The sequence below is a fragment of the Neodiprion virginianus genome, chromosome 2 (genome assembly GCF_021901495.1).
Source record: "Neodiprion virginianus isolate iyNeoVirg1 chromosome 2, iyNeoVirg1.1, whole genome shotgun sequence".
NCBI lineage: Eukaryota > Metazoa > Arthropoda > Insecta > Hymenoptera > Diprionidae > Neodiprion > Neodiprion virginianus.
Window position 1 is genome coordinate 34019754 of NC_060878.1, and position 288358 is coordinate 34308111.

A 288358-nucleotide genomic window follows, 5' to 3' on the forward strand; every position below is an offset into this window, starting at 1 on the left:
AGTAACATCACGGTACATCGCGACCTTCCTACCCTTGTCTGTTTCCCAACGGAACCACCCAACGGAAAAGACACACATACATGCATAAACTCCGCGACGGATCCCAAACGTCCACCTACCTACCCGGTTACCTATATTCGATCTAAACGACTCTTCATTTTTTCCAACACACATCATTCTTCATCATTTGCGCCGTGGTCACTGACTTACATTTCGTTGGTTACCTGTTGGGAGCAAAATGTTTTTGTATCATAGTCTGCCTACTCAGAATACAGTATCACGGTTGTATCCCGCCAACCATAATATGGTATGTATTATGTTAGTAAATGATGGCAGACTATCGGTACATAAACTTTTGTAAAATTGATTAAAAACATCCTGTATGTCAATTAGCATTTTTCTAAGCGAGCTAAGCCTGCAGTTGATCAATACTTGTTGGCTGTTAAAAGATTGAAAATGATATATAATATAAGATGCAATTTGATGACGTTACGTTATGTCAGACTTTGAAATTTTATCGATTTAACAATAATGTGAATAAATAAATATGTTCAAACCTCAGGTGAACCCACCACTTAAACGACATCATCGGTAAATTCAAACGTAGATTATTGCATCAGTTGCGAAACACAATTCGATCTCGCGAGTGTCGAGTAAGCGATGGTTACCTGTCGCGATGCTCATTCCACTTTTAGCAACGTGAAAAATGTCCTACTTTAAGTAATTAAATAAGATGAGTAAATTTAATTGCGAAAAAAAAATTATTCGACTGAAAGTCAAGCACATGGCGATCGTGAATGAGCCTATCCATGCAGCTAAGAAATCGAAGATTTGTGTAACAATTGTTACCGCCACGCCACATAACAAAGGAATCCCAGGAAAATACCCGTAACCTAACACGTGCAAACTCACCAACGTTGCCGAGAAATGGAAGAGTTACTCGGAAGTCTCTGCTTAAATCTGTGAAAAATAAAACACGACACTTTAATTAATTAAGCAAATTGACTTTTCAGCTTTCAAATTATTTATTACTGTTGTCTAGTTCCATATTTATGTATTGCATGTTAGAATAAAAGTTCGGCTTTAAATGTACAACCTTAAATTACCAATCAGTGATTAAAATAAGTATTGTTACCTCGACTATGAGCTGCTCCACACTTTTACATGTAGTAGTTCTTGTAGCATCTCAGGTTTATTAGTGAAGCGACGCACTTTTTACGTTATTCAGATCTTCACTTAAATCTTACAATCCAAAAAACCGCACCACAACAACACTCGATTCTATACTCACTTTTTGTGCTATAGCTGTCTGTTCGAACCGACCGAATAAACTTGCTAACGATGCAACTGCGCATTTACCGAAAATCGGCCAAAAAAATAATAAGATTGCCACTCGACGCACAGAGGCAAATATAGACATCGCCGAAATCTGAAATTACACAAAACAATGAAAACTCAGGACACGAAATTCACCTTCAACGTTAGCAGGATGTTTTTATTTCAGTAACTCGGTTTTTCTTCAGGCTACACGCTGCTCCTCGTGTATTATTCACAGATGTGTACGCTGGAAACACACTGATCGAACAACGTGGCACAACCTGACCAACGCGGTCTGAAAGCGGAACAGATACCGAGATCACGTGATATCGCTCCAATTGCTCAGAATCGACTGATGCCGCCCGACGCTCAGGAGAGATTTAAATGAGTTCTCTGAGGGGCGAAAGATAATAATTCCCCCGCCCTCTCTGTCGCTCTTCCTATGGAGCTGCACGTGCCAGCCTAGTTATTCTCCCCCTCTCGTGACCCCCATTCCATGGGTAGAGCGACAGAGAGGGTGGGAGAATTATTATCTTCTGTTTTTCAGAGATCCGATCGTGGATCCGATTCGAATGCGTTCACGGGACGCTAACACCGTTGCTTAGGCTCTGTATTTTATATCTCTATGTTCTCAACGGCCAGGTGGAAACACCACGTAAGCTACGCGCAACGCGATTAAATGTTCAAAGCATTGTCGTAACATGCGACGTCAAGCGAAGTATGAATTCTCCGACCACCTACGGATGTTTATTGAACGGAATTTTCTCAACTTTTCAATTTCACTATGACGACGGTATGTTACCAACGTTTTGCACGCGATAGTTGTTGGTTATGAAGAACTTTTTTCGACGACGTGGTCAGTTGTTTGGTGGATAATACGTGATACTGCTAAATATATATCCTCAATCAACGCTATAGATACTGTATATGCTCTATGACTGTGGACATGCAGGCAAAGTACTGCTAGCGTCGCGTTGCGGTGAACGACAACAACAGAACGGCTCAAAATGCAGAGTCTTTACCAGTCTTCACAGTACTGATATTCCCAGGACTGCGTGGGATGGAGTCAGCCGTACGTAGAGCCGTAGAGGCGGATCGCGGTGTCATGCGTCGTGATTGTTAGGTATCGAGGTGAAAATATCAGTGACAATTTTCGATGAATTTACCAAAGGAAAACCGTTCAGCGTGATTAATAAGAGCCTTCAAGAACAGCACAATGACGAACAAAGTCATCCGTATATTTTTCATTCGGTTTATAACCTTAAGCGTCACTGCGGCGATTGGTGCGTATGCGAACGATGTGTCACATACCGAAGTCAAGACTGAGCCACAGTTCCGGTGGTATTTTGTCGAAAGAATACATCCCGAGGAATCCACCTTGAATAATAACAGAGTAAAGAGAACAATCGAAAAACCTTTCGACGAAGTGGGGATAAAACTAATTGATGAACCAGATTGCAAGCAGGATTTACACCGCCTTTGCGGTAAAATGGTCACAAATGATGATGATTTGTTTGTACTCGAATGTGTTCAAACATTCAAGGTAAAGACCATTTTTTTTAGGTTCTGAAGCGCTTCAATCGTATTACATTTGTACAAACCGATTATTGACACTGTGTTTGTATCACTAAAAAGTACATTCATTCCTCAACATTACATTTAAACATTATTACTCACTTGTTGCACAATCGATTGAATATTTTATAGCATTCAAATGTCTAATAAAGATTAGTGCCATAAAAAAAAATTGAATCTTAGGCAATGATTCGTGATCTCTAGTTTTTATTTATCCAACTATGAAGCTATATTTTTTGATTACATTATTGGATACACACTCCTGCCAAGATTGTAGAAACTATCAAATCATTGTGCTTTAATTTGGTACGAGAAATAATTACGGTTGCGTAGACATGTATAAGTTGTGATGACAACATCAGTGGGGTCATGACCAAGTTTCCACATCTGCTATTACAAATTGAACAAATATATTATCAGAATCAGTAGGTTACATACATGTAGTTTATTTAGCTATAAATGAAGCTAATCTGGTACAGATAAAATCTACTGATGTGTAAATAGAATAATCATTTTAGGCATCGATATTTCCTTCCATTGAATCTCTAGTCTTAATATTAATAATCACTTAAAATGCGATATTTATCTTTCCATCTCTAGAAGTTGGATGCATATTGTAACAAGCTGTAACCTATGAATTTCATTACAAAATTATATTAGAAAAGTTGTACATTCACAGCAATACAAAATGGCTCTATAAATCATTATTATTTGCAATTAAACAATTTTTCAGATAAGAACGGTGCTGCAGTATAGATTGGTTACAGATTAGCTAATTTGTTCAATGTTTTTAAATTTCGTTTTCAAATTAAAATTTTTTTTATTGTACTGTTCTGAGTTTGGGAAACAATTTTCATCAAGTTATTTACTGTGTTATTTACGGCATCTGTAGATATATCTCTGTTAGATAATAACTACACCAATGTGATAATCTTTTCTTTATATTTTTCATTACTTAATATATGCAGTTTACTCATTGTTTGTTCATATTAGGTCAATCAATCATTGTATTATTACAGGCAAATGAAATAACAAGCCTGAACGAAAAATGTCAGCATGCAATCTGGAAGCACATACAGATTTTAATAGATGACAAACATGTAAAAAATTCAGTAACTGAAGTCTGCGGGCAGGACTTAGATCGGTTTGGTTGTCAAGTTACATCACAAGTAGGAACATATTTGGCTTGTATTGTTGATAAGCGAGATGAAATTGTGAAACCACAATGTCAGGAATATATTCAACGTCTCGAGTGGGTTGCTTTCAGTGATTACAAAATCGTAACCCATGTTGAGAAGGATTGCTCAGCTGAAATACACGAGTTTCACTGTGGTAGAATACAGCCTTATCAAGGGCAAACGCTAGCCTGCCTACAGCAGTATTTAGATAAATTAGGGCCGCTATGCAAAAAACGAATTTTACACGTTTCGGAGGTCCAGGGCGACAACGTTAAGCTTGATCGTCAACTGTACATGGCTTGTACACAAGATCACATCAATTTCTGTCCTCATATTAGGCCAGGGAGTGGCCACGTATACAAATGCCTCATGCAGTTCAAAACTGATAGAGCTATGACAAAACAATGCCAGGATCAGTTGACTAGACGTGAAAAATTGATAGCATCGGATTATAAAGTAAGCAAGGGCTTAGTCAGAGCATGCAAAGAAGATATTAAGACTTACCATTGTCGCCGATCAGTGTCAGAAGATAAAGACATCAGATTATCTCAAATCTTGTTGTGCTTGGAAGCAGCTGTGAGAAATACGAGTAAAATATCAGCTGATTGTCAATCGGAGATGTTTGATCACAGAAAGATTCTTATGGAAGATTATAGATTGTCTCCGGAAATAGTCAGCGATTGTGGAAATGATATACAGAATTTCTGCAACGGACTCGAGGTTGGTGGTAAAACCATACATTGCTTGATGGAACATACAAGGTCCAGGAAAAAAAAATTGCGAGTAACACCCAACTGCCAAAGAGCGGTTAGTATTATAAATAAAGTTAATGAAATAATTAAATCAAGATCAAATAACGAGTGAAACTCCTACATTGTGTTACTTCGGTTCACATATGTGATCAGCAATTCATTATCTGTTGGTCATACCTGTTAGATTTGATACTGTAGTTGTTTAAAATTTTCTAGTATCCGGTGCTATTCTATAACACTTTGAGCATGAAATTTATTCTTTTTTCATTGTTGAAACACAATCAAAATGATTGTGATTGATGTCTGAATGACCTGTATTACAGCTGGAAGGATTAATCAAAGAAGTCGATGCAGGTGAAGATTGGCGTCTAGACCCAGTACTACATGACGCTTGCCGATCGGTTGTTGATGTAGCATGTAGAGACGTAAGTTACTCAGATTTAGTATGTAGTCATGAATATCCCGGTAGTCCTGGTGATCTATTGCAGTTCCTAAATGTTTTCTTACATACTTTATTGCGCTAAACTTAGGTTCGTGCTGGTGATTCCCGAGTAATATCTTGTCTGATGGACAAACTTGGCACGACCATTATGACTGTAGAATGTGAAGCAGCATTGGTACAAATACAGTACTTTGTGGCCAGAGATTTTAAGCTTGATCCACAGTTATATAGGGCTTGCAGAGCAGATGCCAATCACTTCTGTAATGCAAAAAAATCTTGGACTGCTGATGGCACTCAAACAGATCGTGAAAGAGGCGCTTATGTGCTGCCATGCTTGTACAGATACGCTGATCATCCTCAAACCAATATGACTGTTAGTAGCACATTATTTACCTTCCACATAATGAATCGAGCAATCATTGCTGGTAACGAAGTACTTATTAGACATGGAAAATTATATAGCATGATGAATTTTACTATGCACATGTCAATCAAGTATATATAATTTACGATAATTTATAGCTCAAGCGTGCTTGTTTGGATGAAATCAAAAGAGTAATGCGACAGAGAGCCTTGACTGTAGACTTACAGCCTGAGGTAGAAGAAGCTTGTCTAAACGACCTGTCATTGTATTGCTATGACAAAACAGAAAAAGGGAAAGAAGTTGAGTGTCTCCAAGATAATTTGGACAGGTATTTAACTCAATTATTTGAAATGTCTTTAGAATTGGTAATTCCTTATTCTCATTGTCGCTTTTATTCCTCTCTTTTATACTTCACAGTTTAGAACAGAAGTGCAAATCAGCTGTCGGTAATCTGACTGAGGAACAAGCTGAACACGTTGAACTCAACCCAGTCATATCATCGGCATGTGAACATATTATGGAAAAGCATTGCGAGGTATCAAGTTGTGTTTTATTGTTTCATCTGTATCCTCCATATTTTGTAAAAATTTCTCGTTTTGATCATTTTTCCACGTGTAATACATGAAATTGACACTGTGTCGAGAAAGGTACCAACAAGTGTTTCGTAGAACAGATTTAAAATGTGTTTAAGTCACGAAAAAACTGTTTGAAAAATAATTACTCTTATACTAACAGCTAAAATTTTACTATTTCCTCGACTGTTCCAATTTTTCCACCAAGTATAATGTTATTCATACTTTGGTACAAATGGTGAAGTATGCTTTGTTTTGTGTTAATATTAGGTGGAACTAAGAGCTGGGCGAGACGAAGGTGATTTAATGGAATGTCTGATTGAGCACAAAAATGATCCAGACTTGAGAAAAGATTATAAATGTCGAGCTGCAGTGGAACACTTTCAGTTGTTATCTTTGAAGAACTATCGGTTTACTTACAAGTTCAAAGAAGCTTGTCGTCCACATGTTGTACGGTGGTGCCCAACGTAAGTATATTCAATTATTGCCATTCTTACTTGCTTTAGTTTTAACTTTATCCAATCTGAAACTGAGTTCAACAGATCTGTGGTACCTTACACATTGTGCAAAAATTTGGTAAATCAAGTTACGTTCGATTCATCATACAGCCATATAGTTAATATCAGTATATTATTCGATTGTTCTTAGATCTAAAATTAAGGCTCAAGTTATCCAATGCTTAAGCACTATGGTCCAAGAAGATATAATACAAGAAAAATCACATCGAATTCCTAAGGAATGTCGACAGCAACTAAGAGCCCAATTATATCAACAAAGAGAAAACATCAATTTTGACCCTGTTTTGCAAAAGGCATGCTCCGCAGACATCCAAAAATTGTGCTCAGATAAGACACCAGGAAATTCGCAAGTAATAACTGCATACTATAAAGATAACGATTCGATGCTTATCAGATAACTTGACCCCAATTTTCTCCATAGAATATTGTTTGACTGAATATTTATATCAAAGTTAAGTTGCGCCACATTCTTGTAGATTTTGTTGTGCATTTATTTTTGATGTGCGTCGTCTTGAGAAAAGAAGGGTTTAACTACTTAGTTAAGTTTCTCTTCCTATTCTTACTTGTTTGCATACATTCAAATAAACCTAATATTATCATTGTTCAAGATTTTAGAATGCCTGGCTTCAAATAAACAATTTTTGTCCGACGATTGTCACAAAAAGTTGTTCAATGTCAGGAAGCAAGAACTGCGAGATAGTTCAAGCGATTTTGCTCTTTTGAATAAATGCCATGCCATGTTGCGGCAGTATTGCCACGAAGAAAGTCAGTCTCAGGCTTTAACTTGCTTGAAAAAGTTCAAAGATGAGCGAACTTTCGATGATGGTTGCAAGGATATTGTCATTCAACGAATGATTGAACAGAATACAGATTATAGGTTTAATCCGAAGTTGCAATCAGCATGTTCTTCGGATATTGACAAACATTGCAAAAACGTAAGTAAAATAGTCACACTATTGCAGTTATTCAAAGAATTTCAAGAATTTCAAGATACCGTTCAAAGAATATCGTGGGCCAGAGCATTCACCCATCATTCAATTTGTGCTAAAAATGACAGAAGTTTGATTTTAATATTGAATTATTATGTGTAAGGTGTTGAAAGCCAATTCCGCAGACAAAGAATTACAAGGAAAAGTAATACAATGTTTGAAAAACAAATTCCGAGACGATAAGCTCACAGATAAGTGTGAAGAAGAAATGGCAAACATTTTGAGAGAAGCTGCACTCAACTATCACCTCAATCCTTTACTTGCAACAATGTGTGCTCAAGAGGTACGTAATTGTTATAAATCATACTAGTTAACTTATTTGTGAAGTTTTTTTCCAGTAGTCATAATTTATGTAACATAAACTTCAGATCCGATATTACTTATGTAAGTACTTTTAATTTTAGATTCAATCGATTTGTGGCGAAGAAGAAAATACACCAGGTGCAGTCGAAGAGTGTTTAAAAAATAAATTCAACTCTGGAGACACCCAGATGCACGAAGAGTGCAGGATGGAAGTTGCGTACCTCATCGAACAAGCAAAAGCTGATATAAATGTAGATCCACTTTTACAAAAAGCATGCTCTATAGATGTCAGTAAATTCTGCAGCGACATACCTCAAGGAGCTGGCAGGCGTAAGTTTTGATAAACATTTGAATATAGTGATACCTTGCTATTATCACAGACCAGCAAGTTGCTGCCTTGATGGCTATAACATTGTGTTTGCATGTGTAATGAAATAACATGGCACGCACACATCAGTAAAAGTTAGAATGAATCAATTGAGAACCGAACGGTCATAATCGACATACTTTAGCTTAAAAAGACAAATTTGTTGTTCAATGAAATTAATTTTACTTGGGTATCTCAAAATACTATATTAAAATATGAATTGCTGAAATCATATAAAATTAGAAACACCTGTATAAATGTACTTTACGCTCTCTCAATGTTTTGACTCCAGTAAACCTCAGGTGCTTTAAATAACTACTGTACATTTGTTTTGAACACAAACGAATCATCTTCTAGTAGATCCCACTTCATATTAAGAATATTTTTATTGAAATTTCCAGATATCTTGTGTTTGCAAAATGTCCTCAATGATGAAAAAATATCGCTTCAGCCAGACTGCTTTAAAATGCTGTCTACCAGAATAGAAATGTTTAGAAATGCCGCTGAGGTAAGGCTATTGATTAATTTGGTAAAATACATTTTTTTCTCTTTCCTACAAGCGTCTTTGCAACTTTTTCTCGCAGTTATTGTGATAATACAATCACGCAAGATTGATTGGTATTTTAGAAAAAAAATTATGTTTAAAGCTTACAGCACCGAAGAACATAGAAGAACTTTACTCAACTGTAATAAAAAAATCCCCAGCGAAAAGATATTTTTTGATTGTTGCGTCAACGGTTATTGGAGTTGCTTTTATCACTGGTATGTTCTGTGGGAAGGTGACAAGGAGAACAATGGTAATGAAAAATAAATAATCTACTCGACAAATAAGGTAACTTCTGCGAAATTGGCTAGCTAATAACTGTCATAGCTGAAAGCATTCGTCGCTTTAAGATGACGTCGGAATTTTATTTTAACAGATCTATAAAATATCTGGTTTATCAACGAAAGGAGTTTCAATTCGCAAATAGTCTTATTCAATTGTTTGTAACGTTGCATTTTATAAGATGATTTTATATTCTTAGAAAAAACTGTAAAGAGTGAAAAAAGGAAGAAAAAAAAAACTAATTTCGTCGGTAAAAAGTATAATTTTTAATTATTACATTTCGAGCATGAAATAATAGTCATTCATAATGCATGGAAGAATCTCTCGTATTTTAAAATTTGAGCTTCCCATAGAGCTTTGATGTCACTATTTTGCAGCAAGCCATTATACTAACCTATGCAAAATTTAACTTTCTCGAATAGCTCTCATATTATCATCAAGTTGGCTACCAAAAAGCATTAATTTTAACTATGTATATCTGCAGTATACATCACCCTATCGAATGTGAGCAATTTTTTTTTCAAACGGAAGTACAGTTCGTCTATTCGGTCTAGTTACACTGTATGTTACAGAAAGTGATGTATCAGAAAATGAATTTGCATATAACATAATTGAATTTGCTACTAATTATTAAAGTGTATCAAGAGTTGAAACCAATGTTTTCGTTATGGTAATGCTAATTTCAGGTTACCGAAGAACCATTTCAAAGGACTGCGACTAAATTCTTTTTTCTTTTTCAATTTAACATTGCGACTAGACTGAATAGAAAAACTGCAAACAGTATAATAAAAAAACACATTCATTCAAGAGTTGAAAAAAAAAAGAAAGAAATTTGAAGTTGCAAGTGCAACTGTCCGTGTTGAACATTTTTATTGTTTATTCACAAGCCGCTTATTGAAAATTCAATACAGTGAAACTTCCAAATAGTCGATATCTTCAGTACTAAAAATAGTGTCCGTTATTGAGGAGTGTCTGCTATTCAGAAGAATATTAACATGTAAATTATGCTTCTGGAGATTTTTAGAGTGTCCGTTATAAAGAGGAATCTGTCGCTGGGAGGTGTCCATTAAGAGAAGTTTCACTGTATAGTGTATAGCTGAGGCTACTAACATACCTGGAAAGTTTCCAGAAATCTGGCGAATAAAGGCTTTATAATCTCCAAAAATAAACATAAACCCAGTACTAATGCACGGCTTCGTAATGAAGTGAAATTTTTTTTTTATTAAGCGTTAACATATATAGTAAACATTTAGTAATTACTTTTACACAGATATCTATTCGCATACAATTACAAACATCAGGGCATGATTGATTTGAAATAATTGTACTAATAATTGGTATGGCATAATGTTGGACTATGAGCTGAGTCGGGGGGGGGGGGGGGGGGGATATATATATATATATATATACATGAACATTCGAAACTACTGTGTGATATAAATGGTTACTTTGTGCTAGTATCGAAAGATTAGCACGACGAAGTAATAGATAGGCTGACCAATCAAATGTACGGCGCAACAACTCTTGCCCGTTGGTGAGTTGTATAGATTGTAATATTGTAATTTACGTTAAATTAGTATTAAACATTGTATAAATTTCTACTATAATGATTAAAGAATAAACCATTTGATGAATGCGTTATGGTCTGTTTGCCTTAGATTCACGGTGACAATGAAAATTACAAAGGATTATTGGTCATTGTTGTGAAATCTCAATATCATACTAAGAACATTATTATCGTTACTCTCGGCATTGGGCGTTTGTTTCAATGGTTTCGACAATATATAGTCTTCGTTCCAGATTATTATTGATATTATAATTACAGACTATTGTCTATGAGACACCATGGTAAACAATAGCTGGTAACTGTAGGCAATTTATGTATCTACGGGACAGTTACACGCAATCCCAAAACAACAGCGGTGTGAGCATTAAGATCCGTGAGCATACGCTTAAGATCTTTACTCAAGATTAAGATTTAAGTTATACTAAACTTCGCCGCAAATAAGGTGCTACATAAGCATCAGCGACGTAATAACCACGGTCCAGTGTTGGGAACGCTTGAGAATGGGATTATGATATCAGGGCGGTGAAATCATAGTATATTTGAATAAAATTTAAAAATATCGAGTAAAATATAAATGATTGAATTTATAGATATATTAATAATACATGCCAAGTAATTTTTTATTTTGTTTACTTATATGAATAAATATTAATACAGCTCATTCTCCCTCCTGAGGCTAGATTTTCAAGGAGCAGCACTCAGGAGTGGCAAATTACCGCGGCGGCAAGCAACGCGACACCTAAAAACTGCCCGTGAAAATACGTTAACAGCGGTAACAAAACACTGCCCGACAGAGGGCTGCTTGTCGAGCAGCGTTGTGGTCATGAATCATTTCCCAAAATAAGAGGGGCACTCGTGTTCTAAAGTACGGAACCGGCAGAGCGGGGGGTATAAATGCATCTTGCTACGAATCACATTGCACGATCATTGATTAGTCGATCTTGGGCATATCCCTGCTACCAATGACACTTCGGTCCTGAACTTAGAGCATATACTATTGGAGGTAGTTACCCATCTCATAGATCACGCGATAGATGCAGGCGAAGTGAAGACAGGAGAGAGAGAGAGAGAGAGAGAGAAATATTCGGGTTTCTCCATCTCTTTCACTCTGCATTTGATTGGCTGAGCGGAAACATATCAGCCAATCATGTGTAGAGCGAGAGAGACAGGTTATATGCGTTGGACCTCCAGTAGTAGTATATGCTTCAAACTGCAGCTAATTCACAGTAGTCAAATCTCCCTAGAAAAACCCCACTGAGAGTGGTCTACAATGGACGCGTCAGCATCATAGACACAACACAAGTTTGCAAAGGCAAATGCACACATAAATAATAGTCCCGTGAGTGCGCCATGTAGACGCGTAGAGATCAACCATCTTGAGGTTATACGTTAGTAATCTTTCAACTGTGGTCTGAAATTCCACCGCGGTCCCGCCCCAGGTGTATCCTTGTTTTGGAGTATTTAGTCCATTCATGAACCGAAACCGAAAACTTGAGACGATGATTATAAATTGTCGTTGTAGTAGTTACGTACAACATATCGTATCGTAGTAATTGGCAGTAATACCCAAAGTTATACCGTGGTGGCAGTGGTGCGGGGATTCATTCTACAGTTTAGTGTGGGTTTGTGTACTATAAATAAACCTAATAAAGGGAGCTCGGAATCTTTTAACAATTCTACGAAAGCAGAAATAAAACTGATCGTATGCTAAGTAAGTAGTGAGTTGAAAAGGTGCGGTGATGGTCGTTGGAAGTTGAAAAATAAGACAAGAAAAAAAAAGTATTTGAAGATTGGTGGAAGTGCAGCGTTTCAACGAAGATAAATTTGAGTGAAAGTACATGAGGCACCCAGCGGCGTTAATCTTTGGGCTAATCGGTGCAGTTTTTTGGCACACGTAGTAATTCTTCACTGATAGATTGAGAAAAGTTTCGCTTCTATGTATGCAACTCTCTAGATAGTGTAGCGGTAGGTACTGTAGCGATTGAAAACATCGTAACCTGTGTGTCCGCCATTTTGAAATTACGCACGTCGCTGCTGAAAATCGTGCGTGTTTTTAGTTGTTTTTTCGATTGATAGTTACAAAATCACGGAGTTCACGATTGAGTCGAAGATTAACAACAAATGTTTAAATGGACGCATCGTCCATTATAACCCAAGTTTCGCGGGATGACGAACTAGGCCAGTTTAACAACGAGAAAGGTAAGAAACGAAACTCGCCTAGGTGTGTAGTAGGTATTGTTTTTAATCGCAATTTTCATTCGACACATCGAATTTACAACTCCAGATGCTTAATATAAAGAGGCCTGTTCAATCTTACACACGAATCACTATGCGTTTGATCTTGAAAATAGTTTAAAAAATTAAAATCACATTTCGCATCGGATTGAACTTTACTTGTGAGGCAGGTATTGCATGTATACACACCTACCTTTTCAAATTCTTGAACAATTCTGACAAACTCACGGCTAATCTAATTCAACGTTTGTTTGTTGCAAAGTAAAAATACAGTTATTTACAATTCACCATTAGCAACATTTCATATAGATACTCCTTGTCTCAATTTTATTATACATATTTATTAAAACGCCCTTTAGTTACAAATATCTCCTTGTGCAAGATTCCGTTTTTCATTGTCAAATACTTTATTCAATTTAAATTTGTCCATTGTTACAAAACTTCGTCATTGATGTAAAGTTTTCATTATTTTTGAAAATGCTGCTTGCAATTTACATACCAGCCATCCTGTACATGTAAATAATGTTTTTATTTGCTGAAGAAAAATCACAATTCAGATTTGTCAATATATCAACGTATTTCATAACTTATTCATTTTTGCTGATTCTCATGAAAGTAAAAAATAATCCCCAAAATATTATACCTTGTTTCATCGATCTGTCAGTATTTTATATCTGGTTTAGGAAAATATTTATCTAATACAAAATCGTAATTCCTCTGGCCTAAATACTTGCTGGTTGAGTGTAAACAAGAACTGCCTGAGGCAGATCTTGTTTTGTCCAATCTTGGCATAGGTAACCTACCAATACAATCTTATCACTTTGTAATTGATCAAAATATTCTTGTTTTCACTTGAAAAACAACAAACTTGAGCTCAAATTGGGTTATACGGTAATGCATTCAACAGTATGACTTAGGAATCATGTTACTTTGTACATATACCCAACAAAAACAAGAATACCACATTTATATTCACCTTATCGCGTTAGTATGAAAAGACATTCAATTGTTATTGTTATTATTCGTTGCCCGAACATATAATGACATTGAGCGTGCTCTTTTTCTTTTCTGTCATCCAAAGTGACAGATTAGTATTTATCAATTGTTATGTAATGGGTTCCACCTTAATAAATACATGTTAGCTCTAATTGTCGGGCAGATTACAGTATGTAGGTGCAACCTTAATACTAGCTTAGTTAATTCTATCAATTATACCACATAAATGAGGATATTCATATTTTTGAGATTTATAGATTATTTGTTAATTAATTCATCAAGATTTAGTTATCATGCACGAATATATATCTATACATAATCGCTACATAGATATGAACATGTTAATACTAGGTCAGAATCATTTCATTTGAGTAGAATTTCATAATTTTAACTGATTAATACAGTCAACCTTTGATTCTCATTTGCCCATTTCAGATTAAAAGTTGTTAACTAGCTGTTCAAGTAATTTTTTAATGTTTTTTTTATTTTTCTTTTAACTATCTGCAAATATTTATTCATGCTTATTTGATTTAATTGAGAAATAGGCAATTGGAAAGCTGCCTAGCTAACATGACATCAATTGATTGGCCATGGCTATTAGCAGTAAAGATTAGAAATGATTTAAATTTCACTTTGCAGGCAATTCTGTGGAGTCTGCGTTATGTTTTGTAATCATTTCCATGCCTAGTTGAATGTTTTGAATTCTATAATTTATACTTGATATTTCATTTGTCCTTACAGTTCAATTACCAAAAGAAAATGAAGTTGCCAGCGGGACAAGAAATGGAAAGAAACCAAGGGGGCGAGGCTTTCTACGGTCGTTGCTCTGTTGCTTGGGACGAGGACGTGGCAGTAGTTCGAAAAGTTCGAAAGCCAGTTCTTTGCAGGGTGATGGAAGAGTTTCGCCATCCCTTGGTAGCGGCTCCCCTCGGTTTTTATTACCCCCAGTTCGCCACCAGGACATGCATAAAAAGTGCATGGTGATTGATTTGGACGAAACGTTAGTTCATAGTTCATTCAAGCCGATTAATAATGCTGATTTTGTCGTACCGGTCGAAATAGATGGTACAGTGCATCAGGTCTATGTACTAAAGAGGCCTTATGTCGATGAATTTTTACAAAGAATGGGCGAGCTCTACGAGTGTGTTTTATTCACTGCCAGCCTTGCCAAGGTGAGTTTTACCTCACAAACGTCATTTTATTTATTCTAATTTCACAATACAAATTAAGGACTTATTCGAGTTGATTTAACGCATTTCCATAGATGCAAGGTTGAGAAATTTAGTGCAAAAATATTTTGAATTTCACTTTATTCAGACATACATTATTGTCTTCAAGTGTGCTGGGTGTCTACTAGTCTGAAAAACCCTTAAACTCCTTGAATTACTGTGGAATTTTTTTCCACAATAGAAACTCCTTGAATCTCAGGGAATTTTCGGATTTTTCTCCGAATTTTTGTTATATCTGACGAGTTTGAAAAAAAATTTTATATTCTTAATATAATCCTTACTTAAATTCGAATTCAGGCTTGTCACGTAATGTAATTTCTAACGTGATGGTGCTACTGTAATGTGTCCGAGAAACACTTATAATTTCACAGTGTAACAGTACATTAAAATTAAATTAAAATTAATATAGATTATACATATGTATAAATTCCGATGTGAAAACCTCATTACAAATGTCATAAAAACCCTGGAAATTGAAAAAAAACAACAGTCCGGAAACTCCTTGAATACTCAGGGATTTTTGAAATGAAGGATTCGTAGACACCCTGGTATAAGATAAAAATATTTAATGAATCTAGAAGGAACACTCAGGTGCTGAAACTATGAGTAGCAATTAAAATACTTGCACTAAGTGCATTGAATTAGTTTAAACAAATTCATTAAGATCTACATGGTTTTGATACTGAAACCTTGAGTAAAGTACACTTAAAATTTTGAAATTAAACCATTTCTACTGTCAAGAATTTGCCATTTTTTATCTGAAGATATTAGAATGATTGATTGTCATTTTTCCATACCCAGACCCTTTGTATTGACGTGTTAAGATGGTTTATACGATCAGCAAAGATAAATTCAAGTTTATCAGCACTTGACAACCACAATCTACTTACTAGTAGCAAATATTTGTTTGTTTAATTTGGGGCAATAATTATACACTTTATTTATTCTAGTGATTCAATTGTTCAATGATAAATTCTTGGGTACCGTGAGCTGTGAATCACTGGATTAAACTTTATATTTTAGTTGACCAGTCGGATTATTGATTAAAGATTAATGTACAATTTCTAAATTATTATTGCTGGTAATCGTGTTTCACAGAAGTTAATCTATTATTTATAATACTATATGTAATGATAGGGATAATCTTCTTCCAAATAGAAACTAATGCATATTTATGATTTCATCAACATTCTAATCTGATATGAATTTTAAATGTCCTGATTTTTACTGTGAATTTTAAGTAGTGTTGTTTGACTGTTGCGACATGTATTGTTTCTATGTTAATCAGAGAAAGTCTACCAGATTTTTTCAACCAGTCAATAGTATTTAACTCTGCCTTATATTTTATTTAATTTTAGGGAGCAATAGCTAAAATGTTTACTTGCGCTTTAAATTTTGAAGCTTCAGATTCATTCTTTATACTGTATATTTCTTCATAAGCAAGGCCAGCGTCTTGAAAATTATGAAATGCAACAGCTTCTTTGAGAGAAACCATCTATGCTCTTTAATTGTTCATTGTATTACAGTAGTAGAGTACCACGAAGTTGAAAGAAATATTTAGCACTTGAAGTTAGGTTTTGCTTTAATTTTACCCTCTTTTCTTCTTATTGGTACACTTAGAGCATTAATAGGACTGGTAGGACTCGTGATAGAATGATCAGTATCTATTGAAATGAGGGACAACAGATTGAAATTAACAGAATGACGCCAAGATGAAACTTCATGGTTTTAAAACAATTAATATAATTTATGCAAACATCTTACTGTTTAACTAGTTTTAAACAAAAATTGTCTCTGCATACATGCACTGATATCAATACTTTCATAGAGAGTTATTCTGAACAAAACCGAGCTGTGGAAAAAAATAGTACTATTCAATGGAATATGAATTCCATTGATTGTTACGTGTCACTTGTTCGTTAATTTATTTTTTTCTGACTAGCAGCTGCGAAATTTATAACTAATGTCTTATTCAATGGTTTATAATTTAGGTACGAATTTATCACTGTTAATTTTTAACCAAACGTTGCAGTACGCTGACCCGGTAGCAGATCTATTGGACCGATGGGGCGTATTCAGGGCAAGATTGTTCAGACAGTCATGTGTCTTCCACAGAGGAAATTATGTTAAGGACCTCAACAAGTTGGGTCGAGATCTTCAGCAGATTATAATTGTTGACAATAGCCCTGCTAGCTACATTTTTCACCCAGACAATGCGGTAAGAATACACGTATTAATTTTGCATAATTTCAAACGAAATCTCAATTCTGTACTATATATTGTGAACTAACTGGTATAGAGAAGAAACAATAAAACTGTTCATTTCTTTCTCTTTTACTACATTCTCAATTATGTGTGATGATCTAAAATTGGGAAAAAAATATTTTCTGCAACTGCATATGCATATTTCTCGCTGTTAAATTTTACTGTGTGTAAAATTTTAATTACATGTGCATTCAAATGTGTGACATGAAATTTTCTTGATTGATCTTGTCCTACATTGACCAAAATCATCGTTAATAGCTAATTTGTAATTTCCTGGTTGGAAACACGTATCCTGGTATATTATTCAGATTGCCTGTCTGTCAGCATAGGCAATACTTATTTCAACCAATCTCTAGAAGAAGTAAAAGCACTCTTGGCCCAAACTTATCTTCTGTCATCTGACGTACACAAGAACACAATGTCTTGTGGCCCAGAAACTTCGGGGAACCTGAGAAACCTCGAAATCCCAGGATATTTTCACTTCATAAGAAAATTTTACGGAATTTTTCAACAGTCTGACGATTCCAGATTTCGAAAGAATGCTTAATTATATGTAACTTGTACAATGCAAAAACAATTTGACATGAATTTTTGAATACAGACCGTTATTTAACGTGCATTCAAAGTCAACTAGGTGTTATTTCTATTTTTATTAGTGCTTGATCATTTTATTTACTGTAGATTGTGTTTGGTGTTATTTCTGTAAACTAGGAAAATTTGTCATCAAATGTTTATATTTTATTCTTTATTTTTAAAAAGAAACCATTTTTTGCTTTTCCGACTTTGTAACTAGTAAGATATTTCATATTCAAATATACTACGGACAGTGAGCACTAAATAGTATAATTGAGCATGGATTAAACTTGGGTGTTAGCAAGAGGGAGTAGATCTATTTCTCCAGTGCAATGACTTAGAAATTCTTCTTTCAACCCCGGTGAAATGAAATTTTCGATTAAGAAAATGTGAAAACCGTAAAGAATAAGAGTCCACATCTTGCAAACATGGGGACCAAAATTTCGTCATTATAATTGATACATACCAAAAGACACTTATTTTTTAACGAGTTCAAGAGGTGATCGTTGCTTGCTAATTAAATTTTACTGACATAGTTTTACATTGCAACTATGATTTTCCAATGCGAATTTGTATTTTATTCAGGTACCAGTGGCGTCGTGGTTCGACGATATGACAGACTCGGAACTGCTGGATCTAATACCTTTTTTTGAGAAGCTCACCAAGGTGGATAACATCTACACGGTACTTTGCAACAGTAATCATCCCTACAACCAGGCTCCATCGACGCGACAAAATAGTCCAAGCCCAGTTTCAAGTCCTCCTGTTGTCAACTCCTAGCAAAATCAGTCATCTGGCTTAGCAACCAGTAACAGCATCCCCCAGCACTCCGTAAGGAGGGCTCTTATCCGCGCCCTCTACATCGCTCACTTGTTGTGTTACGGACAGCCAACTGTGCCCAGCTAGGTTACAGGCAGACTAGTATACACTCAGATTTGTTTACCAGTCCTGCGTAATGCAATTGAACATAAACGAAGCGAGCTTAGAACTCGGTGTAATGGTTCAATGTGCTTAACCAGCGTCTCTAGCTCTTTTTATCGACAGATAATGATCGCAAAGTATAAATATTACTTTGAGCATTAAGGAGTTTGCTCCTTTTTCTCATTGCCCCTGATTGTCAACTATAATACCTCTGTCTTGATTACGACCATCTACAACCAATAACCAACGTATTATTCTTTAATTCGACACTGGTTGTCTGCATTTCAATCCATTGGATGGGTCTAACACAAAAAGAAGAGTTTCAAAGTTTTAATCGATGTCTGAGAGGATTGAAATCAACTGCTTTAGCTGACAGAATAGCAGTCGAAGTTTAGAAGAAAGATGGAGTTATGCTTCAACGAATTTGATACTTGTTGCCACAATCCATCTCTAACGCTTATCGAAAATCGGTACGTTTCTATTAGGAGATCTACCTGTGCTGTTTATTATACGGGATGTGACATTTTAAAATACCGGTAGAAAATAAATACATCGTGAGATATTTTTGGACGTTGTAAAATGACGTGAAATGCATATGGTTTAAAATCAATGCAGTTTGTATTTGATATCGGTTTTTCAAATTAAATTAAGTATGTGAAAATTTATAGGTAAAAGCTAATAACATGCGACCAAGTATCACCCTATAAGATAATACTGTGCTTTACCACAAGATTTTCTACCGTTGTCTGAAAAATTGTGCCGAATTTATCTCAACTTTTTTCTGTTTTCACTTTTTTGGATTAAAGAAATGCTCAATACAATTCCAATAAAATTTTAGTAGCTTGCTAAAACAGTCGTAGTCAAAAAGGGGATGGTGAAACAAGATTATTAGATTGCTTTCCTATCTCTTGCGAGGAGAATGAATCAGTTTGAACACATTCTACGAACGTATAAAGATTTGCTAATAGAATACTACTTCAGAAAAGTTAGAAATAACGTCGAGATGCAGATACTTGAAATTATAAATATTTTTTTCACACAATCAATTTCGCATCTTACAATTAGAATAAAAACACTAATTACTGATTTCTCATGTGCAAATTCTTTCAATGATGTTTTATGTTTCTAACACTAAACTGATACCTGCCCACATATTTGATTCTTTGGATTTGCAGAATTTGATCGCAGTTCTTCCATTCTGCCATACATGACAATTACATACATCTATACAGTGAAATAATCTATAATAATCGTACAGTTTAATATCAAATTTCACTGCTGTTAATACCTTGGTTCAATCAATTGCGATCGGTATTATTTAAATCAGTTATATATTGAGAACAGTATGTCTTGATCATGAGATGTAACTAAATTGGATATTGAATATCACACATGCTAAGTACTGAACTGCTCACTGCAAGTTATTTATTAAATTTACTTGTGAGGGCATATTAGACATGAATTTCATCTATAGAGTGTTGATTATGACTCCTTCATATAACTAGCAGTATGAAAATGCAAATCAAAACTTGATCGGTCGCCTGATCCTTTCGAAATAAATCTTTCTCGTCCAATCTCACCTATTCTGTCTTTAAAAAAGTGCGAACTATTGTATATTAAACAACCACTGCAAACAAGCAATTGTGGACATGTCTGTCTTTCCATTCATGAAGTCATTTAATTTTGATAAACCTATAAGATTTCCATACATTTTGAAACTATTTTTGACAAAAATATCTCCATACTTTCATTTGAATGATGATAAATATTTGAATTCGGTGCCTAGTTTATGTTGGTGATGAAGTGCGAGACACGAAAAAAATGAAAATAAGGATAAAGAAAGAATGGATTATTGAGTTTTTTGAAGTCGTAGAATTCTCACAAAATTCTAGATTTCACACCTTGAATTTAAACCGTAAACATAATTTCTAACTATCTACATAATTATTTTCTCTTTTTTTTCCTAGCACATGTAATTTCCTAATTCAAACTGTAGGGCACGACTTTAGCCCATTATTCTCTTTAACGCGATCGATCTAGTAATATATTGGCCTCCCTGTTCAAAATATGCCAATTTTCACCCTTGATCATTTTGATTTTGGTATCTATTCATAAATCTCCTATGACTACAAGCAATACATTTTTTCTATAGGGAAAAGCAGGCTATATAGTACCACTCTATACTCAATGATAGCGCAAGCAATGTATTTTCTATAAAGTGGTAAGATATAGCTTACTTTCCCTAACTTCTATTTATTACTAAAATATGAAATTTGGGTAACTATCTCTCTATGTAATTTTCATTCATCGCGCCAGTGCTATTCACTAAAAACATGTGTATCCAAAAAAATTTCCCCTACAGAAATAGAGTATTACAATGACAGATGCGAAAAAATTGCAAGCATCAAGGAAAAATGTGAGAAAGTCTACATAATATGAAGATCTATGTTGCCTTTTAACAGATTGTAGGTGGATAAATTGCAGACATTTACTTATTTGATTGTGAATCAACAATAGTGGGCAGATGCGATTTACATGACAACAATTGAGAGCTCTATTAAATAGTAACTATATTCTTACATTCATAAATAACACCGACTGCGTCTACACGTGTATGAAATTCAGTCTACGAAAGTGTTACTACTAAATTAGATTCATGCCATGGTGTACGCGTGAGAGAAGTATGACTGACTGAACTTATTCTGAAAATGTGAAAATGAAACTATTTTTTCATTATAATTTGTTCACAAAATCTAATTTAAAAGACTAAAAAAAGTATCAATTTGACTTACTTCATTCAGAGCTATGCTTATTGTGGTCTAAATTTCTATTTTATTTTCAACTTCACACAACTAATTACATGACACTTATATGTATGATATTTAATTTTAATAATAAGCATTTAACGCAGTAAACGAAAACTCTGTTCAACAGGACAATTTGAAATCCGTCTGACTATATAAAGTACTGTGGAAAAGAATGTACAGCATTGATGGGTGGCAATAGTTTCCACATTAGGCTGCTGAGTATCAGTGGACTCAAATTTACATTTTTCGATGTCTCATCTGTGTGATCATTTAGTATGTAAATTATCAAATCGATTATAATTTTTAAATTTCATGAATCTAGAAATACTAATAGAATTTCCGTTCGGATCGTTGATTTTATTTCTATACAACTGATGTTTTGTTACATCAAAAACCAATATATTATATACTATATACTATATACTATATATATATATATATATGAATAATATGCAATCTTTAGTTGCAATCATCAATTTATGAACATTTATTATTTATCCATTAACTATTCTTTTAATGTAGTCTTTGGTTTTCACTCTTAATCATTATAGTCAAAGTGAAATTCCTTTGTCCTCGTATACATGACCCATTTGCGCCTGATAGTGAAATTCATTTTGTAAATCACAATTGGTGCGATTGTTAAATGTACAAGCATTCTCCTTCATCCAGTAGAGCCTCATTATTGGCAACTTTGGTAGTGGTAGTGGTCAACAAACTGGTGTTAACTGTTCCGTCAGCTAGTGTCATGGGCACACAAGAGAGAAATGTGTGACACATGTGTGAGAGGCACGTTTTTCAATGGTTCTTCCTGAGCAGTTATCATTTATCAGGTTCTACTGTATTTCGTTTGATCTGCCAAAGGTCACACAGATAGATGAAAGTCCGGACATTTTTTGGCAAGATTTTCCAAGTTGGGTGCGTGGAGTTTTTAGTTTCACTTCAATAACCAATATTCGATAAAAACTGTCGATAAAAACTTGCTTAGAACTGCCGGTTGTGGGAGATTTAAGAAAACTTAAGAACTGATACATAAGGTGAACAACAAGAGTATCTAAGCCGCTGACAGGTGGCTAGAACTGTGCAAGTATTTGATCATGTATCGAAGTTGTGACTTGGCTATGCAGAACAGCAAAAACATTGGACGAAGTAAAAGATATAGTAATAACAGCGCTATGGCGAGAAATTTCTACATTTGTTTAATCTACGTCAAAGTTATAGATATTCAATTTTCGTTTTCCCGCGCATATCATTCTCTCCCTTCAGGGTATACTAATCAGATATTATTACTTTATACTGTATCGATATATGATAAATAATAATTATACCAATAAATTGAAATCTGAAAGATGTAAAGATTACGTAAAAATAAGTGACAAAAAATAATTATTTAGTTGGAAGGACATCCTTTCAGGTAAAATTAATAATCAATATATCATTCATACTACATATACGATTTTATTCGCAATCAGAACTAATTGCCTATAAATTTTCAAATCATCATTCAACCCGATAAACTTGATTCTTAATATCAGGTATAATATTATTGGCAACAATCTTTACAACCCACAGATTTCTGAAATACGATTTATTAACCATCGTATACGTACACCTTATACCAACAAGGCAAAAGAAAAACTTATTAACTTACTAATTAATGATTACTATATTATTACGTTAGAAGTCTTTATTCTCAGCATAGTGCTGTGTACAGATTACATTATATTATATTGTATTATTATTTGGATTAACTATATATTATTCTAATTTTAATTCTATATATCAAGTAATTAATTATAGGCGTATATTTGTTTAGTGGATTATTGTCGGCGTTGCTCAAGAGTATGAAAAACATAAGACCGAAAAGAGGAAACAGTTTTAGAAAAATTTACTACAGTAACTGATGAGTTTTCTATTTTAAACGCAAAGTTTTCCATTTAATGCTGTAAATACTGTATTATAGTATCATAATGATAAAAAAAAAATTGAAATGCCAACGACTTGAATAATCGCTGAGCTCAGTTTAAAGAGGATTGAGAATAATCGAAAAATGATATTTCACATGGTCCCAAGAATTTAAAATAATTCAGGGCTTTTCATAATCAACATATTGTGATAAAAATACCTGAACGAAAAATTCAATTCCCTTATATTCCTGAGTAGCTTTTATTTCATGACATTTGGTGAAGCGGACCCCAGCAGGCCTTTTGAGGTGACTGCGTGCCTGGTGCTAACTCCGATAGGTTGGCCCCTGCGGTACATGTTGGGGTCCAGGTTCACGGAATACTAACGGAATTTATTTATAAACATAATAGTAATCATGTTTATAAATAATAATTGACATGTCTCATGTAGTGTGGGTTTCCATGGACAGTAATGTATAATATGTAACTTTCTTAACTTACCTGTTTGTACCAAACATGGAATAAGGGCAGAAGTCGAATCATGCTAGATGGTTTTATCCTTTCTTAACTTGTAAATAATGAAAGTTTTTTTCCAAGCTACTGTTACGTAATACCCAATCTGAGAAGGTTTTGAAGATGTTATAATGTTGTGAGTTTTGTAAAAAGGCCTTCTATATTCTTTTCATTTCAAGTGAAACTATTTTTCCGACTTACGCCCCATTCGATCCATCTTATGAATTGATGGTTCTGTCACAGTATTGGATTTTCTGTTTTGTTACTTTTTTCTCGTATTATTTTCATACTCTTGGCTAAGATTACGCGTTGTTTGTCTTGTGCTCCCTAATATTTACACTATCGAAGACATTGACTTATGAATTTTAATTGAATTTTAATCTTTTTTTTTTCTCCCCGAGTTGAAACTTAATATTGAGAAGTAAAAAGGTATCTACACTTTTGGTTACTGATAATTGTTGCGTATACATTTTCTGATGCCGAAATTCTAGAAGAATGATACCGTAACATTAGTATTATTATTTCTATCATTATTATTGTTGTTCAAACGCCCAAATGCCTGTAAAAGAAAATACTTATAATTTTGCTGTTCTCAAAACCAATATGGGCAAATCTTAAAATGCGAAATAGAGTATAATCTGTAAATGGACAAGACTCCGGTCAATGCATTCTTCATTCAGCAGGGGATGATGTCAGACAAAACGCTGAAACCGTAATATTTTTTATGTGACAAATGGTTAGTCTGTGAACTGTAGAACGTAGATCACATTGTTCTATCATAAATCTGTGACGTAAACCGTTTATGTAAAAATACCATGAAATGAGAAACTTTTTATTTATCCATAAAAAAAGTCGACGTTTCGTGAATATGACGTAAATCAAAAAAGAAAAAGTAAAGGTATCAGGCAATTAACAGAGCAGCCATTATTGATACAACTTTTACTTTTCGACTTGTTTTTCACACATAGGTTTGAATGGTTTAGTAAATTCCAATACTATGTTATTACCTATCTCTGTAGTTTGCATTTGGGCCTTCACTGTTAATAGTAACTGGAAAGATTGCTTTTCATAAGGACATTTCATTACCGTCAACTGAGTAAATTATTTGCTTATAAGCGTTTAACGTATTAGGTGTTTTTTTAAAACACTGCTTCTTAAAATAACGTTTCCGTCACATTGCATACTTTAAGTGCATATGCAGTACTTCAGAAAGTTTTGTCTTTTTATGCCAACAATTTATGGCATGAGTGAGGTATAGATATGTGATATTAATTATATCTAAACGTCACCCATCAGTCGTTGATTTAAGAATGCTTTTCAATGGTTTTTGATATCTGTTGTAGTATGCGCAGCGGCAAGTCTAAAAATCTTTCTTTGGTAGTATAAATGTTAAAGTAGATGGGGAAAGCTGGTGCTTCCACGGTAATTTATTCTCGTTTTACGTGAACAGTGGTAGGATTAAGCTTTTTGCTCAATCTGATTGTGTGGCTTGTTTATATATCGAAATGAAAAGAAATACGGGGCAAGAACGAAAGGGAGATAGAAAGAAAAAAATGGAGTGGAAATATAAAATCTAATAAGTGCAATAGTTGTTGATAATTTTAGAATGATTGCTTTTAAATATATTTACAAGGATTTAATACATGTTACATGTATTGAGTAAATTCAACAAGATACAATGTGTAGGTGTAATACCCGATAGCTGAATGACGATGCAAGCGAGTCATCCCTTTTTATATGCGACATAAGATTTATAGAAAATGAAACCATGAAATAAAAAAAAAAGTTATAAAGCCATGGACTATAAGGATTTGAGATGATATATTGTACAAAATTTTGTCATAAAATGTTTTTTAACGAAACAAGAGAGTTGGACATATACATATATAGACAAAGTAACAAATTGCCTTGATTTGTAAATAATCCTAAATAATTCTTTCTAAGAATTTATCATTAAAGACTTAGTGCGCTACTCGGATCGCAAGAGTTTACTGTTTCTAGAATACTTTTTAATAAAAGTAAAATGAACCGGAAAGCAGAAATGAATCTTCACTACGATGATCAATTTTTTATATACATTAGTGTTGCAACAGAAGAAAAGCTCGTGGTACGAGTAGCAATAGAAAAAAATATGTAATCTTTCCCACCCCTCCAATATGTCCGGTTTGCTCTGTGATTCTGTGTTTAATAAAAATATATATATTTGATAATCTTGAAGTTATATATTTTCATTCAAGTATTTTATACAAGAGGTGTCCAATGCTACTAAAAAGCTTTTCTATGTCAAATTTGCCCTTCAAGTAAACTGATTCATTTAAAATTTCGATATACAAGAAAATATAGCATAAAAACTCGGGCTTTTAAAATTCAATGATGATATAAATAAGAAGCATAAATATGTATACACTTGATTGTAGTTTGAGATCAGTTTTTTTTCTCTCATAATAGAATTTTTTTCTCCCTGGTAACATACCTCACTGCCAATCAGGGCTCCAAATAAAGGCTGGTTATTACATCTTCCAGGTGAAATTTACATTCTAGCTAAGTGTTTTAAATATTCTGAAAGTTTACCTGGAAGGTAACTTTTTCCTGAGAGATGCAATAACCAGGCCCAAGATACTTAACTATAAGGCAAAATTTAGTTAGGGGATCGAACAACTGTATATTAATATGCTAATAATTGTCCAAGTAATCAATTATAGATTTATAATCTAGTGAAATCTAATTAGACATTCCGCTTCTGCAAAAGGATCTAGAATTTTCAAATCTTCATTTTCTGCAGTCAACCTATTTTTGATTCTCAGTATTGCAGAGAAAATAAACCGTATAATACATGTTACGGATTTCACAAAATCTTCTGTATCAAGAAAGAATCTTCAATGTTTAATTCATTCATTACCACATTGATATACAAATGTGGAAACCAAAACTTTATCTTGGAGTATATAGATATTCAATAATGTGATTAAGGGGATAGAAATGATTACGCACAAAATATCCAACAACAACAGAGATTTTTACTAACAATAATAACACAAAATCATAAATACTAGTCTCTGTATCAAGATACGTAGTACTTATGATTTTTTTCAAGGAATGTTATTTTTTCACAGCATAATTATGGTATGGTACTCTCGATGCGCTATTTGCGTATAATTCAGTCACTATTAGTATGCTTGAATGGTGTAGGTATACATACGGAATTTTCACACTCACTGGTAACATGCTTGAATGGTACGCAACTACCATATAAATCATGCGAACACATGTTATTGTATGTACTGTCACCAAAAATGTTCTTGTAAAAATTTAAGACTTTCTGTAGATAGAATGCCGCATACCGTGAAAAAAAAAAAATTTCAGGTTACTGTACAACAGTAACAAGTATTATGCGGTAATTAACACACAGATTAAGACGGTGTTGATTGTCATATTTCAACGCATATGGAAATTACTATAAACCAAGTTTTTCTTGCAACTAATGATGACAAACTATATACTTATCCATAGACTCTGATTTCTCATATTTCAGGTACATGCTTATGCAATCTGCAAGTAAAATTGCTTGTCTTTGGGAATTGAAAGATTATTATTATACTGTATGAATCCCGATATGCTTAGTTCGGTACACTCTATACAATTTTTAATTGATTTCTGATACTTGGACACATTGATAAGAATGTAAGCAAGGATCTGGTTTAAATATAAAGAACATGCAGAGAAGTAGTATTGGCTCGATCCAGTTCATAATTCTCTTCATTAAAGAGCATCCAGAGCAATGGTGTATCACAGAATTGTTATTGCATAGTTTTTAATAAATTGTTATTGATATTTCATATAGATTATTTACTTATCAAACAATCGTTCATGTACTTATCATATACTCAGAGCTGTATTAACGTCTGGTTATTTTAAAAATTGCATTGCCTTGCAATAACATCAAAATAATGGTAAATACCATTTTAGCGTGTACTCCAATGACTGAAGAGCAATTAGTTATATTTCAATGTTATAATTAGACACTTTCGTCAGGCTCCACTTTCTTCATACTATGTAATAATTTTACAGATTCACCAGGCTGAGGATGTTACAAATTTACTATCCTGAAGAGTTCACAGGCATCAAATTTGATATCTAATTACAGAAATCGCAACTGAAGTTGGATTGTGTGAGCAGAGAATCCAAAAATTTCGTAAAAATGAGTAACCGGTGTTATTTAAACTGTTACGTTGAAATTGGTCTACATATTACATAAATAAAATAAATTAATAAAAATTCTATTTTTTATACAATATCATTGTGCTTGTGGGTTGGGAATTTTTAGTAGGGATATATTAGAAATTATTTGATCATACAATTTTCTGGACTCACTTCAATTACTAAACACTACAATATTCCATAACAATAATAATAATATTATGTTAAGTATATATATCAATTGCTTTCTTGCACGTGACATGTATAATGCATCCATTAGTTTGGTAAAGAATGATGAGGTCATTCAAAAAAAAAGGTAAGTTATTAACTTGACATCTAGGCGATAAGTACATATTACTATGACGCCAGTATATATTTAATTCAAGTTTAATAACCTCATGCACAATAGAAAGTTATATATTATCAGTTATGCTCATTTTTTAAATTTTTATTAGACTCCTAGAAACGTATTTCAACTCGCTGTACGAATATTATCTATAGTGAAACTGCGTACCCCAAGTATTTATTTCTCTTCTTGTCAATAATACAGACTATCAAAATTCAAGATACCAGTTAATTCAAAATTCATTGGAAATTGATGCTAAAGTTCAGAATTCATCCACTCTATGATGATTTATTGAAACTATCGAGGTATTATTCATTGCCCTTAAATCATTAATTCATCGCTTTCTATTACTGTAGATACATCAGCTATGTAGAGTTGAAAATTTCAACAAAAATTTGCTTCATAGCAATTATATATTTATGAGAACATTGAATTTTAAATAATTTACTACTACTTATATTTTTATAAAAATCCGTAAACAGCTGGAACAGTGTGTGTACATTAGCGGTTACGCACGCCCTGAGAATCGAAAACGTGTCTAAAGAAAAATTCAACAAGTTTCTGTATTATTTCAGAGACTTATTTTCTCCACTATTCCATCTGGCATTAAGATAAAAATCTATATAGCAGATTCTGAGTTGTTATAGATGTATCGAATTGCAATTTGGAGCAGATATCATAGTTACTGTCACGATTTATAGCCATGAGCTAACAAAAAATTTCACACTACCACTTTACGGATACAAAATTTTTGCTTATTTGATCCTGCTGATTATATTTATAGGTGCATAGGAAGAAGTGCGCGTATTAGTACAGGTATATGTAAAGTTAAGTAAATGCTACTTAATACTGAACAGAATATATCAATAAACATTATCGCTGATGCAATTTTGCACATGCGTCCACTTGGTAATTTGCTACTAAAAATAATCGAAAGAAAGGGATTGTTTTTATAATTATGAGTTGATCCATTTTTTAATGTTACTAAAAGAGTTTAAGTAGGCAAGTGGATTTTGAGCTACAGGAATTATACGCAGTCATCAATAATTATATTGGACGTCCCACGAGGTCTTGACTAAGATTGGAAATCATGTGTCAGATCTGTTCCAAAGTTATTTCAACCAATCCCGTTTGGGATATGATGAAATATGTATGTTGTTTTGGAAGCGCCATGCATATTTGAAATTCAAAGAATAGGCACTTTCGAAGTAATGAATTCTGTCATATCTCCAATAGGATTGGTTGGAAAAATTAAAAAACAATTAGAGGTTTGTTTTGTGACAAGTGTTTCCACATGCAAAATCTTTGAGTGGATCTGAAACATTATCTTCCAATCTTGAATGAAACCTCGTGAAATGCTCCATACATAATGTGTCAACTTATGATGAGTGTTTCAAGATATTCTATTTTACACGAAAACGAAATTTTAGTATGATTGAAGGTTTGATTATTAACATTATTACTATTATTTAAATATAATTTATTGTTATGCGAATCAATTAACTAAGATCTTAAAATTTAAGGATGAATTGATTTCAATTGTCAATACTTTCTGTACATAAATAATTCTCTTCATCCTAATTTTTCAATGATTTTTCTCGATACTGCAGCATTGATTTTAGTTTGTAATGCGATATAATGAGCAATAATCATCAACGTGCATTAATGAGTAAGTAAGATCGGGAAGACGCATCGCACTAAAGTGTTCTTTTTATCTTTTTCTTCTATTCTAAAATCGAAGAAATCTGAAACCTTTTTTATGATATGTCAATTCTTTCCTTGCATTTCATTACATATCTATTTACAAGTTATAATGGACCCTAAACATTAATCAAAGCTTTATTGGAGAATATCACGACTTGGTATCACATCGAATGCAAATAAATAAAATATATATACATGTGTTTATGCTTATGTGTCTGTACGTGTGTACATATATATATATATATATATATGTATAGGTATATTATTCTGCCTTCAGAGCTGAGCCTTGGCACCGTTTTTTGTGCAATAGGCTCATGATTAATTTTATTTATAATATTTTTATTACGCGCTTTCTAGCATTCAATTACTCATACTCATTTTTTCTTGAAGAATTTGGTAGTAGCAAGCCTGCAAAAGTATATGCATATGTGATATACAGAAATCACGTGTATGTAGAGATTATAAAATTTAAATCCGCTATTCTAACTTTAAACCGGTATACAAATAAATAAATAGTTGAACTCTCACCTTCAGTGTAGTGAACATAATCCCGAGTTCGCCGTTTTGTAAGTAAGGCTCCATAAAGTCTTCGATGAAGTTGATTTCACTGCCAAGTTGTAAAACACGAGCTCGTACAACAACAAAATGAAAAACTGGAAATAATTCATCCATTGTCCATAGGTACGTGGAACCTAGCTGTCTTTGAACAACCTGAAAGTACATAATTGTTCGTTAGTTATTACTAACAATAAAAATAATAATAATCACAATATTACTAAATATTTAGATCTTTGAAAATAACAGATTTTCTTACTTGAGTCATCTGTTCGAATGTGTTTCTAATGACAAGTAACTTCTCAAGTGGAGAAAAAGTTGTTTTCAGTTGTTGCAAGGTTTCAACGGCATCACCAAATAATTGCTCTGCATCATTAGGCAGTGGATGTTCACCAATATGATTAGTAGTAGCACTCTTCCAAAATTTCCTATTGTCACCGATTTATATGAAATACTTCAATATCATAGATCACTGTTATCATTAAAACGACTTCATCGGAGAAACGTAAAAGTTATCATTATGACTTTATCGACTTACGGGTCTATGCCGAGAAACGCCATTAAGGTGATATCTGGTTGTTTGTTCCACTTCATTAATCTTTTCCAATAAGCATCATCTTCTTTTTTGTTATGCAATGCATATAATACAAAAAGCGCCGAATGTACACGAGGTAAAAGTATAGGGTGAAGAATTGCAGCAGCACTTACAACTTTGCTATGGAATAAAATATTCAATGTAGATAATTAACTCGTGAAGTACTTCACGTTACATGAATAATACAACATGCTCTAAAGATGAACATACCCGTCCATTTGTTTTGTGCTTTTAAATATTGCTAAATTATTCATTCACTTATTCTCACCTTTCCTCGCTGTCTTCTGTTTCTAGTATAAGCTCTTGACCTCCGGGTGGTAGAGCTGGAAATAATAAAGTAACCACATGGTAGATCCTTGAGGTGATGCTGTGTAACTCAGCAACTGCATGACTTAGCAATAAAGGATGTACTCTAACGCCTCCGTAAGTAGCTGTGTATGCTGCTGCTACTTCAGTCAACAGTGTACCAAGAGGATGATGTAAACTTTCAAATGCTTTTATTAAATAATCATGCACTTCATCGTACGTTTTCAGATTCAGACTATCCCATCCAAATTGCGGTATTTTTTCCAACTGATTGATATTACTGCGGTCTTTCTGCCTGCAAGTACTGCTACTACTGTTCAAATCTCTCGCTATATCCTTTCTTCGCTGTATAGTATCTTGATGTGAATTTGTTATAACAACTGCAACATTCTGCCAAACTCTTTGAGTTTCTCCAATTTTATTGGCTGTAGAGTTATTCTTAGAGCCTGGTTCAGAAACCCCAAGTTGTTGGTAACATTGCCTAAATATTGCTTTCCACTTTTGATCTGGTGGTACACACAGTTTGCCAAAAGATCTGAAATTCCGGTTACAAGTTCGAATATAATCGTACACAAGCAGCGGCAAGGAAAATGTATGAAAACAGTTTTTAGCAAGCAGTAACAAGTAAGGGAACTGCTACATACGTTGGTTTAGCATTTACATGGGAGCTGCAATTGGCGACATTCATGTGCAACGTAGCTGTGATTTTTACACCTTCGTTCCAGGCACCATTCATGTTGCCTTCTATTTTATCGCCGCTACTAAAAGTCAGTGTGCCTTTGCCACTGAAAACACCAGCAGATCTAAATTCTCCTTCGTAATGAGTGCCATCTTCAAATATCATCACACCGTGACCCTGAAAATGTTACACAATACAATGATTATTGTTTTGAATTTTATTTAAAGAAGAATGAATTTAATATTATCATTACTAACTGTCAAAATATCTTGCATAAATACTCCTTCATAATAAATCCCATCCAATGTCACGATTAAGCCACATCCATGCTTCATATTGTTATTCCATAACCCTAGGTACTTCTCACCTGGAATAAGATAGGTGTATTATTAAACTAAATATGCAATCTGTGTGTAAACTAAAAAGACTTACAATGTAAATTGTCCAAACATTTTTAGGCAATCACTCTTACCAGTTGTGATATCATCCATAACCCCGTATCCTTGTTTTAAACCAGCGACCCATTCACCGATGTATATAGATGCAACAGATGCCATGAAATGGCCTTCTTTTTTTATACCGTGTCCATGCGGTAAGCTATCCTTGAAGTGTCCCTCATAAATATCTCCATTAATATATCTGTAAAATAGATGAACAATATTTTGTAAACTGCAAGTTTAATTGGAAGCTTGAACATTGTTTGAATGTGGAAATCATTTGCATCATTTTCTCTCTACATGTTAGTCAAACAAACATACTTCATTGTACCATAACCATTTTGTTGGCCGTCTTTCCATTGTCCTTCATATATTCCTTGTGTAGGTATTTCCATTTTCCCAGTACCATGCATAATTCCTCGATGAAAGTGTCCTACATACATCCGTCCATCACTCCACTCTAACTTTCCAGTTCCATGGGGTTTGCCATTCAACCAACGACCTGGGTGAATTACCAGTTCGAAAAATAATCATAAGGTATTTTATATTGCCATACTTAATATTTAAAGTTCCCACAATTTATTCAGCTATGAACGCATTTTTTTTCAATTATTGAAAACTTATATTGTTTAAATTCAGAATACTTGGAAACGGACCGGTATACTTGGCATCTTTGTAAAGACTGTGCTTTGTAAATGAAAATGAGCTTGATCGGACTAAGGGTGGAACATGTCCCACCACTCGTAGAAGGCTGCGTTTTATTGCAGTTTGTAAAGCTTGTAGCCATTCTGTACGTTCGGCAGGTGTTGGCGTATACAATACTAGACTATCTTCCGGTGTTGTTACAGATAGTGCATTCTGAAATACCATCAAAATTATTGTTATTAATAATAGTGAAAATCATACAATTACTTATATTTTTTTAAATTTTAAGACGGGAAAGCAGTTAGCAATATAACGAGTTTATAGGATTTGAGTAAAATGTGCACATGTATCTGATCACTTGCAATTTCAGTTTGAAGGGAAATGAAGTATTGAAGAAATTACTAACTACTGTCTGATTATTCACAGAAATTTGCATACCCACCGATATCAATCCTTTTCTCGTCAACTTTCTCCATGCAACATGCTTCTCCCAACAGAACAAAAAAAAAGTGTATCATGTCAATCCATACCAGAAACATGCAATAGCTATGCAACTTCGATGAGACCTTCAGAACATTTCAATATAATGAAGAAAAATATGAGAATATAGTGCCATGAAAAAGTTGCAACAAAATCGTCTGTCATCATGAGAACACCTACAAAGGATCTGTGATCCAATTTGGAATTATGATAATTGTGTTATAATTGAATCTGTATCAAGTTTGAAGAATTTTGAAATCCTTTTATATATTGACCTTGAAATTAATTTTATAATTGTTATAAAATTTCTATTACCAGAGCCATTGTGGACTCATCTTAATTTGGATAATCGAAGTACTTGGATAATGCAACCTAATTAATAAAAGACGTTTTCCAGTTACGAAGAACATTAATGCACTTGCACGTCAAGATATCCTTGGATAATTTAGACTACTAGTTAACATAGCTTGGATAACACAGGTGTATACCACTCTGAAACTAGTTCGAATAAGCGCAAACTAAAAGGTAATCAAGGCTCTACTGTAAATCATTTGGATGAAGAATACCGATTTTCTACTTCATTCTCTACCTGGACTGCATCTGTATCCTGTAGAGGTTCCACCCATAGTGTAGGCAACGGATGAACAGTGTGTGATGTTCCATTAACATGGATCAATATATCGGTCAACAGTACGAACCAGTGGGTAGAAAATCTTCCGCAGTTTAATACAGATATTGGATGAGTTCTGGATTCTCTGATTAATCTTCTATCTGGGGATCTCAACAGTTCAACCAATTTACCCGAGCTCTCCCAAAACTGTTTGGTAGTCTCAGCTTCTTTTAGCCGCCTTTCTTGCTCATCACAGATTTGCTCCCATTTACCGAGTGCTTCTTGGAGCCTTTCTATTCCTAGTTTAGGCCCGTTGATCCTTATTAGGCTGTGTACCATTGCTTTATACCTGTTCATGATATATAAAGCTGATATTGCTTTCTTTAAAATTTTGAGACAAATAATAATAGAATGAAATGTTATTAATAGTAACAGTTTACGAAATAAAGAACAATCTAACTATTGTGTAATAGCTTAAATACCTATTTGCAATATACCTGTTCAGTCTGTTTAAAGGATGTTGTAAAGCTAATGCTATTATTGCTTCATTGTTAGCTTTTTTCGATTTACTTCCTTTAACTTTGTCCATGAATAAACTAATCAAAGTTTGTGGTACGTCAATTATTCTGGCTATGTGTGTAAAACCACCCAAAGATACAACGTCACATATTGCATTTAGATAATGTTTGTAAACTGTTATGTACTCCTCGATGCTTGCAACTACTACAACCTCATACGCTTCCCCATTATGGTCATAATAGTCCCACAAACTGAGAACATTCAAAGATGTAAAACTAATCAACTCCGTGTAGCACTGACACAATGTTTCATACACATTGGATTCCTGAGTTGCACCCCCTTTCTTTTGAAATGGTTTTATTAAATTTTGATAAACCATTAGCATTTCTTCCAGAAATATCTGCTCATTCGTAAGGTCTGATGAGATATCACAAGCCGGCTGATTTATCATAGTGCAACAACTATATGATCCTGAACTTAAGATTTGCTTTGCACTGTACCCCACAGCATCTGGGATTTTTATTTGTATAATTTCTCCTGTCCTTTCAAGGCTGTAAATATTTAATTAAAAGTCAATGTCAGATTAGCGATGTAATTTGATAGTTAGGGGAGCAAAGGATTCAAGTGAACGTTCATAGTATCAGGTAAATAACATTACATTCAGAGATGTTGTAATCGAGAGATCTGAAACAACTAGTGAAATATAATGAAAAATTGGAACTGGTAAGAAACATGAATCATAATAATATACTTTGACAAACCTATATTTTCCCATCAATTGTAATCCTGTGGATGTCATAATTAAAGTATGATTTTCTCCGGCAGCCATATCTCTAACTCTCTCGGGTTGGGATGAACTTGGACCACAACTAAACAATCTAGGAGAGCTCTGATCTGTCGGTGACTGGGGTGTGACTTGGAATGAATTATTCCTCCCCCAAGCATAGGCTCTTCCATCAAGCGTCAGAGCAAGCACATGGTAACTGCCACATACAATTTTTTTAATCCCTAAATTATGAAACTTTTCAACCAAAATTGGTCTTGGCCTCTTAGTGGTGTCCCCAGTTCCAAGTTGTCCATATTGAATGTCGCCCCAAGTCCAAAGTTCGGTAGAAAGCAAGCTATTGCCAGCACGGACCAGTGTATTTATTCTTTCATTCAATCCCTGTTCGGATAGTTCACGGTCCGAAGTACCAGCACTTGATGACCATGGAAACTCTTCACAGCGAAGACTGTTTGCCAAACTAGTAGCTGTTGGCTTGGTATCTCCCGTGACACCATCTTCCAAACCATCCTGACCACTATCTTGCGCCTCATTGTTGTCTGAACTGCCGCTCATGTGTCTGGATAACGTGACGACTTTGTCACCAACGGTTTTTACTCCTTCATAAACAAGACTTGCCATATTTGACACATTTTGTTTTATTATTCTAGTTGGCCTGTCAGCGCATTCGGCTAACAGTTCCTCACCAGCATTTCCGTACGAAGAAACCCACGATAATTGCCTGGTTAAGAACTGCCTGGCAGCTTCTGTGTTTATAAAAATCACATTCTTCTTCTCTTCTCTTTGTAGTTCGATGGGCAAACCATCAGAGAAATTGTCACCATTTGTCAGAGTTTTTGAAAGGTCATCAAATCGCTTTTCGTCATCAAGTAGCAAAGCATTGTCATGATCTTTGCTAGCTGTTGAAGGGGCGCTGGTGGAATTTGTAGAGCGATCTTCACTTGATTGTCTCACGTGAAGTCCCAATGGACAAGTGTCTGTTGACGGCTGACTAACTGGACTTAACATTACGTCACTGACACAGTGGGGACAAGAACTGACAAAGACTTCTTCCTCCAGGTCATTTTCACTATCAGTGTCATCTTTCATTGTCCTTATAATTTTTCTGACAAGCGCGACATTGAAGTTTGCTCCACATGCTACGCTGGATACGATCCGACCATCAAAAAACGTTACCTTTTTAGGCTCAGACGTCTTAATGTCAATCTGTGGCTGGTCTCCATTGGCCCAGAGTTGTCCATTTTCGGCAATGAATAACATTGCATTATCGCTGGCTGCAAGCGATTTTACTTTGACAGATTCATTATCAGCTTTGTAGCCATGACTACAAGATTTAGGCTCTTCTCTCAGGGTGATGGTTTCAACATGCGTCATATCACTTGGATCTATTCTAAGGACCTGTCCAGCATCATTGACAATAAACAAATAGTCAGAGTTAGTAGCGATGTCCACAGCGTAGAACTGAACTCTTTTAAACGTCAGTAGTGGACAGGTTTCAGATTCTAGATGTGTGGCAACAACTCCATGGTAGAGATTATTTGTGGTAGTAGAAACGAATACATGATCCTTCACAGTTACCAATCTGCATATCAGACCACTGGGCTGATCACCGAAAGTATATAATATCTTCTCAGGACCTCTCCACAAATACATATACCTCTCCATTGTTGTGTTAGCACTTTGCTGGACTATGGTTAACCTCCAAAGTGACGTAATATTGGGTTAATATCTCCGTATTTATTTTTGTCATGATAATGTCCACCATTTTTCGTTCTCCTTAGTAATCTGACGTTTGCCAGGACTTGATTTACTCCGTATCATCATTTGAGATACGACCTTTCACTACGGATAAACACATTCGATGGTGATGTTGAATTACTGTGTTGAAGAGGAGGGGAGTGATTGTGACAGGGAATTTTAAGACACGCCTACTTTTCTTCTTTTGTGACCTTTTCAATAAAATCCCGGTGGAAGGATAAGATAATTCTCCGGAATTCGATAATTTTATCTACGCAGATTGCAGGGTCAATGGTATAGGCTTGTTTTCACCCGACAGCAGCCTCTCACGCAGAGTCTGACATGAGCTTGGCCAACCAAAACATTCAAAATAGCTCGAGGTATTTTTCTGCGGAGCTTGAATTTCGTTTACGTGAAGTTCGGAAAACGATAAAAATATTCACAAGAGCTAATGACAATCCACGGGTTATAGTTCAAAATTATGAAGAAAAGATGATTTTGCAATGCTAGCTTATAAATTTTGCAAAGCCCTTCACATACAGGCAAATTTATCACACTGATACGAAAAATATTTGACTGCCTGGAATGTGGCACCAATATGCTTTTTCTTCTGGAAATTACGTGGTGTAACCTAATTATAAATTGAATATCATTTTAAACCGCTCTATTGCAAAATTTTTTCTTATAATACTTTGAATCCTCATAATTTTTTGCACATTAAGCCCATGGTTGAATAGCATTTAAAAATGTGTGTACGCAAATCATTCAATCAATAACCTATTGAAGTAAATGTATTCTTTATGATTTTGTTTTACAAAAAGATCAAAGGACTTGAAATTCTTTCTATCTCCGTGACTTGAAAGCACTTCAAAACGTGCCTATTGTTATACGTGCAACGGGAATTGGTATCTTGATTCACATTAAAATGCTTTGACATCATAAGTAAACTCATCTAAGATGATAGATAGCAATAGATAGTGACCATAGGGGCCCAGGCTTTTTAAAATCACCTGTAGCCAAATTGAGGTTATGTTACGCTAGTTCCGTCTAAGCTAGCTGTAATAACAGAAGCGTGCAGGCAGGCCTGCACAGTATTTTCTATTAAATTTGTGCTTTATGTGAACGTAAATAAAATGCAGGTCTCAGATCCTAATAATGTGAAAATCTACAACTTGAGTGCGGGCAAATCTCTTCCCGAGGTAAAGTTATGGCATTTACATGAGGGTTATACCATTTTTAAGGTTATGATCAGTTAACTTTCATTAACGTTCTAATATTTAATTCACACAATGCAATTTTTTTTAGTGGTTATCAGAGAGAAAGCGACGAAGTTTACTAAAAAAAAATGCCGGTAAGTTACTTCGAAATATATATATATATGTATTTTTGTTTTCACAATAATGTACGTTGCAAAAAAATTTTATCAAATAATTCTTATTATAGTCTAATCTTTTTCAATAATACAATTATAAACTACTTTGCAGAAAAAAAAAATTACATAATTTTATTTTACTCACAGATATCAGAAGACGCATCGAACTTATTCAGGATTTTGATATGCCTGGAATTAGTACGTCTGTCAAAGTTTCCAGGGATGGCCAATATATTTTTGCTACTGGCATATATAAGCCAAGGGTAAAATGTTTTGACGTGAACAACCTATCCCTTAAATTTGAGCGCTGCTTCGATTCTGAAGTTCTCACATTTGAAATATTGTCTGACGACTACAGTAAGGTGATTATATAGTCAATATTCACTAACAAAGAACCATAGATAGGTCGACCCCTCTGATTTTGATTTAGTTCATTATGTCGTAGTCCATCGAAAACTAAGAGACACACAGATGCTCTTATCTGCTAATAAATGCTTTAGAGCGGATGGAAAACAACCTCCAAAGATGAAACCAATGAATGAAACTGACACTGAAATGTTTCTGTTCATAAATATTTATTAATTAATCGTACATTTCAGGGTTAGTTTCATTCGAATCCATCAAGCGCTACAAGAAATCACCCCGTTAGGTGCCCATCTTTGGGGGTTGTTTTCACTACTCTAACCGTTTATTAGCAGATAAAAAAATATACATGACTCTTAATTCTCTATGTACTACAAAATGTATGAATTAGATGAACATTGGAGGGGTCGACCTACCTACAGTTCCCTGTAAGTAAAAGAATCGATAACTTACTCAAATGATTTATAACGACACCAACTTCACAATCTCATAATTTTGCATTTCAGTTAGTCTTCTTGCACTGTGATAGATACATTGAATTTCATTCGGCGCAAGGGAAATATTATAGACTTAGGATACCCCGGTTTGGAAGAGACATGCAGTACCATTATCCGTCCTGCGACCTATTTGTTGTTGGTGCTAGGTAAGCTGTGTTTTATCATATGGCAATTTAAGAAACATTTGTGATTCTTGCACAAGTCAAGAATAATACGAAATAATTTCGTTCTGGCGGTATAATTGCACATGCTCATCAAGAACATACTTTACAATGATTGAGTTAATTGTGAATTTCAAACAAGTGAACCAGAAAAAAACTTCTCACATCAGCTGTCTGGTTTTTGAAAGCATAGTTAGGTCTCAATTAAAAGCTTCATCACATTATATTGAAACAAGTTTACTACTAATGATAGAGACAGAGTTTGCTACATATATTTCAAGGAATATAAATTTTCAAAAATAACAGAATGATAGACTTCTCATGAGTTGTAATTTGTCAACTTTAAATCAAGCTGGATAGAAATTGTCGCAATTCCCTGAAAGGTCACACTCGTATTGATTAGTATAACTCAATAAATGATTATTATAATAATTCTAGCAATGAGATCTATCGACTGAACCTAGAGAGGGGACAATTTTTACAATCATTATTTACGGAGGCCTCTGGGATAAACAGGTGCACCATAAATCCTATTCATCATTCGCTAATGATTGGTACTCAGGAAGGACGAATCGAAGCCTGGGATCCTCGTACCAGAAACAAAGTTGGTACATTAGACTGCGCGTTTCATTGTGTCACCGAAAATACCCAGTATGTATATGGCAATAAAATTTTCATACTTGCGTACATGAAGTTTATACCACGTAGATATTCTGTTGATTCTTGAAGTTTTTCATTACTCTAATATTACTTTTACTATTATTACGTACTACACAAGCACATTTTATTTTACATTATGTATTTTCAGACTTGAAGGATTTCCGTCAATTACTGCCCTCAAGTTTCAGGATGCACTTACATTGGGCGTGGGTACTGCTACAGGTCAAGTATTACTCTACGACATTAGATCAAATAAACCATTGTTGGTAAAGGATCACATGTACGGATTACCAATCAGAGATATTGAATTTCACAATCAGATGGGTATGATCTACTCTATGGATAGTTCGGTCGTTAAAATTTGGGATAAACAAACGGTAAGTCGCCGCGTTTGTATAGAAATATTGTCAGATCATCAATTGTGCAAAATCCGCACAGAAAAGCTCTGAAAGAGGTCTGCTAAAACATACGTTTAAAATCAACTCTTGCAAATAGTTCTCCTAAATTCTCAGATAATTTTCCTATGTTTGAAAGTTTTAAAATTCTTATCGTTCACTTCATGTCTTTCCCGTATAAATAGAAAAAATGAATCTTGAGTGATGCCTAACAGCTGTACTAAACGCATGTCATATTATTTTACAGGGCAAGCTGTACACCTCAATAGAAGCACAGGCAGATTTCAACAATATGTGTGTTGTTCCGAATACCGGAATGATGTTTATTGCTAATGAAGATACTAAGTTACAAACTTACTACATACCCAGCCTAGGACCTGCACCTAGGTGGTGCAGTTTTCTTGATAATCTTACTGAAGAACTTGAAGAGTCTAACTTTGATACTGTTTATGATGACTATAAATTCATTACTGAGAAGGAACTGGACGATTTCGGACTAGCACATCTTAAAGGAAGTAACTTACTTAGGGCATACATGCACGGATATTTTATGGATGCTAGGCTCTACAGAAAGGCTAGAGACGTAGCTCAGCCTTTCAACTTTGATGAATATCAGAGGAAACAGATCAGAAAGAAAATTGAAGAGGAACGTACGAACCGAGTGCAGGTACTAATATTGGCATATTTCAAATTTTCAATAATTTCATACCCAAATAAGTTTTTACTATTTCATATTTGGTGAAATCGAATTTTTTTACACAGGTTTCAAAATTGCCATCAGTTAATAAACGTCTAGCTCAGAAATTGCTGGATAACGAATTAGATCCAAAAGCAAAACGGAAAACACCAAATCTTCTCAAAGACAATCGGTTCAAGCCATTATTTGAAGATCCAAACTTTGAAGTGGACGAAAACACAGAGGAGTTCCGTTTGCTAAATCCTGTAGTATCACAACTTGCCAAATCTAGAAGAATAGAATTAAACAAGAAACTTGAAGCTCAAGCTCGATTTGACATAGCCAGAGAAGAAGAAAACGCACTTGAAGGTAATCTTTTTTCCACTTGTACCATTATCATTGGTATTAAATTCTGGACTGTCTAGTTTCACCGTAAAATAAAATGAATCAAGGTAAACGAAGTTCGGAGGAAAGTTCATTGTCGGATGATGATAGTTCGGATGACGACAAAGGCTGGGCTAAGGAAGTTCAGAAGCAGCACAAATTAATAAAGAGAGAGACGAGACAAAGAGAGTGGGAAGAAGAAAAGGCGCGAAGAGAAGAGAATCAAGAAACAGAAGCAGTAGATCGATCAGAGAGCAAATCAGCTAAATTTTTCAAACTCAAAGAAGGCGTCGAGTTTATGGGTATCAGGACTGTCAGACAAAAACAAAACAAGTAAGAATCTTCTGTGGATATCCAAGAGAATTTATTGAATAAGCCTCATGGTATTAATGCTGGAGGCAATTTTACTACCTCTCTATCAGCACAATCTCAAGCACAAATAGCGATTTGAGGAAACTGAATTTCATGAAAACAATTAAATTACTATTTATGTGCGTGTTTGCTTTGGCTCTGTGAGATTGACCACATTGTTTTCTACTCTATATTTTTTTCTCCATTAGAGAAATCACTTGTTATTTTCGTTAGTTTATTTAAACTCATTCGTTATTGATTCTTCCTAAGTCAATTCTATGTAGTATTATTCAAATCTACAAATGTGTTTGATGCCTAGATAACAGGATAAATCACTCAGTGCTGTTACCTCCATGTATCTCTTTTACTAATTATGGTATCAGAAAGTTTCAGAGCTAAAAGTCGCACGTTCAGTGTATAAAATATAATTATTAATATAACATTTCGATATGATATTCAAGTTTTACAATATGTGAAATACATCATGTTTATAGCAAAGTAGGTAATTTATTGTTATGAATTATTGCACTTAATTACAGAGCGAGCCTTGGCCAAAGATTGCAAGCTGAAGAAGTCAATAGTGTCAGAATGCTTGGTTCGTTGGGAAATAGAGAAATGACATTCAGCACTAAAAAGGTTTGTTGATTAAAATTATGCGAAAGTGACAAAGTAGTGTGTTTCAGAGTTCGAAATCAAGAAAATTCAAAGTTCAATGTCCAATCCGTATCAAATACTATTTAGCATAAGGACTAACATGTACGTTGCATGAAAAGGTGAATATTACAAAATAACTTGTATAACTTGTATAACATTTGTTACAGCTAAAAAAATCAGGTGGCTATTCGGAAGAGAAAACAGTTAAGCATTGTGCGGAGCGTAAGCGATTGTCTCGTTCAGCGGGGAAAATCGGCAATAAATTGAAGCCGAAATTTTGGAACGGCAAAAGAGTTGTATAGGATCGACGGACGAAAACAAAATGAAAAAAAAAATCTTTTATACTTACTTGTAAATAATAATAGCATAAAACTAATCCGTTATTCCCTGACCATCGTTACAGTATAAGAGTCATTCCCTTCACAATTGTTATCGTGCTACAGCACTACCATACAAAGAAATAATAATTACTATCACTCACAAACAAATTGTTGTATCAACGTCTGATTATAGTGTATCACAACTCTCAGAGGTGAAACAAGTCATCAGAAAATACTCTTATATGTGTAGTAAATTATCGTGTCGAACCGTATTTGATACTATAGGAATATTTTCATACACACATATGTTTCAAAGTGCTAAATGCCGCTCTGCTGCTAGAAGGATGCCTTTGGTAAGTCCACGGGTAAGTTATACACTTGTTTGTTTACATTCTCATATAGTACCAGTCCCTCACACAATAAAGTACTTGATATATACTTAGTATTGCATATTTCGATTAATACGTTATTACAATAATGCAAAATGTACAATAGTTAAAAATTAAACTTTAGGTTTATTCTAATTATTTTTGTTTCTTAATTCAAGCTATCTTAACTTTGAATCCAGTTTTCATGTGTATGTGGTACTTCATCAAAATCTTGAAATTGTGTAATTGTCGAAAATCAACAACCATCACTGTGTTTTTGTTTACAAATTCAGATCTGAATTGACATTGATTGTGCATTGGCTGTATAACGTTCCTGTCTTAGTATTCTAACTATTCTTATATCACATTTTTAGAATAGCTAAAGTAAGGAGGATATGATGCTTTGCTGGCTGCAGTCTAGGCAAAACTCAAACAAAGCAGTGAATTCAAAAAACCAGCGCACTGGCCTCAACGAAAACAATGGAGACCCATTGCGTATGTCGACAACATCGATTCTATCAGAATTAGAAAGTGCCGAAGTAAGATTACTTGCTTTACTGATAAAAAGCCGGCGCTCAAAGTTCAGGCATAACTTCAGTCAACGCTATGTGCCCACCGTTATATCATTCCATCAGTTACTGCGGAATATATCCACTGTATTAATAATTTACTCTTCTTTTTGTTCTTTTAAATAGGTTGGAGAAATTACCGAAAGACCAGATTATGAAAATCTCAGCACTTCAGCCGTCCTACATTATTGCAAATGCAAAATATTACGTCCCTATTTAAGACTTCTCGGAGTAATGGGATTGAGACCAACAAGTGGAGATGATATAGAGTGCTCGCCTTGTTATTCAATTTTTGCCAATCTGCACACTTTTCAAGTCCTTATATTCATGTGCATTGGATACGTTCTTCAATATACGGCTTGTTTTAGGTAAATTTTTCGATTCATATAATGATTCTGGGGAACGTATTTATTGACTGTCAATTGTTTGATGTACGATATAGGCATTTCATACATTTTCTTTTTGTCTTCATCAGACGAGATCGTGGGTTTTGCTATACCTTGATGCGAATCGATCATGAGCTAGTGTCTAACACTACCAAGGAGTTACAGTATGAAAGAATATGTTATGGAAGTATAGCATTCAGCTATGCGATACCAAGCATTCTTCATCTCAGTGCATATTTGTATGCAGTTTATTTATTTAGAATACGGGAGAACGAGCAGCTTCAAAACTTGATGGAGAGAGCTTTTCTCATGTCTTCAGACCCATCAGATCGCGGTAGTCAGAAGAGATTAGTTAGAATACTGTGGTTATTCATTGTGCTGAGCATTATATGGATGATCATAGCTTTGATCACTGTGAACTTAATGATGGCAAGAGGAATCATTGTATTTCAATGGCTTCATTCTAGGTAAAGAAACGAACCCAACAAGAGTGTTGCACATAGGAAAATCACTAGAGGAATCAAGGTTCAATCTTTGTTCAAATTTTTTTTAACAATATATTCTTACAGTCCAGACCAGTTGAAGACTGTTTTAAAATTTTTTCTGATCGTTTGTACCTTATGGCATGATATGGTTCAAGGAACGATTATAACAAGTTACTGCTTGCAAGGACAACTATTAATGTCGCATCTATACTTTCTACGAACCAAGTTACTCCAACATACATTGGCTCCGTTAGATTGGATGAAGGTATTTATGTATAAATTTGTGTAATACATGCACAAAGCTGAATTGACAGTATTTATGACTACTCTATGAATGAAGTATTACAGAATTGTAGCCATTATTTTATTCTTTCTTTTATAAACATAATTTATGTGGGTAGTATTTTACGATGGATTTGTTTAAATACTTTTATTAAATTGTTGTTATAGGAGATTAGTGAGTTTAAAAAATTGCTGAAATATTTCAATGATGATTTTGGTCCGGCAGTATGCATATACACTGTGGTAAATTTTTCGTGGGCTGCAGCTGGTATTTTATGGCTACTGAAATACGATAATGTCGATGTACAAAGCAGTCCAATTATTTATATTAGTATTATAAATGTGTCTTTGTGGGTCGTGATATCATTAGCCCCTTTTATACAGGTTCGTAACAGATTACACCTATAATATCTGAAGCATTTAATTTTTAGTAGATTACAATTAGGGAAAGTACCCTCAAAAGAGTATTGAACAATTATGATATTTTCATTCTCTATTACTTATTTAGGCAGCACGATTAACTTCAGCATGCTCAAGTATTCAAGGAATTGGGCATGAAATTCGCGTACGTCCATTCGTGTATCAGGACACTCCAGGATCGGACTTGGATACGATTCTATTATATGCATCTTCATTAAATATGTGCGCTAGATTATTCAGAGTACCTATAACTGGGAGGTATTTGTTGTTGGCATTAACTGTTGGGAGTATTGTTATGTTGATCCTAGGGCAGTGCCATTTTCTATCCAGCTTATAAATTTCAATTGGAAATGTGTTCAAGTTTTTAACGTAGCATAATAAATATGTTGTACAGAAATCTAGCCAGAAAGAGAAGAGAAAATGAGTGTAAAATTTGTTATATCTGTGGTAATTTCCTTTTTGTTGACTATTCCGAAAATTCTTAGTGTTGAGGTAAGTGAATGTTGTGTTTATATTTTATTGCATTAACATTGGGAATTTCAACCTTACAATACATTAAACAAAATAAATCAGATAGATGAATAGATTTGTGTCATTATTATTTTTACTCTATTGTGGCAGCAATTCGGATTTTCTTTTTTCAACTGGCATATATGTACAGGACTATATCTTAAAAATGTTAATACGTTGTAAAGTTTTACAATTATTTAATAAAAATATTCTTGTACTGTATATTGCTGATAAAATTAATTTATTGAAAAAGTTTTGATCTTACAATAAATATTAAGAACAATTATACTAAATGTACCCATTAGTTGGTAATTCTGGAAAGCATGAATTTAACTCAGGTAAATCTACCTGTGGAGAAAAAGAGAGGAAAAAATATGCATTATACAAAATTTGAGATTTGAGTTACATGCAGAGACATACAAAATATATGTTTTCTATGCTATTTTAAGTTCGAAACCAAATTTCAAACTATGAAGCTATCAAATACCCAACACACACACACACACGCAAACGTGTATTTACGAAAATTAATTATTATTTAACACAAATCTTCAGCTCTTGTTAAAAATAAGAGGCATTTAGCAAGATCAGGTGTTTCATTTATCCAAATATAAAATACATTTAGGATACGATCACCCTTCTTAGTCCGATGGTTTCAAAAATTTAGGTTTTTTCTCTACGGGTTCTATTTCGATGCTGTCATCCCTTACATATTTCTTGTTTTCATGGTTTGTCCTGAATTTTTTTGCCATTGTATCCACTGCTGAGGATCTGTAATGCTTTGCCATCTGTTCATCAGATATTTCAGTTTCATTCTGTTTCCGGGTCAAAGCTTGCTTAGCTTCTTCTTCCAATTCCATCAGTCTCTCTATCTCTGGATTCATACCGCGAAAGCTCACTCGACCGTCAAGCAAACCTTCACAAAACACAAAGCTTGGCTCAATGATGAATTTATCCCTAAAACAAGTATCGAAAACTGAATGAACTAGATATTTAGAAAAAATAAAATCTGAAAAAAAAGTGATACCTCTATACTTATATCAGAGGAATTGCCTAACAGCAATTTGTGAAGACAATCCAATAAAAAAGGAAACAAATCTGCTCCTTAGCGATATAAATATTGATTCAACAGAGTTCGGCTGAGTTTCCCAAATATTTTTAATTTGAAACTTATGATTTACATTGATTGCAACTATTACTGACTGAAACATGTGTTTTGTCAATTAGTATTTTGCTTTTTATTCACTATTTACATAATAATTGATTCTGTTGTTAGTATTTAACTTAGTTGTATCACCACCATTACCAAAAGATATAATTGCTGTAGAATTTTGTCAGTAAAAACTAAGACTCCTTGCAAGTGGAAAATATTATTTGTTATCGTTGAGTTTATAAACTTACGATCCTTTCTTCATGTGATTAGTCAGCTGTGCCCCGAAGTATTCTTTGCCTTCTTCTTGAAATAGTTGCTTCTCAACTTTCTCTTTGGTTCGTTTCATGAACTAGATGAAAAGGAATAAAAAAAGTTGTGACATATGAAACTGCATAATCTGATAAAAATAACTTGACCATACAAATTTCGTCTATTACCTTCATTTCCAAAATACCTTTCGACAATTTCGTCTTGTTCACTTCTCTTGTAGTCATTTTTAACAAAATTATGAACAAGGATCTGCGAAGTTGTAAAATTTTTCGATTTCGGACTGAAAAAATACTTGCTTTCAAGACCAATTACGTTTTATGAAGAAAACCAGTAAATATGAGGCAGCCAGTAAACAGTAGCAAACAATTGCGGAACCCAACCTAAATTTTAAATATTTTTGGTTATGTTTCACTTTTTCTAAGAAGCAGGGTAATCACATGGAGCATGGATGGAGGACCTGAAAAATACCAAAATATACCCAACCCGACAGTCAAATAGATAGAACGAAGTGAGCTAGGGAAACACTGGCGTCTGGATCACAATCGATCCAATCTCGAAACAGTAACTTCAGTTCAATCACAGATGTCAGATGAATTAGTTCATTCATAAATATTATAAATCTCTTGATCAATATTTCATTATGATTCTGTTTAAACAGATCTATAATTAAAAGTTTAGGATCACAAATATACGTATATTATTAATGATTGTAACGATGTCATCGAGATATACAACGACCGGGATCAAGGTAAACATGACAATTTATTTCAATGCTGTTGTCAAAAGCTGTATATTAATAAACGCTGTAACTTCTAACCAACATGTTTTACCAGAATAAAGCAATAACGACTACCTGCAATGATAATACTTAAAATATTGTGGATCACTCATTTATGTTCTTGTTTCGGATAATGAAGGAATAATAACTCATAAAAACTAGTAACAGTATATCAAACGTTAAACATATCCTGATTATACCTGTATGACTCTGTCTTGAGTCTAGCGTAACTTGCACGTCGCTGTTGTGTGAATATCGACACTGTCAAGTTTATTAACTATTTACGTGAACTTTGACATTTTATTTTAATTTGACTTTTAAAGGGCGAAGGAGATGTGGACGACAACTTCAGGCAGCAAGGATCGTTAAGGAAATTGTTGCCATCCAATAGTAATGGAGAGACACAGCTTGCCATGTCCACTAGGATGATCGATAGACCTCCTTCGACTCGCAGTAACAGAGAATATGCTGTGTTCTTACAAGAGTATATAATTCTTTCTGAATAGTAAGTTGAATAGTGTACCTACTTTTTTAACTTTGATCAATTATTAAGTTGCATGTTGCAGATAAAATGCTACAGCGCAAGAACTTGTTTCTGGTACACCTGCTTTAAATCTAAGCAACGAATCATCCTGAAAATGCTCAAAATTTAACAATAATTCATGTTGTATTCAATTTGAGTTTTGGCTGGATCTTCAATAAATCTATAACGTTGCATAATTTTGTTTCAGTAATATGATGCAGAAACAAGATCTAAAAAGAATTTATGTGATTCCATCTGCAAATGACTCATTTTGTAAGTTAAATGATGAAGTTTGTAATCCTATTTCAACACTTCCAGAATTGATCGAAAACAGTTTGTGTAAGTGTTGGCCTTTTTTCTTGCAGTATGGTTTGGAGTCTTCTTTGTTAGACAAGGGATTTACCAAGGTGGCGTATTCAGATTCACAATTACCTTGCCCCCAACTTTTCCCGACGGTGGTTGTCCGGTAAGTTACATAAATCATTCAACAGAGTTTTAGGTTGCTTATTTTCTTTCTATTTCTGTATCATATATAGGTATATTTGTTTTCTTTTTCTAGTATTGCTAACCATTCGATTATCTTACAGAAAGTTGTATTTCAACCGAATGTATTTCATCCATTATTGAAGGCTGATACTGGAGAGTTAGATACAACGTGGGAATTTCCTGAATGGAAACGAAACAATAGAGTTTGGCAATTAGTGCAGTACATTGTCAAGGTCTTTTCCAAAATCGATTCAAAGATGCCGTCCATCAATGAAGAAGCTCTGATGTTGTAAGAAAATTCTTGTCTATTGATGTGCCCTTTTCAAGCATACTGATCATGACTATCATTGCTAATGTATTCAAACATACAAAATTTTCATGGAATGGTATTTTATTAATTTACCGGTCTATATTGTTTTAGATTTGCAAGTAACATTGAAAGTTTCCAAAAAAAAGCTAGGGCAAGTGTTACAGAGAGTTTGAGTCAGCTTTACGATCCACCTTCAACTGACGATCCGCATTACATTACTTTTACCCCTTATGATAGTTCATCGCACGATGGTATCAAGGAGGAGATATTAAAATCAAAGGTAACTTATGATTTGTCGTTGTTGAAAAAACATTATATCCATATCAGTAATAAGGCATCAAAACATGAAACATAAAGTTGTCATGTTTGAACTGAAATCGACAGCTACTGTAGATAAATAATTGAAATTTTGGCCAATTTCAGAAGGAAGAGGAAAATAAGGTGCTTGGATTTTCTTGGGTACAGCCAGGATCGCTTCAGCCTTTTTCAAAACCCGAAACAAGATAACAAAAACTTCTTAAGCCTGGAGAGTCGTTAACACAACAGATGAGGTATTTTCAAACCTTAGACGTTCGTAATTTTCGACATTTACTCATTGCAATCGTCATTTAACAAGAGCTGAACAAATGGTACGATGTACGACTTAATATTTTTCTATGTATGTTTATAAAGACTTAACCAACTGAAATAAGTAAATCTTTAATCAAACGTGTACAGTTTTGGATCAGGAATCGAAAATTTTTCGTACATGTATAAAGTATCAGAGTTTATATTTCTAGAAGTATAAACATATGTCTCTAATTTATGCTAATGTCGGAGAGTAGGCCCCATTCTAAAATAATTATATCACAGAAGTCTAACGGAGTGTTATCATTATTAATTTTAATATTTATTACTCACGATATAATTCTATTGACTTATAGGCTCGTGCAACAACACGTAGAATATGTATGACGAATTTATAAAGACTTGTCTTTAAGGCAATGTATATATAAAAAATTTGTAATCAAATACGTTAACTGATGACTGTTAAACGTTAACATGGCTTCTTATGGCCCAGGGCTCAATTAGCCGCAGAGTACTGGTTACCACAATTTGTCCAGGAGAGGGGTAATTGTCTTTAAATTCTTCCGTCAACGTTAAATATGGTGCTTAATTTTTTACTAGAAAAATAAGAGATTACCATCGTTTCATAGTTTGGTCTACACATTTTGCAATTCAACAAATGCAGGGCTAATAATAAATGATTTTTCAATTTATTATTTTGTAACTATTTTAGGAAACTCTCTTTAATCATATCTTTATTAGACTCTAGTTTAAAGTTTTTCTGCGAATGTTTTATCTTCTGGACAATGCCAACCCTCACATTTTTATATGTAGACTTGAAACGAATTGCAATGGTTGTAAAAATAATTAGTTTACAATTTTTCACAGAACTTTTTTAGCTATTTTTTTATGCCATTCGGAATCCAGTTCATGTCTATTATTGTCCCAAGAAAAATGCGTTGGACTTTGTTCTTCACCATTATGGAATTCAAAGTATTTGCTAAATTCTAATGCTAGCTTAGATCGCACCAAGCCTATGCCACCAGCAATTTTTGGTGCAGGATGATAAACTCGTCCAGTTTCCATGCTCATGAAGATTCTTGCTGGCTCAAAAGGAACCTATGATTATAACAAAGATTCACATGTCAGCAGATCTATCAATTTTTCATTTATGGTCTAAGGCTAAATTTAGGTGTTCTTTATTGTAAAAGGTGGGCAAAAATAGAAAACATACAAACCGTCAGTAACTCATCGGCATGAGCATAACTAAATTGATTTTTCACTCCTCCAGTATCTAAATCTTCCTTTTGAATGACATGTGTAAACACGATTGGAAGATCATCACATCTGACGAAATTTCGTTCTCTTCCACATGGTGACAGGTAGGGAAAATCATCCATATAACGGCCAGTTTCATTTTTGCGAAGTCTTGTGAAGAAGAATGCCAAAAACTTTTTCTCTGAAAATCGATAAAACGATTTTCCAGAATGCTTTCAAGATAAACCGTTGAAAAAGGTTTATGTGGATTAGATTTATTGCATTCAAACTTCAAGGAATTTGATCACGAATGCATATAAGCTAGAATTACTGTACATGTATTTAATAATTAATTTATGCGAATTTGACCTATTTTCAAGGAGATTTGGCTTGGAAGTTAAAACAGAGATTGAAATCCACTGATCTCTACACTAGAGATCTTTATGTTAGAGATCAGTGTTGAAATCTGAAAGTGTTTGATTTATGAACTGTTAATTGTTAAGTTGATCTATTTAATACAAATCAGCAACATACGAATACGTACCTTTAAAACAAGAGGTGAAGTTCTTCATTCGAGAATCATCAAGAAACAACTGTCAATTTGAAAGATATACAAATTTTATACATGTACCTCTGGAGACCATAAAATATTTCAAAATTCAAGCAATATCCAATATGTTAATAAGATCTTGTATTCAATTAATTTCTTTATTCGAGTAAAAAACAATATCCAGTGAAACCATTACAGGCATTCAAATGGAATCAATAAGTGTAAAAATATTGTAACAGTTTAACTTATTTTGCTCTGATTAATTAGTTCAAATACGATTTCATGAGAATTCAAAAATAGATACATATTTTCTTAACCCAACGAATTAGAAAAAAATAATTTAATACAGTAACCCGAATAATTTAATACAGTGACCCAAATAATCATTTAACAGAGATCAACAATAAAGTTTTCCAGTACTTTGCATTTTATCTACATTAATCGCGTAGTTGATACCGCAGTTATTCTACCAGAAATTTTGCTTAGATTTTACCAAAAAATAGGGATTTTAGTAATATTGCGATAATAAGAAATTCACTTTTATTTTTTCGCATAATTTTTTAACACATTTTCTTGCAAGGGCAAATACGTAGTGTTTCCAGATAAAATCATTGTTGAATTTTTATTTGTTTATCCAGTGATAATGTTCATGGTCTAAATGGTAGTTGCAGATATATGAAACTATCTGGCACTTATTGAACAGAACAAGGAGAAAGAAGAAAAACATACATAAATCTACTTTTCGCTCCTTTGAAGAGCTAGACTGTTTTTTATTACAGTTCTAATTAAATTTTCAGTTAGATCTACTATCCGCTTCAACGAGTTTGTCTGGAGTCTGTATCACCAATATTGGATTCTCTTGAATTATCTATTTACCGCAGATCTTTACCAGCGAGATCACTAGTGAGGATCTACATATATGGCACCTAGTGGTTAGCTTGGATCTACTTTTACAAGTATTAATTGTAAATAAAAACGTTGACATAACATGGTTCGAAAACGGCGGTTTTAGTTTTTCTGAAATGTTTGTAGGATAAATTTCTGGAAAATCCACGTATCTTCAAGAACAAGAGTAAGTAGAGTTTTCTGAAGACAGTTCGCAATTTCGCCGAAACATTTCAAAACCTGTTCAAACGGCCTGCAAATTATATGTCTAATTGAGGAGCCTCCTCTAAGGCGTTTAATCGTGATATCAGCAGCCACAGAAGTAGTGATATAGATCGTACTTCTTATTTAGATTATTATCACACCTACCATTCCTTGGTGATCGATGTAATAGAAATATTCGCGAATTCGAGGTTCGGGCGATTGTCCTTGTATATAAGAGACGAGAGTTCTTCTGCTGAGTGTACATATTGAACGCGGACGGTGATTTGATAGATATTTATAGATCGAGGAAAAGCCAGAATAAGGTATTAATCTGTTGTTTGAAAGGGATTTGAGATTGAACATTAGGTGGAAAACTGTTTTAGGACGATTCATTGAGCAATATGAATAAGAAACTGGTAAACTATTTCGAAACGTTTACATAAGAGGCATGCGAAACAGGGGGATGTCGAAGTATATTATCAGCCCCCACGTTGGTGACGGCGTGCGCAGAGAGAAACCTACTCTTCATAGATTTTATAAAGATGGACTGCACGGTTCGTGCACCGATCTGAAGCGCTAATTAGAAAGAGCAAGCAACAGCGGGAGTCCGACCTTCCGACTCTACAACCGTATTTTTTGGTTCAGCATTGACGATGACCATGTCATCGTGCCATCACTTCACACTTTGGCACACGTTTCTTACGTAATGTCTTCATGAATTATTATGTTGTCATTGACGGAAGAATTTAAAGACGGTTAACCGTGGGCAAATTTTCGTAACTAGTACTCAGCGGGCAAGTGGGTCCGTGGTCATAAGAAGCCGTGTTGGCGATTCGGTAGCTTTTTTATCGACCGGAGCCGTTTATAGGCGATTCTGTAAGACCCAATACACCCTATTAGGGTAACCGTCTTTGGTGGCTTTAACAAAGTTCAATCAACGCCAGTAGTGTTGAAGAATTCGACGTCCTAGTCGCTACTATCGATCTTTGAATCTCGAATATCGTGATTTGAGTATCGACGTTGCGCAGCTGAGTTCGTGTATTCCACAGATGGAATTGTATGTCAAGGAGAGCATTGATAGAGACAAATGAGATACAACAATCGTGTAAATCAAGAAATTACCTAAAAAAGACGCGAGAAAATATAGCTGGGAAGAATTTCTTCAGGCTTAACCATAACATAACTAAAAGTTTCTTAGTGTGTTTACGACCGACGTTAATAATAGACGGTACAAGAGAATTAGTAAAAATGCACCGTTCTAAATCGACCAAGAAAAAATTCTCTCCATCAAAACCAGTAAAACGTCAAATGAACACTGTTCCTAAATAATTTATTTTTGATTATCTCATTTTTTATACCGAAAATGGCTTCGTCAACTAAGAGATCCTGGAAATTACGTGAGTCACTTTACATATTCAATCATACCTTATTACTTGTCAACCTTTTTTACTCAATTTTGTATCTACATGTGATTTACCCACGGATTCACCTTTCATCTCTGTCAGATTAAATTCATTTATAATCTCATCTTGATATTTACTACATATTCTTTAATAAAAAGTCAAGTTTTTTCAGTGACCATAACCTTGAAATTACTCCACGATTCATTTGAATCATTCTGTGTAAAAGTCAACTTATATGAACCCGTTCATTATAACAAAAAATCTGCTAAATAAAATTCCATTTTGATTGTGAAAAATTTAGCAGAAAGTCTACAATCCGAATTTTCACCGTTTAATTGTAAATGGCATCTCCGTGGAAAACTCCAGTAAACTTTCAGACACATTCAGTGAGGTGTGCAGGCTGTATGTCGCAACAATTATTTTCGCTCCGAGTCCCTAGAGTATTTTGACAAATTAGACTGTCAGCAAATAATACTTGTAAAGACTACTGAGAAACATTCGTTCAAGCTCATGTCAGTCTTTAATGAATATCAAAGAAACCAATTGAAAAAGCTGTCTCAGATTTTTTTATATTTTTATTTTCATAGAGGATTTTGCTGCTCATACATCAAACGTCAACTGTCTAGCATTGGGTCATAAATCTGGCCGAGTGTTAGTTACCGGCGGTGACGATCGTAAAGTCAACTTATGGGCCGTTGGAAAGCACAACTGTATTATGGTGAGTCTTGTTAGCTGATCAATGATGATTATTAACTACATTAAGCATTACAAAAAGCTTAATATTACAAACTCATAGATTTCAAACCTTCTTTCATTTTTTATTATCAATATTTGTTTCCATTCCAATTTTCAAATCATTTTCCTATCAAGTAACAATGATAAAAATTAAGACATTGTGTCGAGCTATTGTGAAATCTTTCCTTTTTAAACAGTGCTTACATTAAATTCTACCTATATTAGAAACGTAGGTAATTGAATTTTTTTTTTCAAACTGCAATAGGAGGATCCATAATATTCTTCATATAGCTGTATTTTTATTTCAGAACCTTGCCAACAATTAGATGTATACAAGTAAAATAAATAAAGATTATAAAATGGTTATTTTATGTAGGACTGCAATGCAGACCCGATTCCTTTACCGACATGGACCATTGTTTACAAGCCTCAAAGTATTCAAGTACGTTAGTACATTTTCTCTAAAGATACAAAATTCTTGAATTATTAAACTTTATATCTATTTCATGACGTTGCAAATCACTATTTAAGGTCTAGATCCTTATCTGGGATATGGATGGTTTTACATCATTGCAGGTATTAATATCCACAGTAATACTACCTGATTACTGGTATAGCAACAATGTCTTCTTTACCTTTGCCAAAACAAAATGGCCCAAGCTGACATACTTTCTCAATTTAGCTAAACAGTCATCGACTTTTCATTATTTTATGCATTTTGATTTATTAGCTACACTGACTAAGGTCTTGATTGCTACGTACTATTTCTTCTGCTCAATTCAACAAACATTCCACTCCATTAATATTGAACTCCAGATGTTTTTTTTTTCTTTTGCCACACAGGTTCTTATTCATAAATGAATTTGCAGATTTTAGAACCTAATTGAAGGTGAAATCTTACTTTAGTAGCCACTCTAGTTGTCATTCTATTTTTCAACTGGACCATTTTTAAAATCTGTTTTCAGAGCCTGAGTGGACACGCGACAGCAATAGAATGTGTTCGTTTCGGTCAAACGGAAGACTTAGTTTGCGCTGGATCACAGACCGGTGTGCTAAAAATTTGGGATCTGGAGCATGCAAAGCTTGCCAGAACTCTGACGGGACATGGAAATGGTATTAGATGCATGGATTTTCACCCCTATGGAGAATTATTAACATCGGGAAGTCTGGACAAAGCAATAAAGTTGTGGGATATGAGAAGAAAGGGGTGTATATTCACTTACAAAGGCCATACAGATACTGTCAATAGTTTAAAATTTAGTCCTGACGGACAGTGGATAGCCAGTGCTGGAGCAGAAGGGAAAGTCAAGGTAAACATGTAAAAGATTAATGCAAAACGACAGTAAATAGGTATTTCTGAATCGTTTTGAAGAAAAGTTTTTTTCAATTTGTATAATAAACACAAGTTTTCATTTCATTATGTCAGGCATGATCATGCATTGTCTCAGGCTTGACGACTTGCTTAGTTAAACAATCAAGATTCATCCACGAGTATTCATGAGCTCTTTTAAAAAAGTTATTTTCATTTTGAATACCTATCAATTTAAAATTCAGTGGTTTTGAAACTCTATAATATATTTATTTCATAATGGAAACAGTTACGTAAGTTCCGCCGGCAAATATTTATTTTATCTTTTAATAACGAAAACATCATTTTTACCGAAAATTTCAAGGTGCTGTTGACAGGAATTGAAAAATATGCAACGTAGAAAGTTAGTTAGATGTTATGTAAATGCGACAATTTTTTTTTATTCAACTTCCATTAGTGAATGACTCAATTCTTGATGGTATTACGCGTGATTTATGGAAATTACTCCATTAAAATTCATCAGGTATTAGCTCTGTTATCCAAGTGCTGGTGTTACAACTTGTAACAGGCTAATAATATTAGGAAATTTTAAATAATAATATAATATACATAAATATGAAGTAATTTAGTTTTATTTTCAAATTCTTCTGTTAGTACGGAATCTTAATTTGGTATCAGAAATTTTCCTGCAGATTTCCCAGTTGAACAGCCTTACATTATTGACAATAACCAATTTACTTTGGAATTTCTTTACATAAGTATTCTGGTTCAAATAAGCGTCATTTATTGATATTACCTCTTTTTTTTCCAACATTTCTTCTATCTTAGGACTGTCACTTTGCTTTCAGTTTTATCACAGGCTCCTAGTTTTAACTCAAGATTTAGCTCAAGTTCAATCATACTTTATGGATTCAATTTATTGTTGATTGTTCATACATTCATTAGTTTTATTAGTCAATAACTATTGCTTCTCCCGGTTTTTCAGCTCTGGGACTTGCGAGCAGGAAAGCAATTGAGAGAGTTTTCTGAACACAAAGGATCGGTAACAACTGTCGAATTTCATCCTCATGAATTTCTTTTAGCCAGTGGTAGTACAGATCGTACTGTCCATTTCTGGGATTTAGAATCATTTCAATTGGTTTCTTCCACGGAACAATCACAGTCCACGGCAATTAGGTGAACCTGAATAGCTAAATTTATCAATGAAATGATACATTAACAGAAACGAAGTATACGATTAATTTTCAATTTCACACGCATGAATGGCATTTATTTAATAATTAATAAAACGGTATTCAGAGTTTTTTTTTTTCAATCTGTTATTTTGTTACACTGCACTGAATGAATATCGATTGACAAGAATACAGACTTTTACAGACCAAATAATGCACAATTATTAATTGTCTATAGTATAAACAATGTTTTCTATCCAGGAGTCTCTACTTTAGTCAAGGCGGAGAGTGTCTTTTTGCTGGTAGTCAGGATATTTTGAAGGTTTACGGGTGGGAACCAACACGAACGCTTGACTCAGTACCAACAGGTTGGGGAAAGGTTCAAGATATAGCTGTTGCACAAAATCAATTGGTAAATTTACTTGAATATCACTGAGAAATGGTTTTGAATTAATGTTTTGCTTTGAAATAATCAAATTTTTACCGCTTTCTAGATCGGAGCTTCTTTTCACATAGCAAATGTAGTCCTGTTTGTTTGCGATTTAAAAAAAGTCGCCCCATTCGGAGGTATCCCTACACCTGGGTCACCCTTTAGTCACGGCAACTCGTTGAGGAAAAGTTTTTCTAAAGAAAGACCTCCCGAATTGAAGAAGCACAAGTAATGAATTTTTTTCATGCATTTAAATGCTTGATTTTACTTTGATTTCAGTCTATTTTTTCTGTACTTCTACTCTGTAGTAACATGAAAATCGTTTTCCTTGATAGTAAACCTACATTTGCTTGTTTTCTTGATTAATAGATTAGACGTTAAAACAATAGAGGAAGCAGACAAGTCTGGTACAGATCCTGAGGATGAAGTGATGCTAGCTGAAATACCAAATGTCACAGATTACAGAGATGTCTTTCAACCAAACAGGTCTTGTAAGTATCTCACTGTATGTGTTGTATAAATTGATGTAACAGGTTTTGTTCAGTCTTCTTGCTATTAGTTGTCAACATTCCTGATCTCAAGGTTGACGTATTAGGGTTTTGAACATATCATTGTTCCAACCAAATGCAATACATTAATGTAAAGAAATACTGCATCTTTCGCGTGAACTTTGGTGATGAATAAATTATACCTTTTTTTTTAAAGCAGTACCTTTGAGTATCTTGTTACTTCAAGCAAACTTTGACTAGAAATATGACTCTAAAAAAAAACATATTGTGCATTTTGACAACTATTGCAACTTTTCGTACTTATTATGAGATTATATGTTACTTCAACAGTTAAGGGTGAAAAATTCACTAGTAACAAATCCTTTTTTAATAACCCTGATAAGAACTAAGTCTTGATAATATTTGAAATGTTTTGAGTCAAGTATGATTTCATTTTTATTGTGGCAAAGGTGTTTGGCGAATTTTTTCTTTTGAAAGTTAAACAAAAAGTAAGTTTGACATTTCATGAATACACATTGATTCACTTCTTTAATGGTTCGATCTGTCACGTAATTCGAAATGCTGTTAAATTATTTATCAGTTCTTATCAGTTTCATTTCAATTGGAATTATTGTTGAATTTATGTATATTGTAATTGCTACTAATCCAACTGGAAATCGAATACTCACCAAACGTCTCCTCATTACAGATCCGTAATGTAATATACAAATTTAGAATATAATTAGATAGATGTTGTACAGCTTGTGAAACAGCATGCTTTGCACGATATGTTTCAGTATCTCGCACGCCTCCCCCTGAATTAGAAGCTTTTGTCGAACCTGAAGAATTGGGTGAGTCTTAAACATAAGTGACTATTTATATACAGAAAACAATGATCCTGATATATTAATGGTAATTTTAAATGCTGCTCAATCCAATGAAGTGATTTTTTTATGTTGTCTTGGAGTAAGTTCTACTCATGTAGAAAGTTAAAATTTAGTTAATAAGTAACACAGTAACAGTATCTGTCAGAAAGTTTCAAGGAGCCTGTAATAATTGTTATCAAATTTTTATTTTTGTTCCAGATCCTACACAGCCGCAAATACTTCAAACACTGTCAACGTCATTGTCAAATTTGAATACAAATGAGTTGGATGAAGAGCCACCATCAATAATGAAGCCAGTACCAGTGCGTGTTCATCCCATAAAATCTTCTCCACCAGTCCAGCGTAACTTGATAACTTCTACAAGCCAAATAAGAGCAAATCTCCAGGCAAACAATGCAAGCAAAAATTCTAGAAATATATCAACAATCCCGCCACTTCGACAAAGTATTACGCCACTGCTTAGCAAGAAGAATGTTGGAAATCAACCCTTGGGACCTCAGAGATCAAACTCAACTTTGACACCTCGAGTCGCTCCTATGGCTGCCATATCTCCGGTAATGGATGATGGTAAAATTAAAAGCAGAGCGCCCAGTCCAGATTCTCCTAAACATTGCCTGAAGAGGCAAAGCAGTTGTAAAGAGCGAGAACAGGGCTACGAAAGTGATTATCCGATACAGTGGGTGAAGTTTTGTATATTTTATAGAAATTGAATGATCAATACTAATGATTTGATGCATAAATATTTTACACATGTTTTAATCTTTGGAACAGGATAAACAACATTAAACATAGTCCGTCCGATCCTGCTTTGAACCGGCCAAACACTGCTCAATCACGGTCAACATCGTTAAACAGAAATTTTTCTAGTTCAACCCCTTTATCAGCTCGGAATGCAGTGAAAAAACAAAATAAAGCTCAAATTCAACCTAATGTAAAGGTTGAAATAAGGGTACCACAACTAAGGCCAGCAGTGGAAGAAAAGGTCAAAGATGAATTCGTTCCAATGATCGCTGACAAACCGAGTGGCCTTGACATGGATGAATTTTTACCGGTAAGGCATCCAGTTTATCGGCATAAGAGAAATTGGAGTCTCGTTTGTTATACGAGATATGAAAAATTGATTTCATCTCATTTTCTTAGAGTGATTAGATTCTGCATTTTCGGTATAATAACTTCAATCTGTTGCTTGATTTCATCGTTTCAAGTACAGAAAATTGTACTTCGTGATATCAAAGTTGTAAATACCGCCCTCTTTTATTTTTCAGAATAGCTATGGTGGCAGGGCATTGGGTTACTCCCAATTAGGCGTCCTCCCAGAAATGTCAGAAGCCGAAGTACTGAACAGTATGATGCGTGGCTATGAGTCCATGATGGCAGTACTTAATAGTCGTCATAGATCTCTACAAATCATTTACTCGCTATGGCACAGCAAAGACCTCAAGGTACGACTGTAAATATTTGTGAAGAACCACCCGAAATGCGGTTCCTCGTCCAAGAGACTTTTGGGCAATGTTTGAATTTAAATAGATGCATAATATTGTTTATTATTACACTTTACAGGCAGCGGTTGACTCGGCGGTAGCAATGAACGATTTGGCTGTTATAGTCGACCTTTTAGGAGTTATTACGCTTAAACCGTATGTATGAACAATATGCGATTTATAGTTTTTTAGACACTTGATGATTGTTGAAATAGTGCAGCTTTCAATTTTATTTTCAGAACCATTTGGAACTTGGACCTATGTAATTCTTTGCTTACCTCCATCGGCGATCTACTTCAAAGTAAATACGAAATGTAAGTTGAACAATTAATTTGCAGTCTTTTTTTGACTAACAATAAGTTATAGAGACAGAGTAATCTTTAATTCAAGAAGTAGCATTGAGGTGTCTGAAGCAATTTCAACAATAAGATTTTCTTTTCGTGCCAAATTTTCAAGTATTACATATGAATATTCGAGTGCTTCTTTTATTATCGATTTAAACGTGAAGAGGTTGGCAGTTGCGATCTTGTAAATATATATAATGCCGCTAAATTTATGATGTATATGCATGTGCGACTGTTGAAACTCACAGGGTGACGACAGAACCGGGAAATCAGGGAAATCAGTAAAATTCTCATTCAACTCAGGGAAATATTAAGACATATTTCTGTTTTATTTATCGAAATTATTTCAGCTTTGTTAATAATAATTATCAACAAGTGAATTATTAATTCGTTTCAGATAAGAGCGAACAATTTTTCAATCTTTAGTTTGATGAAAAATCTGTTTAATTTTATTACACTATTCTCTACAAATTACCTTGAACAGCATTTAAGTGACCATTTCTGAAAAATGAGAGTAGGTATTAATAGTGAAAAATGGCAGAGAATTTTGCGAAAAAGGTTCTGAAAATTAGGAAAATCCCAGGGAATTTAGTAATCCGATTTCCAGTGCCACCTTGGAAAGATCTTTTTACCTCAATTGTATCGAAGCGGTGAAAAAATACTGTAAAACTTGATCTACAAAGTGGTCATAAAACAACTGCATTATCTGACAAGTTTAGTAATAATAGAAACACATCACAACATTACTAATATTGATTCGAAATTTTTTTGATCATAGTTCATAAATAGTCAATATCTAAATAAAATTGTATTATAATGCGACAACTTATCGAAAGTATTTTTGACAGACTTGAGAAAATTTACGAAAATTCTACAAAGCAATTCATTTTCAGTAGCAAAGTATCAGCCTAACAATAATTCCTGCACCAGATTTTTGATTATACCTATAAAGAAACTAACAAGTTTACATAAATTATCAAATGGCTAGGTAAAAATTGGTTTCCGTTAAAAATTTATGTCGTATAGCAGCAACATCTTTTTCTCTGTCTTTAACTTTATAATACATTCCGTATTGTCATGAAGTATCGTCACTTCTTGGAGTTGAAAAATCCGACCGCATCGTAACGTCCGTATAAACCTTACGAGTTGTAGGACGCGATTGTCTTGCGAATAAACTGCAGACAAAGCGAGCTTGCGGTCGAGCCTGCTAGACTTGAGGCTTAAGCTATAGTCTTTACGTTTGTCACTTGTTTTTCCACTTCCATGCGTTTTGTACGTCGGTTTTATTTTTACCCATATACTTTTAACTTTCGAAATTTGTTGTTTTCGTTTTACCCTAATTAATTCTCGTACGCGTCGTCGATAAGAGAAACAAAGAGCAAGAGGCATCCTTGAAACTTATACCCTTATCAATTCTCCCTCCAAACTTTGTCTCTTCGTTCTTTTCCCTGTTTCCCTGCGAGTACTTCTCTCCTCTCCTGTCCTCTCCTCTCTTCTTCTCATCCCTCTCCCTCGAATTTCTTCCTCGTGCCCCCCGCCTCATCGTCCGTAAAAACGTTCTCTCCGCTAGGGGGTTACAGGGGATTTCGGTATGGGGAAAGAGAGAAGGGCGAGGACGAGGGTGAGTGTGAGGGTATTAGGGTTGCGCGTCAATATATACTCGCGTGTACGTAAGAATAGCAAACGGTTTGAATGCACGTATTACGGGATAGCTCGGGTTGAAACGGGCTGAAGCAGTTCGTATTTTATGATGAGCATAAAGGAGGCGGATATAATTAGCTGAGACAATTGCTTCTGACAAGGAGAGGCTGTACGACAGGCAGATGCAAATTCGAGTTCAAATTCAAATACGAAACCTCGAGTTCCCTTTTGTATTCACGGATTGAAATTTGAAGGACACGTGAGACACGGACATATGTTGACACGCGCTTTCTCACTGTTCCATCGCCTGTCTGTCTGCACGTTTTACACTTTGTACGTATATAATATTAACAATCTTTTCAACGGCCTCCGATAGTTACTTTTAAATAAGAAATGTCACTGGTATTTGTTATTTCAGGCTGTTTAATTTTTAATTTCTTCTCAAATACAAAGAAAAACGTGTTGAGGCTATATAAAAACAGAAAACGACGAAAGTCTGAAATACTCACGAAAATTTAAGTCTCTTCTATTCCCCGTCAGTGAATTTTTGATCATTCTGACCACGTACAGTTAGATTTTAAACTGCGCGATTGTACATAACTCGATAATTTTTGTTTGTTTTTTGTTATTTGCAAAAATTGCGGAAGCTGTTTACCATATCTTTTTACCCGTAAAAAATGTATCATTTCCCCGATCCGATTACGAAAATATGTCTAACGATGAAACAGGTGATCGAGGGAGGTTTTGATTTTAATATTCCCACCTGCGAACCGTATCCAAATGCACCTTACCTGTGCCCGCGTTTCCGGATCAAATGTAATTTCAATTAGGCTACCTTAATGCGTGAATGACTCGCTGCTTGACGGACGACTGCCGACGATAAGGATACAGTTTAACAACCAGTTGTATAAGGTTACCGACTTCGGCATGGGGGTGAAGATTAGGGTCAGCTGTCAGGCGGCCCGCTGCCCAATCGGCAATTAGCTCTATCCACTTTTATGGTATACTGGAACGTGACCCGAGTCCTGTAGGTGCATGCAAGGTCCGAGGGATCTTCGGCTCTACGGGGTGTTTCACGATATTCCATACTTGTCGTGACAAATAATTAATCTACCAATTCCGAAGGATTGTCAACTGAAAATCATTACTAGCTTCGATTCGACAAAGTTGTGCAATACAGACATGACGAAGATACAAGCTCCAGGACTTAATTTTTAGTTTACTAGATCCTGCTTGTTATTCAATATAATTACATCTTACGTAGCATCATTGGTATCCATTGACTTCGACGAAGCCATGTCCGACGGAGAAATCTGGTGAGTCAGTGCGCCAACATTTTCGATTGTTGGTTCATACTCTGTGAATCAACAGGATGATTGATCTGAAAAAATCAGCTAACAGAAAGTAGAGGATAGTAGATACTTAGTCTGCTTCACTTAACAGTAATTTGCTACTCGCTATTTGGAATGTAAATCGAATCAATTGCGATAAAAGTGCAGTGTTCCTTGCTCGCAAATTTCTTTGCCAAAGGTTTGTGCTACAAGAAAAATTCGTTCAACCTTATTGTGGCTATAAATAAACTCGCGTAAACTGATTTGACGTCTGAAATGGATGAACGATTCAAAATCTTTTGGGTAGAAAACATTTTTTATTGAAATTGTAATGCACTCGGTTGTCAAACGTACGCTTGCAACTTCAATCGTTCTTTTCGGAAATCACAAAAAACATTGTTTCGACCGTTAGATTGAACAAAATATTGAAAAAATTTTCCATATATTATCCTTTTCAACTTCGACAAACTCATGTACAGAACGCGGGTCGTTGAAGGTTTGCCGATAAGGGTGCCTGAAAACCGCAACGTTTTCCGTTCCCGTGGGGTCGAGATTGCAGCGTCATAATGCCGACACTCCGCGCGGTGAACTCGGTTCACATTTCATTCTACACAAAGGATCAAGATCTGAGAGAACTGTGTCGTTTATTTATTTATTTTTATTTTTTTTTAACAAAATCTCATTGAGAATGTGAAAATTCACTGTGGGTGGTTTTCAGTTTAGGGTCACCCCGTATAACGTTTGACCTGCAGCGAAGGTAGAGCCTCTCGTTTGGCTGCAGTCAGTTTAACTGAAGCCTAATTTTCAGCCTGGGTAATTTCAACGGCCCTTTCACGCCGGAAACACAATACGTATAACCGATGCCATCGCAGCCGTACACAACTCGCTCGTGAAAAAGTAATTAAATCATTAAAATAGACGCCGCATCCAGTACAACGCATTTTCAGCTCTGTATAAATGTCTTTCCTGATATTTTTTTGTTTCTGCATCGTTTTCTTTTACCGTATTTATTGTAACCTGCTTTTACTTTAATTGGAATATTCAGGTTGCAATTCTCAGGTAAAAATGACAACGATTCTTTTTTTATGTAAGCGGGATATGTCCGGTTGCGGTAATTCCATCATTCACTTGTTAACGTCTTGACGCGATATTTTTGCAGTCCCAGCGGTATTTATATTTTCAGTATCTTTTATTTTTACGTATCCTTATTAACCCCAGTATTTCCACGGCTGACCCTCAGATACTACCAGGAAGCAAACATTTATACGCTCTGTAGCCGAGGGGCAACAACTTGTGACCGAACCAGCTAATTACGTACAAGTTTGGATTTTTTTTTCGTTCCTTACAATTTTCCACCTCCATCATTTTCCGGCTCATCGTTGTTTTTACTAATGCCGCAGCTTTCGTAATACAAGCTATCCTAATGATCAGAGGTTATTTTTACTTTAACTTGCATGATATTGATCGTAAATACATTTATCTTGAATAAAGGTCAATAAATGATTCAGAAAATCTGAAGTAACCGTATACCTACTTATATACTAACTATCTACGCGACGTGTTGTATGCATAAAGACGATTATCCGAGGCGGTGGAGTGTTGCGTGACGATTCAATGATTTTATGGTATTTAGATCTACCGCGTTGTTTGACACGCCTCGGAACATGCAGTGTGAGAAAAAAAAGAACGAATTCCGATCTCGCCTAATGTATTCATCGAGAAAAGGGGTGTCCTGAACTGTGTCGCATTGGTATACATAGAGATGTCACACACGTGGGGTGTGTGATGCTTATACCTATTTTATACCTACAACTCTATGTATAATGCATACATTGTGGAGGAACGGCTCCCGATTTACGTGTCATTTAAAAATAACCCATAGGTACACCACTTGTCTAATGACACGTCGACTTGTATACGATATATCGATGAAGAAACGTGCATTGTTTTCTTATAAGTTTATTTTTTCTTCTTATTGGACAAATCCACGTTCGTTGTGGGAAATTTTCGGCGTAGAACAAATATTACACGGAGATTTATACGTGCGCGCAATGACATAAATTTAACGTACGGTGGCAAATTGTTCGATCTGGATGCAGTTTGAAAACTGGTGCGTGCAGAGGCTGCGCGCCCAAAAATTCGTCACGCCTTATACGGTACAAGAAAGGGTTAACTAGTTCTGGACATTTCGACTAGGGCAAAGAATGGGCGGGTGTCTGGCTTGATAGAAGCGCCAAATGTACCGGGGAATCGCCGTGGCGAATCGAAAGGGTTATAAATGTCGGATGATGCGGAATATCGACGGGGCGTTAAGTCGAGGCGCTCCTGTGTAACTCACAGTCTCGATTCATCTGTAGAATACATTTTCATTTTATGATCCCTTTTATATATAACGCACGCGATCCTTTGTGCTTTACTTTGGTTCGTTACGGGGTGTGGGATTCGAAAAATAAAAGGCAGTATAAAAATTTGTTACTTTTTCAATCGAAAAGTATTCGAATTCAAGGTTGTTCCGGTGATCAATTTTTTATACCCACAAACAGTTTATGTCCAATTTATATTTTTTTTTTTACAAAGTCTAAAAAGTCAGCTATTTTTGGTTCTGCCGCATAGTAGGTATTACTTCGGATAAAATTTGTAATTTTTTTTTTCCCGTTGTTTTCATGATTTTAGGTACGTATCAGTGGGCTGCACGGCTCTCAGGTTAATACTTCGTAATTTTTCACCTGTAATCAAGTCAAACGTCCAAGCTCCGTTACATACGATCGGTGTCGACGTTTCCCGCGAAGAAAGGTAGGTCTAATGATAAAGTGAAGAATCAAGTGTTAGAAGTTTTATAACACGCGGATGCAGAGTAATTATAATCGTTGAATGTATTTATCCTGCAGGTACCACAAGTGCGTGTCCTGTTACGAGAAATTAATGTCGGTGAGATCGTTTCTACTTACAAAGCAAAATATGCCTGGAAAAATTGGCGCGACATTTCGAGAGCTAAGTAACATGATGCAGGCTCTTGAGTGAATTGAAATTTTGTGTATTGTCAATTATTGAAAAATTTTCGGCCAACGACAATGTGCAATCTTTTATTAAACGTGAAGAGAAACATTTTCTCATAATCATTATATTGTTTCAGTGAAATTGAGGTAATAAAAATGAAATTTCAGTGTTCGAACGATGCCGATTGTGATCATGTGCTTAATACTAGTGAGTGAATAAACGAATAGCACCAATTTGAATACAAAAAGGAATTGATAATAGTTGAAGAAGAATGAAGAGAAAACTGTTACTTCCAGTATGTACTGTGGATTTAATAATAATTTAATAATAGATGATCAAGTGATAATCGACAAGGCGTATGGGATATTTACTTAAAAAAAAAATGTTGGCCTCGAAATACTCGGTGACGTCACACCGTTGCAGATTGAGGACCGATATAATTATGCGTACAATTAATGGTTAAGTGAATTTCCGACTGTAATAAGGGCGGCGGGGTAAAGTGATGGAAATGATAATTGGTCTTATACTTATATAATTTTAAAAAAATTATTTTTTATTGCATATGGTTACAGGGATTTAAAATTTTACGTCTTCTACATTTATTTCTGTTGTAACCTAACCAGAATAATATTCAAAGATCGAGCTTATTTGAATTTATGCATGTTGAAGCTTCTGATCGAAATGATTTTCGGACAGCATGAAAATCTTCCAAGTCGAGGTGATTTTTAAATATATTTATACAATTTTTAACCCACAAGCATTGTAGCCTGACAATATAATGTGTCGAGAAAAAAAATTTTGCATAATACAAATTTTATGCAAAATTCCTGTTTTCACCCCGCTTTTCCATGTTTTAAGTATATCAAGAGCCATAAAAATGGATTTAATAAAATGTATAAAATCCTGAACGTTCAACTTCGACGGTTCATTTTTCTTACTTTTTCTTGCTGGCTGAAACTTTCAAAGCTTCAAATAAACGTACTATTAATTAAACTTGACCAAATGACTGCTTGTTGAGTGAGCACTTTTTTTTTCTTATTGAAAATTTGCCAGTACGTCGTTTAGGAAAAACATTGTGGTCGGTAGTTAGGGGCGAAATTCGATTTGATGTCGTTAGACATACGATCATAGTTTGTATCAATTTTTAAAATCATTTCAAACTTTAGAGGTAGAGTGATTTTATTACGATTTAGAATAATGTCCCTGTGAAAATTTGCATGAACGCCATATAATATCTTTCGCAAACAAAAGAAAAAAGAAATAATAAAACTCGTACAAATTATCATCGCATGCGCAGGGTGACTGTAGTGATTAAACTTAACGTATTTAGAATTCAATAACTTGACGAGTTTCCGTGAAAAAAATCTTTACTCGGGGATAAGTTTTACTTCGAAAAAAGATTTGTTTCAGCTTTTTGCCGATTTTCTTCTAACGAATTTTCATATCACAAATCGTTGGGAGTTCATGAAACAAAATGGGATTCCATTATTATTTCCTGAAAGTAAGTAATTTCCCGAGAAATTAAATTTGTCGACGAGATTAAAACCCGTGATCTTGTGTATTTTTTTTATCGAAACTCACCATGTTGATAAATATTGAATTAAATGAAAATATTTATTTACACACCTTGTCGGTCTAGATGGGGATTTCGGTAATGTTAAGAAATTCAGTCGGTTTTATAAAAATAATATTTTAACTGGATATTCCGGTCATTTCAGAACAACCAAGTCTATAACCCTAACTGTATGTCTTGCGGACTTAAAAGGTAGGGGTGTGTCACTCATTGATATACCTAAACTAATGTCACGTTTTTGGTGATTGATAAATAACGTCGACGTGATTAACGTCATTAATTCATTGATTAAGTAATTATCATTAATATCATACCATTAACATAAATATTGTAGATAGGGAGACGTTTTAGTTTAAGAAATTGTATTTTTGCAAAAACGAGCAGTGCATTCGTGTATGTATTTTTAATGATTATACAGTATTTCACACGAAACAGCTAATTAATGTAATATAGAAAAACGAATCGTTGAATAAACAAATTTTGCACGCCTGGTAAATGTTATAAGAGAAACGAGAATTCGGCCATGACGAGTTCCAGCGTTCTGCGCTATTTTCTGTCGTATTCCTGTTTGCGTGTGACAGAGTCATTATTTATTTATCTGTTTTCTTTGATCGGAGGTTAAATTATTTCATATTTCTTGTGCTGATTTGTGAATCTAATTTTCAGTTTTTTCATGTTTTGCTGCGTTATTGCTCAGCAGAAAAGTTCCTGTTCACTCTTATCGATGTATACTCCCTTAAAGCTTTGTTGCCTGTTGTAATTTTTGTATAGATATAAAAAAAATTGCTTGTATCGTATCAATATTACCGAATGCCTGCACTGAACCATCGTCTTTCCTTTTTGTAATTCAATTTTCGCATATCACGTTTGTACGCCATTCGCATTCAGGCATTATCAGAATTCAGCGTTGACACGCGACTCAGCACTCGACCGTTGCATTTCGATTCTTTTATTACTTATACTCAGCCCGAACCAAGTCTAAAATTAAATCTCTGATGTGTGTAATGTCGTAATCCTGAGATTATCATGCGAACAAAAAGAAATTGGTATAACCGTAAAGTTCTACTTGTAATTCCGGTGAGGATTTTTCATTTTCACCCGCACACAAATAACAGTTCGATAATTATCTGCATGGGTCCATGTTAGCGAATTATTTCCAACCGTGATAAATACTTTTCTTCCCGTGAAAATTGCGAAAAAGTACTTAAACGTTTATAGACTTGTATTCCGAGTGAATTATTCCAAGAAAAATACGACGGTAATACAGTAGACCAAATTAAGAAAAATAACAAGACTACAAACGTTCGTTAATATTTGTCCTACAAAAGTATATGCACGTGCAATATCTTTCAACCTATCGAAACGTCCGAGGGACCTGGTCCAAGAAAAATATGACACGCCTTAAGGAAATTAAGACGTGGAAAATATTGAGAAAATTTGACAATTCGCGAGAGTGTAAGCGAGCAGTGATCGATCGTATGCATACGCTTTTTAATCGGTATTTTGTAAATGCCATATAAGTTGCGGAATGTCTTGATCAATTCTTCTTCTTACACTATAAGACAGAGAGAAATAACTTACGTGGAGATACAAAAGACAAGAAAAGATTTAGTCAGATCCGTCCGATGTATTTTAGTAAGGTAATGACTGTCGATTTTTGAAAATCTTAGTGATAGAAATTCAAGTATATTCAATCCCAGATGTTCTACGTGATTAAATGAGATCGATTTTTTTAGGTGCAACGTCGATGCATTTTGACTAAATGTTCGTTGAATCATACATTTACATACATTTTTTCCGAAGAATTTGCAGAATTGTATTTCAATCGGAAGTCGGTATTTATTCAATGTAATTGTCAATGCATCGTTTTCCGTTTCCTGTTAAAAATTTGGGATATATCACTTGAAAAGATACAGTTTTTGCGAAGTTAATGCTACATTTTATTCTACAGCCGTGTCAATATGACATGTGAGGTATGTAGATCGTATTGTTCTCACGTGGAGAAACCTGTACAGAGTTAAAATTGTATCAATTCTCACACTCTTTCTAAAATAAGTATTTGTTCCGAGTCTCGTAAAACATTGTGAAATTAGGTGTCATGATTGAGCAAATGATTCGATTTCAACCACAATGTGTACGCGTATGACGAACCAGTAAATTATTTTTTTTTGTACGGTGTACAAGTATATGACTGGAAAATTGAGAATTCTAAGTGAACGATAATGTAAGTGCTGCATATACTTACACGTAATATATTACACGTAACATATACTTGCGTCCATGTATGCTTGTACGGAAAATCAATGATTACAGTTCATTTTATTAAACCTTCTTTGGACACGTGGATTTATAATCGATCTCAAATCTGATTATTTCGTTCGCTTTTACGTAATTTTTATTGTTATAAATATACATAAATACTATCCGCGCGTATAGTCATAACTCACCGTTTTCCTCAAGCACATCGGATATAACGTGTAATCCATATAAGACTAAATACAACAAACTGTAGCCGTTATAGAGCTAGATGTAAATTAATAAATGATTTAGGAGATAATTTAATTCGCGTATGTAACTGAGAATACAATCAAATGATTTGTCTTTTCTTTTTTTCCTTTTTTATACTAATAATGTATAATAATGTATACCTGTGTACAATAGCCTTGGATAGAAAAACAATAATCGTGAAAACGCTGTGCCTTTTTCGAGATAATCAACTTGACACGTCTTTTCCTAACAATAGTCATAACGAGCTTGCCAATTTTATAACATATAGACGTATAAGGTTTTTGTTTTTGTCCGCTAATCTTTTGTTCCCTTTTGCAATTAGTTTTACGAACTTTTGCCCTGATTTTAAGAGAAATAACCTGCGTTCTGATGAATTAATTAATTTTACTTTAGATTTCGTGTCATATACATCTTATTGTTAGGTATAACTGTAATGCATAACGATATAATCAATACCTTATACGTTACGGTGAAAACAATATTGTTTTACTTATGAGTGATCAATACATTTTTATTCCCAATCCTAATTGTGATAAGTTTGCGTATTTTTTATTAATTTTATTCTGTTGATCTATATATATATGTATATTATATGTTATACAAATGTACACATATACATATATACGTATGGGAGGACTTCACTTTACGATTGTTATAAAAAAACATTTACACCTATACGATATCAAAAATATAATAATTGTGTTGAACCATACTTTTTACTTCGAAATAAAACACATGTTTTTTTTTTTATCAAGAGAGTAGAAGAATGGAGAGTAATTTTTGGAACATTAAAGATGCTTCTAACATTTTAATCCGGTAGTCAGTTAATCGAAAATGCATACCTATCGCACGTATGTTCGCTGCACTTCAAACTGTGGAAATATTTTTTGCCAGGCGAAAACAAATCGTTTAGAAATTCGTGAAAGAAACTATAAAATTACAAGATGTTTCGTTTTATTAAACTTTTTCCCTCACCCAGTGACGTGCAAAAAGTGAATTTTGGGCTTTTCACAGTTTTTTTCTGTTTTTTTTTTCCACTCTCTGTTTTACTCGCCACGCTTTAATGCACAAACGCAATTCCGTGCGTGACCCGTGAAGATCACGGTCCACGGGTCTTCGAATAGCCCGATTTTCTACGATCACCTGCAGTGATCGAGCATCGATAATCGACACCGCAGCCGCCAAATTACCGGGCTTCCGGTCTGTAATTTTGGTCCATTCTCTCTATACCCGTCTCCGTCTTACTCTATCTCGAAAAAAAGGATTGGGGGAGGTATACGCGCATTGTCTTAAAATTAATTTAGACCGTGGGTATCCTTTTCTGGCACGGATGCAGACTTTTCTTGAAAACAACCTCTGGGTTTTTACCTCCGGTATGGCTTCTTATACTTTCATAAACATGTAATACGCAATATTTTACAGCTTGCGTTCCGAATGTTGGAGGCTGTACGTGGCTGCGGTTTGCCTTCCGTTGCCTTGTGTAAAACGTGTTGCGGTTGCAATTTTATTGTAAAATATGTATTTTAAATTGAAACGTCTGTATGCTGTAGGAACATCGTACGCTGATACCTTCTCGCCGGTTAATTGGCCGTAATATCGAGTTTATGTAGGTACTTAACGAAATCGAATATGCAGGGGTGTCTGAAAACCGAAACGACTAGATTTCATTAATTTAAAAAACTCTAGGTACATAAATATGAATCGGTTCGTGAATGAAAAAAAAATAGATAAACCAATATGCCGATAACTCATTGCGGTTTCATCATAATTGCATAATATACATTTGTTATATCGTAAATGCAGAAAAAGCGCTATCGATTCAATCACTCATCATCCATCATCCGTATTTTTATCCTACAAAGAGTGACTCATTCGACGTAAAAGGGCGTAGGTATCTGTATACTATATCAGTGTTGACATCGTCGCGCACGACGCGTGCAAGCCTTTCATATCGATAGAAGGTTTTTTTATACATCAGCCTTATTACATGCTGCAGGGGTGATTTCGGACGATATTACGTACTGGAAATTCGAAAAGTGGACGAAGCAAACGAGACTAAGCGTACACGTGTACAACTAATCCCTCGGTACGGTTTTTCATCGCAAAAGTTTTCCTTAAAATTTCGATGAAGCCATCACAGATACGTAGAATATGATTTCGAAAATAGCTGATCAAATTATACAATGCACGGAGATCATGGAACTCGGACGAACGGCTTTTTTGCGAGAATTTCGCACGGGAGTTCCGAGCGTCTGGTAGTTAATGGAGACATCAATCTCAATCCTTTGGTAGGCGTGAAATATCGAGCAAATATTCACAAGCCTCTGTATAATCCGTGAAACGTATCGCGACGGATTTAAATGGGTTAAGTAGGTTTGCCGCGTGGCGGTTGTTTGCCGTAGGATTATGTATTCATACAGCACGCAGTACCAAGCTGGTATGTCTACCGTGCAGACGTATTTCATTTCCCTACATCGCTGCAGCTTGTACCACCATGTATTCTCTTATTTTTCAAGCGGAAAAATGGCTGTACGGTGCTTTAACCTTCCCTCCCCCTCCCCCCTGCCCCGCCGTACCTCACGTTATAAAATACGTTGAAAGTTCCGTTGACGCGTTGATCACGACGGATCATTGAAACAAAAAATGATGAGAAAACCGCGACAATTATTCAACATGAATTTTTCCGACGGGTGTGTTCGGTTCGGTTTTGTTGAATAATCGAACGTCTAACGCGTTTCGTGGAGGAAATTTGATGGTGAAGAAACTGAGTATTTATTTTGCAGCGTCACGCGAAAGTCTGCAACGCAGGGCTCCTAGCTGTTTTCGGATGTACGAGTGTTGTGACGTAGACAAGTTAAGCCTCTTCTTGTCGTCACCTCAAGCGTCGAAAATGCTGTTTTCTCACAAAAAGCCTGGCACAATAACGCCGACAACGACATGGCATCGTTTTCCATGACCGTTAAGCGGATTACCGGAATATAATTCCTTCACATACGAATAAACACGACTCTATACGTATGCACTGCAGCTAGAGAGAACGGAGAGGTTTGCGCGTTGTAGTCGAACATCGGGCGAAAACGATATCCCAAGTAAGCAACGTTTTCTTCACCCACTTGTGTACCTTCCTTTGTTGATACGAATTTGAAAACGCCTGATCCTGTATCATCCTCCATTATTGCCTGTATTCATCTCGCAGATCGCCTATCTTGACATCTTAAGACATCCTCTTTTGGATCCCTCCTTTCAGCCGGGTCTATAAGTTTGTGTACTTTACCTCTCAACTCTCACACGGATGTACACGCGTTTCGTAGCAACTACTGCGTCAGTGTTGCTGCGTGAACGCCAATACGGGTATCAAAGATCACTCCAAGACAGAAGTTTCTCAACCTCGTATGACAAAATTGTTCATATGTTTTTTTAATTTCAGTTGCAAAGCGGGAGAGGAGAGGAGGTCTTATGACATGTGCCATTCTCACCATCCCCACATCTACACTCACTCCTCGATATCTTGCAATCTTAAGACGGACGTCACATGAGAAGTGACCACAGAAGATGGTATTTAATGTAATCCCGTCATATAAATTCGAGGAAATCGGAAATCTCAGGCTTTCTTCACTCATGTGAGTAATATAATATATAGTTTGAGATAACATCGCGAGTTTCTGAGGGCTGCTCGAGTCAAGTTGAGGTAATATGCTTGCGTGGGAATTAGCTTCCATACACAACCTCTACGGTGATTCGACGATCCACTTTTCGACGTGTAGGTATACCATATGTGAGCGTTTTAAATTTCATTTCATCCAACATTGGTGGTTGCGAGCAGAGGAATTTCGAATAGGTAGTGAAACGGAGATTAGGCTTAAACTGTGATATACATTTGTTTCCGTTAACCGTCACCTCAACTTCTCAATCACTAAACCAACAACCTTAAATGCCATGATAAGTTTTCAAAAGAGATCATCCATCGGTACCAGTTAACGTAATCGAAAACTTGTTCAAACTAAGACCGCCATGCCGTTCGAGAGTAACGAAATTCTGCAGTCTCTTGTCATGCAAATTGGGGGATGAACGTCTGTCACATGCACTATGCATACCCAGTTCCATACGCAATTCCATACCGCGCGTAGTCGTATTGAATGACGTCACCGCCTTCCTCGAGGACTCCCCGCCATTGGCTAATAATGCCTTGCCTCGAATGCGGCACGATATCACGATCGGGTAGAAGGCATGTTACGCGCTGGGCTCACCCGGCGGCTCACCCTCGACGAAGAAATCGCAAGCGGCAACGGGATTGGCTAATTACGGTACGCGCGCAGTGCCGAGGGTTGAGTGACGTCACGGGGCGTGCTCGACCCCTGATTGGCTAATGGAGGGTCGAAGCGGCGCGCGGAGGGCGCTTTTTGCGCAACGTTGGGCTGCGTGACGCAGGACGCAGGATGCACCCTGTGCGAGCGGATGTCTACGCGTGAGTATAGGTACTCGCGGCAAATGTGTATCGCGTTACTATCTAGATTTAGGGGTCGCTCTTTTTAGCGCAGGAGAGAAGGGCGAGGGTCAAAGTTCATGCATAAAATAGAACGCGCGAAATCCGTCCATTCGTACGTATGCGTGACATGTATGTGTAGACATATTTCCCGCACCCTATCCTAGCTCCAGATTTTTACACGATCGATACGATTTCCTTTACCAAAATTCACGCAATTATGCTACACGAGTGATACATAATAAATTGCGTATGGATAAGTTGCGTAGTTTATTCAGACGATAAGAACCACTGTAACGTTGTTTCTTTTACGTTATTCGAAACAGAAGTTACGAACGATCGGAAATGGAAAGAACTAGTCGTGGCATTGGTTAAGATCAAGAGTCGTCGGGAAAAGATGGTAGTTGACGAAGAAACGAGTGAATCAGAAAGGTGCAGATGCTTGAAGAATTGTTGGCCAGAGATCTACTCGGTTTCTCTGTGTTATACCTACAGATGAGAGTACAATCAATGATTTTGCGCACAGTAGCTGAGAACACAGGGATCGATGTACTATAGAGACGTGATACTCCAGACGGTAAAATACAGTGTTATTTATGCAGATTAAAATACTTACGAACAGAAAGAAAGTATCGTATAATTATTAGTCTCAGTTGAATGCCTATTTAATACTGGTAACAATTCAAGGTTCAAGCTTGTGACGCAATAGCTGATAATTTTTAATGAAACAGCAGCTTGAGCACGTTTACACGGTAAGGTTCTGGTTCTCTTTTACACTGCCGGTTTTCCTACATTTCGACTGCGGCTTGCGGCTTGCGTACTTCCGGTCACGAAGGCGGCTACTGCCGTTTGCTTCTATACCGCTTTAAGCAAAAATCAGCCACACGCAAGCCTCTTGCTTGAAAAAACAACCGAGACCAGCTACAAAAACGCGTCTCATTCTAAAATTCCGATGCATACGACGCGGCGTAGTTTAACTCGACTCGAATTATACCTCGCCACCTGGAAGGCGCAATATTTAGCACAATTTTGTGAGAAGCTATAATAAATTTTGAGACCGATTCACGATACCACGAATATTTCCCCATACCTACAGTCGTGGTAATTATTTACAAAATTATCATAAAATTGGAAATTATGGAAAATACGTATTAGGTAGATAAAGAAATTTTCCTTGCGAGTCATCGCCATTCGTAGGATCTTCATTGAATAACAACTGGTAAAGGCGTTGAACATATATTGTACAATTGTCGATCATACTTATTACCAGCTGTTTTTTTCACAGGGCCAAACGGTGTTCAATATCCTGAACCTGCAACAGCCTATGTTTACTGGTTAGTCAGCACTCGGTGCAATGCAGTTCGTTATCTCAACGACGTGTGAGCCAACGTTCGATGATAGTAATTAGACAGACTGCGTAACACTGGAACGACCGAAGTTGTACTCACAACGAGTAAATATCATGCTTTCGACGACGCGTAACGAGTACGTAATGCACTTTTTACCTGCCGTTCGACGTTCAACGTTCGGAGAAGTGTGCATGGCTTCGGGCAAAGGTAGGTAGGTACGAGGCACGAGGTCCACGTTGTACGGAGAGGAGCATATCGGTTGATCCTTAGCCCGAAGACGCTACAGGAAACAGGATAATTCCTCGGCTCACGCAACCCTCCGTCCGAAATTGGACTCTGGAGCACGTCGGCCTCCGACGACGATGCCGTGCCCATTGGGTTCATTGCGTTGCCCACTTGCCACTCGGCCACTTGGCTCACACTGCCAACCAGCACCAGATGGGCTTCGATGTCTGACATTCGACGTTTCTGTTATGTACTTGACAGCTACCCAAAACCTGGCCGAGATCCAGCTGCCGTATATCTCATACATGATACGATTAAACTAACTACGACTTGTTTTCTAAATTCGTTTTCAGCCAGTCAAACCTGATTTTTTGCAGTTTGATCCGTTGCTCAAGAATTGGAAGTTGTGGTACGCGTGACGTCTGAGGTTTGTTAAGGTCTGAACTTGAAATTGGCAGTGAAAATGCGTGAGTAGTAATTATATTACATTGTTATTTCCTACGAAGAGTACGACTACGATCGAATGGGTTGCATTTTCACAATCAAATGTTAGTTTTCGCACATATTATCATGTCTGTATACGACAACGAGTGCCTGTAACATAAATACAGATTTACCGCAGATATTGTATGGACGCACGCACACAGACGTACACACGCGTGTATTATGTGTATCCTATGCTACGTTTCCTCGGGTAATAGTACCTATAACCGGTAGATACGAGAGACCTTGCGTGTGCCCAGGGTTTTAAGTTACTCGATTGATATCGAATTATACGCGTCTTAAATCGATACTTTTAGAAGAAATGTGTGGTTTGTGCTTCTCCCGAGCTGGTCGTATCATCGGGGCCTCGGATATCGAATATTTATTATTCAAATCAGTAAGACTGAAGAGGAATATATTTGAGACGAAATTTTTCTTTCTTTTTGTCAGAGCTTATCCTGTTTTGAGTACCTAACACACTCTTGGAAACAAATGGTGCAAGCTGTGCATAACTCATGGCATTCATGCAACGTTTAGTTTGGATACAATAAGTTTCACTTGGAACGGTATGCACAGTTGAAGATCCAGGTGAACGAATTGCTATTGCTCACAGTAAAGTAACCGTGTAATTGAAATATATCCCTACGTTTGAGGATGATCGCAGGTAAAGTACCAAGCCGAAGATAAAGGTAAAAGGTATAGGAGGGAAATAATAGAAAACTGAAAAGGGAAAAGAAACTATATCGTTGCTTGCATTGCCATGTAATCTGTCTAACAATACATTTCTTACAATATTTCTTTCCACGTAACATTTTTCACGATGCCCTGAATGCAATTTCATTTTCCATTGTCGTTGGTTAAATATCATGTCTTAGCGTAGTGGTTTTTTATTCTCAGAAAGAAATTTGCATTTCATTTTAAACGTGTATGTACACAAGACACGATCTAAAACGATCGCACCACAGATGAGGTAGATCATGCACAAGTATAACTCGTTAAATTGATTTACTACGGACAACGGAGAAAGACTAAACTCAACTGAATAAGATCAAAAATTGTCCATTATAAATTTCGAACTTTCCGAAAATGTTCCGTCTGTCCATCTGCAGGTAGACAGTTTAATTTCCATTTGTAAGTTTTATTCTTGAACGGACATTGGTACATAAGCAACCGATAAATTGAAACTGCATTGACAATCCGACTACCTTGACGAATCTGCATTTTAAGGATCGCTGACAGGCGCGCAGTCCTCCGTAGCAAACCTAGAATATATACAAGATAGCTCACCAACAATTCGGTTCCTGATTCGTGAAAATGTGAAAATGAATTGTTTACCCGACGGCTATACGAGTTTCTATGTAACGCGTGAAAATAAACATCTGCGATTCTTACCGTTCTCGACGCCTGGAAGGAAGGACCTCCTCGTCATTCGCCTTGGATACCCAGCAAGGTTGAGGTCCTCGAGGGTCAGCCTGAGCAAACAATCGGGCTAATAAATGGGTGGTGACTTCCGGCGTGGCGCGCGTCGGGGCGTCGAGACGTCGGAGCGTCGGGACGATCGGTCTGCCACCCTCGGACTCTTAACTTGCAAGGAATCGCGGGGGTTCTGGCCCCGTATTCGGGCCCCAGTTGCCCAAGGGCGTAAAACGTCTATTCTTTCTCAGAGGATTATTCAGCCGGAAGCTGTGGAAAGGAAGACGGAGGACGGCGAGAGAGAAGCGTTACAGCTTCCACAAACCGATATCTGCAAAATTGACAAAATTACCTATGCAAATTATTCCGCAGTTACTGTGAAGTCCGTTTGTTCACCGGATGTTGGTATCGGCGAGATTTTCGGATGATTTATTTGACGTCCATCAACTATTTGTCAAGAATGTTTAGCCAGAAAGGATAACATCACGAAGATGGGTGTAAGCATCGTTATTTACATATCAGTTTAAACTGCCGAATGTTTTTTTGAAATTGTCGAAGGGTTGAAGGGTTCAAAGCGTACGAGTGACTCGTGGGGGCGTGTGTTAGTTTTGCCATTTAAGTTTTTAATTGAAAGGAACGTAACAGCTGATTATAAGCGATAAAAGGGTCATTCAATGGCAAACGGGACAAAAGCACGGCGTGTGGCAAAGACAATGGTTGCCTCGCACAATAAGGCAACGGGGCGTTGATTAAAACGAAAAAATTAGGGAATTAAAACACCCCGTAATTGCGTGTTAGCAGCCTTCTGTCGTCAGTCGACAAAAACTCGTACTTCTTCTCCAGAAATACAAGTTTCGTGATCTCTGGGAACCAAATCTTCCGGGGCAATTTCTAAAATTATAAGTTTTCTCTTCTTTCATTCTTTCTTACGTATGTACGTGCCTACGAACTTGATAGTTTTTAAAATGATATTTTAATTTTGATTCGCCAGAATTGAATATATCTTCACTGGAATTTCGCTTAGCTTATTTTCACACAAACTTCGTGTCAGTCACAGCGCAAATGCTTTTACATCTTAGTGTTATACACGTTCTTCTCGCAGCAGGACTGTAGATCCGAAAGTGAAAAATATCTTTGGGATGCGACGAGGGGCTCTTACTTCGTCGGAAAAACTGTACTTTACGACCTTAACGGAGCGGACCGTATACCCTATTTTCGCGCCCGAGGACATTTTCGAGGACACGGCAGTTTGGGGTAGTAAAATTTTAGAAACTTTTACTTTCGAATTTGCGGCATACTGGGCGAATAGTGCATAATGACGTTACAGTTAGGTCAGGTACTGCAGTCAGAACTTGAGGATCTCCGATCTGTCAGCCTCCGTGATTGAATATTAGGGTCAGTTTTATTGGTTGAAAGTTTGCAGCCATAACCGCCAAAGAAAGAACAGCTTTTCCCTTAAAATTCCCGGAACATTTGTTGAGCAATAACACCGATTGGACATCGTAATAAATTCAGAAACAAAATTGACGTTTATAAAAAATTAGGGTATTAAGTAACCGAAAGCTCAATTCTTGGAAGGGTACCATTTCGCTAAGTAGGCCAAGTTTTGTTCAACGAAAATCGTTGCACATCACACGGGGAGCGTTGTCAACCCTTCCCGCTGTTTCTCCCCTAAACCGAGTCGCGTTCGAGAGATCATTCCGCCAAGTAACGGGTGTGCATTACGAGCGTCGACCCTTCACGAAAAAAATGTTTAATATCTTCGAACAAGGAGTTAATAGATGGACAGAGATATATGTCCGTTCCGTAACAAGACTGTATTTTCCACGGTGTGTAGCATCGAGGTTGGGGAGCATGGGGGACCGGGCGTTTATAGTTCGGTACTGCTGTTGCCGCCGATGCAACCCTTGCGTTTCGTGACGCGGACAAATTATCAACCTCCCTCGAAGTCCTTTTTGGGAGTGATAGATGGTCGAGCCAGGTGATACCTTGACGCCCCCGTCAGAAATTCTGGCTGCGTTTTGCTCTGGCCGTTGTTCTTCTTATTCTTTTTTTTTTCTCTCTCTCACAAATCCTCACCGGGATGACTTGTGCTTCGGATTTAATTGTGTCCCGAATTCGCCCCGCTATATACAAACTGTTCATGAAATCTCATGGTTCACGTGTCTTGTACAGGGTGTGTCGGGGTTCAATACTGACGTATCGAGCAAAATGTACGACGCCAACGCTGCTCGGGAAAAGTTGTTGCACCGTTCAGGGTTGCTAAGGACTGTAAATACCTGCAGATGAAATAAGACGATGCATGAGCTGCTGGTAGAGTGATGGAATTTTGAGTATAAAAGTATGTCCCTTATCCCCTGATGGTGGTTCCGATAGTTGGGAGAAGCGGGAACGATTTGTTTGAATTTGGTGTTTTTCAAATATACCAGAATCTAATTTCTATCGTTGAACCTGTAACAATTTCCATTCTTAAATAAATATGTAATAAACGTCAGCAACTTTGACGATGTCGTTCGAGGTAACGCTGAACGGCAAAGTATAAAACGATCAGCATCGGAGCGACGCGACGCCTCGTCGAGAAGTACGTACCCAAAATAGATGAAATTCTATTATCTTAACGGGTTCCTGGGACCCGGTGGAAATCTCGTGGAAAACAGACGGCGTTTCCCGTAAGTCGTATAAGGGAGGGAGAACTCGGGGTGTCCCGGAACCCGGCAGGGTATTCCGTCGATACGAGTTCGCGGGTGCGGAGCCGCGTCGTCGACCGGGCAACGATAAAACCGACGGGTAACCCTGCGCCAGACATCAGAGACGACGGGAAGTCAAACAAACACGTCCGCGCATACACCTACTTTTATTATCAACAAAGTCTCGCTTTATTACGATGAGTTGTTTAGATTTGAAACTGCTATACGACCATCCACCGCCCTCTCGCATGCTGTGGCGCCCCCTGCGCCCGGCTCTTTGACGCGGCACCTCCGCGCCGACTCGGCCGCGACCTCCTCCTTAATCCTTAAGGGGTGCCTTGGTCGATTTCAACGCTGACGTATGTACCTCAAAATATCGAAGTCCGCGTATCTTCTCAAACGCAGCAACCAACGGCTCGACAGCCTCGTTCTGTAAGCAATTCTGAACAAAAATACTCCAACGCACTTTCGTTTGACGCAGAAACAAAGAAAAGGCTTGAATTCTACAAAATCGCAGTGGTAAATTTCTAGAATTCATGCCATTTATTTATTTATGCGTCTAATGAGAATGTAACTAAGTGTTTTTGTTCGGAATTGCGTGTAGAATAGGGCTATTAAGCCCTCTTTCGCTTTTAAGATACGTAGACTTCGATATTTGGAGTTTACGCATCAACGTCGAAATCGACCAGAGGATTCTCTTTAGAAAACGAGCGAGCGTCAGTTTCGTTTTCACTCGTTTCGGTGCCCCTTTGACGTCTACGAATTACGATAGAAGAGGATTGAGGGGAGTGAAAATGGAAATAATGAAATTAGTCCGCTTACCGAAGACGCGCTCACAACTCAATTTAACATCGTTGCATGATAAACGAATTCTTCTAGTTAGGCTGGAAAATTATTTCATCACGTTTGGAACCATTCGAAAAATACGTTTACGGTGCCTCCTTGCCCCTCGCTTACGCGGCGCTATGAACTTCCGATTCTTTAAGCTCGCTTCGAGCCATTACGACTCCTCGTTAATGCATAAATAGTTTGAGAAAGCAGAGGCGACTTGCGTCTTCAAAGTCCGTCTTGCCTAATTTTTTTCTCTTATCGTTCTCCGCCTCTCTGGTTCTTGACCTTTCTTTTTGTTGTTCTTCTCCTCTTTTGCGATCATTCCCACAAGTCACCCTGTACTTGATTGTTTTCGGTAAACGCTTGCTAAAAATGTAATCTGTATTGAATACACGTCTGCAGTTTACACAACTTTAGCACAAGTACTTACTGGCTCTTCAGTTCGGGTTTACAGTGCAGCTGTGTTCACGGTTCCACTATCGTATCCTGATTGTTAAATAGTAGACACGAGCCGCGGGCGGGCTTTAAGGTTTCGCCTCCCCTATAATTCGATCAGAAACCCCTTCACTCCGTACAATAAGGAGGTTTAGTTATTTTGACGTCACGCTGTGAGATCTCGACGTGTAAAAGTCCATCGCTGTCGTCAGGACTTTTCAACGTTTCATGTATGTACAATACCTATATACCTACGCTTCCGAGCTTTAAAACTGCATCAGCCTACAACCCTTGAGCATTTCTCGAGGACCCTCAGCGCATCGCTGCCATTTCCTAACTTATTTTCTCCCTATTTAATGCCGGATGTTGTCATATTTTTTATTCTTATTACGGCTGTCGTTTTTCTTTCCGAGCAAATAAAATTTTAGACATGATATGCGACCTACAGGATCTAGAATCGTATAGAATGGACTACAATAACACAGATGGAGAATTAACGATTCCTGATCGTAAAGAATAAACGAACGCAGTGCGGCCCAGAGAAACAAAAAGAATGAGAGACAAAGAGAGACGGTTTTGTTTTCCACTCGGGAGAGCTCATAAAGTGAAGGTGTTTCCTAATGGAACACGACGTGTCAGGATAAGCCGGATACTGGAAAGGTAGAGACGTGAGTATGTGACTTGTTACGTCTATGTGCGAATACGTATAATATGTATAATATATCTCCAAGACGCAACGTGTTATAAATCTCGTTGAATTATAGTCGCTAAAACGGGCGTGAAATTAGCGGTTACCGACTCGTAGCTCCGATGCATCGCCTCGTAACTGTCTTTTAGGTGCTAAATTTCACCGCGAAATTCTTACTCTCCCGTCCAACGGAGTTTGTGCTACGCTAAAATTCTACACCCGCTGTAGAAGCTCGAAATACGAGTTGTCGTAATTTAAGTCGGGATATTCGTTCAATATTTTTTTATTAAACTGTTTTGTCTCAATGGATTGTGTATAAATGTTAACGGGTTGGTGATCGGAATGATTGAAATAATCAAGGGAATGGATTAGCGCACGATGATTTGTTCCCAATGACTGTTGCGCTGCAGTTTTGTTCATTTTGACAGCCTATTTTTCTCGGCCCAGTCCCTCGTTTCATATGGGCGTTACCCGTACCCCCTTTTTTCATTCTCGTTCCTTTTTGTCCGCAGTTGATTTTTATTTTTATTTTTTTTATTTCACGTTCATTTTTCTACTTCTTTTTCTACACGAGATTACGGATCGCTCCGTTGAGCAGGCGAGAGACAGAGACAGGAGATAAAGAGAGAGAGAGAGAGAGAGAGAGAGAGTGAGAGAGAGAGAGAGAGACGGAAAGGGATGGGAAGGGCTCGGTTCTCTCGTTCCTTTGTTTAACTCGGATTGAAACAATTGACGGCTACTTCTGACGACGAGGGGCACCGATTTTTACGTCTGTTTTTCAGCGCTCGTCCGTCCCTTTGCCTTGTCGCTTCGCCTTTGCCTTCTATTACAACTTTCAATACCCGGGATTGGGCCTTTCCGCCCAATTTTAGAGGGCGGACGGTTGACCCACACTTTTTTGTGCCCAACTCCCCGTTCCAAAACATTTCGGATACCTATACATAATGACGAAAATTACCGTTCCTTGCCCAGAGTATTACGGCGGAGTCCTGCGTGGAGGATAATCGGTAGACACGTATCTGCAAGACTCGGTAATATCCGGTTTTCGTGGTGTGAGATATTTGAATAAGAGCTTACGTGATTCGGGTCCTGATCAAGCGTCGCATTGTCAAAGTTTGGAAAAATTAGGTGCCGATGATTTTCTTCACAATCCAAGTATACTCGTAAATAAAGAAGAGAAAATACGTGATTTTTTCGACCGGTGTGATGAGGGTTGAGGAGCGAATGGCGCTGCATGAAGTCGACACTTGATCCAAAGAAATTTTCGATTTTCGTCGATTTTTATACCGAATAGTTACCGTCTTCCCCAGCTCGCTTAAAACGATTTATTACGCAAGGAAACTGCCTCGCTATATGTCGTCTGGAAATTCTTTTCTATACAATTCATTGCCGGCCGACGCGTAGGCGTTTCGACTTTTCAATATCAAAATAGAAAAGACCTTTTCGACGCCCCGTCTTTACATCTCAATTTTAGGCGTCCGGTGCCGGATTATATGCGACCATTTCTTTCCCTTGACACAACGAGGCCAGGACTTGGTATTTTATATATTTTATTCAATATTCAGTAAAGGGAAAGCTCCAAATGTAAATCATCAATCCGTGATATGAAAATTAAATAAAACAGCCTTATGACACGTGAATCAGTACCTAATGCAGAACTTTTATTAACTACCATCATTTAACTTTGGGATTAAAAAAAAACTTTTCCAAAACTCGTACACTTTGAATATTGTTTTACAACTAATTTTACGACTATAAGCCGTCAGTTTCCTTACTTAAATTACAATATTTGCAGATCCCGATCCTTTTCCCTCTTCCAGTTTCTGTTGTTCCTTTTTTTTTCTCTTCAGGCATATCCCTGCACTATAGCATAGCCGTGTATAATGGTGCCAATGCGTCAAAAGTTACGTTTCAATTCGATCTGGTTGTTCAGAATGGAGAAAACGCTCGGCGACAGCACCGAGCAGGTAGAGGCTTACGAACGAACGATTGCCGATTCTCCGAGGGTTCCCGTGTCGTCCTTGTCGTCTTCCTTCGTTTATTATTATTAGGAATAACTCAGGCGGACGACGCAACGCCTAGAAAGGGACCTATGGCCCTTTGCCGCATTTACAGCCAACCCATGTTTATGCATTTGTCAACATTGCATACCCGCCGACTTCTGCGACTTGCGCCGAGGGAAGGAAAAATATAATAATTCGAAAGTTCCTTCTGTTTCGTTTGCACGCTCTTCGAAGCAATGCTACTCACTGCAAGCATCCTTTTGCAATATTTTATACATATTCAGTAAACACTCGGGATTCTCCCTTCTATTGTATGCAAATTCATACGTAGCTCTGTGAATCAGAGGACGTGCGACGTGCACTGTTTGAGGGTTCTTGAAACAAAAGAAACGACACCGAATCGTTTCACTAATTGGTCTCGCTAAACCTTTCTATATGTATATTTCATTTTTACAGGGTAGTGAATTGTGCAGTACCTCAACCTTCGAATACGGTGTGTTTGTTGTGCAAATATACATTCTTCTCCCTCCGGTAATTCCCTCGTACGTATTCCACGCACGTACCCTCTGAATTACGTCTTGGTAGGCATGCGAGAATATTTAACACTATCGGATACGACCATCGCAACTATTTGATAAAATTTTTTGTAGTTCTTGGATTCACACGCCCTATGCATTGTACGTCCTTCATACGGCGATGCAAACGTATCAGGCACGCCGTTTCTGCCAGACACGGTCCTCCATTCATCCCATTTAAACAATCTCTTTCCTTGAAATCAATTGTTCATTTTTTCAGGCAGGTAGCTTATGCTTCTATAGTTAACTACAATATATATAAAAAAAAAGGAAATATTTACAGTACTTATATCCTTGTATAGAAACTCCAACAGTCACGAAATTTATTTGATTAATGATTCCACCACCTCACCGGGTCTGCAAACCAAGGGGGAAAAAGATTCCACCTCTCGGTTCCGTGTACCGCTTACAACCTGGACACAATGAGAGAGACATCGTTTTGATGTCCGCTCTGAATCTTCGAGGCAAAATCGGTGAGAGAAGATTCATCTTATGCACGTATAATATTGCGGGTTCTTGATTCAAAATCTGAAGCTCAAATGTCCGTCAACTGTGACAGCGAAAAATTATTTGCATTGTTCCCTTTGATTTTCTCAGAGTCTAATGTGCGACATTCAGCTCACCAACTTTCTTTTCCTCCAGTCCAGCAAAAGTGCATCGCTGCAGTACGGCGGAAAATATTTCGTTTCTGCCGCTGACGGCCGGCGGTACTTACTGTGTCTCTCTTTATCCTCGTCCAGAACCGGAACTGATTTTTCAATAATCTGGACGAGAGCCTGTCGAAGAATTCCATCGACCGTTGAGTTGGCTCACTCGCTGACAAAGGGGATTTCTGCGTGTGTATATGCAACGGCTAAATTCCCCAAAATGCGCAAATGCCGCATTGCAGTGATGTGCATGGCGGAAAGAATGCGCCGGACGAACATATATGCGTTTACAAGAGCGCAGGAGTTCTTTTTTTTCAAAGCAGATCTATACCTACATGGATCCGTCAAAATTTTCAAACGAAATCTGACAACGGTACAAAAGTCAAGGGGCTTTGATGGACACGTTGCCGTGCGTAGTAAGCCTCACTGTTTATACCCTGGACCGGGTGGCCAATTTTTATATCACCAGGTGCATACAGATCTCTTTTGGCGTTGAAAGCTAAAGTAAATAAATCTTATGATTTCAAAAAAGCGTAAGCCAAGTTCGGAGAGGACGGGGTGTTACTATGTTCGGTTTTTCTAGAATTTTGACTACCATTTTAGTTGATTTTTTACACACCATTTGACAGTCTAAATAAGAAGTATAATGATTAGGAATACGTGCGATTATGTCACCGGTAAAATTATGATTCAAAGTTATTAAGAGTATTGTCTATAATGATGTTACTTTACAATAAACACAAACTACTTTTCAAATCGTGAATTTACACAGCGGCATATCGACGATTATACAATAAAAGTATGTTTGCAGATTTTCGAAACTTTTGAAAGGCGGTGTACTCAGGTATACCCTCTTCTGCAGCTTGAAACCGGGAAATCACATGGTTCACGTCACATGAATACCTATCAATCACTCGCCGTTCGAGAGCTCCCTCATACCGATACTTTGTAACCGATACGGCTTGTTGGATCTGAACGATCGATGGATTCTGAAATCGATCACGCTCCTTAACGTAGATCGCTAAATATACAAGCGTTTTCCTTCACCGGTAGAAATCGTTAGTAACAACTTATTAAGCATATAATGAAGCGAATCGATAAAACTGCAAGCGAGACTGTAATATTTTACCCGCTTATCTTTACGGCAGTTTCACTCAAGTTGAATAGCATAGATCGGTAGCTGCCGTTTTTCTTGTTGCATGTGCAGTAAGTTGAATGGAAAACTTTGAATTCAAAATTCAGTTTGAGAACGGAATCAGCAGATTAGCTAGGATTCTATGACGTTGGGGGATCAGTGGGATGGTAAAAGAGAAAAGTAGAAGCTTGAGGGTGGTGAGAGAGAGAGAGAGAGAGGTGGCAGAAGTGGGGGAATATCGAAAGAAGCGGAGAGGAGATCAGATGAGAGGAAACCGGGGCTGACGTTAATCCGACGCTGGTTCATGCCCTTCTATACAACGTCTTCGGGATCGCGTTTCTTCCAGTGTATCCCGCATTTATATCAATACCAATCCACATGCAATGTGTGTGATATTGTGATACAAGATCATACTTAAATTTTACAGAATCTTTGGATTACAGGTATGGGTTTGCTATGTATCCCGTTACCGCACACCTATGTAATTATGATACGGGGCGGGTTATGTTTACCCCCGTGTATTATGAAACCCTATTGAATATGAATTTTAAGCCTGTTTACGTTCCATTTGATCCCGCTCTTCGACGTCCTAATGCAGTAGAGACGATGCTCGTTGGATTTCGTCCATAGCATGGAAATGGATCCTGCAGTGAAACCAACAATCGGGGTACGCTTGTTCTTCCGTTAATCACTTTTTTCTAAAAATATTTTCATGCAATTGTTGTATCGATTAAAGTATAATTCGATGCTGTCGTGTATCCATACGTATAGGTGCTGAAATTATGCACAATAATAACGAGATTCGCTTTATTCTCATACATTCCACACTGCGCGACGATGGCTTGTTGTTGATTTGGAAAAACTGTTAGTGGATTCGGTTTATTTAATAGTATTTGCGTTTCCCATATGAATTGACGTGTTTTCGGAAACACCATAATCTGGTATTATTCGAGGCTCAGCAAATACAGAGCTGAAAGCACGTCGACGTTTCAGATTATTGTCAAAGGCTTAACATTAGACTTTACCCCACTGCAGGGCAAGAGACTTGGCTATTCGTTTGGCTCGAGCCTTCGGTTTGCAGAATTGACGTTTTGACACTTTTATTTCCATTCACGCGGAGATAAACTGCAGCATTGACAGCATTAGAGACACATTTTCCCTGAACATTATTCTCATACGAACGTTAACAGGAATTCAATATCTAAAAATAAATACAGTCAAGAGATCAAGTGACGTCGCATTCGATAGGGGCAGAATTCAAAAATTAATGATAATGCAATCTTGACACAAGTGAATTGAATCAAAATCTGAACTAATAACTTATATTTAATCGGCAGGTGTGTAAATCGAGATTTGATATCTTCATACGTCGATCTATCACGTGCAGCGTGTCCTTTTACGTAAGGTTTTTACGTCGTTTCGCCGATAAAAATGGAAATTTACCCTCTTTTTTGTTACTTGCGCGTATAACACGTATGGTTCCTGAGCGGAGGATCGACACATGTTTCGCCGGGAACATTAAGGGTTTGATTCACCCCGTTTTTACCCCGTTTTACCCCAAATCGACCTTTTGGCTTTCGGGTCGTAAATCAAAAGGCGTGAAATCAATTTCCGCTTATCATGGCCTTAACCCCAAGGAAAGTGTCAAAAATCGGGTCACGATGTACGGGTTTTCGACAAGCCTACATTTCACTGCTACTACAGACGGTCAATTCGTTATTGAATTAATCGATTGCTTCGTCAATCGCAAATCGGTTAATTATACAGATACTCATTACAGTACCTGCATTTTCAATCAAAATGAAATTCTATACAAAAGACTGTAATCAAATTCAAGGTATCGAAATATCGAAACCTGACGACATCAGCCATCGACTGCGTGGAAAAATTTTCACAAGATTCAGCATTGGCTTTAAGCTGCGATCAAGCACATAGAAGGTAGCGGGGTCCGTGTCGTAGCATGGCGGTAGTCCTGGAGTGATCCTTAGTCTCTTACCCTCCAGGTTCATTCCGCATCATCGCCCGCCCGCCCGGTGACCTGGTCTATGGGATTCAAGCCTTTATTTTGATTTATTTGATATTAACTCGCATTGGTGCTCAGCCTCTCGCACAGGGTCGTGCCTCCGAATAAAATAAAATATAACGCTTACGGCGCCGTGAGCATTAACTGCACAACGAAGCCGTGCGTCGCATTCGGTTAGCTTTGATTTTGATGCACCGGTGAACTTAACGCGAAGGTGAAAGATTTCTTCTTCCTTCTCCGTATATGCATTGGTACTACCTAAAGGAAACTCATAGAAGTATAACGCTGGTTCTTGACACTGCTATCATTTATTTTAAGTATTGAATAGTGAACGTATAGTGAAGTCAGGGCATGGATAACTTTAATGTTTTGCGGGAGAAAATTACGATTTAATGCTCAAGACCTTTAGATATCACATTTTTATTTCTTAGAATCGAATTGTGAAATTGTACATTATCTACAGTGGAGGAACGCGAGTCCTCGGGCGTCGCGACGCAGGCGTCGATACGCCCTAAACGGCCATCGTTGCGTCGCCATGGATACCACGGAGAATCTGCGGAATGCGGAATCTTTATTGATCACAGACAAGATTCGAGAGTGCGCATGGATCGGAGGGACAGTTTCAGCATTTAAAATTAATTGGTTCCAGAAAGATTGAACGACACGAACAGGTGAATTTATTACCTACACGCTTGCCTTGCATGAGAATTTTTTGAAAATCACATAAATATAAGACATTATGCCATGTTTGGTAAAGGATCTTGGGAGAATGCGTTATCTGCATTAGTTATAATCAATGCCACATTTTTTCAAGTAACAAATACGAGAGGTATCAGCTGTTAACGGCTGCAGCCTCCATCTTGTTTGCCCGGCGCTGTCACTGACAAAAGAACATCGACGCTGGGTACTTTTTCCGATTTTATAATCCGTCGCGACTGAAGGGGTTGCGCACGCATTCGGCATTGTCCCGTGTAATTTAGTGTCTGCAAACAGACGGGGTGTGAATGTAAAACATCTGCAAACACATCGAGTCCCGGGATTATGTTCCTGTATCGTTTCAATGAATGCTATGGGATTTATTTCGAGATGAATGAAAGAAATAAGCGTCTTGTTCAATTGAGCTGTAGGTATAGCATTGCCCTCGTACACTGGCATCCACACACACACACACTTGAACGCATCAACGTAATACTGTGCATGCAGCCAGACGAGACTGTACGCGTGTCGCATATAAAGGGTGTTCCATTACACGCTCAAACATTTTATTAGTAAAATACTTGGATTTGAGATTTGGAAGTTAATGATGACGTGGTGACAGTAGCTTAAAGACTTTAAACGGTAGCGTGAAACATTAGTCTCTGGATTTTATTGGATATCTGCACTCACTCAACTTGTTGATAAAAGTTAAGCTACAGCTTAAAAAATGAAAGTAATATCCTCACCACTCGAGTGCTCTGTAAATTCAGCTCGTAACGACTACGTTACTTTTGTTTCCAGATAATTGATGGAATTTCACCTACGAAATCAATGAGAGATACACTTAGGAACACCCTATAGACCTACACAAACGAACCGACGTATACATCTAAACGAAATCATGTAGGTACCGTACGAGCCAAGATGAGTTCAGACTGGAGTAGGCAGGGAACAGAACCAAAGTGGGGCTGAAAACCGCCTTATACTTTTCGTGGCATACCTAAAAGGTGAGACTTTCTATGCCTAAAAAACTGGATGAAGGCTTGGTGCACTATAGGGCCATTTTATGACTGATGTCTTTGTCACGTCGAAATGTGAGACCATATCTTTCGTTTCTCCAGCTTGGTATATCTGATTCGTGTAGAATACACCACGTTCACGCGTAGTGCAAATACATTCGAACCTTGACTTCCGAACAAATTTGGGAGGGACATGAAGAGGGGCGAGTCACGGGGTGAAGTGGCCAAATGGAGTGAAGTGTTCCTATCGAACATGCCGCTTTTATTCTAGTCAATCGATCTATGAGAGAATCTGATTACGTACAGTCTGCCTGAGGATGAGCATTAGCGATGGGTGTATGCAAATGAAATTATACACCGTGTGACTTTACACTTGTCGTTGTATTCAAATTAGATCACGGATCATCCGTTCGGTTATCTCGGAAATCACAGATTCAATTCTTAGTCGAATTGCAACTCCAGGCTCACTCTTGACATAAGCTCTTTTTTTTCATCTGCGGACGCGATTCTTTCATTGTAGACGAAAGCTGTAAGTACTTAACGTAAAAAGGCTTTTCAAATTTTCAACGCGGATTGTTGACTATAATTTTGTGGTGCATATAACATTTCAGTGCAAGGTGAAAGTAAAAGGAAAAAAACCTGAACTCTGAACCCTGTGTTTGTTTAAAACGGTGAAAAGCTTCCGCGATTCTGCCGATTATCGGTATAACAAAGCGATCTCTAGGCGAACGTGACGTGTAATTAAAGGGAGTTTCGGAGGCGCGTGGCTCGTGATCCCCACTGATGCTGGCAATTATCGTGAGCTTAGTTGACAGTTGAGCGTTGACAGGGAGCGTGCCTTCCCCTAGGATCTCTTTCTCTCCATGCCTCATGAATATCGTCACTTCGTGCGTTCACCAGCTCCAATATTCCTTCACCATCCCGTATATTATTGAGCTGGTCTGAAATTCAGCGACTATAGAAAGCCGTAAGGTTCACGAGGGTAGTGCACCTTTTGAGCCCTAGAGAAAAAACTGTGCGTTCATTAATTTCAAATATTCATGATGTGCAACTTTACCTCTGACGTTGTTGAAAGTAATGAGTGATGCTAAAATTAAATAAAATCCGTGTGAATACGGGTTAAAATGTCGGTACTTCGAGATACTTTGGCGGTAAGATATCGTGATCGCGATACTTCACGACCAAGGGGAATATAAAATATGGGTGGGAATTGTCGTGAAACCCTGAGGATATCAGTTTACATCAGGTTGGCCATCAAGGAACCGTGCAATGAAAAAAGGGGCCTACACGGTTTTCGTTCACAAGTTGCTAAGGAGAATGCGTTGCTTACACAGTTTTCAGAATAATAATCATGCGCGTTTTTGACATATGGTTTCGTGCAGATTATTCTTACCTAGGTATGCACTGTGAAACGTCACATGGATAGTAAAACAGAACAAACATTGTACATCTCGGTCTTAATGTCTGATTTGCTTAAGTAGATACATGAATTATGACGTCCATGCCCACGTGAAGTGAATATCTAGGCATAGAATTACGAACTGGTTGTACGCGTTCGTAGAAGCGTACGATCGCTTCTTAACCTAGTCTAAGCTAAGCCCCGGAGTATATTTCCAAAAATAAACATCTTATTCTACAAAGAGCTGTCGGGCTCCATCCTCTCCAGTTTCAGTGACACCTACACGCTGTAACCGATCGGTTTAACTTGTGCCTAGGGACGTGTTGGTTGTCACGAGCTTAACTGTAAACATACACGTTTGCGAGTAATAGAAATCCAATGAATAACGATCAACCCTGCGGAGAAAGCCAATGTCTTATCCGTCACTTAGTGAGATGAACGTTTTCCGGAATAAAGAAATTCTTCTGACTCCAAGCACATCATAAAATTTTCATCAAACATTATGAAACGGGTCGAAAGATCATGGCTGAAAACCGTTGACCCATCGAAAAAAAAACCAAACATTTATCTAAGTACATAAAATACTGTCCAATAAGATTATCTTAGTTGCTTGTGCCCTCTTCTTCACTCTGCGATTATCATTGTTGTCTTACTTTTTAGCCAAAGTGTCTGAGCTTCCTCCATTAGCCGAAGAGTTTCCGAGCTTTCATCTTCCTACGGTAATAAATCTGTCAAGGAATAGCTTTCTGACTACGATGCCGTCGTAAGATCTGTGCAGCCTGAGTGAGAACGAGGAAAAAGGGTACCAAAAGATTTAAAGTGCACAATGCTATAAGAGGACGTAACTAAATGGTATGACTAACTAAATGTATGGCCTTACATCCCTATCCTGTTGAACTAATTAGCACTAATTTTCGAAATCTGTCGGCGCATTGAAGAGGAGTACAAACAAATCGGCCGTATTCCAGAGTTCTCGTGCCCTAACCGGGCATTCAATTGCTCCGACGTTCTATGCTGACCCTTCAATGAAAGCGAACGGAACACGTACAGATTACCTATTACTACGGTTATACCAGGCCTCCTGTACTCCCCCGCATTTTCTATTACTCCAAGCCATTGACAGCCCGTCATTATGTCAGGATTGAGAACCAAATACACCGGCAAATATATAGCCGTCACTGTGTGCCCGGGGTCGTAGAGATTAATAGGGAGGGGTGGTTTTATTCTATCGAAATCACTGCGACAGACAAGCGAACGGACAGATTGACTTTGAACGGTAACGTGATACGCAGGCATTCACACTCATTGTCAGCTTCGTGACCAGGTACTTTGATATCCAAGGCAAAAATATATCTACGTGATTATTAGTAAAATTAATGATGTCATACCAGAGATATGACTTTCATCCGGTAAGAAATTATTTTTTTGTGAATATTGAATGATCACATTACAAGAAACAAATTAAGCCCACACTTGAGGATGTATTGATGGTAAGGAATCATTTCCAGAAGTTGGAAAAATATGTTAATTGAAAATAGGGAGTGAAAACAGAAGACAGTATGGTAAAGTTGTGCTAAGTCTGATGTACGTCATGTATAAAAAGAGTCTGATGCTGAATGATTATTTGAAAGTAGTCCACAAGAACGGTGTAAAGTAAGGCGATAATAATTCTTGTACAAGGCGTGCGATATTCGAATAAACGATGATAAATCCCATTGCCACTTGAACCGAACCAATGACTAATATAGTTTAGAAGATACAAGCTAGAAACGGTGAAATCCTGCCATACTTTCACAGCTGTTGATCCCATGATGCTCTTTGTATTTTTATACTCCTGAGAGTCAAATTCGTCCAGAATACGTCTGACAAATCAACTGTACGACGAGATGTTTCTGAATCCAATTCGCGAAAAAGGTAAAATGACCCGTTTAGATTCTTTCACCGCAAAGTAAATTGATTTTGAAAAATGCTGGAACCATTCACTCAGCCCCTACATCGACGTAATATTGCAGAAGAAATCTGTTGACTATTTCAGATGCTGAAATCAATTCTTTCATGCACTATATCCACGTAATTAAGCAAAAGTGATTTATTGCGCACAGTCTCGACTCGCTGGGAACAACGCATTACCAGTTATTGCCAATGAACATAAAATTGTTACCCGGGTATTAAAAAAAGTGAGTTCAATACACATGACTTTAAGTCAAATACAATTCATGATATATGTGATACTTATTTTTGGAGTGTCTGAGTCTTCTTTAACTTCTGTCCTGCACAGAGGTGCAATGTATCTGTGCAAAATACGGCATGTATGACATTGTATTGTTATTGTTTCATGTAAACTGTATTCTAATAAATTAATAAATGAATTCCCTTGTACATTCTTAGTATTTACTCAGGTATTGCTTTTACGCTGCAAGCAGCGCATCAAAAGTTACGGCCAAAAAACAAATACCTGTGTTTTCGACATTTTTCAGCAGATGCTTCACCCTGCGTAATTTCTCTCCTGTTGGTCCCACGCTCTTTTCGCTGCGTTTTCCGAGTTCCTGGGGGTCCAATTGGTCGGGAAAGGGTCACACAAATCAATTCTAAGACGAAAGATTTTTTGGTCAAAAAAAAAGGAAGGTTAACCCCTTTGTATTTTTTGCGAAAATTTTCGCCTTTTCGAAAAGTGCTGGAATAAATTCTTTCTGGCACTGTTTCGACGTAATTTTGCGAGAGAAATCGATTAGGCGCAGTCCCAATACGCTGCGAGCAACGGATCAAAAGTTACAGCCAAAAAACAAAAACTTGTGTTTTGGACATTTTTCAGCAGGTGCTTCTATATTCGTAATTTCTCTCCTGTTGGTCCCACGCTCTTTTCGCTGCGTTTTCCGAGTTCCTGGGGGTCCAATTGGTCGGGAAAGGGTCACACAAATCAATTCTAAGACGAAAGATTTTTTGGTCAAAAAAAAAGGAAGGTTAACCCCTTTGTATTTTTTGCGAAAATTTTCGGCTTTTCGAAAAGTGCTGGAATAAATTCTTTCTGGCACTGTTCCGACGTAATTTTGCGAGAGAAATCGATTGGCCGCAGTCCCAATACGCTGCGAGCAACGGATCAAAAGTTACAGCCAAAAAACAAAAACTTGCGTTTTCGACATTTTTCAGCAGGTGCTTCTCCCTTCGTAATTTCCCTCCTGTTGATCCCACGCTCTTTTCGCTGCGTTTTCCGAGTTCCTGGGGGTCCAATTGGTCGGGAAAGGGTCATACAAATCAATTCTAAGACGAAAGATTTTTTGGTCAAAAAAAAAGGAAGGTTAACCCCTTTGTATTTTTTGCGAAAGATTTCGCCTTTTCGAAAAGTGCTGGAATAAATTCTCTCTGGCACTGTTTCGACGTAATTTTGCGAGAGAAATCGATTGGGCGCAGTCCCAATACGCTGCGAGCAACGGATCAAAAGTTACAGCCAAAAAACAAAAACTTGTGTTTTGGACATTTTTCAGCAGGTGCTTCTATATTCGTAATTTCTCTCCTGTTGGTCCCACGCTCTTTTCGCTGCGTTTTCCGAGTTCCTGGGGGTCCAATTGGTCGGGAAAGGGTCACACAAATCAATTCTAAGACGAAAGATTTTTTGGTCAAAAAAAAGGAAGGTTAACCCCTTTGTATTTTTTGCGAAAATTTTCGCCTTTTCGAAAAGTGCTGGAATAAATCCTTTCTGGCACTGTTTCGACGTAATTTTGCGAGAGGAATCGATTGGGCGCAGTCTTAATAGGCTGCGAGCAACGGATCAAAAGTTACAGCCAAAAAACAAAAACTTGCGTTTTCGACATTTTTCAGCAGGTGCTTCTCCCATCGTAATTTCCCTCCTGTTGGTCCCACGCTCTTTTCGCTGCGTTTTCCGAGTTCCTGGGGGTCCAATTGGTCGGGAAAGGGTCATACAAATCAATTCTAAGACGAAAGATTTTTTGGTCAAAAAAAAAGGAAGGTTAACCCCTTTGTATTTTTGGCGAAAATTTTCGCGATTTTGAAAAGTGCTGGAATAAATTCTTTCTGGCACTGTTTCGACGTAATTTTGCGAGAGAAATCGATTGGGCGCAGTCCCAATACGCTGCGAGCAACGGATCAAAAGTTACAGCCAAAAAACAAAAACTTGCGTTTTCGACATTTTTCAGCAGGTGCTTCTCCCATCGTAATTTCCCTCCTGTTGGTCCCACGCTCTTTTCGCTGCGTTTTCCGAGTTCCTGGGGGTCCAATTGGTCGGGAAAGGGTCATACAAATCAATTCTAAGACGAAAGATTTTTTGGTCAAAAAAAAAGGAAGGTTAACCCCTTTGTATTTTTGGCGAAAATTTTCGCGATTTTGAAAAGTGCTGGAATAAATTCTTTCTGGCACTGTTTCGACGTAATTTTGCGAGAGAAATCGATTGGGCGCAGTCCCAATACGCTGCGAGCAACGGATCAAAAGTTACAGCCAAAAAACAAAAACTTGCGTTTTCGACATTTTTCAGCAGGTGCTTCTCCCTTCGTAATTTCCCTCCTGTTGGTCCCACGCTCTTTTCGCTGCGTCTTCCGAGTTCCTGGGGGTCCAATTGGTCGGGAAAGGGTCACACAAATCAATTCTAAGACGAAAGATTTTTTGGTCAAAAAAAAAGGAAGGTTAACCCCTTTGTATTTTTTGCGAAAATTTTCGCCTTTTCGAAAAGTGCTGGAATAAATTCTTTCTGGCACTGTTTCGACGTAATTTTGCGAGAGAAATCGATTGGGCGCAGTCCCAATACGCTGCGAGCAACGGATCAAAAGTTACAGACAAAAAACAAAAACTTGTGTTTTGGACATTTTTCAGCAGGTGCTTCTATATTCGTAATTTCCCTCCTGTTGATCCCACGCTCTTTTCGCTGCGTTTTCCGAGTTCCTGGGGGTCCAATTGGTCGGGAAAGGGTCACACAAATCAATTCTAAGACGAAAGATTTTTTGGTCAAAAAAAAAGGAAGGTTAACCCCTTTGTATTTTTGGCGAAAATTTTCGCGATTTTGAAAAGTGCTGGAATAAATTCTTTCTGGCACCGTTTCGACGTAATTTTGCGAGAGAAATCGATTGGGTGCAGTGTCAATAAGCTGCGACCAACAGACGACGAGTTACAGTAAGAAACGGAAGATTTCCCTCGTCACTTTCTGCTATTGGTCCCACGCTCCTTTCGATGCGTTTTCTGAGTTCCTGGGGGTCCAATTAGCCAGACAATGGTCATACAAATCTAATCTGAATGGAAATTTCTGGGCTCCTTAAATGAAGAAAACTACGACGACTCACAAACCTACCGCCGAGTAGAGCAGGGTTTGTTTTTCGAAATTTCGATGATTCCAAGCAACGCTTGAATCTATGCTTTGATGCACTTCGTCGTAAATTCACGAAAGGAATTCAACGCGCATAGTCTTAACTTACAGATCAACGATGGATCAAAAGTTACCGCAATAATACATTGCATCCGTTTCAGGTTTTGAAAGAGACGGGGAAGGAAAATGACAAATTTATGGCCACAAAGTATTTGTTTTAATTCAGTTATAGTTTATTCAATATACCTTAATTCTAGTACAAGTGTTTGTATGCCAGTGTCAAGTACTTTAACAAGTCGACAGGTAGAATTAGAAGAATTCTAGGATATGTAAGTCGAAGGAAACATCCATTATTGTGTCGCCATTGCGGCCCAAGTCGTGGGTCCTCCTCAGGTCATTTCATTATGTTCACGCATCTATATCAAGAAATACAGGTGAAATTTTGAATAGGTGTCGAACAATAAAAAAAAAAAAAAAACCGAAATGAACGTTTGGTTAGGCACTGACCTCATAAAATTAAATTGTAACTGCAAGAAGAATAATTTTCTTTTGCGCATCATTCATCAGAACAGAGCCCATTTACATCGGACATCACGAACAAAAGCAGAGTCTAAAGTCCACCTGCAATATTAACAGTCACATAAGATATACATAGTACGACAAGATTTAGCAGAAGAACCAACGATAATTCAATTTAGTCAAAGGTGAGATAACCTCATGTACATTGTACAATCAAAGGATATTCCTATCACCTGCTACGTTGACTGAAGAATATAGACAGTTGCCCTAATGGGCTTTGGTGTGACAACCGAAAATCGTTGTGCGCTTGCGTCCCTTGAGACGTTTCAACGGTAGAGTTGAGAACTTATTGCAGAACATCAGAGAGTTACCGATTTCGACATGATGCTGGCTGCATTCACCTTCCGAGTAACACAGTCTTCGCAATGGTAAGCCCAAGCCGGCGATAGAAGAAATTAATAATGAGAATAAATTTCGTTCCAAATTCATAGCAAAACAGTGATTCAATTAAAGTCTAGGTACCCGAGAGAAGAATGTATACATATTTAGATCAGATGTAATAATGATGCAGCGACCAAAAGGTATATATGTATATGCGCTCCATGTACGATATTAATATATGTATATATATATATATGATCCATTTACGGTTAATACGCGATGCGTACTGTAAATTTTATGATTTTCCAGGAGACAAACTAGATTATCTACAATAATACGGCTATGATAGAAAAACAGAAGAATTATTCATTTGGAAATGGGACTCTATTCGACACGCGCTCGATGTATTCCGCAACATTGATATTCATAATTATTCCAACAACTTTTTATTTGCTCTCTCGATCTTGAAGTTTCGTAGGCATGGAATCGAAACGCCGTTGTAGCTAGTCGGAAGTCAAGTATCTACGTTGGATCAGAATTAGATGGTTTGAATTAGAGTAAAAGATAAAGCGAATATGAGAAACAAGAAGTCCAATATACATTACTTCAAGCAGAATACAAAAAATGTCATATGAGATAGTTATTTTGGTAGTTTGTAAGTATAGTTCAAGTTCTGTCCTGCACACACGTGCATTGTATCTCTGCAGGATACGGTATTTATGATATTGTATTATTGCTGTTTCATGTAAACTGTAAGTAAATCCATAAATAAACAAATTTCCCCGTATGCTCTTCGTAGTTTCAAGATGTAAAAACAATACTTCATGACCTCTGTCATTATTTATAACTCTGTATCCCTTCAGCTAAACGAGGTGTAATTAACGCGATGACAGATAAATTGATAGCACGAGGGTAGTAACACTTGCTGCTATTTTCACTTGACCGGTCGTTGTTCTGTTCTGCATCATTTTCATGTACAAGGGTTGAATATAATGAGCACAGAAGAGCAAGCGTCATGGTGATGGTAAAAGAAGCGAAAAAATATCAATATCAGAAAGTCATCGACCTGTCGTCCACTCACAGTTTCTCCCCTCTTCTCATTCCTCTTTAAATGTTGCAGATCGCATGAAACAAGGTCAAGTCATGGCATATGTCGATTATACAATGTGCGCACGCGATATACATACAGCATAAAACGTGTAACGCAAAAATAATGTACCTGCCATATGCGAGGATATGTTCGGAATAATTTCGGTCGATGCATGCGTGTGTACCTACGCATTACGTACAGCATAAACGCACACACACGTCTGTCTTTACACATGTAATTGGGGTTGCTGCAGGGGCGAGGCCATGACGCGTTACAATGAAGACGCGATGACATAAAAAATGTTAATCCATTTTGCCTGACTCACAACCGCGTGATGGTAAAAAAAAAATCCACATTATCACCTTGTCATCTCCTCTCTCTTCGTCTTGTTTAAAAAAATACAGATGGAAGAATGAATTTACTGTTTTACAGTCCAAATTATCAATCTTTACCATAAAAATGTCTCCAAGTAAACGAAATCTTGTTGCCAGTTTTTTACTATGAAGCATAGACCTGTATCGCGTTTCGCACTGGCTGCAGTGCAGTGGTCTTTTGCTGCTGGGAGCTTGTGACTGCTATCTATAATCGTATGCAGATGCTTACTTCGGATAACAGGCGAGATCCATTACCGTAATCCAGACTCGGATTTTTTTATAATGCAGATGCATAAATCGGATTAGGCACCGTATGAATGTTATCACTGATGTGCCGGTTCAATCTTCACCCTGTACTAACGTGTATTATAAGCTTTGCCTAAACATGAGGTTATTGAAAAGTTTTTTTACTCACCTCTCTGACTTTGCGCGAAACGACCGGATACTTGACGAAACGCCAGGTGTTGCAGTCGGGTTTATTTGTTGCTAAATAAATCAAATGACTGCAGCCGCTGTGAGAATTTGCCACAACAGAGTCTAAGAAGTTTTCTTGATCGAAATGCGCGGGCCAATCAATCAGAGGAAGCCAATGGTTGACATTCGTTGGTGATTTGCGAAAAAGTTGTTGAGAGTTTTTGTGTATCGGCTGGAATACCGGTCGGGACCTTTGACTGGTTTGACCGTTGAGAGTCGGGTGTTCCTTGTCCGTGACGGATCACATATCGCTTTGGTACTATTCTGGCGCTAGACTGGAGCACCGAATGAATTTGTTTACAAAACACCCTGCTCTCATCTCGTCTCCGAGTCTTTGCGCGCAGCCTGAGGACTGAGTCGTTTTGTTTTCACCGTAATTTGTCTCGGAGAGAAGAGAAATGGGCATCGTTTGGTAGTCACGTTTCAGTCCTCTCGATTTGTCAGCTAGAGATAGCTATGGAAATAGCTGGCCGCCATGTATCGTGTACCCTGAGTGCAGGCTGAAGCTAACGATAGTCGGTTTATTAGACACGAATGCTTCTGTAATCTACTGGAAACGTGGTTTAAAATTTCATTGACAGAGTAATTGAAATCGGTCGCATTCGATATGTCGTTGTAAAGTTTCAAATTCCCTATAAAAATTCTCACATGAGGTACGCACGATCAATCGCGGCTAGTGATGTGGCAAGCTTTGTCGCTTGACGTTGATTTGACGTAATTGGCACCAGGAAGGAGCCCGATACGGGGTAGGAATGATTGGGATAAGCCTGGATCATCCGAGCGTTGATCCATGGGAGGGTTTAGGACGGCGAAGGCTGAATTTCCACCTCGGGATCCAGGGCCACGGATTTCGGAGCCTGCCTGCCTGCCTTTTCAACCGGCCACTGAGGGGTCGTCGTCCCTCCCTAAGCCTGTTTTATTGATATCAATTTAACACCAGCCTGAGTTCTTTATATAGACGTTTTATTTAATGCCGTATGATCGAAGGTGCAGAGCGCAAAAACCCTCGCTGTGTGATCAGTTTCGTTTTCCTTCAACCGCGTTGAACATTTTTAATTATCAACTAATTTGAGCGTAATTACAAACGCAAGAAATGGAGAATTCCACGAATTCGGAGAAGGGCTCAGAGGCAAATTCTAATTCTAGTACAGATGTCTTACCATTAGCTGTTGGACTTTTTCAGACTTCGTTTGAACATTACCAATGCCTCAGAATATGTATTCAAAATTCTTTGAAAGCCACCCCGAGGGTAAGATAAATCATGGATTGTGTAACGGACTATCCAGTATCTCAAATCTACAGTTTGCCGTGGAGATCTGCATTTTTCAATCAAACACAGTTCTCATCAAAATACGTACTGACCTTAACAAGGAATATATTGTCCCACTGCAAGATGCAAACCGGTTTATTTGAGACAATGGTAAAACATTGCAGGAAATATTATATCACACGTATAACACCCGGAGTCGGCGAAGCCCCGAGTTTGTCGTTTGCTCGTTGGTAACTTCCGCGCAAAACGAGGTTCGATTTCAGGTTGGGGGATCAGGTGTATGCCGCGCAACAATCGTCGACTAAATTGAATGGGGATTCCCTCGCCTTGGTTCTTTCCTTCCTCACTAATACGAATACCAAACACTCGACGAATTCTGATGGGAGAACGAACACCTGAGTATGCGATTCTCCGCGGAAGGGAAGCTGCGTAACGCGCCCGGAATCCTAAGAGCACACAATCCGAAAGCCCAGAGACCGTGGACTTCGATGCCCGCAGGAGACTGGAGACCATGCAGAGCTTTCAGCCGTCCCTTCCTCCCACGATCTGGACCGACCCTCCGAATTCAAATCCAAATTACATACTTTGGCTCTCATCCCATGATCCGGTGCAACAAAGCCTCGGGCTGTCTGGAAACTGACGTTTGGCGAACGGTGCGTCGATCAGTATTCCAGTGGATAGAGAACGGGCGGTCTCAGCAATTGAAAGGGTCGATTATACGAGTGAAAAAACAATGGTCAGAAATGTACCGCGTTGAGAGGTTTAACATTTTCATTAAACATTTTTCTTAACTATTACCGTTGCTCGTTGTCAGACGACTCGATTTCACGGCGGATCTACATACCGGTTCCTCTGCGTTCCCCGTGCATCGTCATCGAGCGAAGAGCGTATAATTTTAACAAATGTCCTTTTGCTCACCCGGACGCCCCTCAGCCAGTTACGCTACGTTAAGTGACATGCTAATCTCGCAACATTATTAGCACCGTACACCGCATGATTCGTGCCTTGATTTATTGACGTTAAGGTAGAGAGCCTTTACTATTCTTCGGTAATTGTTGATATCGGCGCGATATTATTAGGCGTTTTGGTTAGCACGCAATTTCAAGCACCATACATCGATAGCACAGAACATCGTCGTGGCTTTCAGGTCCATCTTTGATTCTCATACTTGGAAGACAATGAAACAGACAAACACGAATGATTTGCCGTGAAAACTGCATATTGTGTCCTGCAAGTACGTTCTCTTCCTTGCGAGATAAACTTACCGTAGTTTCGTTGGCAATTCTTTATTTTGCACATCCCCTCAGCTACACGTCTCGACGTCTGAGTCTGTTCATTCGCATGGGAAGCCGAATGACTTCCTGTAAGTACTCTACAGATGTAGCAAACAAAAGCGTCCACGGTTCTTCATGCGTTTCGGTGAAAGCACTCGATTTTTTAGAATTATAATTCTTTTTTCACCCCGCAGCGTCTCGCTTCACGCTTTGTCAGTTAAATCAATTGAGAAATTCAACCCGTACCTACCTTCGCTGGTGACGTTTATTTCCTTACCACCTGGGTGATCCCGCCCCACCAAGCAGGGGAACTGTCAACCAAAAGGGTTACGTCGTTCAGTGATTCGGAAGTTTTTGTTTCGACAATAGAATCAGCGATCTGAAAACGGGGACATCATTTAACCAACGCACCCTCCCATTACCTGCACATACGCAAGTATCTCAATTATTTAGGCTATATGTTGCGGAATCGTTACGCTCGTTGTGTCACATAGTTTATGTGAAAGTTCGTCACCGTAATTTTCAGTTTGTCTTTTCTCACTTCGAATCTGTTCCATGCAAAGTCGCAACTGGGAAGCTGAATTGACTGAATAAATAAACTTTTTTTTTCATTTACAAAAGTTTGAGTTGGGCGTTGAAGAGAGTAAATTGTAAAAAAAAAATAATACAATTCCAGAAAGTCTCTCAGGTTTGGGGCCGTTTATTAGTTATGACATTATTCTAAATTTAATATTGTTATAAATATTTTTATTATTGTTGTTAATAATATTCTCATTATTGTTACTTATACAACAGTTACGACACAAGGTCCCTATGACAAGATAATACACTTTCTTAAACATCTATCTACGGCTAGACGTAACATGTAAATATAACAATATACAGGTAAAAAATGCTTCGAAGATATCGCGCATTCGCATTTTCGCCGAATGCGTTTGCAATAGAATGACGTAAAAAAAATTGAAGGATGTTAAGAACCGATAAACCAAAGCCGAACCATCCTAGTTGTGGTGACCGTGACTCAAGTCATTCTTCAGCTTTCTCGCCTGTAAAAAAAAAGCAGAAAAAAAGTAAATTGGCATCTGATTTGAGCATAAAAGTCGCATACGTGGTAAGATATTATGTCAACCGTTTTTTTTGGCTAAGCGTAAAGAACGCCAAGCATTCTCTCATACATACATATCATAAAGAGGCAGGTGAAGAAGATCCAAGGATGACAAATGACCGTAGCCAAAATGGCATAAAGGACACAAAGTATTACGAACGCAAAAAAATGAGGAGGAAGAATAAGAAGAAGAACAAGAAAATATGCGCATCGGGTGTAAAAAATATGCATCTGGATATCTTTAATGAGGAAGTGATAATTCTTTAAGGTGTGAGAACTGGAATGAGATTCAATTCTGTATGTGCTGCCAGCAAACTATTGAAATTACCGGTGGAAAAAAAAATGTTTTCACATCCAATTCGCATTTTAAATTTAGAGCGTAGTTGTGTAATTGAACAACAAACAAAAATTAAAAGGATTTAAAAGAAAAAATAAAAAATTACCCTCACTGTGATATGCAGTTAATATTCACCGACTCGAGCTTTGTTTCAACTTGCTACTTGGGGTGAAAAAAATGTTCATGTACTTGAATATATGTATATGCACGTGTAGCTGTATATGGTCGCCAGCAACGCCCCCGTTAAATGCAAAACACTACTGCGTTCAATTTCGACTACAGCTCGCACTGCTATAAATCAAGATAAACATGCACATGTTCTCTTTCGTGTCGCTTTAAGCGAGAACTATTAACACTGTCAGACACGAAGCGCCTGTTAAGCTATCTCATAAACGTGGTGCCTCTAATACTTGGGACGTTATACCGTCCTCGGCCAAAAATCTATGAAGATCTTGTGAGAACCTGTGAAGATCCAGCTATCATCCGCAATATGTGTAAAAGAAAAAAACGACAAGAATTTATGCATAAGTGTGTCATTATTTTGATCGGATTCTGATTTTGTGTAGGTATGTATGGAAAAATAAAGTAAAGCGGAGACGATGAATAATTTTCACTTCCAAATCGTCACGCATTTTTTTTCTTCTCATCAACATGCGTAGGTATTCGACTATAATTTGTAATTTGGCCCAAGTGATGTGCTTAAAAACTAGTGTAATCTACTCCTGCGGTACCTACAGATATACACGACACAGATATGTACATGTATTACTTTATGCAGATCACCCCATACATGTACGTACACTATACTGGCCATATATCAAGGAGGGAGAGTAAAGGGTGCGCGACAGGACTGACAATGGGTTTGCATATGCCTAGATTTTGCATGCTCCATTAGACGCAGGTCAGGTGTTACAATGTTCGCTAATAAAATTACAATTTTCACTCTACAAAGAATTTGACTATCAAGAACGGCTTGCGCGTATCGAATAAAATCGTGATATATGACCCTGTTCTAACCAGCGCCAAATAATTTTTCCGCAACTTTTCCCGCCCGCGTGACGGCAATTATCGTGGTAAAAATACATCGAAACAACGACGTGTAAATTTTCCAAACAACTGCGAAAGAAACAGATTTCAGGTTGTAGATAAGGTCACAAATTGTAATGTTTTTCGACGTTTTCTGAAATCGCCTAACTCACGTTATGAGAAAAGAACTGCAGAATCATCGGAATAACTTTGCATTATTAGAGCTGGATTGAGAACAATTGTGAAAGTATTTTCATTATCTCGAAGTCGGCACACCACTTGCCCTCAGGTTTCCTATGCCAATGCACGAAAACCACGATATGCAAACTTGGATTCGGTAATAGAAAAACTCTTGGCAATAAAATAAAAGCTGGGAGGGCCTCAACTTTGATGCACATCTGCGTAGCGGCGCAGTATATACATACGTGCTAGCTATACTTCGGTCGGCCTCATATATATATATATATATATATATATATATATATGTTCCCATATCAGGCCGCACCGACCGAGCCTCGCGTCGTCCAGGGGTTGTTTTATTAATTCACTCCCCTGTCGAGCCCTAAGCCCGACGGGCCCTGTTTCATTTCAAAACTAATTGCAAGTCGAACCGTGTGCCGTGGCCCAGACTCTCGTCCTGCTTATGGAGTGGGTGGGTGGTCGACTATTTATTACCTAATTGGGTCGAATTCGTTTAAATAATTTCCTTGATTAATTGCAACGGGCAGGTGGGCCAAAACGGATCACAATAATTTATAACTTGCCGATGCTAAATTAAGGAGGGCTCGTTATGCTGTTACGGCAATCGGCGCTCGGAATAAAAATTTGGATACCAACTTCTTTCGAACGTTTTTCTTCCAGCTAACGACGACACGTAAGTTTCTCATTCTATCTCGATTAAAACGTAATTTATGGATGCATCTTCGATCGTAAGAGAAAATTGTCGTACGAATATATCGAATGAATCTTTCTTTTGTACCTTGCGAAGAACTTTCGAACAATCTTGTACAAACAATTTTATCATACAAACCGCATTTGTACCTGATGCCCTATTTATTCAAGTAGACTTCAACCGGCCCCCAAAACTATTACGCGTGTTTATACTCCATCTGTATAAACGTCACGAGTCGATATATAAATTTCAGCGTATGTAATATTCTCGCGGGATGCTGGCAGCGGAGGCTGCATTCAACCGAGGCGGTCATCTGTGAAACGAACTTAGCTTGTTGGCACACAATGTTGTGCGCCAGTGCAATACACGACCCTAGTGCTCAGACTTGCCGGCACGCACGTATATACATATATGTGCATGCTGTAGGTACATGGGTGCACTACAGATCCTACGTCTACAATGGGATACGTTGATTTGCTGTGCACTCAGACGTGCGAAAATATTGTGCGCGTGTAGCGACCCGCACATATGCAGACGTATCGCATATGTAAAACATTACGTCATGCTTCAATTGACTTCGCGAAACGAGCAATCGCTGTGTGACTTATCCAAACTTGACTGACGAGACGGAATATCGGACAAAAAGAGTTTACCGTGACTGCAGCTTACCGTAAGGACACGTCACTGCCTTTGCAAAATGACGGTATAATATTTTCAGAGTTACGTATAAACAGACAAGCATATTAATGTAGATACGTCAGAGATGCGGGAAAAAATTCCCAAAGAAAATAAAAGTACAACAACTTTATACACGAATGAAAAGTAAACAATTTTAATAATTTATTAATTACTTAAGTGGAGAAGGCTAATTATACTTATATCGATATTAAGTTTAAATAAATAAAGATCGATGAACTGCAAGGGGTCAACCGATTTCACTGAAATAGCACGGAATCCGTGCAGCTTCAATAAAGTGATGAAATCTCGTGAAATTCTGCAGGAGAAAATCATTGCAGAATTTACATACAACGCCGACGAAATCTTTGAAATTTTATCAAAGTATCCCTTCTTCATGCCTCTGTACCAATAGAAGAGTAAAAAGGAATTCTATAAAATTCATATCCGATGTTTCGAGGATTTCTAGGGAAATAGTAACGCTATCGCAGAGAAACCCTAGCGATGCGCTACCAGATTTCGCGATATTAAAAGCAACGGCACTTTACTTTAATGTTTGTAAAACTGGAAACTTCGTACTTGCAGATTTGGCTGAAGGCCTGGATGACGCTGCGAAGGACCCGTGTGACACCTAGCTGCGGCTGCTTGTTGCTGCTGCTGTTGCTGATGCTGGTGTTGCATTCCCATTCTCAGCTGCAACATCAATCAAAGCAGAATTCGTCAGTTGAACCCCGTAATGAAGGTTCCTGAACAGCGTAGTTTCAAAAATTTAGCTCACGGAGATTCAAGGGTTGAGCATTTAAAAAAAAGTAGGTACAATTTTCGAGAGCCTAATTTGTAAATAAACGACACGACTGCGGGGTAAACTGTTCGGTGCTCCTATTCACCTCCGTGTTTATTCAATTATTCATTCTTTTTCGATATCCGGCTACGTAGATCGAAAAATATCCCCGGTAATCCTCAACCTGCGACGTATCATTACCGGCTTACAGGGGAAGAGGCGCCGTGTGACAAGATTCTTTTCGGCTTGCAGGTTCCCATCCGTCCAGCCTGACCCCTCGCCTCTCCTCAGCACCTTTCCTCCCTTTCGGCGACCGAGGCAACAGACAGCGAAGGTACGTGGAAGCAAGCAAAGCCGGTAATCCTGCAATAGTAACTCCCTTTGACGGGAGAGTGTCTTCGACGGCGGATGCTGTAATACACGGTGTGTATAACAGAGTATCCGGGAAGAACATCAGCCCCTTTCTTTGCCGTACCTTATAGCGCAAGCGAAGATGCTTAACGATTGTTTTTTTTTTTTGCCCCTCTTCTTAGGTTCTTTCTTCCCTGCAGCGAGCAATGCGTCGGCATCTTTTTACGACGCGACTCGAGTGTGCCTGATGGGCTTTAGGTTTTTGACTTGTGTCGCAGATTTTTAGAGAACGGAGAAGATCGTTTTAATGCCTGCGATAGGGAGGCTTCGGGGCAAAGGTCCAATCGAGACGGAAAATCTCCGAGATTCCAATCGCGGCGCGGGCCGAAAGAATTTTGTTCTCGCTATCTGTTTACAGTCGCAGAATTCGTTTTAGGTGCATCGATTTTCCGTGGAACGAGTGAATTATTTTCGGTATACCCGGAAAGCGTGCTCGTGAGTGTTGGACGACGCAGTCGAGCTCAGGTATGCGAAAAAAATTTCGAATTTCGACATTCAACGGTTCCTCGGTCTCTTTATCTGTCGCATTTCGTGACGCGTATAACCAACCGAAGCTCGACAAGTGTTCAACGACACTCTATCTCCGAGCAACTTTATATAGCTGCTGCAGCGATAAACGTCTTGAAAGTCTTCGGCTGTAAGCAGATCGCGTGTAGGAATAAAAATCTCTCCTTAAAATGGTCAAAGAAACAGAAAAAGGGATACTTACCCACCCCTCTGTATCCGCCTGCAGTACGAATCCTTTTGAAAAGTATTTGCCGAAATATGTAAACAGGCCTCGACCTACCGGCCATCGTGAGCTTTGAAAATGTTTATTGTACGTATAATGTATACCGTACAATGTAAAGGAAACCCGTGAGTTCGGCATCATTTCGGTTATAACTTGGAGTCCCTACTTGAAAAATCGGTAGGTACCTACCATACCTACTCCGTTAAGCTACACTCCCCATTGTTCTTTTTTGTTCGCCTTCCTCTTTTTCCGGAATGCGCGTCCGCGACGGCGCGCAGGGGATGAAAAGTCATCAATTATTATTGAGAATAAATCGAAGGCAGATGTGACGAGTGCCTACAGGGCTCGGCGGGTGGCCAATTCAGACACACGCTCACCCTGCCAGGCGACAATACTGTTTCTACAAAGCGATACAACGCGAGGAGCCTTGGCGAGAGGACGCGGGGGTCCCCCTTCTATTAGAGACCCGGCGATGCCGGGAGGGCGCGAATATTTGAAAGGCAATTACGTATCAATAAGTTCAAGTGCCTCCTATGTGCCGCCCGTTCAGGGGTCGGGCAGACGTGTTAATTCGATTGTTTATTTACGGAAAGACTTACACAGGCGAGCCCTTGTGCCCGGAGAGCCTTTCCCTACCTCGTATGTCTGTTCGTGGCTTTTTCCAAAATTGTTTTTAGCAATTTAACATGAATGGTTAAATTGAAACCGTTGAGAATAAAGATTCACGTCTTAGACTCAGCACCGTATTTATTTTGTTCGAATGAAAATGAATGTGGCTTTTCGGTTTGGAGAATGATTTTTTTTCTTTTTTATACTCCTTAAGTAACGCTCACGATGCTCGGTGTAAAAGTGTGCCTAGTTATTTCTCTAACCGCGTTTGTGTATATGTATCATTGTTTTTTTCCGTTGGAAGTTTCGATAGTATATTATCTGACCATAGCGGAAGTTCAAAAGTGTCGGCGACGCGATAACGAGAACCACGTCTCGGCCAGCGTAATGTGAGAAAATACCAGCTTGACAAGGGTCATTTTTGAAGAAACTATACTACGTTTGTTATACTTCCTGATCCGTATCAAAAAGCTGTTAATCATACGTCGATAATTTTCTCCTCATGCAATAATTCTTATCCGCTAGTCTGTGAAATTTATAGTTCTCCAGTTCAGAATCCGTAGGAGGATATTATTCTGCCTCGACAAAAGGAAAAGGCGACTGAGAAGGAGAACGAGAAGGAAAAGGCGCGGCTGCCAAGCCGTCGCAGGAAGACTTCGGTCTCTTATAGGGCTTCTTATAAGAATTCCAAACTGCCTGAATATCAGATTACGACTTTTATCGACAAGAAAAACGCGGGGAAACGAGCCTTGGTCGACCTAGGAGTCTAGGTTGCTAGTAATATTCAACATCAATTCAAATGTCTACTTTTGTTTCTTAGTTCTTCAGGTCATTAATTTTCGAATTAAAAAATAGGTTCATGAATTGTCATGTTTTTAGGATCAGTGTACATTTGATGTATTATACCTGATTTCACCATGACTGCAACGCTCAATTGGATCATTTTTCTCGCACAGTTATACAGTTGCTATTTACAATAATTCGTGAGATCTCCTTTATTACAATTTACACGAACATTCATTTGTCTCTTAAATGTTGTTTTTTTTTTCTCAGTTCAAGATTCGGCAGTTTATCCGATTTGGAATCAGAGGCGTGGTAACCCGTGAGCGTTTGTGTAAAATGACCCCACGTTATCTTCCACGTTATCTTAAATAATCTCTCATCTTATCTGCTCATTACAATTTTCAAACCATTTCAACGGTCAAGTGATCGATTGTCAGACTTTGAAAGGAACTTTGATAAGCATGGAACGCCCTTTGATTATCGCATGGGTTTTTGATATTAGCTAATCCGAAGTTCACGTTCACCATGAGACTAAATATCATCGAAATGAATGATGAATGATGAAAATGCGAAGATCAGTTAAACATTAACGTCACAATGCGTTGAGGAAAAGCTGATTGATTAACTTTGCCGACCAATTTTTACTGTTGTTAAGGATAGACTCGCTGTTTAAATATTGATTTACCTCCAATACTCACTCGAGAAAAAAATCCTGTCAACTTTTTAAACCTGATGGTTACAACATGAATTGGCAACTTGTTGATTCGGCGAAGCTATGAGGAAACTAACGAGAACAATAATATAAATCTCATAGAAGTTTCGCTTAGTGTCGCGCAAATGGTACACTGAGCACCCCACAAATCAGCCTAACTATATAATATTTTATGTATTCATTCGATTGGTACTTATTTCGATAAATCTGGTCTATGCCCAAGAAAATATGATTTATCAAATTTTTCAATGTAATGTAAAACTTGTCTAATTTCGATTTTCAAGATTCCAACTTTTATAAGAATTATCAATGATCGTACGCGGTAAAAATAAATGAGACGTTCATGTAAAAATGATAGAGTATCATGTGGCCTCATTGCTCAAACACTGCGATGAGTCTTGATGCCAGAATTGTTATTCGTACGTTCGGAACACCAAATCCATCGGATCAATCGGATCATCCGTGTATTGATCGATTAAAATATTTCCATTTATACTTTTGCAGCACTGTTAAAAGATATCTACACGTGAGGCCTGAAACGTGGATATACAACACGATCTAACTGAGCTCCGCAAACAGAGATTTGCCCTACGGTCGGGTCTTAAGCCGACGTGAACGCGCATCAGTCTCAATTTAGGGGATTTGAATTCATCTCGTCGGATCGTTTAAAACAATAAGAGGGAATTTGTGAACCTCTACTTGTACGGGGAGTAATTTTATTGTCAACGTTCGTTCCAGGTGATTTAAAAAATTGGAACTTGTTGGGAAAATATTCCGAGTGCAATATTTCGGTTACAATAAGACAATTTTCAGTACAATAAGAATAATTTCCCAGACACAAGGCCAAGTCAGTGTAATAAAGAATACCGATCGTTTTTCCGATAAAAAAGTTCGTGTGGACATTGAATAATTCACGGCGAACAAAAAAAAAAAATTACAAATCGAAGAACAGAAATCTGCATGCGCTGGAGGTTTGCTGTCCTTCTCTCTGTTTGTTCATAATTACACGTATCACATTCGAAGCTCGTGTTTCTACAATAAAACCAATCCTTCTATTCCTTGAATAACACGTCACTACGGCTCATGAATTCAATGCCCCCGTTTTTGACGTTCGACTGCTGTTCTGTATGCGAATGCCGTCCCGTCTGGGATCTGATACGCATCCATACTGGAATTATTGCAGTTCATTTTCAACACGGAGTGATTATAATTCACCCATCTAAGACGTATATATTCCCGTATTAAACCGCAATTATGAATTATTCAATTTGAACAATTTTCAAATTTCCAACTCTCGCACCAATTTTTATTCCTTTTCCGGATTTTTCCACACATTTTTGCTTCTCATGTTTTTCTTATCACATTGCGAGTTGTGGTAAAATGTGTAACGGTATCTACAACAGTGGCGTATAGTACGTATATCGATATAAAATTTTTTATGAGCTGTTGGCAGAGTTTAGGCCATTGAGTATAACAAAAAAATTAAGAAAACGACACTAAAATTAATAATCTTGAACAGAAAAAGAAAAGAAAAAAGAAAAATGAAAAAATACTGAACAGAGCAAGTAATTATAAAGATTCAAACTAAACTGAAAGAATGAAAAAAAATTTAACGAGGAAATAAATTTTCAATATTTTCAGCAGCGTTTATAATATTAATAGATTCGTAATTGTAAAAGACTAAGGAAAGATTTGTTTGCTTTGTTTTTTCTTTTTGTCACAAATAAAATATGCAAATCAAAAGCTAAACGAAAGATACGATGGGTTTCGTAACATCGCGAGTTTAAAAAGCCATGCTAGCAATTATGCTCTCGAGATCCGCGAAATGTTTGTATGGTAAGCGTGCGCCGAAATTAGTATCATTAAGTTTTACGCGGAACTAGCAACGTAACACCGTACAGCTGTAAAGTACGGAATTAAATGAATAATAACTTTTACTTCTCGAAATTCATCATACGTTAAACATGCCGAATGAATTCGATTACGATGGAATGAAGGTCAAAGGTTGTTCCACGCGAATACGAGGTAATGTGTTATTATGGTAAATGTGTAAGGTTTATAAAAAAATTTCACACAAAGGTCGATAAATTAATACTGCGGGTCAATTATTAAACCAGAATCGACCGTCCATCTTTAATTAATATTCAAGAAGAATAATGTGAAAAACGTGTAAATAATTATTGGTAAAAATTATATTTAGTTAATAAACTCTTTACAAATATGTACATACAACAAAATTACTATATGTGTAACTGAGAGAGAAAAAAAAGTGGGAAAAGAGAAAAAAAAAAAAAAAATGAAAAGAAAACATACATGCCGAAGTATCAACGCGAACTCTTCTCAAGGAGCCGCACTGATCGTGAGTCTGCTGACTCACTCTTATAATCGAATGTCTAGAAATTCCTAGCATGACGCATGGATCCGGACGACGAGAATTCCGTTCGCGATTCGACTGTGTCACACCTAACGCGTAACATATTATGTCCACGAGTCACGATGCGTGACACTTTGTTAAACGGTTCCATGAATTTCATTACATTTATTATTACGCTTACGTTTTTATTTCGGTGAAATATGCGAATTTTGAATCGATCGCAATTCTTTCGAAGAATAACACGCGTCATGTCGTAATTATATGTGCGCATACGATGATGATGGTGACGATGGTAATAATAATAATGATAATAATAATAATAATAATAGTAATGCAAACATAGACTGCGGCACATGCACCTATAACAAATGAGTATATGGAAAACCTATAACCTCTATCTTTGTATAATATGGTCTTCGTTGTGTGATTCGGGCGATATTGTTCTGTCATTTATACATCACGGATATAATAATCATAATTCAGTTGCAGCTATTATAGGTGTAATTGTACAAAAAGCACGCATACTCAAGAATTATCATGTAGCTATTTTCACTTGCCCTGAATTTAAACTATCGTTTATTCTATATATTCACCTACGGTATAACAGATATATTGAAAAATATTGCAAGACAGGTAAAAGCAAAGACGTTTTGAAAGATTATCTTTATAATGTATATAATAAAAACTGTCAACTAATTTTTCTTTCTAATTAATCTTCGTCATACTTTCGGGAAAGGATACAGATTTTCGAATTGTCCTTAGAGTAAAAAGAATAATTCTCGCATATAATTCAATACTTCAAAACGACCCCGTGAATAATTTTTTCATCCTCAAAATTGTCGCCACATTACTTTTGTCAATATCAAAGAAAACAATAACTGTACATAAAAACTTTCCTTGTCGGTTAAAAAATGAACCTCCGGGCGTATGCGCGGTATTTTTGCGTATAGAAAATCACATAGCCCTGGTTATAAAAGACAGAAAAGTACAAGTGAAAACGGTGAGGCAAAGATATAGGGAGTGAGAAGGAAATAGAGAGTGGGGGGGAGGGAGGGAAGGAGAAAGAGGGAGAGATATATCGCGACGATTGATCGCGCAACGTTAACTCGCGTTAGGTACACAATATTAATCAGTCTGCACGGAGGGCTGCACGTCACAGGATATTGCGAGGGTTGAAAGTCTCGCGAAACAAGGTTTAATCTATGCGTAGGTCCGAAGCCTAACCTCCATCTCGGAGTCCTGGCGATGGGCGAGATGCGGCCCGACGCTGGGAGCGCCGGCACCGGGCACGTGGTGCCCATGGTGTCCATGGTGGTGATGGTGGTTCAAGTGGGAAGCCTGACTGATCGCGCCGCGGTAGATTCGCTTCTCGTCAAGCTCCCGCAGTCTCTGGTTGTAGCTGTCGATTTGCTCCCGAAGGATCCTGTCCTCCTCGGCTGCCAATTCCTCGTCCAGCTCCAGGCATCCCAATCCATCCAGACGCTCCAGGTCGATCCAGCCTCGCCATCTCACGCAGACACCGTTCATTATCAACCGAGATCGAATGTGAACCTACACAGAGAGATTGAAAAATACCGTTACCGAAGTGCAAGAGGTGTCTTTTAGTTTTGGCGTCGCAAAAAAGAAACAAACTATTTTCGGCAATTTTTTTATTTCTATAACATCAATTAAATCTCTGTGAAACGACTCACGATCAACCAATTTAAATCATGGAGTTCGGCTAAGACTTCCGACCGCGTGGCAATAATTATTTATTGCACAGCGAATGTCTGATTGTAAGTCTTTTTCAAAATTGTCAATTCCCGTGTTTTAATAAAATCTTTCCACGTTTAATCACAGCTGCGATTACACTCGGTGGAATTTTCTCTTCTACACGAAGAAAGTTCTCGAAAGATTTGAAAAAGTGTCCTTGCAGCAAGTATTATATACACATGTATACGTAGGTACGGTAATTAATCTTGAGGCTTGCGGTGCGAGTTGCGGTAATCAGAGTCGTGCCGAGCCCTGATATAAGTATACGAGTATAATATATACATATATAGAAGGTAGGCACCTATACATATAATAGTGTCGGTGATATTTCCCCTCCCCGCTAACCCGAGTAGGACTTGTTTGGAATTCAATTTCCTCGGATTGTACATCGCGGCGCGTTTAAACGCAGCCACTTTTCAAGCTCCATGATTGTCAGCTCTCAAGTTAACGTGCAATCTTGTTTTGCTTCGCTTATTCATGCAGCGAGATCATTATCGTCATTATACGGTAACGGAGATAGAGGAGGCACGGTACAACACAAAAGTATGGGTCAAACAATTTTCTTAATCGTTTTCCAAGAGAAAATAATATACGACCGTACACACTTGCCATTATAATACGTACATCGTACGGACGGTATATGTGTACAAGCTGAACCATAAACGAGTTCTGCAAATTGTCGAGGATACAGACTCGGAGAGATCGTCGGATTGAAACTCAGTAGAGAAGAGAAGTTTGAGCCTCGACAATGAGACCAGAGAATTCTATTCCGCTGCTGAACATAATTTCCAAATATTTTCAACTCTTTCGTCATTTTGCAAGCACGTGGCAAAGGGATTGCAGAAATTAGAAATTTTTGCACAATTATACGAGAACTTTTGCTTTTGTCGGTGCTTTCGTCTTCAACGCATTTACATCGCTTGGTCGATATTAAAAAAACGCACACACCTTGTGTTTAATTTTAATTTCCACCTCGCGGCGTCGTACGCTTAGATCGACGCGGAGCGTCGTTTGGATAAATAGAATTATTACAGAGCAAAGTCATCGCTGCGGGTGATTCCGGAGCCGTGGAGGATAAAGAAAGGCGTCCAGCATCCGGCGTGAGGCGGTGATAAAGGGTTGCGAAAAGGTGAACAGTTTAATTTTGATTCAATACCGCAGGTACAATGATCCCCCCTCCTTACGTCGAACAGATTTTCCCCCGTAACTCGGAGTAACCCCGGCGCGTACAATTACAGCCTAAAATCGAGTCCCGCTAAGGCGTTTCTTTGTCGATAGACGCCTGAGCGCCGCTGCTTTTCGAATCATTTCCAACGGTGGGAGCGGCGCAGCTGTATAACGGCGCCTTTTAAACCGTCCGCTAGCTGTAACAATTATTTATTTCCAACAACGCGTATAATGCAGCACACACCGGCAGCGTGTCCCGGATCTCCTCCTATCCTTAGCTCGCTTTTTCACGGACTTCGACTCTATGCTCGTCTCCTCCCCGCACGGCCAGTTCCCCAAATCGCTATTGTCACGGAGGCGTTTTTCGGAAGGCCACTTTCCGATTGACCACTCTTCGGCCAATTTTCAATGTCAACCTAGCCTTTGACCTCGCACCTCGCCTCTGATATACCCATTCGGACCGGAAACTGATGAATGCTTCCGGGGATATTAGTCAATTTAAGGGTGGATATGATCTCTGCGCAATATTAGCCGTATCATCGTCATCTGGGCCAAATGCGCGAGAATTTCAAAGAAGAAGGAAAACTAAACGATTTCAGGTCGGAACGATAATTAATAGATGAACGAGTGTCAGAGTCGTAATTTTATTCGGAATAAGTTTGTTTATAAAAATCGAATGTAGGTAAATTCGTTCGACTGAACACACCGAGAAATTGACAAATTTCCGAGAATTTAATAATCTTACGATATGAATGCTGCTCGTATTGTGCAACGCGATTATTCTTGTTTAATATACTTCAAGAATAATAACGAGAACAAAAACAGGTTCCATGATAATTTTAGGCATGTATACATCTTCCTACCTACGTGCCGGATTTTGTATAAAGATACTCTATATTTCTGAAAACTGTTGATCAAGATAAATTTTTGCAACATCTGAGAATCGAGCATGGTAGCTGTGCACGTAGGCAAAGGTCGACAACGCAAAAATTGGATTTAACGATCAAGTATGTGAGGTACGAAGAGTTTCGCGGAATGAAATTACGCAAACGAACGTATATACCTGTTTTAATACACGCGCGACATCGATATGTTCTAAAATAAAGACAAGCTGCGGGAAAACAATAAAATTTCAATTTTACGAATAATCCTGCGAAATTTTTAACGAAAGTCGTACTAACTTCGCGTTCGAAGAACTGTAGCTATCGGAAATCCCGTCACATATATGCAAGGCGACTGCAATGATCAAGCTGACGCGCAAGGCGACACAATAATATGATTTATCGTGTTATTGTCGTTATGTTACAAAAAAAAAAAAAAAAAACGATCTCTTGCATCAAGAATGGCGTATGAACAAAGCCGAACTAGGTGATAAACGACGCGTAACTTCATAATAAAAATGTTGCCAATTGATGCAATTCCTTTTCCCACTCAAATTCTTAGCCAATAATTATCAGAAAACTGATTGGTTTAATGTTACACGAAAAATAACGCCCGAGATCAAACGGAATACAACAAAGTTCGACCTATCCTTAGTAAAAGTCCGTCATTTTTCAGTCTCACAGAAGTAATTATTTTATTCATTAGCTGCTTGCACTGTCGGTACAGCTGTACTCGTTACTACAACGATCGTAAGACGATGCTGAATTAGGTGTCCCAATTTGTCATTTCCATTTTTTTCCTCATTTCCGTGCTTAGTTCTGTAAACCTTCTCACGATCTGCAGACATTTCAAAGAGACAAATAAAAAAACACCGAGAGGATTCCATAAATCATGGGCGTTACCCATTAGGCTGTAATAAATGAGAACGATTATTAAAACTGTAACAGCTATAACGAAGGTAGAGCCGTGAAACGTGCCTCACACAGGCATATTACGAAATGTAACGCGGTTATACATCCAGGGTATGTACACAACAGCCCTTAAACCGTTCAAAGCTAACCCTTTGGCTCCGGCTGATTTGCATCTAACAAAAAAAAAAAGTAAAAAGGAAAGGCCACGGTCCGTTTTTACGAAAGGGTTAGCCGTGTTGCTACCTTGCCTTCGTAGCTGCGGCAGCATTCGGCAGAAAAGGGGTGCGACGGGGCGTAATACAATATAATAACCGGTAGACTCGGGACTCGGCCGAGGCACACCGTAATACAAATGACACCTATTTCCCTGGCCTTTTGTTTTAGTGGGCGTATCTGACGTTTGTTTGCGCCTCGGTCCAGTCTGGACAATGCTGGGGTATTTGTCACATACCGAATACGACGTGTCGCGGGGCACGAGAGACGGCAGCGGACGATACCAGTCCTGGGGAAGGGACATACGGTCAAACGAGGGTTGATCCGGATTTTTACAAAATCATGATTTACGGCTCACCTGGATCACGCGGCCTGCGGGCAACGAGATCTCAGACTCTAATCGGCGCCGCTCCTTCAAATATTATATATATGTGCATGTATAAATATTATATAAATATATATATCTATATATGCCGAATCCGTCGCGAGATGGAATTGCGTCATATTCGAGCCAAATTGAGATTCGGATTCATATTTATAAAGCACCTTGACTCCTGATCAAGTTGACATTGTAGAGTTAGAAAAAACTGCAGGTACGTGTACACTGGGGTGTTTCAAAAAAAATAAATTATTTACAATTTTCCACCGTGGCAACCCCTGAAAGTTTGTTTAGGTTAAAAGACAGATTTTGTGAAAAGATGAGCGTTCTACGTTGTGTGAAGGATCTCGTTGAGTCGATATTTCACCTTTTCTCGCATTTTTTTGAATTTCTGAAGAAACACGTTGCAGCACTTCAATTATTATTTATTTCCCGACATTTGTATTCGATCCAAAGATCCATAACACAACGATATATCATCCGGGAATCTTATTCACCTAAATTGAAAGTTCATATTCAATTATAAATATTTCATGAGATTGCATTAATAATGAAAAGATCGTCAGATACACTTATCAAACACCAACTGGAGACTTGATATTAAAAGTGTGGATCTTGGCTGTGACGTGAATTGATATTATGATCATTGATGTTAGCAATAAAGAAAACTTATTCACGATACTTAATAAATTTTATAATATGTATAAAAATGAAAAATCAACTCAGGTATATCATGGTGGAAAATCGAAACTTATTTTTCTGCTGCAACGCCCTACTATACATACGTTTATCCGCATACACCGTAAATTCGAAATATATAGCATGTACTTTTTTCATCGCCTGCACCAGAGGTATTACATCTGGGTACATTTGCCGTTTCTCGGATTCGAGAGAATTTCGTAGATTCCGGCGAGATATTTTGGCTAGAAGTATTCCAAACAGAATCCCCGGGTCCCCATGGGATGTGACAGGTGTCCCGAGGGAGAGAAGGAGAGGGAAGCACACCCTCGAGCCTCGGCGACGTGTTTTCCCTGTTTTAAATCCTATTAATCGCACCAGCCGGCTTACCGGCGACACGCGTTCAACGTTTCGTGTCATAACACGGGATTAGCAAGACTAGTAGAGTACGACGTTAATATTAGTTTCCGGCTCTCTCACCCGCGAAATCATTTTATAGGTTTACAACTTTTCAACCACTTTAGTAGTACTTGGAAAAAGACTTGATTTTTCCAAATTTTACTCAATTTTAACACGACCATTGCTTACAGCTGACTTGTAAGAAGCACCGAACAACGGGAGCTCGATTAAACTTATTTCACCAACGTGACCCGAGTCCCCTCGATTTAAGGCGAAAATATAATTTTCGATCCAAACAGAAAAAAAGTAAAGACAAATCAACCCGCAGAGAATTGATCGAATCTAATGCGGATCGGATCGCTGTATCGATGTATTAGGTGTACCGAGCACTCACTCGTTCAATACTACGATTAATTATCGAAGCCGGTGAAACTAAACTCGTCACGAACGATGACCAGTAAAACCAGCCGCAGCAACGGAAGCTGACACCAAACAATTTACACCGAGCCACTGAGCGTGACAGATACAACGGCGACGCGATTCATTTCGTTCTGTGTTTTACGTTGAAGAAATTTATACCAGACGTGACGGTCAGAGGTACAACACTTTCTTATTCCGCCGAACGTTTCGAGGGTTATAAAACAATGAGGAATAATAATAATCACGAGCGAAAACTCGATCGCTACACTTGCGATTACTAATATTCTCAACTAACGCGGTCCTTCGTTTTCTACAAAATTTATAACACAGTCCTCTTGTCGAATTGTCGAGGTGACGCGTCGTAAGCATATTACCTTTCGAAAATGACTGCTTAATATGCCGGAGGAGCAGGCTATAATTTACAGCTTACTGTTAGAGAAGGGAGATAAATGTTAATCTAGCGGTGGACAGGCGACAGGTAAAAGGTGCGAGAGAATACGATTCTGCAAAATAGAGTTTAGGTACAAGGTGAAAGTTGGGCTCTGACAACTCTCGGCGACTCGATGGACCGTCGTAAAGATCGCCGTAGAAGAAATTGCCGAACGCTCGGCGCGCCCGAAACCTGCATTCCTATTGTGTTCGGCGTATTTCTCACCTGTCAGACAAATAAAGAAAGGAAAAACGGGCTCCGCTGACTTTTATGCTTCTCTGCCCACGACGTTAGATTCGTCCAAACGCTTGCGAACCTTTCGCAGCGGCTCACCTCGCGACTTTTACACGATTTCGCTTTACGAGACGGACATTAATTAACTGCGCCGTAATTAAACCGCGTGGTAATTAGAAAATCCCTTCAAAGGTGCAATATTCGCGGAGAGAATAAAAGAGCATATTTTACTCAAAACTGCACGAAAAGAGAGGCACGTCAGGTTTCTTGTTAAAATATACTTCCGGAATTTCAAAAACAGTCGAAACCACCGTGTGCAGAAAAAACCTGCTACATTTATAGTAAAAAATATACTTAACATGGGTATTTTTTTTTGCCAAAAACCCAATTCAAACGCAAATAGTTATAACGTCTGAACAAATATACGAGCTTGCGACTATAATACACCGTATTTAATCTGTACAGACGTATAGGTATAAGGTCTCCTAATGCCGAGATAGAGTTGTCAGGTTTATCTTAATGGTCTTTAACGGTCAGATAACTCAAGCGAAAGGGCTGCAGTAGCTGGCGCATGAAAGAAACGGAATGAAATACTAATAGAAAAAAAGAGAATAAAATGAAAGAAAAAGAACGGAAGGAAAAAGGGAGGAAAAGGTATAACGAGGCTGGTATGAGGAAGGCCCTTGCATGGTGCGGGAGCTGTTTATCAGGCGCATGGATCTCTCGTAATTATTACCTACTGCAGAGAGGTGAACAAAGCGCCGCACGTGTCCCGCTTTGTCAGATAAAACAAAACACGAGCGACGGGGAATAATTGATTACGAGCACTGTGCAGTTCTTGCTTTCGTGATGCTTTTGTACCTTCCCCCGTACGAGAGCATATCTGCAGGTTCTCTGTGATATCTCGGTGAATCGCGTATTGCGCAGCGCGTTAATGACTCTTCAATCTATACGTTCATTTCGGACAAGTCCAAGGTGGTTCGCATAATTGAAACGCACTTTAAATTATCGCGGCTGTTTCGGTATCTCAAGTACAGCGTTTCCGGTATGGTTCTTGTACGTCCGGTAATACCGTACTTTTCCAACTACTCAAAATCTTGAAGTTACGAAAATACGAGCCTCGTAGTTTTTATGTATAAGTTTGAAAAAAATCACATATCAACGAACGTAACGATCGCCTGTCGCCGTAAAGTACAATTTATATACTTTAGTTTTCGTATAGCTTTTGTTTAAAGTTTTATGCATAAGCTGCGTAATGCCTGATTCAATCAATTTTTCCTGAAAGATTTGTAGGAAAAACTTAGGAACATAACTTCGTAATAAGCCAGATGTTTCATCAGCATTACAGTGTTTAAATCGTTTCCAATTAAATTGTCCAAGCTTGATCGCGTTTCGTTTTTCTGTCGGAATCGTGAATCAAACCCGAGTTACGTGTTCCATGAATCCTTTTAAAGAATTGCGTCGCTTCGAGGTAAGCTAGATGCTCGGGTGAGGGGTCAGGAACAAGAATTATTTTGAAAAAGGCGTGTAACGCGGCTTCTTGAACCCTGAAAAGAGCATTTAAGCCTCCGCCGACCGACGGAGTCACGGAACAGAGTTTCGAAAAGCCTCTTCGGTACCCAAAGTCTAGAGGTATCGTTTCCCCAACTGCGTTCTCTCAATTTCCTAGCCACGTTTCGCCCGGCATATCCGTTTCAGGATCTGCACGAGTCCCGCGCGAGCCAAGGGGCAAGAGCCAATTGAACCGAGGGCCGAAAGAACTCTCGAAAGATTTACGAGCCGCCCCTGTGTTAGCCCTGCAGAGAAAAGCATCTGGCGTTAGGCTAAATAGGTGAAACGACTTCGAGCAGACCCTTCGAGACGCTAATTGTCTGTCTAGTGTCCGCCTGCTGGGATCAGCCTGCCGCTGAATCCTGTCATACAGTTTCGAGCCTCTTCCATTTTTTACTACAAATTGATCCCGTACTTTGGCATTTTAATCTAACAGATGCGGATATACCGTGCGGGACAATTCGAGGAGGGAAAAAATCAGCGCGGAAAATGACGTCGCGCTGCGTCGTTATTGATCGCGATGGCGTCCCGACGTCGGGCGTCGGCGTCGTTCGTCCTCTCATTGTCATCTTCCGCGGCGCGCAGGCGCTTGTGAAAATGTTTCAAGACCTATAGGTGTATGTTTACCGAGACGTCGCACCGCGAAATGGCGGCTGTACGAGTACTGACTGGTATTACTGGTTTCAATTAAAATCACTAAAGATAAATTACGCATTCAAAATGGCCGCGGGAGGTTATTTTTCTCCTGCATCATGGAACGAGACAAATGGGAATTGTACGCACGGAATCGTTAAAAATAGAATAGAAAATAGAAAAGAAACAAACGTTGGAAAACGTGATCCAGAAAATCATTCACCGCGCAAAATTTCACGATTAAAACACATCCGCAAATGATTTCGATGCACCGAATAATAATTGCCGTAAAATAAAGTGGAACCGGTTTGAAGGTCGTTTTCATCGTAGGTGCACCTAAGGACCAATTTGCCGGACATCGGACAATGACCAAGGTATACGACGTAAGGGAGCGTGTGTATGAACCGATTCGTAACGTCGTTAAACACTGTACACAAGTGCAGTCTTTACATTCGTCGACACCCACGCAAAGCGGACCCTAATTCCTGAAAATACTCGAATACACGGGGCCCTAATTCTTAATGGTAATGGTACCTACAATTCCCTTCGCTTCCGCTTCAAATTTTCTCCGACAAATAAACAGATAGTCCGCAATCTGCGGGGCTACGAATTTCCGCGTGTTTTGAAAGATAAAATAACGACCGTTTCGAAAACTCCGACTATGCAGGTACTTCGTTGGACCATCGCAACGGTGACCGTGTACCTACCTAATTTATGTCTGCAAACGTTTTAGAAACTGGCAGGAACTGATTTCAAACAACCGAAAAAGTAATCGGAAAAGTTTTACGCTTGCAGGTACGATCGTATAAGGCAGGTAGAGTGCAACTTCCTTTAACGGACGACTGCCAACAACGGATTCCTTTTTACAACGGGAAGTATAAAAAATCGAATAGCGGACACTTCTCAGTAACGGACAATATTTTTAGTCCCTAAAATGTCCGCTACTGGGAAGTTTCGCTGTACTGTAATAAACCGCGTCGGATCAAGTGGGAATTTAGTCAGGGGAAAAAATGGGCGACGGGGAATGTTTTTACCTGAAATATCAAGAGTGTGACTAACCAAATAGCCAGGTATTCGGCACATTACGCACAGCGAGTTGATTCAGACTTCGTTTTAATCCGACGAGCTCGCAATCGAGCCACGGATGGCTTTTGGCATGACAATATTCAAGGGGGTTTCCCATATATCCTTTAATTTCGTTACGTATATACAGCTACCGCTTGTAATTTTACGGGACAAGTGGCTGCTTCTATCTACGAACGTACAAGGAAACGAATCAGTTTCGACCACAGAACTACATGCTCGTAACAAAGAAGGTAATCGATTTTACTACCATATTATGACCGCCCTGGTTGAGACTGAAAATTATCGTAAATCGAAGTATCGCTAGATTTCTGTTCCCTCTCACCTTTCCGTGCTCTTTATCAAAGTCGCATTCGCGTGGCTCGCCGCAAAATCCGGATGCCGCCGAGGCGAAAACCAGCTGAAGATTCGTTCCTGTCGCCGCGAATGCAATCTCTGTGTGTCCCTCGCGACATCCAGTTTGGAAACGGACCTGCTGCTCCTCCTTTGGCCTGTCATGATACGAAGTGTACCTGACCTGGAATAAAAAAACAAAAATTAAAATAAAAAATAATAATAATTTCGAAATTGTTTATTATACGTGAACTTTCAGTTAATCTAACAGGTGATCCGTGGTGCTCAACTATACTCCAAGCTTTCGACACAGTCCACATTGATTGTGCAATGTTTCTTATTCTCGGAAAATTTCAGGTCTCAGAATACCTCGGAGAGAAAGTTGGCAGCTTCCTTATAGACCAGCCAGCAATCCTCAACTCTTGTTGTGCCTGATCGTGAGTAACCCAACAGTGGGTATAGAATTGGGGAAAAGTATCGAGTGCTCTTTTTGTTATCTGACTTGTTCAGTGTTGCAACTAAAGTATACGAATTTGTATTTAGAATTACGGAGTATTCGCATCTTCGATATCCAAAATCAATGATGCACGTACATAAGATAATCCTTTGGAATCGTGATAAAAAAGAGATCGTTTTATTTCATCTTCTTTTTGTCACATCAACGAAGCGGCTCGTGTAATCGAGTACACATTATCAGTGAAAGTCCTATCAGTGTGTTATTTGACCGGATTACAATGCCTCGTAAATACGATTATACTTTTTCGGGGTTATTTTGATGAAAATCCAAGTAAGAAATCGCAAGTGGAAAATGTGATTCGATCCGGCGTGATCTCATTAGACTCTGTTAGACTATTTAGCCATTTACTTAACCATGAACAAATTGGTAGAACCTGTATTTTCGAGTACTGCGGCACAATTTAATTATATTGTATAATTCTGTATTTTTGAGAGGTTAAAAAATATACATCCTAATTAACAAGTACGCTTGTAAATGTAAACCAACGAACTCCACAGCTTATGCTTTAGTCCTTATCATTGCGGTTGTTGTTTTCTACGACTTGAAACGAAGTTCTTCTCGTACAACTGGATGACGTCCGCGATTAAAATATAAATATGTGCACACCATTTCCGGCGTACAACATACAACGTAGCACGTGAACTACATACGTGAAGCAAATCAAGCTTAACTCAAGACCAAAGCCTGATTTTGAAGTATTGTAATTCAAATGTCTAAAAAAAAAATTAACTTTAATCGAGATGTGCAAATCTACGACGCAAAAAGTGAAAGTAAGACAAAACGACCTTATACGGAGACGTGTAATTCAATGACGCGTATGGTCTTCCAAAATACCCACGAAAGCCTACGTTGACTGATCGTGGAACAAGGTCGGTCCGTATAACGACTCGAAATATTTCTAATATTCCGCGAACCAAAAATGATCCACAATTGTACGACATTGAGCGAGGCTGATTCATCGATCGCACGGAAAATCCGCGTTTTTTAGCCGCTGTCCGCAAGTCTCACTCAAAAATTGCGTATAATCTGTAATGAGACATGCGGTTTCGATTAGGAGTGTATAAACGTAGCGGCGTGAATCTAACTTCCGGAATAAAGAAATTCCGCGGGACTCGGTCACCTTCCTGGGAGAGTTTCGGAGACACAAACGCCGGCCGTTTACCTGTTAGCTGATCGCCAGCGGACAAAGATCGGCGCAAAACGCGGCGTGTGGTCCTTGCAACACTGGATCGCAGATCTATACACGTCGACTCTCGATATCGCCGACACGAGAAACGTTCCTTTATTTTTTCCTCAACGACTTACCTCGCTCTCTCTGCTCAGCCTCCTGAAGAGCTCGTCGGTCTCGAACTTGGCCTTCTGGTCCGGAACGACGCGGGGCATTTTGAAGACGAACCTGGGCCTTGGCTGTTCGTAGAGGCCCATTCCGTCGAAGGGCAAGACCCCGACCCCCAGTCCGCCGACGGCTCCAGCCTCGCTGCCCGCCAGCGACATTTGCATCATCTTAATCAGGGGTGCTGGTCCAATCCTCGGTGGATCTGCGCGTTCCGATCGCACGGTGCACCAATCGCGGTGAACGACGCAAGCCTAGCTCGAGTGTTTTTTGATTTTTTCTATCTTCGCAGATAATTTTATCCTCCTCCGCGCCCCGGGCGATCAACGAGTATAATTATTTGTCTATTCTGTCTTTTTTTTTTATTGTTTTGTCTCGTTTTCACCAACACACGTGCGCGGGTCTATCGCTCCGCTGGCATTAATTAATTATCTTTCGCTCGCTCGTTTGTTTATTATTTTCCTCGCGACGAAGCTGAGGATGTTCTCTCACTGCGCGGCGACGTCGGCGACACGTTAACTCTACCCTCTTCGGCGTCCCAGTGGAGACTGACTGACGTTCCCGAATCTCGAATATCGGATCATGCTCGTTTCGCCCCGCCTCTGAGCCGCCCCTAAATACCCCCACTCGGAAACGAGCCGTGTTCATTTGCCGGCGGTCGAACCTTCCTGGATGAATCTCGTCGCTCGATTCGTCAGCCTCTTCTAACGATAAGTGCGGTGCAGCACGAGCTGCTGAGGGGAATTATTCTTTTCGCAATCAATGATTATACACGAGCTATGTAGGTACCTATGTGTGTACCTACTGCGAACGGTGTGTAAGATGTAAATATGCACCCAGGCTAATCGTCAGACCGGAGCTAATAGTAAAACAGAAACTTTCGGCGAGAGCGTGGATGTATGATAAACACTTATACTTGTATTTCACTGGTACCGAATCGAGTGGGAAAAATATCGAGATATTCGAGTTTTGTGCAACGACAAGTTATCATCAACGAAACTGTTCCGTAGTATAATCTTTATACAGCTTATAGGTACCTAAGATATAATAATTCTTTCTACGTATTATCCTTTGTAGAAAAGCTCGATACGTTTTGACTCGCTACGCTGATTCATATTCAGCGATCTGTCGTAGCTTTTTTATTATCACAGAGCGTATAAGAAGATAATCTCGACCTTGCACAAATCTAATATTTTCAAAATGAAGGAGGAAAATCTGGGTGTGTCGACTGAGGTGCTGGACCACTCTGTACGACACACAGGCATATACGACGTAGGGATTATAGGAGGGGCGAAATCGCGAGGGTTGAAACGCCGATCCGGGGGGTTCGTGATCGCAGCTCTCAAGTCTGCCTGTACTCTCGTATGCGCTTAGGTAGGTGTGTACGTGTAAGCCTACTACACCGAGTCCCGAGGGCACGAATCTCTGACTACGTTCCTCGTTCCTGGAGCAGGAAACGCGACACTTGATCCGTTTCGGAGGATCATGCTTTAAAACTCGATGCGATTACGATCAACGGATCTCCCTTCGTGCTGCAACGGGTACGAATTTAGATACAAAATGTAACGTACAATGGTTATACGTATTATACCGTTACATGGTCGCCATTTTTATAAATTTCAGACATGATCGCTGGATTTAAGGACATACGCGGTATATGTACCTGAGCGAGGTGAAGTCTAAGGAAAATTACGACCAAGCGATGCAAATTGAATTATTTTATTCACTAAGCCTCCCCAATTTACAAATAAACCTGCAGAACTGCATTTATTTACTTGCGAAATTCTGGATTTCTATTTATTTTACGGTCTATATAATTAGTTGGCAAGAAAATCGATCGATCGATTTCACCATACATAGACACAGCTTACACTAGGAGGTATATATTCTCTGTAGAATTATAGAACTGCTTCCAATAATTCCATCCGTTGCATACTATGCGCAGAAAGCTCTGAATCTTTCACGTAGGTAGATCGCAACTCACTTTTTTCAAAGTAATAGTCAATAAGTAGAGCATATAATTGATGTGATCACAATTACGGTTCAATGCGAATTAAAAACCAATTAATAAATATATACATACACGTATATAGCCATGTATAAATAAACACCGAGAAAATTTTTTGTTTACCGTAGACAAACGTAGGTATATATGGAAATTTTAGTTCAGCCGAATAACGATAGATAGAAATTTTCCAACAGTTGGCAAATCATATTTGTCTCAACTAAAATTTCATGATAATAATAATAACGAAACATTTATTCCGCCAAATCGAAGTATACGTTTGTAAACAGTAAATAAACTCTTTTCTCAGCGAATATGGAAAAATAAAATGCGCAGAATGTACAGAGTGACCGCATGCATGCGTTGTTATACGATAACGTAATAAATCGTACATAAATAAACATACGTATCGCACCTTAGTTTACAAATCCAGCAGGCACGAAACTGCGTCCGAAGCAGATCCATTTCGGCGTTCAGCCAGATGACGTTTGATGCAGTTTGTCTGAGCGTGGTCAAATTTATAGGTAACGATATGCGACTGAGAGAAGAAGAGACGTCTGACCTTAAGCCGCAGTACACGCATTAACGTTTCTCTAAAGTATAAAAATATGTTATTCGGTGCGTGTAAATACACGTATAAACACAGATTCGATCGCACGCGGTGCTGCAGGGAGAAACTGCAGCGATCCGGATGCTCCGGCATAGGCCACCGCAACGTCATCGTCGTAGGAATCACCTTGCTAATTTACACGACGTACACGTACGGGATTTACCAATGAATCGTACATTCGCGATATTGATAAACGCCTTTCGACTGTACGATGCAAGTGCACATCGTATAATAATTATCCTATTTTTACAGCTTTCACTCACGAAGCCGGAACGGCTGCAGCCACGAAATTTAAATAATTACATGGAAACACGTAAGATAGCAGCTTCGATGCAGGCACGTTATCCGTATCCGTATTTGGTGCTTACCTTCGCGCTTACGTCTGGCATGGATATAATATTTAATGGAAACTACCGCTTGATACCTTCGTCAATTAAGTTTTACAAGGTATATATTCAAACTTGTACGCATTTTATCATACCAATTGATGTTTGATTCGTTATAAGAAGTAAATTTAGAAGGAAATCAATTTCTTCGGTTATACGTAATTTTATAAAAATTTTTTATCCAATTTTATCTATCGTTAATAAATTCGTTGCGTCGGATTCTGACTTCGGTGTAGATTTCACCGGTTTTGTCGGAATGATTCCTGCAAATCGCACAAAACCTCGTGGTAATTCCACGATCGCCAGGCGCTGAATATGTTGGACGTCCCGCAGTTGTCCTGGAAATCGGGAAAATCGGTTACACCTGCGCGTCAGAGAATTTCACTAACTGACTAATAACCACCCGGAAAATTCATCGGGAAAAATTCAAAACCGTAGATCATAAAAATAAAAATTGTCACGAGGTGTACTTTTACCTCCAGGCGACTAGACGGCATATTTTGGTTGTTATATAAATAATCGTATTATTCGTATTAGTGTATGGCTAACGTTGGATTTCTACAATATCCTATAATTCTTAATGCCTGGTACCTTTGCCTATGGGTACCTAATTGTAGTCGGTCTATTCAGCGGTTTTTAACTAGAATCATCTTCCGGTCATTAAATCTGTAAAAATAATTACTTATAATATACAGGGCGAGGCAAAAGCATGGATCCTCAAAATTATCCGCGTTGTTGTTACCAAGCGTATTTTTCACCTTTATTTAACCCGTAGAGGTCACGTTGACCCCAGACCTTAACATATATTCGAACGTAAAATTTGCCGCCTTTTCCGATGCTGGCATCAAAAATGGGGGTTCCCGTTTGAAACATCAAACTTGACGTCAAAATCAATTTGGACATGAGGTTCGAAGTCAAATCAATTGTTACCATCCAATCTTTCGTTAAAAACGACCTAAGATTTAACCTTGGTCATTTTTCTTTCACCGAACTCCCCGATATTTCTTAGGGTTTCCATACTTTTGCCTCACCCTGTATGACGAGGTGATCACTGACAGTCTTAACAAAACTAAGAACCGTAAGACCTTGGATGAAAGAATACATTTTAAATCGTTAAGATCGCGTTCTCGCCGAGTATTTCATATTCTGTTAAAAGAAAAGCACAGAATAAAAATGAGGATAAACGGTTTTCTTTCCTACGGAGAACCTGGAAAGCTAGCAGGAAAATTCGTTTTTCATAGTTAGCTTCAAGATACAAGTAGATAATACCTACGCTGTATAATACAGGTATACATACATCACACGTACGACTGTCTGTACATGCCGTGCACCGATCGGATCGGTCAACCTTGTCAAATCGTAATGACGTACATCAAAAGTGTCGTGAGTCACCGAAAGTCTGTAAATACAGACTTCTTACGCCTTCGGGAAATCACCGAAACTTTTTCCCGGCTTGCCTCGCGTCCCGCAAACGGAAAGCCCCGATTACCACGTCTGATTCGACACAGCTACCGCTACTGCAGGTACACATATTACACACGTGTGTAACACGCCTCAATTAACATTCAAGTATGGAAATCACAGGCGCGCGTTCGATCGACGTGACTTGGAATTGGATGCATCAATATACTCACTGGTGTTACGTAAGACGCGTACGGACGCGCACAATTGCTGATGTGCGCAAAAGTGTTCGTAGGTGAATACCTAGTTTCATATTACATGCACACTGGAAACTAGCGTATATACGCACATGCGTATAATTCGTGACTGCGGCTGTGACTCTTGGGTTTTTACGATGGTATTTCTCAACCAGTTTATTATACAGACACTAAACTCCGCTGAGCTTGTCCTGGAGAAAATTTAACGATCCCACATTTACAATGTTATAATATATCCCATGATACAGCTTCTGTAACCGAACGTGAATCGAAGATGCATTTAGACAAAGAATAGACGATCTCTTGAACTCAATGCACACGTGGAGTAGTCGTGCTTTTTACCGCACCGCACATGCCATAATTATAAATTGCCTATTGCCCGCTGCTATATCGACGTATGGTAGTTTTCAATTTATCGAGCATTTTTGCAGTATTTCATCTACATGTTTACAATTATTTTTTATTTCTCCTTTCCAGAAATCCCTATAAAAGTGTTTGTATTACAGTTTTGCGATCATTTCTTTTTCGTCAAGAAACGATCATCTGCAGTATTCCGATATTTCAATACATCTAATTTTCTACCAGCCGAATCTGTTTCGAATAAAATAAAATAAAAAATGAACGAAACACAAAATATTGAAAAATAAGAACACAGAGAATAAGTTATAAGTGATACGGTAGAATATCGAAAGTGCAGTAAGTCCGTTTTAACGCGACCCTAGGCGAGGATTATGGTGCAGGAACGCCTCCGTATTTTCATTGGATAAAAGCAGCAGCCAATAAGAATTTTCCACCGAATAAAACAAGGGGGAAATACGAGGTGCACGTGTGTGGAAGCTTACACCCCTGGGTGCGAGGAGGAAGGTCCGTTTCCTTTTTATATTGTCACGATTCACTCCGGGGTGCGGTAACTCGCTCCCCAAAATTCTCCGATCCCGATTTCACCCCGCGCTGCAATGTATTGTAATATAATAGTTTCGGTAGCGTTGCCAAGTATCCATAGAATTATTGTTCGGATGTCGGACTGTCATCCCCTTGAATATAGATATAGCGTGGAAATTTTTGACGCCGGTAAAAGCTGCAGGGGCCGCTGGATGCGAATTCCCGATCGGGATCCTCGATACACCGGCGGCGCCCCTCTCGCATCGCGAACAGTGTAAGAATGACCCTCGAGCCTCTCAAAGAGACTATCTGTTGGCCCGACAATTCCATGGGGACATCAGGCGCGTACATATGTATGGACAGGACGGACACGAATGGTACTCAGCGATGATTTACTGCGATTTTTCCAACCTTCGTATAACGGCTGAGTGCTGCGTGACTTTTGCACGCGCCGCTAGCACCGTTTTGTTCTTCTTCTTCCTCCCGTGTGGCTGTATTTCGTTTAGTTAGGACAAGCGTCAATATACCGTGTGATTATTACTTTTTTAATAATATATCATACTTTATTTAACAATTTTATTTTATTTCGTTTTAAACATTTCCCTTAGTTTTAGTTTTATTTATAATTTATGAGCTTCGAACTCATTCGTTGCCGAAAGCACTAAGTGGAGGGATTCAACCGAATGAGTAAATTGCACGTAGGTGCAGTTATTTCAAATTTCGTTACATTTTTTATGCTAATTGCTATAGTTATAATCAATCAACGAGGCTTTGGTGCATTTGTCACAATGACCCACCGATGCTTCGAGGGGATTCATCCTGTATAGGGTGAAGATCGAGCGAATTATATGGAGATGATTCCGGCTTATCGGAACGTCCATTCAAGACCCCACCGATCAGTTAATGGTTATTTTCGAGTTTTCTGTATGCTAAATGCTTTCAGTCTGTTATTCGGAATCCGAGTCGTTTCGGTGACTCCTAAAATCGTCTTTGTAGCAAACTTTACCCACGTAGAGGTATGTATGAATTTGGAAAAGCGGACTTTGGAATTCTTAACTTTTATTCATACACATAAGTTCGTTCTTGGCTTTTGTACACATTCTACAAACACTATTAGCTAACGTTAAGGCTTGATTTTATACTGTAGATAATAATGTAAATTTCGTCATGTCGTGCGTTCGATCTTGAATTCGATTAATATTACACGCTAATTTCTGCTTCACGAACATCCAGCTGTCCGTAGACTTATCTCTCTATCAATAAAAAGATCTTGTTAAATACACGAAGCTAGCTTTTTTAAGACGCATGAAGTTAGCATTTATTCACGGGACTCTAATATTGCTGTATACGTTGACAACTGGATATTATTATAATAAGTTTAAAATATGAAATACTATTTTCATTTATTAAGTACGTTTCGTAGTGAACAAAAACCACGGAGCGGACAACCTAGACAGCGAGGCGCGATACGCGCAGAGGTGGGCCCTTAGAATTTGCAAGAAAAGAAAGAAACAAAAAAGAAAACAATGCGTGGAAGAACTTGAGTCTCAATGCGGACTCACAATCAGTTTTCGCGATTGATGACGCTCGTTGATAATTAAAGTCATGAGAAAATTAAAGATACACGAATGGGTCAAAAAACGTCGAGTTTTTCCAGCAAGACCCGAGAATCTGTATTTCAGTATTTTTATTTGCAATCACAGATAGGATTGCATTTTTTACAAAAAGACATGTCGACTCTTCGAGTGCGTCCCGATGTTTCAAAAGTGATCCGTGTACGCGACGCTGGGATACCATTGAATTGATCATTAGCGCCATCTCACAGAATTTAAGTAAGTGGTATTACCGGCATTACAGTGTGACAACTATGCAACTTGTACAAATTGCTTAATCTGAACAAGAAAATAAAATAAATCGACTAATTACTACATAGTGATAAAAGAAACTCTTTGAATTATCATATGTTTTGTGAGTCTCTCCCAGAAAAAACAGACACCTTTATTATCGGACAAAGGCCCAAAAGTCTACGGTAAGTGGAACATCGGTCGGTCAAGTAGAACATAATGATCGACGGCAGAATTTTGAACTAATGCAAGTGAGTAAAATGGGAGCACGTGTAAACCGTGTAACCTAAAAAAGGTCCAATGTAGGGAACGACGGTGATTTCTGCTTACGTATTCACGAAATAAAACTAGAAACAAAAAATCTAAAACGTTGTTGGCCAAAAATGAACAAAGACGCAAATGAACCTGGAATGCGATTCCCTTTACGTATTACGAAAAGCAACGTAACTTGTTCCGTTCGCGGGTGCAGAACCAAGGCCTCCGTACACGGGACAGTTAGATTACACCTCTTCCCTAAACCCAACGAAACATTTGTAGATTTTCCTAACGAATTTGGTATTTTGGAGAAAACTGACCGTCGTAGAGCATGGGAGAAAATATTGAAAATGGAACGGGAAGCTTCGTCATGGATGCGAGTCTGCTCCTTGCACTTCGTCAAGAATGACTACTGCTTCCAGAGTGAGGATTGGGATTAGTCTCATCTGTTCAGATCTGTCGTCAATGCCTTCGTTTTCGCGGTTACTTGTCTTTTATTTGCTTTCAGGCGTTCATTCGCAGAGAAGGCATCTAAAGAAAACTGCAGTGCCGTCGTGCAACTTGCAGGGATCTTTCCTTACAGGCAGCAGAAGAGGCAGAAAGAGAAATATGAAATGTAAAGTGGATGAGGAGTGGTTACCAAAGAGAATGTGTCGCGTGCAAACAGAGGAACAGCCAAAGCTCGTTCGTATAAAAGAAGAGCCAGTTGACGAAGATGAAGGAGAACAAATAGACATGGAAGAATCATTAGCAGTCAAGACAGAACTGCTAGAGCCAAAAGTAGAATTGGATGAACCTGTAAATGATATTCCTTCATTTACCTTTGTCAGGACAGAAGTAGTGACTAATGACCTAAGAGTTTTCCAATTTTTTGACAGCGAAACAAGCGATGCTCATTTGGCTACACTGACAGGAATCTCGAAACTATCTACTCTAAATAATTTCAGAAATACTAGACATTGCTGATCCTGAAGACGTATTTTGTGGACAATTAAACTCGAAGCTACAGGTTCTGATGACGTATGTGAAATTGAAGCCCAACTTGTATTACGAATTTCTCGCAGTATCATTTAAATGTGGTACACTGTGCGATTGTAAACAAATGATATTTCGTACTCTGGACATATTGAGTGGCCGTTTGAAATATGCCATATCTTGGCTAAATAAAGACAGTCTCTAGAAACCTGTCTGAATGTTTGGGAGGATTGTCCGACATTTGCATGGTTCTAGGTTGCACTGAAATTGAAATTAAGAGGTCGAAAAGTCTGTGCTGACAATTCGCCACCTATTCTTACTCTGAACGATCTCATACCATAACATTTATCACAGGCTGGATCCTAAGTGGTTTGATATCATTGTGAGTGATGCTTATGGTAGCCAAGCTTTCGGTGAAGGTTGAAAACCTTCGATATCTTAGGATCCACATTGCCTATGTGCCTTACAGAAAGAAGTGCACAAAGCTTTGTCATTATCTGTGCCACGGTGAATTTGGACAACCTTACTTGGAAGAGTGACAAATTTAATTCATATGATTGCATAGCATCAGTGAATATTACACGTAGAATGAAAAATTCTTCTGAGCTGTAGGAAAATGAAAGAAACGACCCTTATTATGAAGATATTTAAATTATAACCAACCATGTGCAAAGAGAATTCAAAAATGGATCTCCTCTATTGTGTTGTGTAGGTCAAATTGTACTATAAGCAATATGAAACAATACTTGAATAAAATTATTATTTTCATAATAGCCGGAGTTGTAACTTTTTCACATTTTGCGTGAAGCATATTTCACGAATCCTGTTACGAAACTATTCTTGTTCTATAAATACTGTGTATTTGTCTCAATGACACAATTCATTTAAACATATCTGGCAGCTTTGTCGGATACCTTAAAATAATCTCTGCTTTGAAATTGACTTTTGAAACATCCATGGGTTGCCAGTGAACCTGATTCGTACTTCCTCGCTAATAGCTCAAGCATTTTGTCCCATAATGTTTCCATATCTAGATGAGTGACCGATTCTAAGTTATCCGTGTCATTTCTAAAAGCATAGAAGACTTCAATAATCATTTCTCTTGGAATGACGGGAGACGTATTGTTGAATTTCATTTCATTTCATGCAAGCACCTCTCCTCTCAGGATCAATTTGTCCTTTATCTTGGCAGGGCAGTTTTCCAGAATCAGATCCCGACACACAAGCCGCTTGCAGATCGATTCAGCCAAATAAGCCCAGTTCCCTACCATCTACAACATGCTGGTCGTGAAACATAACCTCTCCGGAATTCAACATATTTTCTTTATCGAGGAAATTCTGACTATCCCTGTGAGGAACAAATCTCACCGATAGTTAGTCTCATTGTTTTAAATCCCAGCAAACATCGCTTCGCATTATAATTCAGGTAAGTACAAATCAAGAGCAACAATCGTCGAAATTTTTCTAGATGTGTTCATTCACCTTCTGCCATTGCTTGTTATCAGCTGTCATTCGAATAAGCGTAGAGGTTATGGTGGTTTTATGAAATATCTGTCAAATACATCTCTACATTTGATTCGAATTAATCGGTAAGCGATGGTGCAATTTTTTTAAGTCTGGCTCTTCGTTACCTTTTTTTCAATTCTGTAAATTCAACTCTGAACCAATTATTTTTCTCAGTAGAGACACCAATAGTACCAATAGGTACAGAGACACCACTGGTACCAGGACGGTATATTAACAAGGGGTGTTGAACTAGAGGAATAAGGAAAAAAAGAAGGTGTTTTCAAATACCGATTTCAATAATGGACAATAACAGCACATTGCGTCCTGAATTAGTTTGGATTGACGGAAGGTGTTATAGATTTTGTGACAGTGGTGTATGGTCCAAAGATCGTGGCACGGCTGTTTATCAGGAAGAATCGATGTATCTAGAAGATGATTACGACAGCGATGAGGATTCTGCCAGCGAAGAGTTTGATGTGCAACCCTACAATGGCAGATTTAAACACACCTTTTATCTCGCTAAGTAAGTGCACCAATGGATTTATAAAGAAAACCTTGCTGAGGGGTGCGTATAAGTTTACTTTCCGATAATTGATAAAATGAAATTTCTATTTTCAGGCCATTTTTTCCTTTTGTGATCGGCACTAAAGGGTCGACCCGTAAAAGACTAGAAACAGAGACGTCGACATCCATTCAAATCCCAAAATTAGGCCAGAATGGAGACATTGGTGAAAAAATAAATTACCTAGTTTGCACCTATGTAATCTAAATTATTTCGTTAATGTTTCGTTACTTCTAGTTCTAGTTGGTCCGACACGCCAGAAAGTTATTTTGGCTCGCCAGCGAATTGACAATCTGATAAAAACATCGAGAAAGAAGTTGCACTACACTCATTTTATATCCATACCCACAAACTGTGAAAGTGTTCAAAACGGATTCCAAAAATTCAAGGAGTCAGTGCTGGCTGCAAACGAGCCGATGAGGGGTGTCGAAGAAGAAATATTTCAAAATCCAAAGAAGATGCACCTCACTATCGGCATGCTGGTTTTGGTCGACAGCATAGAGAGAGAAGAAGCTGTGAGAGCGTTAGAACATTGCAAAGAAAATATAATTGCGTAGGTGACTTTCCAATCAACTAATGTGATGAAGCAAAGAAATATCATAGCTATATTCAAATCGCTGAAATTATTTATTATCAAATGCAATTATTTTTCCGAACAACAGAAATTTAGTACAGCAAATCTTGATCGAACGCAAAGTCATTTAATAGATTTTGTCGTCAGATGAATCAGTAATTTTGTATTCTAGGCCCGCTATTCTCAAAAATGGACCTTTATTGTTAACTGTGCAAGGAGTCGACTATATGAATGATGATCCTTCCGAGGTGAATGTACTTTATGCCAAAGTATACAGTAAGGATAATGTTCTGCAGGAGATAGCTGATCAAATTTCGGATTATTTTTTCGACATTGGTGAGGAATAGTTGGACACAACATTTTGGGTTAAGTGAAGCAGAATAATTACATTCTGCCACCAGTTATTGCCTTTTGAATTCGAAGTCCGATCTTCACCGGATACAAGCTAGAACTCGGTAGTGAAATTATGAACCCAATCCAAGTACCTCTAAAACTAATTAGAATAATGACAAAAACATTTCATATTATGGGCAAACTATTTATTTTTAATTTAAGTGAAGGTCTCACGCATGTTCTACAACTTTATCTTGGGCTCATCCGATATTTTCCTGTATTTTAGGCTTCCTCAGAAAAGATGCAGATAAAGTGAACCTGCATATAACACTGATGAACACAAAATTCAGGATACCTGAAGATGAACGACGTGGAGCAAAACGAGAGACATTTGATGCAACAAAAATACTAAAGGTATTTGGAATGTGATCCTACTCAGATAGAATCTAATGAATTATATGCAAATTTAACAAATAAGAGACATTTTAATGGACTTGCATGTTCACAGGCTCATAAAGATACGAAGTTTGGTGAATTTACGCTAAGTACCATCCACATATCTCAGCTCCATTCTCAATCCAGCAACGGATATTATGAAATAACTGGAAGCATTACTTGCTAAGAACACAAATGTTGTTGCTCGTAAGGCTGAAAATAAATTGAATTTTGCAGAAGATCTGAATTTTAAGTCGATAGGATAACTTTGGAATTGAAACGATGTCATAAGTAACGAATGAAATGCAGTAGGGAAGTTGCATGATTTTTCTACAGACATACTATTGTAATGAATAATTTCCGTTTAGCATTAGAAATTCACTACGATGAGTGAAAACAAGTAAAATATATCTTATTATTGATGAATGATTATTAAAAATAAGTTTCGCTGGAACGTGCGTGAGCTTGAACAGCCCCTGATTGGCTGATGCTATGACGACGTCACAGAATAAGTCGGAGTGGCGCTACTGGTGCAACATCAATGATGTAGAATCCCTACAAATCAAGGGACTGTAGTCAATGTGACTGCTCGGAGTATACATATATATACATTTCAGAGCGTGCTTACATGCAAGTATGAGAAAAATTAGTATAATGTTAATTAACAAACACCAGGATCATATTGTTATTGTACTTGGATCGAATTTGTGATTTTGCGATATCGACGGCATCATCACTGAACATGACTCCCAATATTGCTCATGCTGTTTACGCGTGATTCAAATCTCTCTTCCATATTTATTTGTATAGTAAAAGTGCAAAACATTTTGCTAATCCTGCAAAGGAGAGAGGCGGGCTCTTGGAATACCAGTCCTTGCTACAGTAGGCAAAGACGGGGGTTGGAATATACAGAAAACTAGGCTCTTATTTAACAACGCATTCCCAATATTCGGCACGTCTCTAATATCGCTGTTGTTATTGTTAAAAGCTAAAATGTCAAGAGTAGCAGTTCCACCTGAATACTTATCGCAACTAGTATAATATTGTTATAAAAGGTGAAATCACCCTTTAGGTTCCCCTTTCTGATCTAGTATTCATCGTAGATAACTGATGTACAAAAGGCATCAAATGTTTATCATATGAATTGGCTCGCTGCGTCAAAAAAAAAAAACGGTCTTGTTATTGTAAAAGAAATAGTGTTTTCTCTGCATTTTAATTTTCACCTATTTGACCATTTTATTTTCGCTCGGAAACTTAATTTTATTGCTACAATATGTTCCAATGATGCAGAGTTATGGCGTATTATACCTATAGGTAATATTATTTTCCGACCGTTTGGAGGCTTCGTTTAGCCCCTAAACTTAGGCAATCGTAGTTACACACCTGTATGGCGAAATGCCAGTCGATGTAAAGTCGGCACGCAGAAAAAACCATATTCTTTTCTTTAAACGATGCTTAAAGAAGTATAATTTCTGTCATATGGGTTCTACTCTTTTGTCCTTGAATGACTTTTAGCTTAAATCACGTCGGTTGAAATTAAAGAAAGAAAAACTAGTTTCATGAAAATTTCACCCTGTGTTCGGGAAAAATTTCTAAAAAAATGTAAGAAACTGATCCGATTTCGCGAGCTGGTATCTACTGAACGGATGAATGATTAAGGGTGCTGTGGAATGACACGGAGTAGTACAGAGTCGTCGGTGGATCCAGACTTGGTACAGGGAACCCCGAGAAAAACGGGTGCGACGCGCAAGCGCATTAAATTCACGAGTCGCCGGGGTTTGCGAGAAAATACGTCAAGGGGAGCGAAATTCGGAGGACCGGACACAGTGTGTATCCTGGAAAGGCGTGAATTTAGAACCCCTCTGAGAGTAAAGTTTAATAATCAAACGACCGGTCTATGCATTAGTAATACAATAGCGTCCCACGTCTAAATCGTTACGCGTATACAGTCAAGCCGTTCCCGTGTTATTCTTCATCCTTGGTATGCGGCGAGCGTGTTAATTCCGCACGGAATCTGGTGCTTTCTTTTTACTTTTTCTTCATTTCGTCGGAACGAGTCAAAGATAGAACCGAAACATTAGGGTAAGTGGATAAAATTTAAACGATTCTTTTCCTATTCATTGTCACTCCTATGCTTTTACATTACAATTTAGTTTCGAACAGATTTCACACAGGTGAATATATCCAATTGATTTTCAATCTGCGTGCAACGTGTGCACAACGTGGGTTTATAGAATATACTAGGAGGTATGTTCTTGAATCGTTGGTAGAAAATTGCCTAGTGACATAAACCGGATATCGCAGTTTTAGCTCCCAGTTGCAGAATTTTTTTTAGCATAATCATATATCACTACCACTGATATTTTAAGAACACCGACGATGTTTCTATCTTTGGAAATACGGAATTGCCATATTTTTGCTATGTAAGAAAACATGTGGTGCACATAGTTACGCGGATCTAGTTTTTTCTTCTCCCTTAATTGTAATATTGCATGAGCCGAAAATTCGTTTCATGGTCTGATTTCCTTCATTCATTCAAATTGCTCGTCTTCCATTTGCACTCATCTTTCAACCGATCAATTATCCGAAGCCGATACAGTGCCGTATAAAAGTATAAGAGACAATGCGGCCCACCACCGTCTTTTTCGGGTTCTTTTCTTCAAGCATCCGTCGAAAAGTTATACTTAGCTGGCTTGAGGTAGTTGAGTACAGTTGAGAATCAATACTTTTTTGGCAATTTGTCACGAGATGGTTGCACGTCAAGTGTTTATCAAATTAATACATTTTTAAGCTACGGTATTTGCTCGAAAAATGCGAAGCAAAAAGACCAAAATTATAACCTAAGAATGATAAATATAAGTTTTTTATTCTCAACTGTTTAAAAACGGTAAAAAATTTAGTGAAAATGTTCAATTTCACTCCGCGACAGCTCATTTTGCTTGGAAAATTGATTTTCACAAATTTACCAATCCAAATTTTTTTTTCTCTATACAGTCGATTCAGTACTGCTATTCGTTGGTGAAACTCAATACCAGTGCAATTTTAAAAAAATGTCACGATGGGATTGTAAAGAACAATCTTCTGAGTAAAATCACTCATCGCAGAGTGAAATTGGCAGAGACTGCTCAATTTTTTACCGTTTTAAAGCGATTTTAAATATATAATCGATATCTAAGCTCTTGTTTATAATTTGAGCCTTTTTTCTTTCATTATTAAAGGAAACAAGTAATGATTTTTGACTGCGCAATCTCGTTAACTGTCAATTAGTAAGATCATATCGTGTGTACATTCGCAGACAAAAATATAGATCGACTTTACTTCTCTACGTCTTTATTCAATTTTATGTATATTTTTCAAAACACTTATGCAATATCGCATGACGAAATGCCATGAATTAAAACCTGGTTGCATAAGCACATCAGAATGTCACAGACATAAACTTATAATAAAGTTGGTAAAACAACGTAAAAGGTACACGTGTTCTGTATACTTTATAGCGATTGTGAGTTGGCAGCCCTCGCGACTTGTGCACGAAGCCTAATGTGCGCCCTCAGCGTTTTACAGTTTTGGAACTCAAACTAGGAATGCCTTTTTAGAAAAGGTATAACTAACGCATTCCGCCCCCTCGTTTAGCCGCTCCTGTCGCTCCCACGATCAATGACTTCAGCGTCGCGACGTCGGGGCTCCCCGTCCCGAACCCTGGAATAATACTCATCCGAAGCGATAAATCCCTAAAATATAACGTTTGGGGAACGCTAATCATAAGGGACTAATGAGCACGGAAGAAATAAAAGCTCTGCGGCTGAACTGGCGTGGTAGAAAAAATTTGTCCCACTCGTTATTCGCTTATATCGATGTAGTAATAATCACTTTTATTATTAGTTATGTGTGCGCTGATATACTTGCACGCTAACTAGAACCACGTACATGTACTGTACCTACTCTCGTATTACGTAATTGGCTGAAGCCACATTCGTTTTCAGAGGGTGAGGTGTGTCACGATTGGGGAAAAAAGTGCTGTGTAGCCTCTGATAATTATAGGAATTACAGACTTGTTAATTACAGAGCTATTAGCGGTAAAACCCAACGATAAGTGAATTTCAAAAAGTGAGTTTACAACAGTCATGCTAATTGAAATTATACCGCAATCATCTTTGGGTTCAAGGGTCTTGCAAAATTTCGATCTACGCAATTTTGACCGGTTCGAAAAACTAAGTCGATTCACTTGCATCCCATATTTTTTGTTTGTCTTTACAATATACTTACAACTGGCAGCAATAAAATGTTCACACAAAGTCAACGGTGGTTGAAATGCAGTGAAAAAAATTGGCTCGGCAAGGGACGGACATTGCGAAATGTGACTTATATCACCTACCAACCCTGTGATTACATATGCATGCATGATAGGTATATCCGTATATTTACCACGCCAGCAAAGGCAAGGCATTAATTTTGCGCAGGACTAGATTCTCCTCAGGAAAGGTCAGGAGGGGTAATAAATTTCCGCAAATGAGGTCGCGACGTGAAAGCTGGTGAATGGAATTTCTACATTATAGATTATCGCCCTTCAGGGCTGCCGGTCTTTGAACACTCGAACATACGTCAGTTCCAATTTTTCCCTGTTTTCCGGCTGATTTTGAATCCGGTAAACCCGATTCATGATCTTCGACGACCTTACAGAATTTCACCGTGCTCCGGCCTTGGAGCACCCCCGACGCCATTTTGAATATATTGACCTTCCCCAAGGTGAGCGGCGCGCTTTTTTTTCCCCACGGTACGTAGGAACTTCCCCCGAATGGACGAAGAGTATCGACGAGACTGCGTAATGCGTAAGGATAAATTGAACGACAAATTTTTAACATCTCAAATTATTTTTGCGCCTATAATACGTTCCTTACCACATCTGTAACGTTTTTTCGTAACCGATTTGAACCTTGAAACGAACAAGACTGTTTTTCAATTCTGTAGAAACGAATGTTTGTCGTGATGGTGTCAGGAAATTATCATGGAACTGTTTTTTTACCGACCACAGCAATTAATAAAGGTCTATTTTTTGAGTTACGATTTTCAAAACACCCGAGATTTTGCACACGTTTTAAGACTGATTTATTTTTGATGATCTGAAAATTGTACTTGTTCGAAAATAATCACTAAAATTGTTCAAACTGCCGGATAAGTGAGAATGTATGTGTGGATATTTCGCGATCGCAGACCACCGGCTTAACCCTCTGGGAAATCGATAATTCCAAACATAATTATGCACACAAAAATATTTCACTACGGCTTCATAAAAACGTGTTAAACAAGCTTAACCACTTAATTCAGCGATTTACGCTATCACAGTGATTCATGGACCTTTCTGAAATGAGATCGTAGTACACGATATTTATAAGGTACAATGCATGCATGTGACACGATAAACCCGAGAAGAATGGTTTGCGAGTCTGCCAGGCATGGAAATATTCAAATTTCAAAGTTGCGGGATCGAGTTCGTGAAGGTTGTGTATACATTTGTGTCGTTCAACCGGTCAAATGACCTCGACTACGTCACGCACTTCGAAACCAATCGTAACACGCGACAGTGACGCGCATATTTTACGAGTGCCGTTTAATCAATGATGTGCTAATTCAGGAGAATAATGTTGTACATACCATGCCTCGAATAAATATGCGGAACGGTGAACCAATAAGTTCAAAATCATCTATGTACCATTATCACTCGATACCATAAACCGGTTCTTTCATACACCTTTACGATCATTCTTATAGATTCAAATGAAACGGATTGATACATGTATCCTACCAAACATTCCATGCAAGTAAATTCTATTATCTGTTTTTGCGATCCCGCAACCTCGTTATAATAATAATAATAATCTGTAGCGACCACAGCCACTCGCTTCTACAACGTGTACGGTATGTACATACATCAGGACTCGAACCTCCTTATATCCTGACAAATTTCCCGGCTCTTTCTTTTTGTAAAGAAAAAAGAAATGTCTGTTATCTTCGTTCATGACCGTCAACACCAATCCCCATTATACATATCTCCAAAGTTTTCCAAACAGTCGGTTCGCAAATATACATCGCATACATCGAATTCCTGGCCCCCTTTTATTAATCAAATTCTTGACCATCCTGCAGCGCATCTTCCCCATCGGTGCACCCCCCCCCCCCCCTCCCCCCCCGGAATCCACCGTCATTCTGCGACCCTCGAAGAATTCCTCCCACACACTGTGTGCTTGACGTCACGCGGGTACAGAAGTTTGTATCGATCCGCGAAAGCTTTCCGTCCCATATTCTTCCAAGGCTGGTGGAACACCTCCACCACGGGGTACGTAACACGCACAAGCTGTTATTATCCCTGGCAGCCGTTAGTGTTTATTTCTTTTTTTCTTACCCTTTTCGCAATTATCCCTCTGCTAAAAAAGAAACGGAACAGAGAAACGGCGGTAGGGGGGAGGGTGGTGCAGGTCTGTTCAACCCTTCCGCCGTCAGCACGCAGCAGCTTCCGCAAGGACCTCTTACCTCGTTCCGTTCCTCGTTCTCCTCCGAGTCCTCCTCGCGTATCAATTATTCGGCGCGTAACCGTCGTTAGGGTGTTCTTTGAGATTGACTCTTGACTCTCGAAAAGAGTTCTGCGGGGCTCACCCACACGCGCAACTTCCCCCTTTCCTGCTCCCCCACCCCCCGTCCTCGCATCCCTCGCCCTCCGGTTCCGGCGCCTTTGGCTAGCGTCCAGGGTGTTGGTTGGAGGTCGATAAGCTGCCGGGAACAGTCGGGTTGTGCGCGCGCGACCTTTGGACCGAAGATGGTGGGTAAGTGTCAAACAGAGTCGTTCTCTCCTTAATTTTACCGCGATTTATTCGCCCCGAATCCCCCCGCCCCCCTCCCCCTCTTCGCGAATTTATCTCGACTAGCCGTAAAAACTCCGGGTGGTATTATTCCGATCGAAAACTACCCCGTTCGAATGGAATTCCAACGTCAAGTCACGCCGAACTAGCGTTGCTCCCTTTCGGCTCCGATTCTACGAGGGTGATTATTTTAAGGAAGAGGAAAACGCTGCGGGAAGAGGAAGTCGGGTTTTCTGCGCTGATTTTTTTATACCTCTAAAACAGTTTTTAAATTGTTTTTTATTACGGAAGATCGCCTGACGATGATACGGTTTCGATCTGCGTCGTAGTCGCGTTTGTACACATACCCATCTTGTGAATATTTTATCGCGTCGTTTGTTTTTCACTGCAGTGACGTGTGTCGCTAAAGTATGAAAAATGTTTCATTGTCGCCTCTGATTCTTGTTTTTTATTTCTGTTACAGAGCAATTTCGCAATGCGGTTAAAGGATTCTGTCGTATCGTTGCCCATGCATCAAGGATTGAACAATAAGTAAGTAGGAAATTCATTTCACACCCTGAAGGTATGCATCTATTTCTTTAAATCTAAAACACCGTTAAAGAATCCTTTTCCAAGCAACATTGCACTTTCGAACGATTGATGTTTTAATTTTCTTTCACCGAGTAGGTACCTGCAATATGTTGGAATTGACAGTTGGAACGAGCGAATGCGACCCATGATCAGGATTTTTGTCGAGTCTGTTTTAGGTAAAAAATTGTGATCTTGTTTCAAATTTCGTACTTTTAATCTTGCAGTCAGCTTCAACAAAGCGAGATAAGTGCCTCGTCGAATTCCGAGGAGATAGAAAATTGTAACGACAGAACGACCGCGTTCAGTTTGCAAGAATTTCAGGAGTTGCGATCGTCACAGGAGGGCGGCACGTGGCCGGCTGCGCAAAACGTCGGAGTTCAGAATATCTCGAATAATGTCACGGTGAATCATTCCAATGGGCGGAACAATATTAACAACAATTTGACGGCATCAAGGCTTTACCAGAGCAGCTCTGCCGAGAGTTTGGCCGACTACGAAGGTAGGATGAACTGTCAAAAATCTGTGTCCGATTATTTCGTCGTTGATTCCGCGTCGATTTTACCCGTATAAATTTTTAAATGAAGTGTTTTCTGATCACAATGGTAAAAAGTTGCCGAATTCGCGTCCGCCAACGTCGCCTCGCGTGATTAATCGGCTCAGCGTTATGATTCGGTATTACGCAACCAGCTGGCCGAGTGACGGCGACGCGATCGTTAAACTAATTAAATTAATTAACAATTTATCCGTGTCCAAGTGTGACTTTACACAGTCAGTCGCAGCGGAGGTTCCTTTTTCGACCGTCCCGCTACGTTTCATTTCTATAAAATTACAGGGCGTAACTCCGTCGAGGATTCATCCCACGAATTGACTCCTTCCGAGTGGTCGGATTGGTCGGAGGAAGGAAATCTGCCGACGCGTTGCAGAGGTATCGTCAACCCGAATTATCCCGGATTTCAACACCTCGCGACCTCCCTGCTTTCCGACACAGACCTCACGGAGGACGAGCTCGAGGCTTACGAAGTCTCGAAACTCACTTGCAACCTCAACAATAACCAGTACAATAATAATACCGACGAGAACTTGATCGGAGGTAGCGTTAATCATCTTCAGGGGCAACAATCCGACCGGAAGTTCATCTACGAGAAGCCCAAGTTCAATATTCACGTGAGTATCAAACTCGCTGAGCATTTCTCGTGTTCAATTAATAGAAGGAGAAAAAGAAACACACGAGCACATTTGTCAGATTTCAATAAATGGCCATAATCATTACACTCCATGTGTGAGTTTGCAGCACTTTTTCATCCATTGTTTCTATCGCGTTCAAAGATAACCGTAAAAACTATCCCCTAATCACCTCTTCTCCGAATCCAAAATTTATGACAAACTTGCCCCTTACATCCCTCCTAAATTTTCTTGACCAATCCAACCTGTTAAACAATTCTCCCACTTTCTATCCTCAACCAATCTCAATGAGTGAACAAAATTTTACCATTGAGAAACATTCCTTTCCACTCCTACTGACGCTAACAATCAGCATGTCCAAACTTCAACAAACGAAAAGTTCAAATTTGTATTCTCGTCAACGATTAACTATCTACCCAACACATCAATCGACAATTTCTGAACAGATACTGCGAAACAAAATTGCAACTATACAACCATGCCGATTAATTCCAGATTATATTTTGAAAACAGTGTTCTGTGAGTTAATCAATTATCTAATCCGCAAAGCTGCAGCTACAATCTTTTATTTAGAATTAGGAAGCGTGAACATTTTGTGTCCGGACCGCGTGTGATTCAAAGAAGGTTAATAATTAATTAGCACTATGTGGAAATTTGGTTTTCCAGACAGTAAATTCACTCTACGAATCGGCCCTCCCGTCCTCGGTAAAGTGCATAAATTACGTAAAGAGTGTCGAGGTCTCGCGTTCTGGCCAAGTCGTCTCACTGGTACCGGAAGTGAACGTTAACTCCGTAATCGAAGCGGAGACGCATCAAACTGATTTGGAGCCGAGCGAAGGGCTTGCCGACACGGTAGATCAGCCAACATCCGATCTTTGCGAGGCTGTCGTCGTAGAAAGAAAAGCCCGCGAGCTAGCCGTCGAAGTCGAAGTTGTAGAGCTTACAACCGCTGTCAAAGAAACTCTCCAATTTCCGGAAATCGAACAGATACCTGACTCCGGAAAATCCAGCGAAGTCGGAGAGGTAATATAATTTGATTTTTCAAAGGCTGCAACCCGAAATTGCAGTTTGTAGGAGATTGGTTGGCCAAGAATCTATTCTTTTCGTTAATTTTGTGACGCGATGGTCGTACGTTAAGTTGTTGTCATATTATTTCATTCACGAGCTACGGAGATCTTTTTCAAAATATTGTAAAAAGCGTGGTAAAAATAGATACCAACGAAATTGTAAACAAAAGTTTACATATCAATGCTTCGTTTCGAATCGCTGCAAAATGGTTGAGAATCCGTTAAATTTGTTCAATTTTCTTCTAATATGTCTCATTTTATTCAGATTATCATTTTCTACAAAAGTCACTGAAGCAGGTTTTTTTTCTTTCAGAAATCAATTTAACATTGCTATTTTTTGATCTTAGTCAATATCGGTGTAACGTGATGAAAAAACAATGCTTAAGTCAATCTGTAGAAAATAGTTTTCTGAATAAAATCAGCCGTCATATTTAGTGTGAAATCAATCGAACTCAGGTACTAGATTTTCAACAACTTTTATGCGATTTGAAATGAAGCATCGATATCCAAGCTCTAGTTTATATAATACCATAATTTTCTAATCTGGTATATAATAATTCGATGTACGAATATCTCGTAATGAGATTAATAGATAGTGTGTCGATTTTCGCACCCAACAAGCTTCTTACTCTCGATTCAATTTTTTGTCGCCATTTAATGATTCTCCGTTTCCCACCAGCAAGAAGAGGCGACGGTCGAATACATCGATCTGATAAGAGAGGCAAAGAAATTGCCTCTACCCGATTGTTCCAAGATAGGAAATCAGCCGGCAACAGCGCCTAATTTGCGTAACGGTGGTCAAAACGACGACTCGGAAACGAACACAGACTCGGAAAGCTATTCGGACTTGACGCCGTACACGAAGCTAGAAGAGATCGACCTGCTCTCCAGCATCGGGCGAGACATCGGTGTCGATCTCGAGAAATACGTTCAGCCGGTGCCGGACGTCGTCCTCATGGATTCCGTCGAGATATCGCCGCCCTGCCGAGTCGCCCTTGGCGGAGACAACAATCTCATAAAAGACAATCTCGTCCCGAGGGAGGACACGAACAAGCTGATCGACAGGGATCTTCCCGAGACGCCGATCGATGCCAGGAAGAAGGAGAAAATGGCCAGGAACCAGGCGAGGAGGCGGCAGCAAAATCACGCTAATCAACCCCAGAGACGACCCGACAAACGTCGCGCTGATCCCGACGTCGGTGGTCCAGGTGAGCTTGGAATGTCCGTAAACTCTTGAAAAGTTGATGTAAAGTGAGTGTTGTGGTTTTCTACAAGTCTTCAATATTTGAATTAAGTTGGCCCTGAATGTTGAACTCGGCTGAAATTCAATTTCCCTCATTCTCTCCTGCAACTTTTGTAGCAAATAAAACACACCCCTGCATGTTTGTGATACTTCGTCCGAGGCCTAAAACTCACGATGCGTGCAGAAAGTAGGTCGCTCTAAATTACCCAATTTTCTCCGGAGTGACGGTTAAAATTTCACGATCAGTCATAGAGAAACGAAATTACCCCACCGCACATTAAGTAATTAATTCCGTTCAACTTCACGCGCCTCTAAACGTCGAACTTTTCTGTTTTATCAACGTCGGCATGATTAAATCGCCGGTAAAACGGAGAGCTGTAATATTCCTTATTTATTCTGAAGATCATTGTTTCATCGACATCAGCATGATTAATTCACCGGTAAAACGGAGAGCTGAAATATCCCTCGTTTATTCTGTGGATTGTTCAGCGCTGCTAAAGTCGCTGAAATTCATTTATTGTTGTAGCGTTCAAATTTTACGACTGAATTGAATATAAGTAGAATGATTAGACAAATTGCATTAATAGTTTTGATCGAAAAATCCTTCACCTATATCTTTCATTTTCTTTCCTATCAAGCAAAATTTATTTCAGAAATTTACTGTCGAATCATGGAGCTCCTCTAAACGTATTTTTTTCCTATTTTCCTTTTCCTTCAAGTTTACTTTATTTTCATTCCCATTTACAGGAGGTTTCGATGTCTACAACATTGAGACGGCAATGCCAAAGATAGATTTGGACGCCATTGAGTCTCACCTGCGAGCTGCGCGTGAAGAGGAACGCAGGGTGAGTGAAAAAATCACATTATGCAGATGTAAAAACAAAATTTTTCAGTTTTCTCACTCAAAACGACCTGGGGTTAGCAATTACCGTGACCAACTTCTGCCTGTAACAAAGTATTACCTAATTGAGAAACCACGAGCTGCACGTTTTCTTGATACGGAGATCGGCTCAATTGTATCCGCCTTGTTTTATTTTCTTTCGATGCAATAAGGAGAATTTGCTTGTCAATTGAATCTATCCTGATAAAGAAATTTGTACCAAGGATACCAGTTTTTTATATATATACACGAGTGAAAAAGATTTGCAAAAATTTTTTGAATCTGCACCCAACATTAAAAAGATCAATAAAATATTTCAATACAACGATATCATATATCAATATCACAAAACATCTGTTCTTATACGTGCGCGTATAAAAGATACCTTGAAAAAATCCCTGCGTGGTAGCACATAAAACCGAGGTACTTAGTTTTTATGGCCGGGTTGTCCCACAATTCCAAAAGGGTCGGCACAGATTCGTCGTTCCTAATCGGGGGCCGCATGCGCTTTGACCGAATGGAAGCCATCGCCTTACAGGTACTCATATACCTATAATAATACCTGTATAATGTACCCGGCAGTCGCGAGTATCTTCCTTGCAGCATCCGGCAGTGTCAGTGTCACTGCAGGGTTGCACGCTTCTTTCATATCTCCTGCCGAGGATTTGTTATCCCCTTTATTCCCGTTATCGGAATTCCCAATGCATCTGGAGCGTCTCGTACATGCACGTGTACTGTATAGGTGAGGCATTCCACGCCAACTCAGTAAACGGTTGACCATGATATTTTTCAATTTCACTAAAAATTTTTTCTACGTTAGAGCGACTCGTGGGAAGCTTCGAAAAAAAATTCTCGACCGTTTTCAATCATTCGTGTTTACCCTATGATTTTTTAAACCCATCCGAAAAACATCCAAATTGATTTTTATGAAACAAGAAAGAAAAGACTTTGGTTTCCGAAATCAGTGATTTTTATGCAAGATTCAAAGTGGGACTTCTTTTCTAATTTTTTTAAAATCATCTTTAAAAATTTTTATAACCGCTTGTTGTATTATCATACCAGTTACAAATCTACTATTAAAAATTTTGAAGCAAATCGTGAGTGTATTTTATAACCAGAGAAGTAATGAAAAAAAAAAGCAGCAAACAAACCGTAGATGCGGTATGTGTTATAATAGATTTCTAATAAGTACAAAAATAAAAAAAAACGAGGTCCCACTCTGAATCTTGCGTGAAAATGGTTCGTTTCGGAAACAAGATGATTTTTTTCTTGTTTCATACATACAATTTGAGTGTTTTTGAGATAGGTTTAAAACACACACAGGGTAATGACGAGTTATTAAAAAAATTCGAAAATATTTTTCCAAGCTCTTCAGATATCGTACTAACGTACGAAAAATCGTTGGTAAAATTAAAAAAATGTCAGGGTCAACCGTTTACTGAGTTGGCGTGTAACGCCCCAGGTATATTCGGTATACGTACGACCGCAATTTCGAGTTCCGAGTCGGCCGCACCGCGATATTGATGCACGCGGAGGCGGAGGCGTCGATCGCGATTACGTCGAGTACCCACTTCTAACTCATATCTGCTCCTGGACCAGAGACGTCTCCACAGACTCCGGAACCTTGCTGAGAAGATTCAGTCGGGGTCCAGGTTTCGGCCGAGGTTAACCAGCAGCCGCGCCTTTCCGCGTTATTAATTAATAATACGTCATCGTCACTGCGTAACAGCTGTTAAACGTATTCAGTACCCTACTGTATACAACTAATCATAAGTTCAAAAGCCGCCTGTTACGGCAACGCGACTAATTGACATACGTATACGCGCGTCTACGAATCGAGTATAATATTGTTATACGCGCGAAAAATTGTCTTTCAATAATCGCGTTTCACGCGAGATCTACACTAATTCCATCTTTTCTATTCGCTAATTTTGCAAATATTTTTTCAAACAACTCAAGTTCCGGATCAGAGAAACTATTTTTTTTTTTATTTGACCAACAGAAAGCTCGTACAATTATACGTACGTTGAATCGCGCCTTTACCTACAATATCGTGCATCAGGAAAAAGTAGATCGGGTCGTTTTACGCTTAAAATATAAATAAAGAAGGTCTCTGCACGATCGTTTCAGACTTCCATAATTTAAAAAAAGAAAGATTTTGGTCCTCAATTGACGTCAACAGTGCGTTTATCACTTAACGTTACAAAGCCAAAGGAAATACGTGGATATACATCCGGCGCTAAGTATAACGCAATTGCGGTTACACCGCATCAACGATAACGTTGTAACAATAGAAATTCAGTCGTAAGTAATGAAATCATTACGAATAAATATGTATGACAAATAAAATATATCAGTTCATAATCGAATTTGCATCGACGAAGATTCACGGATATGCAAATATAATATCGCGCTCGTGCCAAATACGCATTACGTACAAATTGATAAACTCTGACACTCGGGGATGATTGCGAAGAACGATGGCTCTACTTGTGTTCGAGGTTCTTCCACTCACGAACGTGTAAAGCGACTGTTTTCCTTGTGCATCATATGGCGATAGTGCCGGTATTCCGACGATTTGATTCAACGGTCAAATGACGCATCGCTGCGTAAACGTTTTGTACAAGTACGCCGGTAGAAGTTACATACTCCAATTGCTACTTTGAATTCTTCCATTGCGTACGCTATCGAGCGTATCCTTCTTGTCCGTTCGTTCGACGTTGATGGATCGACGATTTGAAATTCAACACGTATCATTTCCGAAGATCGACTAAGCGGCAGTTTTATTCAACGAAACGTGCACCATTTTTCGCCCATTTTTGGTAACGAGTTTTATCGCAGAGCGACAAACGTGGTACGAGAAAAGAAATGCATCCGGTAATGTCTAGACACCGACCCGCCATACGACCCAAGGATTTAGATCTTTCCGGTATCACGATCGGAAAAACTACGTCTCAGGTATGTCGTGACAGAATTATAATTAATTGTTGAATCAGTGTGCAGTTTCAGAAGTGAAATACGAGAGAGAAAACTATACCGCTACTGTAGCCAATTTTTTTTTTTTTTTTTTTTTTTATGCAAAATTTTGTATAATTGATTTAAAATATATCCTCAGTTTATTATTTACACGACATATCGTTTATACATGCCGTATACGAATTTCTTAAATTACAGTTAAATCGAAGATTGAATCCTTGTCTTATAATCCTTGCTGAAATATTGTCTCGGTTTCCCACTGATTTTTTGTTAGGTACTTTTACCTCTTTGCTTTAAACAACTCGAACGGAGCCTATCGAAACTGTGTCGGCGAATCAGAATTAATTTTACTTTAAAAACAGGCGACAGCCCGCCCGTGTTCCAGTTCTCAGATATCGAAACTGGCGCTGCTACCGCGGGTACTGATATGCAATATTAAATCGCGGGCTATAACCTCCCGCACAACCCGCAGTACCGTCTATCATCAAGGGCCCAACGGACACCCCGTTAGATAAAACGAACCTTACAATCGCTTCAGAAATCGGATAAAATGAGGATCGGTATTATGATTCATAATTATTCAATCGTGATTCGAGGTGGTTCAGAATCTGAAAGTCAAAACCTGAAGTGGAGAACTGAGAAATGCTGTAAGTGTAATTTACAAGGAAAAAAATCCACAGACGAATCGAAGCGATAAATAACAATGCAGAGAAGGAAAGACGGTTACTCAGTTTTCTGTTTTTTTTCTTCAATTTATCGTTTCAGGCATTTACAACGTTTTTTAATTCGCTTTAACAAGTTTCCGCTAAAGCTCGAAGAAGAACCGAAGCTGAGTTGAATTTTCCCCGAAATTGGAAAGGCTTTCAGGGAAAAACTTTTTTTTTTTTTAAAATACGTGATTCTGAACAAACACACACTTTTTTTTTACCATAGTCAAGAGGAATGGCTTTTCGCGTATAACACATCGAATAAAGTTCTAACGACGTTACAAAACGTCTCTAACAATGAATAAGAAAAGTTGAAACGCACAAGAGAGAATTAATCAAATGGTACAATGAAAACTAAAAATTTTGGACAAATATTTTGTACCATTTGGATGCCTGTGGGTTCTTACGGTCTTTAGAGCGGCACTGATTGTGTGGGAACGTAACGAGTACAGGTAACTGATAAGAGTGTAATATAGACCGGTGCCTTCGCATGTCGCGTAGGAGCGTCAGGCCGCGGTATTGACGGAACGAAACAATAATATTACGGTGTCAAGTACCCCAAACTGCTGTAAATCTGACATAAAACTTGCATTCGATTTAATTCAATCGGTACAAGTTGGTCAATAGTGATTTAGTCATACGTTGCTGTAGGTGCAGGTAAACCTGTACATACGTATAAAGTATCCGTAAATTGATACACTAGACCGGCAGCTTGAAGATATCCCGTCGACCAACATCTGCAGTTTCAAATCTCTAAGTGACGGTTTTCTTATCTTTGCTATGTTTGTCCGTTCCTTATATAAGTCGTAAAAATTATAAATCGCCAACTAAGATTCGAACGGTGGATTATGATTAACAGGCACCGATCTTTACCGATTCGAATACAGTCGGGGTCAATTGCAGGTTGAACAAATTTATAAAACTGTAACTGCTAAACAGTCTTACGAAGCGACAAATGGAAAAGTTTTGTGATTGTAAGTAGTGCGTGTTGGTGACAGTGTTGGGATGTAATAGCGGTTGGACTGATCTAGATCGCAATTGAATTTATTCATACTATAGATCATGTATAATATGTGCGATTTCTCCTCATCTGCACACCGCATACACGTATCGATATAAATTATGCACGGATAGATGATATCTGGCAGTTCGTAAATATAATCGTCAATGTTTGTTACCAAGTTTTACGTAATTCTTGAGACATTCAAACGTCGATATGACAATGATGATGGAATTAATCGACGAAAATGACCCCCTTTATCAATTTCTGATGAAGGCACCAATGTACTATACTGAGGTTAGACGTTTCTTTCTTATTGATCTGCATTCGTATCAATACGTTGTAAATTTTTACTCGATTATATCAGTATACACGTGATAGCCGTTGCGTTGTATTGTCATTGTTAATATAAATTACAAAACTGACCACATGAATTGCTGTATGGACACGATCTCGAAGTGGATGTTTGATTTTCACCCATTTCTTTTTCTTTTCTTTTCTTTGGTAACACTTTCAATTGGAGTATTAATGTAAGAGAATCGATTCAAACTCAATATAGCTTTACACAACCTATATTAAATAACCATGTAGAAGCTTTATGTTTGGTGAAAATTATGCGTAACTGTTATTAATATTGTGGAAAACGTCGATCGGGGTTGGTTTGAAATTCCGAATTTGAAAAGTTACGAAAGCGTCAAATTTCGAATTCTTTGGTGACGAAACTTAAAGCAAAGAAATCAAATTTTGACGAAACATCAAAGTTTCGAATGGTCCTAAACCCGACGCTCCAAGTCCGACAATTAGTTCCGAAAGTGAGAAAGTGAGAAAATTAAAAAATCTGAAACAGAAATTCTGAATGTTCGAAGATTTCCGGTTCTGTGAATTTTCGGCTTGGTGAAATTTCACTACTCTAATATTTCTCTGTTTTGGATTTTCGATATTTTTACGTTCGGAATCCTGGTCATTCTGATTTTTAGTTTTTCTGATTTTTTACACCCAATCGATGAGTGAACTATACTCTGTGAGTATATTTTAATTTTCGGAATTATACGCCGTCGAAATCTTATATTTCGGAATTTTGCTCTATCGTGACTTGAATTTTTGGAACTTTGAGCCGTCGGGTTTCCGACCATTCGAAACTTTGTTGTTTCGTAAAAGTTTGATTTCCTTACTTCAAGTTTCGCTACCATATAATTCGAAATTTGGCGCTTTCGTATCTTTTCAAATTCGGAATTTCTACCCCACCCCGATCGACATTTTCCACAATATATATAACTATGAATCAGAAGGCCAAAATCATTTGCGATAGCGCGTCCGTCACAATTTGAAAGTACCGAAATAAACTGAAATCATATCTCCGCATTTTATAGGTACATAGACAAGGTAAGAGTGCGCTAAGAAAAAGTAGCAGTAAAAAAGTGTGGAGCACGTGTTTCAAATAATATGTGTCGATTATAAACTTTCATACCCTGCGGTGAACTTACAAGACAATATAAAAAATCGAACAAATATTTATCATGTCCGAAAGTATTTCAACGGACCGGTGATCTCTTTGATATCTATTTAAAATGCATGTATCATATCGATCGTAGTTGAAAATTGAGGACGGGAAACGGAGATGAAGAATAATACTGACGGTGATTCAGCATTACAATTGGCACATGATTAACCAACCGTTAAAATCACGAGTAATGATCGCTGTACAAATATGTTTCACTATAGGTATACCTATATTGACGTAGCCGACGCTGCATAGTTAGAAAACAACACGTATAATAAAAATTATAGTAAGCCTTTAATCGTGATTAAATCAATCTCAAGTGCGCTTAATATTATTAAAAACTTTAAACAGGGACATGAGGCAGAATTATTGCAATACGCTTGAGGAAAGTTAGAGCTGATGTTAACACAGTTCTGGAGAGAAAAAGAAGAAACCCCGCTTTTAACTCTGCGGCAAAAAATAAAGCAGCTCTTACTTCTCACGATAGTCGAATAATTCATACATTCGCGGTGTTCGAAGATATTAAAACCTCGGTGTATAAATTCCGCGTTTCTTCTTCGTCTAGGTACTTGTACTGAAACAGGTACATGAGGAACCCTCTCGAAATTAAATCAAATTACTCTCGCCTGTATACTCACACACACTGTTGTATACATGTACACGTGTAAATTGCACGGTGCAGTAGACACAGAGCCTGACGCAGGCTCAACGAGTTCCTTTGTAGACTTTCACTATCCAGTTTAGAAGCGTATTTTACTCCAAGAAAGAAGTTGTGGGGACATTTCTTACCTTTAAAGAACGATCCTCCGCCAGTCTAGTCTTCCCCGAGTTAGTGGCAGGTCCGTTTTTTTACTCTCTCGAAGACTAGGATCGCGATCTGTAATACACATATATACTTGTAATCACGGTGATTATCTTTGCTACGACACGCTGGGATCGAATACTGAATTGATTATTTGTTATGAAATTAGCCTGCGTCTAATACCAATAATAACAACAACAATAATAGTAATATTAACGATACTGTCTTACGACTCAAGTGATCGCTGATCGTGTAATCGTAAAATACTTTAACAGACTGGATTATTGTTTATACTATAACATAAATAATTTTCACCTGATTAAATATGGGAACTACCCTTGAATCCCGAAGACATTATAAAAAAGATTCGCGATTTGTTGCAGACTTGTATACGTTCACGTATTATGACATCAAAGAGTTTGATCTTGTAAGTAATTCATTCATGCATATCCCATAGATATTTCTACATAATATTATATTGTAATAGCAAAGAATTTAGCTACAAAAATTAACACATTAAACCGATTTCATTACAGTCATTACAGCCATTAATACTCAATCTATCCCTTGATTTGATTTATCCATTTAGTTTCCCAGTTAATTATTAAAGTCACGTGTTGACGATCATTTATCTTACGAATGTCAGGCATGCATCATCGTAATTTAGGACTGCTGGTCGGATGAAAACTTACGCTTTAAAAATTTATTTAGAAAGCTTTTCTTTCCTTTTTCCGACTGGTTTATAGAACGGATAGCTATCGAAAATGTACTAATTACGATTATAACGATAATTTGTGGGAAATAATTTTTGTTATCAGAAAAATGAAAAAAGAGTTTTCAACACTCTGCGGGAATTCTGATTTCGCGTTATCGACTAATAATAAATAAATAATAGAAACGCAATGAATGCTCAAAGTAGAAAGAAAAGCAGGAATTACATTATATTCCTCGTGTGGGTTGTTTAATATACACAATTGCGTAATTAAGTGAACTGATACCTGTGTATTTTACACGAAGACGAAGTTTAGTAACGTTACTGCATGTAATGATGTACGTTTCGGAGAAATCGTTACTTCGCATCTTCAGGATCGTTTTAAATTTAGTAAACCATGATATACAAAACATACTTCCATGTATTTTGAAAAGCTAACTTCTTGAAGGTCATTCGGAAATTGCACAGTGATCATTTGTACAGTGGCTTCGTTACGTTAACGATACCAACTTCAACCTCTTCGAATCACATCAACTCGCGTAGTCAACTCACTTCACTGCACGTCCGAAAAAACAAAAGTCTGTTGCTATCAGAGAAAAGAAGTTTTACTTCAAATGAAATCGAAAATGACGCGACATGCACAAACGTGAGACAACTGTCGATCAGTCGGATATCTCACTTAAACACCAGTGCTCGTTAATCATAACATTGAACGTGAATTTTGTCTCACCGGTCGGTCATTGACTGAAGCATTATATCCTCAGTCAACGCACCGCTTATACCCATATTAATCTTCCTTCTTCAATTCAAACCATTGAAACTGACAACTCTCAGGCAAATGACAATCGTGCGTTACACGGTGCAAATACATTGCGATCCCCCCTCCCCCCATTCGTTTGTTTTCTTCCGTACTTCGTACTCTTTTGTTTTTATTTAGGGATAAGGTCGGTATGGTTCACCCTCTGTCTAATCTGTCCGTTCCTGGGTTCATCTTCATAGCGGACGACAAAAAGCACCCGCTATTTTTCATGGCTGTCAAAAAATGGTGCACTGAGGTTATTCGAAATTATTAAACGAAATGTGCGGATCGTAAACAAACCTATATTATTTTTCAACCGTCTATCTTGCCGATATCCAACCAATGAATACATTGCTAATAATTACATGAAAATTAGGTACTTTTATGTTTTCATTGGACCGATTTAATCATGAAATTTAACCTGTAAAATGATGGGTAAATATGTGTGAGCAGCGATACGTAATGATTTGTAAAACAAATTATTGTTCTTAGATAATACGATTAATTTGCTACAGTTTCAAAATGTTACTAATTAGAGATAAACGTTAAACAAAAAAAATGTGTAAACAAAAACTTGCACTATCTTACTAAGTTCAACCCAATCGATTAAAGGATAGCGAAAAAGAAGGAAAGAATATTAGAGATTGTACCTATGCGTGTACGTATTCTTATTTAATTTTATCGTTTCTATGCAGTGTGTGGTAAAATTTCGGGCCGCAGTCAATGAGTAAATCCTGATAAATTGTGTCAAAGACATAATTTAATGCCTGAGTTAGTTGAATATCGTATTTAACGTTTAAAACATGATCGACGACATCTCAGACTTGATGTACATAATTCAGGAAGACGAGCGAGTCGCCGAAGTTGTACAGGCGGTAGCAGCTGGCCGAAATCCTGACCCCAAAGACAGAGATAAGGAAGATCTCGTTGCACGTTTCGATAGGCTCGTCCAAGGAAATCCATTCGTTTCCCCCCAGGTTCGATTGAGTGAGAAACTTATAAAAAAAAAAAACAGACAAATTATAAACAGTAATTGCAAATAAGTGTACAAAATATTTTTGTGCAATTTTACTTCTAGCGGAGAAATGATAGAGAGGAAATCAGAAGGCGGTTGGCCATGGGACCGGATGCTGAAGATCTCAGATCTGAACGAGGCCGCAAGCCCAGCTTGCAGTCACGCCTTCAGAGTGGTCAGTATCAGGAATTGAATGAAAAAAGAAAATTAATGGTTTCAGGAATCCAGTATCAAATAATGTACAACTGAGAACATTTATTACTTAGATACCATGAACGAAAATGTCAGCTCAAATTATAATAGTAATAATGCGGATACACTGATAGAAACATCAATTTAAAACTTTTCTGCAATTTCTAAAAAGCCTCTGAAAATGTTTTCTTTTTAACAGAAAAGAAGTTCAGATTTTTGATAGAAACCTTACAGAGTAATTTACGTATAATTCAAGCAAATTTACTAATAATTTTACGGTAGAATATTTATGAACTGTTAGATTCTGATATACTTCTACGCTCTTTCTGAAGTAATCAGAATATTTTCAAAATTGCCTGAAATTTTTTCTTAAAGCGTCCCCGTTTTTACAGTAGCTCAGAATGAAGGTCAACATATATTTTTCAAAAAAAAAAAAAATGAAAACCAGTGTTAAGTTATTCGCAATTTGATTTTTCTAGGAATGAATCTTCAGATTTGCTTTATGAATGACACATCTTCGGATACAGAATCGCCAGTTTCGGAAGCTGACACAACTCCTGGTCCCATATCATCGGAAATACGAGCGCCGGTTACTCGACCACAAGTACTGAGTCTTCCACCATTGAGAGTCGACGCAACTGCGCCAGTCGATGAAGCTGACTTTTTTGCAAGACAAGCAAGATTACAAACTGAAGCCAGAATGGCACTGGCCCAAGCAAAGGAGATGGCTCACATGCAAATGGAAGTAGAAAGACAAAGACTCAAACAAAGTCCGATAACAGAAATGGTCCGATCTAGTCTTGAAAAGGTAAAAAATTTTGTAGTGCCACTACATAATTTACATAAACTTATGAAATTTTTTTGTCACAAAATTTTAATAATATAAGCCTCCAGAGTCAAGGAATCATATCTAATTTAGTTATTGGGATTTTTCAATGCTTATCTGAATACCGCATCGGGATGTTTGAACCAGAAATTTACGTTTTTATTTGAGTTTCATAAATCGCACACAAAAGCCAGAAAAAATCTCACCAACTTATTTCATCACATTAGGTTGGCGTTCAGCTGGGAGATGAGCGACGTAGGTTGTCTCGAGTGTTGTTAACGGAGCTTAACGTTGCACAACTCCAAGTGGTTGCCAATGATTTACACGCACGTATAGCTGCTCTGAATGAGGCGCTTGTGGAAGGATTGCTTAGGCGAGATGATTTGCACATGGAACAGGATTCAATGCTGGTGGACGTTGAGGATCTCACACGTTATTTGTAAGTATAGAAACTATTGATCACTTCTCAACGTTCAGTTCTTGAATCAGATGAGGATAATGATTCTATCCTCATTATCCAGTCGGTCGGACGACGAATTCGCACTTGCTGTAATGCAGTATGAAAATTAAATCGCGATCAGACTTATGGTCTAGCTTGTTCTTACTTGGTTTGCGTTATTTCATCTATTCGTTTGTACGCACTGCAATTTTGTACACTAAAAAATGATGGGTCTAGTCCATGTTATTTTTGAACTCAATTCAAATAGCAAACACATCTATTTCAGGCTGAGAATAAATTTTAGGCAATTTCACATTATTTATAATTTTCTGTTCATCACCAGCACGGTAACAATAATAAGATAAAATGGTGATGTACAAACACTTTCATTGCACATTTTTATTCGACACTAAACGCAGTATCGCCTGAACAGAGGTTTTGGAAATAAGCCCGACCACCACTCAATGTAACAAATATCAAAACAAAGCGTGTGTACTCTTGTTATTTTGAACTGCGGGACTCAGTGGCAAAACATAAATAACATTGTGAAAAATTGAACAAGAAATTCAAATGAAACGGAACCATGTGAAAACATTTACATAATACAAAGATGCTCGTCATTGTTACTGGCTTGAAGGCTTCAACAGTTACAAACATCACACGACCGATCCATATTTTAAATTACTACAATTTATCCTGGCGAGTTTATTCTTTTATCGTCTCAAAGAATTGACTGAATCAATTATCATTATGTTTTCTAAACAATATACTGCATTTTCTAATTGATTAAGCTTTACAATTTTATGTTCGCAAATTAAAATCCGGCCGCAATCCCTCTCTCTCTCCTAGAAATAAATAGATGGTGTGTGAGGTGCTGTCTTTTGCGCAGAGGTGCCAAGCAGGAATCATTCAAGCGACAGGGAATAGCTACAAGGGAAACATCGTCGATGAAATCTGTTGAAAGGAATCAACAATCGGCGTCGCTTCAAGTTAATAAGCTACTTAAACCAAAACTTATGAATCGAGGACTCGTTGGTTTAGTCAGAAAATAATCGTTTGCCTCGAGACTGTGTTGCAGTCTCGCCAAAATATAACGAATAAAACAACCGTTGAAAAACACATAACAAAAAGAGTAGAGGCAAATATAATTGGTAAACATATATCCAACAACTTATTAATAGTTAATGAGTCTCCCCTTCCCCTTGTTACCTGCTGCTGGTAAAGATAAAGACTGATATTGATACATTGCGTGTTATATTTACCGAATGTTATAATATGTCTCTGATCACCTAATATCATCAGAATAAATTCTGAGTATAAATACTGCCCTGAAGTAAAATTCTCTTGTGTACAAATATTCACCTTAATCGTATCATAAATTATTTTTCCATTTTGATATGGTTTATTCTCTAAATAACTTGCCTTGTTCCAATATTAGATCTGCTTGGATTTTTCAATATAATTGTTGAATCTATGGTTCATTCATTTTTACTATTATCATAGAATAGTACGTACGTGTGTGTATCAATAATGTTCAATAGATTGGAGGAGGAAAAGATACGTGAATAATGAGAGTCGAGTAGTTACAAATTTTAAAAGAAAACGAGACTCAGTAGGACAGAAAAACAGCGGCAGGTGACTATGAAATCTTTTGTGAATTTTATGAATTCCCACCACTTAAAAAGGTAATGAGAAGTTAAAACAATAATTTAAGATTTGATCGATGACTACGATGTAAAGATAAGTATTTCGAACTCGTTCACAAAGTTATTCAAAGTGTACCAATTACTGAGCATAAAGATATTGATACGACAAGTAAGAAATACTTGCAAATATACCAAGCTTCTGAGGCTTGCTTAAGTTGTGAATCGATACAATCTAGGCAGCAGAGGTCTGTTACATATTTATAAGAAACCTATAACGAAAAAAAAAAAATAATTTGTACTTCATGGAAATGGATCAGATATGGTACTAAACTGACATTTTATCCTAGTTTCATCGCTCGTTTTACTTCGCCTTGCATGTATTTATTGACTTATATCAATTCTAATAACTTAACATAGCGGACGTTTGACCAATTATGACACTTCCGTTTTTACCACAATATATCAGCGATTTGTTTGTTACTGTGCAAGTTGATACTTACTTCAAGTCATAAAAAAATCGCAGATACCTCTGACGTACAAAACTGTATCAAAATTGGTGGAACGACTTGTAGATAAAATAGAATTCTGTGTTGTATATACGATAAACTTATGCTAACAATAAGATGTTCTCAACAATGTCTGTCCTGCCAAGCTTCAGACGTTCATATAACAGCGATCGTGTTTCGCAATGAAGCTAAAAACAGAACATGACCAATTTTACCAATCTTTTCATTCGACAATACATAGAAAGTTAAAATATCTTATACATAGTCATCATTTCGTATTTCCTGTGCACAGTTGCATATTTGCAATAAATTGGGCATATTTTTTTTCACAACAATAACTTGATACATTTCGATGTGCGAAGCTTGCTTGGACTTAATTTTGATCTATAGTAACAATAAATCCTGATATATAATATGCACGACTTAAATGAATAAATCATGGTCCCATAATTTCCACATGTCATTCCCACTTTGAATGTAATATAGAACTAGATTTCATCCTCGTCAACGAGCTGTATTCTGCTTTCTAGTACATTTGCCACTGATGAAGTGGAGGCAGATATATTTGCAGAAGGATAGGTTACCACATTTACCGGAAACTCATTGACATTTTCAACACAGATTAATAAGTCGGGCAAGCCAGGAACTGCATTTCCTGACGACAAAGAATCTATTGGTGAATGTGAGAAGAAATTTCAGCTATATGGTATTACTTTTTTCAAATCTAAATATTACATCCATTGTTTCCTTCTTTCTCTCACCAACAAACAATGTAATATCATTATTATAGCTTCTGTTTGCTGTGTTAGAAGTTGAACAAGATATTGATAATTTAAACAAGAATTTTAAGATGGCTACTGAACTATTCTAATATTGATAGCATGGTGTACATGTCGTTCAATTGTTGCTCGGCCCAATTGTCGTTAATTGGGTGAAAAGAAAAAAAAAAATACAGTTAAACTGAATTAATCTGAGCTAAATTATCAATCGCATCTTTGTAGTTTTTCCTTTTAATGTCAAGTTCATATACCAATTTTGAAGTAGTTCATTACTAATTTGACACTCTTAAATTTTGTTTCTTAACTTTTCCCAGTTACCGCTAATTTGTGTCTTTGATTATAATATAAAGTTATTCTTTTTTTGAGAAAATCAGTATGATAATACGATATAAAGAAATTGAAGAAAAACATTCTCTACGAATATTTTACCATAATAAGGAGATTAGGAGATGCGGTGTAAATGAATTCATACATATAGATATAAGACGGCCCATCATATTATCTACAAAATAGTTTTAATCATAATGTTAATTAATAATATACAGATTGTAAATAACTAAACAATAATAATAAAATATGCTGTAACAAGGATCTTGTTTTTTGCTTTCTTCTTTTCTTTTATTAATATTCTCATCTTTCTCCTCCTAACTCTTTCGGATCTCGGAGGGAAGGCACGGGGCAGTAGTTTTAGTTTTGTGGATTCAATTCCCGATCAGTCACTCCTAATTTTTTTTTTTTTTTTTAATTCTCTACAATCAGCTACTCAGCAGACTGACAAGGAATTAAGGAGCACCGCTGGTAAGATTTCATGCAAGAGCATAATAATAGTACATAAATTGATGTATAATGTACATATAGGTATGTATACATCGGCCAATAAAACATGTGAAACGAATGTTAAAACCGGTAAAGATTGGTTGTTATATATTGCCGAGACATTTATCATTAGTTGCTTCGTTATCATACTCCTGTTCCTGCAGGATAATGTTTCTTTTTAACTATGTATATCTATTGATTAAGAATGATCTTGGTTCACCTATACAACATGGGAAATGAAGAGTTAACGTCTCAAAATTATTCATTTTACTAGACACTTTCAGTTTTATTAGGAAAAATAGAAGTTAGATTTTGCAACTGAAAAATTGTTCTTGCATAAAATCATGATCTGATGTTCGACTTATTCAATTTTTGTCATGCACACGATTTATACCCGAATATTACAATAACGGATTGTTATATATGTATACCTATGTTACAATATAAATTCTTATTCAACAAATTGATTTTCATATACTGATACATATACATAGGTATGTGTATACACTATACACACATGTACATGTTGTATACGATGTATATCTACTATACAAAGAAGCTCACTTGTAGTGCTACCTAGCACTTTTACTTATACATTTTTATTTTAGATTTACTCTGTTGCTTATTTAATTTTTTCCTGCCTTAATTATTATCTTTTCGTAGGTTTAATATGTTTATATTTATTGTTAATTTAATCGCGTTAACTTTGGCGGCCTCCGTGGCTAGCTGGGCAAACGACCTTCCTAAATTTACTACATTATTATCATCATTATAATAATAATAATTGTTAATGTTATTACGATAGGTAAGAAATTAAATATTTAATTTACAGAATGTATAAAAAATAATAATACTTATTTTTGTATTTTAAATCAATTTTCTACAAAACAATTGATATACAAATATCCCTAGGCATGTTTTTTTCTGTCTGTTTCGATTTTTCTTCTCCATCATATTTACATATACAGGGAATATCGAATTGCAATATCTGTAGAAAAATCTACGAATAAATAATTCAAATGAACTTAAATTGAAATATCTATTATTGGTACATTTTGAATCGGTGCCCAGCTCGTCATTTAGCATATAATGGCAGAAAATTATTATTAAATGATTAGCTATTCATACGGATATATTCATGGATATACAGAGATTTAGTAACAGCAAAACTGTTCAATTTCAAAACTTTCCTGGTCACGCTACTTTGGCAATAATATTACGTGAAAAAATCTGCGATCTTCAACTGTACATTAGTTATCTTTTTGCGCATTAATAATTAACTTTCAATCATTAATATAAGTTTTTATTATAGCAATTATATCTTAAAAAAATGTCACTTTCGTTTCATTTTTCAAATTATTATAACATATGCTTTTTTCAAGTCTTTGCATAACATGTAACATGATTCGTGTGATACACAATATGAGCGCAATTTAAAAAATTTATATGAAGCGGTTTACTTATAATAACGGCCCAACACCAGAATCAATTCATGACGAAATTGCCTTAAAACTTTCCTTACAACAGTTGTATAAATCATCAATTTTTAAACAATCAATAGTTGTACCAGAAATTTCCACACTTTTGACTCTACAAGTGTATGAATTACAGTCTTTCAATTTTTTTCGAAATCAAATATTTTGGCATTATATCAATACATGAAAATTTGCTTCTAATTTGTAGCACTTTTCTCAATTGGGTCCGAGAGTTTGCGAGTATTAAAAAATGCAACGATTTTATCGCTATTGATAATGGGCATATATAATATGCATCTTCCAATGATGTTACGTATTAAATTACCATACTCGAGAATTCATTGCTCTCGTAAAATGTTATCAAAATGTACTGGCGAATTCATTTTTTCTGTAAAAAAAAAAAAGTGTGGGCTGATGTGTGTCTATCTCCTGATTTATTATGCTTTTTTTTTGTATTTCCCACTATGTTGTAGTGATTTCTAAGTCGTGATCAAAGTGTATAATAAAATTTTAAATCACTTTTGATTGTTTTTATAAAAGTTTATCTACTTTATTAACAATTATCACTAATGCCAAGGGACTATAGTTTTAAGACTTCAATTCCATGTGTTTTTTTTTTTGATTTTATATTCCTGAAATCTATACCCATCACTAAATTTCTAACTTTTGCTTACACTTGACTTATTTACTTTTTTCCTTTTCTTTGCATCGATGACTAAGATTTAAACGAACCAGTGAAATGCACGGATTTTAAGATTGTTTACAAGATCATTGTTTCCCTCTAGGGTTGAAATTTATTTTTTATACATTACAACTGTACTTTTCTTGTATGACTGTGCCCTAAAATCGTTTAACTTTTGCACTGTTAGTTGAATAAGTTTTTCGCAGCAATATTGTAAGTTTTGAAATAGGAATTGGAAAAAAAGGAAGATTTTTATCAAAAATTCAAAAGTCCGTAAATGTGTTAAATATGGAAATAGGATGGAGTTCAAAGCAAATGCAAGGTGAAAATTAAATAAGCATGAAAAAGATGCAAGTCAACTGGTACTGGGACATAAGTTTTGAAGGTATTTGAAAAAAAAAATGTGAATAATGTTATCACACTTGGTAATTCGTAGTTGGTAATATCTCAATTCTGAATTCACATCTGAAGTGACAATGAGCATATTGATATAAGACGATCGTTCAATAAATTGAATGCGTCCTGCACAAAAATATAATCTTTGCACTATAATATTGTTAATGAAATTTTGTAATGTATTTAATTAATATCAAATGTCTTTCAATTCTATTATTTCTTAATTAGAAACTATCGATAGAACCTTGTAAAGCAGCTGCTGTAACATTGACTTCTAACAAATCACATACGCAATAATCCTACATGGAAAGGGAAGGAGAGCGAGGGAGAAGGGGGGAGCAGAACTTAAAGATACGTCCACATTCTGTATGTGACATATTTACAAGAAAACAAAAAGCGGCCAAAAATATTTATAAATAGATATATACAGAATGAGTTTGTCCAACTTTTTGAAAATGGGTATCGCTTGGTTATTTCAAGTATCGACCCGCTAAACCAATCTGACATCTAGCCATGTAAACTGACCCAAAAAGAACTATAATGGACACTCTGTTTGCACATGTATACATGGATAATCACACAAACTATTCACACTGGTCAATCATGACCATTCAGTAGCTTTAAGGCATATCCTTCGAGATGGTCCACCTGAATAATATTGAGCTGATTGGCTAAGAAGCGGGACCTTGCAACAGGCAAGCCATATCCAGTTTCGAGATTTGGTTAGACTCATTCTAGATATATTTATATGGAGAAAATTGCAATTAAAAAAAAATCAATTTTTCGTTCTCATGAAATCGTTGTGGAAAACGCATTAAGATTATTTGCCCATACTAGCGTTGGCAGGTAGAGTGGCAGATCGCTGTGGAACCGACAAGTAAGGCTTTAGCGTTGATCTTGTAGATTCCCTAAAATCAAAATTTATATGGGATTTGAATCGTGTGACACTGATTATGGTATTAAAACCGAAGCGAGGCTTCTAGGTCTATAATATGTGAATTATACAATGTTTCTGAATTTAAAAAATCATCCAAAAAGACCACTTAATGCTGTCATTGATATTAAAATCAAACAAAATTTCAAAGACTCTATGAATATGTTCTGACGAGAAAAATAAATCAAAAAAAAAAAAAAAACATTTTCACACTTTTAATGAATTATAGAACTAATTTGTATCTTTGCAATGATTTTTTTAAGCATAAAATTTTTAATCGATATATTGCAAAGAAGAATGCATGGCTCTGAAGGAAATCTTCTGATACGGTGATAGCCTGATTTTTATTTCTTTTTTCATTTCAACATCCAATTGTAAACACATCAATAAGCCAAATAATTTTTTTCAATTTTACTTGCAGGCAGTAAAAACGAAAAAAAAAATGGTGTGAACGCAAGCAAATACAACAAATAAGCAACAAATTTAGGCACTGGATGTATATGACGTTCGGATGAAATGTATCTTTCATTTTCTGTACTGCTATATTACAGCTGGTAAATTTAGAGTGCAATAATCAACGAGACGTGATGCATATTAATGTAGGCACTGGGCATAAGTCTATAATTAGCGGCTGACCTGGGCACTTTTCGAACCATTTGTGGGGCACAAGACAAGTAGAATAAAGTGGGATGCTATGGTTCTAATGCAATGTTTAATGTTAATTCAAAACACGAATTCGGGAGTGTAGTATAGAGCTACCAATGCAAAAAATCATGCTGTTGGATATTCTGTGATGATAGCTGTAGTTATGCACACAATGATAAAAACATCCCCACTGTTAGTTCGCAAAGCGACCACTATCAAGGCTGTTTTTAAGTATGATAGGCAGCTACAGGATAATGTGAATAAACTGATACTTTGAATCACATACTGCAGGTACATATACATATATATTTTTTTCTGTAGCTGAGCTTCTGCATCACTGTTACCTTAAATCTAGTAAAATTTTTATTTTGTGACCTGTACAAGTGAATAATCAGTTACTTCTAAAATGGAAGCTTGCACTTATGTTTTCGTATATTTGTGCAGTAATTTAAAGCCTTTCCAATTCAGGAGTGGTCAAATCTATGCAAATTACGTATTTGAAAGACAACAAATTGTACGGCTATATAATTTATAATAGAAAATATATAACAAATGTTTTTGTGATAGGACAAGTTATAAGTTTATGTCACTGGTGTATTGCACTTGCTTAATTACGAAAATACAAATAAAAATTTCTTGAACAACGTCAAAAAGAAATGTTTGATTGTATTTTTCATTTCGTTAAACAAAGAATGTACTTTCCTTTCCACGTACACATTTTTCCAATAATTTGTCCACTCCTGCCTATGATTAAACATGTATATAATTGCAAAAAGGTATATACATGTCTCAATATAGTAGTCGTCACCGAGATTACTTTCTAGTTCAGTCAGATTTAATGGAATGTTATCTAAAAAAAATCCATAGTAAAATAAAAAAAAAAAACAAAATAGAAAAAAAGGTAGTAACAATAGTACATTGGCCATCAAGGAGGCAATGTAGGTCCTTTTTACGCCGAGCATAAGTCCAAATGCGTTAGGTAAAAAAAAAAAGTACTGTATGTAACAAAGGTATGGTTTACAAGTTTTCTTTTGGACTGTTGCAGTAACGATAACTTTTCGAACAGATCGTAGGCAAAAAGAGGTCTGTGAACCATACTTGCGTAACATAAAAGTTTAATCCGCATTATTTTCCCCAGCATAAAAATACGACTCTACTGATATATACCAATTCTCAGTGATGAATTCCCATGAAACACACATACTGGTAAATAAAATAATCAATAACACGTAAGCTAAAATAATCAAAAATTTACGCAGGTTTTTCTATGGTCAAGGTATCTACAAATTGTGTTTTTTGAAATAAATAATGTTGAGCTAGGCGTTGTAATTATCTCCATGCTCAAGTTGCTAACACTCTGCAAAATTCAATCAAGTTCTTTTATAATGCAGCAATCTATAGACATTGAAATTTATTTTTACTTTGTATCTGGGTGGATCCTACACAGGATGTCGAAATTATATTCACTGGGAATTGGTGGATTTGCCAATACCATAGAAGAGCAGCACTATTATTTACAAGTATTTAGTACAATAACTTGTGCAACCTTTTTACCAGCATGTAGTTGAGTTTGGCAAATATTTTAACGAAACAATTTACAACAAATCTCCAAGAATATCAGAATGGTTTAGATACAACTTATGAGAGTGATGTGCGTGAATTCCAGGGCTGTTCTGCTTCATAAAATGTATTTTCCAAAAATATATTTAATCGCTTCCCTTTATAATAAGACAGCTCTTAGATTAAGATTATTTTTAAGCGACATTCACATTTATTGAGATTATATTCAATTATTCTAAGTGACGAAATTGACGAAGCTATCGGTTTCAGAGTAAACTAGAAAACGTGATTGTATGATTTTGGTATTGAAAATCATCGAGCTCTTACACTGAACTGTTCATCTGAAAAATATGCACTGTTCTCAAATTAGGGAGCATATTAATTCCTGTAGTATCTTCATATCGAACCTAGTTGTAAAATAGACAGTCGAACTTTGTGTCGAAAAAATTAACACAATATATTGAAGTATTTCGAAGCAAGTTCCCTCCTTAAGGTATGAAATTAAATGATGAGGAAAGTACGTTGTATCAGCGATATTACCAAATGAATGACTACGTCATTGAACATGTATACTTTACCAAGCAATTATGTACAGCAAATACTTATAACATACTTTTTTCGATCTCTCATCTCTCTATTTTCTAAGTAAAAGCATAAAAAGTGCGTTAGAACGGCATATGTCATTGACCAGATAATTAGGAGAAAAGACAGAAAAAAAAAAAAAAAAGAAATCAAACACTACCTCTCTACACCCAATCATGCGACGCCACAACACAAGAGCTACTAAGTCCCTGGATGAGCTGTCCACCTACGCTACCTTGGAGAAACTCGTTGCCCTGTTCCATCGACGTGAGAGTTTGCTTTGTAACCGCATTTTTGAATCCTTCTTGACAGCCTCGTTACCCAATACTTTTGGTCATCAGGGCTACCAGCCAGAACTAGTAATTCTCTGGCACTATTTGGATCGTAATGTAATTTACAAGGTGCTATAGCATCTTCCTTCTTTTCCAAATGCTCTTTGTGTACTTTGATACGACACCCTGTTAATAAATTAATTATAAAATAATCATTAAGCAATTCATAATATGTTATTAAAGAAAAGAAGTTGTCGTTAAGTCCTAAATTTTCGGTATAGTACATCTCAATTTTCTCAACGAATCGTGTGACGCTTGAGGTCGAACAGACATAATGACTCGAAAGATGTGGGAAAACGACAGATTAATAATAAAAATGCTAAAGTTATGTAGTCGGAATTTGTGGATACTTACTTCGACATTCTTGAGCAGGAGGTGGTCTAAACATATGCCATAACGGTTTTGTACATACTTCGCAAGTAGTTGGCATGTGATAGGTTATAGAAATGAATTCATGACCCTTTAACCACAAGGTACCAGGCTTATCCATTAATTGCGGCAGTTCTACCCCTGGCAATGCGTTACTTTCATCACCCGGACGTCTTGCCTCACCCTCACCGGCATACAATAACTGTAAACAAAATCGGGGTTTCCATGAGGATAAAGGCGTCATAAGTATTCGAATTATTCTTCGCATATCAAAGATTGGATGTTTTGAATAAAACATAGGAATGAATTGAAAACTTCTACAAAACTTGATCACGCGTGATATGGACATACTTTTAAGCTGCTTACAATGCGATGACGTCAATCGCTAATTACAGATTTGCAGATTTCTCACCTGAAATATCCTTGGAATATCTTTGGCATCGGCTCGTATAACGTCTCCTTGAGTCACAGAGCGAACGTGGAAGACTTTGCTTAAATCTAAAATTAGTATTGGATCCGCATTCATCTTGTCGTTTTCGCTGTTGTAGAATATTATCTTTTTAGATGATACGACAACGTATTGCTTCTTCCACCCGTGTCTTTTGATATTTTGCTTGTTAGGTACGCTCAGCCAACCTTCTAATCGTAAGGCACCGTGTTCTGACAAAACAGCATCTTCGCCGTCGTTTTCTGCTGAAGAAAGACTCGCTGTCTCTGAATTCATTGACGCTATTTTCATCAGTAGCGTTTCTATTTCAGAATCCTTTGAATCAACCTCCATCTGCAGTCTCAGCCTTACCTGGCTCTCCTCGACAAGTTGGGCCTGATTGAATAAGTAAAAAACGAGATAAAAATGGCAATTAGGTACTAGTAGTAATAATATAGAACTTTTGGTAGTCTTACCTGTAAGTCTTGAAGATCTTTCTGCCACTTAGCTGCCAACTGTCCGTATTTTTCTCTCTCCTGCGTCAATTCTTGTTGTAACTTACGGCAGTCTTTTTCTTTCTTACGCAAATCAGCAGAAGGAACTTTGTTTCGAGTTTTAGTACCTGACGATATATCTTTCCGATTCATTATCTCAGCCAGTTTATTAACAGCCTGCTGTTTAAGTAACTGCTCTGTCTTTAGTTTACCACTGAGTCTATCTATCTCCTCAGAATTAGACTGTTCCTTACTCAGTTGTTCTTGTAAATCTTTTAAACGCTTATTCAAATCCTCTTTGTCTTTCAAATATAGCTCCGTCGTTTTCTTAATTTCGTTTTCGTTCTCTTTAAGCACATTTATAGATTGTTCCTTGGCATTTAATTCCTGACGATGCTTTGCTATGCTGTCTTTGTACTCTAATTCTTTCATTGTTCTTTCCTTCTCCAAGTCTGCCACTGTTTCTTCAGCAATTGACCTTGCCAAGGCCTCACTGTCGGCGCGAGCGAGAGATAGCTGTAATTGATGAACCAGTGAGCAACGTTCTTCTTCCAATTCTTGCTGATGTCTCATTTTGTCATCTAGTTCCTCCCTGAGCTCCTGCGTCTGGGTTTTGTAAAGTGTCTGGGAGGCAAGAAAAATAAATTATAGGAATAAGCACAAGCGGAAGTGTGAAGCGCATGAATGTGAAGGGAAAAAATGACTCTACTCACTGAGAAATAGGCCTCAGCCTCCAACTGTTCTTGCAATTCTTTAGTTTGTAACAAATCTACACTTCGTTGAGTTTTAAGGTGGTGCAATTCTTCCTCTATTTGCCTTTTAGCTTCCCTGAGATGAGCTACTTCGCCAACCAATTGTTGCTCTCTTGCTCTGAGTCTTCCAGCTTCAGAAGATTGTTGCCCGAATTCTGATTGTAGTACGTTTCTCTTTTGCTGTTCCTGTTCAACTTGACCCTGCAGTGCTTTAACCTTCTCCACTTCTTGCCTATGTTCGCCTTCAAGTTTCTGCAATCTTTGTTGAATTTGACGATAGTCGACAGACAGCATGGATGTCTGGCGCTCTTTTTCTTGAGCAAGGAGTTCTGCTCGCTGTCTACCACTCTTCTCTTCATTTAGTTTTACTTGCAGCGCTATTTTCACCCATGCAGGGATAAAATTTAATTCATTGAGTCTTTGGCAAATAAATTCTAAAGACTAGTGCAAGCTTGAGCATGATCTTCATTCGATTTAAATCAGAAGAAATACTTTATAGAATTTACGTACTTGAATTTCACAGCATCACAATTTGCAGCAGCAATTAAACAGAAAGTCACATTATAAAGTAAACAGCGAATTGTTAAATCGGTTAATAAATTTAATGAGATCATAGTCTTGGTAATTCTTCTCATTCACTATGCCATTCATGATTACCTGTAAACGTTCTATCGGCACGTCCTGCGTAGCATGTAAAGAAAAATCTTGGCATAATAGACAGTGTGATAGAATATGTAAAAGCTATTTTGAAAGTGACATTTTCTATAACATGTAGATTATGAGACAACAATGAACAACTAATTTTATATTATGAAGATCCAGAAAGAAATTAAAATTCGAAGGTATTACATTTATGCCATATTAAGAATATTTTTAAAAACCTGGAATTAGATTTATCCTTCTCTATTTCACTTTTCTTTCTTTGATCAATCAGTTGAGTGATCGCCAAGTTCTGGTTATTGTCGTCATAAATTTGTTGCAATACAGAGTTACTATAAGCAATACCTTTAACTACTTCCATGTTTGCCTCTTCCTTGGATAGCATTCTTGATCTTTCCGTTTCTTGGTGGGCTGCAACTTCCTGATTGTACCTTGCCTGGGCTGCTTTCAACTCCAAAGTCAGTCCTGCAGCTTCTTTTTCCAGTGAAGAAACTCTTTCGCTTAATTGCCGGTTATCCAAAGTTGCTTTTTCTTCACGACGACGACTGTGCTCCAGTTCTACATGCAGGGCAGACAATCGAGTCTCAAGCTCTGCAGTCAAGGTAGATGCTTGAGATCGTGAACTCCGCTCCTTGGACAATTGGCCCTTGAAAGGTAAAAATAATAATAGGAAAAGTCCTGTTAAAATTTGATTCCTGACTCAAATAGCCATGGGATAAACCTAGTACTCTGAGAAGCATATATACCTGTAAAGCAGCAACTTCTTGTTGTAGAGAGTCTCTCTGCGCCTGCAGTTGCGCCCTGGCAACTTGAAGTTCATTTGTCATCTGTTCGGCAGCTTGTCTAGCAACCGTAACTTCGGCAGCTTGTTTACGCAACCTCCCCGCACTATCAGTTTCCCTCTCAAGCTTAGCCTGCATTTCTTTCAGCTGTTTTTCAAGGGTTAGTATTCTCTCTGACGTTTGATGAGAGTTACTGGCATCCCTTGCTCTCTTGGACTGCTCTTCATCAAACTTTTTCTTAAGTTCTATCAATGACGCCTCAACCTTACGTCTGGCTTCTGCCTCATGCTCCGATCTGCGTTGCGTTTCTTTAAAATTGTGTCTGAGGAGGGTCAATTCCTTGTCCGCTCTTGCTGTTTCTTCCTGCAATTCCACCTCGCGTCTCGTCACAGCCTCTAGTTGGGCAGTCAAAGCCCTCTGTCTCGCTTCGAGTGTGTCTACTTGCCGTTTTTCTCGTTCAAGTAAATTTTCTAACTGGGATATCTTTACATCGTCACTGATTCCGTTGTTTATATGATTTGTGAGTCCGTCAACGGACTCCCTACCGGTACCGGACATCAATTGGTAATCCCCTGAGTAAGTGAACCCGACAAAGGGCAGATGATTGCCTGAAAACGCTTTTGGTACAGGAAAACTTTCCTCTGGTCCATCTTCTTTATCAACATCATCAAAATTGCTGGTGTCATCGTCGCCCGAAAGCTCAGGTACAACAGGTGGTACACATTCCCTTAGATTTTCAAATGTCCACTGATCGTTTTTGAAAAACGCATGGCACTTTATTTCATTAACGCCGTTTCTACCCAATCTTTTAGTACGGTCGGTCAAGAAATTGCATATCAAACTCTTCGCTGCATGTGATATATCCGCTTCTTGCTGCGGGAAATGCAACGAATTCCTATGATCCATGATCTTTGAATATGTACCAACCAGTGAATCTGCATAGAATGGCGTATCTCCAACGAGCATTTCATATAAAAAAACACCAACTGACCACCAGTCACACTCTCTTCCATAAACTCCTTCCCCTCCCTGAGACTGCAGCACTTCGGGAGATATATAGTCTGGCGTACCGACTGCTGTATCAGACCGTACTAATCCATCCTGTTACGAAATATCAAAAAATAATTGACTTATTTATTCATATAATTTGTGAATCATTTTTCCATGAATACATAACATGCCATGTTTTGTTTTTTTAGTCATTTTTTTTTCCAATAATCTAAAGCTTAAAGTCTTCTTTTCGAGATTATAATTAATTTAATTAAAATAGTTAGTACCGCATCCATTCTCATGCAGGTCCCAAAGTCTGCCAGTTTCAAATGGCCATGTTTGTCCAATAGCATATTGTCGGGTTTGACATCTCTGTGGACGAATCCCATTAAATGTATAGCATCTAAGGCAAGAACAACTTCGGCGCAGTAGAACTTTGCCCATTTTTCAGGCACATCATAGTTTGACATAAGATTGACAAGATCTCCACCAGGCATGTAGTCCATTACCATATAGAGGTATTTGTTATCTTGAAACGCAAAATGCAATTGAACTATCCACTGAGAATTGGCGTGTGCCATTATGTCTCTTTCTTCCCAAAAAAACGCTGAGTCCGATCTCTTGATCTATAATAAAAAAAGAGAAAAATGGGATAGTATAATTCATCTTTATAATTTATAGCATCTGATCAAATTAATTGAAGATCGTCTGATGTTGTACTTCAGTTATTAGTATCATAAACTTGCCAAGTATAAAATGAGCAGTATAAAGAACGTTCAAGCAATGCTGTGCATGTAATCATTTATTTTCCTAACAAATAAAGCAATGACGTCAACAAGGAACAATTTCAATACACAAGTAAAGACTGAAGTATCTATAAATATAGGTATATTCACGCATACCGTGAATACGTTTTTAAATTTGATAGAAGATAGTATTAACTAAAATAAAAATTTGATTCATAATTTTCTGTCTTGTTTCTAGTTCAAAGCAAATGACTCGAATAATGTAAATCTATCAGCTGCATCTGCTTCAGACACCTATTATGTGGTTAAAATGTATTTAAATTTTTTAAATTCAACAAAGAGTTCTAGTAAGTTTTATGCTCCACAATTGCTGCCATTCAATTTACAACATAAATTTTCACAAGACATGAAATTTTCCTATCAAAATATTGTATCATTCTTTTTGTGAACAGAGAAAATATTTGTTCAGGTGATCCGGAGATTGTAAACATACCATTTCAAATTTACTGAGCAGCTTCATGGCAAAGACCTTCTGTGTTGACTTGTGTCTGACTAATTGCACTTCGCCAAATGCACCACGACCAATGACTTTTATTAGAGTAAAATCATCGGTTCGCATCCTCATTTTACATATATCTCGAGCAACTGAGTCATCTGCAATGCAAACAAACTAGAATTAACATTCCTACATTTTTTACAATGTTTATTAGCATAACTTTAGGTTAAATTAGGGAAATAGATTTCTAAACAAAGCTGATCCAACTCTGTTTAAAATCCCTCAAAAGTTTTACATTGAATCACTCGGAAATGAAATCATGGAATTTTTCATTAAAAATATTGAAGCTAGTTAATGCATACACCTTGATTCTGGACATCAAAGTTTGTAATCAAACTGACTGGGATATAAGATTTTGTTTTTTTGGAGTTTTAATGTCAGATTTTAATGTTTATAAGCTTTAAGAATGTATTGCATAGACTCACATCTGTTCATGTAAGCCTCAACATTTTTCATCCGTCTGACGCTCGGATGATCGCAATCCGAGGTTAGAGCTTGTACGGTGTCCAAAAGACAATCGATGTTGGTGACACTGCGAGGATCTTTTATCCTCTCCTCAAGATGTCTGAGGCGCCTTCGCCTGTCTTCGTCTCTAACATTCTCCATTTTATAATCCTAAATCCTACAGCCAAGCTTTCACAACCACGGTCACGTCTGTGAGTTCATTAAAGCTAAGATTCTCCCGTCCTTCTCTATGCGGCGCTGAATCTCCGATTGATTCCAGCTGCTACATTTGTTGCAAATCCATCTCTCTAAAAGTGAGAAAATTTATATCGTTAAATAATGTAAAACCAGTTTCTAAAAATGTGCAAGGCTTTTTCAGCGAGTACAAGAGTACATTGATATCTACCGATAATTCATTTACGATTATAAATGATCATGCATACTAGGAGAGACTTTATTCCAGGACTTCCCTGGTATTATGGAATACGGTTAACCGAGATGTGGAACGCAATAGAGATTACCTGCCATAATTGAATGAAATCAGAGTAGAAGTGTTGGTCGCTAGATGAAGGGTGCATAATACAAAAGCCGGACAATTTTGTAGGAATATTTGAAAACAATGGTACTTTAAACCGATAAATAATGTTGTATAAAGAATCAGATTGTTTGTACAGATTTCGGTCCGTTTTGTGATTATCCAATAACAGCGTAAGATAAAGATAGTTGAAAAGAGTGAGAGAGAACGAAGCTTGAAATCATCTACCATGTCCATGGACCTTGTTTACAAAATAAAACCGTCGTTGAATATTGGTCAGTGGTTTAGGGTTGGGCAAGTCTTTTTGAAAATTGGAACCCATCGACCTGTGATCGCCAAACGATATTTGTACGAAATGACGATGATTCTCATATTGGGAGAAAGAAAAAAGTAGTAACGGAGGAATAAAACGAAATTGTTTAAGTATAGATAAGGTATTAATCAGCGTCATTGACGAATCAAATAGACGAAAGATCGTCGACGAAGTAGAAAAGAAAGGCATAAAGACGAGGAGACAGGTTGGACCAGTGAGGGTGTTACCGGGGAATAGGGCTGCTTTTCAAAGGGCTGTGACAGATTCGATATTATGTGACAGCGCGACTGGTCGTATCCAGGCCTGCGGAGTGCGGGCTCGCGATGTTAGGTGGGTCCCGCTGGACGGCAGGTGCCTACTCTGCCACGGGCCGTTCACAAAAGAATTATAATATGTACCTACCATATTTATTGAGCACCGTAAAGTATTATATTTAAGAGGTTAACATCAGCCCGCCCAAAGCCAGATCCTACTAACCTAATATCACTTTGTCCCGGTCGAGCACTTGGTTAATAATTGAATAAAAAACACAGTAAAATGCATTATTTCATATCGCGGATGAGTCGTGAAACACACAGCCACACACAGCTGAGCCGTGCGTGCGCCATTTAGAAAACTGACCGACCTAGTCAAGCTGAGGAAAAGCCTTGAATGAAAATTCAATTATTCCTATGTGCATTTATCATGATCCTGCATCTCTGCGGTGATCAACATTATGGAATCTGTTTCTCATTGCGTATAAAAATTTAACGTAACCAAAGTATTTCTCGATATCGCATTCTCCGTTGTTTCTCATCAACTTCAACATGTGTAAGGCAAGCGATACGTTACGAAGTTGAATTAGTGACGTGCGAATACGGTGACTCGCTTGAGCTAGGAAACGTCTAGAGAAAATTTATTTGTGTAGGTGAAATTAAAATCAAGATGGAGTAGCTTGTTCGGCACGGAGATGTGCTCCTTGTATTTATCCGTTTTGACAGCCCAAGGGTATTGTAAATAGTTTTATGGATATCCAGAAGAGTTTCAAGTGTACGAAGAATATGATAAAAATCACCACCTAGGAAATTATCAGGGATATCAAGGTACACACATCGGTCAACAACAATCTTTTGCTCGACCAAAAAAATATTTTGGTCAAGGTTCTAGTTAGCCTCAAGCATACATATGTAACTGGTCTTATTTTTCTTTACGCCCTCGTGATGTCAAAATTTATTTATAGCCAATGCACGAGACAGACGTAAATATAGAAGTCCGTCAGAGTATATAAAAAGCTCTGACCTAACCTAAAAACTCATAAAGTCTCAGCTGGTATTTCATTCCTCTGTTTTCAATAACGTACCTAACTTGGACAAGTTTTCTTGGAATATGTCGAATTTAGAAATTTATATTAACATCATTTGAAATTCCTACGCCTGCGCTTAAAAAAGTGCTGTGGTTGTGTTCTTTATTGATACACAGCATCGAATTTTTATTCATTGTTCTCCAGTCGTCATTTATATATATTTTTATGTCCCACTGACATTAGGAGGCAGGACACAGCATGTTATTTTCTGAACTTCCCTGATAAGTTTCATTGAAAATGTACATTGTCAAATAAAAACTACCAAGATTTCACCACGTTTCAAATGATTTTTAAAATTATATGAAATACTGAAAATTTATAGTAAACCTATAATATAACTAAAGTAAATTGTCGACAAAAATCCTGTATAAACTTTGTCTAGTGTATCCCAACTGCTTCATTATGAATATCTTTCTAATTTGCCATTTTTTTCTATGTCCTCTAGTGTAAATTGACCAGAATCCAGCCGCGACGAATCATAAAATTCTTCTTGTTTTTTCCTTCGATTTTGCCAACCATGGGATCTCCCTGTGACTGGCAAGTAACAAATCAAAAGGTAGCTCAGCGAGGCAAACACATACTAGAAACGGGACAATGGTCAGACTGCAAGTTTATCGTCGGGCAAGAACCGCATCAACAGATCCTCGAAGGGCACAAATTATTCTTAGCCATGGCCAGCCCAGTATTCGAGGCGATGTTTTATGGTGGAATGGCAGAAAAAAATGACCCTATCCCCATCAGAGACGTTCAGCCCGAAGCGTTTAAGGCCCTGCTCGAATACATTTATACTGACAATATAGACCTCGGGTCTTTTGAGCTCGCTTGTGAGTTGTGCTACTGTGCTAAAAAGTATATGCTTCCATTTCTTGTTGAGGAATGCACAAAGTTTCTTTGGTCAGATTTGTCACCAAAAAAGGCATGCCGTGCTTATGAGTTTGCCAAGCTGTTCGAGGAGCCAGTACTGATGGAAAAATGTCTTCAGATAATTTGCACAAAGACCAACAGCGTTCTGAGCAAACCAAGTTTTGAGGAAATTGAAATTGGTACATTGGTGACGGTCTTCGAGCAGGAAGAGCTGGAAATCAATTCTGAAATTGAATTGTTTTCTGCCGCCGAACGATGGGCGAGGTCCGAGTGCATTAGGAAAGGACTTGATCCAGAGGATAGCAAGTCACTTCGCTCTGTCATTGGAAATGCTCTGACTAAAATCAGATTTTTAACTTTAAGTCCACAAGAATTTGCCGAAGGACCTGCTGGCTCGTCGCTACTGAATCAGGATGAAGCATTTGCTATTTTAATGAACATTTCATCGAGCGAAAGAAAATGGCCTATGCCTGAGGGATTCTCTACGAATGTACAGAGCCGTGTGAAGCCATTAAAGCAGCATCCTACAATGGGAGATTTGTCGGTAATTTTCTATTCTTACTCTTCGATTTTTTATTTTACTAGTTTGTTAATGACAGTGTTAAATTCTTGACCATGTTTATGTTACCACAATTTCTGGTTTCAATTCTCAAGATAATGGAACAGATTTAGTGTTCACTTGACTTATATTTGATTTATCGCGAGAATTATTTGTAGTAATAACTCTTCATCATTTGTTCACATAGGCAATCGGAGTTGTGGCAAGCACAAGTGGAGCTAGCGCAGCTGGCGGGTTGAACAATATGTTGAGCGATGGGCAAGCACCCAACTCTTCATCAAAATTGAATTCCAGGAGTTTGCTTTTCCCTAAGAATTCTTCTCAAGATAACAGCCAATGGCCAGCTCCACAGCATGTTTTAGAATCCTTTACGAATTTAACTAATTCTTCGTTGGCAAATAATTCGTCAAATGTGATGGGATCTGGTGCAGCTGTTGAAGGTGGTGCAGTTAGAGAAGGCCTCAAATACTACTGTCTAAGATCCATAGTTCAGCAAACTGACTGCCTGAACACAAGCGTTCTAGATTGTTCTGTCGCTTTCAATGTCGACAGAAACATCTGTGTAATCGGAGTTCAAGTGCCAACTCAGGTCAGAATTGTATGTCTTGAGATGAAATTTGATTATGTTAAGTTAAATTGATATATTTCTATCATATAAGATTATCAACTCTTAGAAAATGACATTTTATTGTGTTACTGCTTTGTTAATAATCAATTGCGCTATTTATTACAGGTTCAAAATCAATCCATTGCTCCGTTTGATCCATTTACTTCAGCAGTACCTGGCTCTTATACTGAATTGTTGTACGCTCATCTTCTTGACTCTGATGGATCGAGATTAACTTACACGCACTATACGTCACGAGTAAACGTTGACAGTTTGGTTGAAATCACATTCAACAGACCAGTTTATATACAAAGAAATAAGGTACGTTTATCACCTATCTGTATTATGGAAACCACAGTTGAATATTTGATTATTAAGCTAATTACCCTTTCTTGGGAAAATTAGAGAAGCAAAAAGAATCTATAGCTTCGGCAAAGAATTTTAAAATTGACAACGAAACACCAAAAGAGGTCTTGTTTACAATTAAACTTCTTGCTGTAAAAAATATAAGAGCAAATCTAGTTCCTACTTTTCGGTTCATCATTTCTTGTCTGTGTGAACTTGAATCTGTAAATTAATATATGTATCAGTAATTTAAAAAAATCTGTTGTTTCTTTTTCTGATAGGTATATCGCGTTGGAGTCGTTTTCAATAAAGTTGGTTGGTACCCCATGGGCGCTTGTACACAGAGAATGGCTTGTGATTCAGTATTTTTCTCTTTCGGAGTTGGGAACAGCTCTGATAGTGTTCGTGACGGTCTCATACGATCTATCATCTTTACCTATTGAGGGCTGTAATATAAATTATGATATTTTCGGATGAAAATATGAATTTACATCACAAAATTAGGCTCAGTTGTTTTTTTTCGTTTCGTTAGTATTTATTGCCCCACTTATTTCGGTTGTTTGTTTCCAAGAAAACAAACCATCCATTTACATTTATGAACGTAATCAAAGAAATTTATTATTATAAATATTTGTTAATGAATAACTTATGTATATGTATGTGTATATGTATACAAATATATCGAATTCAGTATGTATACACATATTTATATATTGTACGCATAGTGGAATAATTTGTGCCAAAAACGCATTGTGTTAATAACTTTATTTTTTCTGTTCTAAAACTAATTGAGACAAAATCGAAGATAACACGAAGGACAAGAAAGAACCGTTTAAAGAACTAATTTAGAATTTGATATGACGTACAAAAAAATCTATATCTCAATATTACTACATAAATATGTAGACCTATGATACTGTAGCATTTTTCATGCGTCGCAAAATGTTTTGAAAATTTAAGTAATCACGTTCCTAAGATGCTTTCAAACTCATTGCTGATATTTGTCATTTACTCTTATGATGAGCACAGTTACATTCTATCATACCACTCGCAAAAAACGTGAATTTCATGCGAGTTACCATTAATTTATGTAAATATATTCATCAATTTGAGAATCATGTTTTAATTTTACTATTTAAATTCATGTAACAGATGTATTGATTAAGTTATAAAAATAAAAGCATTTTACGTCCATTAATATTCACTGTAGCAAATTACATAGCTTCTCAATTCCCAAAGTCGCCAAGGTCTTGAAATTATGCATATAATTTTAACTGTGAGAAAGATGAGTAAGAACCGTAGATTTAAAAAAATTAAGAATTTGAATATATCACATCCTATTGCTGATCACATAACTTTTGAATAAATTGGTGAACAGGTGGGTTAAATTTTTACATATGTCCCATTCTCAGAGCACAACAATGAAGAATTACAGAATGTGGAATCAATTACAAGATCTGTTTGATTTTGAGAGAAAAGAAAGGGCTCTCTCAGAAGTAAGTATACTGTAATAATTAATGGATAACATATTATTTAAAGTTTTTTTTCTTTCTTGCATTGTACTTGAATTTGTTTATTTCGTACAGTGTGTGAACTTGTATTGAACTGGAATTGAATGTATGCCGCTGACTGTACATCATCAAGTTGTGTATCTGTTGGTGGAAATTGATTATACTTTGATTATTGTGGGAGTGTTCAGGATAATGAAATACGACCATAGCATCATGCCGAACACGTGTGATTTAGTATAATCATTTAAGTAATAATCAATCCATAAAAGCAGAAGGCAGAAAAATCGCATGTGTACAAATGTATTAAATTTTTATTTTTAATAAAAAACTAGAATACAAATTGTATACATTATGTCAATGTTTTATATCGCACCCATAGTCCTCTGTACATTGGAAATACACCTAAATTTATAGCTAAAATACGTTTAAAAACTTGACCATCATTTTCTTAGTTTATAAATAATACAAAATATAAGTAAAATTTTTATACCACGTTGTAGAGTTTTCTCGCCGGTTTAATTTCATATTATACATATTTAAGTCATTGTCGTACTGTTCTTTATTTTCAGTATTATCATTTGTTGAAGAGTATATCGTGTGAGTATACCATTATAGTAATGGTACTTCAATTCTATTCTAATGTTTGAGAGTTTATGGCCATTTGTAAATCCCATTATCCAAATCTGTTGTTCCCAAATAACATCAAGTATAACTGTTCGTCATAGAATGGATACATATCAAATGTAACAAATTCATCAATGACTTTTATACTGTAAAATGTATTTAAGAAAAAATCTCCAATACGTATATTGTAATATCAAAAGGTAATTTCAGGGCTGTTGTAAATACTTTTCGATTTCCTACAATTTTAGCAGATAATCAGTACGAATACCTTCTGTACAATAAATTATACGGTAGCTTACGCTTTAATTTAATACATCATGCCTCAGAATACTAATCTCATGATATGTTTTCATAGTGGAATGTCTTGATTCAACCATTTAACATCCGACTGCTATCGTAAATAAATACTAGAATCCGGAATTATATTATAATATACCTATTTTTCATATATTCATCTGAACTACGAGTTACAGTAGATATTTATAACTCAACTGTAGAAATATTATAAAAATTTGTAATGTCTGTTTAACAAGTAAATAAAATTGATATAAAAACCACTTACGAAATAGTATATCTCATATTACTAGATTGTTTATTGTAGATTGTATCTACATGTATATATTGGGGAATCACAGATTTTTACTCAACCGACAAGAAAAAGAGAAATGAATAGCTGCAATCTGTCTTCTTCCCGATTGCGACAATGATAAGGCAGTGTTAGTTGAAAACGAATATTTTTACGACAAACAACATCATCAGTTATTAAATCATTATTTGATCAGATCGAAGTAACGTGCATTAAATTTTCTGACTCAAGTTTTATGGATAATGAAATCCCAAGTATCACGCCATCGCAATTTCAATATTTCTGTGACTGTCAATGGAGTTGTACCATAGCTTAAAACAGCAAATTTTTTAAATACATATATAATCATACCTATCCATGCTGCAATGCTGATTTTGAATAAAAACAAGGTAATATGCCATTTCAGTCGTTCTCTGAAAAGGATTATCATTAGTAGTACTTCTTGTAAGCACATTTGTAAAAAAATGTATTTGTCAATTAATACTTACCCAATTAAATAGTGCAGATGGTCGATGACCGCTGATGTTATTAAGACCTTGAATACGAACGCTGGTAAGTAATGGTGTAGAAATAACGTGCGCTCTACGAAAAAGAAGGGCAGGTAGTGAAGGAGATACCCAACAAGAAGAACTTCACCAAAATTAACAAATCTTTTCCACTCCTGATCCGATACATCAAAGCACAATCTTCGACGCCTCATTAAGTAAAACATGAGCAATAAGAAGTATATCAGAATCGACACTGTCCCAGAGTACCAAACAATTACATTACCCAGCAAATGCACTTGTGCCTGCAACAGGAAAAGAATTGTGACAGCCAATCAATTCTCGATTATTTAAGTATTTTAAGTCCAGTATTCTTACGTTACTCTCAGTTGAGACCCAGTAGGCGATGCCACGTGTCATCATTGGCCACTCTAGGGGCTCGCTGGAATACATATGACTGTTTTGACCTTCCTGGGCACTGAAGAACATCTTTGTTTGCAATTCCACAAATTTTTCCCAAAAGCTCAACGTAGTGGCACGCAGCGGTATCATTTCAGCACCAACTAATTCTCTTTCCCGTTGCTTTTGATCTTCACTTTTGGTATATCTATGCTCCTCGACATTCCAAACTGTATCTGGCTGCTCAATTATTCTATCTGCAACAATTTCGTGCTGATTATATCCCCAGTCTGGTAATTGTCTACCGCTAAATCTTAGCGCCTGCTCTGTGTTCGCATGGATCAACCGTATCTGGCTTTGAATAGTGTGCCAAATTGGTCCAGTTTGATCTCGGTTGATTATATCTAATCTCCACATATTTTGTGCTGGCATAGAAACGTTATAATCTATGTAGCAGGACACCTCTTGGTTTTGCGGAGACATTGGTGCGGCTACGTCATGCGAGTTCAACGCTCTACTGCTTATTCCGTGTACCAACTGAATCACATCCCCGTGCTTTATGGGATCGATTGGCTTGGTCACGACCAGACCGTCTGTTCCTGGTCTCTTGACTATCCACCAATTATTCACATCTTTAAACGAGTAGCAAGTCACTTGTTGCTGATGAGAGCTTCCCCGATTGTCTGGATAACGAAGCGGATACACTTGATTGTGGCTGTGCAGCCAGCATGCTCTACCATGGGTATGTCGCAGGGTTATCTGTGAACCGTGTGTAACTTCCAAAGGTTGACCTTTAGTAATGCTCGCCAAACCACCCTCCAAACTAGCCTGGAAGGCGCTGGTCATCACCGAATCGTGGGGTCCAGCTTTTGTCAGGATAGATAAATGGACATAAAACACTCCCACATACACCGTTACTGGGATAGTTATGAGTACGAACATTCTTGCAAACAAATGAATATACAGGAGACCTGCTGACAAATATCGATGTGGAAGCAGACTCCAGTAATCACGGGTTATCAGCGCAACCGAAAGAAGAAGCGAATAGAACCCAACGTACTTTACGCTAAAAAAGAATATAGGCAAATAGAATTGTATTTGAAGTTTGTTTCTGAAATTCTATTGTATTTTCTATTGTATGTGAATTTTACTCACCATAAAGCGCAGGACAAATTAAAAGCTCCTAATGAAAGCCAGATCCACCAGGATATTGTGAAGGGCTTGTCCATAATCTTTCTAAATTTGACAACACACAGCAAGCCAAATAATGAAAATTGTATCAGGATGCTTTCCATCAGAATAAACCGTGACTGCGTTAGGAAGGCGTTGTCTGAAATACATGGTAGGATTCGTATTGAATGAAACGTAAAGGCAATGCGATTTCCTCAAACAGTTTTGATTTGACAAATTATTATACTCGCCAAATAATAACATCATTCCTGCTATAGTCGCACTCCATTGTTTGAAGCCTAATTCAAGAGCCAAATGATAAACAGTTGGCAGTACCAAGCTGCCGCAGAAGGCTGGGATGATTCTCAGAGCAAAAAGGGGAACCATGTCAGTGTAGTCGCTTCCTATTCGGTCAAATTTAAATTTCCCATCGAAACCTGCTAAATAAGCAGCGATTGAAATCAACTGCTTTCCCAGAGGTGGATGGGAGTCGAAGAAATACGTCTTTTTCATGTAGAGTCCAACATATTTCCCATAATGGAGTTCGTCAAACCTAATCAGAATCACAATATTTACTTGTATATATTGAGTCAATTATGAAATGTACAAAGGATCATTATTATAACAGAAACCTTACACAATGCTTCGAGGTTCTTCCAGTCGATATAATCGAGTTGCTAATCCACTGAGTAACAAAATTACAGCAACTAAATCAATTTCCAGGTTTACTCTCAACCGGGTTGGCAAAGTCGTAGATAATTCTCCAGCCTCCTTGGCTTTACATTCAACTGGCATTTCAGACACTGACGCACCGTCACCCTGTAAACAATTTGAACGTAAATGAGAGATGAAAGAGTTAGTATTCAAACCAAGTGTGAAATTTTATCTTTGAGTACATAGGAAAATGTAAAGGCAGCTTTCCACGAGGTATCAGTGAAGATCAGAAATTGAGATTTCAGATTTGTTCTAGAGTTTTTGATATGAAAGTCCTGCAGTACTATGGTCAAAAAACAATGTGACGAATTTGAAAAAAATTTTAACCACTGTCATATCTGAGATATTATGATTTAATTTCTATTTCCGAAGCGCCCATTTTTTACAATTAGAAAAGATTTCGGAAAATCAAGATAGAATTTTCATTATAGCAAAAGATACGCGGTTTCGAAAAATAATGAAATTCAAAAAAGTAGCGTTCAGAATGGATTTTTGATATCGAAGTAAAGAAGAAATTTTTTTTTTATTTTGGGTCAGAAAAGGTAATTACAAAGTAACGAATATCTTGCAGCATATCGTAATATTCATCATTTATATATATATAAAATCGAAGCTTATTAAGGTATAACATATAATATTATAACTGTGCAGTGTTGTAGGAGCTGATAATTCTTTTTTCTATATAACTTTATAATTAAAACTAGGTTTATTTTTTTATTAATTACTTTTTTCTAGAACCATTATAATAACATTGACAACACATAAGTGCATGTATCTAGCGTAACAACGTTATTTTTGCTAATCATATTAATTATTATAGAAAATAATAACAGTGACGATAATTACAATGATTAACAAAACAAAGTAACAAAAATTTATTCAGCAGCACCTCGTCTCTAATATTTTTCTGCGGAAAATCCCCGGTGTCATTGCACTCAAAATTCCCAGTGAGTTCAGAAGATCGCTCTGTCGATTTATTGTCAATTGTTTTAATCTTCCTGCGGCGCGGGCCTTCCATAGTTACTTATTTTTGAATTATAATGCACTATGTTGAGAAAAATATATTGAACAAATCACACAAAACACGTGAACATTGGACCGAAGTGACGAATTAATAGCTAGAGCGATAAGAGCCGCGAATGTCTGCACGGAGAACCCGGCATGCATCCAGGTCAGCGTCATAACGGTATAAATCTCAAAGCTGGAGATATTTTGACCAAAGTATGGATGTATATCTACATGTACGGCGCATATCCACGACACATCGTACTAAAGACTTTCACATGTGATTTCTATCACATTGTTCTCCTTATATTCAGTGAAAGTATTATATCAAGTCGTGACAATAAGTTTTGAAGTCGCGGGACGTATAAGGTAAGTGTAAGATGAATAATAATCACTCTGCAATCTTCTTTCGTACGCGCAGCTGATGATTTTACCTGCTCAATTCCAGCGTTAGTCACTATGTAGCGTTCGGTGTTTCGGATGCTGGTGGATGATTATTTATTGTCTCAAATTTACAGTGAGAATGGAAATAGGTATGTTATTGCGCATTGCAAGAAAGAAAACACTAGTATTGGAAAAAGTGAACCATCACATCAATTTGTCTCAGATTACATTTTTGTTGCTAAAATACAGAGAAGTTACCGATCTTGAGATTTAGGATCTACAAATATTCCGATCTCTTTTACCGACGCAGTTACGCGAAAACAGTAAAACGTGCACGGCTGGAGTTTTGGTTACAGACAATGAAATAAAGAATTATGAATTAACATAGGAATGTAACTCCTGAAGAAAACAACTTGCTCATTGTCAAAATTAGAATGCTATTGCTTTATATATTATTATAATGAATCATGCAACGTTATATGCAACGCTTTAACCTTAATTCGTGAATTAATGTAAACAGTAAAAGCGTTGGAATGGTTTTTACCTGTATAATATATTGGATTCGCGAAAACAATATTCGCGAACGAAATTAAGTTGCTGAACGTTTTAATTAATGAAATTACCTGTGCTACGACTCAATTATTGAAATGAACAACCGTGAAAGAGTTACTGTGAATTTCCTTGGTTACCATCCAGCATTCATTATCAATCATCGATAAATTCTATAATTGTTAATTTTGTGCGGATCACTAGGCTGAACGCATCATTGCGAAATTTGGTTTTGAATTGCTCATTCGGTGCTGCCACCTGTTCATACAATCAAATTGACAATGGCTCGAGGTCAGCTGTTAAATGTGTGGTTGTTAATAACGATGTTAGTAGAACTGAGAGTACAAAGAGCATCAAAGGAAGGATTCAATTCGGTAAAGTTGAAGAAAGTTTATCTTCGATTCATTTACTAGCTTTAAAAAGAGAATATAGAAATGGATTGCCCGATATGTGGTAAGGAGTTTTTGGCCTCGGAGATCGAGAGCCACGTGAATAAATGTTTGTTTTTAAATGACATGTCAAAAAATGCGATATCTTCGGTGGAATCTGGTGGTATCAAAAGGTTCCACTCATCAGGACTGCAAGGTAATAACAAGAGAAAATCGTTCGGGCCGTTGGTCAAAAAAGCCAAATACTTGGCGTCCAGTGAAAACTTGGAGGAAAGTGAGGAGAATGACGAACAAAGTGCCGCTGCCGGTATCACCTCAGCCGAAAGCGCCAATCTCGCTCCCCATATTCAACAGAACAAAGTAATCGTCTTCATCATTCATATAATTCTGTAGAAACTTGAGTACCAACGTTTCTTGTGCCACGATAACTGCATGCAGTGAAACGATTCCAGAGTACGTCATCCAACCTTTACTTTTCCCTTCAATTTTTACAAAATTCTTTAACTAAACAATCTCCAATACCAAGTCTCTCGAAATCCCTCCACTGCTTTTCTGTTCCAGCGTTCTTTGAAACATTTTTTACCAAGACTTTGTACATTGTTACATTTTGCAATGAAATACAAACTACGAATAATAATATATGAGTTTTGTACAGGTTGGTAGTATTAAAAAATCTCACAAAGACGACCATGTTCCACTTGCCGAAAGAGTGAGACCTACGGGTCTGATGAATTACGTAGGTCAGAAACATGTTCTTGGATCACAGTCAGTCCTCCTTCAGTTGTTGGAAAAGAAAGAAATTCCTAGCATGATTTTATGGGGACCTCCAGGCTGTGGGAAGGTAATTTTGTGCTACTTCGTAATTACGGTTAACAACTGTGAAGAAGCAGGAATGCAGTTTGCATCTGAAATTTCAGACATCTCTAGCGAACGTGATAGCTCATATATGTAAACAAACGCCTGGTGGTAAGATGAGGTACGTAAAACTGTCTGCGGCAATGTCGGGCGTGAATGATGTCAAGGAAGCTGTTAGTCGAGCAGCGAATGAGTTAAAATTTGGTCGGCGCACCGTGATGTTCATGGACGAGATACACAGGTTCAACAAGCTCCAGCAGGATATTTTTTTGCCCCATGTCGAGGCTGGCACTGTGACTTTGGTAGGAGCAACGACAGAGAATCCATGCTTCAGTTTGAATTCTGCTCTGTTGAGCAGATGCCGTGTCGTTGTATTGGAAAAGCTAACGACTCCTGACCTCGTTTCGATCATTAAAAATGCTGTGACCTTCATGGAGGGCAAGGTGTTCTCTGCTTCTGAGAACGCTAGTTCTGGAAGCAGTAACAACACTGTCAGTGAATCGTACAGTTCAGAGGGTGAATACACACAATCGGCTGAGACTGATGAGTCGTTTGTTCCAACGTTTATAGTAGATGATCCCACGGTTCAGTGGTTGGCTGAAACATGCGACGGTGATGCACGCATAGCCTTGGGAGGGCTTGAACTTGCGATCCAATCAAAAGTTCCTGCTGAAAAGGAGTTCCTTGAGAAAGGACCTGGACTCATTACTTTGACTGATGTGAAGGAAAGCCTGAAGAAGTCACACATATTGTACGATAAGAAGGGGGACCAACATTACAACTTAATATCTGCATTGCACAAGTCCGTTAGGGCCAGTGACGATAATGCTGCGCTTTACTGGCTTGCTCGTATGCTGGCTGGGGGCGAAGATCCCATGTATATTGCCCGACGATTAGTCAGAATGGCTAGCGAGGATGTTGGCCTTGCTGATCCTAAAGCGTTGGGTATGTAGGCGAAGAAAATTGTACACTATTTATAACTGCTGTGTCTCTGCAACTGAACTTCATTTATCTATTTTTTTCAAGCACATGATTTATTGTAAAAAGTTTCTAAGCATGACCTCAGACTTGGCTATTTCATGTAAGGCGGACCTCTTTTTAGGTATGGCAGTGTCTGTGATGAACGGATGCAAGATGATTGGCATGCCTGAAAGTGACGTGTTATTGGCTCAGTGCACTATATACCTGGCAAGAGCTCCAAAGTCTCGGCTAATGGAAGATGCGCTTAGAGCGGCGCAAAGATTGGTGGCCAATCAAAAAGGGCAACAGCCTGACGTCCCCATCCACTTGAGAAGTACGGGTTCCTCAAAATTGGTCAGTCTACTCGGTAAGTGGAAAGAAATGTGACACTGTTGCTGTTACAATGTATGCCAAAACTATTAACATTTTAAATATATGAAGATTGTTGTACAAAATTTGTCAAAATTTATCCGAATTTATTCGAATTTTGTGTTTGATTAAGAAAGAAATCGGTATATTTCGTGTTAATTTCTATGTCTGTGAAAGATTTTGTTATAATCACAATAATTGAAAGAAAAATAAATGTTACAGGAAATGGAAAAGGATATAATATGCTGCATAAAGACGATTCTGGATTGAATTACATGCCGCAGGGTATGGAGGATGTGAATTTTTTTGAAGAGGACGAACTTACTAGTATTATCGGTTGATATTACATATTTATAAATTACCAATCCTGTTTCAAACGTTAATACATACTGTTTTCTTTTAAAAGCTGCGAATGTGAAAAACATTGTGATTTACGTTGCTTATAATTTTATGATAAGGTGGAAAGAAGTGAGAGGAAAAAAAAACTAAAGCCCTTAAGTACAAGTTAATTTTTAAAATTAAATTAAAATTGCGGCCAAATCGACCAAACACTACCTCCGTAGGTTGCACATATCGGATTTTAATGATATTGTTATGTGTGAGATCAAGATTATATTTTTTCAAATACATCAAGCGTGTTTGATCAATTTACCAGCCCCATTTGTGACAATGGCATGATTCTTCTAGAACAGCAGGTCAGCATGCGTTCTTCAGTATCTGCATGTTAAAGTAGGATAGATTTTGCTTTGATCACGACATATTGCATCGGTTTGAATTCGTTCGAACACATTACTTTAGTACACATTAATTTACTACATCTTTTCAAATGTGTTCGTTTCGAAAATCGTGGTAAACCATAAGACGATCGTTACGACGTGAAGTGAGCAACGGTTGAATATCTTCTCTTGTCAGTTGAGTCTAGTACGCTGTGTCGATCAGTCTTGATGTTCCGTTCGACTGAACTCAGGTAAAAATTACGTAGTAATTAATAATGTACGTTAATTTAGCATATATCGATATACATTCCAATGCGTTCGTTTCGCGGATATTAGTGAACAATACAATGATCGTTACGATGTGAAGAGAGCAGCGGTTAAAAGTTTTTCCTCATTTTCGTACGCGTCGGTTAACATGGTTGATCTTCCATTCGACTGTATTTCCATAAAAAAGATGCGATAATCATCCGTGAGCTGTATTGTAACGGTGTGATATTCAGCGTATTGCAAATACATTAAGCTGTGTGATAAGTCGTTGCCCATCGTGAATTGATTTAGATCATAAATGTCCATTAATTCGATGGTTGACAACATTCGATTCCAAACAAAAGCGTGAGTGACGCCGATCGCGTGTTTGATGGTGAAATAGCAGTTTCGTCATATTTTGGCTTATAAATATCAATCTCTGAAGTATATTGAGAATTGACTTCTTATGACTATTCTATAAAGGAATACACGAAGCATCATATACGTTAATTAATTCTATAATTCGCAAATGAAGAAAAATATAGGGTAAGCGATCGAAAAACAAGTGAGTAACGATTTGATGTTCATTTTCTAAACATTCGCGTGTGAGTTGTTTTTCCTTGTACTTAAACGCAGTCGCTTTTGTGGATTCGTCGAGGTATTCCTGGTGCTGTTCAATGTTTATACGGTTCGGTTCGTGACATTGAAACGTACCCCTAACGCAGCAGTCAACGTTAATTTCACGTGAAGTGTGCCGCGTGTTTGGTTCGGACAGGTAAAAATCAATCGCGGATCGGTTTGTTTTGTGTTATTATTCAAGGATGCATTAGTGACACGCGATAATAGTAGCCAGCGTGAGCCATCGGCATCCTGTAAACATCGGAGGTACGTATACTTGAAATAATTGCTATCACAGAACTTCATTGATATGAATGCTCTTTATTGAAATAGCTCGATTATACCGAAAATCGGATAATAGATCTGTGTCGGTTTGCGATTCCAGGGGCGGTTCTCGTCCTGCAATAAAGAAAGGATTAGATTGCTGTTTGCAAGTTTTTCTAGCCCACTGCAGATAGAATACAATTATTTAGTTCTCTATCTGCCTACTTCATCAATGATATATTGATATTGCTTTTGATGTGGTTCCGAATTTCTACAGAATTTTATTTACAGTCACTTTTCGTATTAGACAAAGCCAATGATGGAAAATTGCACGGAAGGCGATACATATCCATTTGAATTCATACCTCATGGATTGTTGAAAATTTTTTATTTTTTCAATTTGATATTCCGACACACATTCGAGTGAATTTATGAGACCGCCATGTCGGTAAGTTTATTCAGTAATTATACACTATCTGCCTCGGCGATGTTGAGTTGATTGAATCTGTAGTACCGACGTGATTGTACATCGCTGCGTCGGTTATGGGTAAGACCGATTTGAAGCGTCACCTTACTTATCTGTCGAGAACTGTAACTGTCGGTATTAAACCGAAATACTGACAGTACCATTAATTTGCGTTTACCGACTACAATTATCACTTAATATCTAACTCGTATAGTTGAGTCTGTTGCCTGACGTAAAAATTTCTTACTGATCGAAAATTAATCTTTGCTGATAACGTGATAAATATTAGATTTACGAAAATTTTACTACATCTCTTTTTTGTAGGGAATTAAATTTCCTATAGAATAGCCCGAGGACATGTTTTTATAATATATACCTAGTTTTAAAGTAATTAACAATTTTCTTAAAAAAATGTTTAATGCATGTGTTTTTGCTGATAAAAATTCGGGCATATAGCCAGATTTTTTTTTATATACCTTGACTTTTGGCGAGTCTGCGCGAAGCAATTCCGACATGACCAAAGTAAGAACCACGCACCCTAATATACATCATTCTTATTTTCCCTGGATGACTCGTATCAAGATTATGATATTACAAATGTGTAAAAAAGATTCGTATCTACTTCATTGTCGTTGACTGGTTTGCGAACTACATAGTGAATTTTCACTGATTCAAAGTCAGAGAGTATAACTGCAGGAATTCGTGACGAAAATTTCTTCCTATCTCAGCGCGATGAATTTTGATCTGAATGGTGAAGTGTGGCATATTATTTTTCGCAAATTATGATTTTACTCATTTCGGATGTATTCGTGAATGAGAGCTTGTAGATATTGAACGAGTTCGAATGGAAAAATTTGAAGTATATTCCATGACGTTACCTTTGTGCGGTTTACCGACAATTTTTTCTGCGTCTTTAATTTTGATTGCCGTATCTTGATTCAATAACTTTATAGAAACGAACGTTTCCTCGTATACATGCAGAAGCCGCGAAATCTCACCGATTAGTTATAAAGGATTTGTCACCCTTATCCGAGGTGTGTGCAGCCTCGGATGTAAATTCACTCCTCATGTGGGCTAACTGGCTGAGGATGTTTATAGCCGTTATTTATATTTTATCAACCTACCTAGTCATTGGTCACACTCGTGTCAACTTATCGGAATATTTAACATGCGTTCTCGACTCGGTTCCATGAGATAATCTCTGAGAGCAGTGCAGCGGTACACGATGGTTGTACGTCTCTCGCAGCAGCAGATAGTCATTCAGATTTCACATTGTGCGGCTATAAGCGTTTGCCATTTCTGTCTACTCTATTTTGACGTTCTCGCCGCGCCAACTTTATGGCCATTCACGCTCGTGTGGTTGTCCCTCCCACACTCACGGGCGACACGGACATCCAGAGGCACCCATACAACCTGCAGGGTGTGCAGGGATCAGTGCGTTTCCTTGGATTAGCATAGGGTGCGTCGCCGGACGCGACGGACTTATCGCGTCTCGTCTCAATGACTTTGCCAAGCTCAATGCTCAATTGCGTAAGGCGGAACATGCTTAAGCTCAGCGCAAACGGAAGCTGCTGAGACATTTACGCCGGCGAGTGATTAACGTCACCTTCCCTCTCGTAGCCACGCTCAAACTTTACTAAACCTGCATGCAGTCCTCTGGCAAACCCGGTACGCATCCACACACATGCACGCGCCTACTTATCGTAGGTACGAAGATTTTTCATGCCGACCGTGAACGCTCAATTTCTATAAGACGATCAAGGTCTATTCTGCAGACGGTTATGTCAGGGAGGCTGCAAGCAGCTCGGGCAACGGAGGAAAAACGATGAATATTTGATATCATAAGCGATATGCAGGATCGAGTGCCCGGGATTATGATGTTTTCTGCATATGTACACGGAAAAAAATATAATGTAGATTTTACATCTGATGTGGTGAATTTTTATGGATTCAAATCTACGTCAATTGCGGTAGATCTACCAGTGCATACCGTAGCTCGTACTCTTGGTTTTGTAACTCTTACTATCGGATTTGTAAATCTTGCCACAATTGCCGTAGATTTAAATCCAAAAAAGTGCTGTCCATGTATTCACCTCAGGAGTAGTAAAATCTACAATATTTTTCTTTCCGTGTATACGGTAGAAAGAACGTTTCTTTTCTTCTTTCCACCCGATTAATACATCGTCGTTATCGTCAACTGGAACGCAGGTTCAGTAGAACAAGCATATTTGATTCATTGCCAGTATTGTCACGAACAAAGGTTACGTTGTCCATTTAAAAATTAAAAATTTACCGCCTGGAAAGCATAGGGAAGCGAATGAATTATCGTAAATGTAACAGTTCCAACAACTCTGTTACATTTTCTTCAATCTCCAATTAACCACTGCCTCACCGGTAATTAGAAGACGATACAGGCACACTTTTTAATGTTCAGCATTGCGTATACGACTTGAGGGATAAAATCTGGGTTTCAGTTAAAAATTGGGTTTCAATAATAGTAATTATTTTTTTATTATCTCAAAAAAAATACTCAATTTAGTTGCCAAAATTTTGCACCCAATACGTACGTCAAAGTGGTGAACAACCATGAAAATTCATGCAAGACCATAAACTGTATTTGTCCGAGGTTTAATTCTTGACGCGACGTAAAAGGAAAAAGTGATATTGCATAATAAATCCGAGGGGTTTATGCACTCTCGGAGTTATAACCCTTACGCGCATTTACCGTCAATTTATAGCTAGGAATTCCGGTAAGCCAGCTGCATGTAAACCTTGTCGGGTTGACAATAAGATGCGCCTACTTCTGTGCACCGTCCGGGAGTGGAAAAATGAATGCTAATGAATGCAAAGAGATCGGGATCGAACGGACAATGGCAGTCAACCTGCCGTGACGTGACCCGGAAACATGGAAGCTTGCCGATCAAGCCAAAGCGAGGATATCTCTTTTATTTTCTTTTCTTTACTCGATTTTTCTCCTCTCCTCTCCTCTCCTCTCCTCTCCTCTCCTCTCATCTCGATCCCTCTCCACCGCTGTTCGTCTCTTCTTTCCTCTCCTCTGTTATCCTACTTGCTGCCTACCGGCCATGTGTAACTCTTCGATAGATCGAACCAGCGATCGAGGCAGCCGCCGATCGCGGTGATCTACATCTATCACGATCGCATCATAGACCCTGGCAAGAGGAGGCGAGCCTCGCCGGTCTCTTCTCCTGGGCTGCTTCGGGCAGCTCGAGAGTTGGGCATGAACCTTGTAGACTGCCTCTGAGTCCGCCGCAACGGTACCCACTGACCAGCTATTTATATACTCCACCGCACTGACAATGCTCAATGCAAAACCTGCCGAGCTTATTTGTTGAATCGATGTTATTTTACCGGGAGATATGCCCCATGGCTGCGGCTTACCTGCACCCGGAGTAGGAGGAGGTCGTTCTTTATGCAATCTGCAGGGAGACTGGATCCCGATTTTTAAATTCACGAAATACCAGAGCGTGCTGACTTTCTGTTGGAATATACAACGTATGTGCCCAACCTAACTCCACTCTTTGTTATCATCGGTTTGTAACACAGAGTTATTCCATCACCCTACCACCGTCATCTCATAAGCAAAACTCTCATTTGCCGAGCATATATAGAGAGTGAAAATTTCGAGTAGGTACGAATGGATTTGTTCCACTACACGAAGTGCATCTAATGTCAGAGCCGTCACACATTTTTACATTTCAAGTTCGTTAAAATCTGTTGTCCTGAAAGCTTTGTAGCAAGTACTGTGCTTACAATCATAGATAGAAATTACAAATCCGTACAATTGCAGGGTGTAAAATTGGATCGGACCGTCAGGCATATGAAAAGTTGGATTTATTTATTTATTTCAATTAGTTCGATTAGTTAATTGTAGTTTTCTTCGAACTCACGAGCATAGTCAAGAAGCTAATATAACAATTTCGCAAACAGCAAACGTCTGTTCACGAGTAAAGTATCGAATTATTTAAAATGCAGGAAAAATATCGCGTGCATGAATGCGTTGTGTACCTGCCGCTTGATCTCTGTCGAGTATAAAAATTCAGTAGGATCGTGAGTCAATGAAGAACTCGGATCCCCTGCGGAATGAATTGCATCAGTTTCCCGCGTGTATATTGGCTTCCAGAGGAGGCCTCTTTAATGACCATAACAAGAATCGTTTAGGTATTAGTTCGTGCCGGGATATAATTTCTGCGGCGTCATTCGTCCGAAGAACTATGTGTGCGTGCGTGTGCGAGTGTGTGTGTGCACAATATGCCTCCTGCAGCAGTCAATAAAGTATATAAATTATACATGTATATACATAGTCACACACATGTACGTACGTACATATATACATATTATGTATGTGTGTATACGTTACAGGTAGATGATCACATAATTATTTTATTTGTTATTAATCGCCCCTGGTAATGAGCTATCCTCCGAGGTACGCAGCCCTGACGGAATTGAACGCATTTATCATCTATTAATTGAGCGATTTGTTTCTCTTCAACTAATGAGACTCCAAAGTCAGGTGAGCTTCACCGCTTACACTTGCGATCATAGCCGCAGCAGCCCGAGTCGATAATCGGTTTTAGCTTTAAACGACGATCGAATACTGCTTCTTTACTTTTCGTCTATTTTTTATTTATTTTTTTTTGTTCTGCATTCTTCACGCTCGAAAATGTAAGGCTTGTGCTTCTTAAATTATTTGACAGGTTTTTTTAAAAATTGCATGAATGATTTGTGATATATAAAATAATTTTTCTCCATTATCCATATGGATATAAATTGAGCACCTATAATTCATGAATTTTGATACTGTGTAACAATTCTCGCGTATAATTGAATTATATCCTTCGGAATGACGATATCCACATCAATCGCGTAGCGTGACGGTGATGCAGTCACGTTCTACAACCTACTGCATTCTCTGTGGAAAATATTTAATTTTAAGTTATAGATGCCATTAATAAGCGCGCGCTTAGGAATCTGTACCTACGATATCGTAGTGGGGCTGTGATGGGGGGAAGGGGGGGGGGGGAGACCAAATATACGAATACATAGTCATCTGATAATAACTAAATTAAGATGCCCGCGTCAAATACGCGGGGTAATATTTTTCTATACTCAGTGGCCGCTTCTGTTCCAAAGCTTCTCAACGGGAGGTCGTCTTTCGAGCGCCGATCTACGGACATTTTTACATGTTTTATTTGACAATTATACCCTGGAAATTACGACGGATAATTTTTATACTGCAGTTAGGAAATTATAGCGTGTTATGTGCAATCAGGAATTTTCGATTTATACGTATTTTGTACACGGGTACATGAAAACTTTTTCTCCGAGTGGCGAGTAGCTATTACAGGTACGAAAGTTCAGCGTTTCGTGGTATTTTGGGAGTCTATTAGGGATTCGAAGAAAAAATTATTCGGGTAACTTTGGTATACTCAAGGAGGCGTAAAGTAATAATGCGTAATTTTGAGGTGACGAGAATTGTGTGTGAATTTTCTTTATTTTACTATCGAATTTTTGATCTTATTAAAGTACATCGTTACCTAACATTTACCAGAACTCGTTTTTAAAATTAATTGAAATCAACCGACATCGACTGAAATCACTAGCAAGTCATTTATTAGGAAATTTTAGCCTTATTAAATATTTCATACCCATGTAAATAGTAAGAAAATACTAAAAATGTTCTAAAAGTTGTCCGAATTGACTAAGAATGAATTGGAACCGGATGAGAAGTCGGGAGAATTTAGGAAATCGTTCTTTTCCGAAGTTAAGGGAGAATTAATAACACTATTAGGGAAATACATAGCCATATTGGACAAACCATAGATGTAAGATGATTGACGACGGTTCGAAACTTTGACGACGAGTTTCACGTTTCTCCGTCACGCGTAAAAACACATCTTCGACGACGAGCGTGTCTCCCGTCCGTCCACCTGAACGCACACGAAGCTCACCTGAGAAGTGGGTAACTACAGCGTTAACCCTTTCTGCCCCCCCCCTCTCAGTTTTCCCCCGTCAGCCGCTGCAGCGTTTACTCGAGTCGTAAATCGACTCGTCGGAATCCGATAAAAAGGTAGGTATTTAACGTCCGAACGAAAGACACGGGTCACGTTTGAGTCGATGACAAAATAGTAGCCCATTAAAAGCCGAGATTATCGCTTTGAAATGAAAAAAATGTCACCCTTTTGCCTTCGAGTAGATCGTAAACACGAGTTATGCCAACCTTTCGGCGTCTAGGGTAATTAAAGTATTAATAAGATGCGCTTACAATACGGTAGCTCTGTCTTACACGCCAATCTTTTTCTCGTCTACCGAACGTCTATCTTCTTCCACGTTGGGATGACTTGGAATTGTCATCTCGTTTAGGGATATCTGGAATAAAAACTTCTCGAGTGATCAGATTTGTGCAAAGTTGTTGGAAGGTATTCGTCATAGCAGGTGGGATTGGAAGGGTTGAAAGGTGAATAGTTAGATCTGAATTCAAGTTCTTTTCCACAATTCAAATATCGGCGAAGAATTTTGAGGCGCGGTTATTACATACCGAGTTGTTGAATTTACAATCTTTCTTTTCTGCTTAATTTTCGGGATTCCGAGCGTCCGACTTCCGCGATTCCATGATAATTTTCAGACCCTGCAATTTCCAACTCCATCGGACAACGATTCGATTTTCGTAACTCTTCCATTTTTCCTTTTATCCGCGGTCGCAGTTTGCGAAAACTCACATACCTATACGTGTTGCGAGGTTAAAAATTGCTCCAGATATTTTTTGGCTCCTTACGTATCATCGAGAACGTGACACATAAATCTACGGCTGGAAGTGTAATCGAGGTAGATGAAATCCTGAATGTCCTGCGGATCTTCGTGACCGGATCTGCAGACGATGCCCCATGGTTAGCGCATTCGGATCGTGACGTTGAACAATTATATCCGCAATTACGTCTGCTGCGCAGGTACATAGTTAGAAATAGAGACATTGTTATAGGTATAACAGACTTTATACGTATATCTCTGTGTATGTACATAAATAAATACATAAAGTTACGTAGTTGGATATATTCCGCAAGGTACGAGCCTCGTCGCGGTCGCGGCCACCGCCGAGCCGCTCGTTCCAGACCGCCGAGAGACAGGAGAGCGACAACTTGTCCGGAGTGTGTTCACGATTCCGACCTCGTTGACCCCGACCACCATAAATTCCATGTCATCGGTTGTCATAGGGCAATTTTTTTATTTGCCTTTTTATAGCCGCGAAATAATGTTCGTCCCTATCCTACTCCTCGTATTATAGCGCTTTATTATCTTGCTTTCGGTGCTACGGATAGACGTTGAGAATATTTCGACACTCTGAACAACGAGAGGAAAGCCGATTAATTCGTCGGAAATTAATATATCCGAGTTAGTTTTCAAGATTTTTTCACGGAGACTGGAATTGTTTCGATCTTTTTCCCTCTTTTTAGAAAATCCAAAAAACTTTTCATACATTCGCAAAATATTTTTCAAAACTGTGCCCAATTATTCGTAAATATTTCTCGATTTCAATTTATTTATTTACCTGCTATATCATTCGAGATCCTATACAGGCATCGATTTGTAGCAAAATATAAACGAATCGAAGGATAACGAATATATTGTAGCGTTCGGCAAGATGATTTTTTCGTTTAATTTCTCTACCTATTTACATACATAGTATATATGTTATATGTATACATATAATACGTATAATGGCGCTCCGGAAGCTCGTAGGTAGTGATAGTTTCGCTCAAAGTTTATATCGTCGATCGTTCACCTCCGTGAAGCATTGAGAGGCTTAATAAAATACTATATGGTAAAAATGCTCGTATACAGGCAATAAGAATTCACCGCGGGTGTGCAGAGCGGTAAAGTCTTCTGGTAGCTCGGCGTCTCTGCAAGCTACATAGATTACAGGCAGCGTATTCTTGCGTGCAAATACACACTTCGTATCGCCACGCCGCTTGCAGAAGCCAGAAATAATAAGTTTTATATAATACGATATAATCTATTAAGCCTTTCCTTTTGCTCGGGACATGTGCCGCTTATTTTCGGACTTCAATCCCGCGCCGAATAATCTGCAAAGAGCGAGGCGTCTCCTCGATCATGCATTTATGTTACATATATCCTCGAGACAAAAAGGGTGCGGAAGGTGAATTATTCAGTGCCTATACATATATCCATCTTAGGTCACGCTTTTATGCAGGTGTATATATATATATGTGATATTCTTGCCGCCCACATGATATTGCTGATGCTGCTGCAGGGGCGTCGATGTCTTTAGTGCCGATTTTACTGCGGATCAATCCAGCGATTTTATTTATTTATTTATTCCTCTTTTACATCGGGGTCATTGAATATGAATGTCTGGAATGAATTTTTTGCTACTGCGGTGACGTAATACAGCAGCTCAATGGAAAAACATTAATTTGAATTAATTATTAGTAGTTTTTATGTCAGGAGATGCACGCGCTTTAATATCCGTCGATTGCACCGGTCAACACGAATTTAGAGTCTGGATTCTAGACGTCAAATTTTAATTTCCCCTATGCTACTAACGAAAGAAAATACAGTTTTGTTAGATAAAGTTTGCTTTTTATTTCAACGTTCTGCTACCTGCCGCTTATACCATCCACCGAAAAATTCAAGACTCGTTTCTCAACCTAAAAAAGACCAAAACAACCGATTTTGGTTATTATTCGATGTGTAGAATCAAAATTTAATCATTTAAATGCAAACCCAAAAAAAGAAACCTGTTTTTCGACGTGTATCGACTATACAAAAACTCTCGAATGCAAACTCTTCAACCATTCACCGATGGGTAAATTGTTTCAAAAGTTATTCTAATTTCCGGGTAAATTAGATTTTTGTTTTCTCGCGGAATGAACTTTCCACTTACATCCACTTCCGTTTCGGTTATGTGTAACCTAGCGCTGTTGCGAAATTGAATGAATGGTCCAGTCATGGTAAAGACGGAACCATTGAATACGTTTAATACATCAGTAACACGTAGAGTGAGTAAAGGTTTTGTTGTTCCCGCGTACAATAGTTGATTGTTTTATTTATTCAATTACTCGGGTAGTAAATCAGACCGCGATTTTGCGCTGTGCTTTAGCGCGAATCGGTCGCGTCGCAGGTGCGCGCGGTGGCGGGTCTTTTGAACCCAGCGTAACAAATTCGCGCGCGGTTCTCTCGTTTCCATAAACAGACGAAGAAAGTGCATTCCTATAGTTGCGCGGGCGAGACTCGTAGTTACGGTCGGTTCTTTGGCGAAAAAATTACGCTAAGCCACCTGCGTCGCTCCGCAGTCAGTCGAAACTGAACCGCATGCGAATGCGTCTTATGAACTGTTGCAAATTTCGTCCCGACGTTATCGTTGCAAGACTCGTAGCTTGAAAATTTTTCCTACATACGTACAGTTCAAATCCTATCTGTCAATTTTTTTTTCAACGATTCATTAGGCAACGATTGAAAAGATATTTACCCTTTATACTTTCGACAAAAATTAATCTTGCGTAAGAAAATAAAAAGGAGAATAAGTCGAAATATATCTGTTTACGAGTGTTTAAAGGATCTCGGTGATTTATCACGATAAAAACAAAAAACATAAAAAGAAAGGGGTATTAAAACACTCGAGAGATAAAGTAATCGAAATACAGAACAGGAGAAAGAAAAAACGGACCTGGATCACTCGTAGTGACGTACTACGGTATAGATCGAAAAACGGTTCAATTCGAAAAGTTGCGGCGTGTATACGTATACTATCGGACCGATCAGGTAACAAGGAGCCATCCGAACCATAACCATGGATCAACACCCTGGGCCTCGCCGCTGCAGGGCTGTTCACGTATGGGTGTGCGTATGTAAATAGCCGGTGGGTGTACACGTCTACAATCCTCGGGCTCTCCCTCCTCTCCCCCTCAGACGCCTCGCCGTCATGGTTCAGGATTCAGGATGTTCCTCCTGGTCCGGGGTGGACAGAGACAACAACGGACATGCCGGGGGAGTGTGGCTCGCGACTACATCGGCCCGATGCCAGTCCTGGCACATTTTTATGTCCACCTTACGCAATAACTATAACTTCCCTCCGACCCGGCCTCCGTTTCTCTTTTATTTCCCAACTCTGATCGGGCCAACAACAACTTGTTGTCCGAGGAGGTAGGTGTACTCGACGATAATTAGGTGACTCCGTTTCTTCACGTTTTCTCATCTCTCCGCCATGCTTTCTCCTCCTCTGCAGTACCGTGCTGCACGCAGTGCAGGTATATGCAGTAACGATAGGGGAGGATGCAGGCAGACCCGCAGCTGCAAAACCGCGAATTTAATTAACAATAAAATACCCGCACTCTGCTAATTATAGTCGTGTTCGATGGTGTTCTGGCCGTTTTTCGTCGACAGGGTGTTTGGGATGTTCAGTTTATTGGATTAGAATTCCGCTTAACTTGCCGCCAACACCGTATTCGGGTAGGTAAGGTTAGTACCGGTTATTTATCCTGTACCAATTATTGACCTCTTTTGGTTGTATCTGTTTGATCCTTAGTTCTAAAATTACCAAAAAATAAATTTGTAGTGTCTAACCCACTAGCAATTGCTTCTAGTCAGCGAGAAATTCCCAATTTAAGCCGGCAATTTATAACTTTCGAAAATAAAAAGGTCAATAATTGGGTCCAAACGTGTCAATAACTCGTACGCTTATCTTGGTTCAATTATTATGGAATGACAGTTGTATGGAAATTTGAATGTATTGTTATAGCGTTACGAAAGTGAGATTTTTCTTACACATTGTTTCTATTACCACCGTGACGGACTTGTATTTTTATTCATAATGAGTAGGTGAGGTTGCCTTGACGATCCTTTCGATACCGTATTTCTCTTTCTTTAAATTCTTGCACTTCCTTACGAGAGACTCGTGCGGCAGTGGCGGGGCCTATGATTGGTGGAATCGGGTTAAACCCTTCCTTGCAGGTGATTAAGAATTGTCTTCTCATCTTCCCACGAGTCCTGCACCGCCAGTCTAACTCCTTAAGGACCCGAAGAGTCGATCTGGTCAGTCTCTAATTGTAAGCCTGAAACTAAAACTCAGGCAGCCACCCATAGCGTGGAATTTTCTAGAATCAGGTCATAAATAATCCTAGTGTCTAATAAGGTGAAGCAACGCTAGTCACCCTTCAAATTCTGATACTTATTAGCTATGGATTTAATTTTATAATACATGTATGTATATATGTATATATTATTAACGTGAGAAATGTGGTTTTGCAAGGAACACAGGGAACGGTTATACTTTTTATAGTGTGATTGATAGAAAGATATTGCGATTGATGAATTTCTCATGATGTCAGAAAGCAAAAAGTATGCAAGTGTTTCATTCGTCCTGGATATTTGCATGATGACAATTTGCTTTCGCATAATTTATAGCTTCACCGTGTACGTCATTTATGCATCAACGTCACACATGCGTACCTACACTGCGCTTAAATGCCGGCTGGCGAATCACGTGGTTACGACAAGCGAATATAGTTATGTGTAGGTGTTACAAATTTCACAGATTGCTATTACACTGTCACGCTGTGGGTCGACCTCGATTTCAACTTCGCTACATGACGGGTTCTCTTCCGATTGTGGTATGTAATACCACTGATTGATGAGTCCTTAATTCTGAGGAGCAGGAATTTTTTCCTTTTTTTTTTCACCGTCAGTACCGTGAAATTTTATTGTAATAGTTCGAACACCCGCGGGGGGTAAACGAGAGTAAAAAGTGAAATTCTAAAACCGTAGAGGAATCGATCGTCGACCTTTCAATAACAAGTTCATTCTGTCTCTGCACCATATTATTGGCATAAAATTAACTTCTGCTCGGCGGATTAATCTGTTGATATCTATAATAGTTCGTTCGATCGGTGTGAACGCGCCTTACTGCAACTCTGGCGTAAGCTGTTTGTTCTCTTCCTTTTTCATTCTGCCTCTCTCTCTCTCTTGAATAGTGAGTTATCACTGCGCTCTTATAGAATACGAGCGAATCGCGGCGGTTATGGGTTATTGCGTTGGTCCCCGTCATCGGGGTGGTCCATGTTTCAACACTGGCTAACTGCGACACGACGTGCTGCCATATCTGGCTTAACTCTGACGCTGATCAATTGCAGTTGACCGGAACAAGTTAATGACCACCATAATCCACAGCTCGAGAAACCTCGCCGAAATACGTGACACAGCTGTTGGTGTCAGACAGAGACGCATGTCCGAGTAAAAGAATTTCTGATTCATCGTTACTGAACTTTTCGAAACACCCCATTTATCCGGTTGACAAGACTCACGGATCGCAAATAAGCTCCGATTCGTTTCAACGACGTATTTTCCTCGGCGAATAGCTATTGTTATCGGTGTTGTAAATTTCTGTCGGAGCTGTTACAGACGCGTTTGCGGCCGATAATTACGAGCCCGCAATATTTCCCCGAGGAAATGATAATAATCGGTGCAAAGGTCACACAGAGACATAATCTATAATTACATCAGCTGTAGTCACACACGATTACAATTCCTACGCTTGCTTGCTTGCTTGCCAAGCTTGCTGCAGGCGCGGAGAGGCGACCGCGTCAACGACGCGACGTGCCCGCAGGTTGGTTGCAGCAGCCAGGTTAGCGTCCCGGGGATCCAGGAAACACATCGGTCGAGACGGGGAATGGGATGAAAGGAAAAAACAAGAAAAAAAAACAGTACAATGAATAAAAAACAACCCCTCAGGCGCATACAATTAATGAACGATATTATTCAATGAAATATCGTTCCACCGTTTACGGGGTGGATCGGCGTATAAGTTAAACCGCTGGAATTCTATATAATCGCATGGAAGTAGTCACATTACAAGCATTATTAATTTTCAAAGTGGTTGTATTTCCGTGATTTGTTGCTCATGGGTTCATTCTTTGAAAAACTCACCTACGGTACTCGGCTTATCGTCACGTAACTCACAGAATTTTCGGAACGAATAGAATCTGCAATAGTTAAAGGTCATCCACATATTGAATCTAAGATGCAGTCAATACGAATTCTTTTTTATAACTAATTATTTGATTGAAAAAATTGTATGTCGATATTTTCAAATCGGTATAAAAATATATTCGAGACTAATTAAAATTCTTCGAAGTCTTAAGAATGAAGCATGTAACACAAACGAAAAAAGTTTTGATCCAAATATGGACCAACAGCATCTCCCACTTCTGCATATCGGTGATCACTCGCATGATCGTTCTTATCTCGATGAAAATGTTCCGGTGTTGCACTCTTCTTTTCATTTGATCCTCACCTTTGAAAATGCCGACCGCGAAACCGCGCTACTACGACTTCCAAAATTAGGCAGATATCCTCCAAGTATCTCACGCCAGAGTTGGAGGATAATATTAGGGACTGGGAAGTTTTAAACGATTTCTTTCTTGGTCACGGATCTATCCTAATTTATATAACCTACTTACTCTATGATCGCCATAATCAGTTAGAGGATTAAGGGATAATGGAAGTTTTTCCTATGATAGGAACTTCATTTTTATATGTTCATGTTTCGAGGCTTTAAGTACCTGTTGACGCTTGGAACTAATACAAATAAGGGAGCAGCCATAAATTGCGTCATCGAATTTTGAGGGTTCTCCACTCCCTCCTCCTTTTGTCATCTTCTATCAGATTTGAGAACTCCCCCTCTCCAAATGACATAAGAAAAATTGCCGTCTCCCCCTTCCACCCCTCTTACTGTTTAGGTGTTTAAATTAAATTATAAAAACTTTGTCTATCATCTGTGATGGGAGCCACACTAGTCCCGACCCGCAGCGTCTCAGCGAAACCGCGGTAATATAAATATTTTTCATTTGTGAATTTTGCGTTTGGCATATGACGTCATAATTTCCGCCGATGACGGAATTTATGGACGCTCCCTATGTTCGAACATTCGTACGTCGACGAAAAACGATTTCCAACAGTCTTCAACTCTCTCGAATGGCGTACTCCCGATTTTCTGATTCCCTGACAGCGAAGTTTGGAAGAAAGGCCAACTGTCATCAGGGGCTGGGTAGGTACCCCGTCGACCGGCTTCATACCGCAGGTGCAAATACTCGTTATGGCCATTATCTCGTCCACTTGTATTGAGCAGTTCGCGGGGCGAGTGGGTGACCGACAATCGCGCGTCGGTGTGTACCTGTGTATATGATACAAGCTCGCGGGAGACGTTGGCGCCACCGTGGCGGCACCCAGCGGTGTGTTTCACCAAGAGCCTGATCGAGACTCTTGGAGCGAGTGAGTGAGGAAGGGGAAATAAAAGAGATCCAGCATACAGCATCCAGCATCCAGCGCCAGCACCGCGGACCGTGAACCACTCTGCATGCATACACACACACACACACGCTGAAGCATACGAAGATCAAGAGAGACGGAAGAGATCTTTGTACAGCGCGCGGTCCTCTTATTAAATCACTAGTATAAAACTATAACGTTATGTTTATTATTTTCTCCGTTAGTACGATACATGCACGGATACGGCTGTGTGTGTGTGCGTGTGTGCGTGTGTGTGTTTGTGCATCTGCATGTGTGGTACGCAAAGTTCTGGGCAACCGGGAATGGCGCACGCGACTCTTTATTTCTTCGTCAGGACGGGCGGAAAGAGAGGACGGGAGAGAGATAGAAAGAAATAGAGAGATGGAGAGAGAGAACGATAATCCACACAGGACGTGATTATTGTATGTATAGGAATAATATTACGACGCGCGTGCTCGAAAGTTGGAATCGAATGCTTCTTTAAATTTTTCACATCGCTTTATTAATTGACTTTGTCTACCTCTTACATTCCTATCTATTCGTTGGCTTGATCAACGGATTAGGATAAAGCTGACATCGCAAGTCACAATCAGTTTTATATGCTCTGGTAGAGCCGCGTACGTTTTGTCCCATACATTCTTAGATCAGATATTCGGACAGTATTTATGTATGTAATAAATGAATCGTGTATTGGTACTTTAATCCTTCTCTCTCTCTCTCTTTCTCTCTGTCTTTTGTTATGAATCGAGTGAGAACTAATGAAGCCGGCTATTACCTGCAGCCAAGGCAAAGTCTGTTTTCTATCAGTAGTAGTTTAATTTTAATGCGGAGTAGTTACATGTAGCATTCCGATTTGCTAAAAAGCTCAGTCATCAGATATGTAACTCTGCAAGTTTTGTACCGTTGGACTTTGTTTTTGGTCAGAACTTTTTCAGTCGACTAATTGCAAAACTGGTAAATATTTTTGAATCTTTTTGTACATCCATACTGTAAAGAAGTTGACTAACAGAGAATCCGGACAGAATGAAAGTATTCGCTAGTTCAAAGTGACTCACAATCAGTTTATGCAATCCTAATACCACTGGAATTGCAGAAAGGACGGGAAAAATGAAAATAAGGAGACTTTACAATGTCGCTAGGATCAAAAAATGGTATAGTACAAGGTACCAAGGCGAGTATTATCGTTGGAGAGCATAAGACAGGATCTACCTCGGCAAGTTCCTCGCGGAGGTGGATGTACCGAAAGAGTTAACGGGGACTGGAGAACGGATACCCGGTATGGCAGACACGGCCGGGTCAATCCGGGTACACGGAATACAGCGTCACCTGACAGCGGGAGTCCTGGTTTTCGACGGATTTCGAGAACCCGCGGAGAGTCAGATTTAAGATCACGCGAGTTCGGGCTGCGGGCCGCATCGGCGCGTGTACCTCGAAGACCTCCGATGCCTCGTAACTCTTTTACTCTAGACCAGGCTTTGCTAGTGTGGTTGGTGCGGTATCACGGACTCCCTCGATGCCTTACGAAATATTCATATCTCACTGTGCGCATTGTGTCTACGTGTGTATCGTATTATACATGGCACAGGTCCATATGGATGCAACGCAATTACTCAGGCCTTCTTCTCGTGTCTAATAAAGGAGAATGAAGTTATCACTTTTACCGTCTGGTGGTGGGTGAGCTCCATAATACCTACTACCTACCGTGCCGTTAGGAAATATGTTCTTCAACTTCGGATTCGTTGGTTCAGGTAGGCATATAAAGCCCTGATACGGTGCACTAGCCTCAGGTGTTGAAACACCTGAACCCTTGTTCAAAATTCATTCAACTTTTTATGACGAGTACGAGTGAAATACCGTGGGTGAATGAGTATACCCAAAATAGTGAAATTTTTCGTTGCGATTCTAATTAGAAAATGACAACCACCCGTGTGGGTAACGTCGTTTAGGATCGGTTGGAATGATCGAAAGACGTTGATTTGAGGAAACGAGTTTCACCGGATGAAGAGGTAAAAACACTGTGAATTTCCACACACCGATACATGCCTGTACACGTTATGACCACTATACTAAAATACATAAGCGGTTTGGTGATTACGACGGAGAGCTAGGTGCCGGTGGGCAGGTGCGTTTGTCTCTGCGTGGGCATCGGGTCTATAACGTAATATACCTGCCTACTTTGGCGCGGAAGAGTAGGTGCGCGTTGGAGTGTCGGTACGGTTATGAGACCATAAATATTATACGATGGCGCCGAATGATATTGTTTTACAAATCCAACAACGGGCAAAGGAGGTCGTTTGTCCGTGTGTTCGATGGAATTGAGAGGCCTTATAAACTTATAACCCGCCTCACGAAAGCTCCTACGGCTCTCCATGAGTTAAGGAGACACGACGGTGATTATTTTATTTGCTCCTCTTTCTCGACGCCCGTTGGTCGCGGTCAACGTGGAATTCCTCCGAACCGGGTTACGAACTTCACAGCGACCCGGCATATACGTACACACGTCTTTTCTATTGATTTTTTTTCCTTCTTCAAAACTTTCTCGTTGTTTCGATTATCTCGCGATGCCTTCGTTTCGTTGCACTTTCGCCTCAATAATTTCAAACTCTGCTCACGACCTAGAATCATACAATTTATATACCTCGTTTACTGTTTTTCGTTCCTTAACGGAACCAGAAATGAAACACAGAACATGTTTAAATCTTGTAATTCTCATCTTCCGAATACATCTTTTATATACGTTCGTGTAATGTGGAATTAGGGTGTGCAAGTAGTTTATCGAGTCCAGAGTAACGATGAGCTTTCGTCCCAAACTAGAAACACATTTTGCAAAACTAGAGAGTAGCTTGCTTCCATAATCAGTAGCAGTTCGTGCAACAAGTCCAGAGAAAGTATCTTCTTCGCGATGTCGTTAAACCTTGTTCCTGGAATTGGACCGACAATGAATAATGACTGGGGAGGGCAAGTGTGCGACAACAAGAATAGTAAACGGGTTGTTTTTCGCCTTCATCGTATAACAATTCATAAAGCTTCCCGGCCCTCCCGGTCTCCGGTGATCGATCGGTTTCGTCCTTGATCATCGACAGGTAAATCATTCGTCCGTAATGTCCGTGTAAGACACCTGAATAGCTTCCGAGAGAGGGAAGTTATAGTTGCGCAGGGTGCAGAGGGCGTACGCCAAGCTTAGATCCGTAACCGTACCAGCCTTCGGCCCCATCGACCTTACGCTGTAATCATCACAGCCAAGATTCGTTGATTGAACCGCACCTCCGTTCGCCGGGGGGTCGCATCCTTCCTCGATATAACCCGAAGCAATCAGAGCTTCGGCTACGCCCGTGATGCGACGCGCACTTATGTTGCACGCATACCGCACTCGTTTGTGTTGGAAGGGCAATTAGCCTGAACGTGGTCGCACACCTTATATCGAAGTCTATCGAAGTGTGTCGAGTCCGATCAGAAGGTAGTGGCATCCTGTCCACCAAGTTGATTTATGGGGTATTGTTTTGTGCCCTGGCGGGTAAGAGGAGGATGAGGAGCGCGGACCGTGAGCGGGAATGGTCGAAACGCGAGCGGGTCGGGAATAGTGGTTTGTACCGAGGCGACCCGGTGACTCGACCTGACCGGAGTCGACGTCCTATGGGCTCATTAGTCGTCTTGATGTCTTTCTTAATTGTCGATTCACCTTATTTATTGCCAACGATCGCGATATGCCCGTTTGTTGCCACCAGCTCGGTCAACTGAGAAATCCTCGTGCTGCTGCGGAGGAGACCAATTTACTTCAGCCTCGGAGGAAATTGTCTCTTTCTCTTCAGAGAGACTCCCGCGACTCTGCGTAGTATACCTCACCACCGGGACGCCGTTAAACTTGAGAAAGAAGAGTGGAAGAAGGAAGAGAGGCGTGGGCGTGGGAGGGGAGGGGGGGTGGGGGCGATGGAGATAGAACAAGCCGGCGTACGCTCAATTGGATCGTGCATACACAGGTAGTTACTTGTGTACGTGTATTGCAGACATTTTGATTGGTATGAACGGGTATAGGTACCGAACGATTTAAATAACGACCGAGATTCCATCCTCGAGTGGATTGATTTGCAAAAGCCTAGGGTTGACTTTTCTTGATCGTAACGATTTCGGGTTTCTCAGAAAATATTCTTTTCTTTCGCTGGATTTACGTTTTTTTTTTATATTTTCCTAGACTAGGTGTATACATTATGTACTATAAACGACTGATTGGTCAAATGTTATTGTAGATATGATGAGAGTCTGAAGGTTTGTTAATTAATTTTGATTCGGTAATTTCAAAAAGCATTTCAGGAAATTCATTATCTGTAGGTGTTTCATTTTTACTCGATGCGAATAGTGGAATATAATAGGCAACCGAAATCATAACAGCAGTTTTTGTGCTAACAATATTTATACCTCTCAGATTTGATCACGTAGATATCATCAGTCGATTCAGTATTGATTTTTTGAACACACTACCAAGTACCTACCTTGAGATTTTTTAAACCTGGGTGGGAAATTATTCTCTATTTATTTATCATGAAATTGAACAATCTTCCGTGATATCTCCGGCAACACTGTTGCGTGAAGAAGCATAGATGAACTCGAAGGCTGCACCCGAGCAGCGAAAAAATGAATCTTGTAGGTCGTAGATTGGCTCGTGGCAAGAAGAGACCGCTAACCATTTCCGGGTAGAATCTTCGTGCAGCGAGGCGATTGGGCATACGTATCGGCCGCACGATGCCCCAAAGCTAACTGACCTCAGCTAGCCTAGCCAAGGAATCTGAGGGAGACCCCAGACCCTGTGCCTCTGCAGCTCCGGTCTAATCTTACGTATAAGTTATCCATGTAGAGGCGTCGTCTTTGAGACGACGACGACGACGATGAAGAGGAGGAGAGGAAGAACTGGGAAGAGAGGGTTCCGAGCATTTTGGATCCAGATCTAGTGAGGCTAGAACGTTTCTGCCGAGCCGGGCGAAGCAAGGACTTCCTTGCTCCTCCGCACTGGCATTAACTAAAAATGACTGCCGACGGTTTCCGGGTCTCAGGTTCATCGAGGCAGCTCGTGGCTAGGAGGATCAGGTGTCATTACAGACCTTGCAGCGAGTCGCGGCATGGCAGCCGGAGACGCCACGGAATCTTGGGGTTACGTCGACGACCCGGACACCCTGACCTCCCTCTTCCGTCGACCACCGCGAGGTCAGGGGCGTAGCTGCGACGCGCGTCGATCATGTACCGTTGAAATGTCTTATAAGTTCTAGACCAACTGCACCTTCAGACCTGGTTATTGTTAGACTCGCGGGACAGAGTATTTTTGCTCTATTTACCGTCAAGTTTCGATCGGTCAGACTGTCCGTGATTAGGTAATCATCAAATGCCAAAATTGAACATTTGAAATTTGAGACTGGCACTTCAAGTTTTAAGTCGAGGTCAACATTTTGGTAAAAATACATTTTAGGGATGATTTTTTGTCGCGAAACAGGTCAGATGTTTATACATTCCCAGTTCAAGACGTATAACGAATTCAGCCAAAGTCTTTATTGGGTCTGAAAACCTATTTGAAATTACAGGTTCACGAAGGTATTCTTTGCGCGGAGGACAGTATTTTGTGGGGGCATAAGTAGGGCCCCTCTTCAATTATTCGTAAATTGGACTGCCTCTTAATAAAAATGAGTTATAATTAATTGTCACACATAACGACAAGCTAGAATCGAAAATCTATCATGAATTGTGTTGCCAAAAATAACTCCTAAAAAGTTGTGGTTATGAAAATTCTTCTGCTCGTGATATTTTTCCAAGTTTTATCATTACTATTTTCTCAAATATTCGGTGACTCCCTGTGTTTATCGTTGTTACGGCATCTTTAGAATTTATTACATGAGTAGGACAGTTAGTATCAGACATCTAGAATTATTTTGCACTTTATTGTAGAGAAAAATCAGTAAATTGTTAAATATTCGGGTTCGTGCAAAGAATACCTTAACGCACAAAGTATAACAAGGGCGAACGACAAGTGCGTGTTCTAGATATTTTTTTTAGGCAGTGTCACCTAAAAGCTTTGGAAATGTAATTCATTTTAAAGAAAGTCACAATCATCTCACACAAGAATGCACCAGTCAGAAAAACCTGCTTCGAAATTAATTTCTATAAGGATCATCTCACTTCAGAATCTTGAATAGATGGTAGGTATTCACTAACGCCTCAGCAATTTAACCTCATACGTATCACTATCGGCCAGTTAAGTACACGTCGTCATCAGCACGGATATCACGGTCCTTTTAATCGACTCTCATTATGACACGTTAATGAGGCTGCATCGTTCTTTCACGTTTCTGTCCGAAGATTCAATTTATCATCGTTTTCGTATGGTTTTTGCACACTACCGCGGAGCGCAGCCTCTTTCCAGAGCCATGTTGACTGCACGCTCTGCATGAGGTAGGGTCCTAGAGCGAGAGAGGGATAAGACAGGAGGAGGGCGAGAGAGGGAGAAGGAGTGAGATAGAAAGGTTGGGAGAAGCGAAGATGCGGCAGCATCAGCGGTGGCAGGAGCACGCGTTGGCACGGCGATGCCATCTTGACCCGCGGTCTGGCTGTCACCTTGATTGACTGATTAACATCATTAGAGGCTTCCCAACAAGCCTTGAGGATCTGATCGAGCCTGGACCGTTACCGTCCTTCTGGACACGGTGCTTAAAATGTTAATAAGGACTATCTAATAATATTCAGTAGCTCAAACAACTCGAGATAACACTCCGATCACCGCCAACCGTACACCGAAGCCTTGTTTTGGCTCTTTCAGGCTTGAATAAATACCGATATCACGGACCGGGGTCTGACGGGTGCCCAAAGCCTTCCTTGCTCACGTCAGTTTACCAAAAAACGATACAACAGAAAATACTCTTTTCGGTGGTAGCCAACAAACAGGTCCTCCTCATCTCTTTAGATTCTCTCATTTGCATCACAGCCCTTGCGATCGGACGAGCGAAAATCAAGCTCGCCGGCATCCCCATTTTTTACTCCTTTTGCGGCATCGTCTCATTTTTCTTCTTCTTATTCTTCATCTTCGTTGCGCACTCCGTTGTTGTATTGGTAATATCTGAAAAAGGTTGGATCTCCCCTAGTAAGTGATCGGCAGAAAAAGGAGAAGAACATCTTTTACTTATTCGCATTCCTTTCTGTAAGGTGTTGCCATTGCGGACTAGGGACGTAAGATTACTTGGAACGCGTTTCAGAGCAGGTATTCCTTTGAGTGGGCATTGAAATTTCGTACAATGCCTCCTCTTGTTATGTTTAGTCTATAACGCCAATGCGAAACACCGTGCTTTGACTGAAGGATTTTTTTTTCTTTTTGTAAGGTTGTATCGGGGCACCTGTTTTGCAGTTTGCAAAGTGCACAGTAGCACCAAAAGTAAAAGTATATCTCGTCAAACGTCGCGTTGCAAATTTTAGAAGCGTTACACAAAAATATTCTTTCACGTTGAATGGTCATTTTACCGATGATGAAACAGGATTTGATGCGGAAATAGCACACTGATCTTAATGCTGTCCTATATATAGTCGAGGGTAACAAAATAGTTCAGGTCTGTCTAGGTGGTCCGATTTTGGTCATGCCTATCTGCAGATAAAAATTTATATAAAAATAACTGCCCGAGAGTACAAGGGGCGACGAACGAAATGATACAAAGGGAGTTTTGTAGGACTGTCTACGGACGTCGCGTTGCGTCGCGTTGCGTCGCGTCGCTTCATCTTCACGGAGGGTACCTACTCCGATAAATCTCTGAGCTCTCGGACGTGTTTTCGTGGCAGGCCACTCGACCGTACGGACTAAATCTCTTTCGATATAAAAGGTTTTTGAATAGTGGGAGGAACTTGTAGAAGTCCGATCTTTTGTTAACGACGCACAAAGTTGTCACGCGATCGTCGTTGGCTGCGACTTCTTTTTACCAACTTACCACTGCCAGACTTACACTTATAGATATTCTATTCCTTATACAGTCTATCGTTCAACTTTTCAACTATTATTTCTCGGGATAAAAGGCCACTCTTTCCGGGGTGAAAATTTTAGATAGGCACAGTTGCGAGTTTATCGCTTAAATCCGATTTGCTGACAGGTTGCTTTTCATGTTTGTCATTTAAAAATTATTTCTTCTATTTACGAGTCGTGTCGAATTGTGCTAGGAGTTACTGTAAATTATACCAGGTCACCAGATTATTACTTCGAAAATATTCTTTCGAATGAAATAGTCGCTCGAGAAATCTGGTTGGGAGTTAAAAATTTTACGAGTTTTTCGATTGGAATCTAATTTCGTCGGATGAAGTAGGCAGCCAGAGTGACGATTTACGTTTATGTCAATGCCGGACAGTTCCTGGTTGAAAAACTTCGTCTCTTCTCCATATTCATATTATATTATGTATATTATACTTTGGCGAAGCTATATAACTAGTTTATTATTTGAAAACGGTGTGGCGCTTATAATTTCACGTCATTGTACGAGTGTATAATATATCTAAGGTTGGGCGGTGCGTGGTATTTCCGAAAGTTTAATATACCTGCAAATGACGTGGTAAATCATTCGAAAATTCTTGGCATTCCAACGCGCGAAAAGAAGCTGCTGATGCTGATGCTGCCGCTTTGGCATAAGATATACGCTATTCGATGTCGATGTGTGTATGTGTGGGTGGGTGGGTCCGCGAGCTTACGTATAAGAAGAAGAGAGCCGAAGAGAGAAAAACAGAGACGAAGAAAGGACGAGAAGTGTCGCTGCTCCGAACGCCGAAGGCGTGTATGTATACCTATACACAGCACGCGGTACACTTGTACCCTGAGCCATTCTTTTCACCTTGAACATAGTAAATTCCTCTATACACCTTCGTGTTCATTCATGGTTACCGGCGACAATGCCTGTGCACCTTACGCTGTCATAGAATTTAACCTCGCTTTTAGAATGAACGAGGAGGTTGGCATGAGGACGAGGAGGAGCAGGAGGAGAAGTGGCGGCAAAGAGGGAGATAGAGGGAAGGAGAGGAAAGGAGCAAAAAGTAGGCTAGACCGCCGACCGCCGGCAAAATTCTTCTCTCAAGTTTACCCCATAGAAAAGTTCCTATTATACTTTGACGTCGACGCTGACATTTTTGGAATTATCTCATTTCATGTTGATTTTATCGCATGTTTACTTTCTGGAACTAGATCTATTATCTATGGTGTTTTTTTTTTTTATTACTTCTTTTACTTTCATAATCTCTCTCTTTCTCTCTTTCTCACCCTATCTCTCTCTTCTGATTTCTTTTTACCTACCTTACCAATGGAGATCCAAGTCTTTCTACATACCGTAACGTCCTTTGACTGAAATCTGGACCGACCATATTCCAAAAGAAGAATAAAGCTTTTCCCTCGACTTCTTACAGCACCGAATGGACGGTTTAAACCTCTTTATTTTTTCTAACGCTATACATATACGCTATCAAAACCATGGTTTGTGTACTGGGTCTTTTTATATACATTCAATGCAGCGACCTTCTTTACACGCTGCTTGTCGAAATTCTTCACGAAATTATGTGGACATAAATATTTTTATTATCTTTCTTTAAACAAAGTTACGATCTGTGCAAACGGCTCATCAGCATCGTTTAATTATCGGTTAAAGGTGATCGTCGAATACGGAGAACTCGGTTAGTTTATTTTTCATACGGTGGTCAAGTCGGCTAGTTCCCCCGACGGGAGTTCGTTTAGTTATCCAATTTTAAACAAATTTTTTATCCCGCTCGTAACAAGATATACGCCTATATTTACAAACACGCTTTTTCGTCGCTGTTGCCGACTGTTTCGAATTCCACGCTCAGGTGTGGCCATACCGTCATCTTTCTAAGGTATGCATTTCGCTGTTACATCGCTCGCTCCACGGGCTCCTAGCTTGTCAGCTTTGCGGTATTGTGAGCCAGCAGTCGACAGAAAAGAACGACAAAAGATGCGCCGAGCATAAACTGTTACGCCGTTTTTTTCGATAGACGCCATACCACCACGCGGTAAAACATCTGAGGAGTTTGGCGAACCTCGAAGACTCGTCGGGGACGCAGTGTCAAAGGAATACCATTAACACCACATACTTTTTGCAACATGGGTCTTGGAAAGTGAAGAGAGCATGAAAAAAAAAAAAAACAAAAACCATACTCGGCAAAGATTAGCACGTCTAGGGTAGTGCAATCCTCTCATTCTCATCTTCTTTTGGGAAAAGCTTTGCTGTATTCATTTTTCCTTCACCTTTACCAACGCGGTGCTGTAAAATCGGAAAGTCTTTTCTTCGGTTGACTGATTTTTTTTTTTTGTTTTGCGAATTGGGTATCGAAAGTTCAAAGTTTATCTTCCCTTTATGGATAAAGTTGTGGACGGCGTTAGGAAAATATTTGATTTACACCTGTTCAGAGGAAGGATGTATGAGCATTTTTAATTTGAACCTTTGTGAAAGTACGCTGTTTAACTTGCATAATCAGGAGTGCACTTGGTCCCAGCGCGCGGCGCGGCGTCTCTCTGTCTGGTACCGAGGGCCGGAAAGGTCCTGCGCTCCGGGCTCTCAACTTTCAAGGTCCTTTGTCCCCGGCGTATAATACGGCAAGAACGCTGCAGGACACCGGTTCATTCATTCCTTTCCCACAGGATTGCCCGAATCCTGGAAACCTTTTCTATCCATTGTCAGATATACGTTTTTTCCCTCTTTCTTTCATTCTCTTTTCTCCTTCTTGTTTTTTTTTTTTTCTTTTCTTTCTACTGCACTGAATTTTTTTCACTCCCTCTCTTTGCATGGGAACCAGACTACGTGAAAACCACTTTTCTAGCTGTGAATTCTTTCCCATTTATACTTAACCCAGTCCAAGATTTTCCATTCAAAGTACGGAGATTATCGGCTTACGATCCTCTTCTGATCATGCAATCTTTCGCAATCCTTTGGGACTTTTCGCTGAGATACTCCGGACCCTAGTATTTCTTTATTTTTTACTTCTTGCTCGGTACGGCTGAGTGACGATGGTACCGTTTGCGGCTTATGCCTCACAGTCGCGAATACCAACTTCCAGGGTTACCTTAATCTCTTCGTGCGGTTTTGTCAAATTCTTACCTCTTTTTTTCACCCTCACGAACTGTTGGTCGAAGGTCAGATAACGCAGTGACGAGGATCACACAATCCTTTCAGCCGGTGAAGAGGGCAGCAATGATTTTGAGGATTTTAAGGATTTCCCGGAATTTCATGCTCTCCAGATTTCAACGAGTGGGGTGTGTTTGTGGATCTCATACCCCTTTATACTCAGAACTAGAGCGGAAAAAAATGTGAAAATCGGAAATGGAGAGCTGCAAAGCCTCAGTATTTTATGAGATGAGTCGAATTGAGAAAAATATTGGTTTTTCAATGGTCTTTAAGGTAGTTGCAAGTTTTTACTCGATAGTTTTGAAATTGAATAATTTTCTGGTTATTCATTACATCGAATCCAGGAAGTATGAGGTAATGAGAAAACCGCTTCGGTTTCCACGAACATCGCAAGACAACAACTGCACGTGAACCCGATCCAGCTATTTCGTCTCGGGCTCCAAAATGTGGGCAATTTCGTTTCCTGGAAAGAAGATCTTTAATCTTGGCAAACGGTTATTCAGAGATGAAAAAATGTAAAATATGACGAAAATAGGTCCGTAAAAATACACCGGAACCATTTAAACCGAAACCTTTAAATTCCGACTCAGCACCTGCAGTCAGCAGATTCAAACTGACAGGATTAGTCTCAGTTCGCATTCTTGCATCACTTCGGCGACCTTCGCACTTCCTCCTTTCCAGCATCCTGAGCAGGTAGCCGGTAGGCTGGCCTCATTCCCATTGAACTTATTCTTCGAATCCTCGAAAGCAGAATTGAATCCGGGACATGAAAATGATAAGTGCAAATAATGTGTGCAACGCGATGGGTATTATGAATTATTGAGGATTAGAGTCCAGCTCCGGGCTAGCTGACTGTTAAGTTTCGAGTGTAAGTGTTGTGAGCGATCCGCAGGCTGCCGTGATCAATTTATAAGAACCGTTAAATTTCACGTGTATTTCTTTATGGTTGATGATTGTTGATTCTTCCCCCCAAGGATCATTCAGAGGTTCTGGAACAACTCGAACCGATTCCCATTATCCGGGCAAATGAGATACCTACAGCCAAACAAACCTTGACTCCACTTACCTGTAATTTACGGACGCCTTGTGTGAACACGTTTGTTAAATATGTGTGGTATACAGAGACGCGCCGTGATCCCACCTCACCGTTGCGTTTTATTGGTTTATCGTTGTTGACCATTGCCGATTGTTTACTCTTTCCAAGTCATTTGCTTCCTGGAGGCCCCAGAGCAAATCGCGGTAAGATGGACGGGTAGAAATCGTGCACACGGAAAGCCAACGCTTGATCATCGATAACCGCGATCTGCAGCATCCGAGGATGATACGGCTTACGTAGATTAAGCGTCGATTCGTATCCATGCCGAGGTGAATGGTAAATGAGATAGAAAATGAGACAGAGTTTGATGTAGGTGGTTTAATTTTCGAGTTGTAGTCATGCCTCGGGACCTTTGACCAGTTAACTAGTTCCGCGACTCCTTTCGGTCTGATCTCATCGCAGCAAGAGCCACGGGTCATTCTTCAGGTTCATCTCTCGTGGCCGGACATTAGCCAGCCTAGATATCTGTGTTCTCATAAATCACGGCTGGTTAAGTCGACGGAGATATTGTAATTATACCCCTTGACTTAGAGAAACAACACCGTCGCTACGAAGTATAGAGCACTATTCCCTCTTCGCTCGTCTTCTCCAGTTCGAATCTTTTTTCTTCTACCTTTCGTTGATGTCTCAGGTGAGAATATGGGCGAAGAAGCTCCCATGTACCCTTAATATCCCTCCCCCTTACGTGTGTTACGCGATATTATAAAATACTATTACTCTCACGTATGGGTATGCGTAACGGACTACGAGAATTAAATCGTAGGTAGGTACCCACTACCTGAACGTTACGCTCCATCTATCTGAGACCCTAATGACTTAATTCCCACGGATCCGTGAATTATATGAGCTCAGGTTCACTCCGGGGCTTGTCGGACTTAGAAGTTGAGGTGAGTTTATATTTATTAAGAACTTTCGGTCATTTATTTTTTTATACCCGCAGTGATTCTTTGCCTGTCGAAGCCGTGAGGCTATCGTGAGGCTGTATCTTAATGAGTAATTGGGCGATTCTACAAGAGACAGTTACTCGCTATTTGCGTTTTCAGCTCACCGATTCGCGTTGAACGAACGGTGACCGAAAAGAGTATAAATTATACCTTCGTGGATAGTTACATAAAGATCTTCCCGTTGGAAGATTACCGATAAAATATGTCTCTGAAGATACGCATCTTGAAAAAGCTGAGATTTTCTGAATAGCCGTGACTTTGTAAATGTTTTTCGCTCAACGCAGGTTTGGGATGAAAGCTCACTTGCTTTAGAAGTACGGTTAAGTGGAAGTTGGATTCTGTAAAACGTTGTCTTTCACGGAAAGAGCCAGTCGACTTACCACAATCGTGACAAATCCATGAAATGAGCGCTACCTATACCACTGGAAAGAGACCAAGAAGGCGGAGAGCTTCTTGCAGAATTAGAAGGTGATTGTGAATGTTTTTCAAATTTTTTTTTCTTTTCCGCTTTTTTCGAGGAACCAATCAGGCCCGTATCGTTTGGCAGTTAATTTTTCACCCTCCAATACCCAACCCCAACCCTCGGTCTTGGGTGCCGAAACACGTAGCACTCCGAACCATATGGCGATGGGATGGGACGGAACGCGCGTGGCACAAAGAGGCGAACTGTTTTTAATTGCACCATGTGGTGTCGGTGGCGTTGGTGGCGTCCGCGACTCATTTAGAAGTGCAACTGTCAGGTCCCCACGGGAACTAGAAGGTGGAGCCGAAAACGACGAGAATGACCCGCTCTTTTTGCTCACTTACTTGCCTTATACCTCAAACTCCCACCCCCACGCATCCCCAGGTTCATATTGTCACATCTCATTGATTACATCCTCGACGAACGGTTGATCCTCAAAGAAAAATTCAAAATTAAAAAATCTAAAATGAATTGAAAAGATGGTTCTCTAAAACTTTCGGAAGAAATATATACTTACACTGCGTCAAAAGCTTGAGGGGTTTCGAAAAACGGCGTTCCTAAGGATCTCCTTTCTTTGAACAATCATATCATTCTATGCTCGTTGAAAGCTGCGGAATTTAGTAGGACTTATTGTTAGTCAGGATTCAACCATCCTCACATCGTTGTATACGTGGTCTCTTAGACCAGTGTGTCAAAAACTAATGTGCTCTAAAAAATGTAGGATGTACGAGGGTACTTCAGTGACCCTGATAAACCACACATCCTTGTCAATCCTCTTCGAAAAAGGATCGTACAGGGCAGTGTTGGAGTACAGATATGCCGAATAGAACTGAGATAGTTGAAATGGAATATTTTTGGTGATGGGAAGACAACCGCTGCATCTCATCTATCAGTCAGAGCTCCGATGTATTTTCAGTTCCTGGGTAACGCCTTCTCCTCCTCCTCCTTCTCCTCTTCCTCCTCCTTCACGTGCCGTGTGCCTCGTTTTCGAAATTCTATTTTTATATCCCCTGCACATTTTCACGGCACACGCGGGCACCCACAAGGTGGCCCACGATTCATCACGACTGGGGGCGAGCGATCGGGTGCACATGGCGCGTGCGCCGCCTACGACCCCCGATGAGGAACCCCCGGCTCCAGGACCATCAGCCACCTTGCGGAAACGAATCATCCCTTGGGCCTGGCCGTCGAGGAAGACGGTCGTCATCAGAGGCACCTTAAGCGGCACCAATCGTTTCCTTGCGGTCTGAAACCGGCTTCGTTTATTGTTTCTCATCCCCGTGGGCTACGGTATAAAGTGTATATTATGGGTTCATATTATACACCTACGTGGACAGAAAATGGGCAAAGTTTTGTTCAATTTATATTCTTTGTAATTTGAATCCTTAGACGCACAAACCGCACTAGAATGGCCACGCGCCCCACCTGTTGCGGAGGCAATCGGCAACTATGATGTTAGTCCCGTGGTAATGCGGATTTCTTTTTTGAATATCGGCTCGTTAAGGGATTCTTTCGTAATGATCTTTTAATTCGTGACCCGAGTGCTCGGGGGAAACTGAAACCGATGGACGTCTTTGTTTTCCTAAATATCATCCCGTTAATTGACTCAGATACCCTCTTATTCGGTTCATCCCCCTCGCCTCTAGGAGGTATTCTATTTTACGGTTGGATCATTAAGGACAGCGATGTCACCTGTCTAATGGTATAAGGTCGTAAGCGCCAACTTATGACCTTATGATTTTATCAGTACCTCCGCAAACGCTGATGAATACCAGATAAAAATTGCAATCCATTAAAGACGGGCACGACATGGTTTCGGGGTGAGGCTAATGCGAATAAATATATTAATTACGTTTAAAAATGGAAGATGGCAGATCGTTTTTCCCATACCGAGAAGAGTAGGAGAACGCAAGCATGGGGGTTAAAACTGTAACCTTCGGTGGAAGTATCGCGGTAGCCGCGTGTATGCGCGGATATCAACCGAGCCGTGGTTTTATGCGATGATGATCGTAGAGGCCATATTCGGACCACACACGCTCTCTCTGAACGTAGGTATAGGTACAATAGGTATATGTAACGCCGCGTAATATCTTGGCCGTGTGCAGGTAATAACGATTTGGCGTTAAACGACCGTACGAGCGCTGCGCGTGTTGCATACGTTACTCTTGGTCAGGTCAGAATTTACAACGTCTCATTTACCGTCAGCGCCCTTCGTATGGGTACATAAAACTCCACGTGTAGCGCCTACGTGGGCATCTTTCATGCTCACGGTGATATTCTATGCACCCGTGTATTTGCACGGGCAATCGCACGCAACCGCTCTGGAGGGTACCAGATAGATTATCCCAAGCACTGATATCCTCTGATCTTCGAGTGCTTGCCGCGAAAGTAACGACCATTTTTCGCCGTGGAAATCTGAATTCGAGATTGATTGCTAAACCTTGAAAGCATGGTCTTTTCACGAGTTTGGCCTGCTTTACGTTGAGACCTGATTTGATTTCAATTTGTAATGACTTGGCATTGCTTTGAGTGACACTGCATAATGAATTTACGTTATTCATGGCACGTTTAAACGATCTCAAGTGACTTAGAATTATACCGCATGGATCCCGAGTGATTTAGGAAGACTTTTCATCGGACGGTACTACGTCTGGCTTCAAGAGTGGTGTTAACTCCTTGAATGTTTCGGTAAGAGAAGATCTTGCACGTCGACCGCTAATAGCTAATAGCCGTTTCTACAGAAGGGGTCTCAGAAATATAGTACGTCCTTGAGCCTTAACGTTGGCGTTTCGGAGGCCTGGGGCGAATAGTACTGGCAAACGACCCCATCAATGGTCTCGGTTCTTTTACCTGGGTTCCCAGAGAATTTCAAACATGTTTATATACCCATTGAACGAGAAACCGGGTGGCCTGTGGGGACGTTGACTGGAACGCGGTGACACGACTGTATAGGTGTCACGCGGTGTGGGATCCTAGAAGACGAATTTACTGCACTGGGTATATGAAGTGGTGGTGCAGGATCAGTATTAGCTGCGCACTCTACCATTACGGCAGTCTGAGGCGATTCGTTCCGTTTTACCACGACCCGTTAAGGGTACCTGCGAAGCACTTGAAATAACTGGCACCTGTTCTACGTCTGTTGAAAGTCTTTGTTGTACTGCAGGAATCACTTTCACACCACGGCGACTGCAGTCTTTTAGTCAGTCGCCCAAACCTTGCGGTAGATCTTTTTTTGTCAACTATTTCTCCTGTTTTGTGTTTAGGGTAGTTTCAGCGGTATAGTCTATTTGCCTTATACGAGGTGACGAGTACTCAATGTCAATTCAAAACGGAGCAGGTATAATTCTGTAATGTCTAACGATCTATGCTGCATCGTTCTATAGTATATAGGTATGTCATTAGCTGGAAGAGAGTAGCTGTGTACGCTACGTGTAACGGAGAATGGTTTATAATAGCCGAAGAGGGTGAGAGAGTGCAGAACGTCGGTAAATCACTCGGTTCAAAGCTTTCGCAATTACGTTACATATACGGAATTTCTTAACAAATGATTCTTCACACGCAAAACACAGACGCTGCGCCACGTATAGATCCGTACCGGTGCTGCGGCGGTGGAGTTGTTACAGGATTTTAACGGCCGCGCACCGCGACTCTTATAAGTGAACGCCGGAAAGAGATGAAGTGAAAAATAGTGAGAGAAAGGAGAGGCGATATTCTCGCGCACGCTCCATCCCCTACTTAAATCCCTCCCTCTCGTATAATAGGGAGAAAAAGGAGATCGAGAGAGAAAATGGCACACCTGTACATGCCGTTTCTCTTTTATCATCCAAGTGTCAAATGTTGTTTTGTGTCTTCTACTAATAGCCAACAATCGTTGTAGTAATTTTTCACGAATTTTATATCCTGGAATTGTTGGATCTTGGATTTCGACTAGCTTAGTGTACTCGGTTCGAGGTTCAGTTTTTTGAAATCGATCATTCCAATTGAGGGTGGGAAATACTGAAGTGCGCTGAGTGAATAGCTTCGCTTTATACACCGGCCATTGCTAAATTAAACGTGTATATCTGTGTCATGATCAGTAATGAAAAAAAAGAAAACAAAAAAAAAAGAAGAAAGCAAGCAACAAAGAGAGAGATAGATAACTAATTGTGAATGTATTTTTCTTATCACGAGATATATCTGAAAATAATGTGCCGAGGGGCATGATCTAGCGTCTTGGTCACGGAATGCCCCATGGTTACGTATAAGAGATAGGTACGCTCAGCAGCTCTCTAAAGTCTCAAACGACGTGGTGCGGAGGCTGTAAGGCTGCTGCAGAGACAAAAGACGCCGACGCCGACGCCGACGCCGCCTCTAGCCGTACTCTCGAGCCGGCACGGCGCGGCGCCCCTTCACCTCACACACTCCCATGCATCGCGCGGCGGTGCGGCGTTTAGTTTCGTTAATTAATGTTAAACTCACTTGCTAATGTTAATTGTGGGTTGGTCAACGTTACACGACGGGCAGCCGAGGGTACAGGAGTGGGCGTGGCTCCGGCGTATCCATCCACGTGCTGTTAATGCCTTCTGTAGCATACGGCGAGATGGTGCAGTACGAGGTACAAACCTTAGCCACGTGTGTGCGTGCGACGCACGTCCGCACTAGGTGCCATTCGCTGTGGCTAGACGTGCAGGTACTCCTATCACACCGAGTCCTCTGCAACGGTCCTCTTATCCGCGTGCTTGTGTAAGAGGAGGCATGGAGGTAGGGTACCTGTTCCGACGGTTTTTTTTTTTTTGCCACTTTGCATACTAATCTCGACAGGGGGTTAATGAATTTTCTTTAATAACTTTGAAAACGACGTCGGCTTCCAGTTTTCTCGTTTATGGACGCGCACGCCGAGTCCTAGCTCTTCCAGGGTTATCAACGCGGCTATTTGGGCATCGTGCTTATAAACGCGCCGAGAACTACCTGAACCACCACTACGTTCATTACGAACGGGTATCGCAAGGTGTAGCTGTGGTTTATAGTACCTGTCGTAAGTGCACGGTACGGGTATGCGTGCATGTTGTGGGTATTGGTTATACTATATTTTTACGTATCACAGGCGTGTATGATGTTGGATAATCGACAGATCCTGATGCCTGCATGCCGGCGTCGATTCTTTATCGATAGGTATATGTTTATGTACTACCGAATAACCAGCATCGCGCTATGTTTACGGAAAACAATTAAGGTTGTTTGACGTTTGGCTGCTTGTGTACGTATATATCTGCATCTTGGGGGTCACGAAAGGCTGTTCGGAGATTGAATGCAATATACCGGTCTTACAGTGCACACGTGTTTGTCGTCGAGACGCTTCCGCGGAGACCAGGAGACTGCCAGCAGCTAATTGGTACTACGCCATTAGGTAACTAACGACAATCAGCGACGCTGATTACCTTGCCGTGTTCGTGTTTCAGAATAATTGATCAAAAATCAATGAATTTATTCAATTCAGGGGCTTTTCACTTCTGTATACCCTTGATATTCGTTTCGCGTGTCATTTCGTATGCATTCGAAGATTGTCGCCACAGTTTTACTCGTACGGTTGATTTGAAAATCTTAATTCACTTCCGAATCGAGTCCGAAAAGACATGGTAATAACATGTAAATTATTTGGCGAAAAACGAAGCTGTAGAAAACAAGGAATGCAAGTGGAAAATACGATAAGCAAAGAAAAGAAAAAAAAAAACCATTTCTACCTCGTCGTGGAATACTTAAACCGTGGCTGATAACTTATCTCTGACTAATTAATGGGATGGACTGCGATTGAACCTAGATCTAGGAAGTCAGAGGTTCACAGCTCGTGCTGCGGGGTTTGTTTTTTCGAAGGACTGTTTCTAATCGCAATTAAGTAAGTAAGCTTGCCACGTTGATTATTTGCCGAGCTTTCAGGGAGCCTCCGACTTCCGCCTAGATTCGCTACCTCCACCAAAGATTTTTTCAGAGATTATTACCTTTCGATTTATATGTACGCTCTTCTTAATTATTCGCAAACCAATAATTGCCGACCATCCGTTTAAGAGTTATTGCACTATGCCGGCTTCGTGAAATTCAGGCCAAGTTTTTCCTCGTTTACATTCTTTGTTCACGAACAATTGATTCAGACCCTGTAAATAATTCCATTTCATGCAATATACAGCGAGATCGGTTTTTTTGGGGGGGGAGGGCGGCGGATTTCGAGTTTTTGGATAAACCCTCAGCGTCTCTCACATCCGCTCGCTGGAATCCAATCAAAGAGCTTACAGGACCGGCTATTTCCTGGACACGGATGTTGGGCCATTGCTGATCCGGGCGCATCCGGCTCTGAAAGGTTCTTTGACGAGACCAAAGTAGGTACAAGACTTGTTTTTATACGTCCTCAAAGAGCCCTTATACCTTACACGCGTCCAAGTACCAAGAGGTAGGTATAAGATATCTGAACTAACAGTTAAACGCCAGAATACTGCAGTGAAATTTACCGTTACAAGTAAATTTTGTCGTTGAAAGCTGTATAAAAAATATGTCGAAACGAGAAATAAAGGTCCTTTCTTCCGTCTATTTTACCACCGGTTGCAATCGCCACGCACGTGAAATCGTCTGCCGAACACCCTGTACATATGTACATACATATATACGCATCTCCACCTGTCCAGCCTCCTTGTTTCTTATCGCCGTGTTTCGTCGCCTCGCTCGACGCGTCTCCGGACCTCGTTCCAATTGTTAGACTCGTCGATTTGGAATTTCTCTCGTCTCCTCGTCGATCGACAGCCTAGCCGACAGGTCGCCCGCCCCTGTCCTCCGCAGCCTCCTCCTCCTTCTTGTCCCAGAGTCCTGAAGGACGAGATCACGTGCCGTGACACCCGGGCGACAGACGGACGGGTGGATCAAGAATGCCGACGAGGGGTATCGCCGATCGCCGAGAGACGTTCGTGCATGCACGGACGCATATCACAAGTATAAGTGTGTCGACGCTAGAGTGAAGGGCGAGTTCCCTTCCCTCGCCTCCCTCCACCACCTTTGTCGTCAAGAATTTTAAGCAGCTACATCTCGTACGGCAGATACTTTCGGCCCTTTTTTGTACGATTCGGACCTAATTTCGCACGCTGGGTGGCACGTTGCCTATATAATACGCGGCTTGTCAAAAGGCTAAAACTGCAGCGAAGCGATGCTTCGTCGACTTTTTTAAATACACTTTGAGACTTACGCACGGATTAGACACAAAGTTGTCGTAAGTTAGGAAGCAATTTCGCTCGGCTTGAGTAGTTTTCACTCGTGTAATTGGCTGTTTAAACTTGTTGACATGGAATCAGTTTCTAGAAATCAAGCGGAAGGAACTGACACCGATCTCAAGCTGTTTACAATCACTTCGATGCCACTTAGAATCATTTTAAAAGCACTGTAACTGATTGTGAGTCGTTTCCGTTCGCTCACCGAAGTCGCTTATCTTCACATCGCGTGGTATCACGATCACTCTAGCGGAATTTTTCTAAGCTCAAGAGTCTTTCGGAGCGTGTATCATACGGCAGCCTTAAGACTCGCCAGCTGTCGAGACTTCGTATTTTTATTTTATAACTTTTCAACATCATATTCGAAGGAGATCTTTTCTGAGCTCATCGCCTGTTTTGAATCGGTGCCGAATGTGAGCGTGCTCCAGGGGTCCTCGACTCTTTTTCAGATCCGAAAAGATAGCTGGGAGCGGGCCGGTAGCCAGTTAGTTTCTGTGTCATCCTTTAAACGTGCAGCGGCATGGCCAGCGTGGATTTCTTTAGTCGCTCGCTCACGCCGGGTCCGGGGCTCGTGTTCCGTCGCACGCGCTCGCATTCACGCTCGCGATCTTATCTCTTGAAACTCGATATTGTTTCACTTCGAAGAAATTAGGAGAAGAGAAGAAGAACCCGGACAGGTTGTTTCGACCCAGGACTGTCACCAGTGGCTTCTTCCCGCTTCTCAGAACTTCGTTCCTTCGCGGACACGCCGTGAGGTTTTAAAAACTCCTGCCTCCGCCTGTTAACCAAGGAGCCCAGGGATCGCGAAGCTTCCTTTTCGTTGCCTGCATTGAAATCGGCGCGGAGCAACAAGTGACGGAGAAAATTATTTCGTCGTATAAATTGGCATGGCAGTGTTTATTTGCTTGGAAGGAACGTACGATAAATTTCTACGGAGAAAGCAAAAAGGAATGTCTGGAGAAAAAATGAAAGAAAAAAAACGAAAAAGAATAAGAAAAGAAAACCTGACAAATTTTTACGAGATAACAACTACACCGTATTTTCAATCAATTAACTTAACGACCCGTTCGACGGCGTCTGGTGTACCTCGACTAAAACCTCCGGTATGATGCTGTAAACCCATAAACACAGTCCTGTCAACGGTGCCGGGTTATTAACACCGACAATTACACTGCCACAGGGCCAGTCGTGATTCAAAAGGCTGCTACAATTGCGGGGTATAACACGTGTTCACCGCGAGCTCGCTGCAGAGTTGAGATAGCAGGTTCTTATTCTACTGTCCAGGGAAGGCAGGGAATTGATAAACTATAGAGCCAGGTTTGAAATGTGTAATTTCCATCGTCGGCGACAAATTGACGTTGCGCGGCTGTCTTTGCTCGCGGTTAATGAGGCGTCGCTAATCAGGAAGCCGAGTGTCACCCGTCCCGTGTCCTGTGGCAGGCTTTAGCTGATCTCTGAGAAAGGCTTAAACTTGTATGTGTCAGTCCTGGGTGGCGTGCACAACGCGACACCTGACACGACGACCGGGAGGTGTTCCCTGCCATGCCGCCTGCACTTTCAGTTGCGAAGAGTTTGACAGTTTTCTTGCCGAGCTCGTTCCAACCCCGGCCAACCTCCTCGACCCTTTTTTACTCCAATGAAGATTTGTTGTTAGTCTTGTAATTGCCGGTCGGACTGTCACGCCAATTGTATACAGTTCTAGCGGCGGATCTGAAACCGGTCGACCCTGTTATTCCACAGTATGACTTACACGCATTTTTCCACGAATATCTGCAGGTCCGTGTACGACAAGCTCGGGCTTTATCGCCCGATATAAGAGAGTGTCACATCATTCGGTGTTCTCTAATTGACCCCGTATTACATTTCTCAATCAGCCTTTACCAGGTTGCGTAGACCACTTTTACCGAACTTATTGCACCAACCAACCGTCCACGATACATTGCGTCATTCGTAATGGGTTTATGAATCGATTCTATTCAGCCCAGGCTTTTAACAGATTTGATTCGATAATAATTTCCGACACAATCCGAGACATCGGAGTGAGAGGGGAAAGGCAAGCGACGACTGTCGGTGGGATTTCCGCACCCAGGATGTTGCAGGGGTGCGAAATTTACCGGCTTAATGAAGGGGATCTATATTGGCCGGTGGGCTGCAGTGAAGGTATGGCTCGGTGGGTAATTGCCATTACGATATGATCTAAATGCTCTCTCACGGCCATACGTATTGGTGCCTGGGTATAGGCAGTGATGAAGACACTGGACATGCAAGGGTTCCGTGTGAGAGAAGGAGAGGCCTAAGAAAACAGGGAGGAGAAGGAGAGACGGAAAAAGAAACAGAGCGGACGGCGTCATCCGCAGAAGAAGATATCGGGCGTGCCTAATTACTTGATCGCTGAATACCCAATCAGACCCGCTTCCTGTCCGTCCTTCGACACTGTGATCGAAGAACACCTACTTTTCTCACCCGATACTTGATGCCAGGGTGCGGCCTTCTCAACGGAAAATACGATTAGTCCACAGTCGCGACGATAGTTGTTGATCAGGAATAGGTGACTTTTTAGTAGAACTAGAAATATATTTTCTCAACGACAACGAGCTCAGGAGATCAGGCACGGTGTTGTTTGTTAAAGGGATCACAAAACGAGGATATTTCGAATTCATCAAAATGAAAGATAAACTATGAATAATTCGAGAGTTTGGTAGGGTATAATGCTCGGACTGCCACACGGGACGAAATTCTTCTGACATCATCAATTTGCAATTGGTTGCCTACTCAGCGGTGGTGTGGTGCAGTTGTTGATAGTAGAATGAAGAAATGGAAATAAACTACGAACAGAAATAGAAGTACCACTTGAGACAGTCATATCTTTACGCATGATGGCTGACGGTAATTGTCCTTTTTACGGTTAATCAGAGCATGAACTTGTATATCGGGTGGATAGGAACTCAATTACATCGAGTACACGCGTGGTTAACGCCGCGTAAACTGCGCGAGGGAGTTCGGGCGACGGTTGCTTGAAAACAAAACAACTTTTTTAATTCGCCGAATTAGTTGATTGCCGGAAATATACGTCATTATCCTCTAAAATTGATCGCAGGATTGGTAATTTTTCTAATTGTAAGCCCAGGTTATTTGCATGCGATACATGCTGCAAGAGTCGAATCAACACGATGATCCTTACGCTTCACTTTTTATTTTTTTACTTTATAATTATCTACAAGCAATTAGCGAGGGTGTGATTTGTCGCTGTTTCATGACGGAGGTGGCGAAAGTTTTTTTCACCGTACAGCGCAGGCCAGTCAGATAGAGGGATATCTCAGCGAGTAAATCAAGCGACATTAACGGAATTAGCATAGCAATCCGCTGTGCGTTTTGCTCGGCGATTTCGCTTCGGCCAACCGCCGGGGGCCCGTCGTTATTCAAGGTGAAATAATCACACCTGCGCATCGATATATACGCCGTTTGAATTTATTACAGTATACCCACCTCAGGAACGCACCTCATCCCCTTTCCCAGTTTCTTAGTTCGTTATGCGCCCGAGAAACTCGAGGAGGAATTGACCGACCGCGAATTAGCACGGTGTTATATACCTTCGTGTTTGTAAATTATAAATTATTGGATTCCGCACCATCATCGCTCTGACTTGAAATTGTTGATGTACGCGCCAACTGTAATAACGCGCAGTATGTTCAATTGGAGAGTCACGTCCATCCACCGAGGCCACGTTTTCACTTGCCGAATGTGAAATCTGAAGACCAGCCTAGCGATCCGTCATCTCGAATAAGGGTTGCAACGATTGGAGTATGAATTGAGAAATCAGCCACGTCTACGAAGAGCATAATTGTGCAACGCATACCTTACGTATGCGGTGGCTTGGGAGGTAGAAGACAACGGACAGCCGACAAGAGGCAAGGATAGCTTCTTGTGATACTTCCATGAACCTAGTAGACTGCATTATTATCTAGATATGCGCATGTATAACGTTGTCGTTGCCCGCTTCGCCGGATCCACGCATGTAGCATGCGTGCGTACATCGCGGAGAGCAACGGCGGGGCCTTTCACCTCAGTCAGAGCCAGAGAGTCCGCGATGTCTCGGACAATGGTGTGTAGTACCCTCCACTGTCGGGAAGGATCCGTCCCTCTTAATTAACTTTGCTGCGAGCCGCAGCGTGCCCTTGTTCACCGCAGAGGACAGTCCTTCTGTCCAACCGTGGTACAATCGTCAAGAAGATACGCGGTGCCCTTTTGTCGGGATGAGTTGTATCGCGCTCCCAACTACCGGCGAGGTCCTGCTTTCGTAGGGAAATGTGCGCTGCCCCCTCCGTCTTCTCTTTTTTTTTCTTCCTTGTCACCTTTTTTCTTCTCCTCGTTCTTCCTCATCTTCTTTTCCCCTCTGTTGTTGTTGTTCACTTCTTACCACCGCACGGTGTTGTTTAATGGTGCTGCAAGTCCCGTTTGTTGTGGCAAACAGAGATCACGGTGGTGAAAGAGAGAGAGAGAGAGAGAGAGAACGAACGCGTATAGTTAGAAAAAAGGTAGAAGAAGGTACTCTGTGCAGGTGAAGAGATCCTTTGATAAGGGTCAACAGCACCGACTGACGCGGCGGTCAAGCCGGACACGAGCGATGACCCGATAGAAAATTTTCGGCCGCTTCTTTCCAAATCGTATGAAATTCCTTTCTCAACCCTTTCAGTCGCAGAAGCCACTACAGTGGTACCTTTTTTGTCATTGTTTTTTTTTTTACATTCCCTGTAACATCCTGATTTTTTTTTGTATTTTCAGGTAACTATTTTGCGTGACTGAAAGGGTGGTTTTGCTGGTTTCACTGTGTATACAAGCAATTCGTCAAATTTGCACTTCGTTATTATTTATCGCAGATTCTCCGACGTGATTTATGCCCTTGGCGTCGTTTTATTATTTTTATTTTTTTTTGTTTGTTTCATCGTTGAAGACACCGTTGCTCAACACCCGCGTAGAGATAAGCATAAAAGGTAGTATAGAGCGCAGAGTATTTACCTACCTGCAGTTGCTGGATCGGAGAGTATGCGGGCATACCTAACCGAGTTATCTGATGTTCACTCCAGATATGCACAAGGTGTTCTAGAATCCGTTGGGAAGTTGAAGGATTTCTCATCGCTCATCGCACGACGACTTGGATCCTCTTTGTTGAGCATATTTTGGCCGGTTTTTTATCATCAAAAATAGACTATCCTTAACAAGCTTATACAATTTGGATAATGAAAAAAATGAAAACTTGAAAGTATTCGATTACAGAAATTATGGTGGCATTTTGTCAGCTATTTGGCATTCTCTCATCAATGATCGGCTTTAAATCTAAGAAAGTTTCAATGATATTCCCTACGATCGCGGTATGATGATTGCGAACCATAACGGGAAGCGAAATTCCAACGAGTTTTCAATCAATCACTCGTCCGTCAGGCGTGTCGCGGGAAGACTCCAAGTCTGTAAATTAGACAGTGCGGTCGACGCTGAAGGGTTAAACCCAGGGTTCACCCGGACAGGTAAAGAGGTGAGGGTAGAAGAGCCAAGGAGGATGTCCACTTGTCACGAATCCCGGTACTCTTGGGATCGTAAACGTTGGTGAGCGCAAGGAGAATGAGAGGGAAGGAGATATTGCGAGAGAGCGAGTTGCAGTCGGGTATCAGTATAAAGAATAAAGAGTACAGAGTAAAACTTGGCTCATAAACCGACTAACAATGTGGGCGACGGTTTAAATGGAGTGCGGCTTGCGGCGAGGGTTGAGGAAGCCTAGAGGTGGACTGGATGAGACGAACGAGAGAGCGAGAGAGAGGGACTTAGATGGCGGGGCGCCCCGGACCGGAGATATACGAGCGAAGGAGCGCGCAAGCAGCTTTCGTAATGAATGCAAGCCGTAAAACAAGGATGCCTTGATTTACTCACAGGCTTAACGCTGACCGGGCAGTATTAATAAATTATCAGTTATTAAGTGCACTCGCCTGTCTGTTTCTCGATTTCTCGGTTTCTTCTCTGCTCCCGGCTCCAGATCTTCGCTCAAGCAAATACCTTAAGACTCGGTCTGCAGCGCGATTATCCCCTTCTTTTATCCGTCACATCGAATCCTAACCACCGATAGTTTGCGAATAGCATGTGCCAAACGCTGGGCTTACTTTGATGAAACATTCGTAAACTAGTTGTACAGATTATCTCATTCTCGTTTGATTCTTACTTCGCTCTCAAAAATTCTTTCATGGGGATATTTATCTTTTTCCAGTGAAAATGACGTCTAACCTTGGATCTTTTCTTCCATTCGTCAGTGATCACCGCGTGTACGAAGGTGTCGCAATTGTTGAAACTTCGAAAGCTTTCGTCGGTTCCACGTAAGTAGTTTGACATTTTGTCTAAATTCCGTAAAACCGATACGTTCTCACTGATTCCGACGAGTTATTTTACCCGTGGATTTGTACACGTATCGCAAAGCGAGAAAATCGGTTAATCGATGTTTTCCCACGTACAGCTTTACGTTCTTGTCGAAAGTATTACCGACAACTGCACTCCGTTCAGCTTCGAATCAAACTGAAAGGATGATACGCTGCACATTCGTGATACTGACTCTCAGAAAATGTACACTGATTTGCACTGAACAATGAACTATGTACTGCACCAGTATCTAAATCTACCTGTGAACAGAATGTGAACTGCATTGAATTAGCTGTGAATAGCGAATACATTGGCGGCAACAGCAAGTGTTTCATTCTATTCATAAAATCGGTATAGAAAGTCCGAAGGCTGATCTTCAGGATTCAGCAGCACGACTAACGAGAATTTAAGAATCCTCCAAAAATGGACAAGAATAACCGGCTCGCAATAAAATACGATCTAGGCAAACTAGTCAATATGACAAAGTGTAGGTAATTTTTGCCTCCTGCTGGGGAATTATATTTTATCGTTTACGGATCAAGTTACGCTGTTGACTTTGTGCAGATTTTTTTTCCGTCATGTAGCGTGTTTCTGGGTGTTATGTTACTCGGGAACTCGTAAATGCGTTATACCGTTACCTGACATCACTTTGGGTATTTGCTTGAAGAGTCGGCGGTAATAGTAATCGATTTTAAGCAAGCTGCAATTTTACTTTGTTCTTAACGATTCGTTGCTTGCTTTTACACACCATCTATAATTTCGTCATATCGTAGAACTTATAGACTGTTTCTACCGAGTACTTAAGAAGTCGTATTTGTATATATCGGGTCTGTAGAGAAAAGCATCTTCTTTTGGCGCTCGGCTAAAAACGTAATAAAGTAAACAGCGTGCCATGGCGTAGATTTGCAAGTTTACTCGCGGTGAGATTTACTGCCAACCTCGTTATTCGCACTGGCAGAAATTTATTAGAGCTGCCGGTTCGCGCGGTTCCCGTTTGCCGCAGACAACGAACCTGTAGGAACCAGGACGAGGCACTTAATCATTCGGAGTTAATTGGAATTAAGTAGCTCAACTCCCACGCTCGGGTTTTAAGCTCTCATGCTAGTTTCCGGAGCCGTTTCTAATTCGTTTCGACGTTGACAAACCAAATTTCGATGTTCAACATCGTTCTCCGAGTGGACACGCATTCCTAGTATACGCAGATAGGACGGCTTCTCAAATCAATGAAAATCTGGTAAAAAAAGCTACCTGACCCGGTTAATAACCGGCGACGGATATTGTCTGTCCCTCGAGGTCCGTTTTATCCGTTTACCGTTGGCAAGAATTGGGATCGAGACAGATAAAGGCCGCCGCGACTCGCGCTGGACGTCTACAGTATGTGGATAGGAGTTTCTTTTAAGAGCGTTGATTTATCAATCTCTCCTCATCTCACTCTCCATCTCTATCCCGCTGAGGTCACGCCCGCGAGAAGAGGCTGACATACCTAGATGTCACCTACAACGAACGTTGTTCGGCGCCTTGGAATACCGTCGTTTCTTAACGGGACCACGGCTATAATATAATGCTTCAAGTGACTCGACTCCCGCGATAATAATTTCCGACTCTGATCGCGGGCAGCCTGTTATAGAAATACGTTGACGCGATTGGCGAACCACCTCATCGTCAGCTTCGTCGATTTTCGACATCTCCCGCAGCCTTATCATTCATCGGCAGGCTGTGGACCGTTCCTCCCGTTTCGTTTTATTCGACCTCTGGTGCGGTAGGAAAATGACGATGGCGCGGTCGAAGGCGTCCGGTGCAGGCTCTATAAGTCGGGTTTGAAAAAGCGCCACCCACTTACCGAGGCCTCGTAGAGTCTTAATTAGAAGCTTGTCCTCGTGAGGAAGGACACGGTAACTCCAGGGGGAGCTTCTTCGCCCGTCCGTGCTCGCCAGTGATCATACACCGATTGCGCATCCCGGTGCAGGTAGCGTCTTCGCCCACGTTCGTGGGACCCCGTGGCCTTGGGATCCGAGGGACCCAGGGGACGTCTTATGCAAATTTACAGGTGCGCCAGGAGCGCTGGACCACAAACTCGCCCTCGTACCAACGGACGAAGGAAAAAAACGAGGACAAACGGCAAATTGGCAAACGTTGGAAAAAACGAACACCGAGAAAATATTCCCAATCCGTTTGGTCCCTTTGCACTCCGCGCATGGACGCATAGATGCGGGCTCGTGTACATGACGGAATGAGGAGGAAGCGTCTCTTTAGCGTTGGTTATATCGCAGGGCCTAATTGAGTGTCTTCACCCTGGGTGTCCGATGTTGTCCGGCTCGTGTCGCGTCGGGCTACCGCGAGGCGTGGGCGCCCTGATATGAGTTACGGGACTGTCGTATTACACCGACTTCAGGACGGCTGGGGTGGTCCTGCCCGTTCTGAGATTATCGTCCATTTATTATCAAGCCTTTGCCTGCCTCAACCTCAACTTCAACCTTATTTATTCACGTATTATTTCCTTTGGTACGACACACGGAGCTACGCTATTTTATCCCGATTCTACAACGGATCGCTGCTTGCACACTGCATCCTATAATTATGTATTAATCATATTAACCCCTTCGCGTTGTCCCGTGCTATTACAATCCTCGCTGAGAAAAATTTCTGGTCGTAGCTTTCAACTGTTTTCATTATTTTTTTTTTCTTTTCACTTTAACTTGAATATACGGTGTATCGATCATTACCGTAACGATAGACATTTTAGTATAACAATTTCCCAGGGTAAGTGTAACCAATAAAATTTCGCTGAACGTACATTCTCGTTTCGTTTCTAGTAAAAAATGTATACTGCACGATTGTTGCTTTTACTGCTCTGCACTTCGTGACCTCAATAGATGAAATTTTGACATTTTCTCCCGACTTTCTTCAGTCAACTTGTCCGTAAAAACCAAAGTTCTCGTAACTTTCCTCGGCAGGTTGGTCAGTGCGATTCTCTCGATCAGTTATTCTGAATATCTTGCGAACCTCTCTACCGTTTTTCTGCTCGCACTATTTTTTTCCTCATAAATTTCTCTCAATTAATTGTGTTCACGCTGTACGAAGGAAAAGTATATTAAATGCAATGTACTTTGTGAACGGTACGCCGCCGTCGGTACATCCCGTGGGCGAACGGGGGTCACAATCAATGCTGATTTACAATATTAGCCTTTAGCGGGGATCACTTTGAGTTAAAGACTCGGATTGATTTATTCACTCCGGTTTCCGTATCACCGCCGTTCTCCGCGCCTCAGTCCATCCCGAGAATCTGGGAGTCGCCGAGGCGGCGATAGACCGTGACAACTGACAGCCGTTCATCTGATACAATTACCGGGAATCAATGTTATTTATGATCCCGGGGAGAATCGATTGGCCGATTCGAACGACTCCGGATGATTGAAAGTGCATAATGCGAGGTGTTGAGGCAGGTCTTGGCTCTCCGGACTCGCTTACGTCGTGGGCGGATACCCTTGCAGTGTAGCCGTAAAGAGGGTGAGAGAGCGGAGAGAATCGCGAATGAGAACACAGGGACGTGGGCGAAGGATTGTCAGAAGGGTTCGACACTCGCGTAACTCGATAGTTTTTGGAAATTAGTTTTGCTTCGTGGCTATTCATTTTATCTTCTTATCAAGGTTTTCTCGACATCTAATTTCTGACGTCGAACGAGCAGGGCCCGTTCGGAACTCGGAACACCTGATTTTTAGCAGCTGTCGTAACGGCAGTAGCTGCTTTGCTGACTGCTAACTTACAGGGTGGAGAAATAAATGGCGAACCGTGACGCGTAAGCCGCCGGATTGGAATTGTGTGTATAATTCATACATGTGTTATACCTAGATGCGTGTACGTCGGAGCTGCAGAGATAGGGAGAGAGAGAGAGAGAGATAGAGAGAGAGAGAGAGGAGCGATAATCGTACGGTAGCCGTGTCATCTGGGACTAATGGATCGGCGGTGACAGACAGCGGACAACCTGCCCTCTCTTCCAACGCCGCGGAGAAGAGGGCTAGCTATAGTTATAGTTATAGCTTATATAGTTGCCAGATACGTACCGTGGCTACAGGTATACCTGGTCATTATGGATAGGCATGTCGGCTGACGGCATGAGCGTATAGTCAGGTACGTAGCTCCGTTTCTTTTTCTTCCACTCGTAATTCGTGTTACGTATACTCGCTATGAAATTTGGTATTATTTATCGCGCGAAATAAAAAATGTCCTCTTGTTACAACGCTACCGTTAAGCCGATTATAAAATTCAACATTCAACCGTATTTTCATAAATGGGGCGGAAAGAAATATTGCGTTCTTCTGATACTCGTGCCTCGGATTAAATAACACGACAACAAAACGATGGTCTTTAAAAGTCGTGTTTTTTTATTCTTAATCGGTTGATAGGAATCCCTTTGGAGTTTCTGGCTTTCAATTTTTGTGAAAAGGTTAGTACAAGTCGACTCTGCAACAAGAGGTTTTCAAACCTAACGAAGTCCTCTGCAGTGCTGGTTGTATAATATAAAATTCGTATTGATGTATTTTTTCGGTAAAACGCGGTCCCAGCTGGTCCTTAGCCACTAAAAGGATGGATATTTGAAAAAATGCAATCAAAAAATATAGCAGCTATCAATTCTTTCCTCCACGGTTGGTTCGTCGATGTTTTAGTCGATATTTCAGAATTTATCTGGGTCTCAATCAGTGCAAGAGAACCGGAAAGATAGCAGCGACGACTGAATTTTTGGACGATGTACTTGAAGCCTGAACTTTCAATTACCAGTTGCTTTGTCGCTACTCCGTACGTACGAGTATAATAAGTCTTTCGTTTGTTTGTGAAATAGAATCTTGCGTCGTAAATCTTTGCTGCCATCAGTGTTAGAACAAAGCAGAGAAACTTTCTTGCGGATGACTCGGCTTTCGTGCAGATTTCAAGTCCGTCAGTGAAACAGTGACTGCGCAATAGCGATGTGTACGTCGGTGTGACATCGATAGTTCCAAATTTGGGAGACTCGCTCCGGTTCGTCGAGCGATATTAATTGTTCCGGATGGTTCGGGAGACAAGGATCGTACGTCTAGGAGCCGGCGGTAGGAAATTGCGTAGATCAGAGATTGCGAAAGATATTGTCGGTAGATCTGCACGACGCACTTTGAGGCGCGTCTCACCTACGCACAGGAAATGCTAGGCGCTTACTACGGCTTGAAACACCGCACGAGAGAAGTCCGGGGACTAGTGCTTCGGGCGATCGCTGAATTACGTTCCTGACCGCGCACACGTAATAGACAGTTTAATTGTTGCTCTTAGATCAACCGGAGGATTCTTCTCCACGCACTTTGTACCTCTCGTATATTCTCCTGCCACGCTGTCGCGGATATTCCCGGTTCTATGCCGACCGAAGAATTCGCGCGTAAAACTGTTTCCAGGATACAGGTATACTGCACGTAGGGAACGATGACTAGACGAGAGGGTATTGCGAAAATGTCGCTGTAATTTCTTCGGCCTTAGAACCGAACTGAGCAGTCAATTTTGCTCTCATATTTAATGGCATACCGTCATTGTCGATCCGTTTTCACCACCGCTAAAATTTATCGCAGGGATTTAAATTCTTGTATAGCTGCAGAGTGAATAGACACGCGCAGTTCTTGTTGGCTAGAAGAAGAATTGGAGAATTGAACGGGTTGATAATCGAAAATTTTTGGTAAATCGATCCTATAAATTGAAGTGAGCGATTAGATTCTGTGAGGCTTTTTTTTTGCCGATATTTCCATGCAGCTTTTGGTCATCCGAGCGTGGTCACGTGTCGGGCTGTTGAGCCAGGCGGATTATACATAATATGTAGAAGCGTGTTCGTGGTTAAATTGAATTAATTAACTTGGTGGTGCGGCGCGATGTGAATATTAAACAGATTCTCATCACAGGGCCGCCGCGGTCGGTATAACCAAGCCACGCCGCGGACTGCCGAGCAGCTTCTTCGAGGGTGATGAAGAGAGAGGGAATTAAGAGAGAAGGAGAGGAAGAGGTATTCGCCTTATCCCCCAGGTCAACGATGACGAGCTTTGAAGGTGCGCTCATTTTAATTCTCGTTGTGGCTTTTGCTCTTTCGCCAACCCGCTGCACGGTGAACGATCGCATCGATAATCAGCCGCCTCTCTCACTGAGTTTTTATTTCTGTTCAGCCCCAATGTCTACGTATTATTTTAAATTTCTCAAACACATCGTCACGATTAGATACTTGCGTCCATCCAATTTTTCATGCTGAATATCGACGTGAGATGATTAGTTTATAGAGCACATAATCCCGCAACGCGTGCAAAATCCAACACTGTCTTATTATAAAGTCAACGATTCCTGTGAAAGGTGTCATCGTTCAATGATCAATGATGATAATTTTCAGAGTTATCGAAAATCTGGATTTCTAACATGCTGATCTTTTGCGTCTCTACTTTCCGTTCGTCTTGGTACTGTTTGTTAGTGCTTGTATTTTTTTAACTTTACCACTCAATCTTCGTTTTTGACACGGGCGTTTCGACTGCTCTTGACATCGAAGCTTCTTTGGCGTCCTCCGTTCGAATCGTCGTCGTGTCCTCGCGGCCTGCGTCCCTGTATTTTGCAGATGGCCGGAGATTATATAAGCCATCGGCTACCGGTGCACCGCGACGCGGCCGCGGCGGTCAGCAGCGTCGGGCTCCCGTTGTCAGTCGAACTGCCTTTCCCATTCCCATGATCGGGTCGGTGGCGTACCAACATGGAACTCCCGTAGGTTGGAGGCTCTATCCTAAGTGTGATTCTATGTACCAGCCAGCGTTCGAAACGAATTATGTCTACGGCGACGGCGGCGGCGGCGGCTCTTCTCGGGGGCAGAGCTCGTTGCAGTTGGGCGCGCGCGCGCCGCATCCTACGCCGCAGCAACAACCTGTCGACGCTGCCGCGGCCGACCGTGTTTTCGACACCCTGTTGTCCCGCAGGAATTCCTCTCAGCCTTGGTATGTGCCGTACGTGTCTGGAGAGACCTGCGCTCATGCAGAGAACCTCGGCTTATACTCCTCCAGGTCGCAAACCCCGTACGCAGATTCGACTCCAGTCCGCGGTCCACGCGGCGAATTGCACTATAAACCGCACTATTTTACGCCTAGAGCTTACAGTCCTCGCACGATGATAAATCGTCGGAGATAATACAGGGAACGCTTCGAATCTCCTTCTCTCTCTCCTCGATTTCACGCTGGATCCGCACGCGGTCTCCTCGCTCTTTGCCTTGTCCTTTCAGGATATCCGTAAGGATCCCCCTCGACGAGGGACTCGAGCCGTAACTTCATCCACGGGACAATGGGTATTCGTTCTTCTATTATATTAGGTGCACAGCGTTACAAAAGTCACCGCCGACCGATAACCACGACTAGTTTCATAATCAACGAAAGATACGAGACAGCCTTCGCGACGAGCACAATGCCGCCGCCCGCCGTTTCGCTTATACGACTCCCTGAGTTTATATTATCTCCTACCTCCCGACACATCGGATGGGTCCTACGTCCTCCGCGATCCAAGATACATACCCCTCGTAGCTTATATCCGGCAATGAATGACCGGGGTTTATGCCGATTTTTTCGCCCCTGCGGAATGTGCTCCTTTTTATTTTCTCTCATTGTTATTTAGGTCTCCGCTCGCCGTGGTCCGTATCGTTATTCCGATATATACCCGGTATTAATCAATTCCCTCGCACTCCGCACTGAGGCAGGTATTCAATACGGGCGCTGCGCGTGCAGGTGTATATGTGTGTCTCGAGGTTTCCGTGCACGTATACTCCTGCGTATAATATTATGTCCAGGTAGTAACGCAGGTGCGCAGAGAAATCTTGGCGAGATCTCGAAACCCGCAATTATTAGAACTGGGATGATGTCAGGTGCGATAGCTTTGTTCGGAAACATTATCTACTGGTTCGCCATCCACACGATCCTGTACTACCGCTTCAGTCCTCCGCAACACCTGCATGCGGAAGCAACCTAGCCATACTTGAGGCTATACAGAAATTGGAACAGATCAGCGTCCCAAGCTGCTCGTGAACAATTCCGCGCCGTTCTGTGACTGTTGTATGTTTTGAAAATTTTCACGTCTGTAGGCTGATCGCAAAATTACGCGCGAAATCGGTAGAAGAAGAAATAAACGTGGGAGAAAAAGGACCCTTGCACCTCTGAGTCGCGTCTACTAATTACACGGGGCTATGCGTGCAGGATCATGCGAGGATCCCGGAGGAGCCGCGGCCTCCTATCTTTCAATGAATACTGGTCGGCAATGAGTCGCGGGCTCCGCAGCGCCTCTGACCGAACTGATACCGGGGCTTGAAGGTACCGGCGAATCGGGACCGAGGGATATCTCTCGTACACGGGTACTGCATTACTCGATGTACGAGGTATACTTTGGTGCAAGCTACTGAATCAGCTGATATCGGGAGTCGAGGAGCGCCAACCTCGAGTCCCTCGTTTTCCTTGCATCGCGCTGCACCCGCTGATTCTCGCAATTATAAATTAATAGACAATGCATTTTTCCAACTCCTTTCAAGGGCCATTGAATTTCTCACCGGCACGTCGTCGTACCGCTTGCGGATACCGCACGGAATCGTACCACCTCACTCCTCGGGGTGCCATGCTTTAAAGGTTAACGACTGCAGGCCAGAGAGCAACGCTTTATCTTCAACAAGTTGATGTTTACTCAGTAATTACGTAACAGGGAAGGGAGTCATTGTTCAGTTCTTTTGTATGAATTAGGTGGTATGCGTAACTAACTTTTGTGATGTAAAATTCGAGCCAAATACCGGGCACCTACCAAATGGTCAAGGAGCGTCGGTTCTTCATTTGTACGTTCTTGCATTGTATGTTAAGGCTGTTTCACACGTAGGAACGATTAATCCCGACTGATATACACGATTCGAACGCTCATTTTTTTTCCTACATCGGAACCCAGATTTTCGATGTTCAGTCTCAGACTAGCTGAAATAAAATTGCTCAAAACGGAATGCGGCAAGGAAACAAACATACACTTACGAGTAAGAAGAGGGAACCAAACCAGCAATAATGGCACTAATTTCTTTTAAACCATCAATCGTGAACAACTATAAGTATCATTGTTGTGGTCTTAACTATACCTGCTTACTATAACCTGGGTGAGACCTCGCGGTATGAAGCGATTTTCAACCAATTACGGTGAACAAACAGTACCTACTAGGTATCTATTCTTCCCTACAATTACCTCCGGGCCGGGGATCCTCTTCTGACCCGATCATCGTGATCGAACGCCGCGTCTCAGCGCCGAGGCGTCAGGGCGTCCCGACGCCCACGATTATTCGGTACAGGAGCTTACTTCGCAGCTAGCGTCGCTTAATCAGTGGTCCAGCTCGCCAGCGTCCTTCCTCTCCATCTCCACCCCCTTGTCGAGCATATGGCGTCTGGCTCCTTGCCCCCTCTATCGTTCCCCCTTGCCCCGTCTCCACCCACGTGCGAAGCACATACTTATCTCTCGCCGATTATCTATGCAAAAATAAAGGAGCTACCTGCAGGCTGGGATTGATTTTGTAAAAGTATGGGTCGCACATAGGAATCGATGCGGACTACATACTGCTACGATGTGCAGCGACGCCCACCCGGCATCCCGCTGCACGTTCGCTGTGTACTGCTCGGCAACGTAATTTCTAGCCCTTGTGCTCGAGAGAAGTCTTTAAACTCTGGGACTCTGGAGCTGATCGTGTGGAGGCAAGTATAAAAAAGGTGAAACTTCATCCTAATCATTACCTTCGGGTATCAATTTAGCAACGTAAAGGATGAGGAAATTGGAATCGAAAATACAAGGCTACTTGAAAGTAAAGCAAGCCGAAATTCTTATGATTGAAAATTGAAATCTTTAGCACTTGCTCGTACAAGGGTTTCATTTTTACCTACCTTGAAGTGGTCGAAGGAAAAGTCTACTCGAAACGTCTATTGAAATAAATTATTATTATTATTATCCACGGACTGGAAGATCTTCGAGGTTTCAGTTTACGAATTTGCGTAACAATTGATGGATTAAATTCAGTGTGTCAAATCTGAACGCTTCGCTGTCTTACTGTGAAAATATACGAGATTTTTCTAAACATCTCGTGCTAGTGTTTAGTTTTCCATAACAACCGTGACTCGGTTGATCGACTGTGTCGCTGGACGTGACTGAGTAGTCAGGAATTCAGTTTTCGTTGCTACGGCACAACGATGATTTTGAATGGTTTACGGATCCACCATATTCGGTCATGACTTGTAAGCTGGATAGTTAGCGGTTTATCTGTAATAATTTAAGTTGCGCCAAATGTGCCCTCAGCTAAAATGCTCAATGATGATCTTGGGCGAATTTGCAGCGGTAGGTAGGTTTGTAAGTAGATACGGGCAGGGTATCTATCGAACGGGCTGAGTGTGAGCAGTAGGCACCGAAGTATGCGTGGAGCAATGCACGTCGCACCTGTAATTAACAATGAGAAAAGATCATTGTTTGGATAATATCATCGGGACGTTTAAAAAGAAGTACTGATACCGACGTACATGGGAGGTTGCCGGTACAACGTACAACTACATTATATAGAGGCTTAAATCAGCCCCAGGTATTCTCTGGTCATGGGTGTTCAATTACTTGGTCGTAAACCTTTACTAGCCCACGACGCTGCAGTGCGAGCACGGCAGAACGTCATCCCATATGTTCTTCCATAGACACCACCATGGACGCTTCCACCTCTTCGTCTCATTTCGTCGATGAATTTTGTACTTGAAAACAGAACAGTAACCGTGACTGAATGCAATTCGACAAATACTGCCCAAGTTCAGGGGATACGCGAATTTCTTGTAAGCAATCTTACGTTTGATTATCGAAATATTTAAATACTCGAGAGTTTAATTTGCTTGCGATGGGTATATCACCTCAGACGAGGAAAGTATCGGCGAATAATATTGTGAAGTGGTTTTTTTTTTCAATCATATAGCTATATAGGAGACGAAATAAAGTAAAATGAAATAACGTGAAATGCGGAGGTCGTATAGATTTGGAAGTAAGGAATGGTGTAAAAGTGTCGAGACAAGTGCATTGCCTGGCGCGACGTGAAAGGTGGAAAAATTGAATAATAAAATCCTGTTCTTTTCTCAAGGCGAGAGGAATTTGAAATAAATTTGCGTAAAAAATGGTATAAAGAGTCGGTCTGAGGTGCGGCCTTCGATTCCGATTTCCGACGGAGTGAAATCTGCATTCGAATGGGCACCGGGTGATCGTTTCTCGTTGTATATTTACCGTGCATCGTTCGTGCTGCACTGGACTGACGGCGAAACTCGTGTAGAGATCTCTGCGACCGCGCCGCGGTGTTAAGTAAGAGCTTGGATTTTATATCTCAACCTCACACGAAGCTCCTCCAGAACCCCATTAAAAACGCATCAGAGTCCCCTGCGCGGACTGCGACCACGACTCCGAGTCGTGGGTGGCTGGGGTTATGGTCCTGGGATCACTGATGGACCCATAAACAGGTGGACCACGACGGCCATCTTTCTTATACTTGTAAAACGAATGAAACCATCCAGAATCTACATATCTTTGGACGCCCACTCGAACGGTCGTACGAATCGAACGATTTTATCGCGCTCCTTCGAACTTTATTACGAAATCAAGGTCGTCGATATCCTCACCTGATCCCAGATCCTCTTTTATATTAAACTTCGATGCCGCTTACCTTATAGCGGCGCAAGTATCTGTGCTTCAATATACTTCGCCGCGAAAAAATGCTTGAGGAAATTCGACAACATCTGCTAAAAACCTGTACACCTTAAATTAATTGATCAATTCTCCAATTTATAGTGTGAATAACAAGAGTTGAAATAGTGAGCCTTAAACACCACCTCATTCTCCGCCTTATCGTAAACGTTCCCTACGAAAGTAATCGTATCTCAGAGAAATGGTACGCGAGAAGTTGTGCAGGATTTCAATTCGATTTTTGCATATTACCAGATGCAGGGAAGGAGAGAAGAAGAGCGATAAAGAGAGAGATAGAGGAAGAGAAAAGTAAGCCACCGCAGAAGTTAGCCCACGCTAGGTCGGCGTGAGGTAGTTGCGATGTGGGCGGAATAAAGAGGGCTGATAAAATATTCGGGAAGCCATTACCGCATCGGAAAGGAGGCTGGTCTTCGGTCGATAGACACTTCTAGCAGTACGTACTTGAACGTATCGCCTCGCTCCGCGAAAGTATTGCACCGGAATAATTGACAATTTAACGCCGATATTGCCACTTTATGGACAATATATCTCACACAATCCCATATCTTGGCCCAGGGAATAAACATACTTTCGGTTGTAAACTCTTCATTCTGAACTTTCGCCATGGTGTTTCGGTTTCATAGTCCCTTTTCGTAATTTCGAGTGGCTGCTCACTGTTCTTCATCATTTGTCACTCCGATGCTGCAGTCTTGTGCAACAAATGTGGCAAAATGCGTGGACACACGAATACTCAGACAGGAAAGAGGTGGAGTTAAACAATCACGTGTCCTGCCTGTATAGCGTACGTCGAGAAATACCAGTTATGATTTATTTCGTTTTTAAAAGTATTGATATGTGATGGAGTGCGTTTTGCACGGGTACTTTCGTACAAGAGCTGCTCTGGAATCTGAGGATAGAAATAGATGGGATTATGAGAAGAATGTAAGATTGACAAATTGGCTCATTGTCAACGTGTTTGACACTCGCCCGGGCGATGGTTAGTCTTGTGGAGAGCCTTTTACTGGGAATCGGTGAGCAGGGTCGAGTCATCGTCTCTCTTGGCATGCCGTACAGGGTAATGTAAGTGAAAAGAATAGCGCGAAACCTGAGTTCCTTCATTTGTCTGGTTGCGCGGACCTGCAGTTGTCATAGCGACATCGATAAATCAGCGCTATCAAAATCTTCCATCAGCATTAATCACCATAATGATCCCGGGCAGCGCGTCGTCAGCGGGCAACAAGGCACCGAATACACCACCACGCGAGCTCGGATCAGCTGCCCAACATTTACTCCTCACTTATCTCACCTCGCCTCGAGGCGCTCTCCGAGCCTCTCCGAGCCTCTCCGAGACCTCGTCCAGCCCTAGGAATTTTCTCATTCTATAACTATAATCCATATACCCTTTTTGCTTCGGATACGATACCCATCGCGTAGCACCATTACTGTCACTAAACATCTAGATCATGCATCTCTGACTACGTGGCGCAGTTCATACCGGCCATCATTATCTACTCACCGAAACGGGGCTGCACCACTTGAGAGATTAAATTTACTTACTCCGAATGTCGAGCATCGAATGATTATACGGGTATTTTCAATCATCTTTAATTAAATCCGAGGTAGCTACTTTTACTACCTTTTTCTTCGGTAATACCGTTACCTCTCAACACTGCATATCTAATTCATTTTCAAGGATCGTTTTCACCGAAAAATCATTTCACATCGGGTATTGAAAACGTCTCTAATTCGTGGGTAATCAACCGGTTACTCATGGAGAAGCTTCAGGCGTCCCGAAGTCGTGCTTGTTCCATTTACTACGCCCCCAGGCCAAACGAACTCCGACGCCCCGGAGCCAAGCTAGCAATCTGTCTCTTAGTGCGTGATAAATCAATTGGATCACGAGATGTTGCAGCAGGCAGGACGTGGACGGAACGGCTGAGACAGAGCTGAGAGCACGCGTGGGGCAGCACCGTTGGTTCTCCTCTAATAAGGCGCAATTCTGACTCCGAGATGGCGGGTATTGTCGGGATAACTAACCATTCAGAGCCAATTTACTATCAATAAGTTAACCAAACGGCGTGAATACCTCCCGACGACCAACCGTCAATCCCCGCCTCCCCCCGCCGTGAACCACGTCGTTATGATATCGTCACCACTATTGAAGGGAAAAGAGATGAATTTAAGCAAAGTACCGTCTTACTGCCCACATTCTCTGGTAGAGGCCATGTTGAATTCCGGTTGTTCGAAGAAGCGAGACAAGTGGGCTGATTGTGCAACCTCGTGAATTATTAGAAAAAAAAGATCCTGTGATCAGTGGATATGGGAAACGGATTGATTTCCAAAATGGGTATTGGGTGATAGGTAACTGGGTGGTAGATGCAATTGGTACAAGTGATCTGCGGTGAAAAGCTAACGATGCAAAATAAGGTGCAGCTCTCGCCGTGTGCCTCTTTGTTACTGCGCCAGCAGAGTTTTTCACGAACGAAAGTAGCTCGTCCTCGAGGAGAAGCAAGCATGCATATTCATCATGGGTTGGATGTCCAAAGATGGGGTCCCCGACCGTCGAGTCGGTGAGAGAGGATATCATAGGCCTCCTTGTTGATCATAAGTGGGTTTGTTTCACTGATTGTTGTCGCGTTTGCTGCTCCTCGAATGTGCCCAGGGGGTCGTTGAATATGCATCGCTCGTGTTCTGCGACGATATGGTGCCCCGGTCTTATAGCTTCTATAATTTGCACTTCTCGATAAGAGAGCACTACTCCTTCGATACATAACATGAATATCATCAACTCGCAGCAACTGTTCCTCGTACCATTCTGCCAAGACTAATTCGTCCCGTGCTTGCACGCTCAGTGTATGCCTACTCTCGTTTCTTACTTCGTTCCTTCGTTCGTTGGTCTTTTTCTTCCATTTTTTGCATCCTAGCAATTGGCGGCTTCCTTTTGAAGATTACCAACGTCTTTCCACTATCAAGTCTTGATTCACGTTTGTACCCCTAAGGAAATATGCCTCCCAGTGTCCGCAAAATACGATATTTTACTAATTTCTTACCTACAAAACAGTTCCTCATCATCGATATTTACTGGACCATAAGTATTGATTTTTCCAAAAATTCGGGGGAAATTTGTGATTTCTTTATACGCACTTTGTACTCTGAAGTGTGAAATATAATTTTGTAAACGTTCTCGAAGTGGTCCATTTTTCCCCTTTTCGTGACTAAAAAGTGTTGGATATTTAAAAAACTTTGGTCATATTTGCTTAGCGAAATTGGAACCTAGATAGAAGATAACAAACATTCGAAAAGATTTTACGACAGAAGCAGTCGTCGACGTTGAGCCACAGTGCGCCGAGGATGAGGCGGGCATTAGTCTGGTCTCGTGGATGTCGTTTGCTGAGGAGTGCTTGGCATGCCACCGCTGTAGGTAACTCTGACCTTTTCACTGTCGCGATATTTTGAATTTCATTTGCCAGACGAACGCGCGTGACGAGTAAATCTCCAGCATCGATCTATGCATGAATGCGTGTATCACGAAACGGAGCTGGCTTAATTATTGTTTTCTTCTTTCTTTATCTTCCCTCTCGAGGTTCCATCCATTCCTGGATCCTTAGGTTATAGAACTTTAAAAATAGATTGGATAACAAGTCAGCGGGTATGCAGTCAGGTGTTTCTCGTTATCGGCTCGGAAAGGTAGTGGGTGAGCTGATCGTGACCGTCGCCGGATGTCCGTGACGGAAAATAAAGTTTCTCCTTAATTCTCGATGCGTGGCAAGCTGGAGTCGTTGAACTAGTCGAGGTTTCTAGTATTCCATTGGATGGGGTATGGGCCTCTTCGTCTGTGATGTATAATAATTTGTAACCGGAGTTATCTTGGCTATCCTATAATCGAACTGCGTCAATAAACTACGATATCAGACCGCAATCATTGCGCCGCGAGAGGCGCGGATCATGAGGCTTCAGGCCAACCGGCCCAACGATTACGAAGAATCATCGCGCTTTGAAGGTTGCACTCGGTGAATTCCGCACCTCTTATTTCTCTTCCATTTATCCGTCTCTTAGTTTCTTTGCATCGTCGTCAGCCAGGCAGCGCTAGCCTCTTCCATCTTGGATTATACGCGGATTCAATCTAATGATTCGAAAGTGCGCTCTAACGTGGCCGCAAAAATTTTCCGGCTTATTGTTGGTTGTGTCTATTTTACGAATAAGGCGATTGTGATACTCGTGATCTTCACCGATCTTGAGTATACTACATATGCTTCTGGTACCAGCTACGGATCTCACTAGGCTCAAACTCCTGCTAGAATGACAGTGAATACGATCCTTGCAATAAACTTCATTTAAAAATCGTAACTCAATCATAAATATAAATTCTCTCGTGCCCCGCGTTGTCGTTCCTTCGAAAGTCCGCTCGTTTCTCGTTCAGCGTCGGTTGACTACGAGGATTGTTAAATCTTTTTTCGGTCATATTTGAGACCGTTAATCGTTACAGATCAGTCTTGGGTCTGAGACGGGTATAGGTAGGTGTATTTTCTATCTTGTAACTCGTATCGTGTACACAGGATCGACTTGACCGAAATATACACCTACCTCTGCGCATGGTTGTCCAGTGAAGATAGACACATTGCGATACAGCAAAAGGCCCTAGCAAATATCGAATTTCAAGGCGCGGTTGTAGGTATTGACTAATGCTTCGCGGCATCGTGAGGTCGGATAAAGTAGGCAGCTTCCTTCTTGCTCGGGTTTCCTCATTAATAAACCCATTGTGAACCGCATAACGTCGATTTTTCTCCACCAAGTCGAAGGCAGTATCTTTCCCGGCTTGGCAAGCTCTCGCGAAAAACGTCCCTCCGTTCTCACACGTCCAGGCCTAGCTGGCTGAAGGTTCACCGGGTCTGGACCTCCGGTGTCCGAGCGATTTGTACAGTGTGCCTATCCCTTGTCACGCCGACGCCCCGATGAGACGGCGCCAGAGCGTCTCTCTTCCCTTCGCATTTGTCTTCTCTCTCCTACTTCGTAGATATTCTCTCATAGCGTTTGGTGCCGGCCGGCTCGAGTATCCTATTATCCACACGGTCACCGATCCTCCCGCGTCGTGTCAGTCTCTACGAGAAACGTCGAAAGGTCTCCCGAGTATCTCCCTGCTCCCCCGTTCCCCCCTTCTTTCCTCTCCTCTGCTCTCCTCTTCTCCCTGCGCCGGTATCGTTGAGGATTCTGAATTATTACCCCGTTATCTTGAAAGTGGGTGGGGTGGGGCGAGTGGGAACGAGATCCAGTTTCATGAAAGGCACCGCTCCTTCGTCGTGCTCGTGCGACGCGACCGCGACGTCCTGAGAGCGGAGCGAGGCCTTCGAGTGGTGGCTACGGGGTCCAGGGCAGTTTGTAGTTCTAATCTGTCATCCATTTGTTAGAGGCTATGACGTTATAGGCTATATGCCGTACCATCCAGCCCGTGACCCGGTTTGTGACTCTTCTCTCGGGCCAATCGGTGCTATGGAGTTTGTCTGGACCACCGTGAAAGCGTTCATCGCTCCTGAGGTCGCTTCTCCTGGCACGTTGCAAACCTCAAACAAACACGCGAAGTATTTTTCTTTCGAGCTGTTGGGTGGAAAAATTCAAGGTTGGTTGGTGGACTCCAAGGAATGTTACATACGATTATCGAAAGCTCTTCTCTCTTCTCTCTTCTCTCGTTTTCCGCTTAGGCCACGAAAGAGTTGGCCGGCACGTGCGGGCGCCGTCGAGTGACTTGAGGCGAGTCCTGATGGCGAAGCTGGCGGCCCTGCGCGGTGCGCATAGCCCGTGTCTCGGCGGCTTTTGTCGGCCGAGGCGACTCTTCATCATCCTTCTGCCGATACGTCGTTGCTGTTAACCCGTACCATCCGCCAGGAGAGGAACCTGCCTGCTCGAGCCCGCCAATAGCACTCATATATTAATTAGTATACCAGAGCGGCGAGCCCGATTTATTACTGCCTTGGAATTAATATACCCTTCATCAAATAAATACGAAACAGATCACGCTGACCGAACCAAGCCAGCTGGATACTCCCATGAAGGGTACACGAAGACACGTCCCGCTTTATGTCACCCTGTCCAGACTCTCGGTACCTAAAAATGTACGGAACACGCTATTGGTAAGCAGCTGTAATTATCAACAGAACGAACGTTCAGACAAAAGCATTTCATCCTAAGCAGCAACGCTCCCGCGAGCGTCTAGATATTTTCCGATTAAGCTGTTCTCTCACTTCTGTACTTGTGAAAAGGTATTGTCCATTTCATTCAGGATACGTTGTAGTAATGTAGAACCGATTCGATTTGCTTATCCTTCCTTGACTCAGACCGGCTCCCCTGTGTCCGCCGAGGCTTGGCCCGATCCAAGTGTCGAGGAACGTAGGTAGGTAGGTAGGTAGGTAGGTAGGTAGGTAGGTATTGTACGATTATTATGCGGTCAGTTAGCGTGACAGAGTCCGTGCAGCTTGAGAACATTTGATTGCTTCTATTAATAACACGAGTCCTTCTACTCACATACTCGGCCGCCCCTGTTTCCTGACTTGCCCATGTAACCGCTCATCCTTGTAGGTGAGCACGTATCCCTCCATATGCACGATTTCCTCCGAGCGTCGTCCGGATGCCAAGTTGCACCCAAATCGGTTGTCGACTTTCCAAGAGCTGCCGGGACGACGAAAGCCGCAAGTGGGTCTCTTGATTCGAACCATTTGTACGGTACTGTTAAGCAGCGAAGCAGCATACGGACTGAATTTGAGACACATGAGGGAGGAGAGAGGGAACGGAGCTGATTCTCAGAAGTGAATATCTCTCGTTGTATTTACGGGTACGTTGACCAACGGGTATGTATTCCTTTTGCTCGACGTAGCGTCCAGGTTCTCTGGAGAGCATGGGCACGACCTAGGAATTCAGTCGTTGCAGCCGATCGTGGTATATAGACAATCCCTCGTCGTTCGAGCTGGACAATTTTTATTTTCACCGTTGGAACGAGGCGGATGGCACTTGGACTGAGCAGCACGTGTTCATCGTATGTTCCTACATTGAAACACTCCATCGCGGACACCCGGGAGCAAAGAGCCTGCAGGATGACCTACGGTGGATTGCGTCGTGTCCTCGACGCTGAGGTTAGCCGGGAAGTCGTGCGCCCCTAGCCCGGGTATCTTTCATCTAGCTCGTGTTCACCTGCAGTATATTTCTCGCATTGTCAACTCGCCGGTTACTCCGTATGGACGAATAGTAATTAGCCGGAAGTCAATAGCTCTCCAACCAACCGCGTACTCGGTCCAGTACATGGGAAGTTCACTGTGAAGCAATGGTATTTGCAGATACTTAAAGCGCTGGGACCGCAAGTACCTAGAATAACGGAAAGAGAGAGAGAGAAAAAAAAAATAAACAATCAAAATAAACAAGTAACCATCGAAGATTGACAATTTCAGTTTAGGTGTGCCTAGAGAAGCCGTTGGGCCCAGACACGTGAGAATCCGCAAGACAAATAAATATACCGCTTGAGAGAAACTGGAGTACAATCTACCACTATGTCCAGACTCAATGGTGGCTCATCCGTACTTTGTGTGTGAAAAACACGCATGAAAAGATGCGTTATGTAAATTAAATAGTTAGCACAGCAATTTCCAACATCTCTCGATCATCGAATCAAGTTATTTCATGACTTCAAAGGGCCTCTTACTTTTTATAAACGAAAACAGGTTTTTCACACTTTTATGATTAACTATGAAATACCTAACGGCTTACTATAATTATGATATATTCCATATCTATTTACGATCAGTCTTCAAACTGTTACACGTATCGGGATTGAAAGTATTTCTCCAGCTTAATTTATTGACTCCTGTTTGGTCACTTCTTTCCGCTCAACGAATCCTGGAACAAATTAGGGATACTAGATTGAAATGAATGAACTCCAAAAAAATCTATTTTGTTGTTTCAAGAATTCCTCTCGCTCCGTGTACCCATCGTAGTTCTCTGATCTTTTTTCTCTTCTTTCTTTCGTCGTATAACCTCCGACAAATTGGCGTGGCTGTTGATGCAGTCAAGAAATCGTTGGTGAAAGATTAGTTTGTTCCATCCGTAGAGAAGCTGACGAAGCAGTTATTAGACGGGGACAAGATCGTTCAGAGGGATCGTAGGAGGTCGCTATCCCGTCGATGAAATGTAACTGGCCACGCAATCGTTGTGTTTGGCTTATTTATCTGCGTCGTCTATCTCTAGGAAGATAGTGGAACGTACCTTGGTACTTACCTACATTACTTCTGTCAAGGGTGAAGAGTTTAATAGACTGAACAAGCAAAGAAACGCAGATTATTCTCGGGAGACGAATTCTCGATCAACATCCTGTTTGCTCTCGATCTTTCATAAACTTCTATGTACTATTCTCTCTTTGGAATTCACAATTGCAAGGAGCTAGCTTTTTTAATTGTAATATTAATTCTGCAACACTTGGAACATGACTGATTTTTTCGAAGAAAGTCGTATGCATATTTTTGAACTTTTACTACCGATCAGAAGAGGGTGATCCTTGGGTAATAACTGTACGTGAAGAATTCCAAATTATTTAATTTCAGGATAAATATTAAAATTGACCAATTCTGTATTGAATAATCCATCGAACACCATTCCCATCAATATAACGCGTTCGCGGGGCGGATCGATCAGAATTTATAGAGGTATTCGTATAACGTCATGTGAAAAATCGTATCGTACATCGGATTGTGTTATCCGATAAAATCTTAGCCGACTACCAACGAAAGATAGAACTAACATCCCGCGTCGAACGTGGATGTGAAAGTCAAGGTGAACTAATACTTGCGAGGGCGTGTAACACGTGCCGTTTGCTTACAGGCGTTATTTTCCGGCTGTCGGATCGTTTGTTATCGCTTGCGTAGTTGTTCCCTTTTTAAAATCGTTAAGTATAGGTAGGTATATACATTCAGAGGGGGTTTATTCCCCTGTGCGAATCGCTGATTACGTACGAAGCCGTGTACGACCATTGCGGCTCATAAATTCAGGTGACTTCCTGAACTGCTATCTCAATCAATCCGTGGCGCGGAGGTCTCTCGGCTTTGCCAAGGCTAGAACTGTCTCGACTCCAGCCCCGGACGCCGTCCTCTGCCTCGGCACCGTGAACGGTGAACCAGAGGCCTTCTGTTTTGCATTCGCGATGATATCAACCAGCTGGGTGGGTGGATCAGGCCAGTGAGAGGACTTAACGGACCGAGTCCATCTCGGGCGCGGTCGCTTCTTCGTGATGTAGACTTCCGCGCCGGTTCAATTCTGCTACACAGCTTCGAGCCTCACCTCGGACGATGCATTTCAATGGAAACCGAGAATAAGAGGAAAACAAAAACGATACGAATTACATTATTACTTCTTCCGATCACAAGTCTAATTACACGAAATCGATTTCATACACACCGAGATTAAGATTTTCTGAAGTTGAAGCAACTCAAAAGTAATTTCCTGGTCGAAAATTATGGTTAGGATTAGCTCGTTCGCCTCAATCGGTATTCTGAGGCTTGTTCAACTAGAACTTTTCAAATTATTCAATTTCAATGAGGTAAATGAATGATAAGATAAAATAAATAGCAGTCTGTTTTAGGAAACACTGTCGCCTTATGAATATACATATATCGTAAATGGCTACTGGATGCTCGAGTGGAATTAATTCGTTTGTAAAATTGTTATCACGACATGGTCAAGCTGAGCATTAGATTTTAGAAATTGAAACAAAAAATTCGGCTTCAATGGCGCACCTGCACTGAGCAGGAATACTTTTTACCCACTTTCGTGGGTGGTAAAGATCTGTTTCTTTTGTTGTATCACGCTGTCTTGCGTAGGTGCAGGCTGGACCACGAATGTGTATAAGTACCAAGATTTGATGCCTCACCCTGCCACAAATATTCTCGACACCATAAGCCGCCACGAAAATACAACACGTTCTTCGACGAAAGCTCGCAATAACTCATAGTACGTGTTGTTCCATGCTGTGCATGTTTATCCTGCGGTGAAAAAATCTCTCGCGATCACTTGGGAAGTTACAGCGTAATTTCACTAAGCTTGAAATTTTATTCAATAATCGGTGAAAAACCGGCACGTGTTTTCAGACAGTTCGGAATAACCACTTCTTGGGACAAGCAAATCATACGACTTGCATAAAACTCAAATGAAGCCCAAGATAGCTGGAAAAACACAATTGGTGTTTCCGGGTCTATATAATCACCGCGGTAATTCTCGATGCATTAATAAGGTCCCGGTGAAGTGCGGAGTATCTTGATATCGAGGCTGCAGTTGTGGGCGTGAGGAGTCCTGGTCTCGTTGACGGTTTACCCTGTATCCATATTCCCCGTAAGAACCTGACGGGGCAGAAGAGTTGTTTCTTGTCTCATGCGCCTATTAGTAGTTATACACCGACGTTGCGACGCCCCGTGGGCTGCAGGCTGTTGAAATGGGACAGGTTGGAGACCGGTACATAGATCTACGATAGAAATCAATCGTAAATCTCTACCATTAATATATCGACTGTAATATTTGTAACGTTGACGTAGAATACGTAGCGGTTGTAACTCGTCGCATTGGTGAGCCGCGATTTACCGATTTCATTGCTGAATTTATATGGCTTGTTATAGATTGAACACGTGGATGCAGAGCATTAACGGTTTCTCAGAAAAGGGCCAGTTCTTGCCATCGATCAGATATTATATAATCTGTGAGAATCAAATTCAGATCCCATTGAGATATTTCATTTAGTACCGTAAGGAATACAATGTGAGATTGTAAAAGGGGTTTGAAGATATATCGCAGAACCAACCTGCAGTTGAAAAGAGAATCACGAAGATATTTGGGTGAAGCATTATCCGTCTGTATGGATAAGGATTTTCGTTCAACGACATTTGCCCGAAGGGTTTTTAGCGATCCTGAAAAATGTCCGACATAGATCCTAGCCGGTGGCACTGGCCGTTTGGAATGATCCTTTGCCAGAGGTTGTTGCGTAGTTCGTAGGAAATATCTCCATATTTTCTCAACAAACGAAAACATTTCCAAAACTTTTCTACCGAGCAAACTCTGAGCTAAAGAGTGCAAAGAAAACTAGGAGAAAAAAGCCTCTGGATATAAAAAAAGAGAGCAAGAGAAAAAGAGAAAGAGAGAGGGAGTGATGGAATCCGGGTGCGTTTCAGGGTGCACAAAGCACCTTACATTGTTGTCCTGTCAAACCCTGGGGGCTCGATTCGAATCGTAACGAGATTATTGTGGGCGTTGAGGCGTGGACAATGGATATCTGGACAAAAGTGGCTACACCGTCAGATCTCTTTTTTCGTTTGGAGAATTACAGTGTTGCCAAACTCGGCGCCGAAAAGATTGTTTCCTGGCTTCCTGTCGCCATGAAAGAAACGGAAGTTGGCAGGTACCATTCAATATGTGAGAAGAATATCGCAAGGCCGTGCAAAAAAAGTATATATATATGTATACGTACACAAAGTACGGGGCTGCTGACGATATTTTGAAAGCGGTTTAAAATGATCTTCAAGAACTTGAAACTTTGTCAAAAATCGAGTCGTATGCCACCTTGGTTCAAATGCCAAAATTTAGCTATCGGAGGTACGTATTCTTCATACAAGGAATTTCGAACGTCACCTCAGACTCTTCAGTTTGATGAGTATACGTAGGGTGGAATAAAGTTATTCCAGGTCGAAGGAATAGCTGCAAAGTGCAACAATGTGCAACACGTTTTGCAAATGTCCAACTTGTGGTCGTTCGTATTCTATTTACCGGGATCTCGTTGTCGGCCATATTTCAATCAGTTTGTAAATATACAATTCATCGTTAGCCGCCGCATTTAGACTTCCTACAGTTGGCAAATCTTGTGACACATCGTAGGCGGTAGCCAGTGACTACCGGTTCACGGAGCTCCCTTACAATCAAACCTTAAAAGTTTTACACTGTCATTGCTGCAATGTCACGATGAATTATGGAACCTGATATCCACGTAAATCTCTCGACTAAACATTTGCATGGGCCTAATCCGTCTGGCTCTTGCGCGATAATATCGCTTCATAAGACTGTATTTTCTGCCACTCGAATCCATTTTACTCCTCGGCCAATGGTGGAGATCACGCTGAGGTCAGAAAGGTCTTCGGTGGATCAACACTGGATCAAGGTTGATGATATTCAGGCTTAGAGAAGTATTGCAAGTCAGTGAATTCGTCCAAGATCGTGGTACTTGACTGCGCTCAAAAGGAAGTGGGGTGTGCTTTTCTATCCGTTCGACGACCACGGCCGGGATACATCGCCTGGCAAGGATGACCCCCTTAGCAAAAGTCTCCGTCATATTCAACCTGTAACCTTGCTTGCACAGCCTCGTCCGACAATATAAGTAACCAACCGCTGACTGACTGACACACTATTTGACGCCCACTGGCCGGTAGTCGGCTCGTGCCTCTTTTATTGGCCACTCTTCGTGCCCTGGCAAATTCCTGACCTGAATATCGTTGTTCCAGTGATACACTCGCTAAACCGCGCAGAATACTCGCAGCTTGGTTCATAATTTCCGGTAGCTTTTATCAACCCCTTAAAGTTACAAAGTTGATTTGCGGTAGTATCGAATGGTACTCTCGACCACTGAAGGGAGGGAATTACTACTTGTTAATTGAAGCTGTGTTCTGTAGGTATTCATTAACCACAGTATGCGCATACCGATGCCTGATGGATAATCAGCAGTGTTTCGTTCGTGAAAAACTATACGTACGTTCATTTCTTCGACAGCGTACGGGGCCAACTGCAGAGGCAAATGGCGCCATTCCATCGCGACACTTGCCAACGAAGGCGGTAGCTACGCCACCGCCGCCGCCACCGCGACGGACACCTCGATGAGTCACTAACGAGACACGTAACCCCCCTTGAGAGGTGGACTACCTGTTTTATCCGATCGTCATCTTCGGCGGGCGTCATCTGTCGTGGTGATTGCGTTTAATTAGTACCTACCATCCGCCGCCTCCGCAGGGAGTCTGGGTCATTATCGTCATTACACAATGATTCATTGAATCAATTCGAGTATATAATGATCCCGAGGCGTACGTACCTGCGACCACTCACCTGACCCCTCGTACTTTCCTCTTCCTCCTCGTTCTCGTCGCCTCTCCCGTATTCTCTTTACCTTTATCTCTCCGCCAGATAAGAGCGAGCACGTTCCATGAGGGGGTTTCGTACCCGCCGCCAATAATTATTATCCACCCGACACCTACAGCGGCGGACGAATCTTTAGCTAGAATTGATAACGCAGCAGGGTCGCGGTTATCGACTGTTATTCAGTTCAAGTGTTTATCGTTTCGTTTCGCCAAAGACTCCCTTTGATGAAGTTAATTAAGGAATTTTTCAACCTCCGCCTCCAATCCGAAAGTCTAACCGATTGTGCTGCTGCACAGTTCGACGTGTACATTATACACCGCGTGCTAACTGCGCAACTATACGTGCTGCGGACAATTATCCATGAAATAAACATTGTTGTCTGAATTCTTGTTGTTGGTTTCCGTTCCAGATCGAGATAATAATGGATACACTAAATAAAATTCTGATGTGTCATCAATTTGGTAATTTAACTTAGGAGTTTGTGGAAACGTTTTGGAAATTTTGCGGTCGCGTCGACACGATATTCCAGCCATTTCATAGTCAGTTTATCAATTCAAGGGGAACAGCAATACGCAACACTCTTAATTTTTCAAATTTGTCACAGTTACTTCACTCGCTGGTCCCATTGGTGGAAATACATTCAAATGTTGGAATAGAAATCGGAATGAGTCTTTTTTCAACCACATTCCCGTATCTTGATTCGATCCAGTTACAGTACAACTTTTGTATCGACGAAGTACCTACGCATCGCGTTTGCGAGTTCGTCGGCGTGTGTGCGCGTGCGTGTCTACTCCATCACGGCGCGCCTCAATTAATTTCAACGAATGATTCAACTGCTTTTTAAACGCAAGTTGCCCCGACGAAGGCCCCGCGTCTCGTCCAGATGACTCTTGATTCTTATCTAGCATCGACACCACCAGCAGGCATCCCGTCCGCGTCCCCGGTCCCTCCCTCCCTTCGGCCATCACCAACACCCTACGCTGGGCTGGCGAGAGAGCACGTGCCACCCAAGAACCACATGTGACGGAATAAACTAACTACCTTCGTTACAGTGCCAGCTGATTGCCCGGCGACTTCCATTCCTTTTCACAACTCTACGGTTAACGCGTAACGCGTAACATAACTAGACTCTGTTTCGCGGGGAGCTAGTAGGCACCAATGCCTGTTTCGAAAATCTGTACGATACAGCGATGCAGGATAATGCTTTGGAGTATTCACTTTGGCGATTGTGACGGGGTTCGAAAATCCTCTGCGAGGATTCAGAGACGATCGGTCGAATCGTTTGACTTTATGGTATGCAAATTGCGGTTGTATATATAGTTACAGGGGGCTAATTAAGGCATCCAACAGATTGGCGATTTCCGGTCAACGAATTTGCATACATACGGGATGACGACGATACGCGTCGCGGCGCACGTGACGCCGACGCGTGCTCCCGGCGCGTAATAAATACAATAACGTAGGTATACGCATAATGCGCGGATAATGTATTTGTAGATCGCAGTGATAAGCGGTGACCTGGCGAGGCGAGGCTCTCCGGTACGCTTTACGCCTGCATCACTGATAGGTTACACTTATTACCAACATGCGTTTACACACAATACATCCTGCACGGCACCGGCACGCATTCGTCCGCATATTTAAGTCACGTACGTGTACGTGCATCCACTGTTGCGAATGGTATTGGTGCTGCGCCATGTGCGCCACATGCCGGTGCCACGGGGCTCCATGGGAGATGACATGTGGTCAGCTGTCATCAGATAAGAACCTGGCATTTCGACGACTTCGATTTACTGCAATTATATTATCGGAAGGCTCACCCGCAGGGACCCCGTTAGGTATACTTGCGCAGGCTACCTTTTGCCAGCGTTTGTCGAGGCCATTTGACAGTCGGGGGACTCCGCTTATGACGGGTTCTCATTTTTTCATACCGCACGCCACGATTCACGTTATGCTCGATCATTTTGTCCAACAGCTTGTAGAGAGTGGGTATATCGGCTGATTTGTCAGCCGTCGACAGTCGTCTTTGACGTAGGGTGACGGAAAGTGTTCGTAAAGAATTGTGATCTGTGGAAAATTCGAAATCCTGGAAAACTGTTGCAATCCACCTATATACGACACTGACGTGGAAATAAGATACTGTTTACAATTTTTTGACGCAATAGATAGCAATGTTCTGATAACCCCCATCTCGGCTACGTTCTCTATTACTGAGTTGAACAGAAATCGAGAAAATTCATTTGTCATTGCGGTTTGAACCGTTGACTATTCTGTCGTCAACCGTCAATTCATGTTGCACGATGTGATACGCTTTCACGCATACATACGGCCAAACAATTTGATACAGTAAAGCTTCGGTGAAGGCACGCCCATCTTTTTTCATAAAGTTTTTTCGACTTTGCTTCAAGTGACGTAATTTATTGGAATCAATTTCCACGCCCAATATGGTCAAACGAACGAGTTAGGCGCACGCGTCAAGGTCTCTGAACCGAGCGAGCAGCGCCGGCCCCCAGCAGTTTTTGTTTTGGGTAAATTAATCGCTCCGCAATTACCGTATTAGCTTGTATCAAGCATCATTTGTAAACTCCGAGTCATATGGTGGCCACGACGCGTGCTCGACAGACTTCTATTCCTCATGGGTCGCGTGCCGAATACTGAATACCAAATACCGAATGTCTGATGCCCACTGCTGACCCATCGCTTGATGGCTATAAAACATACTTAACTTCTGCCCGGGTGTGGGTATACGTAACAGGCTCGAAAAACGGTTGCTGTAATGCTTACGTACGCTCCTCGAAATCGATGAAAAAGGGTCCCAACTAATTTTAATTTAATCGATTGCAATTCTAATTTACGTATGTAACTTTTCATTCGGCTTAATCGCCAATTGATTGTTAGTTGTTCCGTTCGAACACGGGAGATGTAAAAGCGGGCAAAAAAAAGTAATTCGAGAAATAAAATATCGGTTCTACGCCTGGTTTCCAATATTGTGCTTGTGTTGTTATATTTTTCAAATACGAAGTATGAAATTGCCACCAATGTTATGCAGGAATTTTAAAACTGTACACTGTCTCAATAATTTGAATTTGACACCCCATAATCCTGAAACGCAACCGATGTCGGCGTTAGCTTCATGGCAAAAATACCTGCGCGTATGTGATCGAGAGACGTAGAGATTCTGTGCGTGTACGTATGCGTAAATGTCTGTAGGTATATGGATTGGAAAAAGAGCGTAAGTGTACGAATGAATAAAAAGAAAAGGAAATAAATGAATAAATATAAAAAAGCAGCGTAAAGATTCAAAGCGGAGGAAACTCTCTCGGGCGCTCCCACGCGAAGCTATCAAATGTCTGACGAATGAGATGGAATGCCGTACTATCAAAGGATCTGGGAGGACCTTGCTCTGTGGAAGATGCCGAGGATCTCTTCAAGACAGGTAGCGGACACAAAGGGAACCGGACACCCACCTCACCCACGCGAGCGCAAACGAAACGAAACGAGACGAAACGAGACGAAACGCGAACGGTACGCCAAGCAAGTTCCTCTTACAGGTGTACGCATGTGGGTATCTACACCTTATGTATACGTACATAACGTAGTATACAGGCTAACGCATAAATGCCCACTAAGTATACTCTAATTATATACATACATCCGCCCTATCCAGGCAGGTTTTATTTACGCTGCACCGGCCTGTTAGTAGCCCCAGAGATCTCCTCTCGCCTCTCCTCCCACGTCTCGAACCAACCCTGCGTCAAAAGGATCTAAAGTGGTCCATTCTGTATAGATATGATGCGTAGGTATGAAGAGGTCGAAGCTTCTTCGTTTCAGCGCTCTTTCGATCACCTATTTCTCTCTCAACTCCTCCGCTCTTCTTTTTCTTCACGTTTGCCAAGTATGATCACCTCACCTTTTTTCTTCATTCCAAAGATGACCGAGGTAAGTGCACGGCATCGAATAAGCCAGAATTGAAAGAACAGGAAAGTCAAATAGACACACGTCAATTGCCTCAGATCCGTTTGTAGTGTTTGGAATTGTTGTTTAAAGTTTTCATGAATCGAAAGATCTATCACACTCACCCTGGGTAAAACTTTGCATTCAAATCCTTCCAAGTATAGTACTTTTTCATCGGAGACGAAACAAATGTGCGTATTCGGTTTTCAATTTCTCCCAGTCTCCGTTATCTGAGCTGCAGCGCTGCGGTTCATCGTCAACGACAGGATCGTGGTAGCGTCTCCGAAACGGGATGGTGTCTTTAACCGGGTTCCGGCATTCACCTCACCTCCGAAAGATGGTGTATTGATACCTACTTGGCGCTCTTTGCGCTCGCGAGTCGGCATTGCGCCGAAACAATTTACATCTGGCCACCCACAGCGGGATCTTATCCAAGATCTCTGGCAACGCGATGCCTTGGTCGAGTGTTAAGAGTTGATGCCCCGAGTACCAGTGGCTGCCCTCCTGGCCAGTCTCAGGTTCCATATCCTGTTCGTTACAGCTAGAGAAGTAGGCAGGCCGCCAAGCCGGCAGGTACCTGTGCACTTATTGTCCCTTCTTACGCCGCTGCGGTGTCCGAGTACCCTGTTTAATCGTCGCTATCAACTCTTTCCTAATTATCAAATTTTATTTATTTATTTATTTATTTTTTTCTCGCAGACGTGGCTGAGGGGAGAATTTATTTGCTTCCGAGCAACTCATTTCAGCTCACTTCGGTAGGTGGGTATAGACTATAGATAGGTAGGTGATGTTTCCTCGACGACTTGTTAACGACACGGTGGCACGGTGCAATCGCAGGGCTAACCGCCCGGAGCAATGGCTTGTAAATGAATATTTTCATTGCCCGAATAGTTAAAACGGATATTCCGTAACGCTAGACTTCAATAAACTGAGGAACACATAGATACCTCGGTTCTATAAGCGTCAAGTATTTCTACAATTTTTATTTTCCCCACCTAAGGTCGGACGTTAAACGATCAACGATTCGACATAAATTGTCAAACATTACGAGTCGCTTTGAAGACGGAGTTCAATTGATTTTTATGCTTGAAATTTTTCACCTCGTTTAACACTTCCTGGATATGTATTTTTTTCTGCTCTGTTTAAAATACCGCGGGGCAACTCGACAGCTTTTGCATGGAATTGCACTAAAACTCGAGATATCGAGGGGCCGAAGGGTTGGCTTGGTAGTATCTTAACGGTGATCGATCGAGGGATTAATCCTTCATTATATTAGTTTTTATTAACGGGATATATTTTATTCGACGGTACGATAGAGATCGATATCTCTTCGACTCTTTGGACCACCAAGATAGTCTAGAGAGAGTGATAATTATACTCGTCTTCCATTACATTCGACGTATGTCGTTAATTCCTACCCAGACAAATATTCCTCATGTTCAGGTGTTCACACGTGTTTTCCCTTCAGTACGCCGCCACGGCGACGTTTTATTACGCGTTGATATCTACTTAAATACCTACCCATACTCATGACGTTTTGCCACCCCGAACTTCTCGGTGACAATAAATATTATTTTTTTTTTTCTTATAAATTCCTATTCATCGTTGGGACAAACCCGTCGTCTGATTTTTACAAATTCGCACAGTATTCAAACATTTGGTGTAAAATTTCAAGAAAGAAGGAGAAAAATGAAACTAAATTCAATGTTTTTTACGAATATTGACCACTGGCCGTTTGTGGCTTGACCGGATGTGTATAATACACACCGGACGGTAACTATTGTGAACTTAGTGAAAAGCATCGATGTCCGTTGTGCGTAGACGATCCTATAAATAGATTTTAGTTTGAGTTAGATTTACGAAACTCTATGCATAACGCGAATGCATTGTCGGCAAGTGCACCTCCTACCAGCTATAGGGTAGCCGTGTTCTGTTGAGATTCGTTTTGTACGAGCTCCGGGACAATTTCAAAGCCGTAAACCTAGTAATTGGATTTGCCGTAAAATTTTCACACCCAAAACATCGCGACGTCAAGAATCCTCGCCTTTGAAGAAGAGTGAAGAAAAAAGAAACATCGGTCTTCGTGGGGCGGAATCCACCTTCGGACTCGTGAATAGAAATCAAAAGATCCTTTCCATGTGACAACTTGTACCTGATCGGTGAAAACGTATTTTGGAGAAACATATTTTAAAGATAATCTTCACTTCGCGTCATTGAGGGCGAGGGTGAGTCCAGAGCTGACCGCAATCCAGTCTCTTAACCAATTTTGAGGGAAATGTCTACAGTTAATTGGGGAGAGCCTGTATGGGAAATAAATGCAGAGGGTGAATAATTCTAGGGATGGCCAGCTCCGGATGGCGGACACGGTGCTAATTCATTGGTTCTACATTAGCTGGCCTCCGCGTGGACCGTCTGTCGTGGGTGAATCGATGAGCCCGCGGGCCTCGCAGGTCCCCCGAGGATCCCGAGAGGGCACGCGCGCCCGTATTTCACGGTTTACCGAAAAATTAGCCATTAATTTACACCGTGCGGCCCAATAACGGCTACGCGCTGCAGCCTATTTCCACTCCACATATATCCTGGCTGCAGGTCCGCCCATGGTCTGCCAACTCGGTTACAAATAGCCGAGAGAAACCACCACATGCTGTTCGGTCCTATCTATTCCTGCTGCCTTTGGAATTATCCTGGATACCCATTCTTACTTGCGGGCTTGGTTTGTCTCAGGTCAGGAGCTTGGAGGATATTTTGCGAAACGGGTACAGATTCAATTTGTACCGTGACGTTGTTGGAGTTTGGCAAACTTGACTCAGACACTGTCTTCCGTATTTTCCATCCCTACGTAAAAGCAACAATTTCGATCTTTCAAATAAAATGACGCGATAAAGCTCACTCATAGGGTGAAGTGAGAAATCTCCAGTCAGCAGTGTTTTTATATTTGTGAAAAAACGTGCGAAAAGAATTGGGTAACTAAGGTAAATAAACCCGACCGATTCCCCTTATAATTCGTTTTTGAATCGTGCATGTATAAGTAGGGAGATGGAGTTGTAAGACGGTACGGAATTGGGCCGTTAAAACGAGACCGTAACAGTAATCTTTTGAGATTGAAGATGATAGTACCTGGGTGTTGAAATAGATAAAATAAATTCTTCCTGCTTGAGGTGCGATGAGCAGATATCGTTCTAGGATTCCGCGAGGCGTGGGCGGCCGTGTAAAGATGGCAGTTTACGATCCCACTAAAGTTGCACTCCTGTGTAATCTGGACGTTTTTCAGAGTCGGTGCTTACCTGCAGTTGGCAATTGCAAATTGAAATGTCCGGCGAGACTCGAGTTCAACACTCACTCCAACCAACTTTACGTTTGAAAATAAGATGCCTCCGCCGCCGAAAGGAATCAGGCACACCCAGGCTTACCCTTTTATTCACCTTTTACCACGGCGTAATCACCTTCCAGTATCCCGGCATCGTTAATGCTTTTTTGTTAGTCTTCAACACGCGTAATCGCACCTTATGTCGCACGTAAAGTTATTCAAACCTCTTTCCGTTACGATTATGCAGAAGCAATAGGTATCGTGAGAAAATTCAAAATTCTCAATAAACTAACTGGTATCATACTCTCTTGCATCTCAACACGCGACAATACTTGCAGCGAATAATTTGTAGCTGTGGAATCGACTCATATAGGAAGTTGATCCTTATCTGTGAAAGAGCCGTGTCATTTTCTCTCAGCTTCACTCCTGTTGCACGGTTTGAAATAGCACCTCGAATTCCGCACGGACGTTTGGCTGCCTCAGCAGGCCTCGTTGCGTCGTATACCTTTCGTCAAGATATCTCTACATCGATTCTGCACCACAATAGTTCCAGATCATTGGCCGCCGGTAGAATAACTAGGCGTCCGTAACAACCGCTTGCAAAGTGCAACTTGTACACGTATCTATAACTCGTTACAACAAGCCGATCTTTTGCGATTGTGCAGAAGATGGGATACAGAACGGAGGGATCGTTGACTTGAATCGTCGTAGGGTTGACTGCTCGGACATTCGAGTCCGTTTGATAAGGACTGAATGGAGAGCGCCAGGAATGTTGTTTTACGTTTACATTGGACACAATATTATGTTCCAACTCTGACAGGCCTCGATAGACAATTGAAATAATTGCACAGTTGTCTGATTGCGAGTGGAGCCTTCTTCTCCATCCTGAGCTCCTGAACTGGGGAAATGTAGTAGCGAATATTTTTGTACAACTTGAGAGAAGTTTTTGTGGTATGGTACGACTATTTTCGGTAACTTTTCTCAATATTGCGTCAGCATCGTGATGTTTCATGCGAAGTGGACATCAGGAGAAACAATGTGCGTATAATAGAATAATTTATTGCAGATCACTGCAGTTAATAACCGTGCGAGTAGACACAGGAGCGGTCCGTTTACGTTGATAAATCGTGCATTCACCCTTCGCCGTTAATTACAAGAACCTTGATGTCGAAAGTTGTGAAAGACCAGGTGGCAAAGGTGGCTGTACAATACAACGGGGTCGCTGCGACGTTTAACAGTAACGGAGGAGGCCTCTGGACTAACTTAACTTTTCTTCTCATGTATATCGGAACTAAAAAAGTTTCAAACTTAAGAGCCGACTTCCTAGTTTCCCAAGACCCCAGCAGCCACGGGTCAAACTAGACTTTACATTTTAGATTAACGAAGATCTTAAAAGCCTGATCCTAATCGGCCGCGTTGATCATGACGGTATAAAAGATATTCCCCTCGATCACGACAGCCTTCTAATTGCGAAATTACAATTACAAATCAGCTCTAACATCTGTGCACTGCTGGGATAAGCTCGTCGTTTAGCGTCCTTTGCGTAAAAATACAAAATTTAAGCTGCAGGTGGCATCAGAATCAGATCTTCTTTTTCAGCAATTGAAAGAGCTGTGAAGGATACATCAAAATGACGTGTGCATTTGAATTCCACTTCAACGTGACTGGATCAATTGTTTGAAAAAAGTGAGTATTCTTGACGGTTTGTTTGTTGGCTTGTTTCGAGCAGTCGGTGTTAAATGGTCGAAACTGACTCGATTAAAGAGACTGCGGCGTACCAGTGCTATTTCGATTCGAAGTATCGGTATACTGCAATAACGTTGGGAGCCTATACGACAGTTTGGCGAACATCGGCAAGGCACAAACGAGCACGATGTTCCAGAGCGCATGTCGCGGCCCACGTGTATACATGTACGAATCCTGGCCCGTACTACATCACGCCAACCAAATTATATTGTTATCTCCAGAGGCTATGGATACCTGTGGAATGAAGATCAATCCGAAAAATATACGTTGAAGCGAAAATAAGGCCTTCGCCGCTATTTCGTCACCATCCTTGACTGACATTTCAAGATGTCAAATTTCATTTTACGGCGTTCAGGAAAACTCAGCATTTTAAACTGTGGTAGTTTAAATCCCTCGAGTTCCTTATTGCGAGGAACTTATTGCGTATAAATATGGCATCCATTATGCCACTACGCTGGTGCTCCAAGTGTTCATTGATTGCGAAAATTATTCGGTATTTTTGGAATCACGTACGTTACGGTAAATTGGATTCTTACACGATTCGTGACCGTCTGCGACCGGATTGAACTGGTTTCGATGTCATCGCGACGTAGTACGTTGCAAGGGTTCCTCGAGGAGATAATTTTTGCTCTCGAAGATAAGGCCGCGGGACAGTTATCGACCAGCCATTGAGGGTGCATCCCTCAGTCAGTCAGAGGGCTCCCCCTGACCCCTTCGTCCCTAAGATCGGTGGAAGAGCCGAGCAGCGTCACGCGACACGTGTTCGTCCCTTCACCAGGAAGCGGATGCCCCAGGTTCTCGTAGTGAGTAACGTTGATCCGGAGGTTGAGGGCGCGTGCCTAGAGGATGTTTGACGATCATTGGCGTAGAGCGGTGATATTAGAATCGGTGGAAGAATGTTGGATCAAGTTCGACGTTGGGCTGGCAAATCCTCTTACGAGAAGGTTCTTCGTTCTTTTCTTTCTTTTCGCTTTCTTTAAATGGATTTTCCGTGTTTGGAAATCGACCGGCGAAAGAGCCGACGCTCAGGCCGATCGGTGGTCAGCCAGCCAGCCGGCCGTTGGAATTAAAGGAAAGTAAATCTTCCACGAGGCATTTACACCTACACTAATGCCAACCCCGCGTACGCACACGCGTTGCACGCGTGATGTTCGTCTCTGTGTCGGTAGAGAGTTCTTTATCGAAGAGAGCAGGGACGCTGTGAACCGAAGAAACGAACTGATTTACATACTGGTTACGCCAGTGCGCGGGGGAGCACCCATGTGTGGGTCTCCCGTGTACCCGGAAGGCGCGGCCCGAGGTTCAAGGCCTTGACGCCAGGTGCCGCGAGATGGAACTTGAGCCTTAACATGTGCTGCGAGCGAGCAGGTCCTGCTCCTGGAAAATATCACAGATAAATTCCCCTTCCTCAGACTCAACCGCCGGGGGGAACTTTCTTTCATTTTTTACTCGCAAGCCTGCGGCTCGAGTAGGTGCGCAATTTTTCACTGGTAATTTAGAACACGGATTGAGTTTCTTGTCTCACCTAGAGCATATCGGTCAGAGTGTGGGTACGTATATCAGACGTGGTAAATATCTTACTACAACAGATTTCAAGCTGGATTTTTGACGCTCTTTATTCCCAACCGTTGATCACTGGGTCAGATAAATTTGTCGACCTCTGAACAGCCGCGGAATTGTTCGTTTAAAACTCTCGCTAGATTCGGAAGATTAACGAGCTACACAAGTTTTTGACTTGCGGTTGTGGTTTTTACACCGTTATTATTTTGTGGCGAGCTGCACGAGATACGAGTTGTGATAAATGGAAAGAGAGACGTATTAGGCTTGTAGATGATCTTTAATACGATTTCGAATTTATCGTGCTTGTCTTTTTCAACGAAATTGCAATACTTAATGCAAGTTTCAGCAAATGTGACGCTTATAAATCGTTCGTAGCTGAACTTTTTGCTGCCAACCTAAATAATCAACGAAATGCTAATCGACTAAATTTGTTCTTTTCCGATCTATAAAAATCAGATCAGATCAGAGACAACGAATTCCTCTCAGCGAACCAAATTAATAAGGTCATCAATGCAGAGGAAACTTCATCCAAACAGAGTTTTCAAAGTTTGCGAAGGTTGGGGGTAGAAACATAGAAAGATCAAAAAATCGAAGAGCCACCAAATCGAATTCTCAAGAATTCCTCCCGATAATATAGATATTAACCTTATACAGATTTTCGATTTTGTCGTTCTATATTTTGTCTTTCTGTATTTCAACTTTCTATATTTTCAATTTTCTACAGTCGAATTTATCACATTTTTAAATTCTACGTACAAGATATTCGCGTCGATGAAATTCGACATTCTGGTCCTTCTATCAATCGGTAATACTATTTATTTACCCCTGCTCGTTTACGAGTCACGTACCTAAACGTCGCTTCGCCCCTGAACTTCTCGCACGTTCTGTATTTCTCACGTATCGTGGGCATACGTTGAAGATGTTTTTATCGATTTCACGGACCCCGGAAAACGAGAGGAGCCTCAGGATGTCGGTATAGATACCTCTACATACACGTCTTCCGCCGCAGAGATATCGTATAGCCACCTACGCCGCAGCCGGCTGCACAACCGCAACGTGGTGGTAGCTTCGTAGCTACGCCGTGCGCCAACTTCTATCAAACACAAATCTCTATAATCTCGGGATCGGCACATACCCCTGGCTCTACCTCGCGCGATTTACCAGGCTGTAAATCACCCACGTCTATGCGAATGCACCTTCCTATACACGTATGTGTATCACCCGCGCCTCCCTGCATACGCCGATACCCCCCGTGTAACCGTCGAGGTGGATTCTATTCCTCGTGCTGCTCCCGCTTCTGACGAGCCTTACCCGCTCACTGGAATACGTGTGTACGGATAATATCGCCGATCACCCCGATCACCGCGCAATATTATCGAGCTGGCAAATCCATCCTTTATTTTCGAATACCAACATCGTTTATCTCTTACCTTATTCTACACGACATTGTGTACATCACGATTTTCACTATCACCGCTGATCGCTGGTTCGTTCGTGTTTCTTCGAGATTCCCTTAAGAGGCCGTCTTAATTAAGAATAGCACTAGTACCGAGTTGATATAATTTCAAACGCATTGTTTAGAGAGCATATAAAAACAATCTACGAAAAGGAATTCACACACACGTCACAGTGGCTCACTGGCTGTCACGTGTCCTTCTCGATCGAAATTGTTTAACACTGACACAAAAAAGGTATCAGATTTTGGCGAAATGTATTATACGCTATGCGTAGGATGACGAAGTGTCTGTGGGCTGCACTTGTTTAGCAGCTACTCATTCTCAAGAACTTTGCGATAGTCTTGCGAAATCTTGTCAAGAGTTTTTTTCTCTCCTCATTTTGAGAGTAATTGACACGGTTTCAAATCCTTCGCACGTGTTCCAATGTTTTATTATTGAATCTTGAAATCTTATATCATTCAATTTCACCAACTTTCTGCCTCTTTCATATAACACGTACTCGTATATATTTATTTACGTAGTTAGCCTTTGGTAAACATGAACTTTACCACAATGGTTACCACTTTTCAATTATCGTCTCGTATACTTACTATACTTATACTGTAAAATGGATGACATACGCATTTAGTTTTTCTTCCCTTAGGACTGGGAGTGTTGTTTTTTGTCCGCGTCTCTTTCAGGAAACCTCGTCAGGCTGCACTTTGGGAATTTTCAGAGCAGTCGTCGGTTATCCGGAAAGATAGCGACGCCGAGGCGACAATGCCCTTATATACCCTGCACTGTACCTAAAACCACCGCAACAGCTTCACTGAGCTATGCAGCTGTGAGGCTTGCTACAGGAACTGATGACGACGTGGCGTCTTGTTCCTCGACTCAAAATAACTCGGCGTATCCAAGGGGTGGCTTTTCCCTCTTCGACTTCTGACACAGTCTTTTTCTTTTAATTCTTCCTTGCGAAGAGGGTGGACCGACGGTTGGTTATGTGTGTATTCTATCCATAAATTCTTCTCCCAATATCGTCTGGGGAGTATAAATTTTGAAACATTTTGCCGAGTAATCCGGCAGGATCAACTTCTGATTCCGAGAACTCGCCGAGTATCGGGGCTCTCGTGACGCCGAATATACATTTTCTCAATCACCGAGTGACCCTAAAAAAATCACATCAAGTCACCGCGACAGGTGAGTCACGCTATCCGAATAGACGTTTCAAGTTTCAGATGGAATGGAAGTAGCACTTTTGCTCGACTTCCGTACCGCTTTACATCTTGCACTCTTAGGCTTTTCTTTCAAAGTCTCGAAATTCTCGTGAATATATCGAGGCATGTGATTTCGCTAATGTCACTATCACTGGAATGCCCGATGCGGGTAATCGACGTAGGTTATATCTTACGGGGTAAACGGGTCGGAACACCGACATTAACAAGGATAATACTTATTACGAAAATTGGCAAGTTACCTGATGTGCATAACAACGTCACAAGTAGGAGGCAGTAGATAGTCGGAGAGGCGAGTAGATCGGTAAATGTACTGCAGGCAGACGCATGGAACGGAATGGTGGTGCATGATATACATACCTATACGTTTAAAATCGAGGCTGTGCCGAACAAGCATCTATAACCATAAAAGATAGGCGGGCAGTTCAGCAGGAGGGCACATAGGTGTGTTATTATTGGTGACCCCACCCGTCGAGTTGATCTTTCTGAATCTAGAGCAACTCATTTCACATGTGAAAGGATACGCTTGTATACCTCGCCTCAAAACTCCTGTCCCCGACTGCGGACGGTCTGCCGCTTCGCAAATTGGACAAATCTTTTACCGCCATTTCACAGACAGCTAGTGAAATGTCTTCAGTCACAGTCACGAATTCGACAACGATCCCATCGCTTGCATCGCCGTTCAATCAAAACATTCCCCCGATATCCGCGTAGCGACATTTGACTAGGGGTCGGGGAAATTTGAAAATCTAATTCCCACGGAGTCGCTAGGCGATCCACGTATCGGGAGAAATATTTTTGAAGTCTTTCACCCCGGCCACTCGAACAATTTCAAGGTTTCAAGGGCTTCTTGGGCCTAATTTATCAGAACAAAACCGACTGAGCTGAGCTCTTAGAGTTGACGAATAAATTCGTTGTGTGCGTGAATAAAATTTCACGGTATGAAAGATTTTCTCACCGATCGATAAATTTATTTCTGATTGAGAAAATTGTCGATTTGTTTTCTTGAAATTCTTACAACCGCGTTGACGAGTTGATGGTATTATGATAACAAGGATAGTATCGATGGTTGCCAATGATATCCGAGCAGCAAGTTCTTTGTCAAATTTCTCGTAGCTCGGGTTGACGATGTAGTTGGTGTAGAGGAATGAAAGGATAGAATGAAAATGGATCAATCGTGGATGGTGCAGAGAGGTGGCGATTAAAGAGGTAGATAAAACTCACATGGCACGTATTTCGTTCTCGTATTTCGATCGCATTTGTCTACCTCGCCTGTATACAATTATACATACATACAGACATTATACAGACGGCATACATAAGTGTATTATACGATCTACTTACCTACCGGTGAATTATTTTTTATTGAATCTTAATTTACAAGAGCGAGAGCGCAATTAGAATGTCTCAAGAAGCAATTTAAACTTGGGCAAGCTCTAAATTAAATCGTATTGATTACCGTCGGCGCTCCAGTGAAACGGCGTGCAGGTTCCGTGAGAGAACAAGATATTTACTTCGCTACATGTGGGAACATGTTAATTAAGAAAAAAATCTTCACTTCGATCAGAATAAGATCACCGATTCGTAGACACGATAACTTGTACCTCACTCCGTACACCCTCGAAACGTCGGTTTGAAACCACGATTAACTTATCCAACGTGTTATTATTCCATACACGTGTATCGTACTAGCGCTGCAATTACTCATTCACTCGTTTACTTATCTTTCAATTTTTATGCGATTTAATAAAATTCTATCTTGTTTTTTCTCTACGAGTATGAGAAATAAAAATTTGCCCTAAAGCGGAATTGTTGAATTTTTGATTTTCCATATTTAGAAATCCTGTGTTTCCGAGATTTCAAAATTTTCTGTTCCTTTTTGTCAATTGTTATCAAAAATCTTTTTACCAATTCTGCATTTCAAGTATAACACTGCATGTCTACCTGCTTACACGAATAAATATTCTTCAGCAAGTCGTGAGGAGATGTAAATCTGAAAGCATCGCACAGACTCGAAGATCTTTTCGGGTGGATAAAGTATCTTTCGTCTATTTTTGGCGCTCTTCTGGCGTCTCAAACCTTACAGACTCGATGCGTGTATAACGTACGTACGTTCAGCGTAGGAAGGATCGGAGTGTCGTTCTTTTTTTTTCTCCTCTCCTTGTCTTTCGATAGTTGGTGAAAAAAAAATACAAAAATTACCAATTCTTCCACAGTGGAGAGTATCCTGACCTGGCGCACGCTGACCGTTATCCCTGTATTCTGTGCTATTCAACTCAGGACTTGCGGTCCAACGACCCGCGTCAATTCCTGATAATTAAGACCGAAGATATACCGAGATAGCCGATTGATCGAGAACGGTTTAATGGTTATTATTTATTAAGGTTAAATATGTGTATCGATCGAAATGCGGACCGAGGCAATAAATGTCTGCTTCGAACCACGTTGCCTCAGTGATCTATAGATTCACGTCGGATCGTATTGTGCGTGCAAAAAAATTTCACCGTATTTTTCTCCTCCTAGCCTTCTCCATATCTCATCTTTCGGCACGCACAAGCATTTTACTGCTACATCAAAAAAGTACGACAACCATGCAAGATCAACCTCATTCTGTATTCGTTTGATTTATTAATTTTTTCAAAGCAGTGGTGCAAACAACCAGACGTAGTCTTCGTGGAACACGATGGAGGAACCTTTTCCGGAATTCGATGCCTGTCTCGCAGCTTAGACAGTTGAATATGACGTATGGAAATGAATTTGGGCACGCGCGCTTGATGGCCTGCTTAGGCAGGGTCGCTTGCAAACGGGGAAGATTTATTTTGTAATAAATTTGTTATTTATTTCTTTTTTTTTTTTATTGTCGTTGGTTCGATCGATTGCCGCCCGAGGATCGTTTGGGGCGTCTGGATATTGCGCGATCCTTGCTGGCCGTTTCGCTTGGTTCGTTGGTGGTCGAAATAATTCGAGCCTTTTGCGCAACGATATTTTTCTTTTTTTTTTCGAGGAAGATCAGAAAAAGGCATCTCCTTATTAATACCTGATTATTATGGGAACTTTCTCATAGCTCGAACGAGTCTATTAATTATTTTCCTTTGTTGCAGGTGAACCTGCGCCCCGAAACAATGAGTGATCGTTATTACGTCATAACGCCGCCCGATGCTATCATCTCGATACCAGGGTCATGGGTCATCACCACCAAAGATCACAATTCACAGGTGGGTAAGTAAACGTTGCGAAATGAATCGATTCACGTTTGGCCTTCTCGTCTCCTCCGTTGCTATTATATTACGTAAGTCGTCGAGAAAACTTTAAATACAATTCAAGGGGACGAATTAGAAAGAAACGAACGTTTATAACCAGAACTAGAGTTCAGGCCTTCCGAAGTTGATTCCGGCTTGTTGGCCATGGTTACACAGAGACGAAAAAATGTCGACCAAACAGTAAAATGACACGGTTGTCTGATTTTCCCCAATTCGAGAAGGTAAACTCATAACTAGTACTCTCAAATTGGTCCGTTGTTGACACGGTCAACGAAGGGGAAATATACATAGCAAGACGAACAGAGACTCGGTGGCGCAAGATGCAGTCCGGTTCATCGGTTTACCAAATGATCGTGCCTGAGTGGTTGGCAAGTTCTGCGGTTATCATCAATTTTTCCATTAGGGAATGAGAGTTTACGGTTGCCTAATGGCGTTACAGAGGTCCGCTTCTCTCTTTTCTCCTCCTCTCCGGGTGGGTCTTCAGAGCCGGGGATGAGGTGACGGCTGTCTTTGGTGCTACGGACCGAGTAGATTCAACGACGGTTGTGTGAACGCGTAAGTGTGGATGTTGTACGCTCCGCGGCACCTGGACAAGTGACAGAGAAGCTGGTGTATCTTATCGTGGACTGGATTCCTTTCGGCAGAACGCGACCAATGCGAGTAGTTCCTACTTCTGATCCTATTAAGAGGGAATATTAAAATTCGTAGAAGAGGCCTCCTCGCTGTGTGTCGGTACGTGGTGGCTACTATGTGCCATCGCCCCCCAGACGCGGCGTCGAGGGGGGAAAGGGTCACCCCGCGCAGGGCACCCGCGCCTTATAGTCGAGAAAAATCAAAGACCTTAAAAACAGGTTTGACAACCTGGGTGGACCCACGGAGGCCACGTGCTGCGTGAAGCATTATTTATAATCCCATCAGAGCTGGAGAGTCCCTCTTTCTCTCTTTCCCTCTTTTCCTCTTTTCCTCTTTCTCTCCTTCTCTCCGCTCCGGGTAACCCGTAGCACGCGCGCTCGTACCCGCCGGAGCCAGCCTCGTTCTCCTCCTCGAATTCGTATGCGTGCATGGAAGATAGACGTCGTATTCCGGAGTGCCATGGCTCGCAACCGCGGCAGCCGCCTATACGGACACCTTGGCCGTCACTGCCAGCTCCACCGCCTTATTCCCTGGCGCCGGGGAACCGCTTTGACAGTTAGACGCGTCCTGGTGCACGCGCTGTCTCGACTCGGTTCACGCCGTCGGCCCGAATCGTAACGTCGACTCCGCTTTCCGTCGTTTCCTTCACTATCCTGCATTAATAGCTATCCCGAATCGGGCCGCTCCTACAAGCTGTGCTTCTGCGAATCTTATACGAAGCCGACGACGTTTGGCTGTTTGGATGAGAATAATGCTACAGAGCGAGAAAGTCTTATTAACAATTTCATCTACGTATCACTTGCAGAGTTAATTTACAATTAAATGACATTCAGATATATTCACGACGCGGTCTTATGATCGTATTTCAACTAACCCATCGTCAAAGCTTACAAGAAAAAATGAAATCTTTTGACGCCACGAAGATAATTGGCTTACAGCGATTTTTCTGTGCAATCTGTGAATACCCATTGAATGGCAACGAGTTTGAAAATTGTAAGTCTTTTTCAGAGTAATCTCGATACCTCAACACGCACGAAACACATACGAAGTATGTTACTACAGGAAGGGTTGATCTGGTATCTTGAAGTTTTTCTTAATGCAAGTTTACCTGATTACGAGAGGTTTATTTTCCAAATGAACTGATCTACTGGCGTGATAAGAGTGATGCATTAGAAAATTCCGTCGAGACATCTCAGTTATTCGAAAATATACCGTTCACATTACGTTGCAGCATCGGGTGATGGAGTCTTCACGAAATTTTAGAGTTCTCAGATCAAGATTAGGTGTCACAGATTCGTGACAAAATTTTCAGGAATATTCCATCTTACCTACTTGTAGTTTTAGTTTCACGTTTCTTCAGGATTTGATTTTTTGGTACGATTATTTTCTGTATTTTCAATCTTATGGTTCACGAGTTGGGTGCTCATTGTCGTTGATTCCTCTTTCCTTCATCTTTGGGCTTATTGTCGATCGGACATCGGCCGTATGCGTGGAGTTTGATAAATCGAGAGGTTTCGAATTCACTATGCATACGACCTGACTCATAGATACGTAACCTTTGGTCAAAACCTACCGTATATGTGTCACTAATCGCGTAGAATTCTTTCGCCGAGTGCTAGATCTTCGTCCCTAATTCTTCTCGCCGGAGTTCTTTACGATTCGAAGTTTCCTCGCGTGCGGACGATGTCTGATGCAATCTCTCTACTCTCCCTCGATCTCGCTCCTTCTCTCTTCCTCTACCTCATTCTCTGACATTCCCTCCCACTCTTACCCTGGCGCATCGTTATTTTATGTACAGTATACACTCCCAAGCAGCCGCACACGCGCCCGCGCGACACGCATACAGACGGAATCGAGTCATAGGTGAATCGTCGAGAGTATAAAAAGATCACTTCAATCGAATCGTGAACGTACGTACGCAGGGATCGTATTTGCTCGGTTAAGAAAGAGTAACTGATTGCTTAATTGGTTAATTATTTGATCTCAGTCAGTTAGTTAGTTACCCTTGTCTCCCTTTCTTATCTTCATCTCGCTCCTTATTTCATTCTTCTTCCTCTAAATTCATCACCGCGCAGTCAACCGGTCGAGTCGCGCGACTGTTTTTAACCCGGAAGACCATCCACATCTTACTTTCACGGCAAGTCGTGTTATAGTTTACCTTAATTTTCGTTACCTCGTGAGGCATGATACGTGTGCATGAATTCGTTCATGTATGCATCCGAGGACGCAGGTACAAACAGGTTGTACCTTTGCATCGGTGAACGAGGATGACTCTCGTCCTCGTTTAGCCATCGCATCGCCTACATCCGTTCGCTGCGCCTCGCTGGCTTGATATAATGTCCTGAAAAATTCGAGTGATTGATTCTCTAGGTGTGAATAAAATAACAATGGCCGAAGGCGAGCGAGCGCCGATTGGAACCCGCGGTGCCCTGGCCGGTGTCGGACCTCCGTACCATCAGTCAATGCATGGTAATATAGACTTGATAGCACCCAACACACCCTGACCGCATGGGGCCTTCCGAAGTAGCTCACCGGCCTCCGCAGTCTTCGGTGCCACGAAGCCTCGCTCGCCTCTCTCGGCGAAGCTTTCCATACCCATCTTTACACCCGCGAGGAAGTTCCGATCCCCGAGTTCCGGAGGACCGCAATGGCGAGCTTTCGTTTCCATCCTCGAAGGTCAGGAAGCCGTTGAAGCATGTCAGAGTTGGTTTTGTTCGATTTAGTTTTTGGATACAAAAAATTTCAAGGTGGTTTTCATTGCGGTTTTCTTGAGCCTGATTCCAGTTGGAGCGATGCTGTCTCGTCGAGTTAAGAGATTCTCCTAACTAATTCGGGGACGAAGACGAGTGTGTTACGACGGTGCGAGGCGCGGTTTTTCGACCGCCATGGTGCACATGGTGCAGGTAAATGCGAATGTGCGTCTGCACCGGTCAAAGTTCTAGTCTCACTTAGCAATAATTCAGCTCGAATCGAGTTACCGTATCTAGTATACTGCAAAGATGAACGCGGACTTCGTACATCGCCAATATCGATAAGTCTGCAGCTGTCTAACGGAAAAAACGGGGGAATCCTGAAACGCGTGGTTCGAGTTGCGGTGCGTTGGACGGGGAACGTCGTATTTTACTCGCGCGAAAATATACGGCGGCCTTAAAAAACCTCGAGCCTTTTCTCCTCCGTCTTCCATGTTTTTTTATTTCTTCTTCACCTTGTTCTTCTTCATCTCTCGATAGCCCGAGTCCAGCGAATTCCGAACCGCATCATCCAATTATACGTATAAACTCGGCCGTAACGATCTGATGAAGTAAGTAATTGGACCGCCATAACGTAACTCGGTCAGTAGCTCCTCAGTCCTCGCAGGCACTCCCTCGACACCCACTGAAATCTCCACCGTGAACCGCTTCGCCGAGGAAATCGTATCTTAGCGGTCGAACGGCGAAACACTTCGCGGCCGCACGCAACCCGGGTATAATAATTAGTTTTGAGCTTGTTCCTGATGCTACTTGGCTACCGGCGTTTCGTTGATCAACCGCCTTCTCCGGGGCGCGGATCGTTAGACGACTGCGGATGGAAGAGTCGTTCGGTAAATCTCAGTTGAAAAAACCTAGTTGAAAAAAAATCAGAGCGAAACGTGGACTCTTCGAGAGTGCGAAGATCAGGCAATCTTTCATCCTTTCCAGATTTACATACTCAAATGTATACGTCACTCCGAAGTCCGCAGAATCCGGAAAGCCGAGATTACACGAACGAATTATTGGAAATTGCTCAGAACAAGGTTAGCGTTTAAACCCAATTTTGCGATCGCAGTTACCTTCGTCCGAGGGAAGTCGTCCTCTTCTTTGCATGTCGACACTGGAGAAAGGACGTAGAGTCGCCTCCTCGTCTCGAACGTCTGGGAACATAAACCGATCCGAAACGCGGAACGCAGAGATCGTCGGGCTGCAGACTTTGTGCAGGTATCCGTTTTCACGAGCGATTGAGACATCGTTCCGAACTCTCTCGTGTGCTAGGATCGAGTTCTGCATCTTTATTTGTGCGTTCGCATACATTCGGGAATTTATCTTGAAAGTTTACGTTAACGTTTAACGGGAAGCATTGCGTGGTTTATCGCGGATGGAATAAATAAATGACGAGTGTAACAATATTTAACGCCGATAAACGTGCCGAGCGATTTTATATATCAGTGATTTTGTAAAAAGGATAAAGATTTTTTCCTCACGTTTATATTATGAATAATTCATTACATTATTCGATGTATACAACTATACGTCAACGGTCGCAATTACTTACGACATTGTTTATTTTGCGAGGCGAAATATGGCCCGGGCTCGCAGGGGAGATCGGGCGTATGAAAAAAATTTCAATCGCGGCTTATATTTTCAGTACCTACCTACCTACCTACCTACCTACCTACCTACCTACCTTCTCTTTAACTACACCCAGCGGGGAGTTTGTACCTGCTTGACACGCGCATTAACGATATATACAGCCGTAAATTGGGCCCACCAAAAAGTTTTAAAGTTATTTTATCAGGCTTCTTCGTAGAATACTTACGTACATACATAAATAGCCTATATGCCCGTAATACCTACATTGTGTCGATGTGTGCACTCTTATCTCTGGATTTACGCGCGTATACGAATTTATACAAACGTAACGAGCGTATGACAGATCCTGGATGATGGCTGGCCGGACTGCCGCATATGCGGTGGAACTTGTGTGTTAGATAAATTTAATAGTTGGTAGGTACGAAGTGACACCTGATGCGGGCGGGTTAAAGAGCAGCTCAACTATTCTATCTATCACAACTTCTCTCTCCCTCCAGCGACCGCTTCGTCCTTTCGTCTTTCTTCCACACTTCGAATTCCGCTCGCAGGTGACAGAAGCCGAGAGACGTAAGGTGCGCGGCAACCTGCAAACGGCCAGGCAACGCTCGATTGAGCGAACTAGCCGAGCGCCTTTGTAATTTATCAAATTATATGGGGGTACTGGCTCGAAGCACGCTCCTCGAAACTTGTCGCCAAAGTATCCAACTCACACGAGAAAGTCGAAGACTGGCGCCTTGTATCGGTTCTTGTCGCGATCTAAGAATCGCGATTTTCAACGACGATAACGATTCGATTGATTCGCATGCGGGGGGAAAATAGAGGGTTGACTCGATCCTTTTTCTTTTCATTTATCGAATTTTTCCTTTCAGGTTACAATAGACGCGCGCGGCCGCGTTGTTGAAAAATAACGAATGCAATTAATTTGGCTAATATTAAACTTGGATGCCGAGTCGTAAAACCACTCGCGTAACAAATTTGGCACTAAAGAGTCCCATAGTCGTTCTGCGGACGACGGGCAACGACCCAAACAACCCGCCGGAAGGCGGAGGCAGAGACCGTGCTGCGGGGGTCTTCTTGCCAGTCTCGTTGCCGGCAGTAATACCTACTCACCTGAGTCAGGTGAGGGGGCGTTATAGCATTAGCATGTTAAGCCCGAGCGCAGCGGGTGTACCTGATTAAATTTGTACCAGCGTACAGCGTGGTCGCGAGGCGCAGCTCGGTTTTTCGAGCGTGGCAGAATTATCCACTCTGTATTTCATCCGCGCGCTTCCTTGTTAAGACGGTATTTATACGTAAACGGAGGATGAAATGATTTGCGAGAAGGGAGGGGGGGAGTGAAATCGAGGCAACGACGAGGGAAAAGTTTCCGACCGATCTTTCGTTCCTTCTATACGCGTTATTGTGAATCACGGCAGATTGTGTACGACGTGTATTATTGCGAGGCGCGTTATCAGTACAAATGACGGATAACGCGCCGGTGAGTATTATGCGTGATGGTGATTAATCGAGGGATATTAAGAGGCTTTAAGAGGTCCGTGTAGATTTGCTTTTCAACGAAAATCATCATCGGTAGATACGCCGTATAGCCGAATACGCGCATATGCGAGCCATACGCGCGCGTTAACGAAACTCTTGGCTAAATTATACAAGCGAAGCGAAACCGTTAATACCTGTCAACTCGGAATTCGCCACAGTGCAGGCCGCCGATGGTGCGCCTTCTTGGTGGTGATAATAATAACAGCAATCGTTGTAACCACGTTCAGAATGAGAATAAGTATAAAAGATATTATGTATGTACAAGGAATTACCGGCTCGCGAAACACCCGTGAATGAGGCAATGAGTCGGTGTTCCCAACAATGGCGTTACCCTAATGATTACAAATGGTGGACGGCAGACGCGCGAGTCTTCTTCCTCCTTTCGCCCTCCCCCTGTTGCAGTCGTGCCCGAAATATATCTCATAATTAATCACACGGGGTCCACCTTTCTGTCGTCTCTTGCAGACCTTACTTTTTACGATCCGCTCATCAGACGACGATCCGCGATGTTTTTCTTTCCATTTCTTTTTTTTTTTCTTTTTTCTTTTTACTCTTTCTATCTTATCCAAATTACTACTTGGTAAAGTCTCTTTTCCCTTCTTCACCTTTATCAAAATTTTCCCTGTCCCAGAATGTTCTTTACTGTAATAAAAACGGGAAAATTTCAAATGTTTTCTACTCTCCCGGCAATTCCCATTTATTCTTCGACTTTGAGTATCTGAAAATCCAACGAAATTACGATAATACATACCGGACGATTTTTCTCACTTTCCGGGATCCCACAGCGGCAGATCTTCTTCTGTGTTCGGTCTTAGGGAGAGCCAAGGGATTTTAGACGGTCTGGCGTTCGACTGAAGAAGACATAGTTATTGCTTCGTATTTCTTTTTTACGTGGATTGTTTTTTTATTTGGTCAGAAAACTTTGAACTTGGAACTAGTTTCCAAGCATGAACGATACGTGTCGAAGTTGCGGTATCCAGATTTGATGACGAAATAATACCAACCACCGAAACAACGACGCCGTTTTGATCTATGTGGCAAATTTGATAACCGAAGAGTATGGTGTGGCTGCTGTCACCGACGAAGAATATTCTGGCTGACTTTTTTGTACTGACTCGAATCTCGAAGCTCTTGGTAGCTGCGACGCAGTTTATGAGTCCGAAGCGATCGGCGCTGTCGAGATCTGCGATAAAGCCAGTGAAGGAGAGAGAGAGAGACAGTGAGTGAGTGAAATTGTCATGTACGTTCGGGAGAAAGTGTGGAAGAAAAATAAGAAACACTGTTTGCAAAAATCGTTTGTAACGGATCTACTCGATCAGATAAACTCTGGCACATCTGCAGGAATCTCAGTGTCTCATCGCCGTGCATTCCCTTCTCACCTTCGTGCGAGTTCCGATTCAATTGCAGGTTCTCAATCGGTCGCATCAATTCCGACAGTCGAAGCTGGTGATAGTCGTATCCGCAAAAAGCTATCTCGTTCCCTCTGCTTCCTATTCGTACCTGCGATTTAGCGTCGAATCGAACAATTAACAAGCGATTACTCGGATTCACCATCGAGGAATATCGGTACCTTGAAGTCTAAGAAATCGGCAGTGGTCTTGATCGTCGGCAGCTGCGGCACGCACCAATCAGCGGCTGAATACGACTTGTGAATGTACTTGCTGAGGGGTCCGAGAATCTTGTACGACTTTTGCATCGCCCCGCAGCAGCCTGTCTGGTGTAAATTTATAAGTAAATGATAGGAATGTCAGCCGAAGAACGCTGCTATACACATAGTTAATTACACAATTTCACGGAGTTTAGCGGAATGGGTGAAAAGCCTGCGTAATTACCGCGTTCCGGACCCTGACGAAGATGTAGCCGATCTTATACAAGGACGTCTCGGTGAGATAAGGGATCGGGGTGTAACCGCCGTCGCCAATTTCACTCGCGACGACGGGCTTGATCAGTCCCCAACATTCGACGAGGCCGAGATCCCTCGGTATTCTCAGCCTCTGATTTTTCACCACATCGAGTGACTCGAAATTCATTTCAATCGGCGGAATGAACCTGAAAGTGGCGAAACGCTCCTCGTTAGGTACCTTTTTCAAATGACAAGATCGAGGAGCCTGCTAACAATAGGAAGACTGCGGCGGGCCGTCCCTCGTTGTGGAGATAATGGGCATCAGGAGTGCGGCTCGAGGATGGAGGCGGGTGCGGGTAGAAGTAGACGGGCGTTCGCCGCCGCAGCGCGGCGCACCCGTGGAATGTAGTTTCCGGTCTGTTAGCCGGAAGTCGTAGCTCGGACGCGTGCCGGACACGCGCCTCGCGAGGCACGGCTCGGCTTGTTCCAGTGGTGTGTCTATAGGCTGTAACCTACTATTTTTATCGGGACGTCGTCTCGCGTCGACGAAGGCAATTGACGGTAATGAAATAATTGCACCGTTACCAATTTCACCCCGGGGATGATGATGGTGATCGTCAAATTGTTCACGTCGATGAAATAATTGCGCGGGGATAACGAGCGTCAGCAACACCTACGCCTTTCGTCTTCGCTGACTAATAGATCCTCACCCGAAACCCAGCTACTACTGTCAAATTACAACCTCAGCCTCGCCCCGCAAATTAAACAACGCGCACACCAACGC

The 288358-nt window shown here is 39.8% G+C and overlaps 17 protein-coding genes and 2 long non-coding RNA genes across 59 annotated transcripts; 11 read left to right on the plus strand and 8 right to left on the minus strand.

Annotated features, from left to right (window-relative positions):
• The first annotated feature begins 2361 nt into the window (after positions 1 to 2361).
• Positions 2362 to 10839, plus strand: LOC124298510 (Golgi apparatus protein 1). The gene is made up of 13 exons (XM_046750621.1): positions 2362 to 2860; positions 3912 to 4877; positions 5146 to 5247; positions 5353 to 5637; positions 5787 to 5956; positions 6046 to 6163; positions 6471 to 6667; positions 6849 to 7068; positions 7327 to 7653; positions 7811 to 7990; positions 8112 to 8340; positions 8779 to 8885; positions 9025 to 10839. The coding sequence occupies exons 1-13, from the start codon at positions 2534 to 2536 to the stop codon at positions 9190 to 9192; spliced, it is 3396 nt and encodes a 1131-aa protein (XP_046606577.1). The 5' UTR covers positions 2362 to 2533; the 3' UTR covers positions 9193 to 10839.
• Positions 10840 to 11995: 1156 nt separating this feature from the next.
• LOC124298514 (carboxy-terminal domain RNA polymerase II polypeptide A small phosphatase 1) lies at positions 11996 to 26420 on the plus strand. Its single transcript, XM_046750629.1, has 4 exons — positions 11996 to 12969; positions 14743 to 15173; positions 17263 to 17448; positions 18654 to 26420. The coding sequence occupies exons 1-4, from the start codon at positions 12900 to 12902 to the stop codon at positions 18846 to 18848; spliced, it is 882 nt and encodes a 293-aa protein (XP_046606585.1). The 5' UTR covers positions 11996 to 12899; the 3' UTR covers positions 18849 to 26420.
• LOC124298509 (alsin) lies at positions 25691 to 38042 on the minus strand. Of its 5 annotated transcripts, none has more exons than XM_046750615.1 (14): positions 36045 to 38042; positions 35262 to 35834; positions 34744 to 35113; positions 34117 to 34158; positions 33686 to 33887; positions 33351 to 33531; positions 33065 to 33231; positions 32850 to 32959; positions 32558 to 32769; positions 31876 to 32448; positions 31551 to 31727; positions 31272 to 31440; positions 30987 to 31168; positions 25691 to 27552 (listed from the first exon to the last, which is right to left on the minus strand). In XM_046750615.1, the coding sequence occupies exons 1-14, from the start codon at positions 37730 to 37732 to the stop codon at positions 27495 to 27497; spliced, it is 4704 nt and encodes a 1567-aa protein (XP_046606571.1). In that variant the 5' UTR covers positions 37733 to 38042; the 3' UTR covers positions 25691 to 27494. The 5 variants fall into 5 exon arrangements, with proteins under 5 accessions (XP_046606571.1, XP_046606572.1, XP_046606573.1 ...); XM_046750616.1 differs by having other exon boundaries at positions 25691 to 30865; positions 30986 to 31168; positions 36045 to 38039; XM_046750617.1 differs by lacking the exon at positions 34117 to 34158 and having other exon boundaries at positions 36045 to 38040.
• Positions 38043 to 38817: 775 nt separating this feature from the next.
• LOC124298511 (nucleolar protein 10) lies at positions 38818 to 43673 on the plus strand. The gene is made up of 11 exons (XM_046750622.1): positions 38818 to 39003; positions 39110 to 39155; positions 39324 to 39538; positions 40046 to 40182; positions 40636 to 40848; positions 41006 to 41234; positions 41500 to 41919; positions 42015 to 42297; positions 42381 to 42645; positions 43203 to 43299; positions 43485 to 43673. Exons 1-11 carry the CDS (start codon positions 38938 to 38940, stop codon positions 43617 to 43619), a joined length of 2106 nt encoding a protein of 701 aa, XP_046606578.1. The 5' UTR covers positions 38818 to 38937; the 3' UTR covers positions 43620 to 43673.
• Positions 43674 to 43817: 144 nt separating this feature from the next.
• LOC124298512 (uncharacterized) lies at positions 43818 to 46618 on the plus strand. 6 transcript variants are annotated; one of them, XM_046750623.1, is made up of 7 exons: positions 43818 to 44214; positions 44380 to 44544; positions 44701 to 44942; positions 45050 to 45427; positions 45530 to 45710; positions 45896 to 46111; positions 46236 to 46618. In XM_046750623.1, exons 2-7 carry the CDS (start codon positions 44401 to 44403, stop codon positions 46482 to 46484), a joined length of 1410 nt encoding a protein of 469 aa, XP_046606579.1. In that variant the 5' UTR covers positions 43818 to 44214; positions 44380 to 44400; the 3' UTR covers positions 46485 to 46618. The 6 variants fall into 6 exon arrangements, with proteins under 6 accessions (XP_046606579.1, XP_046606581.1, XP_046606584.1 ...); XM_046750625.1 differs by having other exon boundaries at positions 43818 to 44123; XM_046750628.1 differs by having other exon boundaries at positions 43818 to 44123; positions 44380 to 44500.
• A 141-nt stretch (positions 46619 to 46759) lies between these two features.
• Positions 46760 to 48585, minus strand: LOC124298517 (M-phase phosphoprotein 6). 4 transcript variants are annotated; one of them, XM_046750635.1, is made up of 4 exons: positions 48248 to 48585; positions 48059 to 48159; positions 47277 to 47614; positions 46760 to 47005 (listed from the first exon to the last, which is right to left on the minus strand). In XM_046750635.1, exons 1-3 carry the CDS (start codon positions 48302 to 48304, stop codon positions 47299 to 47301), a joined length of 474 nt encoding a protein of 157 aa, XP_046606591.1. In that variant the 5' UTR covers positions 48305 to 48585; the 3' UTR covers positions 46760 to 47005; positions 47277 to 47298. The 4 variants fall into 4 exon arrangements, with proteins under 4 accessions (XP_046606591.1, XP_046606590.1, XP_046606589.1 ...); XM_046750634.1 differs by having other exon boundaries at positions 46760 to 47614; positions 48248 to 48360; positions 48461 to 48579; XM_046750633.1 differs by having other exon boundaries at positions 47294 to 47614; positions 48248 to 48575.
• Positions 48586 to 48627: 42 nt separating this feature from the next.
• LOC124298515 (AKT-interacting protein-like) lies at positions 48628 to 53522 on the plus strand. The gene is made up of 7 exons (XM_046750630.1): positions 48628 to 48828; positions 49182 to 49363; positions 49590 to 49654; positions 49747 to 49847; positions 49969 to 50156; positions 50289 to 50457; positions 50601 to 53522. Exons 1-7 carry the CDS (start codon positions 48784 to 48786, stop codon positions 50682 to 50684), a joined length of 834 nt encoding a protein of 277 aa, XP_046606586.1. The 5' UTR covers positions 48628 to 48783; the 3' UTR covers positions 50685 to 53522.
• LOC124298516 (UPF0598 protein CG30010) lies at positions 50861 to 54297 on the minus strand. The gene is made up of 4 exons (XM_046750631.1): positions 53785 to 54297; positions 52525 to 52573; positions 51962 to 52182; positions 50861 to 51842 (listed from the first exon to the last, which is right to left on the minus strand). The coding sequence occupies exons 1-4, from the start codon at positions 54010 to 54012 to the stop codon at positions 51606 to 51608; spliced, it is 735 nt and encodes a 244-aa protein (XP_046606587.1). The 5' UTR covers positions 54013 to 54297; the 3' UTR covers positions 50861 to 51605.
• Positions 54298 to 54590: 293 nt separating this feature from the next.
• LOC124296977 (katanin p80 WD40 repeat-containing subunit B1) lies at positions 54591 to 96354 on the plus strand. 9 transcript variants are annotated; one of them, XR_006906489.1, is made up of 17 exons: positions 54591 to 55016; positions 55610 to 55740; positions 56723 to 57067; positions 58052 to 58242; positions 58500 to 58650; positions 58733 to 58896; positions 59038 to 59159; positions 59954 to 60007; positions 60242 to 60719; positions 60815 to 61094; positions 61309 to 61485; positions 61604 to 61680; positions 61764 to 61838; positions 75346 to 75538; positions 77687 to 78442; positions 86972 to 87563; positions 87733 to 88493. XR_006906489.1 is itself a non-coding variant. In XM_046747482.1 (15 exons), exons 1-15 carry the CDS (start codon positions 54983 to 54985, stop codon positions 67859 to 67861), a joined length of 2532 nt encoding a protein of 843 aa, XP_046603438.1. In that variant the 5' UTR covers positions 54592 to 54982; the 3' UTR covers positions 67862 to 70399. The 9 variants fall into 9 exon arrangements, 5 of the variants coding, with proteins under 5 accessions (XP_046603441.1, XP_046603439.1, XP_046603440.1 ...); XR_006906490.1 differs by lacking the exons at positions 77687 to 78442; positions 86972 to 87563; positions 87733 to 88493 and adding exons at positions 94670 to 95923; positions 96045 to 96354; XR_006906488.1 differs by lacking the exons at positions 86972 to 87563; positions 87733 to 88493 and adding an exon at positions 76728 to 76978 and having other exon boundaries at positions 77687 to 77821.
• Positions 96355 to 105422: 9068 nt separating this feature from the next.
• LOC124298386 (protein big brother-like) lies at positions 105423 to 128715 on the minus strand. Of its 4 annotated transcripts, XM_046750304.1 has the most exons (5): positions 128022 to 128697; positions 126192 to 126383; positions 116359 to 116685; positions 109314 to 109427; positions 105429 to 105745 (listed from the first exon to the last, which is right to left on the minus strand). In XM_046750304.1, exons 1-5 carry the CDS (start codon positions 128217 to 128219, stop codon positions 105701 to 105703), a joined length of 876 nt encoding a protein of 291 aa, XP_046606260.1. In that variant the 5' UTR covers positions 128220 to 128697; the 3' UTR covers positions 105429 to 105700. The 4 variants fall into 4 exon arrangements, with proteins under 4 accessions (XP_046606263.1, XP_046606260.1, XP_046606261.1 ...); XM_046750307.1 differs by lacking the exon at positions 116359 to 116685 and having other exon boundaries at positions 105423 to 105745; positions 128022 to 128715; XM_046750305.1 differs by lacking the exon at positions 109314 to 109427 and having other exon boundaries at positions 128022 to 128692.
• Positions 128716 to 135701: 6986 nt separating this feature from the next.
• On the plus strand, positions 135702 to 137435 carry LOC124298387 (uncharacterized). Of its 2 annotated transcripts, XM_046750309.1 has the most exons (3): positions 135702 to 136112; positions 136198 to 136487; positions 136568 to 137435. In XM_046750309.1, exons 1-3 carry the CDS (start codon positions 135818 to 135820, stop codon positions 136628 to 136630), a joined length of 648 nt encoding a protein of 215 aa, XP_046606265.1. In that variant the 5' UTR covers positions 135702 to 135817; the 3' UTR covers positions 136631 to 137435. The 2 variants fall into 2 exon arrangements, with proteins under 2 accessions (XP_046606265.1, XP_046606264.1); XM_046750308.1 differs by having other exon boundaries at positions 136198 to 137435.
• Positions 136572 to 137959, minus strand: LOC124298388 (uncharacterized). The gene is made up of 2 exons (XR_006906794.1): positions 137819 to 137959; positions 136572 to 137732 (listed from the first exon to the last, which is right to left on the minus strand). It is a non-coding gene; the product is annotated as an uncharacterized LOC124298388 (long non-coding RNA).
• A 3-nt stretch (positions 137960 to 137962) lies between these two features.
• Positions 137963 to 140310, plus strand: LOC124298385 (activating signal cointegrator 1 complex subunit 1). Of its 5 annotated transcripts, none has more exons than XM_046750302.1 (7): positions 137963 to 138090; positions 138348 to 138693; positions 138789 to 138898; positions 138970 to 139285; positions 139479 to 139642; positions 139926 to 140053; positions 140148 to 140310. In XM_046750302.1, exons 2-7 carry the CDS (start codon positions 138470 to 138472, stop codon positions 140259 to 140261), a joined length of 1056 nt encoding a protein of 351 aa, XP_046606258.1. In that variant the 5' UTR covers positions 137963 to 138090; positions 138348 to 138469; the 3' UTR covers positions 140262 to 140310. The 5 variants fall into 5 exon arrangements, with proteins under 5 accessions (XP_046606258.1, XP_046606256.1, XP_046606259.1 ...); XM_046750300.1 differs by having other exon boundaries at positions 137976 to 138090; positions 138345 to 138693; XM_046750303.1 differs by lacking the exon at positions 137963 to 138090 and adding an exon at positions 138170 to 138253 and having other exon boundaries at positions 138345 to 138693; positions 140131 to 140310.
• Positions 140311 to 141804: 1494 nt separating this feature from the next.
• LOC124298380 (schwannomin-interacting protein 1 homolog) lies at positions 141805 to 166361 on the plus strand. 7 transcript variants are annotated; one of them, XM_046750286.1, is made up of 12 exons: positions 141805 to 142156; positions 147392 to 147459; positions 147723 to 147997; positions 148331 to 148662; positions 149347 to 149703; positions 150427 to 150955; positions 151738 to 151835; positions 161210 to 161344; positions 161446 to 161557; positions 162102 to 162382; positions 162628 to 162839; positions 163729 to 166361. In XM_046750286.1, exons 2-12 carry the CDS (start codon positions 147404 to 147406, stop codon positions 163889 to 163891), a joined length of 2550 nt encoding a protein of 849 aa, XP_046606242.1. In that variant the 5' UTR covers positions 141805 to 142156; positions 147392 to 147403; the 3' UTR covers positions 163892 to 166361. The 7 variants fall into 7 exon arrangements, with proteins under 7 accessions (XP_046606242.1, XP_046606240.1, XP_046606245.1 ...); XM_046750284.1 differs by having other exon boundaries at positions 141809 to 142156; positions 162054 to 162382; XM_046750288.1 differs by having other exon boundaries at positions 141810 to 142156; positions 162054 to 162382; positions 163689 to 163871.
• On the minus strand, positions 146799 to 160500 carry LOC124298390 (uncharacterized). Its single transcript, XR_006906795.1, has 3 exons — positions 159795 to 160500; positions 158844 to 158931; positions 146799 to 146872 (listed from the first exon to the last, which is right to left on the minus strand). It is a non-coding gene; the product is annotated as an uncharacterized LOC124298390 (long non-coding RNA).
• A 53-nt stretch (positions 166362 to 166414) lies between the features above and the next one.
• Positions 166415 to 180879, minus strand: LOC124298379 (rho-associated protein kinase 2). Of its 4 annotated transcripts, none has more exons than XR_006906793.1 (13): positions 180738 to 180879; positions 179394 to 179720; positions 178906 to 179066; positions 177954 to 178292; positions 176641 to 177777; positions 176240 to 176540; positions 175892 to 175915; positions 175196 to 175602; positions 174465 to 175106; positions 173974 to 174384; positions 173547 to 173763; positions 173021 to 173318; positions 166415 to 170047 (listed from the first exon to the last, which is right to left on the minus strand). XR_006906793.1 is itself a non-coding variant. In XM_046750281.1 (13 exons), exons 2-13 carry the CDS (start codon positions 179572 to 179574, stop codon positions 169960 to 169962), a joined length of 4131 nt encoding a protein of 1376 aa, XP_046606237.1. In that variant the 5' UTR covers positions 179575 to 179720; positions 180738 to 180878; the 3' UTR covers positions 166415 to 169959. The 4 variants fall into 4 exon arrangements, 3 of the variants coding, with proteins under 3 accessions (XP_046606237.1, XP_046606238.1, XP_046606239.1); XM_046750281.1 differs by having other exon boundaries at positions 173096 to 173318; positions 180738 to 180878; XM_046750282.1 differs by having other exon boundaries at positions 173096 to 173318; positions 180663 to 180848.
• A 148-nt stretch (positions 180880 to 181027) lies between these two features.
• Positions 181028 to 185175, plus strand: LOC124298384 (uncharacterized). Of its 3 annotated transcripts, none has more exons than XM_046750295.1 (5): positions 181028 to 181342; positions 182048 to 183010; positions 183213 to 183623; positions 183759 to 183953; positions 184259 to 185175. In XM_046750295.1, the coding sequence occupies exons 2-5, from the start codon at positions 182120 to 182122 to the stop codon at positions 184418 to 184420; spliced, it is 1659 nt and encodes a 552-aa protein (XP_046606251.1). In that variant the 5' UTR covers positions 181028 to 181342; positions 182048 to 182119; the 3' UTR covers positions 184421 to 185175. The 3 variants fall into 3 exon arrangements, with proteins under 3 accessions (XP_046606251.1, XP_046606253.1, XP_046606252.1); XM_046750297.1 differs by having other exon boundaries at positions 183213 to 183614; XM_046750296.1 differs by lacking the exon at positions 181028 to 181342 and adding an exon at positions 181572 to 181595.
• Positions 185176 to 185819: 644 nt separating this feature from the next.
• On the minus strand, positions 185820 to 191014 carry LOC124298382 (protein O-mannosyltransferase 1). Of its 2 annotated transcripts, none has more exons than XM_046750292.1 (7): positions 190356 to 190857; positions 189390 to 189571; positions 189004 to 189305; positions 188738 to 188912; positions 187562 to 188648; positions 187187 to 187488; positions 185820 to 187111 (listed from the first exon to the last, which is right to left on the minus strand). In XM_046750292.1, the coding sequence occupies exons 1-7, from the start codon at positions 190482 to 190484 to the stop codon at positions 186925 to 186927; spliced, it is 2364 nt and encodes a 787-aa protein (XP_046606248.1). In that variant the 5' UTR covers positions 190485 to 190857; the 3' UTR covers positions 185820 to 186924. The 2 variants fall into 2 exon arrangements, with proteins under 2 accessions (XP_046606248.1, XP_046606249.1); XM_046750293.1 differs by lacking the exon at positions 190356 to 190857 and adding an exon at positions 190906 to 191014 and having other exon boundaries at positions 185821 to 187111.
• A 147-nt stretch (positions 191015 to 191161) lies between these two features.
• On the plus strand, positions 191162 to 194606 carry LOC124298383 (ATPase WRNIP1-like). Its single transcript, XM_046750294.1, has 5 exons — positions 191162 to 192153; positions 192449 to 192634; positions 192711 to 193593; positions 193751 to 193975; positions 194200 to 194606. Exons 1-5 carry the CDS (start codon positions 191839 to 191841, stop codon positions 194316 to 194318), a joined length of 1728 nt encoding a protein of 575 aa, XP_046606250.1. The 5' UTR covers positions 191162 to 191838; the 3' UTR covers positions 194319 to 194606.
• Positions 194607 to 288358: the final 93752 nt, after the last annotated feature.

Excerpts from the sequence above, each read along its gene's own strand:
- LOC124298510 (XM_046750621.1), top strand. The coding sequence starts at position 2,534 with ATGACGAACAAAGTCATCCGTATATTTTTCATTCGGTTTATAACCTTA. Across the intron at positions 5,248-5,352 it reads TTGATGTAGCATGTAGAGAC|GTTCGTGCTGGTGATTCCCG; the intron begins GTAAGTTACTCA and ends CGCTAAACTTAG. Across the intron at positions 8,341-8,778 it reads ACCTCAAGGAGCTGGCAGGC|ATATCTTGTGTTTGCAAAAT; the intron begins GTAAGTTTTGAT and ends TGAAATTTCCAG.
- LOC124298514 (XM_046750629.1), top strand. The coding sequence starts at position 12,900 with ATGGACGCATCGTCCATTATAACCCAAGTTTCGCGGGATGACGAACTA. Across the intron at positions 12,970-14,742 it reads CCAGTTTAACAACGAGAAAG|TTCAATTACCAAAAGAAAAT; the intron begins GTAAGAAACGAA and ends TTGTCCTTACAG. Across the intron at positions 17,449-18,653 it reads TTTTTCACCCAGACAATGCG|GTACCAGTGGCGTCGTGGTT; the intron begins GTAAGAATACAC and ends TATTTTATTCAG.
- LOC124298509 (XM_046750615.1), bottom strand. The coding sequence starts at position 37,732 with ATGGAGAGGTATATGTATTTGTGGAGAGGTCCTGAGAAGATATTATAT. Across the intron at positions 32,960-33,064 it reads TATGGATGATATCACAACTG|GTGAGAAGTACCTAGGGTTA; the intron begins GTAAGAGTGATT and ends ATCTTATTCCAG. Across the intron at positions 32,449-32,557 it reads CATGTAAATGCTAAACCAAC|ATCTTTTGGCAAACTGTGTG; the intron begins GTATGTAGCAGT and ends CCGGAATTTCAG.
- LOC124298511 (XM_046750622.1), top strand. The coding sequence starts at position 38,938 with ATGCAGGTCTCAGATCCTAATAATGTGAAAATCTACAACTTGAGTGCG. Across the intron at positions 40,849-41,005 it reads TGTGTCACCGAAAATACCCA|ACTTGAAGGATTTCCGTCAA; the intron begins GTATGTATATGG and ends ATGTATTTTCAG. Across the intron at positions 41,235-41,499 it reads AAATTTGGGATAAACAAACG|GGCAAGCTGTACACCTCAAT; the intron begins GTAAGTCGCCGC and ends ATTATTTTACAG.
- LOC124298512 (XM_046750623.1), top strand. The coding sequence starts at position 44,401 with ATGATGCTTTGCTGGCTGCAGTCTAGGCAAAACTCAAACAAAGCAGTG. Across the intron at positions 45,428-45,529 it reads TTTCAATGGCTTCATTCTAG|TCCAGACCAGTTGAAGACTG; the intron begins GTAAAGAAACGA and ends ATATTCTTACAG. Across the intron at positions 46,112-46,235 it reads CATTAGCCCCTTTTATACAG|GCAGCACGATTAACTTCAGC; the intron begins GTTCGTAACAGA and ends TTACTTATTTAG.
- LOC124298517 (XM_046750635.1), bottom strand. The coding sequence starts at position 48,304 with ATGACTACAAGAGAAGTGAACAAGACGAAATTGTCGAAAGGTATTTTG. Across the intron at positions 48,160-48,247 it reads AAGGTATTTTGGAAATGAAG|TTCATGAAACGAACCAAAGA; the intron begins GTAATAGACGAA and ends CTTTTCATCTAG. Across the intron at positions 47,615-48,058 it reads AATCACATGAAGAAAGGATC|GGATAAATTCATCATTGAGC; the intron begins GTAAGTTTATAA and ends TACTTGTTTTAG.
- LOC124298515 (XM_046750630.1), top strand. The coding sequence starts at position 48,784 with ATGATTGTAACGATGTCATCGAGATATACAACGACCGGGATCAAG. Across the intron at positions 49,364-49,589 it reads TATATAATTCTTTCTGAATA|TAATATGATGCAGAAACAAG; the intron begins GTAAGTTGAATA and ends ATTTTGTTTCAG. Across the intron at positions 49,848-49,968 it reads TTCCCGACGGTGGTTGTCCG|AAAGTTGTATTTCAACCGAA; the intron begins GTAAGTTACATA and ends ATTATCTTACAG.
- LOC124298516 (XM_046750631.1), bottom strand. The coding sequence starts at position 54,012 with ATGAATCGTCCTAAAACAGTTTTCCACCTAATGTTCAATCTCAAATCC. Across the intron at positions 52,574-53,784 it reads ACATCGATCACCAAGGAATG|TTGTTTCTTGATGATTCTCG; the intron begins GTAGGTGTGATA and ends TCAAATTGACAG. Across the intron at positions 52,183-52,524 it reads CTTCACCTCTTGTTTTAAAG|AGAAAAAGTTTTTGGCATTC; the intron begins GTACGTATTCGT and ends ATCGATTTTCAG.
- LOC124296977 (XM_046747482.1), top strand. The coding sequence starts at position 54,983 with ATGGCTTCGTCAACTAAGAGATCCTGGAAATTAC. Across the intron at positions 55,017-55,609 it reads TAAGAGATCCTGGAAATTAC|AGGATTTTGCTGCTCATACA; the intron begins GTGAGTCACTTT and ends TTATTTTCATAG. Across the intron at positions 58,651-58,732 it reads CTGTTGCACAAAATCAATTG|ATCGGAGCTTCTTTTCACAT; the intron begins GTAAATTTACTT and ends ACCGCTTTCTAG.
- LOC124298386 (XM_046750304.1), bottom strand. The coding sequence starts at position 128,219 with ATGATGCAAATGTCGCTGGCGGGCAGCGAGGCTGGAGCCGTCGGCGGA. Across the intron at positions 126,384-128,021 it reads GGCTGAGCAGAGAGAGCGAG|GTCAGGTACACTTCGTATCA; the intron begins GTAAGTCGTTGA and ends TTTTTATTCCAG. Across the intron at positions 109,428-116,358 it reads GCCAGGACTCCGAGATGGAG|CTGAGAATGGGAATGCAACA; the intron begins GTTAGGCTTCGG and ends TTGATGTTGCAG.
- LOC124298387 (XM_046750308.1), top strand. The coding sequence starts at position 135,818 with ATGAACAAAGACGCAAATGAACCTGGAATGCGATTCCCTTTACGTATT. Across the intron at positions 136,113-136,197 it reads GAATGACTACTGCTTCCAGA|GCGTTCATTCGCAGAGAAGG; the intron begins GTGAGGATTGGG and ends ATTTGCTTTCAG.
- LOC124298385 (XM_046750302.1), top strand. The coding sequence starts at position 138,470 with ATGGACAATAACAGCACATTGCGTCCTGAATTAGTTTGGATTGACGGA. Across the intron at positions 138,899-138,969 it reads AGGCCAGAATGGAGACATTG|TTCTAGTTGGTCCGACACGC; the intron begins GTGAAAAAATAA and ends CGTTACTTCTAG. Across the intron at positions 139,286-139,478 it reads TGCAAAGAAAATATAATTGC|GCCCGCTATTCTCAAAAATG; the intron begins GTAGGTGACTTT and ends TTTGTATTCTAG.
- LOC124298380 (XM_046750284.1), top strand. The coding sequence starts at position 147,404 with ATGCGGTTAAAGGATTCTGTCGTATCGTTGCCCATGCATCAAGGATTG. Across the intron at positions 150,956-151,737 it reads TCCCGACGTCGGTGGTCCAG|GAGGTTTCGATGTCTACAAC; the intron begins GTGAGCTTGGAA and ends TCCCATTTACAG. Across the intron at positions 162,840-163,728 it reads GAGGATCTCACACGTTATTT|AGGTGCCAAGCAGGAATCAT; the intron begins GTAAGTATAGAA and ends TCTTTTGCGCAG.
- LOC124298379 (XM_046750281.1), bottom strand. The coding sequence starts at position 179,574 with ATGGAGAATGTTAGAGACGAAGACAGGCGAAGGCGCCTCAGACATCTT. Across the intron at positions 175,603-175,891 it reads TGCCGATAGAACGTTTACAG|TAAAACTAAATGAAGAGAAG; the intron begins GTAATCATGAAT and ends TAGCGCTGCAAG. Across the intron at positions 175,107-175,195 it reads AGGCTGAGGCCTATTTCTCA|ACACTTTACAAAACCCAGAC; the intron begins GTGAGTAGAGTC and ends CTTGCCTCCCAG.
- LOC124298384 (XM_046750295.1), top strand. The coding sequence starts at position 182,120 with ATGGGATCTCCCTGTGACTGGCAAGTAACAAATCAAAAGGTAGCTCAG. Across the intron at positions 183,011-183,212 it reads CTACAATGGGAGATTTGTCG|GCAATCGGAGTTGTGGCAAG; the intron begins GTAATTTTCTAT and ends TTGTTCACATAG. Across the intron at positions 183,624-183,758 it reads TGCCAACTCAGGTCAGAATT|GTTCAAAATCAATCCATTGC; the intron begins GTATGTCTTGAG and ends TATTTATTACAG.
- LOC124298382 (XM_046750292.1), bottom strand. The coding sequence starts at position 190,484 with ATGGAAGGCCCGCGCCGCAGGAAGATTAAAACAATTGACAATAAATCG. Across the intron at positions 187,489-187,561 it reads GGGTCTCAACTGAGAGTAAC|GCACAAGTGCATTTGCTGGG; the intron begins GTAAGAATACTG and ends TTCCTGTTGCAG. Across the intron at positions 187,112-187,186 it reads CATCTGCACTATTTAATTGG|AGAACGACTGAAATGGCATA; the intron begins GTAAGTATTAAT and ends AATCCTTTTCAG.
- LOC124298383 (XM_046750294.1), top strand. The coding sequence starts at position 191,839 with ATGGATTGCCCGATATGTGGTAAGGAGTTTTTGGCCTCGGAGATCGAG. Across the intron at positions 192,154-192,448 it reads CCCATATTCAACAGAACAAA|GTTGGTAGTATTAAAAAATC; the intron begins GTAATCGTCTTC and ends AGTTTTGTACAG. Across the intron at positions 193,594-193,750 it reads TGCTGATCCTAAAGCGTTGG|GTATGGCAGTGTCTGTGATG; the intron begins GTATGTAGGCGA and ends ACCTCTTTTTAG.